Here is a 271,905-nt window from a genome sequence, read left to right on the forward strand (position 1 = left end):
CTGTTTGATCCAAGGATAAGCCTTGATGATCAAATTTAAAATTTAATTAAGTAGAAAATGATTTAAGATCCAAGGATAAGCCTTGATGATCTGGTTTTAAAATTAAGTGACTTTAAGTTTTAATAATGTTTTAATTTGTGTAAAGTAAAGATTTAGTGTTTTTATGATATTAGTGGGTTTGATGATTGCTGTTATGTTTTAGGTGATGAAGCTGGAACAACAGGATGATTTATGATTACTAACCATTTATTGTCATGCTACTAATTTTTATTTTTATTTTCCAATAAATATTTTTCAAACATGTTTTGTATAATACTGCAGAATTTTAAGAAAACGATCTTAGATCTTTTTATCAATCGTTATTGTATAATATTAATTTTGTTTAGCGCCTGAAATGATTTTGAAGATTAGCTTCAAGGTTTTATGTTTGCAAATGGAAATCTAAATTCATTGCAAGTAGTATTCGAAATATAAAAGTTTGTTCTGGCTTTTGCCGAACTATCATATAACTATACGGCAAGTTTCTACTTTGTCGTATGTCGTCTTTGGTTCGATGTCTTCTTCCAATTCCGGGTAGTTCTATTATGGTTCGGAATATTGGCTCTGATCTATTGAGTCGGAGAGACATTTCAATTAAATTATTGTCGTATAACATTTTGTAAATGTTTTTGTCTAATTTCTAATCTATTCTTGGTTAATTCTAATCTAATAAGGTCTTGTTCGAGACTTATGGTCGCACCAGATGAGTTATGACTGGGGCGTAACTCATAGAGTAATTTCGGATAGGGTACACCGTCTGCTCGTCACGCTATCTTATTTTCGGCCGGATAGATTCGTGCAACTTCTTAGTCTAATACCGATCCTAATCTTACTCTTATACTATCTAGTCTCAGGTTGTTTAACTAGTCTCTGCTAGGCTCAATAGATCTAGGGTATACTGGTTTATTGCGGCTGCTGAAGTGCTCGGGAGAGTCCAACTAATTTCTAAGTTAAATTCAAATCTCTCTGGTGCTGAAATTACAAGTAACTTCAGCACTTACAAATAAGTGGGTTGTTAGTTAGATGGATCATGATTGGTTAATATTAAATACTTTACATTGGTAAAACATTTAATTTATCCAATCATAAAATATAGTTTAGATCAGGTTCCAGGTTGTTGAAATTCTACTTTTTTAATATTTTAGATTGTGAGGTGAAAACTTTGTAATGTTTTTGTGGTTGATTTCTAAGGCGAGATGATTGGCGTTGTTGTGATTTTTTTTGTTCCAGGTAAAAGAATTCGATGGGTTGTATGGACAGAAGTTCTTCTGTGATCATCGCGTTCGTTTTCAATGGCAGCCGAAAAACTTACTTCCAAACGTCTAGAACCAGTATTCCTGTAGAACGTAATTTAGAAAGAAGATTGGGTGTTTCTATGCACTGCTTGTAGATGATTCGAGGACGAAATTTGGTGATGATCTGAATGAGAGTTTCAGTGGTACACTTCTTGAAATTATTTTTGTGGTGGGCGTTCAAGCTGTTGTTGATGAAGTCGTACCAGAAAATCAGCTGAATTTTTCTCCCGATGTGCCCGTTTTCACTAAAAAAGCTTTCAAGTTGTTGATGTGGATTTGCAGTACTCGGATTTAGACATTCATCTCAATTAGCTGAAACTATTCAATAAGTTTGGAGAAATTCGGTTACAATAGTGATGAAACATTCGAACGCTTAATCCATCATTGCAGTTTTTCTTGCGGGGCAGACCGAAGTCTCCGGAAAATTGGAGAAACCTTTTTTGGCTTCAAAACATTTTTTAATTTAAAGTTCAGTTGTGCTGTTAATTAAAAGCCATGATCACTGGTTAAAGACTCGCTGTAAAAAGCCTGTTTGAGAGCTTGAATTTCTTTTAGTAACTTAATTGACCCCTCTTGATACCTTCCTGAAGTAAGGAGGAGAATCTTCTCAATCTCGTTAGTTTTTATTGGCCTTTAACTTTATTTTGTGACGAAAACACAGTTCATGTTTTTGTGATGAGCGTCTGTTGTCACTAATAAAACAAATTTCACCCAGATGCGAAGCTTCTCTTGGCAAACACTAGAGAGAACACTCCAAAAAGCAGCTTCAGATAGTACAGTATAAAAACATAAAAATTAGCCTCGAATTTGCAAAATTTCGGCTAGGTCTAGGATTTGATCTGCGACCTACTGCAATCAAGAGGTTTTGAGTCTCACGCACTTACCACTCACTCAGCCACACAGCTTAACCACCGACAAACCCTAGTCACGAATAAAGCAGCTACATATGCTAATAAATTGCCAATTCTAGAGGTTTTGAGTCTCACGCACTAACCACTCATTCAGCCACACAGCTTAACCACCGACAAACACTAGTCACGAATAAAGCAGCTACATATACTAGTAAATTGCCAATGCAATTCAGTAAAAGTGGCACCAAATACAAATAGACACAGTTTTGCGAGTAATAATTTGGACTACAAAAATGTGAAGGCATCCTCACTAACTTTGCATCTAACAAATCGGAAAGCATAGAGCCACCTTATGTGTAAATTATGCATTTCAAAATATTGCGAGATATATTGACTTAGAAAACCGAGTTTTCCTTATTGTTATGTTGCTTGAAACAAATTGCTTTTTCGGTTATTTTGATTACTAATTAATAATCTAATGACAAAGCACATGTTTTCAAAAAGCTGTAAAGGTGACCCAAATATTGCACCAGTAAAGGTGTAAAGGTGACCAGGGGCGGATCTAGGATTTTCTCGAGGGGGGGGGGGCGGATTTTCAAACATTTTTCCAAAATTTTGATGACCTTTTTTTTTAGGTCGACCAAATTGATTTTTTCGAGCTCTCTCAAAGCACTGTTTTGCCCCTTTTTTGGCTAATTTTTCTGCGCCGCCGGCAAAATTTTGAAAAAAGTCAAAAAGCCGTCTTTGGGCACTTTTTGAAAAATTTTGACAAAAAAAAAACGCGTTTTTTTTGGCGCGCGCTCCCCCTCAAAGTTAGTATATATTGGCGCCAAAGGCGCCTTTAGAAAAATTTTAGGGTCGGTCGGCCAAAAATGGATTTCTGAAAAAGTTTAAAAAGGGGGACCCTTTGGGTCGGCAGGGGGTCGAATCCCTCAGGAGGGGGCGTCCGCCCCCCTCCTAAATCCGACCCTGAAGGTGACCCAAAAGTTGCACACTAAGCTGACCTTTGTACAAAAAAGAAGGTTCGTAAAAGCAGTTTAAGCTGACTCTAGTGCAACCATCAGAAAACATGTACAATCTTTAGCTCTAACATGTTTTAATTAAACGCGGTAACTTGGAGTCAGAAAAAATTATTTCTTTCAAATATCACCGTTTTTTATTATGTTCGACTCAAAGTGCAAACCAGTATTCTAAAAGATGAAAAACAGCTCAAAAATAGTTAATCTCTACAAAGCATTTTTTAGAAATGGCTGTATCACTGTATTCTGCCAGATGGGAACCGAAGGGAACCGAGAGTGTGGAACGACGAGGATGTAGGGGATTGGGGGGAGGGGGATAGGTGAGTAATTTATGTTCGCTTACGTCGTAGACGTCTTCCGCTTTCTTCTTCACGACCATAGTTCTGAATCAGTAGTGTTTTTTGCTTATGGCAATCTAATCTACACGGACTATACGTGCATGATGTCAATCACTGGTCAGAAGTCAAAGTGATTCTTATTGAACAAAATGTACGTTTTTAAAATGTTTAAGCAGGGTCAAGGTGGATGGAAAATTCGAACGCCAAGTGCATTAATAATTTCAATAGGACCTAATGCTTAGTTTGGATCGCAACATCACAAAAAGTATATGCGCTATAAGCAAGGGGGAACTTAGAACTTATAGGAAACTGTTAAAAAACACATTCTTGTTTAACTTCTTCCATTGGTCAAAATAAACACTAGCAGATGTTTGCACATTTAGAGCTGTCAAAGGTGATACTTTATGCTAACATTATAACCTCTAAGTTATATTAAGCTCTAACCTATGACTATGTTAATTTAAAGATACCTGCCAAAAGCGCAACGGCTTTTGGTAGATCTAGAGAGATTGTTCATTGTCTATTTTTGATATGCAACGAATCTGACGGAACTAAATCTTAATTCAACCTTTTCATTATCTCTTAACTTTAGCGTAGTTACCTTAGTCTTTTATTTAGTCTTAAAAAAAAGCCTACAACTAATTGTAGGAATCTTAACCCGACCTGTCTTAAATTAGCCTTAGTTTAAATTCAACCATTAACAACCTATAGACGGTTTATAGTAAACTTTTTAACATGGCGCAGTCAAACGAGTCTAACCTACGAGGACTAGAGTTTTTTTTGGAACAACACATCGAGTGAAAAGCAACACGACTGGGAAAGGTGGTCGGAAAAATTCCAACTAACTATCATCGCGAAAGATTCCGTGGACATTGAAGATGTAATCAACCCACCGGTAAGAAGCGAATTAGCACATTCAGTGGCAGAACCAGCGGAACCATCCGATGATCAAGCCCGCCGGGCGGAAAAAGAAGAACAACACCGAATAGCTATCTAAAATTACAACGAAGAAATGAGAAGGAGGAAGGCAGAAGACAATGCAAAATTCAACGGACTCCAAATCGGAGATATTGACAAGAAGTTAAAGTCACAATTATACCTGGCTCTCGGAAGAGAAGGACAGAAATGCTTTTCACATAGAAATCCTGGGAAAAGAATACTAGATATTAACTTTGCTGAATTCTGGGAATTACTCAAAACTACTTTCATGGTCATTACAAATCAAACATACGAAAGATTTAAATTCTTTGGTCGGAGACAGAAAGAGAACAAGTCTAATTCCATGAAATACTATCCGAGCTAGCAAAAAAGTGTAAGCTGGGGGAGCTCGAGTCTGAGTTAGTCAGAGACAGCTTCATTACAAACATGCGAAACGTTGAAATACAAAAGAAATTATGCATCGAATACTTAACTCCAGAAAACGTACTATCTTATGTACTAGTTCATGAGAAAGGTACCAAAATTCATCAACAGTACCTAAAATTCCTACCTATAATGCGGTACAGAGACCACAATACATCAAAAACGAACCGACTTTAAATATCGTCGAAAACAATAAATGCCGCAACTGTGGCCAGCAGTTCAAGAAAAGACACCTAACTACATGCCCAGCAAGAGACATAAACTGCAAAACGTGCGGAAGTAAAGACCACTTTGCAAAACACTGCATGAGTTCAGCACGAACACAAAGAAACACAGTAGAAAAAACGAAACACCCCAGGAAAACGAAAACACCAGGGCTAACCCGCAGGAAAATCCCGAATTCGAAGTTAACTTAGATTATTTTCTAGTTCTAGCAGTGGATACGGATACCCAAGTAAATGCAGTCGAAGACAAGATCGAACGCGGAGTGAGAACCGTATTTAACCACGAAGGCTTAGAACTAAAAAAGACGTTGATGGTATCTCTGGGAAATTCCAATCCTTACTGCACAGAAATACAGATTGACTCAGCAAGTCCAGTCTCATTCATGAAAAAAGACTTACTTCATGAACTAAAGATACGAGATAGATTTTTAAAACTAGAACCCGTGGACGAACTAACAAAGAAAGCGTACCAAGGCTTTGGGAGCACAATAAACATTATCTGAAGAGTCCGGGTGACAATTCGATCAAAGGGTTGGAACGCTAATGATCAGAAACTATTTATTACCGAAGGTGCAGAAAAAAATCTCCTCGGAAACGACATATTACCAAACGTGGGAAAAGTAGTACTCCAAAAACAACCTCCACCCAACGGGCCAGAACTACGGAGAACTCAGGAAGGATCACCCATCGGTATATACGTTAATCAAATAAGATTTGCATCGGACAAGAAACCTGAGCAAAACCAAGATACACCATCACAAAGTGAGTTTAAAGCATACATATCAAGACAATTCTCAGACCTCATAAAAAGATTCGGTAGATCAAAGAATTTTATAGTTAACACTTATTTTAACGAACCAATGAAGCCAATACAGGTAAAGGGGAAACGCATTCCAATTCATCTTCTCCCTAAAGTTAAACTATGTATTGATCAACTACTAAGAGATGGCCACATCGAAAAACTGTCTAGATGCTCTGAAGATTGTTTCATCTCCCCTATCGTAATAACAGCCAAAAGAGACGGATCAATTAAACTAGCATTAAATTCGAAGTTACTGAACAAACAGATATTTCGCAATAGATATCAAATTCCGAATCTATTTGAATTGATTGATAACGTAGCTGTTACGATTAGCAGCCACGACGAAAAAAAAACATTTCGTTCTCATCGATCGATCTGAAGTATGCATATAGTCAAATACCACTTTCAAAAAAGGCAACTAACCAATGTACTTTCAACATCGTGGGGGGAGAAGTAACAGGCTCTTACCGTTTTAAAACCGGATTCTACGGACTAGGCGATATGCCTAATGATTTTCAACGCATAACGGACCATCTGATGGAAAAACTACCAAACACTCATTGTTACCTTGACGACATCTTAATGGCTACCGTGGGTAGCGAGGATGAACACAAAAAACTAGTTATCAACGATTTAAAAACGCCAGACGACGAAGAATTAGCCATAAAATGGGAAAAATGCACATTCCTGACTCACAAGATAGAATGGTTGGAATTTAAAATCGATGCAAAAGGGACGACATCTCTAATACATAAATCTATTAGAAACCTGAAAGAACCAAGCTGTATCAAAGATATAAGATCACTAATGGTATCTCTTAACCAATTCAACAAGTTTATACCAAATTTGGCGTCTTTATCAGCACCGTTTAGAGAACTAATGCAGAAAAACAAACCATTCAATGGGTCCACAGTGCACGTCGAGGCGTTTGAGAAAATTAAGGATGAAATTTGTAACACGGTAACGAATCATCACTTTGATGTAAAACTGAATACCCGAGTGAAATGCGACGCATCTCATTTGGGATTGGGCGCGTCCATCGAACAAGATCATCGGGAGAATTGGAAAACTGTAGCGTTTGCTAGCAGACTTTTAAATGTTGCTGAATTAAAATACAGCACCAATGAACTTGAATTGCTGGACCTAGTGTGGGCATTGGATCATTTTAAAAACTATTTACTGGGCAAACAAGTCTCAATTCTAATAGACCATTAAGCCTTAATAGGAGCACTGAGAGACGACAAATACACTAAAACGGCACAATCACGTTTCACCCGTTGGGCAGACAAGTTACTACCGTTCGACTTTACCGTCGAAAATATACCGGGTAAGGACATGGGATTTGTTGATTACCTATCCCGACACCCATCGGGCAAACCCGTACCGGTCTCACTAGACGACGAAAAGTTTGTTATCGCCTCGGTGAATCAAATAGTACACTCCTAGATTTTGATCATCTGATGCCGAGAAATTCGTGGTCGCAAATAAGAAATGAGTTCTCTCAACATTTCTTAGCACATGACGTCACACACTGCAAAACGATTGGCCAGTCGACAGATCATACGAGCTGCCAAGAAATAGAACGTTAGAAACGAATTGCGAACGCCGCTGAAACTTTCCAAGCTATAGTTAACTACTCTAACATTTGAGTGTGCCAAAACTCTCACTCCCGAACGGAAGATTGTGTCTCATCCTGCAAAATCAACGACTTTTTTATGAACTAGAAAATACTGAAAGATATGGCTGAACAACTAGAACTTACTGAACAGACAGAACTTTCTATAACTGAAAACATGGATACTTTAACACCAACTACTAGCAACCTGTCGGATAATCCCTCAGAAAGATCACCTATTAAGAAGAAAACAGTCAAAATTAACTTATTTCCATTCTCTTGGCCAGAAATATTCCTTTCGAAATTTATGTCTTTATTATCAAAACAAGATCTAGTACTAAAAAAATAATTAAAGCAATTGAGGAAGACCGCAAAAAAGATATTTTACAATTGGAAAATTACTATAAATTGTACATGAATAACTTACACGTCAGCGGAGGATGTCTTTATCTGGACAATCGACTAGTTATCCCGACATGCTTAAGATCGACAATGCTCCACCGATTAAACAAAACCCACCCAGGACAGTTTGCAATGAAAAGCCTGCCAATCCAACACATCTGGTGGCCAAAAATTTATCGTGAAATCCAAGTCCACGGCGAAAACTGTATCGAGTGCGTTAAAGCAGGTAAAAACTTGAAACCTCTTTCCAACCATAATACCCTAGGGAAACTCCCAACGATCGAAGAACCAAACCAAGAAGTGGAATTAGATTTCGCCGGTCCGCTACCACTAGTATGGGGAACAAAAAATACATATTGGTATGCGTGGATAGATTTTCAAAATTCCCTTCTGCTCAAATAACATCCAGCACATCGGCAAAATCTATCATAAACTTTCTTAGCAAATACATAGGTCTAATGGGATACCTAGAACTATGAGAACAGATCAGGGATCTGGTTTTATCTCCAAAGAAATTAGAGAATTTTGCCACGAACATAACATAAAGGTTATATTTAGCGCAGTGGGTGACCATAGAGCCCCTGGATTAGATGAACGCTTAATTAGAACCATTTTGGAAAGGCTCTTGGTTATGGCACAAGAACGCCCAAAACCATCACTAGAATCTGCATTACTGAAGATAATAAATTGCTTAAGAACGGTAACACAACAGTCGCTTAAATGCTCTCCCTTCGAAGCACTTTTTCGTAGATCCCCAAATACTATCTGGCATAATTTAGTCAAGTCACCATCCTCAGATAACCTTGATTGGAACAAAACCTTGTTATGCATAGATAAGGGCCGAAAATTCATGAGTCGAGAAAAAAGACACTACTGGGACGCCCCCGACGATATTGAGGACGGAGATCTGGACGAGAACTTATCATCTTCGGATGATATTGCTAATGCTGTGAGATACGTCCCAATTAGTGCTGGGTTTCCAGTGAAAGTGCTCTCCCGCGCAGAAAAAAGAGATGCCTTGGGCATAAAAAACTCAGTGCTGAACAACCCTCCGTGTAAGACAACTATATATAGAAAAGTTCAGGATAGATCGAAGAGTGAACCATTCTATAAAGAACTCAAGGAGGAAATAGTAAGGGAGTCAGACCACACAATTACTCATCAAAATGGAAAAATAATACGTAAATCTGATTTAGCCATCAAAAGACAACCAGCCCTGAAGAAAACGAGCCTGAGAAAGAAAAACCAATTAGTCAAATTTTATGCAACAAAAGGTCTGAGGAAGACCTTGAGACCACAAAGAAACGTCGGTTTCAAAAGTTCAAGAGCGACTCAAAAGAAAAGAAATCTCCAGGCTAAATTTGAAGAGCTCGATATTGCGAGGCGGAACGCGGCGATGAATATTTCTCGAGAGACACTCCTTAGAGAGGAAGAAGAGCAACGAAAAAGATTGAGATTCCCGATTGGCCTCGAAAGTGACCACGAGTCAAGCCCGCTGGGCAAACCCGACCATCTAAGAATTTGTGAAAACGAATACCGAGCGACGAACAATTCAACAGAAATCTCATCAGACGACAACGCTAGCGACCTAATTTCACAAAAGGAATTAAAGACCAAAACTGTAATCGATCAAGAAAAGTCACTAGAATGCCCATCACCAGATCAAGCAGATCTTAAGGCCGAAATTACGGATCAGACCGAACCGAAAGTAGAAAGGACCGAATTTCCGCTGATTGATATTGACGCCGAAAACAATAACACAACATTTCATCCAAATCCACCACTAATTTTCCTGGACAGCCACGAAGAAACAGACAAAGGTAACAAAGAACTGCCAATTTCTCTTGAAAGTCCCAGTACAGAGCAAACTGAAAAGATTGCCGACCCGATCACAATCGCGGAAACAGAGAAACAACAATCAGAAGTTACTTCTACCAAGGTAACAGCGAAATTGTCCGGCACTGCGAAGAGAAAAGCTTCATCATCGGTGAAATCATCGCCCTCCAAAAAATTGCCCGTTACTTACGAACGACATAACACCAGACCCATGAGATGTGGACAGCCCCCAACAATGCTGGGTGAGAGAGTGTTTACTAGTGTAGTAGACATATCGGATGAGAATTTAGACGTCCCAACACTTCATCGATTTCACACACTTCATACTACCCGACGATTGAGGCAACCTCTATCGAAATGGAGAGTCATCAAATTGACGTGGTGGACCTAACAACCCCGACACCACCGTCTACACCGGATCGGACGACAGTGGATTTGCTAGAAGAAAGCTTTGGAAAATCGAGCGGCACATCTAACTCAAGTGCTAACCCACGCAAGAAGGTTAAATTCAGCCCCGAGGTTCACACTACTCGATTTCACCCATCGGGCCTACCCTCCGAAACAACTGAGTCAGTATCTAACCCAATTGTTCTTGATCCAGACTGGCTAAACTCTCCTTCTATCATTTCGGCGATAGAACTCTTAGGACGGCCAATGACGCTTGATGAACTGAGAAGATGGACCTTTAATCGAGCCGCAAACCGGTAAGCAGTTTAGACCTGCTGAAGTATAGCAACCTTGTCATTAAAACTCAGACTTTCAGAAATTTCTCAGTCAGTAATTCTTTAAACTTAGTATTTTTTTGTTTCTAATCTATGTTGCTTAACATTATGACGCAGTTATAGTTATAAATTTACCCAACTACCGGCCTAATACGCCACAATCGGATGATCTCGAGATACCTTAAATTGTAACATGAGTCATAAAACAGTACATTTATTCAACTACCAACCGTATCTCACCCATCGGGTGCTACCGTGATATAATCTTACGTTCATTTGGGTGCTATTATTTCGCCTACGGAGTCCTATTGCGGGGCTTTTCCCGACCAACGTACCCACTTATCCATTCCTGAGTCCGAACAACTTCGTGTGTAACGAAAAGCATATGTTTTAGTTAGTCTATCTTAACCATCAGTTGCTAACGTGGAATATTCTCATGATTGAGTTACTCTAGTATCATGCTATTATCATGCTATTATCTCGCCCTTCGGGCTTTTGTGCGGGGTTTTCCCGACCAGCGTACCCACCTATTTATCCCGTGTTCGAACATTCCTTTTGTGAGGTGAAAGTACAGTACAACCAATTTTTCGCGGGGAATGTCAAAGTTGATAATTTATGCTAACATTATAACTTCTAAGTTATATTAAGCTCTGACCTATGACTATGTTAATTTAAAGATACCTGCCAAAAGCGCAACGGCTTTTGGTAGATCTAGAGAGATTATTCCTTGTCTATTTTTGATATGCAACCAATCTGACAGAACTAAATCTTAATTCAACCTTTTCATTATCTCTTAACTTTAGTGTAGTTACATTAGTCTTTTATTTAGTCTTAAATAAAAGCCTACAACTAATTGTAGGAATCTCAACCCGACCTGTCTTAAATTAGCCTTAGTTTAAGTTGAACCATTAACAACCTATAGACGGTTTATCCTAACTTTTTAAACATGGCGCAGTCAAACGAGTCGAACCTATGAGGACTAGAGTTTTTTTTTGGAACAACACATTGAGTGAAAAGCAACACGACTGGGAAATGTGGTCGGAAAAGTTCCAACTAAGTATCAACGCGAAAGATTCCGTGGACATTGATGATGTAATCAACCCACCGGTAAGAAGCGAATTAGCACATTCAATGGCAGAACCAGCGGAACCATCCGATGATCAAGCCCGCCGGGCGGAAAAAGAAGAACAACACCGAATAGCTATCCAAAATTACAACGAAGAAATGAGAAGGAGGAAGGCAGAAGACAATGCAAAATTCAACGGACTCCAAATTGGAGATATTGACAAGAAGTTAAAGTCACAATTATACCTGGCTCTCGGAAGAGAAGGACAGAAATGCTTTTTACATAAAAATCCCGGGAAAAGAATATTAGATATTAACTTTGCTGAGTTCTGGGAATTACTCAAAACTACTTTCATGGTCACTACAAATCTAACATACGAAAGATTCAGTTTCCTTTGGTCGGAGACAGAAAGAGAACAAGTCTAATTCCTTGAAAAACTATCCGAGAAATTAGACGATAAGCAAATTAGACGGAAGTACTTAAAAGAAAACGAGACGTTTTTGCAAAACTGCAATTGTGAGAAAATAGACGAAAGTGAGAGAAATGAACTTTGTTGGCACACAAACTGCTTTAGAAAAATAAAATTGTTTTTAGACAACAGTTCAATTTCGGTGGCCAAAAACTTTACAAGTCAATCATGCATAATTTATTCATTTCAAAAATCTCCTGTAATATTCAGATTTGATATTTTATGTTCATTTAAACTAATTGTTTTGATAGGTATTGAAATTTTATGTTCTTTTTGTATTTGTGAAACTTGACTCTTAAGAAAAAATTTTGTTAGCCCTTTCCTTTTCATAGCTTTTTCGTCTAAAATACCAGATCTGTAAAAAATAAATTCCGTGAAATTTCGTTTTTGTAGTATGCGTCTAATTTGCTGATCGTCTAATATCCTAGGCCCCAGCACAAACATTGAATAAAAACAAAAAAAGTTGAGCCAGTGCGTGCGAAGAAATTTTCCAAGGGGGAGGGGTGACGCGGTTTCTCGAAAATAAAACTGAACATTTTTTTGAGCTTTTTTCAGGTCGAACAGTTTGGTTTTCCGAGCTTCACGAAAAAACTATCAGGAAAGGACCCTATTTTCTCAAACATTTTCTGCGCCGCATGCAAAGTTTTGAAGAAACAGGCTAAAAATGACGTTTTGAGCAATTTTAAAAATAAATTTGACCAAAAAATTGCGCTTTTTCGGCGCTCGCTCCCCCTCAATTTTAGTTATATTAGCTCTTTAGGCGCGTTTAGAAACTTTGATGTTGGCCAGCCAAAAAAAAGATCTCGTAAAGTTATACCAAAGAAGGGATCCTTTGAAAAACTTTTTCAACCAGAATTGAAGGGGCTGGAAAGTAGCAGTCGCCCCACGCCTCCCCCAAGTCGGCACGCTGATAAAAAAAATTGAAAAATGCAGAAAAAAGTATGTTGAACAATGATAAAACAAAACTTTTTATATGTCTCAATTAGAAAAAACTTAGGGGTCTGGCTACAGGAATCTGTTTGATATTTCTTGAATTTTTCACACCGATGCGTGACGAAAGAGATAATTTCAAAATTTCGAAAATTTGATTTTGCCCAAAACCTTAGTTATTTCTTTATTACAATAAGTGAGAAAAATGAAAAAGTTTTGAAAAATTAGAATTTTCCCAAAGACATAGGAATGTTACCAAACAATAAAGGAGTCGCCGCTACTGCAGGAAAAATCTTCGAAACTGTTTTTTTTTCGATTGATCCCTTCATCTTAGATTTGATAGGATAGAAGGGTTCAATAGTTTTAAAGAAAAAGTCTACAACTTTCTAAAAAACGACCTTAAGTTCGAAAACTTGACTTTCCGAAACTCAAATTTTTTCTGCAAAAGTATGTAATGGCCGCTTGAGTAGAAAAGATTGCCAAAAAGAGATTATAGATCTTCACTTAATTTGTTAATTCGATTGAACTAAAAACCAAGTTTCTGAGGGTAGTTTCTGAGAAAAGTCAATTAGTTTCAAAAACGTTAAAAAAAAGGACCTTTTTGAGTGCCAAAACTTTTTGAATTGATAGGATTTGGCATAGTCGATAAATCAGGTAAGCTTTCCACAACTGTTTGTGTTGATTGAATCCAAAATCTCAACTTTGGAAGGGCACTTCTCGAGAAAAAACAAAACGTTTCAAAAAACGGTGAAAAAATCAATCAATTTTCATATTTTCTGATGGCCATTTTTTTGTATAAAACTTTTGGCGTAACCGCTTATGCAGGGGAGCTTTTGAATGCTTTTTTTGGATTGAACCGAAAATTTAGGAATATGAAGGTCATTTTGGAGAAAAATCGATAAGATTTTTAAAAAAGTCAAAAAGTCAACTGTTTGACTATTCCGATAGCCATAATTTTTTTTTGTGAAAAAAATTCGGCATAGAAAGCTTTATCACCGAGGCTAAGTTGAGCTTCGCTCTAAATGCGATGCAACACAATTTTAGCATGGCAAACAATCAGACAAAAAAGGAAACGAAAACTGACAAAACTGACGGAAAAATATTTTTAAAAGTGAGAATTTTGTGATCCAATTTTTTCGACGTTTTTTCTTAATTTTTGTTGAAAAAGATCATAATAATAATAAAACAGCCAAAAAAATGAATATGAAGTTAGATGGCAAAAAATTTATCAGCGTAGCAAAACCGTCAATACTTGAGCAGACACCCATTGAGAACTAAAAAAAGGTTTTCCTTAAAATTCTTTTTCAAATTCCCCTTAAAATCTACATCCGCAAATTCAACACCTTTAACTCTTCATGCAATGTAATATGAGACGACTAAGCGATAAGTTGACACTTTTGAAACCTATTTAACAAAGAAAAAAATGAAATTATATCAAATCAGAGTTGCTAAATTTAGATCCAACATTGAAAACAAATTTCAACACAGAGATGAAGCTGAGCTTTGCTCCATTTTTGATACAAATGAAGAAAGCCGCTGAGTCGAAAAAAATTGAAAGAATTGTTAAAATTAGAGCGATCAAAATGAATAGAACTATATTCAAAAAATTGATTTTCTGAAGTCCGAAAAGTTTTTCTGCTAAAAGCAAGGCGTGGCTTGTAGGTAGAGAAGATTCCCAAAATTGGGTTTTTCCACTGAACAAAAAAAATAATAAACGCTAAAAATAAATGAGGTTTCCAGAGAAAATAGATTTGAGTGTGAAAAATTGTGAGTCGGCGCTAATGCAGGGAAGCGTTTTACTATCTGTTATCTCCATTGAAACCACAACTTGAGGCTTTGAGGTTAATTTTTGAGAAAAGTTGAAGAAGATCCAAAAAAATTCAAAAAACTCAAAAAATTGACAACTATAAGGGCCATAACTTTGTGTGTAAGAAAAGTTGGGCGTTATTATTTATGGGGGAGTCTTTCAAATCCTTTTCTTTTCCTTGAAATCAAATATTCAGATTTAGAAGGATAAATTTTGAAAAATCGAACAAATCGAAAATACTGTCGGCCAATTATTCCCCCCAAATTTTTCGAAGGCTGTAAACAAAAAAATAAAGCAAAAAAAGACCAGGCACCCAAAAATCTTGGCGGTCCTTGTATGGATACTCTTTTTTTGAAAATCAACTAATCGGTTTTAGAGAAAAAAAAAATTTTTTTTTTTGCAAAACTGGTCAAAGTTTCCAGACCGTCTCAAATAAAATGAAATAAAAAATTCCCAATCCAAAACACTTTGATAACACCTGTTTTTATCCAACAAAAAATCTGGGCAAATATGCCAAGCAAAACTTTTCAAAAAAAAGTTAATAACTGAACAAAACTTGCGAAGGGAAAACAAGGACGACAATCTTTCAGCAGGCCCCGTTCATTTCACTGAAACCAAAAACTCAAATTTGAGAGGGGTAGTTTTCGAGAAAATGTTCGAAAAAAAGAAGGGTCAAGTAAAAATAATCAAGAGGAATATACAGGCTTACCAGGGAGTAAGCGTTATAGCACTTTTTGAAATTCAGTAAAAGTTTCTGAGAAAAACTAAATGAAAAAAAATTTCCAAAAAGAAAAAAAAACACATCAATTGGTTAACATACAAATAAAAAGTGCGGAGAAGAAAGTAAAAATAGTGTTTGACTTGAAACAACCCAAAGTTAGGTCAAATTAGGTTAAAAAAGCCAACAAGTATACGCCAAAATAATTTGGGCCTAAGAAAATATTTAGCGAACCAAAAAAGAGAAGGAAATACGAAGTCAAAACAAGTAAAAATAAAAATTCAAATAAAACGCTAAGGAAAACATTGAAAAATTGCGCGCAGCAAAAAAAAACGATTCCCAAAAAATGTCACAACTAAGCCGACAACATATTAGTCATTAACTTTAGTTGAAACAGAATATTTTTAGTTTAAAAAATAGGTGATGATCAGAATCAATCCCAGAACCTTTGCCGTCCAAAGTTTATTTGTTAGCTCCATACCTCCTAAACTGGTCTAGAGGGCTACAAAGTTTGAATACATTGTGAAAACAGCCAATCGAAGATTGGAAAAGAGTAATGAACGCAGGTAAACAAAAAAAAACACTGACTTTGTTGAAAAAATCGAGTTTCAAAACTTTCGAGTTTCAAAAAAACAGATGACCTTTAAGCTCTTTCAATTTCTAGAAAAATTTTTGACTGTCAATTTTTTGATAACATGAACCAAACTTGAGAAAACTGGATCAATAGATAAAGTTTTTATTCCGCTGGGAAATCTTAAAATTAACTCTACTTTCGAAACTAGAAATAACTCACGTTTTAAACATCATATCCACGTTCGTATTTGAAGACTGCTGTTTACGTCACTTTCAGTAGATGATTTTCAATTGAACTCAACAAGTGCATTATACCTAAGTGCATCATTAATTTAAGACTTTTTCCAAACAAACAAACAAAAAACAATCAGAAAGACCTTTATAAGAGTCTTCACTAAGTTCATTACTCCTAATTGCTGATTTTTGAATTTTAAATATTTCATAAACGTTTTGAGTTTTCTTAAAAACTGCCCAACAAATTCTGAGAGGAAAATGTGTGAGGGTATTTTTTGCTAAGATTCATAATTTTTAGAAAAACAACGCTAAAAAATCGACTTTTCGGAGGACGATTACTTTTTGATAAAAAAGGTTGAGTAGCTGACCATACACTTTCTCTCCATTGAACCCACAGCCTTAGGTTTCGGGGTTAGTTTTTGAGAAAAAATGGAAAAGATTCAAAAAACGGTCAAAAAAAATCAAATTTATGACTATTCCGAGGGCCATAAATTTTGTGTAAAAAAATGTGGGTACAGCCACTTAATGAAGGTAATTCTCCAATTCTAATCTTTTAATTGAAACTAAAAATTCAGATTTAGTAGATTAGTGTTTGAGAAAACAAAAAAATAACGGTCAAGTATTCTCCCCATATACTTTTTCGAAGGCTGTTGACAAACGGGTAAAGCAAAAAAGACCAGTGGAGTACGCAGGCACACAAAACCGTACGGGATCGTTTAAAAAACAGGCATGCTCAAAAATGTCTCTTGTTTGACGCAAACATAGCTTGGGAGATGCCCACGGAAGCCATATAGGATTGAGAGGCTACCCACTGGCCAGTTTTGATCTTTGCATGTTTGGATTAAAATGGACAGAATGGAAGGTGTGAGTACAAAAATAAAATAAGAAAGTAAAATAAAATCATTTCCACGTTCGTATTCGAAAACTGCTGTTTACGTCGCTTTCAGTAGATGAGTTTCAATTGAAATCAAAAAGTGCATTATACCTTAGTGCTTCATTATTTTCAGACTTTTTCCTAAAAAAAACAAACAACCAAAGATAATCAGAAAGACCCATATAAGAGTCTTAACTACGTTCATTACTCCTAATTGCTGATTTTTGAATTTTTAATATTTTATTAACTTTTGCGTTTTCTTAAAAACTACCCAATAAACTCTGAGATGAAAATGTGTGAGGGTTTTTTTTGCTAACATTCATATTTAATAGAAAAACCACGCTAAAAAACTTTTCCGAGGACGATAACTTTTTGAGTAAAAAAAGGGTGAGTAGCTGACTATACACTTCCTCTCCGTTGAACCCACAACCTCAAGTTTGGGGGTTAGTTTTCGAGAAAAACGGAAAAAGGTTCAAAAAACAGTTAAAAAAATCAAAATTTTGACTATTCCGAGGGCCATAAATTTATGTTTTAAAAAATGTGGACATCGCCACTTGAGGAATGCAATTCTCCAATTCTGTTCCTTCAGATTTACTAGCTTAGTTTTTGAGAAAACAAAAAAAATAACGGCCAAATATTCTCCCCACATACTTTTTCGAAGGCTGTAGACAAAAGGGTGAAGCAAAAAAAGACCAGTGGAGTACGCAGGCACACAAAACCGTAGATGATCGTTTAAAAAGCAGGCATGCTCAAAAATGTCTTTTGTTTGACGCAAACATAGCTTGGGAGATGACCACGGAAGCCATATAAGATTGAGAGGCTACCCACTGGCCAGTGTTGATCTTTGCATGTTTGGATAAAAATGGACAGAACGAAAGAGGTGAGTACAAAAATAAATTAAGAAAGTAAAACAAAACCATGGATACGGATCAGAAACAACTTCACAAACAAAAATAATCAACTCTTCATCGCCACGACATTGCATGTTAATTCACTCATTCATTGAATCATTCATTCACAGCACACGCAGAGTCAGTCAAGTGGAGGAGCCTGCTGTTTCACTTAAACGCAATTGTTTTTCCTGAGTCGCATACAAGACAAGCTATGATGTAATAAAAGGGCCTTAGCCTGTTTAAAAAGATTGAAACGAAGCCGCCTTGAAGTTGGTATAGTTAAAATAGGTAAGAAGTCTATTGTAACAAAGATAAAGTCTCTAATTAAGGTCATCGACAATTCGTCAACGTGCAGCTGAGCTATTTTCTCTCTGGTGTCAAAAACACCTGGTTTTTATTTCAAATGTGGTTATCGGAACAATCGTGTGGAGAGAAGAGAGCTCAGACTGACAGAAATGTAGAGCAGAAACAGTATTGCACTGACAGAGTTGCAAAAGAGAGACAGGAGGAAATATTGATTGGTTGCAACCCTGCCGAGCGCCTGTAATTCAGAACAGAAACTGCATCCAGAAGAGAAGATTGTTCACGAGTACACTATTTTCACTGAGGGCTGTTTTGTTTAGCTTCTATCTTGTATTGAACTGACTGATATCATAATACACTCATTAGATGGTATTGAACTGACTGCGCATTGTATGTACTGTAAGTAATGTAGTAGTATGGCTGCATTAATTAGGTTCTGTCTTGGCATCCAAGTAAAACAAACTTTGTTAAGTCACTTCACTGCGACAACTGCTATTAAGAATAGTAACACAATAGATTGATAGGTAATAATGCAAACTAAACTGATCGAATTACGGCTGACTCACTGCCACGGGGCCAAAAGGAGAGAGAGAGAGAGAGAGAGAAAATGAGGGAGGGGGAAGGGGAGGGGCAAAAAAGGACCCCTGGCCAACCACACTAAACGTTAAGTATTGAGTTAACTCACAGCAAAATAACAATCAACAGCAAAAGATTATGAGATTGAGAATAAAGAAGAAAACTAGTTTAAATTGTAATAAATCAAAACAAATAATCAAGTTTCAGTTGTTGAGAATAGGAGGTGAGTTCCGCAATTGCAATCCATAAACATGGAACAAAATGAGTTTTGAAAAAGGAGCAGAGAAGAGGAAAGAACACTTCAGGTTCTTTCAGATGAGAAGAAGTGTGATTCGTCTTCTGAGGGGAAACAGGAGGGCTTTCAAGGATGAAGTTCAGAGTAGCTCTATAGTTGTTGCTCAATGTTGTATTAGTCAGACTAGCTAGCGTGAGGTGGCGGCACAGATGCAGATGTTAGGCTAGTTTCTGTGTCTGTCAAATGCAAGGATTGTGAGTAGCCTATACGAGTAGTGCCTTGACCATCTCCTTGATCTCCGCCTTCCTCTTCGACAGATTGACCTCGGGGTACTTGGCGTAGACTGTGGTCAACACTTGTTTCATCGTGATGCTCTCCAGGTCCGCTTTGCCTATGATCTCCTTCAACACCTTCTTCAGTTCCTTGTTACTCGGCTCCCCTCCCTCTTCCGCTAAAACGCACATCACATGTTCTTGTTTATAGCTATAGCCCCCAACACAATCCGTAGTCAGTTAAAGTGCCAACTATATACACAATGGGAGAAAATTTCAAAAATAAACTGATGAGAGATGCTTTTCACTAGAAACTTTGGTTTTGTCATCATGTAATAAAATTACGGTTAGTTTCTAAGAAAAGAATTCTGAACTTTTTCAACTTATTCTCTGAATTATACATTCATAGTTCATAGACAGATCATTAGAAAAGGTCGAAAAAACCTTCAGCTTCCGGAGGTCATGAACTGTTGATTAATTTGTTGAAATTCATAGTAACTCACATTTGTCTGCGGATTTGGACTTTGAACTGGAAGGACTCTTGGAATCAGACTTCTGAAACAGAACAGAACACATGTTCACAATAAGAGAACATACACCGAGATGCATGCTAGCCATAGAGCATGCAATAATTCCTCAGCAATCAGCCATGCGGCGGGGAGGATGTCGATTATGTTGCTCCTAATTGTCCCATTCAATGAGTGTAGTGCCAATGTACTAATCCCAATTATCCCCTATTAGTCATGGTCCTGCCATGATATACCTTATTATAAATTAAGGTCTTCTCTAATCATAGCTAGTCAGATGTCAAAAGTTTAAATAAGAAGACCTGTCTCTCGGTCATGCTTTAGTAACGGAAAATACAATCATATCTTATCAGCTGTTTAAAAACTAAAACAAGGATAGCCAGTTGCTGTGCAAGTAGCACAGAATGTTCCAAGCATATTCATAAAAATTACAATTTTTTTTTTCAAATAAGAGTTTTTTTTTGTGCCTGGTGTGATAAGATATCTATTCAAATGAGTAGAAAGCTAGTATATTAGGCATAATCTACAACAGTTCTCATCAAACAGTTAAATAACAAACAAATTCTGATATTTTTCAATTTTTTGCAAAGAATTTTTTAGTAAGCTTTTATTTCCAAGGAAGGGCTAAAAGAAGCTTCCGAACTAGTTTTTTCGTTCAGTACAATCAAGTTTTTTAAACCTAAATGACTTATTTTGATATAACAAACGTTACTCGACCGCTTTACTTGCTCAAAATCAGACCAACTCAAACCAGTTTGCCTCAATACGAAGTTCCCACCCATTTTTTATGGTCGGAATAAAAACATGAGATAAGAGAACAGATGAGCGAATCAACAGTACACAACTGATACATAAAAAGTGTTCTTCTCACTTTGGGCGATGCTTTGTCTTGTTTCGCTTTTTTGGCCTTGGGTGTGGTTGAGGTGTCTGCTTCCGCCTTTCGCTTCTTGCCGCTGGTGGATGGGGTGGCTGCTTTCTTCGAGGCCGGCGTCTTCTCTGCTGTCTTCTCGTCATCACTAGAGTCTGAAGATAGGTCCACATCTGACACCACATCCTGACCCTCTTTGGTCCCCTCCTTCTTCTCTTTCTTGCTCCTTTTCTTCGTCTTCTTCTCCCCCTCCCCTTCTGCTTCGCTCTTCTTCTTCGGGGTGACCTAACACAAAAAGAGGTTGACATGGTACTAGGAAAGATAGAAGCTGCCAATACATAACTCTATCCAGTCGCTGAGTCTGTAACACAACACTCTCTTGATGACACCTGTCACTGCAAAAAGATGAACATAATTTCATGCGAATGTCACTCAAAAGCGAATGTCACTCAGAAAAGAAACAACCCCAAAAAGCTATTACAACCCCCCGCCAAAACAACACAAGGTTTCAGAAAAAAAAACTCATTTTCATTGCCGCTGCATAATCGGATGCAAAAACAAATCTGAGATCTTCAGGGATTCTAAGATCTCAAGTCGAACTCAAGACAACAGCCTGCTTTAATGATTAGGACATGTCAAGCTTCAGTTGAAACAGAAAAAATGTACCTTTGGTTTGGGTTTGCCTGCCATGCCGTGGTCTTTAGGACTCCTCAAGAAGTCGAGTAGTTTCATCTTCAATTCTTCCACGGACTCTTCTGATTTCACGAAGGGAACTCCGAGCCACTTCAGCATGTCATGGACAACATGTTTGTAAAGTCTACACAAACAACACATCTTCCGAATATGTTGAACTGAACTTCAACCATCTCAGAAAAATTATCATCAACAATACAGCAAATGCAACACTTATTTCTTTCTGCATTCCAAAAGTGCCATAAGCAGGCTATCGCTAGTTAACCAAAATCTTTGGATATATCTTAATAAACTGAAGGCAGTTCAAATACAGGCTGTATTACAACAATGACACAGAGGCGAAGCGGAGCTTTGCATCATTTGCGATACCACAAAAATAGCATTGCAAGCTAGCAGACAGGAAAGGAAGGAGGCAACTATATCCGAAGAAAACGGAAAAATGTTCGAAGAAACCAACATTACAAAAACTTCAAAATGTTGTCTGGAATGAAGCTCAATTTGCGGAAAACACGTCCAGAAACACACTCGACGGCGTTTAATGAAAATTCAAAAACAATTTTCGAGCGAAAAAAAATTGTTGTCAAGAAAAAGTTGAACTACAAATTCTGTTCAGAGATTTTTTACGTTTTATGAAATCCAGAGGAAAACATACAAATTATTGTTGCCTCAAATGACCCAAAATTAGGTTTAAAAGCCGATAAAAAGTGAGCCAAAATCAATTAGCCCAAAAAAATTTTCAAGCAAAAAAATCAAAAAGCAAAAAATACGTAGTCAACATAAGTAGAATTACAACTTGCAGAAGTAAACGATAACATAAAGAGCAACTACAATGAAAACTGCATGCAAAAAAATTCAACTAATGTTTCAAGACAAAACTTACGCAGAAAAATAATAAGCCGACAATTTAGAACTTTTGCCGTCCCGGGCATTTTCGTTACCTCCAGACAAGTGTGCCGTAGACACTTGGAAATTCAAATTCATTATGAACCAAGATACCAAGTTGTTAACCCGAAAAAAAAACTATATTCGGATTCGATAACGCTTGTTTATCGCAAGCGTGATAACGTATGTGATCTGAGCTCACCTCTCGATGATGTTGACTCTGGACTGGTAGTCTTTGGAATCTTCCGGGTAGTTGAATCCATTGAACTTCCTCAGTTGCTGCTTCACTTCGCTGTTCTTCCCTATTCTGTTGAAACACACTTTGAATAGAGTCTTCAGGTCTTCCGAGTCGCACTTCCCAATCCAGTACTGTGCACATGGGATCGAACCCAGATTGACTCCTGGTCCGTCGAACTTGTACTCTGCCTTCTCGACCACTTTCTTCTCCGCCGGAGTCACAGGTATCTCGAAGTTACTCACTCTCTTCGACACTCTTCCTGATCTGGTCACTGCCGGTGGCTTCTCTTTGTCCTCTTTCGGCTCTGCCGGTGCTAGAAGGACAGTAAAGTCAAGGCGCCGTTGAATGGATCTACGTGTACTTTTTGGCGGATCCATTGGCCAGCCTAAATACTCTCTTACCATGAGACAGGTTGCAATGTGCCAAAATTATAGGCCAAAGCCATCAGTTTGCTTGCAATTGCGTTCATTATTACCATTTATAGCGTACGAGCGGACTCGATGCTTCAATAACAAATACGCCAACTTTTTTATGAACAAAATTATCACAATTCAGTATAACTGTATTATAATTCAAAACAAAACAAACACCCCAAAAAACAAGACAAACGAGCAACTTTGCGGAGCAATGTTATCGATTATACTTACTCTTAGAAGAACGCGGCTTTTTCTTTGGGGCCCTGTCTACATTTTGGTCCTCGCTCTTTTCTTCGTCTTTCTTTGCTTCCTTGTCATCCTCAGACTCTGTATTCATTTCCTCAAGCGGTTGTTCTTCTGACGGCTTGCCTTCAGCTTCTTCTGCGTCATCATGCTCACCAGCTTGATCTTCGTCTCCCTCCATTTTATCATCGCTGTTTTGGACTTTTTTTGAGGTTGATGTTTCATCTTCTTTTTGCTCGCTATCTTCTACTGCTTTTGATTCGGTTTCAGTCTCTGTTTTTTCATCTTGTGTCTTTTCCTCGCAATCTGCCTCATCTTTTTTCCTGTCAATATTTTTACTCTTTTCCTGGTTTTCAAAAATTGAATCATCTGTTTTAAGTGAGCTTGTCTGATCTGTGGTATTTTCGCTGCTCTGATTCGCAACATTTTCCGTTGTGTTTTCAGTTGGTTCTTCGGTCGTTCCATTTTCATCGCTTTTTGTTACATCCTCGGCTGCAGTATCATTGCCAGGCAAATCTGATTGCACTTTACTTTTTTCGACTTCGGTATGGCCATTCAGTTCGGCTGTGACTTCATTTTTATTCTCGTCTGCAACACTGCCGTTAACAGCGACTAAACGAAGACAATTTTTATATGAAAAATCAATTTTTATTCCATATACAAAAATGCTACCACATTTCCTCCCATGCTTCAGCAGAATTACTTGAAACTTAATCCACTAGGACAATATCAAAAACCCTAGTATCAAACGGGCGGCCTAAGTGAAGGCTAGCAGAATTAAGCAATTCGATCTCGATCGATTTGATTTTCTATTAAGAACAAATCATATTTTCAATGAAACTTACCTTTACTAGGAGAATCAGCTTTTCCGATTGCCACGTCTTCGCTCAAAATTGAAGCATTATCAGTGTTGTTTGAAGTTTCGGTCATTTTAACAGCAAATTGAAATCTGAAAACAGCCAACAGACAATTGGAAAACTGTTGATTAGCTCGCGAAAATTGATAATAAAGATTTTCCAGAAATCTCTTAAATTATGAGATATAAAAACACAAAATTGTCAGACAAAAATAGCGTCAACCCATAATGCTAACAGCTAGATAAATAATTCTTTGCACAGGCCAAACTGTCATTTCAAACGTTTTCGCTTCTTTTGCACATCGTCAGGATTCAAACAAAAAAACTAGAGAAAATGATCAACCATCAGGAAAAATAACAAACAAATAAAATGGGGTGATAGCCCCTTGTGCTGACCAGCACAGAAACGCTACTACTGCTACTACTGGTAAATATCACATATGCAAAATTCAACAATCAAAATTGAACAACTGTTATTACTGTAACATTCGCCCGGAAGATACATATCGACGGAAGACAAAACTAAGTCTTAAGACGACTGGCTAACGTCTAAACAGAGCTTTGCATGCTTTTCACCGTCTCTACCAAGCCAGTACTTTTCGGTGGTCTTTTCTAACATCGGGTCGACAAAAACGTTACTGCTTTCGGCTTCGGTCAAAACACTCAAATTAACTAAATTACATGCAGAAATAGTGAGCTCATGGCTGGGTCTCAGTATCCCCAGACCACGAGGTCACTCCTAAAAACAGGGCTACTACTATTTATTATATTACTATTGTTTTTGTTAAGTAGATAAAAATCATCAATGTAACATTCGCCCGGAAGATACATATCGACGGAAAACAAAACTAAGTCTTAAGACGACTGGCTAACGTCTAAACAGAGCTTTGCATGCTTTTCACCGTCTCTACCAAGCCAGTACTTTTCGGTGGTCTTTTCTAACATCGGGTCGACAAAAACGTTACTGCTTTCGGCTTCGGTCAAAACACTCAAATTAAATAGATTACATGCAGAAATAGTGAGCTCATGGCTGGGTCTCAGTATCCCCAGACCACGAGGTCACTCCTAAAAACAGGGCTACTACTATTTATTATATTACTATTGTTTTTGTTCAGTAGATAAAAATCATCACTCCATCGAAGATGGATCAAACCTTTCCCCCAACTCGTAGCTTCTCATCCTTATCAAACTGAATCCAGATATTAATTAAATTCAAGTCAGGACATGACAGGAAGCTAAAAGTTTATGTAACAGGATAAAAGTTTCAGTTCCTTTACCCTTCCGGATTGATGAATCCGCTGGATCAAGCTCGTTAATCCTGATTTCCTCTTAATCCGGAAGGCCGTCTTTCACCCTTCACCGTTGTTCGCAAGGGCCTTGCAACTATTGTAGCAGCACAATAGTTGCAACTCGGAGTGTTCTTCTGTTTTTCTGTAACTCGTTGTCGTTTTCCGATCTCAATTTCGTTGTTGTTGCTAGCGCAGCTAATGTTGTTCTCTTTTTCTTTCTCGTTTTAGTCAAAATGGCCGTTTCTGACGTTTCTCAAGAATATGACGTCATAATTCGAATTTTTGAAATTTTAAAATACCAGAATATTCTAGCCCTCACCGTTTGGCCAATCGTTCCAATAACGTTCTTAATTCTTAATAATCATCAATCCGGAAGGCTTACTGCTAAAAATTCGAAGTCTGCATAAATTGCATTTTGGCCATTCTGGTCGAATGTCACACACTCCCCGGACAGTCCCGTCAATGTCCTCATTGAATCGCATTTTATAAAATGCACGAAATTACTTTTATCCACGTCACATCGACTCACTGCAGAATATACATGGCATCATACTACATCACTATAGCCTTCAAACTCTTTCATTAATCTGCACATTGAGGATATAACCTAAGATAAAATATATTTTCTGACTTCCAGTGTCAATATGCCGATTAAAACTCTTTCTCTCTGATTTAAAAGGTGTTGGCTTGCAGGACAGTCCTGCCAACCAACAAGCTAAAATTATCCTACTACGCTTTTCCCTTCGGAAATCTTGCTTGTTTATTGTCCTGAATATTAAAACTAAGAAACTTTGTGGTTAGAAAGAACAATGTAACAACCTCCCTCTTCAAGAGATTACTCAAGTCTTTCATGTCACCACAAAGTGATCAGTCTTCCTAAGTGATTAAAAACAATCATGCAGACTGGAATATTTAAATATACTCTTCTCTTAAGCCTTTCTAAATAAATAATAAGTGTCTCTAAAGCCACTTCTGATAAATTCAAAATGCAAATTTATAAATGCAACAATCTCAAAACTCAACTAAATGTTTCAGTTTTCAATTACAACTTGGTTGCTTGGTTTCTCACTTGAGTTTTTCACACACATAAAACAATTCTGAGTTTTAACTTTTCTTCATCACTCCTTTGTTTTCTTCTTTTTTCGTCGTTTAGAAGTTCTAAAACTTCTAAATTCTTCTAATTTTCTTTCTTGTTGCCTCTTGTTTTCTCGACCATTCGTCAATGTTCCATTTCTTCCTCCTGTGATACTCACTGCGCACTTTCGGTTTCCGTGTCTTGTAGCACATCGTTGGCTATCCTGACGCTGTTGGAAGCTGTCCTCCAACACTTCTGCTCTTCTACCCTCTGTTTACAGCAAGGTAGGGGATCCACGTTGGATTCTCTGTTCCTGCAGAAGCTGTTGTGGAGACACAACGTCACGTTTCTCTCCAAATCTTCTTTCAGCATCTCTGCCTTCTCATTTCTACTACGCTCACTCGTCCTGGAAATTCTTTTCACAGCGGTGGTCACTGCATTCCGATGAGTCACGAAAGCTCGCTTGAAAGCTCCTGCCCCAATGTCCAGCTGATATTCACTATACACTCTGCCATGCTTCGACATATGCTTTTTCGCATACTCGTACAACCATGCAGTCATGTTAGCTCTGAACCATGGCATCAATCGTTTTCTCGCCCATATCTTCTTCACTTCCATCGGAATGTTTAGAACTTTGCACATTGTCTCAAATAGATCTAAATCTTTTAGACAATCTAATTTCCGCAACTGTTCTCTCGTCGGTGCCTCCTGTCTATTATTTTCTCTCACATGAGCTTCCAGCCATCGTATCGCCATCATAACTCCCACTATCACTATTGTTACAGGCTGTGATGAATCTGGTAAACCCATGGAGAGCAGCTCTCCAGAGTCCCAGATCAACATCAGATTACTACGCTTGGGATACCACCAGGTCTGCAGCAAGCAGTGGCAAGGAAACTCGTCATGCGTCAACATGATGCTCCTCCAATTACGTTTTCCCGAAGCTTCCAGCAATGGTTGCACTTCCATCATTACTCGGTGGACTTCATCATTCTCATCTACTGCATTGTAATCTGTGACAGTTGATCCTCTCTGTTTCTGTCTCTCAAAGTCACTGAAGTTCCCGCTCACATATCCCATGAACTTCTTTCCTAGTATTAACTCCAACTCTTCTTTGGTTCTCTCTGGAACTGCTGAGAACATCTTACATAGTAACTCGTAAGACTTTTCAGACATTCTCGCCAATCTCACACACTTCGGCACTGAGAAGGCTTGATCCACAATCGTTCTTGTACTCTTCACGTCCGCAGCTACGAAATGTACAGGGTATCTGCTCTTGCACATTGGAGCCAACGTTGAACCCACCAAATATCGTGCTCCTGATGGTCTACAACAAATTTCGCTGTATCTGATGTTCATTTCTGTCTCGATTGCTTCCCTCCATTTTCCTATGTGTTTCTGCTCAGTCTGCAGAACTCCTGGAAATACTTCTACGCTGATGGCTGTGACCATCTCATGTTTCTGTTGTAGATTCAATAGAGACTCTAAAGAACCAAACATGCTGCAGAATCCTAGTGCTGTCACTAGATTCACATCGGTTCCTCCATGGCAATCTGCTATCAATTCCATTTCCGTTCTTGCTTTCATCACTACATTTCCAAACAATACTGTCAATTGCTTGTGTTGTTTCTCCAGGGTTTTCAAACAGTCTAGACCTCCACAAACGTGACCCTCCAGTCCACAGACTTCCGCCAGACAGCTACCAGGTTTGACCCAGTCTTCTGGCCCCCAGCCAGGCAACTCCACTTTATCTTCTCCGTTGCTCTTAGAGGCTGTTATCATCACATTATATATGATGTTGAGGTCACGCAGGTTACAGTCTGCCTTCAGTTCCCTCTGTATGTCTTGTGTCGCCCGTAATATTGAGTCAGCGTTGGGACTAGGACACCATGATGGCCTCATCAATTCCCACACTGCCATCAAGCTCGTTCTCAGTAATTCATCTGAGAATCCCAACCCAAACTCCACTCTCTTGTCGGATTTTGGTACTGAAGGTGCAGTCACCTCTTCTTCCAAGACCAGTCCCAATTTGGCCTGTGTATTGTTAACGCTCTTGATCGTTACAATTCTGGACGTCCAGAATCTTAGTAACACTGCCTGCTCATAATCAAAGAAGCAATCGCGTATGTCTTCACTCAGGAAAGGATTGTACGCTATCCCTATGATCCCGGATACGTAGCTATATGACTTCTTCTTGATCGGTCCACAGTATTCACTGGATTTCGGCAATGCTCCCATAGATTCTTTAGTGAGTCTCAGCTCCTTGTTTGAGAATCTCCTGATCTCGTCTATCTTTTTCATGGGTTCCAATTCTTCAGGTTCTTTCATGTTCACCCTCATCGGTTTTTTTTGCTGCATGTCCAGCAGTGCTAGCAAGAATAAGGCTTTCGTTCGCTCATCGCCTTCCCTCAACATTTTAACACAAGTGTTTAATGCAGGTACTGAAATCTGCTCTATCAGGAATCGAATGAAACAGAGAGCGTCTCTCCGCTTCGCACACGCTACTGCTGCTCCCTCCTGGACTATCAGATCCCTCAGATTCGTCATAAGGAAAACTTTTTCCTCTTTTGATCTCTTCCTTTCTTCTGAATCATATTCTTCGCGAGTCAGTCCCATCATGCACCAGGCGAACCTGAGTTGTAACTCTGTTCTTACGTAAGGTACTGCCACGAGAGCATGTATTCTTGGCGTAGTCCTCATTTCTTCTTCGAAATACCTCAATACTACTGCTTTCCATGGAAGGCTCACTAACTGCTCGATCGTTTCCGCCTGTACGTCAGACGACGCCAAAGTTCCATACGCCTTCTGCTTGAGGTTAGTGCCTTGCAACATCATTTCCAGATAACCCTCCATGGCTTTTTCGTCTTCCAGGGCCATTACATACCCTCTAGCCGAGTTTCGGTATTCCAACATCTCCATGTATCCACCGGTGGGTTCATCTATCGACACAGTCTCAGACACTGTTAGTCGGTTGTATTCCACTGGTGTTAGTTGTCCTGCAACACTTCTCTTTCCATGATTCATGGGAGATGGCTTGAAGTCCCTCATTTTGCTCTCTCCACATTGGCTGAGTATTTCCATTTCTAAAGTTGCTCCAGTCAGAGTGCGGTCACTCCTTTTGGATTTATAACCGGTTGACTTTATCCCCGCCATGAGAATGGGTGGCACCATCGCTATATCAGTTAATATTCTATCTGTGCCAGACAATTGATAATCACCTTGCCCCAAATCCATGACCTCCTCGACTCGCTTCCTTTTCGCTGAGCTACCAGCTTTCATCGATATTTCTGAATCCACTTTCGTCTTTCCAATTCTCCTCGGCATCACTCTGCTGCCTAACTTCATTTTCATCGCATTGATTTTATCAATCACCATTTTCGATCGCATCGTCCCTCTCCTGGTTCTTGACAGGTACACCACCTCTCCTTCATCGTCCTGCGGTGTCATCTTGATGGGAGAATTCGCTTCACTCTCATCAGTGGCTGAGTCGATCAATAACTCACTCAGTCTCCCTTCACACTCATCAAGCTTGTCAAGTACTTCTCTCATCAAGGGTTGATTGAGACCTGTTTTGAGGATGGACTGGGTCCCATAGCTCTGAATCACGGTCCAGACTTCGTCCATTAAAGGCCACTCTGTCCAGCTTACATCCCGTCCTACTCTCGTGGTCTCGGTGATGTACTTCCCATTCTTCTTCGGGCAGCGTTCCCAAGAAAGGTACTCTGGCTGAGGCCTCTATTCTTCTCCTCCGAGGTGATTCCATGAGGATTCTCTGGTCGTTATTTCTTGAATTGCCAGGAGAGCTGCTCTCCGGCAAATTCTGTTTCATTTCCATAAAGGCTGACGGAGGCTCCAGTGTCGAGGTGCCTTCATCCGCTGGCTCAGTCGTCTCCAACGTATCTGCATTATTCTCAAGATCACTGAAGATGTTAAAATCCAGGCTGGAAGTTCCTCCTGTCGATGCCCTGTCGTCTTCCTCACCAGCTTGATCTTGTTGCATGGGTTCTTCGGTTTGACGACTTCCACCCTGTCCGTCATTTCCTTCCGACTTATCTTTGTTCGGGCTCACTGGTCCTTGTTCGTCATTGTCGGCTTCTTCCTGAAATTTCGGTATGAGCAGTGTACCGGCCGATTTATCTTCCTCTTCTCCATGGACCACTTTGCTTTCTTCACAGCCGAAGGGTGCTAGGAAGGTTCTCGTCTGCAGTACTCCTCCCACTTTCATCTCCTGTTTTACGCTAGTCAGGATTAATGAGGCTTCAGGCAATTCTGTCCTGCCTCTCATTCTCATCGGAGCTAAGCCTAGTCCCTTCCATTCCTCATCAAATCTTCCAGGCTTGGGAGTAGCGGCGTTGCTTATTCGCCTTCTCGTCGCTTGATCCGTGTATGCAAATCGTGTGTACTGTAACACGGCAGCATTTCTCCCCACGAAGTATGGATCCATCGTTCCCGAGAAATTCCCTACTCTCCTTTCATTGGTTTCGAATGCTCTCAACCTAGAAGTTTGTACTACGGAGACTGCTCCGAGCAACATCCTTCTTATCAGAGGGAATTCAGGGATTGCCTCCGGTAGCTTCTTGTAATCGCCCCAGTCCTTCGTCTCTTCTCTCACTTTATGATATGCTGCAGTGAGACGAGGCACTCTGGTTATTTCACCATTCGTTTTGTCATAGGGCCTCAGATTCCAAAGCTTTGGAAACACCTCGATGTGTCCTCTTTCTACTTCTCCCATGCGGTCACGGAAGTGATCGTCAAAATTGATGACTGTCATCTCTGGCTCCGATATTTTCGCAAACAACAGATCTTCACTCATGAGCTCCCGCAGTGTATGCTGCTCACACCAGTTCAGTGTACTACCGTCCACTGTCGATATGAGGTTCAGGTGCAGCACCGACCTCCTATATGCTTCCACTTTAACGTCAGGGAACGCAAACGTGACTGCTGGTCCATAGATCACTGTCACGAACTCCGTGACTCCTCTGATCAGCACCAAGGGATCGGTACTCATAGCCAAGCTCAGATCCCTTAATAGCGGCATGACTCCAACATGTCGTCTAACAATTTCCTCACTTTCAATTGTCTCGTCTTCTCCGGTTCCAAAGCGATTTTGCTGCAAGAGATATTGGATAAGAGTGTGTCTCAGGTCTCTTATTTTGTTCCACGAGTCCGTGGATTTCTTCATATCCAGGTTCCTCACTCTCTCTTTCATCTGCTCTGGACAACGTGCCAGTTTCATTAGTCCTCCCAAGTTTCCGTGGGTTATTGCGATCAATGTCAGAAGTCCATCTAGTCGCAGGTTCTGTATTCCATCCGTGAGCAGTATCGCCGGTCCTTTCACGAAACTCTCCGCTCCGAATGTCACGAACAAGGCTATTAATTCCACTATCGATACTCTCACTACTGCTTGGAGGAATTCCTTTATCAAATAGTGCGAGACTTTCGGGTAAACTTTTGCCAAGAAGGACGCGGTCCATCCGGCTCCCAACCCTTCTAGCATGCTGTCTGTCCTTTCAAATCCCTCCTGTCCCTTCACTTCCTGGGTCCAGAAGGTTTCCAGAGTAATCTGACACATTCTGTTCACAAACTCAGCGGTCTTTTCTCCGGCATTTTCCGCCAGGTTCACCTCCTTCAACAAGTAGGCATGTATCTTCGTGATTATTACGGGGCCTTGCTGAAAAGCATCTGCACCCAATGCCGCTACTCTAGGGTTCAGGTGTAGCCACTGGTTGGCCTCCGGCTTGGTTCTCAGAACCATCGCCTCCAGATGAGCTCTCGTCTCTAGTGAATTTTTTCTTCTTGTGTCTTCACTTGCCACTTCCATTGCTCGGAAACATAAGTCGTTGGACATTGCCGTGATCACTCGATGGTCGTCGTCTATTCCCGGTTGCAGTTTGAGTTGTCGACTGAAATTGGACAGTTCCAACCCCAGCACTTCGTCCAATACTAACATGTGTAGCGCGTGGTCCTTGAATCCTCTCATCGCGTTTGAGATATCTGACCATACTGCAGGCAGTTCAGCCTTAAGTGGCCTCAGGTTCTCCATTTCTATCATGCGATTCGGGGCCGATATGATCACATCATATTTTCCTTCTGAAAGCAAGGCTAACATTGCATACACAAACTTCAGTCCATCCGGGAGATGTGCATATCCCGGAGACAACGCAAATACTACTCTCAACGCCACTTTATTGAATGACCCCTCCTTCGTCGCATCCACCACTTCACCCATCGACTCCAGGATGTCTTTTATTGCTGGCCATACTGCGTTTTCTGCTGTTGCAGGATCTCTGAGCCTGCTCAGAAAACCTCTACTGTGTAGATGGTCATTGATGCCAGCAAACACAATCGTTATTGGGTTCATGTCTGTCTGCCTTTGTACCCCTATAGCCAAAGACACTGATTGCAATAGGTCTAGGTCAACCGCGGCCAACATTATGACGTCCGGCCAAAACAAAGACTTGGAGGTGTACACGAACTCTGAATTCGCCACTACCATGATTTTGGCCTTCCTCATCTCTGCTTTGTCATAGGCGGCGAAGATGGTCTCATCTTTCTTTATCGCTGTCAATCCGCCTTATCTCTGGGCATCACCATCTTGGTTCACTAGTTTTGGGTACACTCTCTCCTTCACATGACCAGGTGGTGTCGTCAGCTGCCTGAATATCTTCACGTGTTGTCCAATCGGCGCTCTCGCCGTCAGGAATCTCCCTGGTCTCTCTTCACGATTCCCTTCATCATGATTCAGTCTTACATCTTGCAACGGTCTCGCATTCACTGGTCCCATCGTGTTGTTAGAGGGCAGTCCCTCCAAGTCAGCAAATCTCAAGGCCGTCGTGGAGCTGAAATTTATGCTAGCGGCTATCAACCAGTCTACGCCGGTTATTGAGTACAATCTGCTGACGGATAGCATCGCTCCATTCAGCATCCTCCTTGCATCTTCGATGAAGCTTACTCTCTGTAGGTCCAGCTTCATTAGTTCGTCTTTGTATATATGCCAGGGAGACGGTATGGATCTCGACCACAACAATGAGCCTCTGCTCGGTCTCTCCTCTCGACTGGTACTCGTCGTCTCCGATCTAGTGTCCGATCTAGATGTGCCTGCTACTTCTTCGATTGGTTGGTTGACAGTTCCTATCCTTCTCCTAGGATGAATTGTCCTCCTCATCGGTGCTTCTCCCAACCAATCCTGCACGTCTGTTCTTCGACCTGGTTCGCTGGAGCTTTGTTGCCGGTAATTCGTGACGGCTGGGACCGTACCCAAGCGTGTTTCCAAGCTAGGAGGCACAAAGGTGGTAATCACCGCATCACTCACCGTTCCCTCTTCCTTCAGCACTCCTGTGTCAAAGAGTTCTGCTTCCAGCTCATCCAACCGTTCTTGGAAGACTCGATTCAACCAAGCTTGTCCTTCGATACTGACGAAGTGGATGCCATCCGTGGTCAGTCTGGCCTGATCCATGGCTCTCAACTCATGTTCAATGTCCATGAGGATCATTCTTCCGGCATTTCGATTTTCTAGGTTCCTCAAGATGTTGTTCCATCTTATGACTCCCTCGTTGTGCCTTCTGCCTGATGCTGTCAGGCTTCTCGCGTTCCTTGGCACCGCGCAAACGGTCAGTACCGCGCAACTGAACTTCTGCCAGAGAGTAGTAAACAAACACACCATCATTGAATCCCACAGTGCTTCCTGCTCGTCTGATCCTCTGGAGATATCATTCGTCCCAACTAAGATCATCACATTGGGAATCTTCCCTGGATTCATCAGTTCAACCATCCGATATAATTGGGCTATCGTCGCGCCTCCAAAGGCCATCACCGTGGTGACCCATGAGGTCCTCAAATTCGACAGCACTCTGACCAAGCTGTCTCCCAGTATCAGGTGAGATGTCCCGAGTGGTGGTTGCTGCAGGTTCACAGCCGGGCTCCAGGTAGCTCGATTGAAGCAGGCCCTCGGATCTGTCTCCGGAACTCCCGTGAAATTATACTTCAATTGATTATTCTTCTGCACGTCTATTATACGAGACACTTTCTTCGCTGGCATCTTCCGTACTTTCCTCTCTGGGATTCTCGAGCTCCCCATGAGTGGTGTCACGTCACTTATCCCTTGTCTGATCACGGTCTAGGAGAGTTGTACTCTGCCCGTATCGTCAATCGTTCCATAGGGTGCAGTCACTCCGGAACCTGGCGCATTCTTGTTAGCGACCAGTCGTCCAGCTGTCTCTATCAGCTTCTCACTGTCTGTTCTACGACAGGATCACCCAAGGTGTCGCTAGGATCCGGGATTGTTACTCGATTTGTCTCTGCTGGAAGCCGTGTCTCCGTCGTTTGACTCATTTCTCGAGGCGTTAAGAGCTCCATCGGGGACTGCCCACGAGGAATATCCCTTGCAGGTATCGCTTTCTCCATGGCCGTTGTCAACGCCACCTGCTCCGATCGCTCTTTGTATTCCTGCCTCAAGCGCTCAATCTCTTGACCCTGCTTCTTGTTGCAGTCTTCAAACAACTTTCTCCACATGTCCCGATCTTCCTCCATCTGGAGCATGCTTTTGGTCATCTCGTGCAGCTCCTTCTTCGTACTTCTCAGCTGATCGTTCATCTCGTCCAGATCTTGTATGGTTTGGTTCGTCTGAACCTTCTGTGCTACTTTCGCCCTTTTTGGTGGCACAGCTGCTCTCAGTGGTGAACCAGACGAGGTCGCCTCGCTGTTCATCTCCCGATGCATTCTCGTCAGCCCAGGTTTAGGCTTAGAGGGCATTGGCATCTCACCTGGTTGGTAAGTCCTAGAACTTCCCAATCCAGGCTCATTCGCCAAGTCACTCCCTGAGAGAGCCCCGTTTCTCCACCTCATCACTCTCATGTTCGGGCGGTCTAGTACTCCTCTTTCTCCATATGCTGCCATCAACAGGACTTCCGTGGGGCGGTCCCCACGGTTGTCGTGCCCCAAGATGTTGATCAGGGCGGTCAGCAACATGACCACCTCTGGGTCCTCCAGAGCGAAGTCTCGTTCGATCAACCGACGATAGATCGCATTTACCATCGGTCCTACATATACCTCTGCCAGGTCCATCAATTCATCCAGGTTGAAGTTGTCCATTCTATTCTTTTCAAGTTTGATTTGATTCAATTCGATATCTGACTCAAGTGAGTAATTTAAATGATCAATCAGGATCTAGAAAAGAAATTACGAATGTCACACTTGTCAGTTTCACCTTAACATATATCGTTAAAATTCGCTTAAAGACAGTTCAGATAAAAGATATTTATCCTAAAATTTATTAAAATCAATTGGTTTCTAAAATTTTGGAATTCGACCTAAGATTGGACAGTCCAACCTTTGGATCTATTCCCAAAAAAATCGTCATTTAGTTGTTCATGGTCACTAACCCCTTACTTACCCATGATCTTAATAACCTAACACATAACATAACATAACATAACACATATATCACATATTACATACAACTTAGTCTTTGGCCTAACACCCTCTCGCACATCACTCAGCCTATACTTAAGTAATACTTCTTATGTAGATATACTTGTATGTTCGTATCAGAGAATATCACGTGTACAAGCGCGTACAATTCCCGAGGATGCAGTCTTCCTCTGTTTGGATCGTACACTGGAAGCGAGAGCTCCTTCACGTCCATTTCCACAAGGAAGTCCCTCAGCCTCGTCAAAGACAAGACTAGGTTTTCTGGGTCCACGTGCTGCTTCTCTGTCGCCCTCGTTACCAAGAAGCATAAGTACTTTCCCGGTATCTGCGACACAGCCGGAGGTAAGGCTGCTACGCCCCCTATCCCTGGTCTTTGCTTCCAAAGGAATTCCACGTTTTTGTGTTCCCTCTTAAAATCTGCCGCTAGCGCTGTCCTAAAACTCATGTCTGCGGTGATCGCTATCGCATATGTTCTGTTTGTGAGTATGAAATCACTGTCTGTTAGTATTATGTTACTAGAATATTCATTTGGTAAATTAAAATATGACTCAACTACCCTGCCTATGTCAGGTTTCTTAGGTTCTTCGCCTGTTTCTGCTTCTAAGTATTCTGTTTCTCTTGCTATTCTTAATTTTTTTATTATCAATTTTTCAGTGTGGGTAAGTCTTACCCCCACTCCCCGGACAAAAATATCCATCGACGTCCCCGTCGATCGCATACCGGGTATCAAGTCAAGGTTAGAAACTGGAATGAGTAGTCGTCCTTCCTGGGCAGCCCAGGAAGGATCATCTCGTTCAGTCTTGATGTATTTCATGCTTTCACGATCTACGTCTTGAATCGTGACACTGGTCTCCTCTGGATCCGAGGTCGTTTCATTCAGCCACTCTAAGACACGCAGGTTCGTCAGGTCTTGTTCATATGACTGCTGTTGCTCATCGTCGAATTCTACCTCGGGTTTCGACCAGTCGTCAACCCACTCCTCGTTGTGATCATCGACTATGTCAATGTCTTGTGACACAGTTATTTCCTCTAAACCCACTACTTCCTCCACTGTTTTCTTCAGATCTATCCTATCCACTACAAAGTCGTCACCGTAAGGATTGTATTTCTTTCTTGGTCTCGTCCCGTCCTTCTGACGAGTCTGCATCGTGAACGGAAGATCCGGTTCCAAGTTCTTTGGAACCTCTATCTGTTCGGGATCCTGCCAATCTTCTTCTGCGTAGGGTAAGGTTTCATCATCCGCTTCGATCTGTTCGTTTGGATCCAGATCCAATGGTGTATCCGTACCTTCCTCTACGACTTCGTTTCCATCATTCTTCTCCCTGGTGCCTTTTTCATTGACCTCACAAGCAGGATCCATCATTAGATAATACCCTTCTTCCATGTCTGCAGGTATACACCAGTCTTCTGTCGATGGATTGTATGGCTTGATGTTCTCGTAGTGGGCGGCTCGGCCAGTACTCAGTCTATAAAAGCGTCCCTCCTGGTGCACCTCTGTAATCATGAAGGGTCCCCTCCACTTTTTTAGAAGCTTCTTTGTCCCTTTTGGTGGTATAACGTTCTGAAATACCCATACGTAGTCTACCACCGAGTAAGCCTTTGCACCAGCTGCTTTCTTGTCGAATCTTTTCCTCTGCCTTGCCTGTGCCTGCTGAGTGTTTTGTCTACACAAATCGTTCAACTCCTGTTGGCGTCTGATCACATCCCTCACGTAGACCTGTGGGGACGTTTTCTTTCCCTCATATTCTGGGTAGAAGAAGGTTAAGGGTAAAGACTTTTCGTGTCCAGTTAGCATCATGTGTGGACTGACTCCAGTGGTGGAGTGTTGCGTGATGTTATATGCCCCCATCACATGTGGAAGGTATCTGTCCCAATCGGTCATGTACCTGGAACAATATACTCTCAGCATCGACACTAACGTCCTATTCTGTCTTTCCACTAGGCCATTCGTTTGAGGGTGGTATGTCGTGGAGTGAGCTTGAGCGACCTGTGAGCGTCTCATAAGCTCTTTCGTAAGCTCTCCTACGAAAGCTGTTCCATTATCCGATTGAAACGTCATCGGACAACCATGTCTTGCTATCCACGTATTGATCAGGTGGTCGCATTTCTCTTCCGCCGAGGCAGTTATGCAGGGCACGGCCTCTGCATACTTCGTAAAATGATCTATCATGACCAGCACCTGATTGTAACCATTGTCTGTCATGCATATCTTTTGGTGATCTATTTGCACCACCTCGTTGAGTTCGGACGACTCGATTGATTGTAAAGGAAATCGTAACTTCCTAGGATCCTTGACCTGTTGGCATGACAGACAAGCTGTTACCCATTTCTCGCATGCCTTTTTCATCCCAGGCCACTCAAAGCGCTTCAGGATCCTCTGATATACTTTGTCAATCCCCTGATGGCCCATTTGATCATGTAACCTGAATAATAGTTCTGTCTGATAGAGTTGCGGTAACACTATCGCGTTATACTTGTATAGGACTCTGTCTGCCTCCCTTCTCTTGCAAGCCACAATCCCGTCCTTGTTCAAATATAACCTCCCTTCCTTCTGCATGAAGTATTGTCTCAGGATGCGATAACTATCTTCCTCGAGGTCCCCTTTATCCGGAGAACCATTCTCGATCCACCTTTCCAGGTTGCTTGTCATGCGATCATTTCTCTGCGCCCTTAGAAGGTCCGAGAGTCTGTATCTCGCCTTCAAGTACGTCTTCATGACCCTCATCTGACTATTCAGCTCGTTGGGTTGATGTGTGTCTTCTTCCATCTTAACGCACCAAACCTTCGCCAACGGTTGTGTTTCTTGTTTAAACGGCAGAAGATCAGTCCTGACTACCGCTTTCTGCGGCAACAGGCTTATCGAGCGTTTCGATACCGCTATTGTCTCCAAGTCATCCGCTGCGTTGTCAAAGACTCTTTCACTCGGTATAAGGTAGCGATCACTGTCAGGATCCTGGTACACCTCTCTGTCCAGGTCTCTCGCCCGAGTTTCCACTAGTAGCGTGTGTATCGCCAGTTCTGACAGTTCTGATCCCGAGGTCGAATTCCTGTCTGAATAGGTGTTCATTCCTGAGCTACCTGAATTATAATCTGTCGAAGAGGTTGTGCTGGAGACTGCACACTCCTCCAGATCATGTCTGTGTCTTCTTCGCATCCATCTGAACTCCCCGGACAAAACCTTGTTCTCTAGGTCCTGTTTCTCATCAGGAATTTTCTCGTCTATCTCAGACTCCCCGGACAAATGTTCCGGTCCCGGGTGTTGATCTTGTAATCGTTGGTCCTTCTCATCATCCTTCTCCCCGGACAAATAGTCTTGCAACAGATTTTGTACTACAACTTCACCCTCTTTATCCCGGTCCACAAAGGTGACGGTTTTCTTTCGCTTGCTGCTCCCCTGTTCTTTCACACTGTATTTCTTCAAGTTTTGTGTTTCCTCATAGTCGGTCCTCATCGGCAAAGCGTAGCCAAGCTTCTTTCCACGCTGGATTGAAACCGTGGTGTCCAGTGTGTTCAACAACACCCTGACACACAGTCCGTTTCGCGTTACCGAGAAGCTCCGGCCTAAAATCACCGAACTCTGACTATTTGGATTCGGTACTAAGCAAACCTGTTTACTATCACTTAACGAATTTAAATTTCTCATTCTAAAAATTGCTACTACAGCTTGTCCTGGTTGTAATTTCACTTTTCTATCCAAAAAAACTGGTACCTTATTTTCGTCTGTTATTATCCTATTAATTGGTCTCTTAACATACTTTCGGTCCGGGTTTCTAATCCGTATTAGACCGTTGTTCAAGTCAATCATCACGTCAAAATTCCTGACAAAATCTCTGCCCAAGATGAATTGGTCGGCGTCGTCCAGATTCTCTACCACCAGGAAGCTCATCCAAAGATCTCGTCCTCCCATGTGAAGGACCGTTATCGGTGTTCTTCCGGCCACGTAGATAGCTCCTCGATTTGCGGCGGCCAGTCGGAGATTCGTAGGAATCAGATCTTCCCACGTGAAGCCCATTGTTTCCCAAGTTTTTATCGGCATCACACTCACCACCGCTCCTCTGTCCAGAAGCCCTGTGACTCCGATTTTTGTTCCGTTGGTGTCGAGCAGATGTGCTGTCACATCTGCTTCATATCCAAAGTGTACCGCGTCTTGTTCCATCATGGCGTCATGGCCTATCCTGCGGACTTTGAGTTCCTCTTCACCCAAATAGATCTGCCCCATTTGGTCATCATCTGTTGTTATATAAGTCCTGGTGTAGATACTGATTCCATCCACGTTCAGCATTATTTGATACGGTCCATAGACCTCCAGGTAGCGTCGGTGAAGTTTCTTCATGCGAGGGCCACCCGTCGTTAGTAGTGCTCGCACAGCTCTCGACTCGGTGCGTGGCTCCACCTGCTTCAGATAATCTGCATATGTGTCCAAATGCATTAAAGTGAACTCGGATGGTTCACTCAGATTCCTTATTACCTGGTGTCCAGCCACTGAGATTATCGACTGTATCTTATTTCCTTGCGGCACCATGCCGAACCTCTTACCGGAGATCACTTTAAGTTTCATGTCTAAACTGCTTGGTGTTTTCGTCTCTTCGGATTCCGTTGCTTCGAAGGTATTCAGTTGCTCCTGAAGCTTTTCATTTTCCAGTTCAAGTTTCACTTTTTGTTCGATCTCTTTTGTCACCAGTTCCTGTTGTACTCTATTTAGAGCATCCCTTGCGGCTGCCTTATAATCGATCTTGAAGTCCTCAGCCGCAGTTGCTGGTTCCGGCTCACGTGTCTCCTCTGTTACCGCTTGCATTTTCTTTGCCGCCAGCTCTTGAGGTTTATCCTTTCTGCGTGCCTCCGCTTCACTCAAAAGTCGAGCCTTGCTGGCTTTCACTCCTGACAAAGCTTCTTCATGTCTTGGATGCTTGATGTCTGCCACTGCATCCCAGAATTGCGGACAATCTGATTTAAAATGACCTTCCAAGTTGCAAAAGAAACACCTCGGGCTGAATTTCGCAATTACTCCTCTCATGAAATCCTCATGGTCCAACTCTGACGCATCTTCGTCCTCGAGGCTAAAGCCTATTGCTTTCATGCCTTGTTTGTAAGCTGGGCATGCTGACACATGATGGTCCGTTGAACTGCAATTAGCACAAGAGCGTCTCTTGTCCATATCATCCCTCGGTTTGTACCAATTGTTCCCTTGGTTTGCTGGTCCGTTGTTAAAATTGCCATAATTGTTCTTGTAATATCCAGATCTCGAAGGTGGTTTCAACAAAAAATACACTTTTGATTTGAGCCTCAACTCCTCCGGTGTTGGCGCATTAGTTGATAGTGGTGTGTAATGCGTTGCTAGCATCGTACGAAGTTCATCATTTTTCACACCATCGATGAATTTTGAGGCTACGGCCAGGTTCATCCTTCGGTTTGACTCATCCGGTTGGCTGCGTCTTCTCAGCATTTCCAAATCATCGAGAAACTTGTCTATGGTTTCATCTTCTCGTTGCCTCCGTTTCTCGAAGCGCATCATCGCCTGGTGCCCCTGCACCCCTGATCCGAAACGGTTTAACAAGATTTCGAAGATTTTCTCAGCAGTGTCACGTTGATACTGTTTCTTGGCCATTACACAGTTCAGGGCTGTCCCTTCTAAGTTGCTGGTGAGCGCGCTGCATTCCTGTCTCTCCGACAAGTCCTCTTCCTCGAAATGCAACTTCATTACCTCTATCCAGGTATCAATACAGCCATCAGATTCGTCTTTGTAGCATCTTGGTTTCTTAAAGACTCTTCTGGACTTCTCACTGCGTTCGTTGGTTCTAGATAACCTTGTCAGGAATGTCTCCAAAGACCTGTTCAGGGGTTCAAATGCTGTGGCCATAGCCGTAGCATCCCTTGAGTGTCCCGCTTGAGTGTCCTCACTCCTCGTCGAAGGCTCTGTCTGCGGTGCATCCCTGCAATCCGAACCACCGTGAGTGTTTCCCGCTTGGCCCACATGACTCCTCCTTGGGCTTGCATGTCCCCTGTTGCCGGAATCACTTCTCCCAGTCGCATGTGTGCCTTGCGTTGGTCGTTCGTTAGAGGTTTGTCTGTTCCCCGTTGAACTTGCTCTACTGCTCGGGCCCCATGCTCCATTACTCCTTGTGGCATGACCTGATGAACTGCCCCTGCCTCTAGTGGATCCATGCATATTCCTCCTTTGATGTTCATTGAAGTTCACCCTCGGTTCCCTGCTGGGACCTCCCGAGTTCGGCTCTCCTTCTTTTGGTCCACTCTTGCTGCTCAGTAGCCCGTCCAACCTATCCATGATAGCCTGAGTTCGCCTCTCCATCATCGCATCTATCTTTGTGTCAAGAGTCCCAAGAGACTGCTCTTGCTGAATTCTTAACTTCTCCATGTCGGCTCTTAAGCGTAACTCCCTCTGCTCCGCCTCTCTTGTCATTCGCGACAAGTTCCTCGTCATATGTTCGTCCGTTCTCTCTTTCAAGCGTTTTTCGCTCCTGCCAACTTCTTGTCTGTTGCGGTTCATTTCTTCCCGCAGACTTTCTCTTTCAATGTGAACTGCTCTTTCTAGTTCACTCATCCTTATTGACATTTGGTCGTTTTGTTCTCCTAAACTGTCCACTATGTTGTTTAAGGCTTCCTCTAGTGCTGCCCCGTTATCCACGAGTGGCGTCACTAGAGGTGGTGTAACCCTGTCGGTCCCAGGTAACTTCGTGCTTGTCGAGATCCGGGCCTTGACTCTCTGCTTCAACGTCTTTTCATTATTTATTTCAGGATCCATTAACGCGTTGCCGAGCCCTCTGGTTCTACTCTCTCCAGGTTGTGGCTCCAAACTTGCCCTAATCGCGAAGTCTTTTGACTGGCCCGGTGTGTTTGCCTCTTTGCTTATCGTTGTCACTACACCAAATTTGTCCATGGTTCCAGTCTCTCTTCCGACGTGTGCCTCAATCTCCTGGATCGAACTATTGAGGCTGACTTGAGATCCAAAGTCCCCTTGCTCCTCTTCATCCTCTTCCTCCTGGGACTCACCGTCGTTTCCTGCTCCTCCTCCCATGCTGAATGGAAAGATGTTTCCGAAGGTGTTCTTCATTCTTTCTGAGAACGATGATGACGTTGTTTGTTTCCCAGTTCCGCTTGCCATCATAGTGTTTTCTGTCGGAGATCTTCTAGTTGCCGCTACTTCAGTAGAGATGTCGGACAGTTCCGACATCTCTTCTCGATCCAATGTCCCGGTGGAAGTGGCAAAATCATGGCCTTGTTCTACCGGGGTAGATTCACTCGCCAGCCTTCTGCCTCTCCCTTCCAGTCCATTTACTTCCTGGTTATCATTCATGGTATGGTCTGTATTGACCTCCACTTCTAACAGTTCTCTTCGCTCTTCCGAGGTCTTCTGCCTTCTCGTTTCAACCATTCTGCCTGAAACCGTCCCCCTTTTATCAGACCGGGATCGCTTGATCCAATCCACAAAAGGATCGCTCTTCGTTTTTCTTTGTTTTTCAGGTATGAATTTCCTAGAGCTATTACCTCGTTTTGGTATCCTTGACTTGTCTAGACTCATTCTCTATTTGTCACTTTCTAATGCCTATACTCTTAACTCAATTGCTAGAGACCTTATAGTTTTATTAACAATAATTATGACACAACACAATAAATTTCACAAAATTCTATTAAATAGTGACCACGAATCCCTGTATGTTATCAGAGTACAGTTTGTATAAAATTTATTCACACTAACCGATTATCGGTCGTAAGATTTGAAAATTAGCACAATATGATGTTATCAGTCAATTTAAAAGATAGTGTATTCACTACCCAATCAAGCACAGTTTACGTTGATTTAAAATAAAAAAAATATATTGACACAATATGAATGTAAATATAAAAAAAACGTATGTGTCTTGTACTCTTAGTCGGTCGCAGTACAATAGTCGAACCTGTCTTTTAAAGAAAAAGCTTTCCCTGCTCGGTGCTGCACCAAACAGACAAAACTTTGAAGGCAGTAATTTTCTCAAGTGGGCGACTATTGCACCCACCGAGTACTGTGTTACCTATCTGCCTTCGGACTGCCCGAGCTAGACCTACTAAAATCCTCAGGGCAGTCACTTTTCCCAAAAACGTATTATGTTTCAATCCACACCAATGAATCACGCTCTTTTTAATTTAGACTTAGTGTCGCGAATATCCGAGTTCGGACCTGTTTTGTATTAGTCTGGTTCTTATTGAAAGGCAAGTTACCAGTGCAGTCACTGATACCTAGCCTGTGTGTTAATAACCTAATACCTCTCACTTTTTAGTCTTTCTTTCGTCTACCTAAGTCCTAAATAAAATAATACCCCTCCGGATTGGCACAAATAGGACCCTTCCGGATTTGGACCCCTCTGAGTTGGTTAATACAAGACCCCTCCGGATTTGGACCCCTCCGAATTAGCAACTATAAGACCCCTCGGGATTCGGACCCCTCCTAACTTGAAAAAACTTTGACCCCTCCGGATTGGGAGCCCTCCGGTTTTGTAAAAGTAGCTTTTTGGAGATTTCCTTTTTTCAACCTATACCCCTCCGGATACGCTCTCCGATGCAATTATGCTCTTTCAATTAACTGGGAAGGGTATGTACTACCTTCCTAGACCCTTCCGGATTGGAGTTAAGCCTCCTATTTGACAATTCACACTAACGGTGAAGGGTCTTATTACTCGCCTAACTTCGGCTCGATTAAGCTTTTGCTGTGCCTTTAGCCCTCCCTTTTCGTCTAGAACAGCCTAAAGTTACTTTATTCAACCGCTATTACCTTTTGGTAGGGGTATTAGGGCTTTTCTTAAAAATTTTGTAAAACATGAAGGGTGTACCCTTCCTAATTGAGGAACTTGCTAAAAACAATCTCAAAAAATTTTTACGCTTCTTTTTCCGAAAAATTTCTGTCCCTTTCAGTAAGCTCAGCTAACTTCTGATCTATTGGTACCAAGATCAACTCAATACGCTCAGTAGTTCCAAAGTTATTAACCAAAACGTCTTTTTTCCAAACTCAAAAATTTTCTCTATTATAGGTTCCGCCTAACTTTTTCCGCAAATCTGGTCCTCTCGTCCTAAAAATTATTGATCCGAGCTCAAAAGGCCTATACTCTTCTAGTTCAATGCAAAAGACCCGATCTAAAACGCTTTTGTAGAAAAAATTTGCGAAAAACTATGCTACCTGTACCCCTCCGGATTGATGAATCCACCAAATCAAACACGTTAAGTCCGATTTTTCTGCAACCCGGAAGGCTTTCGGGTAGCGGGTTTTAAAACTTGTAGATTCACTAGTGGACGTTGTCCGAACAACTATTTTTACTGTCGTAACTCAAAAATTTCAAAAAATTTTCTGAAATTATAGTGTTTCGTTTTCTCAAAAATCACGAAATTTCGGTTAGTTCCAAAATAGTTCCAACCACTTCTGAACTAAATTTAACCGGTTTTGTCTATTATGGTAGTGCAGCTACGATGTAACAAACTAACTTAGCGCTTTTTTTTTGTTTCAAAAAATATCGATATCTCAAAAATCGCGACTTGTGCTGGGATCAAAATATCGCAATTTGACCCTAAAAACCAGTCTGTTTTCGTTGTTTTTGACAGAAAAACGATATAAGACTATTATTATAGGCTATATAAGTAATAATATTAGTAATACTATACCCCTCCGGGTTTGTTTAATATCTGAATTAAGGTGCTTAACTCAGGTATTCGCAGTTCGGTGAAGGGTCACTACAGTGCAGCACTGTCGAGCCCCCCACAGATTACTATCTTAATTTTTGTACCAAAAGGGCTACAAAACTTGTTAACGATACCCAACAGTCGATTGTTGTCGTCGTTGAGCCTCTTCTTGTTGCTCCTTGTACTGCTTGCCGGATCAGTCTTCTCCCAAGACCCTTCCGAATTGAGCGCAAATCAGCTGACCCCTCCGGATTGAGCGCAATTTATCATTAACGTGCTTAAATGCTCAAATAACCCTACAGTACAAGCCTCACAAACGGGCTACAAAACTGATCGTAACAATCCTGACTGATATAAATGCCTGTAACAACAATATATCTATCAACAACAAACGGGGGGGTCGGATCACATCTTGTCTGGGGGGATGATTTCTACTGATTTCTACTTTTTTACTGTTTTTGGTTTTTTCGGTTATTTTTTATGTTTTTTGTTTTTCTTGGGTACTATACTACTTTTTGTTTGGTTTTATATATATCTTTAAGTGTTTTTGGTCACAAACCACTCAGGGGACGAGGGGTTCGCGATTCCCCCCACCCTTCCTGGTTCATGAATTTTCGGTCATAACTATTCACGGTAATCCGGAAGGCTTCCGCGTTCCGAACTACCCTTCCACCCCGGCGGTTTGGGCCTATTAAGGGCGTTAATGTGAGCATCCGCTCGGCGCGGAGTGCTTGTTAACGGTTCTGCCGGTCATGATGTTAAAAAAGAATAACACCCAGGAGCGCCATAAAAACATACATGTAACATTCGCCCGGAAGATACATATCGACGGAAAACAAAACTAAGTCTTAAGACGACTGGCTAACGTCTAAACAGAGCTTTGCATGCTTTTCACCGTCTCTACCAAGCCAGTACTTTTCGGTGGTCTTTTCTAACATCGGGTCGACAAAAACGTTACTGCTTTCAGCTTCGGTAAAAACACTCAAATTAACTAGATTACATGCAGAAATAGTGAGCTCATGGCTGGGTCTCAGTATCCCCAGACCACGAGGTCACTCCTAAAAACAGGGCTACTACTATTTATTATATTACTATTGTTTTTGTTCAGTAGATAAAAATCATCATCTCCATCGAAGATGGATCAACACTTTCCCCCAACTCCTAGCTTCTCATCCTTATTAAAATGAATCCAGATATTAATTAAATTCAAGTCAGGACATGACAGGAAGCTAAAAGTTTATGTAACAGGATAAAAGTTTCAGTTCCTTTACCCTTCCGGATTGATGAATCCGCTGGATCAAGCTCGTTAATCCTGATTTCCTCTTAATCCGGAAGGCCGTCTTTCACCCTTCACCGTTGTTCGCAAGGGCCTTGCAACTATTGTAGCAGCACAATAGTTGCAACTCGGAGTGTTCTTCTGTTATTCTGTAACTCGTTGTCGTTTTCCGATCTCAATTTCGTTGTTGTTGCTAGCGCAATAATGTTGTTCTCTTTTTCTTTCTCGTTTTAGTCAAAATGGCCGTTTCTGACGTTTCTCAGAAATATGACGTCATAATTCGAATTTTCGAAATTTTAAAATACCAGAATATTCTAGCCCTCACCGTTTGGCCAATCGTTCCAATAACGTTCTGAATTCTTAATAATCATCAATCCGGAAGGCTTACTGCTAAAAATTCGAAGTCTGCATAAATTGCATTTTGGCCATTCTGGTCGAATGTCACACATCTCCATCGAAGATGGATCAACCCTTTCCCCCAACTCCTAGCTTCTCATCCTTATCAAAATGAATCTAGATTTTAATTAAATTCAAGTCAGGACATGACAGGAAGCTAAAAGTTTATGTAACAGGATAAAAGTTTCAGTTCCTCTACCCTTCCGGATTGATGAATCCACTGGATCAAGCTCGTTAATCCTGATTTCCTCTTAATCCGGAAGGCCGTCTTTCACCCTTCACCGTTGTTAGCAACGGCCTTGCAACTATTGTAGCAGCACAATAGTTGTAACTCGGAGTGTTCTCTGTTACTCTGTAACTCGTTGTCGTTTTCCAATCTCGATTTCGTAGTTGTTGTTAGCGCAGCTAATGTTGTTCTGTTCTTCTTTCTCGTTTTAGCCAAAATGGCCATTTCTGACGTTTCTCAGAAATATGACGTCATAATTCGAATTTTTGAAATTTTAAAATACCAGAATATTCCAGCCCTCACCGTTTGGCCAATCGTTCCAATAACGTTCTTACTTCTTAATAATCACCAATCCGGAAGGCTCACTGCTAAAAATTCGAATTCTGCATAGATTGCATTTTTCACATTCTGGTCGAATGTCACATACTCCCCGGACAGTCCGGTCAATGTCCTCATTGAATCGCGCAATGTTCGTAAAATGGTTACAGTGTCATCGAACAGAATTTACAAAATGCACAAAATTACTTTTACCCACGTCACATCGACTCACTGCAGAATATAAATGGCATCATACTACATCACTATAGCCTTCAAATTCTTTCACCAATCTGCACATTGAGGATATGACCTAAGATAAAACATATTTTCTGACTTCCAGTGTCAATGTCCCGATTAAAACTTTTTCTCTTAGATTTAAAAGGTGTTGGCTTGCAGTACAGTCCTGCCAACCAACAAGCTAAAATTATCCTACTACACTTTTCCCTTCGGAAATCTTGCTTGTTATTGTCCTGAAAACTAAAATTAAGAAACTCTGTGGTTAGAAAGAACAATGAAACAATCTCCCTCTTCGAGAGATTACTCAAGCCTTCCATGTCACCACAAAGTGATCAGTTCTCCTAGCTGATTAAAAACAGTCATGCAGGCTGGAATATTTAAATATACTCCTTCACTTAAGCCTTTCTAAATAAATAGTAAGTGAGTGTCTCTAAAGCCACTTCAACTAAAATCAAAATGCAAATTTATAAATGCAACAATTTCAAAACTCAACTAAATGTTTCAGTTTTCAATTACAACTTGGTTGCTTGGTTTCTCACTTGAGTTTTTCACACACATAAAACAATTCTTTAACTTTAGTTTTAACTTTTCTTCATCTCTCTTTTGTTTTCTTCTTTTTTCGTCGTTTAGAAGTTCTAAAACTTCTAAATTCTTCTAATTTCGTTTCTTTTTTCATCTTGTTTTTCGGTCATTCGTCACTGCTCCATTTCTTCCTCCTGTGATACTGACTCTGCACTCTCAGTCTCCGTATCCTGTAACACGTCGTTAGCTATCCTGACGCTGCTGGAAGCCGTCCTCCAACACTTCTGCTCTTCCACCCTCTGTTTGCAGCAAGGTAGGGGATCCACGTTAGATTCTCTGTTCCTGCAGAAGCTGTTGTGGAGACACAACGTCACGTTTCTCTCCAAATCTTCTTTCAGCATCTCTGCCTTTTCATTTCCACTACGCTCACTCGTCCTGGAAATTCTTTTCACAGCGGTGGTCACTGCATTCCGATGAGTCACGAGAGCTCGCTTGAAAGCTCCTGCCCCAATGTCCAGCTGATATTCACTGTACACTATGCCATGCTTCGACATATGCTTTTTCGCATACTCGTACAACCATGCAGACATGTTAGCTCTGAACCATGGCATCAATCGTTTTCTTGCCCATATCTTCTTCACTTCCATCGGAATGTTTAGAGCTTTGCACATTGTCTCAAAAAGATCTAAATCTTTTAGACAATCTAATTTCCGCAATTGTTCTCTCGTCGGTGCCTCCTGTCTATTATTCTCTCTCACATGAGCTTCCAGCCATCGCATCGCCATCATAACTCCCACTATCACTATTGTTACGGGCTGTGATGAATCTGGTAAACCCATGGAGAGCAGCTCTCCAGAGTCCCAGATCAAGATCAGATTACTACGCTTGGCAGCAAGCAGTGGCAAGAAAACTCGTCATGTGTCAACATGCTGCTCCTCCAATTACGTTTTCCCGAAGCTTCCAGCAATGGTTCCACTTCCATCATCACTCGGTGGACTTCATCATTCTCATCTACTGCATTGTAATCTATGACAGTTGATCCTCTCTGTTTCTGTTTCTCAAAGTCACTGAAGTTCCCGCTCACATATCCCATGAACTTCTTTCCTAGTATCAACTCCAATTCTTCTTTGGTTCTCTCTGGAACTGCTGAGAACATCTTACATAGTAACTCGTAAGACTTTTCAGACATTCTCGCCAATCTCACCCACTTCGGCACTGAGAAGGCTTGATCCACAATCGTTCATGTACTCTTCACGTCCACAGCTACGAAATGTACAGGGTATCTGCTCTTACACATTGGAGCCAACGTTGAACCCACCAAATATCGTGCTCCTGATGGTCTACAATAAGTCTCGCTGTGTCTGATGTTCATCTCTGTATCGATTGCTTCCCTCCATTTCCCTATGTATTTCTGTTCAGTCTGCAGAACTCCTGGGAATACTTCTACGCTGATGGCTGTGACCATCTCATGTTTCTGTTCTAGATTCAATAGTGACTCTAAAGAACCAAACATGCTGTAGAATCCTAGTGCAGTCACCAGATTCACATCGGTTCCTCCATGGCAATCTGCTATCAGTTCCGTTTCCGTTCTTGCTTTCATCACTACGTTTCCAAACAATACTGTCAATTGCTTGTGTTGTTTCTCCAGGGTTTTCACACAGTCTAGACCTCCACAAACGTGACCCTCCAGTCCACAAACTTCCGCCAGACAGCTACCAGGTTTGAGCAAGTCTTCTGTTCCCCAGCCAGGCAACTCCACTTTATCTTCTCCGTTGCTCTTAGAGGCTGTTATCATCACATTATATATGATGTTGAGGCCACGCAGGTTACAGTCTGCATTCAGTTCCCTCTGTATGTCTTGCGTCGCCCGTAATATTGAGTCAGCGTTGGGACTAGGACACCATGATGGCCTCATCAATTCCCACACTGCCATCAAGCTCGTTCTCAGTAATTCATCTGAGAATCCCAACCCAAACTCCACTCTCTTGTCGGATTTTGGTACTGAAGGTGCAGTCACCTCTTCTTCCAAGACCAGTCCCAATTTGGCCTGTGGATTGTTAACGCTCTTAATCGTTACAATTCTGGTCGTCCAGAATCTTAGTAACACCGCCTGCTCATAATCAAAGAAGCAATCACGTATGTCTTCACTCAGGAAAGGATTATACGCTATCCCTATGATCCCGGATACGTAGCTATACGATTTCTTCTTGATCGGTCCACAGTATTCACTGGGTTTCGGCAATGCTCACATAGATTCTTTAGTGAGTCTCAGCTCCTTGTTTGAGAATCTCCTGATCTCGTCTATCTTTTTCATGGGTTCCAATTCCTCAGGTTCTTTCATGTTCACCCTCATCGGTTTACTTTGCTGCATATCCAGCAGTGCTAGCAAGAATAAGGCTTTCGTTCGCTCATCGCCTTCCCTCAACATTTTAACACAAGTGTTTAATGCAGGTACTGAAATCTGCTCTATCAGGAATCGAATGAAACAGAGAGCGTCTCTCCGCTTCGCACACGCTACTGCTGCTCCCTCCTGGACTATCAGATCCCTCAGATTCGACATAAGGAAAACCTTTTCTTCTTTTGATCTCTACCTTTCTTCTGAATCATATTCTTCACGAGTCAGTCCCATCATGCACCAGGCGAACCTGAGTTGTAACTCTGTTCTTACGTAAGGTACTGCCTTCTGCTTGAGGGTGGTGCATTGCAACATCGTTTCCAGATAACCTTCCATGACTTTTTCGTCTTCCAGGGCCATTACATACCCTCTAGCCGAGTTTCGGTATTCCAACATCTCCATGTATCCACCGGTGGGTTCATCTATCGACACTGTCTCCGACACTGTTAGTCGGTTGTATTCCACTGGTGTTAGTTGTCCTGCGACACTTCCCTTTCCATGATTCATGGGAGATGGCTTGAAGTCTTTCATTTTGCTCTCTCCACATTGGCTGAGTATTTCCATTTCTAAGGTTGCTCCAGTCAGAGTGCGGTCACTCCTTTTGGATTTATAACCGGTTGACTTTATCCCCGCCATGAGAATGGGTGGCACCATCGCTATATCAGTTAATATTCTATCTGTGCCAGACAATTGATAATCACCTTGCCCCAAATCCATGACCTCCTCGACCCGTTTCCTTTTCGCTGAGTATCCAGCTTTCATCGATATTTCTGAATCCACTTTCGTCTTTCCAATTCTCCTCGGCATCACTCTGCTGCCTAACTTCATTTTCATCGCATTGATTTTATCGATCACCATTTTTGATCGCATCGTCTCTCTCCTGGTTCTCGACAGGTACACCACCTCTCCTTCATTGTCCTGCGGTGCCATCTTGATGGGAGAATTCGCTTCACTCTCATCAGTGGCTGAGTCGATCAACAACTCACTCAGTCTCCCTTCACACTCATCAAGCTTGTAAAGTACTTCTCTCATCAAGGGTTGGTTGAGACCCGTTTTCAGAATAGACTGGGTCCCATAGCTTTGAACCACGGTCCAGACTTCTTCCATAAACGCCACTCTGTCCAGCTTGCATCCCGTCCTACTCTCGTGGTCTCGGTGATGTACTTCCCATTCTTCTTCGGGCAGCGTTCCCAAGAAAGGTACTCTGGCTGAGGCCTCTAATCTTCTCCTCCGAGGTGATTCCATGAGGATTCTCTGGTCGTTATTTCTTGAATTGCCAGGAGAGCTGCTCTCCGGCAAATTTCGTTTCATTTCCATAAAGGCTGACGGAGGCTCCAGTGTCGAGATGCCTTCATCCGCTGGCTCAGTCGTTTCCAACGTATCTGCATTATTTTCAAGATCACTGAAGATATTGAAATCCAGGCTGGATGTTCCTTCTGTCGATGCCCTGTCCTCTTCCCCACCAGCTTGATCTTGTTGCATGGGTTCTTCAGTTTGACGGCTTCCACCCTGTCCGTCATTACCTTTCTGACTTATCTTTGTTCGGGCTCGATGGTCTTTGTTCGTCATTGTCGGCTTCTTCCTGGAATCTCGGTATGAGCAGTGCACCGGCCGATTTATCTTCCTCTTCTCCATGGACCACTTTGATTTCTTCGCAGCCGAAGGGTGCTAGGAAGGTTCTCGTCTGCAGTACTCCTCCCACTTTCATCTCCTGTTTTACGCTAGTCAGGATTAATGAGGCTTCAGGCAATTCGGTCCTGCCTCTCATTCTCATCGGAGCTAAGCCTAATCCCTTCCATTCCTCATCAAATCTTCCAGGCTTGGGAGTAGCGGCGTTGCTTATTCGCCTTCTCGTCGATTGATCCGTGTATGCAAATCGTGTGTACTGTAACACGGCAGCATTTCTCCCCACGAAGTATGGATCCATCGTTCCCGAGAAATTCCCTACTCTCCTTTCATTGGTTTCGAATGCTCTCAACCTAGAAGTTTGTACTACGGAGACTGCTCCGAGCAACATCCTTCTTATCAGAGGGAATTCAGGGATTGCCTCCGGTAGCTTCTTGTAATCGCCCCAGTCCTTCGTCTCTTCTCTCACTTTATGATATGCTGCAGTGAGACGAGGCACTCTGGTTATTTCACCATTCGTTTTGTCATAGGGCCTCAGATTCCAAAGCTTTGGAAACACCTCGATGTGTCCTCTTTCTACTTCTCCCATGCGGTCACGGAAGTGATCGTCAAAATTGATGACTGTCATCTCTGGCTCCGATATTTTCGCAAACAACAGATCTTCACTCATGAGCTCCCGCAGTGTATGCTGCTCACACCAGTTCAGTGTACTACCGTCCACTGTCGATATGAGGTTCAGGTGCAGCACCGACCTCCTATATGCTTCCACTTTAACGTCAGGGAACGCAAACGTGACTGCTGGTCCATAGATCACTGTCACGAACTCCGTGACTCCTCTGATCAGCACCAAGGGATCGGTCCTCATAGCCAAGCTCAGATCCCTTAATAGCGGCATGACTCCAACATGTCGTCTAACAATTTCCTCACTTTCAATTGTCTCGTCTTCTCCGGTTCCAAAGCGATTTTGCTGCAAGAGATATTGGATAAGAGTGTGTCTCAGGTCTCTTATTTTGTTCCACGAGTCCGTGGATTTCTTCATATCCAGGTTCCTCACTCTCTCTTTCATCTGCTCTGGACAACGTGCCAGTTTCATTAGTCCTCCCAAGTTTCCGTGGGTTATTGCGATCAATGTCAGAAGTCCATCTAGTCGCAGGTTCTGTATTCCATCCGTGAGCAGTATCGCCGGTCCTTTCACGAAACTCTCCGCTCCGAATGTCACGAACAAGGCTATTAGTTCCACTATCGATACTCTCACTACTGCTTGGAGGAATTCCTTTATCAAATAGTGCGAGACTTTCGGGTAAACTTTTGCCGAGAAGGACGCGGTCCATCCGGCTCCCAACCCTTCTAGCATGCTGTCTGTCCTTTCAAAGCCCTCCTGCCCTTTCACTTCTGCTCGATTTAGCTCGATTGAAGCAGGCCCTCGGATCTGTCTCCGGAACTCCCGTGAAATTATATTTCAATTGATTATTCTTCTGCACGTCTACTATGCGAGACACTTTCTTCGCTGGCATCTTCCGTACTTTCCTCTCTGGGATTCTCGAGCTCCCCATGAGTGGTGTCACGTTACTTATCCCTTGTCTGATCACGGTCTGGGAGAGTTGTACTCTGCCCGTATCGTCAATCGTTCCATAGGGTGCAGTCACCCCGGAACCTGGCGCATTCTTGTTAGCGACCAGTCGTCCAGCTGTCTCTATCAGCTTCCTCACTGTCTGTTCTACGACAGGATTACCCAAGGTGTCGCTAGGATCCGGGATTGTTACTCGATTTGTCTCTGCTGGAAGCCGTGTCTCCGTCGTTTGACTCATTTCTCGAGGCGTCAAGAGCTCCATCGGGGACTGCCCACGAGGAATATCCCTTGCAGGTATCGCTTTCTCCATGGCCGTTGTCAACGCCACCTGCTCCGATCGCTCTTTGTATTCCTGCCTCAAGCGCTCAATCTCTTGACCCTGCTTCTTGTTGCAGTCTTCAAACAACTTTCTGCACATGTCCCGATCTTCCTCCATCTGGAGCATGCTTCTGGTCATCTCGTCCAGCTCCTTGTTCGTACTTTTCAGCTCATCGTTCGTCTCGTCCAGATCTTGTATGGTTTGGTTCGTCTGAACCTTCTGTGCTACTTTCGCCCTTTTTGGTGGCACAGCTGCTCTCAGTGGTGAACCAGACGAGGTCGCCTCGCTGTTCATCTCCCGATGCATTCTCGTCAGCCCAGGTTTGGGCTTGGAGGGCATTGGCATCTCACCTGGTTGGTAAGTCCTAGAACTTCCCAATCCAGGCTCATTCGCCAAGTCACTCCCTGAGAGAGCCCCGTTTCTCCACCTCATCACTCTCATGTTTGGGCGGTCTAGTACTCCTCTTTCTCCATATGCTGCCATCAACAGGACTTCCGTGGGGCGGTCCCCACGGTTGTCGTGCCCCAAGATGTTGATCAGGGCGGTCAGCAACATGACCACCTCTGGGTCCTCCAGAGCGAAGTCTCGTTCGATCAGCCGACGATAGATCGCATCTACCATCGGTCCCACATATGCCTCTGCCAGGTCCATCAATTCATCCAAGTTAAAGTTGTCCATTCTATTCTTTTCAAGTTTGATTTGATTCGATTCGATACTTGACTCAAGTGAGTTATTAAATGATCAATCAGGATCTAGAAAAGAAGTCACAAATATCACACTTGTCTGTTTCACCTTAACATATATCGTTAAAATTTGCTTAAAGACAGTTCAGATAAAAAGATATTCATCCTAAAATTTATTAAAATCAATTGGTTTCTAAAATTTTGGAATTCGACCTAAGATTGGACAGTCCAAACTTTGGATCTATTCCCAAGATCGTCATTTAGTTGTTCATGGTCACTAACCCCTACTTATCCATGATCTTAATAACCTAACACATAACATAACATAACATAACATAACACACATACAACATATTACATACAACTTAGTCTTTGGCCTAACTCCCTCTCGCCCATCACTCAGCCTATACTTAAGTAATATTTCTTATGTAGGTACACTTGTATATTCGTATCAGAGAATATCACGTATACAAGCGCGTACAATTCCCGAGGATGCAGTCTTCCTCTGTTTGGATCGTACACTGGAAGCGAGAGCTCCTTCACGTCCATTTCCACAAGGAAGTCCCTCAGCCTCGTCAAAGACAAGACTAGGTTTTCTGGGTCCACGTGCTGCTTCTCTGTCGCCCTCGTTACCAAGAAGCATAAGTACTTTCCCGGTATCTGCGACACCGCCGGAGGTAAGGCTGCTACGCCCCCTATCCCTGGTCTTTGCTTCCAAAGGAATTCCACGTTTTTGTATTCCCTCTTAAAATCTGCCGCTAGCGCTGTCCTAAAACTCATGTCTGCGGTGATCGCTATCGCACATGTTCTGTTTGTGAGTATGAAATCACTGTCTGTTAGTATTATGTTACAAGAATGTTCATTTGGTAAATTAAAATATGACTCAACTACCCTGCCTATGTCAGGTTTCTTAGGTTCTTCGCCTGTTTCTGCTTCTAAGTCTCCTGTTTCTCTTGCTATTCTTAATTTTTTTTATCAAGTTTTCAGTGTGGGTAAGTCCTACCCCACTCCCCGGACAAAAATATCTATCGACGTCCCCGTCGATCGCATACCGGGTATCAAGTCAAGGTTAGAAGCTGGATTTAGTAGTCGTCCTTCCTGGGCAGCCCAGGAAGGATCATCTCGTTCGGTCTTGATGTATTTCATGCTTCCACGATCCACGTCTTGAATCGCGACACTGGTCTTCTCTGGATCCGAGGTCATTTCATTCAGCCACTCTAAGACACGTAGGTTCGTCAGGTCTTGTTCATATGACTGCTGTTGCTCGTCGTCGAATTCTACCTCGGGTTTCGACCAGTCGTCAACCCACTCATCGTTGTGATCATCGACTATGTCAATGTCTTGTGACACAGTTATTTCCTCTAGACCCACTGCTTCCTCCACTATTTTCTTTAGATCTATCCTATCCACTACAAAGTCGTCACCGTAAGGATTGTATTTCTTTCTTGGTCTCGTCCCGTCCTTCTGACGAGTCTGTATCGTGAACGGAAGATCCGGTTCCAAGTTCTTGGGAACCTCTATCTGTTCGGGATCCTGCCAATCTTCCTCTGCGTAGGGTAAGGTTTCATCGTCCGCTTCGATCTGTTCGTTTGGATCCAGGTCCAGTGGTGTATCCGTACCTTCGTTTCCATCATTCTTCTCCCTGGTGCCTTTTTCATTGACCTCACAAGCAGGATCCATCATTAGATAATCCCCTTCTTCCATGTCTGCAGGTATACACCAGTCTTCTGTCGATGGATTGTGTGGCTTGATGTTCTCGTAGTGGGCGGCTAGGCCAGTACTCAGTCTATAAAAGCGTCCCTCCTTGTGCACCTCTGTAATCATGAAGGGTCCCCTCCACTTTTTTAAAAGCTCCTTTGTCCCTTTCGGTGGTATAACGTTCTGAAATACCCATACGTAGTCTCCCACCGAGTAAGCCTTTGCACCAGCTGCTTTCCCGTCGAATTTTTTCCTCTGCCTTGCCTGTGCCTGCTGAGTGTTTCGTCTACACAAATCCTGTTGGCGTCTGATCACATCCCTCACGTAGACCTGTGGGGACATTTTCTTTCCCTCATATTCTGGGTAGAAGAAGGTTAAGGGTAAAGACTTTTCGTGTCCAGTTAGCATCATGTGTGGACTGACTCCAGTGGTGGAGTGTTGCGTGCTGTTATATGCTCCCATCACCTGTGGAAGGTATCTGTCCCAATCGGTCATGTACCTGGAACGATATACTCTCAGCATCGACACTAACGTCCTATTCTGTCTTTCCACTAGGCCATTCGTTTGAGGGTGGTATGTCGTGGAGTGAGCTTGAGCGACCTGTGAGCGTCTCATAAGCTCTTTCGTAAGCTCTCCTACGAAAGCTGTTCCATTATCCGATTGAAACGTCATCGGACAACCATGTCTTGCTATCCACGTATTGATCAGGTGGTCGCATGTCTCTTCCGCCGAGGCAGTTATGCAGGGCACGGCCTCTGCATACTTCGTAAAATGATATATCATGACCAGCACCTGATTGTAACCATTGTCTGTCATGCATATCTTTTGGTGATCTATTTGCACCACCTCGTTGAATTCGGAAGACTCCATCGATTGTAAAAGAAATCGCAAATTCCTAGGATCCTTGACCTGTTGGCATGACAGACATGCTGTTACCCATTTCTCGCATGCCTTTTTCATCCCAGGCCACTCAAAGCGCTTCAGGATCCTCTGATATACTCTGTCGATCCCCTGATGGCCCATTTGATCATGTGACCTGAATAATAGTTCTGTCTGATAGAGTTGCGGTAACACTATCGCGTTATACTTGTATAGGACTCTGTCTTCCTCCATTCTTTTGCGAGTCACAATCCCGTCCTTGTTCAAATATAACCTCCCTTCCTTCTGCATGAAGTATTGTCTCAGGATGCGATAACTGTCTTCCTCGAGGTCCCCTTTATCCGGAGAACCATTATCGATCCACCTTTTCAGGTTGTTTGTCATGCGATCATTTCTCTGCGCCCTTAGAAGGTCCGAGAGTCTGTATCTCGCCTTCAAGTACGTCTTCATGACCCTCATCTGACTATTCAGCTCGTTGGGCTGATGTGTGTCTTCTTCCATCTTAACGCACCAAATCTTCGCCAACGATTGTGTTTCTTGTTCAAACGGCAGAAGATCAGTCCTGACCACCTCTTTCTGCGGCAACAGGCTTACCGAGCGTTTCGATACCACTATTGTCTCCAAGTCATCCGCTGCGTTGTCAAAGACTCTCTCGCATGGTATAAGGTAGCGATCGCTGTCAGGATCCTGGTACACTTCTCTATCCAGGTCCCTTGCCCTAGTCTCCACTAGTACCGTGTGTATCGCTAGTTCTGACAGTTCTGATCCCGAGCTCGAATTCCTGTCTGAATAGGTGTCCATTCCTGAGCTTCCTGAATTATCATCCGTCGAAGAGTTTGTGCTGGAGACTGCACGCTCCTCCAGATCATGTCTGTGCTTTCTTCGCATCCATCTGAACTCCCCGGACAAAACCTTGTTCTCTAGGTCCTGTTTCTCATCAGGAATTTTCTCGTCTATCTCAGACTCCCCGGACAAATTTTCTTGTCCCGGGTGTTGATCTTGTGATCGCTGGTTCTTCTCATCATCCGTCTCCCCGGACAAATAGTCCTGCAGCAGATTTTGTTCTACCTCTTCACCCTCTTTATCCCGGTCCACAAAGGTGACGGTTTTCTTTCGCTTGCTGCCCCCTGTTCTTTCTGTCCGTTAGATGTACTGGTTAAAATCTCTTGGGGGTATTGAGGATACTAGTTGCTGAACTATTGTCCTACAATCCCTCTCGTTCTCTTCGTGCTGTCTCCTGGACGGCATGATCTTCACCCTCTCACTGACTGTTAGCGATGCCACTGCTGCTGTCCACTCGGGGTCATCTCTGCTCACTTCTCTTTCTAACAATCCATCCAGCATCCGCATCACTTGTGGTGTGACTTGCACCGTTTTATCCAATAATGAGAGGCTGTTTATATTCATGCGAGAGAGTTCTTGCTGGACCAGGTTCGAGCGCAGCAACAAATCCAAGGGGACCGGGTCCTCCTTGGACAGGATCTTTATCTCGGCTGCTTTCTCTACAGGTAACTCAGGGTGCCCTGGAATTGGATGTCCAGACTTATCCAACCATCTCGTTAAGGGAAGCGCTTCATAAGTTTATTTGTCCAGAAACGAGAATCCCTCCTTTATTTCCGCCTGATTGGCCTGCTTCTGCTCCAATCTTTCATAGAACTCAGTTTTCTTGCTGAGGCTGTCAGCATTCTGGTGTTTATCACGCATCCTATGTTCGATTATCATATGGTAGCCATCCATCTACCAATATAACTCTGATCCATCGAGTAGGTTTTCAACCAGGATAACGCTCTGTTGTCCACACGTAACTTGAAGGGAGCGCTCCGCAAGTATGCACGGTACTTTTCCACGAAGGCGACTACTGCAAACATTTCTGCTTTTGGTGCGCCATATTTCATCTCTGTGTCACTCAAGACCTTGCTGCCGTATGCAATGGGACGGAGAACTGTTCTTCCGTTCCATTCTTGCTCTTGATGCAAGATTCCTGAGATGGCCACCACCGATGCGTCTGTGTCGAGAACATACATGCCCTTTTCTGTAGGCATGCCCAGCACTGGCGCTTCGCACAGTTCCCGCTTTATGTTCTCGAAAGCAACTTGTGCCTCATCGTTCCATTCGAACTTCTTCCCTTTGTTGCGCATCAGCTTCTGCATCGGATACACCTTGTCCGCATATCCTTTTATGAATTCTCGGCAGTAATTGGCAAACCCTAGGAAGCTCATGAGCTGTGTGTCCGTTCTGGGAGCTTTCCATGTCAAAACTGCTTCCACTGCCTCCGGGTCCGGCCTCACACCATGCCTGGCCACCATTCTTCCTAAGTACTTTATCGAATCCCTAAAGATTTCACATTTCGATGGTTTGCACTTCAATCCTGCTCTCTTCATGCATCCAAAGACCTCATCGAGCCTATGAATGTGGTCTTCCAGGGTCGGTGTCGCTATGACTACGTCATCTACGTAACACATCACTAGATTCCCGTACTTCTTGGTCACTTTCGTCAAAGCCTGGGCCATCAGTCTTTGAAAAGTGGCCGTTGCATTGCACCGGCCGAAGGGCATCCTCTTCCACTGGTACGATCCCAATTCGCACGCGAATCCGGTTTTCTCTCTGTCCATCTTTCGCAGAGGGACCTGCCAGAAGGCAGAACCTAAGTCTAATGTGGTGAAGAACTTGGCATCACCAAGCTTAGATAGGCTCTCGTCTATTCGCGGTATCGGGTACGCATCTTTTATCGTTACCGCGTTCAAGTAACGAAAGTCGCAACAAAATCTAAGCTGCCCCCCTTCTTTTTCGCCATTACTACCCCGCAAGCCCACGGCAATTTCGAGGGTTCTATCATGTCGTATTCAAGCAACATTTCTATTTCCGCTCGGCACGCTTCCGATTTATGTGGCGTCATTCGCCTTGCGCCTTCCCTATGGGGAACGTTGCCCTCTTCTAGTTCAATTTCGTGCTCGACGAAATTACAGCAACCGATATCCGCCTTATGTTTTGAAAATACATCTGCGTTCCGATTTAGGAGGTCCCGCAATTTTTCGAAATCTCCCTCACTTATTTTCCCTTTTAAATGTTCTATCTCTGGCAAAACCGGTTTGTCAGATTCTAGTTCATATGACGAGGGGCGTTCCGGAAAATTGGAGCAGCTTGATAAGCCGTCGTCCGTTTCGGATTTCATTGAAAACAATTTATGAATAGATTTTAATTCATTAATCCTCTTTAAAATTTTATCTTTATTGGCATGATAAGGACAGTCTTTCACACTGTATTTCTTCAAGTTTTGTGTCTCCTCATAGTCGGTCCTCATCGGCAAAGCGTAGCCAAGCTTCTTTCCACGCTAGATTGAAACCGTGGTGTCCAGTGTGTTCAACAACACACTGACACACAGTCCATTTCGCGTTACCGAGAACCTCCGGCCTAAAATCACCGAACTCTGACTATTTGGATTCGGTACTAAGCAAACCTGTTTACTGTCACTTAACGAATTTAAATTTCTCATTCTAAAAATTGCTACTACAGCTTGTCCTGGTTGTAATTTTACTTTTCTATCCAAATAAACTGGTACTTTATTTTCGTCTGTTATTATCCTATTAATTGGTCTCTTAACAAACTTCCGGTCCGGGTTTCTAATCCGTATTAGACCGTTGTTCAAGTCAATCATCACGTCAAAATTCCTGACAAAATCTCTGCCCAAGATGAATTGGTCGGCGTCGTCCAGATTCTCTACCACCAGGAAGCTCATCCAAAGATCTCGTCCTCCCATGAGAAGGACCGTTATTGGTGTTCTTCCGGCTACGTAGATACCTCCTCGATTTGCGGCGGCCAGTCGGAGATTCGTAGGAATCAGATCTTCCCGCGTGAAGCCCATTCTTTCCCAAGTTTTTATCGGCATCACACTCACTACCGCTCCTGTGTCCAGAAGCCCTGTCACATCTGCGTCATATCCAATGTGTACCGCGTCTTGTTCCATCATGGCGTCATGGCCTATCCTGCGGACTTTGAGTTCCTCTTCACCCAAATAGATCTGCCCCATTTGGTCATCATCTGTTGTTATATAAGTCCTGGTGTAGATACTGATTCCATCCACGTTCAGCATTATTTGATACGGCCCATAGACCTCCAGGTAGCGTCAATGAAGTTTCTTCATGCGAGGGCCACCCGTCGTTAGTAGTGCTCGCACAGCTCTCGACTCGGTGCGTGGCTCCACCTGCCTCAGATAATCTGCATATGTGTCCAAATGCATTAAAGTGAACTCGGATGGTTCACTCAGATTTCTTATTACCTGGTGTCCAGCCACTGAGATTATCGACTGTATCTTATTTCCTTGCGGCACCATGCCGAACCTCTTACCGGAGATCACTTTAAGTTTCATGTTTAAACTGCTTGGTGCTTTCGTCTCTTCGAACTCCGTTGCTTCGAAGGTATTCAGTTGCTCCTGAAGCTTCTCATTTTCCAGTTCAAGTTTCACTTTTTGTTCGATCTCTTTCGTCACCAATTCCTGTTGTACTCTATTTAGAGCATCCCTCGCGGCTGCCTTATAATCGATCTTGAAGTCATCTGCCGCAGTTGCTGGTTTCGGCTCACGTGTCTCTTCTGTTACCGCTTGCATTTTCTTCACCGCCAGCTCTTGAGGTTTATCCTTTCTGCGTGCCTCCGCTTCACTCAAAAGTCCAGCCTTGCTGGCTTTCACTCCTGACAAAGCTTCTTCATGTCTTGTATGCTTGATGTCTGCCACTGCATCCCAGAATTGCGGACAATCTGATTTAAAATGACCTTCCAAGTTGCAAAAGAAACACTTCGGGCCGAATTTCGCAATTACTCCTCTCATGAAATCCTCATGGTCCAACTCTGACGCATCTTCGTCCTCGAGGCTAAAGCCTATTGCTTTCATGCCTTGTTTGTAAGCTGGGCATGCTGACACATGATGGTCCGTTGAACTGCAATTAGCACAAGAGCGTCTCTTGTCCATATCATCGCTCGGTTTGTACCAATTGTTCCCTTGGTTTGCTGGTCCGTTGTTAAAATTTCCATAATTGTTCTTGTAATATCCAGATCTCGAAGGAGGTTTCAACAAAAGATATTCTTTTGATTTGAGCCTCAACTCCTCCGGTGTTGGCGCATTGGTTGAAAGTGGCGTGTAATGCGTTGCTAGCATTGTATGAAGTTCATCATTCTTCACACCATCGATGAATTTTGAGGCTACGGCCAAGTTCATCCTTCGGTTTGACTCGTCCGGTTGGCTGCGTCTTCTCAGCATTTCCAAATCATCGAGAAACTTGTCTATCGATTCATCTTCTCGTTGCCTCCGTTTCTCGAAGCGCATCATCGCCTGGTGCCCCTGCACCCCCGATCCGAAACGGTTTAACAAGATTTCGAAGATTTTCTCTGCAGTGTCACGTTGGTATTGCTTCTTGGCCATGACACAGTTCAGGGCTGTCCCTTCTGGGTTGCTGGTGAGCGCACTGCATTCCTGTCTCTCCGACAAGTCCTCTTCCTCGAAATGCAACTTCATTACCTCTATCCAGGTATCAATACAGCCATCAGATTCGTCTTTGTAGCATCTTGGTTTCTTAAAGACTCTTCTGGACTTCTCACTGCGTTCGTTGGTTCTAGATAACCTTGTCAGGAATGTCTCCAAAGACCTGTTCAGGGGTTCAAATGCTGTGGTCATTGCCGTTGCATCCCTTGAGTGTCCCGCTTGAGTGTCCTCACACCTCGTCGAAGGCTCTGTGTGCGGTGCATCCCTGCAATCCGAACCACCGTGAGTGTTTCCCGCTTGGCCTACATGACTCCTCCTCGGGCTTGCATGCCCCCTGTTGCCGGAATCACTTCTCCCAGTCGCATGTGTGCCTTGCGTTGGTCGTTCGTTAGAGGTTTGTCTGTTCCCCGTTGAACTTGCTCTACTGTTCGGGCCCCATGCTCCATTACCCCTTGTGGCATAGCCTGATGAACTGCCCCTGCCTCTAGTGGATCCATACGTTTTCCTCTTTTGATGTTCATTGAAGTTCACCCTCGGTTCCCTGCTGGGACCTCCCGAGTTCGGCTCTCCTTCTTTTGGTCCACTCTTGCTACTTAGTAGCCCGTCCAACCTATCCATGATAGCCTGAGTTCGCCTCTCCATCATCGCGTCTATCTTTGTGTCAAGAGTCCCAAGAGACTGCTCTTGCTGAATTCTTAACTTCTCCATGTCGTCTCTTAAGCGTAACTCCCTCTGTTCCGCCTCTCTTGTCATTCGCGACAAATTCCTCGTCAAATGTTCGTCCGTTCTTTCTTTCAAGCGTTTTTCGCTCCTGCCAACTTCTTGTCTGTTGCGGTTTATTTCTTCCCGCAGACTTTCTCTTTCAATGTGAACTGCTCTTTCTAGTTCACTCATCCTTATTGACATCTGCTCGTTTTGTTCTCCTAAACTGTCCACTATGTTGTTTAAGGCTTCCTCTAGTGCTGCCCCGTTATCCACGAGTGGCGTCACTACTGGTCGTGTAACCCTGTCGGTCCCAGGTAGCTTCGTGCTGGTCGAGATCCGGGCCTTGACTCTCTGCTTCAAAGTCTTTTCATTATCTATTTCAGGATCCATTAACGCGTTGCCTAGCCCTCTGGTTCTACTCTCTCCAGGTTGTGGCTCTAAACTTGTCCTAATCGCGAAGTCTTTTGACTGGCCCGGTGTGTTTGCCTCTTTGCTTATCATTGTCATTACACCAAATTTGTCCATGGTTCCAGTCTCTCTTCCGACGTGTGCCTCACTCTCCTGGATCGAACTATTGAGGCTGACTTGAGATCCAAAGTCCCCTTGCTCCTCTTCATCCTCTTCCTCCTGGGACTCACCGTCGTTTCCTGCTCCTCCTCCCATGCTGAATGGAAAGATGTTTCCGAAGGTGTTCTTCAGTCTTTCTGAGAATGATGATGACGTTGTTTGTTTCCCAGTTCCGCCTGCCATCATAGTGTTGTCCGTCGGAGATCTTCTAGTTGCCGCTACTTCAGTTGAGATGTCGGACAGTTCCGACATCTCCTCTCGATCCAATGTCCCGGTGGAAGTGGCAAAATCATGGCCTTGTTCTACCGGGGTAGATTCACTCGCCAGCCTTCTGCTTCTCCCTTCCAGTCCATTTACTTCCTGGTTGTCGTTCATGGTATGGTCCGTATTGACCTCCACTTCTAACAGTTCTTTTCGCTCTTCTGAGGTCTTCTGACTTCTCGTTTCAACCATTCTGCCTGAAACCGTCTCCCCTTTATCAGACCGGGATCGCTTGATCCAATCCACAAAGGGATCGGTCATCGTTTTTCTTTGCTTTTCAGGTATGAATTTCCAAGAGCTATTACCTCGTTTTGGTATCCTTGACTTGTCTAAACTCATTCTCTATTTGTCACTTTTTAATGCCTATACACTTAACTCGATTACTAGAGACCTTATAGTTTTATTAACAATAATAATGACACAACACAATAAATTTCACAAGATTCTATTAAATAGTGACCACGAATCCCTGTATGTTATCAGAGTACAGTTTGTATAAAATTTATTCACACTAACCGATTATCGGTCCAAAGATTTGAGAACTAACACAATATGATGTTATCAGTCAATTTAAAAGATGGTGTATTCACTACCCAATCAAGCACAGTTTACGTTGATTTAAAATCAAAAACAACAAAACAAAAACAAAAAAATATATATATATAATGACAGAATATGATTATCTCTATAAAAAAAAACGTATGTGTCTTGTACTCTTAGTCGGTCGCAGTACAATAGTCGAACCTGTCTTTTAAAGAAAAGGCTTTCCCTGCTCGGTGCTGCACCAAACAGACAAAACTTTGAAGGCAGTAATTTTCTCAAGTGGGCGTCTATTGCACCCACCGAGTACTGTGTACTGTGTTACCTATCTGCCTTCGGACTGCCCGAGCTAGACCTACTAAAACCCTCAGGGCAGTCACTTTTCACAAAAACGTATTATGTTACAATCCACACCAATGAATCACGCTCTTTTTAATTTAGACTTAGTGTCGCGAATATCCGAGTTCGGAGCTGTTTTGTTTTGGTCTGGTTCTTATTGAAAGGCAAGTTACCAGTGCAGTCACTGATACCTAGCCTGTGTGCTAATAACCTAATACTTCTCACTTTTTAGTCTTTCTTTCGCCTACCTAAGTCCTTTAATAAAATAATACCCCTCCGGAGTGGCACAAATAGGACCCTTCCGGACTAATAGAATCTAGACCCCTCCGGATTGGGACCCCTCTGAGTTAGTTAATATAAGACCCCTCCGGATTTGGACCCCTCCGAATTAGCAACTATAAGACCCCTCCGGATTCGGACCCCTCCTAACTTGCAAAAATTTTGACCCCTCCGGTTTGGGAGCCCTCCGGTTTTGCAAAAGTAGCTTTTTGGAGATTTCCTTTTTTCAACCTATACCCCTCCGGATACGTTATTCGATGCAATTTTGCTTTTTCAATTAACTAGGAAGGGTATGTACTACTTTCCTAGACCCTTCCGTATTGAAGTTAAGCCTCTTATTTGACAATTCACACTAACGGTGAAGGGTTTTATCGCTCGCCTAACTTCGGCTCGATTAAGGTTTTGCTGTGCCTTTAGCCTTCCTTTTTCATCTAGAACAGCCTAAAGTTACTTTATTCAACCGCTATTACCTTTTGGTAGGGGTATTAGGGCTTTTCTTAAAAATTTTGTAAAACATGAAGGGTGTACCCTTCCTAATTGAGGAATTTGCTAAAAACAATCTCAAAAAATTTTTACGCTTACTTTTCCGAAAAATTTCTGCCTCTTTCAGTAAGCTCAGCTAATTTCTGATCTATTGGTACCAAGATCAACTCAATACGCTCAGTAGTTCCAAAGTTATTAACCAAAACTTCTTTTTTCCAAACTCAAAAATTTTCTCTATTATAGGTTCCGCCTAACTTTTTCCGCAAATCTGGTCCTCTCGTCCTAAAAATTATTGATCCGAGCTCAAAAGGCCTATACTCTTCTAGTTCAATGCAAAAGACCCGATCTAAAACGCTTTTGTAGAAAAAATTTGCGAAAAACTATGCTACCTGTACCCCTCCGGATTGATGAATCCACCAAATCAAACACGTTAAGTCCGTTTTTTCTGCAAGCCGGAAGGCTTTCGGGTAGCGGGTTTTAAAACTTGTAGATTCACTAGTGGACGTTGTCCGAACAACTATTTTTACTGTCGTGACTCAAAAATTTCAAAAAATTTTCTGAAATTATAGTGTTTCGTTTTCTCAAAAATCACGAAATTTCGGTTAGTTCCAAAATAGTTCCAACCACTTCTGAACTAAATTTAACCGGTTTTGTCTATTATGGTAGTGCAGTTACGATGTAACACACTAACTTAGCGCTTTTTTTCGTTTCAAAAAATATCGATATCTCAAAAATCGCGACTTGTGGGGGGATCAAAATATCCCTATTTTGACCCTAAAAACCGGTCTGTTCTCGTTGTTTTTGACTGAAAAACGAAATAAGACTATTAATATAGGCTATATAAGTAATAATATTAGTAATACTATACCCCTCCGGGTTTGTTTAATATCCGAATTAAGGTGCTTAACTCGGATATTCGCAGTTCGGTGAAGGGTCACTACAGTGCAGCACTGTCGAGCCCCCCACAGATTACTATCTTACTTTTTGTACCAAAAGGGATACAAAACTTGTTAACGATACCCAACAGTCGATTGTTGTTGTCGTTGAGCCTCTTCTTGTTGCTCCTTGTACTGCTTGCCGGATCAGTCTTCTCCCAAGACCCTTCCGAATTGAGCGCAAATCAGCTGACCCTTCCGGATTGAGCGCAATTTATCATTAACGTGCTTAAATGCTCAAATAACCCTACAGTACAAGCCTCACAAACGTGCTACAAAACTGATCGTAACGATCCTGACTGATATAAATGCCTGTAACAACAATATATCTATCAACAACAAACGGGGGGGTCGGATCACATCTTGTCTGGGGGGATGATTTCAACTGATTTTTTACTTTTTTTTTTTTTACTGTTTTTGGTTTTTTCGGTTATTTTTTATGTTTTTTGTTTTTCTTTGGTACTATACTACTTTTTGTTTGGTTTTATATATATCTTTAAGTGTTTTTGGTCACAAACCTCTCAGGGAACGAGGGAATGGCCAATCCCCCCACCCTTCCTGATTCGTGAATTTTCGGTCTTAACTAAAATAAAAAAGCTATTCACGATAATCCGGAAGGCTTCCGCGTTCCGAACTACCCTTCCGCCCCGGCGGTTTAGGCCTATTAAGGGCGTTAATGTGAGCATCCGCTCGGCGCGGAGTGCTCGTTAACGGTTCTGCCGGTCATGATGTTAAAAAAGAATAACACCCAGGAGCGCCATAAAAACATGTATGTAACATTCGCCCGGAAGATACATATCGACGGAAGACAAAACTAAGTCTTAAGACGACTGGCTAACGTCTGAACAGAGCTTTCCATGCTTTTCACCGTCTCTACCAAGCCAGTACTTTTCGGTGGTCTTTTCTAACATCGGGTCGACAAAAACGTTACTGCTTTCGGCTTCGGTCAAAACACTCAAATTAACTAAATTACATGCAGAAATAGTGAGCTCATGGCTGGGTGTCAGTATCCCCAGACCACGAGGTCACTCCTAAAAACAGGGCTACTACTATTTATTATATTACTATTGTTTTTGTTCAGTAGATAAAAATCATCATCTCCATCGAAGATGGACCAACCCTTTCCCCCAACTCCTAGCTTCTCATCCTTATCAAAATGAATCTAGATATTAATTAAATTCAAGTCAGGACATGACAGGAAGCTAAAAGTTTATGTAACAGGATAAAAGTTTCAGTTCCTTTACCCTTCCGGATTGATGAATCCACTGGATCAAGCTCGTTAATCCTGATTTCCTCTTAATCCGGAAGGCAGTCTTTCACCCTTAACCGTTTTTCGCAACGGCCTTGCAACTATTTTAGCAGCACAATAGTTGCAACTCGGAGTGTTCTCTGTTACTCTGTAACTCGTTGTCGTTTTCCAATCTCGATTTCGTAGTTGTTGTTAGCGCAGCTAATGTTGTTCTGTTCTTCTTTCTCGTTTTAGCCAAAATGGCCGTTTCTGACGTTTCTCAGAAATATGACGTCATAATTCGAATTTTTGAAATTTTAAAATACCAGAAAATTCCAGCCCTCACCGTTTGGCCAATCGTTCCAATAACGTTCTTAATTCTTAATAATCACCAATCCGGAAGGCTCACTGCTAAAAATTCGAATTCTGCATAGATTGCATTTTTCACATTCTGGTCGAATGTCACATGCGTGATAAATTACAGCATTGCAGAACACGAGGAATAGACAGTAAGAAAATGACTTGCAGAATAAATTTTTTTAAAGGAAATCAGAAGGTCAGAAGTATCATAGTAACCGAGGTTACAGTCAGGAGTCCCTTCATCACGTATTCCAGTCCAAATCCTTGGAATTTTCTAGATATGGAAGTGACAATGATAAAATAAGTTCTTTTCAATTAAAATCCATACGGGCTACGTTTCTTCAATAAGAACACGCAACCCGACACGAGAAAATATAATATACAAGTGTTACAAAAAACATTCGTCAAAAGTTATTTTGTCATTTATTGTTCCGAGTACACAAGCGGCGTTAGCAATCTGTATTGCCAGGTAGATTCTGTTTTAAAAAGCTGCCTGCTTTGGGTTCCTCAGTGCATATGCTTAGGTTCTTACAAAGCTTGCTCAAAAAAATTCTGTGCTGGGGCCGGCGGCGCCCTGAACCTCAAAAGCTAGCGGTTGAAAAAGATATCCATCATCTACGAGATCTTTATACTTGTCATTTTTTTGCTCTTCCGCTTCAGCGGCAGCCGTACCAGGGTTACAAACAGACCCAGCATTAATTCTACAAAGAGCTAAGGAGTCTACTACCGTTACATCCCACAAAAGCTGCTTACCAACAGCCCATGGAACAAGCGCCAAACCGTCTGGTCGCTTCTGATCGGTCCTGTAGAGGTGTCATGGTTCTGAAACAGACGGAATGTGAGTAGAAGATAAACTCTGCTTTATAGGGGCATTCAGATTTGAATGCCTAGAATCTCCCTGCACTTTTGAGGCAAGAAAGAACATGCCAACCAACCTCGGTAACGTCTTTTCCGCACACGCATTTATGCCGTTTGCATATTTTTGAGCCTTATCGAAGTCCTATCGCAGTTCTCAGTCGTTGATTCGACAATTTTAACCTTGAATTATTGCACGGGATGACGTTCAACCACTGGGAGCCAAATCTATCTTGGAATGCGTTGAATCTTTTTACGTCCGTTGGTTCGAGTCGTAAAATCAAGACTGCAATTTCGCTGTCAAAAATTGGCACTGTCCAACTTTTTTGGAATTCAATTTCCGGAGCCATTTCAAATTGTCCAAGTTCAAGCCACTGCTTAAGCCCATCAACATAGGTTCGATCCACATGCTCCAAACCAAAGATTTTTGCTCTTACTGCAGAGGCAGAGAACGCGAGTAAAGCGAGTAGACTAGCGGAAGAAACGCCCAAGCCACCCTTGGCTGCCGGAAGAACTGCTTAAAAAAACTAGTTATCATCCATTTTCACATTAAAGACCTCGCATAAAGAATTTCTTAGTAAATTGTCGTAGCGTTTCAAAAAATCATTTTGCAAAAAACAAGGGCTCGTGCGCAAAAATTATAGGAGTTTTGGCGTGCTAAAGCAACTTTTCAGGAGATAAAAACCATAATGGGCGTCTAGTTTGTCAAGGACATCCGTGATTTTTTTGAGCTCCATAATTTTTTCGTCGAGCAAATTCTTTTCGGCAAAGTTCGCCGATTGGAGATCCTAAAATGAGGAGTTCTTCTTTTGTTTTTTTTGTTTGGGGCATCTTATTTGAAATTGTGTTAAAATTGAATTATACTCGTAGTCGGTCCCAAAAAACAAAGTTCGGACTTCTCAGGGTTCAAGCTCAGGACGTAAATTTGTTCAGATTTCAGAATGTTTTTAAGGTCCCGGAGTACTACTTTATAGTCGTCGTCTAAAATTCCATCATCTAATTACCAGATGTTAATTTTCGAGTCCAACTGTTTGACTAGTGTCTGAATTGTTCCCGCAAAAAGGGGTGGGGCTTCAAGGTCACCTTGCTGAGTTCCGTCTTTTGACATTATGACGGAGCTTTCGTAAAAAAGGTAACTAGGTTTACTATACGCGCAATGGGTGTAATTATACAATTCGGGGCGATTTGAATAAACATGATTCAGCATTGTTTCTCTGTTTAGAGAGTTGAAGGCATTCTTAAATACGTGACTGAAAATGAACTATTGGCCAAGTCCGGGAAGTCTTCACTGAAGATACGGAGTGCAAGGAAACAGAGCCCTAAAATACGCTGCCAAAAAAATGTCAAAAGGCTGCCGCTGAAGCTATCAACAAAGTGAAGCAGGATTTGGCAACCCAAGAGGTAGAGCAGAAGACCAAGCACCTTTATGGGATGGAACAGTGCCAGAAGTAAGGACTCTCTTAAGGACTCTCTTAAGGTCAGAAAAAGTTGCACAACACTGAAGATTGAAATCAGAAAGCCATTTGGGATCACGAAAATAGGGGCAAGGTTAATGTTGATAATCACTGTTGGTAAGCACGAAGCAGGGAATTCATGACCGTGAAAAATTGGTATTGGTTTGACCGAATCAGGTATTGGTATTGGTAGTAATCAATACCAGGTTCCTGGTATTGGCATTGGTATTGATCAACACCAGGTCCCTGGTATTGATATTGAAAAAAAAACGTTTATGTTACCTCTAACAAAAAATGATTCTGATTATTTTGTTTTGTTGCAGAGTAACAGAACAACCTCAGAAAAAAAAATTAAAAAGTTTACTAAAACTAAAATTGAATTCTCTCCGTTCGTTTTACATATAGAAAAAAAAGAAAATTATAGAGAACTCATGCAAAACATTTCATTCCAAAATATTTCGTGTTTCAAACACTTCGTGATTTTTGCTAACATGAGTTATCAAATTTTTGCAAACGTTTTGAGGTACTGGAACAAAGTATTGAATTATTGCCTGGGTTTGCTATTGGTATTGATGATTCAGTTCAGTATTGGTATTGAGGCCTTGGTATTGGTATTGTGGTTTTGGTATTGGTATTGAAATTGCTGCCACGAAGTGATGAGGAATTTAAGCGAAACAATTGACAATCACTTATGTACATAGACATTTATGATGACTATTTACACTCTATTAAACCCAAGATTGCGTCGAAAGCCATTAAAGTGTTAATGACAACATTTGGTGGGAAATCGATAAGAGTTGATAGCAGATATACCGATGCTAATGGGCCACATGAGGTCATGCTGAACATAGAGGGAACAGTTATATACACGAAGACGATGATAACCTGTGATGATGATCTGGCGGGCCAGATCATCGGGGAGCCGTAACGAACTCAATATCAGATCAGTTCGTCTTTGTGCCTAACTTGAGAAGGATGCAACGCATCTAGGCACGTAACCGAACGACGCTGCCCACCTACTTGACAAAATTGAAAAGTATAAACCTTTAAAAATTCTTCTAGATACGGGAGCTGTCTTGAGTGTGATACCAATCGATATGTGGACGCGGATGGGAGTCGATAAAGATGACTTAATAGATTCCAGACTACGCTTGTCTGCAGCGAACAAGGGTAATTGGCAGATTACCCATCATAGCACTGAAAATGAGAAATAGAAACCTGTGAATGAGCTTCCCGAAAGTGGGCGACCTAAATGAATCCGATGGGTTTATTCTGTACAGAGATTTTATGAGAAACTTTAAAGTAACGATTGATCTTAACAATGCAATGTTCAGATTTCGCAGCCCGAAAAAGAAGTACCTAACAAAACCCGTGAATGTGATAATTACACAGGAGCGTAAAGCTCCAGTCTTCTAGAGTAAGAGGGTGAGGCTTACAAATAAAAAGACTGCAATAAGCTTGAGACGCAGAAATTTTATTGATATCAGTGAAAATTAACACATCTGTATGGTACCAAATCCAAAGAGCCAAATTGCTGCTAATGTAGAAATAACCTTCTCTATCATCAAGGTTGGCCTCTGTGTCAGTGTTTTCTTGAATATTATTGATATAATGATCATAATTCGGAAGGGGAGGAAACTGGGATATGCAATGTCAGTGGAAACTAGATATGAAATAACTGAAAAACTTGAAAGCAAACATGAAATTCTTGATCTTGATCGTCCGAATCATAAAGACAATTAATGTATCTTGAGTCGATTGAAGCATATAAAACTTTGTCAAAAATATTATTTCACTTGAGTCTGAGATGGACGATGGCCTTTCGAGTTGTTCAAATTTTCCAGAAAAACCCGCACCCAAAGAGTTGGATATGGATGAACTGGAATTACCAGAAAAATAACAATTAAGAGTGAAAAACAACGGATGAACAATTCAAAGCCATCAAGGATGTACTAAATAGGAACCAATACGTTTTCTCGAGCCATAAGGCGGACATCAGGTATTGCTACTTCGTTGAACACAATATAAAACTAGAGGAATAATTGCAGGGAGGGAGTGAGGCGCATGATCTCCCACAAATCGGACGCATGTAGGAAGGAAATGGAAACATTTTTAGAGTACGACAAAATAGAACCTTCCAAATCACTGTAGGCGTGTGGAGACGTGATGGCTAAAAATAAAGGAGATCAATTGAGATATGAACGAATCTAGAGCAGTAGAGCAACGGAAGAATCTTGAGCAAAATAGTATATGTGAAGTTACAAGATGACAGCCACAACCCTGGGGAATTGACAGGACAAATTATGGCGTCAAAAGAACACGTGAAGGCAAATTTAGACTGTCAGACCTAGTTAGGGAACAGAAAAACGACAAAATGACTAGAAATTGCTGCAAATAGATAAGAACAGGGGCAAGACAAAAAGGGGCCCTGGAGAAGGACAGTTAAAAGTTCTTGAGCCAGTTTAACAAGGAGCGAAAAGAGCTACTCAATCACACGGCGGGCGGTGTAGTGCCTGTAAGAGGAGGGACGAAGAGAAAACTCTGCCCAGGCATAAAATGAGAAACCCAGAAATGAGGAAGGATCGCGAGAGGTGGATCAATGCATGCTTGTCATGCCTGCAGGTGAGGGATCTCAGAAATATGAAGTTGCTGCTGAAATCGGTATAGGGCTCGGAAAGTCATTCTGCTAATCAAGAGAGAGGTAAAGGAGGTCTCAATACCAGTCTATGATCCAAACAGAGGCAAGTTGAAACCTCAGGAGCTGTGTGCCATTCTGCACGTGAATTTCGCGGAAAGGGAGATCACAGTACACCTGTGCAACAACTATTACTTGAGCATTGCCTGATTTTTGAGTTGGGACAGGACTCTCGAGTTGGGACTTGATAGGTAAACTGGGTGGTCGTACTTAGTATAAGAATTAAAAAAATATATCTTGGTTGCTTAATTTAAAGAAAAATCCAAATTCTAAGGTGCTAGAAGAAAACAAAAATTGAATGATTTTATTTTGAATTGACGTTTGAAGTGGTGCACGTAAACTTGAAGCTTTGCTCATTGGAGCAAGCAGTCGACTAATTGATGAGAAAAAAACTCTTTTCAAAACTGTATAAAACCTTTTCATTTTGTAATTGTGAGTTAGCCAAGTAGTAGCGAACTGAAAAGGCTAAAATGCAGTTCTGTTTTCAGAGTGAACTTGATAATTTTACAGAAAAAAGAATCGCGAAACAATCGAAACCGACTTTCAAAAGATCTAGTGAGGATCTGAAGATCCACACAGTCAAGAGAACCTAGAGCAAAACCTTCTCGAGTGATTAAATTTGGTTAGTATTTCTTGGGTGGTAGTTTCTGGGTTGGTACATCTTGAGCTGTAATATCAGATTTGGTGTTTCTTGAGCATTCTAAACTCCTCAGTTATGGCTGATCATTTCTGAAAATCGATGCCAGTGGCACTGAAAAAGCCAACACTCGATGAATTACAGGCGTTTGGGTCATCTGGACTTTTCCCAAATGAACGAGTGGATAGCGGTGATGTTGAGTGCCATCTTACAACTAGGTTCTCAAGGAGAAGGTAGGAAGTCTGAATTGGAGACCTTGTTGATGGGGGCTGCACTTACGATGAAATTTCGAACCAGGTGCAAACCAGAAGGCTGTCGTGGAGCACCGATGGATGCATGAGGGATTCAATTTGGCGAGAAATCCCGGCTTGAATAACACCACTTGAGTATGGTGCTGGCAAGTTTCTTCTTCCCACTCGGCCAAGGAATAGGATGAGAGGTCCAATGAGTATGGTCCTGCTTGAGTATGGTGCTGGCAAGTTTCTTCTTCCCACTCGGCCAAGGAATAGGATGGAGGTCCAATGAGCAGATATTGAAGTTGCAGCAGGAAGCTGTCAAAGGTAGGGATCGAAAGGCGAAGTCGCCGAGTGAACCTCTCGTGACACGTTCAAGGCCAGACTTGAAAATGGAGGTTGACGAAGTGCCCAGGGCGACTGGCCGGTTCAATTTCGATTGCGTTGCTCAAGAGCAAATTAGTGAAGATCTGGTGACTTGGACCCCTCCATAACCCACACCATTTTTCAGAGATCTGGACTTCAGACAGACCAAGCTGCTAACAGATTTTTGAGAGATCTGTGGCACTGGATTGACGCCCAACTCAACCAGTGGCAGCCAAAACAGCGCGGGGACGTCTAGTTACGAGGACTTACAAGAAAGATTGCAGGCAAGGTCGGCGAGAGCGCCGCGTCGGGAGAGGAACCGGCTACTTGGAAGATACATCGGGTGAGGGGTGCCATTATATCTAACTATAAGAAAGACGTCAATTCGAGATACCATAACACAATAGGAAGGACTGGACGACTGCCCAGTGGGAAAGGAGAGCTGCATTCCACGATGCGGTCTGGGTCGAATATCTGACGTCTGGGTCGAATATAAGGCGCAGTTCACTTGATCATAGGAACAGCTTGGTCAGCGTTCTCACTAGAGTCAGGGTTCTCACTAGAATCAGGGTTTACCCTCAAATAGATATCTTGAGCTTCTCAGGTGCGGCGAAACCTCAGATGCTGGCTTCACCAGAGATGCTGCAGGTGAGGAAAATACATACGGTCACAATGATAATTGGCGCGAATGACGTTTCTAGAGACGAATCCAGGAAGATGACACAGTTATTGGAGAAATTATGCTGCTTGTTGAAGAGGTGAGGATCTATCTGGATCCCACAATTTTGAAGATTTGTACGGTGCCGTAGAACATGCAGCTGGAAGACAAAGGACGAAACAAGAACTAGAGGGTGCGTCATATCAGCGGCGCGATAGTTGAGATCCAGAGAAATAGCGTCCTGCCCTTGAGGTTGCAGTTGTGACCAGCATGATGAAAGACTGCCTGCCGGATGGGTGCTAATCTGAACGCATCCATTTTGATCAACCAAGAGGCATGGATTGGCTGAACAAAGTCTTCCAGCGACACAAGAACACTCTAGAGTCGGTTTTGGTGGAAACGGGGCAATTTATTTGGACCACCTCCACAACCTCTCTTTTCCCGGTCAGACCCGTGGAGGCCAGCCTAGGATGGAGAGGAGACTCTAGAGACAGCTCGGCAAGTAACAGAAATAGGCGTCAAGTCTTGACATCCCACGAGAACAATACGAGAGGCTTTTCGACAACATAAAGCTCTGTGGTGTCTTCTGTCTGTCGTGGTGGTGGAGCGTGGGAACAACAAAAATGCCTCATGACAACTTCTCAACTTCTGGTACTTGGAAAAATTAAGGAATTTCGTATTACAAGAGTTGGCATGCAGACAAGAGTTGATGGTGGTTCTGGAACCCATGAGCTTGTCCTATGAAGAATTGAGTCACCACTTTTGTGTGGACTGGCTAAAGGCGCACGAGGCGCATTGTTGCGAGATAGGACCCTAGAGACGGGGGATTTACCAGGTATCCCTAGAAGGTCAGTATTTGGCCCAATCAACTATCGAACCGTGAAGGAATTGGGAAGCCCGGGAGCAATTGCAGAACCACCAAAGCATCGCACAAAACTGGACAGAATAAGGGCAGCGATACCTGCGCAATTTTGAGCAGTGGAAAAGCTTCTGGATCCCAAGATTATGGGGCTTCCTGACACTGCTTATCCGGGGCCAGAACTGTTGAATGATGCGATATATGGGAAGGGGTTTAGAGTGTCCAAAATAGCTAAGGCTATGGCCGCCTAAGATTGATTGGATCCGGCGGCCGCGAAAGTCATAATTGTTGCAAGTTCGGACTTCATGGGAACGTCGGAGAATTTGTTCTGGCAGGAGACATGTTTTGGCAACATGCCTCTGGGAACATCCTGTGTACGTACTGCCAGGGGCAAAACTAAACCAAATAATGACCTTAAAGGGAGCGAATAAATCAGAGACGCCATGTGAAACTGAGCTGCTGTTGTTTGGCGGATTGAATGATCACATGCACGCGGAAGGACTTTAGGTGATCTGGCGGATGGTGGAAAAACAAGATTTGGTGGCATTAAGGTCAGGATTGAAGACAAAAATAGTGCTCATAAAATGGATAAGCGAGCACGCCGCCGGCCCTTCAATAGTGGTGCTGGCCCTTATAACAGAGAGCAGTGGAGTGTGAATGCTGATGGCTAATCCCAATCGTGAATAGGAGCGGACGAACCTGCGATTCTTGAGATCGCAACTCGCAGCAAGCTGAGAAGATATCCCATGCCCTGAATGGCAACTACGAGTTTGCCGACACTTTGATAGTGCTCGATGAGGTGTTGTGTCTGAATGTCTCGAACCTGTCCAGGCAATTGAAGTTCAAACCAGAAAACAATGACGACCATCGCGTGATCACTCACTTGACTACGAATTTGTGGTTTTTGAAACAAGGAGCTCACATTAGTCAGCTAGCTCAATGAGTAGTTAATTGAGACCGGTGCATGATCGGAGAAACTGATCGACAAGCAAATTAACAGGAATCATTGGTGTATGGCCTCACGCAAGACAGAGGAAGGTAGATTTTCCTAACCCTAAGACTCCAGAGCGTGGGTGCAAAGACAAAAGAAACTGCTCCCACCTTGATAATGCAAGGGTGGGAGTTTATGCAGAATCAGCACGAGAAAGCGGAAAGAAGAGAGTTGAAGTTAGGTACAATTGTCTTACTGGAGAATGGTACAATCATTGCTCATTTTTGGAAGAATCAGGTCAGGGGAATATTGAACGATGAAAGCATATGAAGTCTTGAGATTCGTGAACATTTGTTGTGAGAAGAGATCATGGATAGGTTGTTCTCGGCTGGTAAAAAGATCTTCGAAGCTTTCATCCAGGATGGGCCAGCTTTCCTAGTCAGCAGATGTGTAGAGTTCTTATGGAAAGATGCGTTTTTGATCTTGAGCCTTTTGACGCACGGGAATCTGGCAGTATTTCATCGTTTGATGAAGTATGAGGATCCGATAGCCACGGCACAAGTTCATCCCACCATCCAAACCCACTCGTGCAAGTGCCCTTCTGGGCTGTAAACACTCCCTCTTGATGCAAAACAGGCATTTGACGGAAGACGAAACGAAACTGAAGTCTAGAGGGCAGGTTCTGGAGGTGAATGGGGTATGCTGCTTTTGAACGACCTGTATTTGGCCATGCGAACGGATCCCCTTAGAGTGTTAAGTGGTTTGGTGGAAGTGTTGACTTGCGTCTATGGGCCAGCAGTGACCTATACTATCCCGGACCCCTTGATTGCGGCGTAATGGCACTCGGTGATACAAGTCAATTTGAGCAGCGTCCTTTATGGGACAGCGTTGAATTGGTGCAAGCAGGAACACTTGAGAACGCAGATGAGTGACACGGTACTGTTTGGGAATATCAAGGATCTCAAATTGGTTGTGTTGAATTTCAGAGGACAGCTACAGTATAGAATCGGCGGAAAGCGACAGGGCCTGGTTGAAGCCTGCCCAAAGTTCTTGAATTTGAACCCTCTTGAGAAGCAAGCTTCAGAGATCTTGAAAATCCGGCTTAGACGCAGAAATTCTAGTTGATAAAGAGGCAGCTGAGCGTGAATCTTTAGCGGGATGTGCTACCAACCGCACTTTCACAGTTCCCTATCGTAAGGAAATTGAATTTGGGCATGACCAGTTTCTTGTTGTTATCGTCCGCGCAGGCTAAGAAAATGGTAGAGCAAAAATGACAAAATGACTAGAAATCGCTCCAAATAGATAAGAACAGGGGAAAGACAAAAGGTGTTCTGTAAAAAGACAGCTAATGTTCTTGAGCCAGTTTAACAAGGAGCGAAAAGAGCTACACGATCACATGGCGGGCGGTGTAATGGCCTGTAAGAGGAGGAACGAAGAGAAAACCCTACCCAGGCATAAAATGAGGAACCCAGAAATGAGGAAGCATCGCGAGAGGTGGATCAATGCATGCTTGTCATGCCTGCAGGTGAGGGCTCATCTCAGAAATATGAAGTTGCTGCTGAATTTGATATAGGGCTCAGAAAGAAAGAGATTTTGCTAACCAAGAGAGTCTTATACTTTGAAGAGAGTCCTGCAGTGACCTATACTTTCCAGGACCCCTTGATTGCGCCGTAATGGCACTCGGTGATACATGTCAATTTGAGCAGCGTCCTTGATGGGACGGCGTTGAGATGGTGCGAGCAGGAACACTTGAGAACGCAGATGAGTGGATCCTTGGGAAGATCAAGGATCCCAAATTGATTGTGTTGAATTTCAGAGGACAGCTACAGTGTAGAATTGGCGGAAAGCGACAGGGCCTGGTTGAAGCATGCCCAAAATTCTTGAACTTGAACCCTCTTGAGGAGCAAGCTAGAGAGATCTTGAAAATCCGGCTTAGACGGAGAAATTCTAGTTGATAAAGAGGCAGCTGAGCGTGAATCTTTAGCGGGATGTGCTACCAACCGCCTTTTCAGAGTTCCCTGTCGTGAGGAACTTGATCTTGGGGATGACCAGTTTCTTGTTGTTATCGTCCGCGCAGGCTAAGAGAATGGTAGAGCAAAAACGACAAAATGACTACAAATCGCTCCAAATAGATAAGAACAGGGGAAAGACAAAAAGGGGTCCTGGAGAAGGACAGCTAAAGTACTTGAGCCAGTTTAACATGGAGCGAAAAGAGCTACAAGATGACACGGCGGGCGGTGTAGTGGCTTGTAAGAGGAGGGACGAAGAGAAAACCCTGCCCAGGCATAAAATGAGGAACCCAGAAATGAGGAAGGATCGCAAGAGGTGGATCAATGCATGCTTGTCATGCCTGCAGGTTAGGGATCATATCAGAAATATGAAATTGCTGCTGAAATTGATATAGGGCTCAGAAAGAAAGAGATTTTGCTAACCAAGAGAGTCCTATACTTTGAAGAGAGTCCTGCAGTGACCTATACTTTCCCGGACCCTTGATTGCGCCGTAATGGCACTCGGTGATACATGTCATGGAAAGTACTCGGAAAGGACTCGGAAAGTAAGAGATTTTGCTAATCAAGAGAGAGGTAAAGGAGATCTCAATACCAGTCTACGATCCAAACAGAGGCAATTTGAAACCTCAGGAGCTGTGTGCCATCCTGCGCGTGAATTTCGCGGAAAGGGAGGTCACAGTACACTTGCGCAAGAAGTATTACCTGAGCATTGCCTGATTTTTGAGTTGGAACTGGAGTCTTTAGTTGGGACTTTATAGGGTAAAATGGGTGGTCGTACTTAGTGTAAGAATTATTTTAAAAAGAATATCTGGGTTGCTTAATTGAAAGAATATCTACGGTGCTAGGTTAAAACAACAATTGAATGATTTTATCTTGAATTGACGTTTGAAGTGGTGCACGTAAACTTGAAGCTTTGCTCATTGGAGCAAGCAGTCGACTAATTGATGAAAAAAAATCTCTTTTCAAAACTGTATAAAACCTTTTCATTTTGTAATTGTGAGTTAGCCAAGTAGTAGCGAACTGAAAAGGCTAAAATGCAGTTCTGTTTTCAGAGTGAACTTGATAATTTTACAGAAAAAAGAATCGCGAAACAATCGAAACCGACTTTCAAAAGATCTAGTGAAGATCTGAAGATCCACACAGTCAAGAGAACCTAGAGCAAAACCTTCTCGAGTGATTAAATTTGGTTAGTATTTCTTGGGTGGTAGTTTCTGGGTTGGTACATCTTGAGCTGTAATATCAGATTTGGTGTTTCTTGAGCATTCTAAACTCCTCAGTTATGGCTGATCATTTCTGAAAATCGATGCCAGTGGCACTGAAAAAGCCAACACTCGATGAATTACAGGCGTTTGGGTCATCTGGACTTTTCCCAAATGAACGAGTGGATAGCGGTGATGTTGAGTGCCATCTTACAACTAGGTTCTCAAGGAGAAGGTAGGAAGTCTGAATTGGAGACCTTGTTGATGGGGACTGCACTTACGATGAAATTTCGAACCAGGTGCAAACCAGAAGGCTGTCGTGGAGCACCGATGGATGCATGAGGGATTCAATTTGGCGAGAAATCCCGGCTTGAATAACACCACTTGAGTATGGTGCTGGCAAGTTTCTTCTTCCCACTCGGCCAAGGAATAGGATGGGAGGTCCAATGAGTATGGTCCTGCTTGAGTATGGTGCTGGCAAGTTTCTTCTTCCCACTCGGCCAAGGAATAGGATGGGAGGTCCAATGAGCAGATATAGAAGTTGCAGCAGGAAGCTGTCAAAGGTAGGGATCGAAAGGCGAAGTCGCCGAGTGAACCTCTCGTGACACGTTCAAGGCCAGACTTGAAAATGGAGGTTGACGAAGTGCCCAGGGCGACTGGCCGGTTCAATTTCGATTGCGTTGCTCAAGAGCAAATTAGTGAAGATCTGGTGACTTGGACCCCTCCATAACCCACACCATTTTTCAGAGATCTGGACTTCAGACAGACCAAGCTGCTAACAGTAGATGTGGCACTCCCTGGATTGACGCCCAACTCAACCAGTGGCAGCCAAAACAGCGCGGGGACGTCCAGTCACGAGGAATTACAAAAAAGATTGCAGGCAAGGTCGGCGAGAGCGCCGCGTCGGGAGAGGAGCCGGCTTCTTGGAAGATACATCCGGTGTGGGGTGCCTTTATATCTAACTACAAGAAAGACGTCAATTCGAGATACCATAACACAATAGGGAGGACTGGACGAGCGCCAAGTGGGAAAGGAGAGCTGCATTCCACGATGCGGCCTGGGTCGATTATCTGACGAAACCAAGGATACCCGAAGGCGCAGTTCACTTGATCATAGGAACAGCTTGGTCAGCGTTCTCACTAGAGTCAGTGTTCTCACTAGAATCAGGGTTTACCCTCAAATCGATATCTTGAGCTTTTTAGGTGCGGGGAAACCTCAGATGCTGGCTTCACCAGAGATGCTGCAGGTGAGGAAAATACATACGGTCACAATGATAATGGGCGCGAATGACCTTTTTAGAGGCGAATCCAGGAAGATGACACAGTTATTGGAGAAATTAAGCTGCTTGTTGCAAGAGGTGAGGATCTATCTGGATCCCACAAAATTGACGATTTGTAAAGTGCCGTAGAACATGCAGCTGGACGACAAAAGACGAAACAAGAACTAGAGGGTGCGTCATATCAACGGCGCGATAGTTGAGATCCAGAGAAATAGCGTCCTGCCCTTGAGGTTGCTGGGTTTGACCTGCATGATGAAACACTGCCTGCCGGATGGGTGCGAATCTGAACGCATCCATTTTGATCAACCAAGAGGCATGGAGTGGCTGAACAAAGTGTTCCAGAGACACAAGAACAGTCTAGAGTCTGATTTGGTGGAAACGGGGCATTTTATTTGGACCACCTCCACAACTTCTCTTTTCCCGGTCAGACCCGTGGAGGACAGGCTAGGGTGGAGAGGAGACTCTAGAGATAGCTCGGCAAGTAACAGAAAGAGGCTTCAAGTCTTGACATCCCACGAGAACAATACGAGAGGCTTTTCGACAACATAAAATTTTGTGGTGTCTTCTGTCTGTCGTGGTGGTGGAGCGTGGGAACAAGAAAAATGCCTCAGGACAACTTCTCAACTTCTGGTACTTTGAAAAAGTAAGGAATTTCGATTTACAAGAGTTGGCATGCAGACAGGAGTTGATGGAGAATCTGGAACCCAAGAGCTTGTCCCATGAAGAATTGAGTCACCACTTTTTCGTGGCCTGGCTAAAAGCGCACGAGGCGCATTGTTTCGAGATAAGACCCTAGAGACGGAGGATTAACCAAGTATCCCTAGAAAGTCAGTATTTGGCCCAATCAAATATCGAACCTTGAAGGAATTGGGAAGCCCGGGAGCAATTGCAGAACCACCAAAGCATCGCACGAAACTGGACAGAATAAGGGTAGCGATACCTGCTCAATTTTGAGCAGTGGAAAAGCTTATGGATCCCAAGATTGGGGGGCTTTCTGACACTGCTTATGCGGGGCCAGAACTGTTGAATAATGCGATATATGGGGAGGGATTTAGAGTGTCCAAATTAGCTAAGGCTATGGCCGGATAAGATTGATCGGATCCGGCGTCCGCGAAAGTCATAATTGTTGCAAGTTGGGACTTCATGGGAGCGTCGGAGAAGTTGTTCTGGCAGGAGACATGTTTTGGCAATATGTCTCTGGGAACATCTCGTGTACGTATTGTCAGGGGCAAAGTTGAACGAAATAATTATCTTAAAGGGAGCGATTAAATCAGGGACGCCATGTAAACCTGAGCTGCTGTCGTTTGACGGATTGAATGATCACCTGCACGCGGAAGGACTTCAGGTGATCTGGCGGATGGTGGAAAAACAAGAGTTGGTGGCGGTAAGGCTAGCATTGAAGACAAAAGTGGTGTTCATAAACTGGATAAGCGAGCACGCCGCTGGCCCTTCAATAGTGGTGCTGGCACTTATAGCGGAGAGCAGTGGAGTGTGAATGCTGATTGCTAATCCCAATCGTGGATAGGAGCGGAAGAACTTGCGATTCTTGAGATCGCAACTGGCAGCAAGCTGAGAAGATATCCCATGCCCTGAATGGCAACTACGAGTTTGCCAACACTTTGATAGTGCTCGATGAGGTGTTGTGTCTGGATGTCTCGAACCTGACCAGGCATTTGAAGTTCAAACCAGTAAACAAGGACGACCATCGCGTTATCAATCACTTGATTACGAAAATGTGGTTTTTGAAACATGGAGCTCACAATTGTCAGCTAGCTCAATGAGTAGTTAATTGAGACCGGTGCATGATCGGAGAAACTGATCGACAAGCAGAACAACAGGAATCATTGGTGTATTGCCTCAGGCAAGAAAAAGGAAGGTAGCTTTTCCTAGCCCCAAGTTTCGAGAGCGTTGATGACAAGACAAAAGAAACTGCTCCCACCTTGATAATGCAAGGGTGGGAGTTTATGCAGAATCAGCACGAGAAAGCGAAAAAAAGAGAGTTGAAGATAGGTACAATTGTCTTACTGGAGAATGATACAATCATTGCTCATTTTTGGAAGGATCAGGTCAGGGGGAATTGTAAACGATGAAAGCATGTAAAATCTTGAGATTCGTCCACCTTTGTAGGGAGAAGAGGTCATGGATAGGTTGTTCTCGGCTGGTAAAAAGATCTTCGAAGCTTTCATCCAGAATGGGCCAGCTTTCCGACTCAGCAGATGTAAGGAGCTCTTACGGAACGATGCGTTTTTGATCTTGAGCCTTTTGACGCACGGGAATCTGGCAGTATTTCATCGTTTGATGAAGTATGATGATCCGATAGCCCGGCACAAGTTCATCCCACCATCCAAACCTGCTCGTGCAAGTGCGCTGCTGGGCTGAAAACACTCCTGGTGGATCCCTATTGATGCAGAATAGGCATTTGACGGAAGACTAAACGGATCTGAAGTCTAGAGGGCAGGTTCTGGAGGTGAATGGGGGTATGCCACTTTTGAACGACCTGTGCTTGGCCATGCGATCGGATCCCCTAAGAGTGTTAAGTGGTTTGGTGGAAGTGTTGACTTGCGTCTATGGGCCAGCAGTGACCTATACTTTCCCGGACCCCCTAATTGCGGCGTAATGGCACTCGGTGATACATGTCAATTTGAGCAGCGTACTTGATGGGACGACGTTGAATTGGTGCGAGCAGGAACACTTGAGAACGCAGATGAGTGAGACGGTACTGTTTGGGAAGATCAAGGATCCCAAATTGATTGTGTTGAATTTTAGAGAATGGGCGGAAAGTGACAGGGCCTGGTTGAAGCATGCCTAAAGTTCTTGAACTTGAACCCTCTTGAGAAGCAAGCTGGAGAGATCTTGAAAATCCGGCTTAGACGGAAAAATTCTAGTTGATAAAGAGGCAGCTGAGCGTGAATCTTTAGCGGGATATGCTACCAACCGCCTTTTCAGAGTTCCCTGTCGTGAGGAAATTGAATTTGGGGAGGACCAGTTTCTTGTTGTTATCGTCCGCTCAGGCTAAGAAAATGCTAGTGCAAAAATGACAAAATGACTAGAAATTGCTCCAAATAGATAAGAACAGGGGAAAGACAAAAAGGGGCCCTGGAGAAGGACAGCTAAAAGTTCATGAGCCAGTTTAACAAGGAGCGATATGAGCTACACGATCTCACGGCGGGCGGTGAAGTGGCCTGTAAGAGGAGGGACGAAGAGAAAACCCTGCCCAGGCATAAAATGAGGAACCCAGAAATGAGGAAGGATTGCGAGAGGTGGATCAATGCATCCTTGTCATGCCTGCAGGTGAGGGATCTCAGAAATATGAAGTTGCTGCTGAAATCGGTATAGGGCGCGGAAAGAGATTTCGCAAATGAAGAGAGAGGTGAAGGAGTCTCATTACCAGTCTACGATCCAAACAGAGGCAATTCGAAACCTCAGGAGCTGTGTGCCATCCTACTCGTGAATTTCACGGAAAGGGAGACAGCTCATTACACCTGCACAAGAAGTATTACCTGAGCATTGCCTGATTTTTGAGTTGCGACAGGACTCTTGAATTGGGACTTTATAGGGTAAACTGGGTGGTCGTACTTAGTGTAAGAATTATTTTTAAAAGAATATCTTGGTTGCTTAATTTAATGATAAAATCCAAATTCTACGGTGCCAGATTAAAACAACAATTGAATGATTTTATCTTGAATTGACGTTTGAAGTGGTGCACGTAAACTTGAAGCGTTGCTCATTGGAGCAAGCAGTCGACTAATTGATGAAAAAAATCTCTTTTCAAAACTGTATAAAACCTTTTCATTTTGTAATTGTGAGTTAGCCAAGTAGTAGCGAACTGAAAAGGCTAAAATGCAGTTCTGTTTTCAGAGTGAACTTGAGAATTTTACAGAAAAAAGAATCGCGAAACGATCAAAACCGACTTTCAAAACATTTAGTGAGGATCTGGAGATTCACACATCCAAGAGAATCTAGAGCAAAACCTTCTCGAGTGATTAAATTTGGTAAGTTTTTCTTGCGTGACAGTTTCTGGATTGGTACAAATTGAGCGGTAATATCAGAGTTGGTGTTTCTTGAGCAATCTAAACTCATCAGTTGTGGCTGATCATTTCTGAAAATTGATGCCAGTGGCACTGAAAAAGCCAATACTCGATGAATTACAGGTGTTTGGGTGATCTGGACTTTTCCCAAGTGAACGAGTGGATAGCGGTGATGTTGAGTGCCATCTTACAACTAGGTTCTCAAGGAGAAGGTAGGAAGTCTGAAATGGAGACCTTGTTGATTGTGGGCTGCACGTACGATGAAATCTCGAACAAGGAGCAAACCAGAAAGCTGTCATAGAGCACTGATGGATGTTTGAGGGATTCAATTTGGCGAGAAATCCCGGCTTGAATAACACCACTGAGTATGGTGCTGGCAAGTTTCTTCTTCCCACTCGGCCAAAGAACAGGATGGGAGGTCCAATGAGCAGATATAGAAGTTGCCGCAGGAAGCTGTCAAAGGTAGAGATGGAAAAGCGAAGTCGCCGAGTGAACCTCTGGTGACACGTTCAAGTCCAGATTTGAAAATGGAGGTTGACAAAGTGCCCAGGGCGACTGGCCGGTTCAATATCGATTGCGTTGCTCAAGAGCAAATTAGTGAAGATCTGGAGACTTGGACCCCTCGATTACCCACACCATTTTTGAGAGATCTGGACTTCAGACAGACCAAGCTGCCAACAGTAGATGTGGCACTCCCTGGATTGACGCCCAACTCAACCAGTGGCAGCCAAAACAGCGCGGGGACGTCCAGTCACGAGGAATTACAAAAAAGATTGCAGGCAAGGTCGGCGAGAGCGCCGCGTCGGGAGAGGAGCCGGCTTCTTGGAAGATATATCCGGTGTGGGGTGCCTTTATATCTAACTACAAGAAAGACGTCAATTCGAGATACCATAACACAATAGGGAGGACTGGACGAGTGCCCAGTTGGAAAGGAGAGCAGCATTCCACGATGCGGCCTGGGTGGATAATCTGACGAAACCACGGATACCAAAAGCGCAGTTCACTTGATCATAGGAACAGCTCGGTCAGGGTTCTCACTAGAGTCAGGGTTCTCACTAGAGTCAGGGTTCTCACTAGAGTCAGGGTTTACCCTCAAATCGATATCTTGAGCTTCTCAGGTGCGGCGAAACCTCAGATGCTGGCTTCACCAGAGATACTGCAGGTGAGTAAAATACATACGTTCACAATGATAATGGGCGCGAATGTCATTTCTAGAGGCGAATCCACGAAGATGACCCAGTTATTGGAGAAATTAAGCTGCTTGTTGCAAGAGGTGAGGATCTATCTGGATCCCACAAAATTGACGATTTGTACGGTGCCGTAGAACATGCAGCTGGACGACAAAGGACGAAACAAGAACTAGAGAGCGCGCCATATCAACGGCGCGATAGTTGAGATCCAGAGAGAGAATTAGCGTCCTGCCCTTGAGGTTCCTGGTTGTGACCGGCATGATGAAAGACTGCCTGCCGACTGGGTGCTAATCTAAACGCATCCACTTTGATCAACCAAGAGGCATGGAGTGGCTGAACAAACTCTTCCAGCGACACAAGAACAGTCACGAGACGCCTTGTGAACCCGAGCTGCTGTTGTTTGGCGGATTGAATGATCACCTGCACAAGGAAGGACTTCATGTGATCTGGCGGACGGTGGAAAAACAAGAGTTAGTGGCGTTAAGGTTAGGATCGAAGACCAAAGTGGTGTTCATAAACTGGATAAGCGAGCGCGCCGCCGGCCCTTCAATAGTGGTGCTGGCACTTATAGCGGAGAGCAGTGGAGTGTGAATGCTGATTGCTAATCCCAATCGTGGATAGGAGTGGAAGAACTTGCGATTCTTGAGATCGCAACTGGCAGCAAGCTGAGAAGATATCCCATGCCCTGAATGACAACTACGAGTTTGCCGAACTTTGATAGTGCTCGATGAGGTGTTGTGTCTGGATGTCTCGAACCTGCCCAGGCAATTGAAGTTCAAACCAGAAAACAATGACGACCATCGCGTGATCAATCACTTGACTACAAATGTGTGGTTTTTGAAACATGGTGCTCACAATCGTCAGCTAGCTCAATGGGTAGTTAATTGAGACCGGTGCATGATCGGAGAAACTTATCAACAAGCAAAACAACAGGAATCATTGGTGTTTTGCCTCACGCAAGAAAGAGGAAGTTAGCTTTTCCTAACCCAAAGACTCGAGAGCGTTGGTGACAAGACAAAAGAAACTGCTCCCACCTTGATCATGCAAGGGTGGGAGTTTATGCAGAATCAGCACGAGAAAGCGGAAAGAAGAGAGTTGAAGTTAGGTACAATTGTCTTACTGGAGAATGATACAATCATTGCTCATTTTCGGAAGGATCAGGTCAGGGGGAATTGTGAACGATGAAAGCATATGAAATCTTGAGATTCGTCAACCGTTGTTGGGAGAAGGGGTCATGGATAGGTTGTTCTAGGCTGGTAGAAAGATCTTCGAAGCTTTCATCCAGGATGGGCCAGCTTTCCTACTCAGCAGATGTAAGGAGCTCTTACGGAACGATGCGTTTTTGATCTTGAGCCTTTTGACGCACGGGAATCTGGCAGTATTTCATCGTTTGATGAAGTATGAGGATCCGATAGCCACGGCACAAGTTCATCCCACCATCCAAACCTGCTGGGCTGAAAACACTCCTGGTGGATCCCTATTGATGCAGAATAGGCATTTGACGGAAGACTAAACGGATCTGAAGTCTAGAGGGCAGGTTCTGGAGGTGAATGGGGGTATGCCACTTTTGAACGACCTGTGCTTGGCCATGCGATCGGATCCCCTAAGAGTGTTAAGTGGTTTGGTGGAAGTGTTGACTTGCGTCTATGGGCCAGCAGTGACCTATACTTTCCCGGACCCCTTAATTGCGGCGTAATGGCACTCGGTGATACATGCCAATTTGAGCAGCGTACTTGATGGGACGACGTTGAATTGGTGCGAGCAGGAACACTTGAGAACGCAGATGAGTGAGACGGTACTGTTTGGGAAGATCAAGGATCCCAAATTGATTGTGTTGAATTTTAGAGAATGGGCGGAAAGTGACAGGGCCTGGTTGAAGCATGCCTAAAGTTCTTGAACTTGAACCCTCTTGAGAAGCAAGCTGGAGAGATCTTGAAAATCCGGCTTAGACGGAAAAATTCTAGTTGATAAAGAGGCAGCTGAGCGTGAATCTTTAGCGGGATATGCTACCAACCGCCTTTTCAGAGTTCCCTGTCGTGAGGAAATTGAATTTGGGGAGGACCAGTTTCTTGTTGTTATCGTCCGCTCAGGCTAAGAAAATGCTAGTGCAAAAATGACAAAATGACTAGAAATTGCTCCAAATAGATAAGAACAGGGGAAAGACAAAAGGGGGCCCTGGAGAAGGACAGCTAAAAGTTCTTGAGCCAGTTTAACAAGGAGCGATAAGAGCTACACGATCTCACGGCGGGCGGTGAAGTGGCCTGTAAGAGGAGGGACGAAGAGAAAACCCTGCCAGGCATAAAATGAGGAACCCAGAAATGAGGAAGGATTGCGAGAGGTGGATAAATGCATGCTTGTCATGCCTGCAGGTGAGGGATCTCAGAAATATGAAGTTGCTGCTGAAATCGGTATAGGGCGCGGAAAGAGATTTCGCAAATGAAGAGAGAGGTGAAGGAGGTCTCATTACCACTCTATGATCCAAACAGAGGCAATTCGAAACCTCAGGAGCTGTGTGCCATCCTACTCGTGAATTTCACGGAATGGGAGACATCACATTACACCTGCACAAGAAGTATTACCTGAGCATTGCCTGATTTTTGAGTTGCGACAGGACTCTTGAATTGGGACTTTATAGGGTAAACTGGGTGGTCGTACTTAGTGTAAGAACTATTTTTAAAAGAATATCTTGGTTGCTTAATTTAATGATAAAATCCAAATTCTACGGTGCCAGATTAAAACAACAATTGAATGATTTTATCTTGAATTGACGTTTGAAGTGGTGCACGTAAACTTGAAGCTTTGCTCATTGGAGCAAGCAGTCGACTAATTGATGAAAAAAATCTCTTTTCAAAACTGTATAAAACCTTTTCATTTTGTAATTGTGAGTTAGCCAAGTAGTAGCGAATTGAAAAGGCTAAAATGCAGTTCTGTTTTCAGAGTGAACTTGATAATTTTATTAAAAAAAAAGAATCGCGAAACGACCAAACCGACTTTCAAATATTTAGTGAGGATCTGAAGATTCACACATTCAAGAGAATCTAGAGCAAAACCTTCTCGAGTGATTAAATTTGGTAAGTTTTTCTTGCGTGGCAGTTTCTGGATTGGTACAACTTGAGCGGTAATATCAGAGTTGGTGTTTCTTGAGCAATCTAAACTCATCAGTTGTGGCTGATCATTCTGAAAACCGATGCCAGTGGCACTGAAAAAGCCAACACTCGATGAATTACTGGTGTTTGTGTGATCTGGACTTTTCCCAAGTGAACGAGTGGATAGCGGTGATGTTGAGTGCCATCTTACAACTAGGTTCTCAAGGAGAAGGTAGGAAGTCTGAAATGGAGACCTTGTTGATTGTGGGCTGCACGTACGATGAAATCTCGAACAAGGAGCAAACCAGAAAGCTGTCGTAGAGCACTGATGGATGTTTGAGGGATTCAATTTGGCGAGAAATCCCGGCTTGAATAACACCACTGAGTATGGTGCTGGCAAGTTTCTTCTTCCCACTCGGCCAAAGAACAGGATGGGAGGTCCAATGAGCAGATATAGAAGTTGCCGCAGGAAGCTGTCAAAGGTAGAGATGGAAAAGCGAAGTCGCCGAGTGAACCTCTGGTGACACGTTCAAGGCCAGATTTGAAAATGGAGGTTGACAAAGTGCCCAGGGCGACTGGCCGGTTCAATATCGATTGCGTTGCTCAAGAGCAAATTAGTGAAGATCTGGAGACTTGGACCCCTCGATTACCCACACCATTTTTGAGAGATCTGGACTTCAGACAGACCAAGCTGCTAACAGTAGATGTGGCACTCCCTGGATTGACGCCCAACTCAACCAGTGGCAGCCAAAACAGCGCGGGGACGTCCAGTCACGAGGAATTACAAAAAAGATTGCAGGCAAGGTCGGCGAGAGCGCCGCGTCGGGAGAGGAGCCGGCTACTTGGAAGATACATCCGGTGTGGGGTGCCTTTATATCTAACTACAAGAAAGACGTCAATTCGAGATACCATAACACAATAGGGAGGACTGGACGAGTGCCCAGTTGGAAAGGAGAGCAGCATTCCACGATGCGGCCTGGGTGGATTATCTGACGAAACCACGGATACCAAAAGCGCAGTTCACTTGATCATAGGAACAGCTTGGTCAGGGTTCTCACTAGAGTCAGGGTTCTCACTAGAGTCAGGGTTCTCACTAGAGTCAGGGTTTACCCTCAAATCGATATCTTGAGCTTCTCAGGTGCGGCAAAACCTCAGATGCTGGCTTCACCAGAGATACTGCAGGTGAGGAAAATACATACGTTCACAATGATAATGGGCGCGAATGTCATTTCTAGAGGCGAATCCACGAAGATGACTCAGTTATTGGAGAAATTAAGCTGCTTGATGCAAGAGGTGAGGATCTATCTGGATCCCACAAAATTGACGATTTGTACGGTGCCGTAGAACATGCAGCTGGACGACAAAGGACGAAACAAGAACTAGAGAGCGCGCCATATCAACGGCGCGATAGTTGAGATCCAGAGAGAGAATTAGCGTCCTGCCCTTGAGGTTCCTGGTTGTGACCGGCATGATGAAAGACTGCCTGCCGACTGGGTGCTAATCTAAACGCAACCACTTTGATCAACCAAGAGGCATGGAGTGGCTGAACAAACTCTTCCAGCGACACAAGAACAGTCACGAGACGCCTTGTGAACCCGAGCTGCTGTTGTTTGGCGGATTGAATGATCACCTGCACAAGGAAGGACTTCAGGTGATCTGGCGGACGGTGGAAAAACAAGAGTTAGTGGCGTTAAGGTTAGGATCGAAGACCAAAGTGGTGTTCATAAACTGGATAAGCGAGCACGCCGCCGGCCCTTCAATAGTGGTGCTGGCACTTATAGCGGAGAGCAGTGGAGTGTGAATGCTGATTGCTAATCCCAATCGTGAATAGGAGCGGAAGAACTTGCGATTCTTGAGATCGCAACTGGCAGCAATCTGAGAAGATATCCCATGCCCTGAATGGCAACTACGAGTTTGCCGAACTTTGATAGTGCTCGATGAGGTGTTGTGTCTGGATGTCTCGAACCTGCCCAGGCAATTGAAATTCAAACCAGAAAACAATGACGACCATCGCGTGACCAATCACTTGACTACAATTGTGTGGTTTTTGAAACATGGTGCTCACAATCGTCAGCTAGCTTAATGGGTAGTTAATTGAGACCGGTGCATGATCGGAGAAACTGATCAACAAGCAAAACAACAGGAATCATTGGTGTTTTTCCTAACGCAAGAAAGAGGAAGTTAGCTTTTCCTAACCCAAAGACTCAAGGGTGGGAGTTTATGCAGAATCAGCACGAGAAAGCGGAAAGAAGAGAGTTGAAGTTAGGTATAATTGTCTTACTGGAGAATGATACAATCATTGCTCATTTTCGGAAGGATCAGGTCAGGGGGAATTGTGAACGTTGAAAGCATATGAAATCTTGAGATTCGTCAACCGTTGTTGGGAGAAGAGGTCATGGATAGGTTGTTCTAGGCTGGTAAAAAGATCTTCGAAGCTTTCATCCAGGATGGGCCAGCTTTCCTACTCAGCAGATGTGTGGAGTTCTTACGAATAGATGCGTTTTTGATCTTGAGCCTACTGACGCACAGGAATCTGGCAGTAATTCATCGTTTGATGAAGTATGAGGATCCGATAGCCACGGCACAAGTTCATCCCACCATCCAAACCTGCTCGTACAAGTGCGCTGCTGGGCTGAAAACACTCCTGGTGGATCCCTATTGATGCAGAATAGGCATTTGACGGAAGACTATACGGATCTGAAGTCTAGAGGGCAGGTTCTGGAGGTGAATGGGGGTATGCCACTTTTGAACGACCTGTGCTTGGCCATGCGATCGGATCCCCTAAGAGTGTTAAGTGGTTTGGTGGAAGTGTTGACTTGCGTCTATGGGCCAGCAGTGACCTATACTTTCCCGGACCCCTTGATTGCGGCGTAATGGCACTCGGTGATACATGTCAATTTGAGCAGCGTACTTGATGGGACGACGTTGAATTGGTGCGAGCAGGAACACTTGAGAACGCAGATGAGTGAGACGGTACTGTTTGGGAAGATCAAGGATCCCAAATTGATTGTATTGAATTTCGGAGGACGGGCGGAAAGCATGCCCAAAGTTCTTGAACTTGAACCCTCTTGAAAAGCAAGCTGGAGAGATTTTGAAAATCCGGCTTAGATGGAGAAACTCTAGTTGATAAAGAGGCAGCTGATGAATCTTTAGCCGCACTTACATAGTTCCCTGTCGTGAGGAAATTGAATTTGGGGATGACCAGTTTCTTGTTGTTATCGTCTGCGCAGGCTAAGAGAATGGTAGAGCAAAAGTGGCAAAATGACTAGAAATTGCTCCAAATAGATAAGAATAGTGGGCGAAGTTAGGAGTGTGATTGAGGAGACCGGACTAGAAAACAAGGTCCCAATTAAAATGATGGCCTGGTCATAGTGGAGGAAGGGCCCTTAGGCCTGAATGCGGAGATTGTCTGCAACACCAGGAAAAATCTGTCGCCTTAAGGGTTGGAAGAGGTAAAGTTGCAACATGAGGGACACAGGCTTGATGCGGCTGGCGCCCTATACATACCTCTCAGAGATCATAAGAAGCTGAACCCGATTACACCCTTGCAACTGTGGATTGATACTGCTGGAAACAAGAGAAATCTCCTTGCGGAAAACAGGTTCGAGGACACCCTGAAGCGAGAGCGCTTGGAAGCTGCTGAGGAGGAAGAAGCACCTAGGGAGGCCGACGAAGAATTGGTCACTGGTGCGACCGCTGAAGGGACGACCAGACGTACAGCCCTGGTACCACACTGGAGCTTCTGCGTGACTTGGGTGGCAGTGAACGGGAAAACACGGCGACGTCACCTCTTGGATCTCCTTCGAAGAACCTGGAGCTGCAACTTGGGAGTCAGCCGGTAGCATTGAACACAGTATTCTTGAGCAATGAGAGTGGGGACAAGAACACCTTCGAAGGGAATAAGACGACGTTTATGAGTACTCAGATCAAGAGGGATGGGAGAAGTTTTGCTAAAATTCAAGCGAATGGTGGCGAGGAAGACAGATGTCGAAGAGTTCAAGGAGGAATTTTGGGACATAATTGTAGAGTTCCGAGAGCCCATTTGATGGGAACCGTATTGGACATGGACGCGAGAGGGGAGCTGATCAACAAGATTATTCATACCAAGGAGACCAGGCTAGGCACTTTACCTAGATCTTGTAAAGAGAACTCTACTCTAAACAGAAAATGTGAAAGTGAGAAAGTCAAGGCAAAATTGCTTAACAAGGATAAATCTAATAATTTAGGTAAAAATATGATTTTACCTAAAACTAGAGGGGGAAAAAGGCATTAGAGACAAGAGAATAAGGGGCGCAACAATCAGCGGGAGGGGACCAGGAGAAAGATGCAGCCTCGGTAGTGGTTGTGTCCACGCCCCCATTCAAATAGTCGAGGACAAGGAAAAGGAAACGGTAAAATGAGGAAGGAAGTCCCTCAGCAGAAGCAGTAACGGAGGCGAACTTGCAGACAATACTACCGATGATATTGGCGAGAAAGAATACGGCGGCCTACAGAGAAAATTCAACTTCTAGAAAACCAACGGAAGTGATGGCCGACATGGAGAGTGCACCGGGGCCAGTGACAAACAAGGCTTCAGGCCGCAGCGAGTTAAGATAAAGAGAGGATCTACCAGTGAGCAGTTATTGAAAGTGGATGTCTGCATAGATTGGATCTAGCGTCAACACCAGAGTGTCGGGCAACAAATCATGAGCAATCCGCTAGAGAAAGCCTCCCGAGAAACACGGCTCGTTCTTAGTGGATAGCCTTGGACATGATTAAGGAACTGGAGAAGTGTTCGCAGAAGCTAGATAGAGGAGTGTCCCGGAAGCGCCGGAGTTGGGCGACGCAGCAAAAGGCAGAAGTGAAAAAATTGGAACTGAGGAGCCATTTAAGGGAGAACCTGGAAGAAACTACAGCTAGAAAACTTTGAGATTGAAATGAGGGCTTGTTAGTCAGCCAAGCTTCTGATGGCGAACCCTTTCATCAGGACCGAGGGTCAACTGCTGTTTGCATGGTGCCTGGCTTGAGTTTCACTTCAAGACCGGACTTTGTGCGATAAGCTAAAAATCGGCGACAGAGGTCTACACGTTTACCAAATGATGACGCAGCATGTCGCTCGAGACGATTCTGAGTTGAGCCTAGCGAGGAAGAAAGACGCTACGTGTCAATGATACCTGATGCGGCAATCCAAGCCTGCTACCAGAGGGCAACTAAGAATCGAGCATTGGAAAGGAGAGTCTCGAGCATCACCCTGAACGTATACTAGAATGCAGTGATTGAGAAGGACACTGATTCCATGCAATCTCTCGAGAACCACGGGCAAGACATTCGACAGTTGAAATTATGGGCATCGTGCGATGGCAAAAGCTGTAGAACTCTCAAAAACCATACAAACGGGGGAGAATCAAGATGTCTCCGTAGATATGGGGATCTCTTGAAACCCTTTCTTTGGCACAGAACCAGGTGTTGCGTACATGAACTATGAAGTCAAGGAGCTGCTGAAGTTTTGGACGAAAAACACAACTGAAATCGATACCTTACAGAGGGAGAAACCAAGCCTAGGCTTGCTTCTTGAAAATTATCCCAAAACTATCTGGGTGCCATGATCAGTAAGAGAGTAGAAGTAACACAGAAGAGAGAAGAATTCAGGCTTGGTGGCAAAGAAAATTTCCAGGTGCTGCGTACATGAACTTTGAAGTCAAGGAGTTGCTGAAGTTTTGGACAAAGAAGATAACTGAAATGGATACACTACAGAGGGAGAAGCCAAGCCTAGGCTTACTTCTTGAAAATGATTCCAAAACTATCTGCGTGCCATTATCACTAAGAAAGTAGAAGTAAGAGAGAAGAGAGTAGAATCCAGAATCGGTGGCAAAGAAACTGTCTTGATCACAAACGTGGGAGTGATCTGGAGGCTGTTGAGCTTTTATTGGTGCCCGCAACATTAGGCCAACTTGAACGAAGAGACCGAAGCTGACCAGACCCCTACCTGGGAACGATTAGGGTTTGGCGAACCTGAACGTGATACACAAGGTGAGCTCACCTCATCAAGAAGAATGTAAAGTGAAAACGAAAAATCTAGAAAGGAACTGCTGAAGAAAACGGAGTCTGACTTAGTGACAAGAGGTGAAGGACACTCATGTGTTGGGCGATCAAACGTGAGGATTCAATACTTCCAAATGAGGGACTTGGCCAATTGGTTTGGTGATGTCGGAGAGAAAGCGAAAAGCGATGTCCAATTTCTATCTGACTGCTACGCGAGCACAACCGTGATTTATGCAACGGCATAGGATTCTTCTCGAGAAGGTGTATTCTGGAGTCGCTAGAGATGCTAAAGTCTGAGGATCATCTAGTTACGGCATTGAGCGTGAAATCCTGATCAGGATTGCTACAGATGACCCAGAAGCACATCAAGGGATGGAAGGTGGGCCATAAAACGGAGATGGGATCCTTTTCGGTACTCAAGAGTGTGCGGTTGGCGAGAATGTCGCATCACTCACACCAAATGCTTAGGAAGATGTGGGCAGCAGTAACTGGACCCAGAGTGGATGACTTGTGAGATATCTGGGGAGAGGAAATATTTAATCTCGAGAGGGGACACTCTTATGACTTTGAGAAGCAGAGTTTGAGTGGGAAAGTATCAAAACACGCCCGTGCTCTGGATGAATCCAACTGAAATCATGAGAATATGATGGAGTTTGAACCTTTTCTGGGGGCACCTGGAGAACGCCACATCCGGAGCATTAGACTGACAAAAGGCGACTACTCGTGTCCTTGCGCGGCTCAGACTGTTTGGTACCCTAAGAAGAGCATCTCTGCCTGATAAGGGAAGTGGAAGAAACTCGTGCGACAAGGTTACCGGAAAACAACAGAAGGTAACCGTCTTCGTAGTGAGCTCGATGCCCGCACAGCGATGGATCGAGGAAAACGTGATGAAGTATAAGAGAGTCAAAACATCTACAGAGGCGTCAATACATGCAGTTGATTTTAAAAAGAGACTTGAGCTCTTGGAGACTGCCTGCAGGGAATTCACCATACTTATGGAGGTAAAAATTTGGAGTCGAATGCATTTTTCTTGTATTCAGGGCCACCTTAACCTCTCGGTTGTACGTATTGACAAAAATTATATGAGGAAGCATAAGAAAGATTATTGTCGGTTCCTTGTGGAAATTGGACCCTAGGCTTTAAAGAGACCACTGCTTTTATATCTCAATGGGATAACCACTGGATGAAAGGGGTTAGGCAAGGTATCTAGAGATAACAGGGATGCAACAGAGTCTCTTTTAGAGGAGGATCTAGCGAAGAACGTGTGTCTGAGTCTGCACCATCATTTTTCCTTGAACAGAGTCCAAGGTGATGAAGCTGCCGAACCATCCTAAAATGCTTCAGGAGCAGAGATTGGACGTAAGACTAGGAGCAGTTGAAGGCATGGGAAGAAATCATGATCAGCTCTGATGACGGGCAAGAGTTGTCCAGGTAGATCATGATGTCGAGTACGTCTGGGTCTAGTAGTACCTCAAAGGCAGAGTGGACAGATTAAATCAGATACTTGGGAAAGTTTTTTTGATTCATGGATCAGAGTAAAGGGGCTTGGGATTGAGCGTGAACTGAGATGAAATCCGATGAAAAAAAAACGAGATTCCAACCAATGAAGTAATGTTATCTAATATAATATATCTATTTAGATATCAAAATATTGCATGACCAACTTCTCACTGGGTTGATTGAAAAGAAATTTCAAACGCCTTTTAAAACCAAGATTCAAAGTGCAGTCGGATAACGATTGAATTTGTCAATTTTACGAGGCTGTGAATTATGAGGATGTAGATAAGGTTCTATAATCAGCAAAACTCTGTAAAAACATGATCAGCTCTGATGATCACTGGCACTGTATCTTGACACACTGTATCTTGACACACTCAATATTCTGGAGGCTCACTGACATGAAGACAATGCGTGATGAGGACATCAAAATTGAGTCTGCGGAGTAAGTGGCAGTCGGTCATATCATGAATTTTATCTTGATTTTGATTTTGGGTTGAAAGGGTTTTTAAGACAATTTTGAATTAACCTTGTCATGCTTAAATAAAAACTTAAATTAAAAGTAAGAAAATCAGAAGAACCGAGTTCATGATTGCCGGAAGGTGAACCAAAAATTGGAGTTATATTCAAATAGCTATGCGCAACTTAAACAATTATCATTCTAGTTGAGTAGAGCGGGCATGTTCCCGATAGAATACTACTATTGGAGCAGGGAACAACTTGATTGGGAAGCTCGACCAATCAACGACCTAATGGTTCAAACTGAAAAATTTACCGTCCAGTTTTTGAAGCTTTGGACGCCGTATTTGAAGGTCCTTCAAGCTGACATTGTCGTTCTGGATGGCGTCTCCATTTGAGAGCAATATTCTGAATTTTTTGTTCGCCGGAGTCTAATTTTTTACCGAGATACACTCGTTTCGTGTATGAAGGACTATTAGCCAATTCGTTTCGCAGTCAATTTCTTGAAACTTGGTGATCTTCCATATCTCTTCTATATCGTTTTTGAGTCTTTCGCGGGCGTTCTCACCTCTTGTAACCAAAAAATGGAGCTATAATTAAATTGCTATGCGCAATTTGAACAATTATCATTCTAGTTGAGTAGAGCTCGCATGTTCCCAATAGAATGCTACTACTGGAGCAGGGAACAACTTGATTGGGAAGGTCGACCAATCAACGACCTAATGGTCTAAACTGAAAAATTTACTAGAGCTAAAACTATTTATATCTTTTAACTTCTTGAGTTATCTTAGTTGTAATTGCTGATGGATTCCTGACGTGGATATTGAAATTAATTGCTAGAGTGTGTTTAGTAGTAGTAGTAGTAGTAGTAGTAGTAGTAGTAGTAGTAGTAGTAGTAGTAGTAGTAGTAGTAGTGTAGGTTTCAGGACAATTTTCGAAGGGTTTTCACCCCTCAGTTTTCATGTGGCACAAAATTGAACTTTTATAGGGTGTTGCAGGTTCTACAAGTGCATAGAATTAGCCATGCGCATGAGTTAATCTTGTCAGACGTTTCTCGGAAGAACGTTTGGTATAGCTCTGTGATTACAATTTTTTCGATTACCCCATCTGTTTTCACATTCTTTTCTACAATGTTCAGTAGTCTAGGAGCTTACCTCCAGAAGTTTTATCGCATTTTCTTAAGCGGGGTCGGGACACGCTGAACTAAGCTTGTTGACGGGTTGAACCTCTACGAGTGGATACTGCATAATGTATAATCGGATGCGTAGTTTTCTTGTGGCACTGAAATGTAGTAAAACACATCATGCAGTTCTATGAACATGGATAGCTGCAGGACTTTTGTACGGAACAGTCTCTCTTTGTGGTCGGTGCAGCCGTTGCGTTTCCATGAAGTCGCTCTTTCTGATTTTCTTAGATCTTTTCAATATCTGTTTTTGAGGGTTACCATACCTGTGATGGTGTGGTTTCCTTATTGACTTGTGATTTCCTTATTGTCCAGTTTAAGCTGTCCAGTTTGAGATGTCCTTATTGTCCATTTTATTGTCAATTTCAAGCTTAAGAACGGCAGACTTAATTTGTTTGGACCCGTGTTGAGATCGGTGAAGTTATGGTTCTATATGGGGGTTTATTCGGATCTGCTTTATCTCTTCTTCCGTCAATAGCTTGAAGACAAAGTCTAACTTTTCGTAGTTGTGGGGAGTACTTTCACCTCCTTGTGAAAATAAATTCGAGAAGAACACATTGAAGAGTTCACACTTCTGCTGGTCGTTACATGCTATTTTTTTAATTCTCATCCTTCAGGTACATTTCGTCTGGGAACTGCTTATTCTTATCTAAAAACAAAGTGTTCCTGCAGTGAAGACCTACTTTGCTTGCAAATACTTTCTCTTCAAATAGTCGTTTAAGATTCCATGGGCATGTTTTTTCTTCTGGCTCATAATTTTAATAGGAAGCGTCAGTTGTATGTAGTCAGTTGCTATTTGCCTCAGTCGCTGTCTCGACTGTCCTCCAATCACCGTCCAGTTTTTGAAGCTTTGGACACTGTATTTGAAAGTTCTTCAAGCTGACATTGTCGTTCTGGATGGCGTCTCCATTTGAGACCATATATTCTCCATTGTTTGTTCGTCGGGGTCTAATTTTTTACCGAGATACACTCGTTTTGTGTATAAAAGACTGCTAGCCAAATCGTTTCACGTCCTCTATGACGCAGTGAATTTCTTGAAACGTGGTGATCTTCTATATTTCTTCTATATCGTTTTCGAGTCATTCGCGGACGTTCTCACGTCTTGTTTCAGGTGTTCGTCGAAATTTGATTTCATTTATAGTTCGTTTCATTGGGTGTTTTCGGGGTTTTTTTTTCATCGATGTCTTTTTTTTCATCGATGTTCTCCTTTATTTTGTTTTTGTTTTCTTGAAGCTGCTTTTTGCTGGTCGTTTGGTTTTCAATGTTTCTTTGTCGGCGATTTGAATGAAATCAGTGGTTTCAGAGGTGGAGCACGTGCTTGCTGATCTGGATTCCGTAAATTGCTCGTGACAACCCGACGCACGCATTATTTTAACGAGTTATGTTGAGATATGGCGGTTTTTAGGCTGACCCATCTAAAATTTACTTGAGTTCCCAGCCCTGTTTTTAACGGCGCTCGCGTGTTCTAGGTATTTAGAGACCTAGCCATGCTCATTTCTAGAGTAGGGGGCATTTTGGTAGTAGCCTTCAAGCAGTAGCTTGATCTTGATGTCCAATGTTTCAAGCAAACCGAAGTGGCTCTGACAGAGTGAGGTGAAAAAACGGAAGAAGTAGTGTTCCTCACCTTCGAGCCAATGGTTAAAGGGCCTATGTCTCTAAAACTTATATGTAAGCGGATGACTGTGCATTTCTGCACCGTGAAAAACTCCTTTTGTCGATCACTCACATTAAAAAGTTAAGTTGAAAGACGCATTACAGAAGATTTCTTGTACCATATTGGAAGCGAGTGTCTCTCAGTCTCTCAAACTAGTCGGTCAGAAGATAATATTACACTTTTCTGATGCAACTGACATAGTGCTGGTACGCTTATTGCTCCTAGTTTTTGCATACATGAACCCAACATTCTTATACGTTTTCCAAAAAATGGTTGATATTGCTTGATAAGGCGGTGGTAGTACATACGGAGTAACCAGGGTGCAAAAATGTAACAGTCAGTCGTCCCCTTACGTCATATATGAGGCTGAGAGAAGTAGGTCCTATAACCATAATATGAAGTTGCTGCTGAAATTGATATAGGGCTCAGAAAGAAAGAGATTTTGCTAACCAAGAGAGTCCTATACTTTGAAGAGAGTCCTGCAGTGACCTATACTTTCCCGGACCCCTTGATTGCGCCGTAATGGCACTCGGTGATACATGTCATGTCAGTTTGAACAGCGTCCTTGATGGGACGGCGTTGAACTGGTGCGAGCAGGAACACTTGAGAACGCAGATGAGTGGATCCTAGGGAAGATCAAGGATCCCAAATTGATTGTGTTGAAATTCAGAGGACAGCTAAAGTGTAGAACCGGCGGCAAGCGACAGGGCCTGGTTGAAGCATGCCCAAAATTCTTGAACTTGAACCCTCTTGAGAAGCAAGCTGGAGATATCTTGAAAATCCGGCCTAGACAGAGAAATTGTAGTTGATAAAGAGGCAGCTGAGCGTGAATCTTTAGCGGGATGTGCTACCAACCGCCTTTTCAGAGTTCCCTGTCGTGAGGAAATTGATCTTGGGGATGACCAGTTTCTTGTTGTTATCGTCCGCGCAGGCTAAGAGAATGGTAGAGCAAAAACGACAAAATGACTACAAATCGCTCCAAATAGATAAGAACAGGGGAAAGACAAAAAGGGGTCCTGGAGAAGGACAGCTAAAGTACTTGAGCCAGTTTAACATGGAGCGAAAAGAGCTACAAGATGACACGGCGGGCGGTGTAGTGGCCTGTAAGAGGAGGGACGAAGAGAAAACCCTGCCCAGGCATAAAATGAGGAACCCAGAAATGAGGAAGGATCGCAAGAGGTGGATCAATGCATGCTTTTCATGCCTGCAGGTTAGGGATCATATCAGAAATATGAAATTGCTGCTGAAATTGATATAGGGCTCAGAAAGAAAGAGATTTTGCTAACCAAGAGAGTCCTATACTTTGAAGAGAGTCCTGCAGTGACCTATACTTTCCCGGACCCCTTGATTGCGCCGTAATGGCACTCGGTGATACATGTCATGGAAAGTACTCGGAAAGGACTCGGAAAGTAAGAGATTTTGCTAATCAAGAGAGAGGTAAAGGAGGTCTCAATACCAGTCTACGATCCAAACAGAGGCAATTTGAAACCTCAGGAGCTGTGTGCCATCCTGCGCGTGAATTTCGCGGAAAGGGAGATCACAGTACACTTGCGCAAGAAGTATTACCTGAGCATTGCCTGATTTTTGAGTTGGGACTGGAGTCTTGAGTTGGGACTTTATAGGGTAAACTGGGTGGTCGTACTTAGTGTAAGAATTATTTTTAAAAGAATATCTGGGTTGCTTAATTGAAAGAATATCTACGGTGCTAGATTAAAAGAACAATTGAATGATTTTATCTTGAATTGACGTTTGAAGTGGTGCACGTAAACTTGAAGCTTTGCTCATTGGAGCAAGCAGTCGACTAATTGATGAAAAAATCTCTTTTCAAAACTGTATAAAGCCTTTTCCTTTTGTAATTGTGAGTTAGCCAAGTAGTAGCGAGCTGACAAGGCTAAAATGCAGTTCTGTTTCAGATTGAACTTGATAATTTTACAGAAAATTGAATTGCGAAACAATCGAAACCGACTTTCAAAAGATCTAGTGAGGATCTGAAGATCCACACAGTCAAGAGAACCTAGAGCAAAACCTTCTCGAGTGATTAAATTTGGTTAGTATTTCTTGGGTGGTAGTTTCTGGGTTGGTACATCTTGAGCTGTAATATCAGATTTGGTGTTTCTTGAGCATTCTAAACTCATCAGTTATGGCTGATCATTTCTGAAAATCGATGCCAGTGGCACTGAAAAAGCCAACACTCGATGAATTACAGGCGTTTGGGTGATCTGGACTTTTCGCAAGTGAACGAGTGGATAGCGGTGATGTTGAGTGCCATCTTACAACTAGGTTCTCAAGGAGAAGGTAGGAAGTCTGAATTGGAGACCTTGTTGATGGGGGCTGCACTTACGATGAAATCTCGAACCAGGTGCAAACCAGAAGGCTGTCGTGGAGCACCGATGGATGCTTGAGGGATTCAATTTGGCGAGAAATCCCGGCTTGAATAACACCACTGAGTATGGTGCTTGCAAGTTTCTTCTTCCCACTCGGCCAAGGAATAGGATGGGAGGTCCAATGAGCAGATATAGAAGTTGCAGCAAGAAGCTGTCAAAGGTAGGGATCGAAAGGCGAAGTCGCCGAGTGAACCTCTCGTGACACGTTCAAGGCCAGACTTGAAAATAGAGGTTGACGAAGTGCCCAGGGCGACTGGCCGGTTCAATTTCGATTGCGTTGCTCAAGAGCAAATTAGTGAAGATCTGGTGACTTGGACCCCTCCATAACCCACACCATTTTTCAGAGATCTGGACTTCAGACAGACCAAATTGCTAACAGATTTTTGAGAGATCTGTGGCACTGGATTGACGCCCAACTCAACCAGTGGCAGCCAAAACAGCGCGGGGACGTCTAGTTACGAGGACTTACAAGAAAGATTGCAGGCAAGGTCGGCGAGAGCGCCGCGTCGGGAGAGGAACCGGCTACTTGGAAGATACATCCGGTGAGGGGTGCCATTATATCTAACTACAAGAAAGACGTCAATTCGAGATACCATAACACAATAGGGAGGACTGGACGAGCGCTAAGTGGGAAAGGAGAGCTGCATTCCACGATGCGGCCTGGGTCGATTATCTGACGAAACCAAGGATACCCGAAGGCGCAGTTCACTTGATCATAGGAACAGCTTGGTCAGCGTTCTCACTAGAGTCAGTGTTCTCACTAGAATCAGGGTTTACCCTCAAATCGATATCTTGAGCTTTTCAGATGCGGCGAAACCTCAGATGCTGGCTTCACCAGAGATGCTGCAGGTGAGGAAAATACATACGGTCACAATGATAATGGGCGCGAATGACGTTTTTAGAGGCGAATCCAGGAAGATGACACAGTTATTGGAGAAATTAAGCTGCTTGTTGCAAGAGGTGAGGATCTATCTGGATCCCACAATATTGACGATTTGTAAAGTGCCGTAGAACATGCAGCTGGACGACAAAAGACGAAACAAGAACTAGAGGGTGCGTCATATCAACGGCGCGATAGTTGAGATCCAGAGAAATAGCGTCCTGCCCTTGAGGTTGCTGGGTTTGACCTGCATGATGAAACACTGCCTGCCGGATGGGTGCGAATCTGAACGCATCCATTTTGATCAACCAAGAGGCATGGAGTGGCTGAACAAAGTGTTCCAGAGACACAAGAACAGTCTAGAGTCTGATTTGGTGGAAACGGGGCATTTTATTTGGACCACCTCCACAACCTCTCTTTTCCCGGTCAGACCCGTGGAGGACAGGCTAGGGTGGAAAGGAGACTCTAGAGATAGCTCGGCAAGTAACAGAAAGAGGCTTCAAGTCTTGACATCCCACGAGAACAATACGAGAGGCTTTTCGACAACATAAAATTCTGTGGTCTGGTGTCTTCTGTCTGTCGTGGTGGTGGAGCGTGGGAACAAGAAAAATGCCTCAGGACAACTTCTCAACTTCTGGTACTTTGAAAAAGTAAGGAATTTCGATTTACAAGAGTTGGCATGCAGACAGGAGTTGATGGAGAATCTGGAACCCAAGAGCTTGTCCCATGAAGAATTGAGTCACCACTTTTGCATGGCCTGGCTAAAAGCGCACGAGGCGCATTGTTTCGAGATAAGACCCTAGAGACGGAGGATTTACCAAGTATCCCTAGAAAGTCAGTATTTGGCCCAATCAAATATCGAACCTTGAAGGAATTGGGAAGCCCGGGAGCAATTGCAGAACCACCAAAGCATCGCACGAAACTGGACAGAATAAGGGTAGCGATACCTGCTCAATTTTGAGCAGTGGAAAAGCTTATGGATCCCAAGATTGGGGGGCTTTCTGACACTGCTTATGCGGGGCCAGAACTGTTGAATGATGCGATATATGGGGAGGGATTTAGAGTGTCCAAATTAGCTAAGGCTATGGCCGGATAAGATTGATCGGATCCGGCGGCCGCGAAAGTCATAATTGTTGCAAGTTGGGACTTCATGGGAGCGTCGGAGAAGTTGTTCTGGCAGGAGACATGTTTTGGCAACATGTCTCTGGGAATCCCGGCTTGAATAACACCACTGAGTATGGTGCTTGCAAGTTTCTTCTTCCCACTCGGCCAAGGAATAGGATGGGAGGTCCAATGAGCAGATATAGAAGTTGCAGCAAGAAGCTGTCAAAGGTAGGGATCGAAAGGCGAAGTCGCCGAGTGAACCTCTCGTGACACGTTCAAGGCCAGACTTGAAAATAGAGGTTGACGAAGTGCCCAGGGCGACTGGCCGGTTCAATTTCGATTGCGTTGCTCAAGAGCAAATTAGTGAAGATCTGGTGACTTGGACCCCTCCATAACCCACACCATTTTTCAGAGATCTGGACTTCAGACAGACCAAATTGCTAACAGATTTTTGAGAGATCTGTGGCACTGGATTGACGCCCAACTCAACCAGTGGCAGCCAAAACAGCGCGGGGACGTCTAGTTACGAGGACTTACAAGAAAGATTGCAGGCAAGGTCGGCGAGAGCGCCGCGTCGGGAGAGGAACCGGCTACTTGGAAGATACATCCGGTGAGGGGTGCCATTATATCTAACTACAAGAAAGACGTCAATTCGAGATACCATAACACAATAGGGAGGACTGGACGAGCGCTAAGTGGGAAAGGAGAGCTGCATTCCACGATGCGGCCTGGGTCGATTATCTGACGAAACCAAGGATACCCGAAGGCGCAGTTCACTTGATCATAGGAACAGCTTGGTCAGCGTTCTCACTAGAGTCAGTGTTCTCACTAGAATCAGGGTTTACCCTCAAATCGATATCTTGAGCTTTTCAGATGCGGCGAAACCTCAGATGCTGGCTTCACCAGAGATGCTGCAGGTGAGGAAAATACATACGGTCACAATGATAATGGGCGCGAATGACGTTTTTAGAGGCGAATCCAGGAAGATGACACAGTTATTGGAGAAATTAAGCTGCTTGTTGCAAGAGGTGAGGATCTATCTGGATCCCACAATATTGACGATTTGTAAAGTGCCGTAGAACATGCAGCTGGACGACAAAAGACGAAACAAGAACTAGAGGGTGCGTCATATCAACGGCGCGATAGTTGAGATCCAGAGAAATAGCGTCCTGCCCTTGAGGTTGCTGGGTTTGACCTGCATGATGAAACACTGCCTGCCGGATGGGTGCGAATCTGAACGCATCCATTTTGATCAACCAAGAGGCATGGAGTGGCTGAACAAAGTGTTCCAGAGACACAAGAACAGTCTAGAGTCTGATTTGGTGGAAACGGGGCATTTTATTTGGACCACCTCCACAACCTCTCTTTTCCCGGTCAGACCCGTGGAGGACAGGCTAGGGTGGAAAGGAGACTCTAGAGATAGCTCGGCAAGTAACAGAAAGAGGCTTCAAGTCTTGACATCCCACGAGAACAATACGAGAGGCTTTTCGACAACATAAAATTCTGTGGTCTGGTGTCTTCTGTCTGTCGTGGTGGTGGAGCGTGGGAACAAGAAAAATGCCTCAGGACAACTTCTCAACTTCTGGTACTTTGAAAAAGTAAGGAATTTCGATTTACAAGAGTTGGCATGCAGACAGGAGTTGATGGAGAATCTGGAACCCAAGAGCTTGTCCCATGAAGAATTGAGTCACCACTTTTGCATGGCCTGGCTAAAAGCGCACGAGGCGCATTGTTTCGAGATAAGACCCTAGAGACGGAGGATTTACCAAGTATCCCTAGAAAGTCAGTATTTGGCCCAATCAAATATCGAACCTTGAAGGAATTGGGAAGCCCGGGAGCAATTGCAGAACCACCAAAGCATCGCACGAAACTGGACAGAATAAGGGTAGCGATACCTGCTCAATTTTGAGCAGTGGAAAAGCTTATGGATCCCAAGATTGGGGGGCTTTCTGACACTGCTTATGCGGGGCCAGAACTGTTGAATGATGCGATATATGGGGAGGGATTTAGAGTGTCCAAATTAGCTAAGGCTATGGCCGGATAAGATTGATCGGATCCGGCGGCCGCGAAAGTCATAATTGTTGCAAGTTGGGACTTCATGGGAGCGTCGGAGAAGTTGTTCTGGCAGGAGACATGTTTTGGCAACATGTCTCTGGGAACATCTCGTGTACGTATTGCCAGGGGCAAAGTTGAACGAAATAATTATCTTAAAGGGAGCGATTAAATCAGGGACGCCATGTAAACCTGAGCTGCTGTCGTTTGACGGATTGAATGATCACCTGCACGCGGAAGGACTTCAGGTGATCTGGCGGATGGTGGAAAAACAAGAGTTGGTGGCGGTAAGGCTAGGATTGAAGACAAAAGTGGTGTTCATAAACTGGATAAGCGAGCACGCCGCCGGCCCTTCAATAGTGGTGCTGGCCCTTATAGCAGAAAGCAGTGGAGTGTGAATGGTGATGGCTAATCCCAATCGTGAATTGGAGCGGACGAACTTGCGATTCTCGAGATTGCAACTGGCAGCAAGCTGAGAAGATATATCCCATGCCCTGAATGGCAACTACGAGTTTGCCAACACTTTGATAGTGCTCGATGAGGTGTTGTGTCTGGATGTCTCGAACCTGACCAGGCATTTGAAGTTCAAACCAGTAAACAATGACGACCATCGCGTTATCAATCACTTGACTACGAAAATGTGGTTTTTGAAACATGGAGCTCACAATCGTCAGCTAGCTCAATGAGTAGTTAATTGAGACCGGTGCATGATCGGAGAAACTGATCGACAAGCAGAACAACAGGAATCATTGGTGTATTGCCTCAGGCAAGAAAAAGGAAGGAGCTTTTCCTAGCCCCAAGATTCGAGAGCGTTGGTGACAAGACAAAAGAAACTGCTCCCACCTTGATAATGCAAGGGTGGGAGTTTATGCAGAATCAGCACGAGAAAGCGAAAAGAAGAGAGTTGAAGATAGGTACAATTGTCTTACTGGAGAATGATACAATCATTGCTCATTTTTGGAAGGATCAGGTCAGGGGGAATTATAAACGATGAAAGCATATAAAATCTTGAGATTCGTCCACCTTTGTTGCGAGAAGAGGTCATGGATAGGTTGTTCTCGGCTGGTAAAAAGATCTTCGAAGCTTTCATCCAGGATGGGCCAGCTTTCCTACTCAGCAGATGTAAGGAGCTCTTACGGAACGATGCGTTTTTGATCTTGAGCCTTTTGACGCACGGGAATCTGGCAGTATTTCATCGTTTGATGAAGTATGAGGATCCGATAGCCACGGCACAAGTTCATCCCACCATCCAAACCTGCTCGTATAAGTGCGCTGCTGGGCTGAAAACACTCCTGGTGGATCCCTATTGATGCAGAATAGGCATTTCACGGAAGACGAAACGGAACTGAAGTCTAAAGGGCAGGTTCTGGAGGTGAATGGGGGTATGCCGCTTTTGAATGACCTGTGCTTGGCCATGCGATCGGATCCCCTAAGAGTGTTAAGTGGTTTGGTGGAAGTGTTGACTTGCGTCTATGGGCCAGCAGTGACCTATACTTTCCCGGACCCTGGATTGTGGCGTAATGGCACTCGGTGATACATGTCAATTTGAGCAGCGTACTTGATGGGACGGCGTTGAATTGGTGCGAGCAGGAACACTTGAGAACGCAGATGAGTGAGACGGTACTGTTTGGGAAGATCAAGGATCCCAAATTGATTGTGTTGAATTTCAGAGGATAGCTACAGTGTAGAATGGGCGGAAAGTGACAGGGCCTGGTTGAAGCATGCCTAAAGTTCTTGAACTTGAACCCTCTTGAGAAGCAAGCTGGAGAGATCTTGAAAATCCGGCTTAGACGGAAAAATTCTAGTTGATAAAGAGGCAGCTGAGCGTGAACCTTTAGCGGGATATGCTACCAACCGCCTTTTCAGAGTTCCCTGTCGTGAGGAAATTGAATTTGGGGAGGACCAGTTTCTTGTTGTTATCGTCCGCTCAGGCTAAGAAAATGGTAGTGCAAAAATGACAAAATGGCTAGAAATTGCTCCAAATAGATAAGAACAGGGAAAGACAAAAAGGGGCCCTGGAGAAGGACAGCTACAAGTTCTTGAGCCAGTTTAACAAGGAGCGATAAGAGCTACACGATCTCACGGCGGGCGGTGAAGTGGCCTGTAAGAGGAGGGACGAAGAGAAAACCCTGCCCAGGCATAAAATGAGGAACCCAGAAATGAGGAAGGATTGCGAGAGGTGGATCAATGCATGCTTGTCATGCCTGCAGGTGAGGGATCTCAGAAATATGAAGTTGCTGCTGAAATCGGTATAGGGCGCGGAAAGAGATTTCGCAAAAGAAGAGAGAGGTGAAGGAGGTCTCATTACCAGTTGGAACCTGATCTAAACTACATTTTATGATTGGATAAATTAGATATTTTACCAATGTAAAGTATTTAATATTAACCAATCATGATCCATCTAACTAACAACCCACTTATTTGTAAGTGCTGAAGTTACTTGTAATTTCAGCACCAGAGAGATTTGAATTTAACTTAGAAATTAGTTGGACTCTCCCGAGCACTTCAGCAGCCGCAATAAACCAGTATACCCTAGATCTATTGAGCCTAGCAGAGACTAGTTAAACAACCTGAGACTAGATAGTATAAGAGTAAGATTAGGATCGGTATTAGACTAAGAAGTTGCACGAATCTATCCGGCCGAAAATAAGATAGCGTGACGAGCAGACGGTGTACCCCATCCGAAATTACTCTATGAGTTATACACTCCAGTCCTAACTCATCTGGTGCGACCATAAGTCTCGAACAAGACCTTAATAGCTTAGAATTAACCAAAATAGATTAGAAATTAGACAAAAACATTTACAAAATGTTATACGACAATAATTTAATCGAAATGTCTCTACGACTCAATAGATCAGAGCCAATATTCCGAACCATAACAGAACTACCAGGAATTGGAAGAAGACCTCGAACCAGAGACGACATACGACAAAGTAGAAACTTGCCATATAGCTATATGATAGTTAGGCAAAACCCAGAACAAACTTTTATATTTAGAATACTACTAGCAATGAATTTAGATTTTCATTTGCAAACCTAAAATTTTGAAGTCAATCCTCAAAATCATTACAGGCGCTAAACAAAATTATTAATATACAATAACGATTGATAAAAAGATCTCAGATCGTTTTCCTAAACTCTGCAGTAATATACAAAACATGTTTGAAAAATATTTATTGAAAAATAAAAAATAAAAATTAGTAGCATGACAATAAATGGTTAGTAATCATAAATCATCCTGTTGTTCCAGCTCCATCACCTAAAACATAACAGCAATCATAAACCCACTAATATCATCAAAACACTAAATCTTTCCTTTACACACATTTAAAATTTTATTAAAACTTAAATTCACTTAATTTTAAAACCAGATCATCAAGGCTTATCCTTGGATCTTAAATCATTTTCTACTTAATTAAATTTCAAATTTGATCATCAAGGCTTATCCTTGGATCAAACAGAACAACTTTGTTCTCCCCCACCCACTTAATTAGTGTCTAACGACCTCAAACGTCGATTCACTACCCAACCCTTTCTAAAGACCTAAGATTAATAGAAATTTTTAAACAAAACTAATCATTCAAATTAGGATAAACAGTGAAGAACTTCGGTTATTCATCCTTCACTTGACCCCCCCTCTTACCAGACCCAGGATAAATCTTAGACTTAGTAAGTTTAAAATAGTATCTAACGAACTACTCGCGTTCTAATTATACCTGAACCTTGTGGATCGATTTACTATTCTCCAACCCTTGAACACAATCACTACCCCTAAGTAAGATTAAGTAAGTTAACACCTTAACTTATACTAGCCACGAGAAAGTAAAAAATCATTCTTCGGAATCGATATACTTTTCTCTCCAACCCTGAACAAATAGACCCAGGTTAAGCTAACCAAAAAATCGTAAGAACTAACAGTTTAGGAAAATAGAAATCATTTAACAACCTTTTGCATCCGTCATCCTAAACCTTATGTCATTTAAAAACCTAGGAAATAAACAAACAATCGTTTTACACAATTGTGAAATAGATAACAAAAAATACGACCTTGTAATCACACCTCATACACAAACAGTTGGATACATTCGAACAAAACGACAAACACTAAAAAGAAAAATAATAACGAAACAAAGACAAATAACACGAAAAAGATTTTCAAAAAATCGAAACGCATTTTCAGAATCAGAAACCAACAGTTTAGACGAACTTTACAAACTAAAAGAATCAATAGATAAAAATTGCCCACTTCACGATCAATTATATTTTTCTGACTCAGAAACAACTTCAAATTCATCAAAAAGAGGAAAAAGAAGAATAAAAAAGCAGTATAAACACAAACCAGTACATTTATACAATTGGAATCAACCAATTCGACACATTAATAATTACATATTAACAGTCATCGAACGAAAAAATGAGCTCAACGCACACCCCAGGTGACGAAACCCCAGATGATGATGAAATCTTTCCTTTTATAGTAGATGCAACCACTGATAGAGGACAGCATATATTTTGCAAAAATTTACTATTAAATTTATTTGAACCCGGAATCAGTCCATGTAAAACAGAGTTCCCAGATGTAAAAATCAAAAGACAAATCATAGACCACTACTTAAAAGATATATGCAACATAACACAACAGTATGGAATCTACTCCATAGAATTCACCTCACCAAACCATAATCATAGAAAATATACAATTCAAACAGACGATCTTGATTTAGAATTTTCAAAAGTTTTTTCAGAATATATAAAAAGCATCCAATATCATAACTCACAAAGAGCAAACTCCATATTCACCAATGAAGTTTTCGCAATAATATATAGTTATATTTCGATATTAGAAAACGAAATCCCAATAACAAATGTCTCACCGACAGAAACATCTAAACATTTAAGAGTACGACATGAAATAACACTACTCTCTAGTTATTTAAACATCATTAAAGAAAATTTCACGAAAGACGACGTTTCACAACATACAAAACACGATCTACAAAAAATTTTGGCATGGTTCATAATAGATTATTTCACACACAATATTGATTTAATTGCACAAGCAAGAAAAAATTTTAGACCCCAAAACTCGAACGATGATACCGCTATCACAGAACAATCAGATTATGTTTGGGACCCCGAATGGTCTCATCCCGCATTTATAAGCTTCCCACAATCAATCTCAAGTCAAGCAATAAGTACGATATCTTACATAAGAGATTATGTAAAAGTAATACCATTCACCATTGATGCAACACCATTAAACTATAATACATTTTTGCCCGATACACAAAATAATAGTTTAAACTCTACAGTCATACACAATGAAAACCTCAATGGAACTAGGAATCTTACTCAACAAGATATCCAGACACCATCACACTTCATAAATGAAGAAATTGTACACACAACAACTACACAACAAAGTATTTCACCAATACGCCCAAATTTAACAACACCAAGAAATACAAATCCTTCACAAACACAGGTAACCTTACAATCAACCGTTAAACCTTCGGTTGCCCCTAAATATTCACATATGGATTACCAAACATACAGACCCATGACAATACCATCAAAAACACGCAAAACATTCACTAGAAACAACTTTGCAGACCATAATTATAATTATACACATCCATCAAAAACATATAATCAACCACAAAGAAATTTTAACCAATATACAAGATCTCGAAATTGGGATAACCCAATGACCCAACCTAATTCAATAAATTTCCAAACAAATCCTCCACAGGATCACAGTGAAAATTACCCATTTTTTCAACAAAATAAAAATAAAAAACAGACATCTTATCAAATGGATTATTTATCCTCAGATGATGATTTCTTACAACCAGATATATTTGCACCAAATACTCAAGAATATCGTAGACAAGGAATACAGAAAACACGTACAAATCATAGAAATTTTTCTCCACAACCAATAGATGCACAACATCAACAACCAATTCAACAACAAAATCTAATTAATACACAATCTTTTCAACCAATCCAACAACAAAATCCAATGACTGCACACTCGTATCAACCATCACAAATGCAAAATGAAATACCACTCCCATATTATCTTCAACAACATGAAATAACAAGAAACCAACTTTCAAATTTTTCTCAAATGCCAAATGCAGCAGAATCATTACAAATGACAATGAATCCATACCTTATGGGTGGATCATCAATAACATCAAACAAACCTTTAATGGTTTTCACAGGAACAGACCCTGAATACTCTGTAGAAGATTATTTAAATGCAGTAACAGCAAACCTGATTTTAAATATTGGACCTGAACCAATAAATACGCCACTACATCAAAATTGGATACATCGACGCACAGCGTTAATACAAACAACCTTAGATGGCGCAGCCCAAAAATGGTTTTCAGTACTACCTCTAGAAATAAAATCAAACTGGAAAAGGTTTACACAGGAATTTTCAAAAATGTTTGACTCCGAAAGAAACAAACAACAACAAAGAGTTTTATGTAATGAAATTCGCAGATTACCAAACGAAACCATCAAGCAATTAGCAGTACGAATCGAAACACTAGTTCAAAAAGCATATTCACTAAATACACACGAATATAAAAACACAAAGATGACAGAAATCTTAATGATGACCTTAACACCACAATTAAGGAAAATAGCAATAAAAAAGAGAGCATCCCATCCTTCTTCAATTCGAGAACCCGATTTAGATTTTCGAAAACTAGTAGACAAATTAGAACAAGCAGAAATCACGATGAAACTAGAAGAAACGGAAAATCTGAAATTACAATACGTTAACAGAATTGAAACGACTCCCACTAATATTAATAATATACAGGAATCAGAGACAGACCTCGTTGAAAAAATCACTGAAATACTCAATATTTACGAAAAGAACCCAAACTTTAAAGGCAAACCATCTTTCAAAAATTGGTGTAATTATTGCCGACGATACGGACATAGTATTTCCGAATGTAGACAAAAACAGCAAGACAATCAAAATAAACCTCAAAAATATAAAGAACCAAATAAATCATTCTATCAATACATGAAAAAAGATCAAAATCTACCGAACAAAACAGTCTACAGCAACAACAGTTCAGGAAAACCACTCCCGAAAAATACAAATTATACAAGAAATCAATCACCATATAACTCAAGTTATAGAGGAAGATCACCAGAACGAAGAAACACGCATAATTCATCACAAAATCACTACAATAGACCAAATAGTAGAAGTAACTACTCCAGATCAAATTCAAATACACAACGATTTGTTTCTAGATCTAATTCCCAATCAAGAAATAACTACTATCCAAACAACCAATCACGAAATTCATCATACAATAGGAATAGAAACTACTCCTATAATCGAAATAGAAGTTATTCAAACAACCGAAACCAGAATTACCCGAACAATCAATCAAGGAATAACTCATATAATAGATCGAACTATAACAGACCAAACAATAATTACCAAAACAGATCGCGAAATAATTCACAAAATCGACACTCAAGTTATAATAATCGTTATAGAAATTATTCCCAATCACCACACCGGAATAATAATAACTATAATAATTCTAATAATCGCCACAGAAGTAGTACACCTAAACATCAAAGACATATTAATCAAGTACAATCTAATCCAGAAACAACATCAGACCCTCCAGGTATTGATGACACAGTAACTGATACGTTACAACTCAATCAAATAAATTGTACATCATCAGATTCAGAAAGTGATACAGAAAACACTCTTTCTATCAATATGATAAAAGTCGAAAATGACTATGAATCTGTCATATATGAACAACCTTTTTCATCACACATATATGAAAATCAATCAGAATTTCTTCAAAATTATTACACTACACCCATAAATTCCACACCAACGACGCAAGAAACAAATGAGATTAACATTACAAATCAAACCATTAAAAATATCAAAACAAAATGCTTGAATACAAACCACATCTATCAAAATATACAAAAAGAACAACCCAAAGAAAAAATTTGGACAATACCATTTCTCTTAGAAAGCCCAAGAAATAAAGAATTTCAACCACCAGACCTTGAAATAGATTTTTTAATTGATTCAGGAGCAGAATCAAACATAATAAACATCCCCACATGGAATGAAATAAAAACTTTACACCCAAAGCTAACACCTCTTGAAACCTCCAGTAAGTTAGCAACAGCACAAGGATCAACATTGATAAACTACGGAAAAATCCAATTATTTCTCCTCCCCACCAGAACAATGGAGCAAAGCAAAATTTTAAATAAGCCATTTAAACAAATATTCCATATCACTGATATTAAATATAATATCATTGGAATACCATTTATTTCGAAGTATATACCAACAATTAACATACTAAATAGTAAAATATTAATCAAAGAAAAATATACAAAAACAAAAGAAACATCCTTAACATTTTTTCAAAGATTAAATAAACAACCACCATTCTTTTCAAAATTCTACCCGATATTTAACCAACAAAGAAAACACTTGAAACCACTATCAGGAAACATCTATAATTTTTCAATCAAACAAGTTCACCAATATGATAAAGAACAAAACAAACAAAAATTTTATATGTCAGATTTTGAATTCAAACCTATTCACAAATTTTTCAAAATCACAATCTCATCCATAAAATATTTGAAAAATTCGAATTCAGATATCATTTCCTTACATGTCTATAACAACACACCTTACCAAGTAACATTACCTTTAGGACTTTTTGGATATTGTGAAACCAACGCTACAATATCACCAATACACGAAAAAGCCTATCGCGTAAATAATATACTCCAATTACTAGATATTTGCCAATCTACAATTCTTAATGAAGAATTATCTATAAATAATATAATAAGTAACGAAAACAGAAATACGGATTATTTCACAAAAACTCCATATTTCAAACCTACATTCAACATAAGTACCTACACAGAGGACCAACAGAAATTTTTAACAATGTTTAATTTCCAACATTCACAATAACACAAGACGAATTCGAAAAGTTAGCCAAACAGCTAATTAAATATTCATCAGTCTATGCAACATCAAAATTCGATGTTGGAAAAATCAGTTCATCACTACATCTCCCGTTAAAACCAGACGCAGTTTTCAAAAAACAGAGAGCAAGTAAAGTAGCAATTCACTTACATGATAAAGTGAACAGATTACTCGATATTTTAGAACAATACAACATTATATCACCAGTTAATAAAGAAGAACAACCAAAAGGGAACACATTTATTAACCCCGTTATCATTCTAGCTAAAGGAGAATCATTAAAAATCGTTCTCGATGCTAGATACCTCAATTCACTTATAGATGAATCAAAATGTAATTGGCCCATTGAACCAATACAAGTTATTTTAACAAAAATAAACGGCAAATACTTTACAACCGCCGATATGAATAGTGCATACAATCAAATGCCACTAGATGAACAATCACGACGTTTAACACAATTTGTTATCGGAAACCAACAATATGAATTCAACCGCTTATTCTATGGAATATCCATAGGACCAGCAGCATTTTCAGCTTTTATGAGCAAAATTTTTAGACCACTAATACTCAAGAAAAACGCAATCACCTATTTAGACGATGTTTTTATGCAATCACAAACAAAAGACGAGATGTTCAATGTTTTAGAAAAATATCACCAAATACTTCAGAACGAAAATCTGAAGGCCGCCCCCGATAAATCACACTTCTTTTTGACAAGAGTTAAATTCTTAGGACATAATATAGAAAGAAAAACAATCACTCCATTGAAATCACGCATTGACGCTATTCAAAAACTTCAACCACCAACAAATAAAAAGAAAATCCAAGAATTTCTTGGAATGTTAAACTTTTTAAGTGAATATGTTTATAAAATGCAATTATATCTACGACCATTTTATAACATCCTTAGACAACAAAATAATTTTGAATGGAACACAGAACATCAAACACGATTTGAAGAAATAAAGAAACTTTTAACTGAACAAATTTCAAACACAATTCCAGATTCAAATCAACCATTTTATGCAATGTGCGATGCTTCGAACTTTGGCATCGGTGCAGCACTATTACAATCACATAATGGTACAAATAAAATGAACCTCATATCAGCAAATTCTCGATTATTCACTCAAGCAGAGCTACGACTCTCAACTCTAATGAGAGAATGTACAGCCATAATATATACACTGACAGAATATGAATTTCTGATACTTGGATCAAAACACCCCACAGTTTTATTCACAGACCATAAACCAATCATCTTTCTCTTTACACAAAAATCTAATCCAAACCACCGAGTTTACAGATTTCAACTAATTCTAATGAAATTTCCAAACTTACATATAGTTTGGACTGCAGGAAAAAATCTTGCATTACCAGACACCTTAAGTCGAAATACACCACCTGAATTACTTACACGAAAAACAACAGTTGAAATACCCAAAAACATAAAATTCTACCTTGCAGAAAACGAAACATCACCCCGATTGGAATGCAAATATGCAGTAAAAACTGATATTGAACAATCACAAATAAATAGTTTACAACATTTCCCACTTTATTTAGATTGTCAAAATAATCATTATGAAGTTGATCTACTTGGAACATCAACTTTCAAACCAATCCCATATTCTCAATGGATAAAAAATAACACCCAACAAAAACGAACAAAACAGCACCCACCTAAGAAAGACCATTTTCCACTAATTGAAAAAGAAAATTTAACTGATAAAATAAATTTATCAGGACCACAAACAAATGATTCAAAATACACAATAAATCAAGTTTTTGACCTCCACGACCCACTTGATACAATACCCTTATCTAAATTCGAACTTGAAAACATTTTTCTCCCTCCAACAGAAACAATTACAATTTCAACACTGAAACAATATCAAAATCTTGACCCGATAATTAGACAACTAAAATCATGGCACAAATATAAAACTAAACCTGTCAAGGCAGATTCAACCATTCTAGGAAACAAAACACTCCTCCGATACTTTCGCAAATTTAACAACACAACAATTAACGAAAATACAGACCTTTTAGAGTATAACCTGAATGAATCTACAGTTCCCTGTCTCCCTTTAAGTATGATTCTCATAGCTTTTAATATTTCACATACGCAAAATATTAAAGGACATTCTGGATCAGAAAAAACATATTCAAACTTTATACAAAATTTTTACTTCCCAAATGCACCAATTTGGATAAAAGTACTATGCAATGATTGTATAGTATGTCAACTAAATAAACCTTACCCAAACCAAAAACAAATAGCACAAAAACAAGATTTTAAAGGACAAAGCTTGTACTTTAACCATCGTATCTCATTTGATACTAAAGGACCAATTTCACCCTCATCCGAAGGAAACTCCTACATTATGGTAATTGTTGACGCATTTACACATTATGTAGCACTTAACCCAGTACCACATTGTAACGCTTATTACGCTTACTCAACACTCTATGAACACTGGATAGCAAAATTCGGACTACCAGAAATTTTAGTTACAGACAACGGTACAGAATTCATAAATAATGAAATCATCACACTATGTCATTTATATAACATTAAACACAAACCACGTACATCTCATGCACCTTGGACAAACGGCTTAGTCGAAGGTATGAACCGTTCATTACAAGAATATCTTAGATGTATCATCAACGGAAATGATACAAAATATACCGAATGGTCAGCAGATGTAAAATTATTTCCCTTAGCATATAATTCACAAATTACGACAACTTTAGGAATGTCACCATACGAAATGGTTTTTAACCAAAAGCCACGCAAACCAATAATGTTTACAGCAAATTCTCATAAAAACGCACAAGGTTATTGTCAACCAAATAAAGACTCAATTTGTTATAACCTACCTTTACATACACACGATGAAGATCATTTTCATCACCCACAAATTCTTAAACTAGCCTCCGGTACACACACCGAATGGATTCTAAATAGAGATAAAAAACACAATGAAATTTATCAAAAAATAACAAAAAAGTTATTACAAAGACAAAACATTAATGAACAAATCAATTCACGTTTTACACCAGCCTCCGAATTAAAAATTGGAACATTTGTTTTAATACCTAATTTCAATACTCAAAAAGGAATTTCTAAAAAATTACAACCCCTTCGAAAAGGACCATACCAAATAATTGCAAGACCCACTGATGTCACATATAAAATTACCGACCCAAACAAAAAAGAAATCGTTCAACATCGAAACAACCTATTACCTTATTACCCAAAAGAATACGCACTCCGCGAATTAACTCAATTATATTCTTTCACAGGATTAAAAATCATTCAAAATGAACCACATCTGAAAAACACAGAACAAAATGATAACCCCACCGAAAATCAAAACACAAAACCAACCGCCACCAAAAACAATACACAAAACCATAAAGAATCCCCAAAACAAAGAAAAAATAGAAAAATGACCGAACAAATAATACCCCAAGAACAAATCGACAAATCAGAAAATAGAAAAACAACAAGACTCCGAAATCAACCACGTAAAAACTATAAAATATTCATCCCCCAATCTAAAATTTTAAAGAAAGTGGAATTTCAAAAGTAATTTTAACATTATACTTCACAATCTTGAAACCTCCGAAACATTTTTCATTTACATTTTTCAAAATAACATGCTGACAAGTACGCAATGATTCTAGTTCAAAATAGACCAATAGGATTCATCCAATCCGTCACTTTCTCTAACTCAAACTAAGACCAATTAGACGAATAATATAGAACTCCAGGCACATCTATAATTATAACTTTACGACCTCCAGGTCAAAAATAAGCAAACCACTCCAACTTGACAACTAAAATAAATATCACCATAATACCGTACCCCTCCCTTATCTAATAACCCAAAGATCAACAATATTTCCCCAACTCAGACCACGAATACCCCCAAAACAAATTTGTTAACTTAGCCTAAAGTAACAAAATGAATATTTTAATTAGCCTAAAGTATAAAAATCTCACCATACCCCGGATCATTTGACAAACAAAAATAAAGAAAAAGACGACCTCCCGATCACCATGAAAATTGCCCCCAACAATTTTTTACAAAACTCAACCCACTTGTCAAAAAACTAATAAATAATCCGACCACACTTGAAAATCGCCTCAAACAGCAAAAAATATTCGACCAAGAGATCATTTCTTAAATGCTCTTCTCTCAATCAGTTACTCAAATACTCATAAATCTTAAACATTTTTTTACAATACTTGAAACCTTTATAATATTTCTTTTTGATATACTTGAATCTTTTCTAATAATCCTAATCATTTTTTGTAACATTTTTTTAATTTTCTACACTATATTCGAACTATTTCTCCAACTTTCCAAAACCCTTGATTATATCCACAGGTACGATTCATACAACTTGTCTAAATGATACGAACAATTTTCAGTAGAACTGATATTTTTTTATTGTTTGTAATTTTCATAACATTTTTATCATCCCTCATTTTGACCATATGTAAATGTATAAAGAAAGCAATCTTCACATTTGCCCTAGCAACAATCCTTCTAATTCTTTTTTTGGAAGAATATTATAATAAACACAAATTTTCTCACTAAAGTAATAATTCAAAAAACTATCAAAAATTGCTACCCAACAGTCACAAAGTCAGTCTTCACCGACATCATCCCAAGATAACCCAACACCACAGTCAACTACTCAAAATCCTCAAACATCTACACGAATTTCTTTTCAAGATAATCCATACACTTTTGAAGAACGGCACGCTCGTTTATCAGAACCACTAGAACCAGTTCAACGACAAGCACCTCTAAGCGAACCAACATATAACCTATACCCAACACTACCACAAGAACTAAGTAGAATAAGAAATCCTAGTCAAAACCAAAATACAGTCGAAATAAATAGACAAATTATACATCCTCGACGAAACAGAAATTTTCAAACTCCCCGAGTTCATTTTGATATACCTCAATCCCCATCACAAAACACTCCAGAAAACCCCATTGGTATATTACCAGAAACCCCTACGCTTCTTTCACAACGTAGCACTTCAAGCCTACCATCAGATTACTTAGGTTCAACACCAACATCTGAGCAAATACGTGAAAATCCTTTCAACCCCACAAACCAAACATCACGATTTCCATATTGGACTACACATTCATTTACACAAGGTGAACCAAATTTAGTCAATGACCCCATAGATATTTCTACGGATACAACAACATCCTCATCACTACCAGAAACATTATCACTACCATCAACACCATCAATAAGCCAGATTTCACCACCACCTTTTAACTTAAATTTTCCAAATAATCTCGACGCCAGATATCGAGAACAATCATCAACAAATATTCCTTTAAGATTAGATTGGAATACATTTACAGCACCTCCACCATTATTTGGACAACATCAAGAAAGTAACCGCCTTCATAACTGGGCACTTAATAGATTACAATATCGCCAAGATATTCACAACGATATCCGTGATCACAATATTCAAATACTCCAACAAAACAGTTTACAATTAAAGTTTGAAATCACAGTTAAGTTAAACAATATTACCCAACATCCCTACCCATTAAACCCACCTAACATAACAGCTCAATCACTACCACCACCGTTTATAACTACTGAAGTAATATACAAATACGACAGATATACCAAAAACACAATTGGCTACATTACATTTTATAATCCATACTCAGGATTATCATACACATGTATATTCTAAAATTATTAATTTTTCTCCAACTCCTTTTTCTAATAATCTCAAATCAAAACATAAACCCTTCCCCTCGTACAGGACCACAAGATTTATTAGTAACACATTACGATTGTGAAGAAAATGAACAAAAAACACTACACAAATATGCAATAAACCAAGTATCACAATGTGAAACAGAACCACAAGCTATAGAAACCACAAATGTAATAGCAACACTCTATTCAAAAGCCCGAGCAACAACAGTTACAGGTTATAAATTCACAGCAACATTTTCCGAAAAGAAAGTACATTGTTCACAAGTCTCGAACGGAAACAAAAACCGACTTGACCATGAATCATTCTATCAGAGTAATATAGAACGTCTTTTACATCTCAATCCCGACGATTGTAAAAATGAATTACTTAGACTAAACATCACACAAAATAAAAACTCCGAAAGAAAGTTAGTTAACTTTCAAGTTTTTTCAGACTCTGTACATCAATCACAACTTGAAAGACACCAAGGACATATAAAACTAGACGACAAATACCCGTATAACGGCGCACACGGACGATTAACCTATGACCTACACGATAAACATTGGATACCACACATTGGTATAAATAACCCATCAAACTGCAAAGCAGACACAAAAAATAAAGGATACCAAGAAATAATGTTTTTCGATTGGAAAATACAACTCGAAAAAATACAACTAACACGAGATTTATCAGATAATACAATGATCTATCAAGGAATCCGATTACCTTGTAAAAATGATCAAGGTTATTGCGACCCTACAACGAGAACACAAGCAACAATTGTTTGGTTCCCCGAAGATACATGTACGACATTTCAAGTAGCAAGAATACACGCTCGTATGATAAAATTTCACGAAAAATACTTTATACAATCAATTCCATATGAACAAGTACATCCATCACGAAAACAAAGTACTAATTTTAGAAACATACACAATATAGAAAATAAATTGACACGTTTTCAAATATATCAAGAAACAGAACTTGCATGTAAATATAGAAATCCACTCCATAAAACACAATACTCTGAAATATTAGTTGAATATGAAAAAGGATTCGACATGACCACTGGAAAAATAAAACTTGACCCATATGCCACAGGTCATCCTCCAAACGAAGGAACATCCTATATACCAGTTAATTTTGAAAAAAGCAACGGACAACCTGGTGGACATCTAAAACCCCATGACACCAGAAGCACACGCTTACAAGAATTATCACTAATGAATACTACATATTTCGGTAATATCCACTATGATATTCATTTAGATATGAAACTAGATTATACAATTAGCCGAATTTTTCAAGAAATGTCACTCTCCGAATTAGAAACACTACACCAACTATGCGAATTAGAACGAACACAAATATTACAATCACTTGCACTAGCAGTATTAAAAATACCCTATGCAGGATACTTATTATCTGGAAATAGATCAAATTTTTTAGACTATGAAGGAAACATCTTATGGTTTTATACTTGTACTAAAAAAGTATCACCACTATACGTTTTTGAAGATAAACGATGTTATAAAAGAATCCCTATCTTTTATAAGAATAAAGTACATTTCGTGGATACACTTTCACGAAGAACCTATTTCTGGGATACCGCAGTCCCATGTGGATCAGAAAACAGCCACAATGTAGTACAACTAAACCCTGATGATAATAAATATTATCTTCTCACTCCATATCCCACATTAATGCAATCACTCAAAAAATTTTCACCAGAAAGCATTCGCGCTATCGCTCGAAACCCAAATATAGACTTACAATCAATAGGAATCTATTCAAAATCAGATATTCAACATCACATTAGAACACAACAATTCCAAGAATTATTAACACAAATGGACACTATACAAAGACAATCAATAGACCAAAATTTACGCAAACTTGCAGAAACCGCAGGATTTGCCGATATCTACACGCAAGACTATAGCGGATATTTTAAAGACATTAAAGATTATATATATCTAAACGGTGAAAAATACCGTCCCCAAGATATATCACCAATTAACATTTTTAGCTTTGTTACACTCAAAAATGAGATCCTCGATTTTCTAGGATGGCCCTACTACATCTTAGAAAAATTGACTATTTTATACGCAATGTTTAACTTTATTGGATTTCTTTTCTCACTTTTAAAAGGAATCTACAACACATGTGCTATACACACACAAGTAAACAGACAAGCAAGCGTAGCACGCATACTCTTTGCAGGATTTTTTGGAATCTTTTCTACATCTATAAACAAAATTCTTTTAGACGCACAAATAAAAGAATATAACACAAAAATAGCAACACGACAAAATACATACGACGAAGAACATAACAATGTAGACATAACGCCAACGGCACCACAATTACCACCCCTACCAAATAACCATCCACTATCCCTAGTCCCACGAAATTTTCGAAATTTAGCCATCACACATAATCCAAATTTTCGACTCACCACATCACAAAGTCCCATCCAACATATAATGACACACCAGTCACAAGATGATAATACTTATGAACAAATTATTGAACAACCCCATACCACCGCTTTTCAGTCTCAAAATAATCATTTTTTTAGCCCACGATGAGCCGCCAACTTGGATCACTACACCGATCAAATTCCCACCCAACCAATCTTACCTCTACAATCCCAATAATACCACTTTTTGCTTTTCCGCCACCCGATTTTCAATCTAGTAATGTAACATCAGGCATGAATTCCGACACTAATTCACACATCTCAGTTTTATATTCCATCTCACAACTCAATAACCCGAATATTGAAACCCCCGATGAATTTGCCGACTCAGAACCATCCCCATCCAATAATTTTCATAACTCTTCTAATTTTTCTCAACCCCCTTTTCAACCCATATTATCCAATAACCCTGACCCAATCACTTCCACACCCTCTTATGCTTCCCAAGTTACCCCAACCTACTCCTCATTTCATTCTGACCAATCATCTCATTCTCCAGACAACCCCCGAATCTCCCCAGAGCTAGATAATTTTATTACCCTTCAACAACAACCCTACCACCTCCATACCCCAACAATAAACCAAATCTCCTCCACAATAAATTCATCCAACCCCCCTACCCCTACACCCTCTTCAAATTATACTGAATCATTAGCACCATCATCCACATCAACTGAATCTTCACTCAACACTAATAGAGCTTACCGCACTTTTAAAAGAAAGTTCCCCAACCATCCTTTCCCAGCAAAACCAGGAACAGCCCGTGAATACATCAACCACCCCAAGCATACTAACACAAAAGAATTTTTAGCCATCACCTTACCCTCATTCCCACAATACACCTTAAACACCCCCCACGACACTAACGAAACACGCAACTTTGTAGATGAATACGTTTTAATGCCCACTCTCTCTTGGACCTCATATTATCATTTTACTAACCCTCTTTGCTTACCTTTATCTAACACTCACATCGATATAGAGCGAAATACGGACATGCTATATCGACTCACTACACCACTAACCGCTAGACAATTTACTTACGTTGGATATAAAAAATCACTAAAAACACACACTGCACCTAGAGCTAACGAATATACACTCGAATACTATGATCACAACATCATCAGAGCTAACCAAGATCAATTCTTAGACGACGATCGCTTCGCTAATCTACAAATTACCGAGAAATTTTTCATCAAGACACCATATATATTTACACTAAACATCTTCGACCGAAAGTTTGATCACATTATTTCAGAAGCACTAACAGACACACAAGCATACGAAAGTTTTAAAGAACGCTTCCAAATATTTTCACTAACCTTTCATTTCCTTGCACCACACGAAAGAGATTTACACTGCTCACACGATATTATGTTGCGCACTAAACAAACCCACACATATAGTTATTATCGCTTCATCCAAAATCACTTTGACCTACACACACCCTCTAGACAACCACACCATCGTTTTCAATTCATTAATTCCAAATACACTTCACCATTTTTCCTAAATTTCACATATTGCATTAAAGATACTAACCTTCATGGTATTCTTCGCAATTATGATCCCATAACCCAAATATACATCTTCTGTCCCATCACCAAGACCTTCAACGCCGAAGAATCCCGACCCTTCCTTATCCCGCACGAGTTTGTACAACCTATAGAAATCCCAATTTTAGAATTCATCCACAACACTAAATTCAATCACAAATTATATAATCTAATACAAAACACACCTTATGAGTTTGCAGTTGGCACTGAAGAACTAACCACTATTAAGGCACTTCAATTGCTTTGGCCACTGCTTCAGACTAAAAATATCATCCGCATCTTAGCTAAACTACTAACAACTTCCGATCTCATCCACGACATCTTCCCCCACGGTTTTTTCCCCGACGACTAACAGGTAAGTATGAATTAAATGAATATTACTAACTAATTAAAATATTAAAAAACTCACCATACTTTATCCATGTTTTCTTTAGATTTTTAGCCTTCATCCGACAATCACCTACAAACACCACAAAAGACAAATAAAAATCACAAATCTCATCAAACAAATTTCAAAAATTCTATTAATCTCTTACACTTATAAATTTATAAATTTAATACCAATGCAGTAAATTCATTTCTAAAATTTTCCCCACAAGCAGTAAATCTAATTATGATGAAAATTTGTAACTTAAAATTCCCCCATAACTAGCAGTAAATTTCCAAATTCTATGCAGTAAATTAATAAAATGCAAATGCAGTACTAACCTTTTGATATTTTCATTCATTCGCACAGAAATTCTATCCACACTCGCACAGCTCGCCCACGAAGAATTGTTTAAAATAATGAATTTCAGTTTCAAGTTTTCACACTCAACAACTCTAACATATAATAACATGTTTCAAACTTTCCTTTAACCCGGTTGGAAAGGAATCATATACTAAACAAAACTAACCAACGCAGCTTACTAAATACCACAAATCATAGAATAACAGCATGACTAAGAAAAGGAAACCAACGGTACCCAAACCGGATTAACCCAGTTTAAAACTGGATAATTTATTCTTTTGAAGACTATTATAAAGTCTAAGAAAGAAATAATAAAACACAAAAAAGTCGAAAGACAAACCCATACCACGAACAATTTGATTTTTGAAAAAAGGACACAACCAACAAAACATAAGAAAAACCACAACAAACCCAACATAAAACGTTGTCACATAACAGGACCCCTCACAAAAACCGCATGAAATCATACTCCCACTCCTGGCCTAACCCACCAGGAAGGACGTCCTGAGCATGCTCTATAGCCGGCCTAACCCACCGCGCTACATCCACGCTTTGTGACCACACCTCTATTTTTAATAAGAGCTACTCAAGGGTGAGTAACTCTTCAAAATAACCGAACTAAAACAAAAAGCTTTTGTGAAAACAACTAACTAAAATCATAATTAAAAAATATTAAACTAATAAATGTTTTATAAAATGTAAATTACATTATGCAATACATAGATCAGAATACAACACCAAGGACGAACATCTAAAGACAAAACGACCCCACTACACTCGAGAGAGAATGGCCAACCACAATCGATATGCCACTCACAATCACAACTCAAAGGATTTAGAGTACGACTTGACTTCGCAGAAAAGGACTTCATTGAACTAGACCAATGACCACCTCGATGTTCAAGTATACGTACAGATCCGAGTAACCAGGCATCCCCTCCACGCACAATCTCCACGCCATTCCCAAACTAGATCAGACACAAAAGAAGTTCTCCACGCAGAACAGAAAAACCTGACATAGCCAACCATTCTGAAATCAGATTTGAGTTTGTTGCAAAGACTTAGTCGTTGTCACTAGAAGACACAACGTCTTATGTCTCTAACTCCAGCTTCCTGGAACTTCTTTAACAAAGAAGAAACGGAAGAAAATTATGATGTTCGCCAAAAACCAACGTCCATCATCCACCCTTCGAATTGCAGAAGAACTATTCTAAAAAACTCTGTAAAACCCGGATGGGTGGAACCTGATCTAAACTACATTTTATGATTGGATAAATTAGATATTTTACCAATGTAAAGTATTTAATATTAACCAATCATGATCCATCTAACTAACAACCCACTTATTTGTAAGTGCTGAAGTTACTTGTAATTTCAGCACCAGAGAGATTTGAATTTAACTTAGAAATTAGTTGGACTCTCCCGAGCACTTCAGCAGCCGCAATAAACCAGTATACCCTAGATCTATTGAGCCTAGCAGAGACTAGTTAAACAACCTGAGACTAGATAGTATAAGAGTAAGATTAGGATCGGTATTAGACTAAGAAGTTGCACGAATCTATCCGGCCGAAAATAAGATAGCGTGACGAGCAGACGGTGTACCCTATCCGAAATTACTCTATGAGTTATACACTCCAGTCTTAACTCACAGTCTACGATCCAAACAGAGGCAATTCGAAACCTCAGGAGCTGTGTGCCATCCTACTCGTGAATTTCACGGAAAAGGGACATCACATTACACCTGCACAAGAAGTATTACCTGAGCATTGCCTGATTTTTGAGTTGCGACAGGACTCTTGAATTGGGACTTTATAGGGTAAACTGGGTGGTCGTACTTAGTGTAAGAATTATTTTTAAAAGAATATCTTGGTTGCTTAATTTAATGATAAAATCCAAATTCTACGGTGCCAGATTAAAACAACAATTGAATGATTTTATCTCGAATTGACGTTTGAAGTGGTGCACGTAAACTTGAAGCTTTGCTCATTGGAGCAAGCAGTCGACTAATTGATGAAAAAAATCTCTTTTCAAAACTGTATAAAACCTTTTCATTTTGTAATTGTGAGTTAGCCAAGTAGTAGCGAATTGAAAAGGCTAAAATGCAGTTCTGTTTTCAGAGTGAACTTGATAATTTTATAAAAAAAAAGAATCGCGAAACGATCAAAACCGACTTTCAAATATTTAGTGAGGATCTGAAGATTCACACATTCAAGAGAATCTAGAGCAAAACCTTCTCGAGTGATTAAATTTGGTAAGTTTTTCTTGCGTGGCGGTTTCTGGATTGGTACAACTTGAGCGGTAATATCAGAGTTGGTGTTTCTTGAGCAATCTAAACTCATCAGTTGTGGCTGATCAGTTCTGAAAATCGATGCCAGTGGCACTGAAAAAGCCAACACTCGATGAATTACAGGTGTTTGGGTGATCTGGACTTTTCCCAAGTGAACGAGTGGATAGCGGTGATGTTGAGTGCCATCTTACAACTAGGTTCTCAAGGAGAAGGTAGGAAGTCTGAAATGGAGACCTTGTTGATTGTGGGCTGCACGTACGATGAAATCTCGAACAAGGAGCAAACCAGAAAGCTGTCGTAGAGCACTGATGGATGTTTGAGGGATTCAATTTGGCGAGAAATCCCGGCTTGAATAACACCACTGAGTATGGTGCTGGCAAGTTTCTTCTTCCCACTCGGCCAAAGAACAGGATGGGAGGTCCAATGAGCAGATATAGAAGTTGCCGCAGGAAGCTGTCAAAGGTAGAGATGGAAAAGCGAAGTCGCCGAGTGAACCTCTGGTGACACGTTCAAGGCCAGATTTGAAAATGGAGGTTGACAAAGTGCCCAGGGCGACTGGCCGGCTCAATATCGATTGCGTTGCTCAAGAGAAAATTAGTGAAGATCTGGAGACTTGGACCCCTCGATTACCCACACCATTTTTGAGAGATCTGGACTTCAGACAGACCAAGCTGCTAACAGTAGATGTGGCACTCCCTGGATTGAAGCCCAACTCAACCAGTGGCAGCCAAAACAGCGCGGGGACGTCCAGTCACGAGGAATTACAAAAAAGATTGCAGGCAAGGTCGGCGAGAGCGCCGCGTCGGGAGAGGAGCCGGCTACTTGGAAGATACATCCGGTGTGGGGTGCCTTTATATCTAACTACAAGAAAGACGTCAATTCGAGATACCATAACACAATAGGGAGGACTGGACGAGTGCCCAGTTGGAAAGGAGAGCAGCATTCCACGATGCGGCCTGGGTGGATTATCTGACGAAACCACGGATACCAAAAGCGCAGTTCACTTGATCATAGGAACAGCTTGGTCAGGGTTCTCACTAGAGTCAGGGTTCTCACTAGAGTCAGGGTTCTCACTAGAGTCAGGGTTTACCCTCAAATCGATATCTTGAGCTTCTCAGGTGCGGCGAAACCTCAGATGCTGGCTTCACCAGAGATACTGCAGGTGAGGAAAATACATACGTTCACAATGATAATGGGCGCGAATGTCATTTCTAGAGGCGAATCCACGAAGATGACCTAGTTATTGGAGAAATTAAGCTGCTTGTTGCAAGAGGTGAGGATCTATCTGGATCCCACAAAATTGACGATTTTTACGGTGCCGTAGAACATGCAGCTGGACGACAAAGGACGAAACAAGAACTAGAGAGCGCGCCATATCAACGGCGCGATAGTTGAGATCCAGAGAGAGAATTAGCGTCCTGCCCTTGAGGTTCCTGGTTGTGACCGGCATGATGAAAGACTGCCTGCCGACTGGGTGCTAATCTAAACGCATCCACTTTGATCAACCAAGAGGCATGGAGTGGCTGAACAAACTCTTCCAGCGACACAAGAACAGTCACGAGACGCCTTGTGAACCCGAGCTGCTGTTGTTTGGCGGATTGAATGATCACCTGCACAAGGAAGGACTTCAGGTGATCTGGCGGACGGTGGAAAAACAAGAGTTAGTGGCGTTAAGGTTAGGATCGAAGACCAAAGTGGTGTTCATAAACTGGATAAGCGAGCACGCCGCCGGCCCTTCAATAGTGGTGCTGGCACTTATAGCGGAGAGCAGTGGAGTGTGAATGCTGATTGCTAATCCCAATCGTGAATAGGAGCGGAAGAACTTGCGATTCTTGAGATCGCAACTGGCAGCAAGCTGAGAAGATATCCCATGCCCTGAATGGCAACTACGAGTTTGCCGAACTTTGATAGTGCTCGATGAGGTGTTGTGTCTGGATGTCTCGAACCTGCCCAGGCAATTGAAGTTCAAACCAGAAAACAATGACGACCATCGCGTGATCAATCACTTGACTACAATTGTGTGGTTTTTGAAACATGGTGCTCACAATCGTCAGCTAGCTTAATGGGTAGTTAATTGAGACCGGAGAAACTGATCGACAAGCAGAACAACAGGAATCATTGGTGTATTGCCTCAGGCAAGAAAAAGGAAGGAGCTTTTCCTAGCCCCAAGATTCGAGAGCGTTGGTGACAAGACAAAAGAAACTGCTCCCACCTTGATAATGCAAGGGTGGGAGTTTATGCAGAATCAGCACGAGAAAGCGAAAAGAAGAGAGTTGAAGATAGGTACAATTGTCTTACTGGAGAATGATACAATCATTGCTCATTTTTGGAAGGATCAGGTCAGGGGGAATTATAAACGATGAAAGCATATAAAATCTTGAGATTCGTCCACCTTTGTTGCGAGAAGAGGTCATGGATAGGTTGTTCTCGGCTGGTAAAAAGATCTTCGAAGCTTTCATCCAGGATGGGCCAGCTTTCCTACTCAGCAGATGTAAGGAGCTCTTACGGAACGATGCGTTTTTGATCTTGAGCCTTTTGACGCACGGGAATCTGGCAGTATTTCATCGTTTGATGAAGTATGAGGATCCGATAGCCACGGCACAAGTTCATCCCACCATCCAAACCTGCTCGTATAAGTGCGCTGCTGGGCTGAAAACACTCCTGGTGGATCCCTATTGATGCAGAATAGGCATTTCACGGAAGACGAAACGGAACTGAAGTCTAAAGGGCAGGTTCTGGAGGTGAATGGGGGTATGCCGCTTTTGAATGACCTGTGCTTGGCCATGCGATCGGATCCCCTAAGAGTGTTAAGTGGTTTGGTGGAAGTGTTGACTTGCGTCTATGGGCCAGCAGTGACCTATACTTTCCCGGACCCCTTGATTGCGGCGTAATGGCACTCGGTGATACATGTCAATTTGAGCAGCGTACTTGATGGGACGACGTTGAATTGGTGCGATCAGGAACACTTGAGAACGCAGATGAGTGAGACGGTACTGTTTGGGAAGATCAAGGATCCCAAATTGATTGTGTTGATTTTCAGAGGATAGCTACAGTGTAGAATGGGCGGAAAGTGACAGGGCCTGGTTGAAGCATGTCTAAAGTTCTTGAACTTGAACCCTCTTGAGAAGCAAGCTGGAGAGATCTTGAAAATCCCGCTCAGACGGAAAAATTCTAGTTGATAAAGAGGCAGCTGAGCGTGAATCTTCAGCGTGATATGCTACCAACCGCCTTTTCAGGGTTCCCTGTCGTGAGGAAATTGAATTTGGGGAGGACCAGCTTCTTGTTGTTATCGTCCGCTCAGGCTAAGAAAATGGTAGTGCAAAAATGACAAAATGACTAGAAATTGCTCCAAATAGATAAGAACAGGGGAAAGACAAAAAGGGGCCCTGGAGAAGGACAGCTAAAAGTTCTTGAGCCAGTTTAACAAGGAGCGATAAGAGCTACACGATCTCACGGCGGGCGGTGAAGTGGCCTGTAAGAGGAGGGACGAAGAGAAAACCCTGCCCAGGCATAAAATGAGGAACCCAGAAATGAGGAAGGATTGCGAGAGGTGGATCAATGCATGCTTGTCATGCCTGCAGGTGAGGGATCTCAGAAATATGAAGTTGCTGCTGAAATCGGTATAGGGCGCGGAAAGAGATTTCGCAAATGAAGAGAGAGGTGAAGGAGGTCTCATTACCAGTCTACGATCCAAACAGAGGCAATTCGAAACCTCAGGAGCTGTGTGCCATCCTACTCGTGAATTTCACGGAAAGGGAGACATCACATTACACCTGCACAAGAAGTATTACCTGAGCATTGCCTGATTTTTGAGTTGCGACAGGACTCTTGAATTGGGACTTCATAGGGTAAACTGGGTGGTCGTACTTAGTGTAAGAATTATTTTTTAAAAGAATATCTTGGTTGCCTAATTTAATGATAAAATCCAAATTCTACGGTGCCAGATTAAAACAACAATTGAATGATTTTATCTTGAATTGACGTTTGAAGTGGTGCACGTAAACTTGAAGCTTTGCTCATTGGAGCAAGCAGTCGACTAATTGATGAAAAAAATCTCTTTTCAAAACTGTATAAAACCTTTTCATTTTGTAATTGTGAGTTAGCCAAGTAGTAGCGAACTGAAAAGGCTAAAATGCAGTTCTGTTTTCAGAGTGAACTTGATAATTTTACAGAAAAAAGAATCGCGAAACGATCAAAACCGACTTTCAAAACATTTAGTGAGGATCTGAAGATTCACACATTCAAGAGAATCTAGAGCAAAACCTTCTCGAGTGATTAAATTTGGTAAGTTTTTCTTGCGTGGTGGTTTCTGGATTGGTACAACTTGAGCGGTAATATCAGAGTTGGTGTTTCTTGAGCAATCTAAACTCATCAGTTGTGGCTGATCAATTCTGAAAATCGATGCCAGTGGCACTGAAAAAGCCAACACTCGATGAATTACAGGTGTTTGGGTGATCTGGACTTTTCCCAAGTGAACGAGTGGATAGCGGTGATGTTGAGTGCCATCTTACAACTAGGTTCTCAAGGAGAAGGTAGGAAGTCTGAAATGGAGACCTTGTTGATTGTGGGCTGCACGTACGATGAAATCTCGAACAAGGAGCAAACCAGAAAGCTGTCGTAGAGCACTGATGGATGTTTGAGGGATTCAATTTGGCGAGAAATCCCGGCTTGAATAACACCACTGAGTATGGTGCTGGCAAGTTTCTTCTTCCCACTCGGCCAAAGAACAGGATGGGAGGTCCAATGAGCAGATATAGAAGTTGCCGCAGGAAGCTGTCAAAGGTAGAGATGGAAAAACGAAGTCGCCGAGTGAACCTCTGGTGACACGTTCAAGGCCAGATTTGAAAATGGAGGTTGACAAAGTGCCCAGGGCGACTGGCCGGTTCAATATCGATTGCGTTGCTCAAGAGCAAGTTAGTGAAGATCTGGAGACTTGGACCCCTCGATTACCCACACCATTTTTGAGAGATCTGGACTTCAGAAAGACCAAGCTGCTAACAGTAGATGTGGCACTCCCTGGATTGACGCCCAACTCAACCAGTGGCAGCCAAAGCAGCGCGGGGACGTCCAGTCACGAGGAATTACAAAAAAGATTGCAGGCAAGGTCGGCGAGAGCGCCGCGTCGGGAGAGGAGCCGGCTACTTGGAAGATACATCCGGTGTGGGGTGCCTTTATATCTAACTACAAGAAAGACGTCAATTCGAGATACGATAACACAATAGGGAGGACTGGACGAGTGCCCAGTTAGAAAGGAGAGCAGCATTCCACGATGCGGCCTGGGTGGATTATCTGACGAAACCACGGATACCAAAAGCGCAGTTCACTTGACCATAGGAACAGCTTGGTCAGGGTTCTCACTAGAGTCAGGGTTCTCACTAGAGTCAGGCTTCTCACTAGAGTCAGGGTTTGCCCTCAAATCGATATCTTGAGCTTCTCAGGTGCGGCGAAACCTCAGATGCTGGCTTCACCAGAGATACTGCAGGTGAGGAAAATACATACGTTCACAACGATAATGGGCGCGAATGTCATTTCTAGAGGCGAATCCACGAAGATGACCCAGTTATTGGAGAAATTAAGCTGCTTGTTGCAAGAGGTGAGGATCTATCTGGATCCCACAAAATTGACGATTCCTACGGTGCCGTAGAACATGCAGCTGGACGACAAAGGACGAAACAAGAACTAGAGAGCGCGCCATATCAACGGCGCGATAGTTGAGATCCAGAGAGAGAATTAGCGTCATGCCCTTGAGGTTCCTGGTTGTGACCGGCATGATGAAAGACTGCCTGCCGACTGGGTGCTAATCTAAACGCATCCACTTTGATCAACCAAGAGGCATGGAGTGGCTGAACAAACTCTTCCAGCGACACAAGAACAGTCACGAGACGCCTTGTGAACCCGAGCTGCTGTTGTTTGGCGGATTGAATGATCACCTGCACAAGGAAGGACTTCAGGTGATCTGGCGGACGGTGGAAAAACAAGAGTTAGTGGCGTTAAGGTTAGGATCGAAGACCAAAGTGGTGTTCATAAACTGGATAAGCGAGCACGCCGCCGGCCCTTCAATAGTGGTGCTGGCACTTATAGCGGAGAGCAGTGGAGTGTGAATGCTGATTGCTAATCCCAATCGTGAAAAGGAGCGGAAGAACTTGCGATTCTTGAGATCGCAACTGGCAGCAAGCTGAGAAGATATCCCATGCCCTGAATGGCAACTACGAGTTTGCCGAACTTTGATAGTGCTCGATGAGGTGTTGTGTCTGGATGTCTCGAACCTGCCCAGGCAATTGAAGTTCAAACCAGAAAACAATGACGACCATCGCGTGATCAATCACTTGACTACAAATGTGTGGTTTTTGAAACATGGTGCTCACAATCGTCAGCTAGCTCAATGGGTAGTTAATTGAGACCGGTGCATGATCGGAGAAACTGATCAACAAGCAAAACAACAGGAATCATTGGTGTTTTGCCTCACGCAAGAAAGAGGAAGTTAGCTTTTCCTAACCCAAAGACTCGAGAGCGTTGGTGACAAGACAAAAGAAACTGCTCCCACCTTGATCATGCAAGGGTGGGAGTTTATGCAGAATCAGCACGAGAAAGCGGAAAGAAGTGAGTTAAAGTTAGGTACAATTGTCTTACTGGAGAATGATACAATCATTGCTCATTTTCGGAAGGATCAGGTCAGGGGGAATTGTGAACGATGAAAGCATATGAAATCTTGAGATTCGTCAACCGTTGTTGGGAGAAGAGGTCATGGATAGGTTGTTCTAGGCTGGTAAAAAGATCTTCGAAGCTTTCATCCAGGATGGGCCAGCTTTCCTACTCAGCAGATGTGTGGAGTTCTTACGGATAGATGCGTTTTTGATCATGAGCCTACTGACGCCAATTAAAATGATGGCCTGGTCATAGTGGAGGAAGGGCCCTTAGGCCTGAATGCGGAGATTGTCTGCAACACCAGGAAAAATCTGTCGCCTTAAGGGTTGGAAGAGGTAAAGTTGCAACATGAGGGACACAGGCTTGATGCGGCTGGCGCCCTATACATACCTCTCAGAGATCATGAGAAGCTGAACCCGATTACACCCTTGCAACTGTGGATTGATACTGCTGGAAACAAGAGAAATCTCCCTGCGGAAAACAGGTTCGAGGACACCCTGAAGCGAGAGCGCTTGGAAGCTGCTGAGGGGGAAGAAGCACCTAGGGAGGCCGACGAAGAATTGGTCACTGGTGCGACCGCTGAAGGGACAACCAGACGTACAGCCCTGGTACCACACTGGAGCTTCTGCGTGACTTGGGTGGCAGTGAACGGGAAAACACGGCGACGTCACCTCTTGGATCTCCTTCGAAGAACCTGGATCTGCAACTTGGGAGTCAGCCGGTAGCATTGAACACAGTATTCTTGAGCAATGAGAGTGGGGACAAGAACACCTTCGAAGGGAATAAGACGACGTTTATGAGTACTCAGATCAAGAGGGATGGGAGAAGTTTTGCTAAAATTCAAGCGAATGGTGGCGAGGAAGACAGATGTTGGGATTTTGGGACATAATTGTAGAGTTCCGAGAGCCCATTTGATGGGAACCGTATTGGACATGGACGCGAGAGGGGAGCTGATCAACAAGATTATTCATACCAAGGAGACCAGGCTAGGCACTTTACCTAGATCTTGTAAAGAGAACTCTACTCTAAACAGAAAATGTGAAAGTGAGAAAGTCAAGGCAAAATTGCTTAACAAGGATAAATCTAATAATTTAGGTAAAAATATGATTTTACCTAAAACTAGAGGGGGAAAAAGGCATTAGAGACAAGAGAATAAGGGGCGCAACAATCAGCGGGAGGGGACCAGGAGAAAGATGCAGCCTCGGTAGTGGTTGTGTCCACGCCCCCATTCAAATAGTCGAGGACAAGGAAAAGGAAACGGTAAAATGAGGAAGGAAGTCCCTCAGCAGAAGCAGTAACGGAGGCGAACTTGCAGAAAATACTACCGATGATATTGGCGAGAAAGAATACGGCGGCCTACAGAGTAAATTCAACTTCTAGAAAACCAACAGAAGTGATGGCCGACATGGAGAGTGCACCGGGGCCAGTGACAAACAAGGCTTCAGGCCGCAGCGAGTGAAGATAAAGAGAGGATCTACCAGTGAGCAGTTATTGAAAGTGGATGTCTGCATAGATTGGATCTAGCGTCAACACCAGAGTGTCGGGCAACAAATCATGAGCGATCCGCTAGAGAAAGCCTCCCGAGAAACACGGCTCGTTCTTAGTGGATAGCCTTGGACATGATTAAGGAACTGGAGAAGTGTTCGCAGAAGCTAGATAGAGGAGTGTCCCGGAAGCGCCGGAGTTGGGCGACGCAGCAAAAGGCAGAAGTGAAAAAATTGGAACTGAGGAGCCATTTAAGGGAGAACCTGGAAGAAACTACAGCTAGAAAACTTTGAGATTGAAATGAGGGCTTGTTAGTCAGCCAAGCTTCTGATGGCGAACCCTTTCATCAGGACCGAGGGTCAACTGCTGTTTGCATGGTGCCTGGCTTGAGTTTCACTTCAAGACCGGACTTTGTGCGATAAGCTGAAAATCGGCGACAGCGGTCTACACGTTTACCAAATGATGACGCAGCATGTCGCTCGAGACGATTCTGAGTTGAGCCTAGCGAGGAAGAAAGACGCTACGTGTCAATGATACCTGATGCGGCAATCCAAGCCTGCTACCAGAGGGCAACTAAGAATCGAGCATTGGAAAGGAGAGTCTCGAGCATCACCCTGAACGTATACTAGAATGCGGTGATTGAGAAGGACACTGATTCCATGCAATCTCTCGAGAACCACGGGCAAGACATTCGACAGTTGAAATTATGGGCATCGTGCGATGGCAAAAGCTGTAGAACTCTCAAAACCATACAAACGGGGGAGAATCAAGATGTCTCCGTAGATATGGGGATCTCTTGAAACCCTTTCTTTGGCACAGAACCAGGTGTTGCGTACATGAACTATGAAGTCAAGGAGCTGCTAAAGTTTTGGACGAAGAACACAACTGAAATCGATACCTTACAGAGGGAGAAACCAAGCCTAGGCTTGCTTCTTGAAAATTATCCCAAAACTATCTGGGTGCCATGATCAGTAAGAGAGTAGAAGTAACACAGAAGAGAGAAGAATTCAGGCTTGGTGGCAAAGAAAATTTCCAGGTGCTGCGTACATGAACTTTGAAGTCAAGGAGTTGCTGAAGTTTTGGACAAAGAAGATAACTGAAATGGATACACTACAGAGGGAGAAGCCAAGCCTAAGCTTACTTCTTGAAAATGATTCCAAAACTATCTGCGTGCCATTATCACTAAGAAAGTAGAAGTAAGAGAGAAGAGAGTAGAATCCAGAATCGGTGGCAAAGAAACTGTCTTGATCACAAACGTGGGAGTGGTCTGGAGGCTGTTGAGACTTTATTGGTGCCCGCAACATTAGACCAACTTGAACGAAGAGACCGAAGCTGGCCAGACCCCTACCTGGGAACGATTAGGGTTTGGCGAACCTGAACGTGATACACAAATTGAGCTCACCTCATCAAGAAGAATGTAAAGTGAAAACGAAAAATCTAGAAAGGAACTGCTGAAGAAAACGGAGTCTGACTTAGTGACAAGAGGTGAAGGACACTCATGTGTTGGGCGATCAAACGTGAGGATTCATTACTTCCAAATGAGGGACTTGGCCAATTGGTTTGGTGATGTCGGAGAGAAAGCGAAAAGCGATGTCCAATTTCTATCTGACTGCTACGCGAGCACAACCGTGATTTATGCAACGGCATAGGATTCTTCTCGAGAAGGTGTAGTCTGGAGTCGCTAGAGATGCTAAAGTCTGAGGATCATCTAGTTACGGCATTGAGCGTGAAATCCTGATCAGGATTGCTACAGATGACCCAGAAGCACATCAAGGGATGGAAGGTGGGCCATAAAACGGAGATGGGATTCCCGGTGGAAGAAGCACATAGTCTACCGATGAAAGCGAAATCCTTGGCGGGATCAGTTCTGGCGAATTTTTGTGGGAGTAATTATGCACTGCACATGTCATTGGTGGAAGTGTTCTGCCAGAGGTTAATATTCGACAGATCCTTTTCAGTACTCAAGAGTGTGCGGTTGGCGAGAATGTCGCATCACTCGCACCAAATGCTTAGGAAGATGTGGGCAGCAGTAACTGGACCCAGAGTGGATGACTTGTGAGATATCTGGGGAGAGGAAATATTTAATCTCGAGAGGGGACACTCTTATGACTTTGAGAAGCATAGTTTGAGTGGGAAAGTATCAAAACACGCCCGTGCTCTGGATGAATCCAACTGAAATCATGAGAATATGATGGAGTTTGAACCTTTTCTGGGGGCACCTGGAGAACGCCACATCCGGAGCATTAGACTGACAAAAGGCGACTACTCGTGTCCTTGCGCGGCTCAGACTGTTTGGTACCCTAAGAAGAGCATCTCTGCCTGATAAGGGAAGTGGAAGAAACTCGTGCGACAAGGTTACCGGAAAACAACAGAAGGTAACCGTCTTCGCAGTGAGCTCGATGCCCGCACAGCGATGGATCGAGGAAAACGTGATGAAGTATAAGAGAGTCAAAACATCTACAGAGGCGTCAATACATGCAGTTGATTTTAAAAAGAGACTTGAGCTGTAGGAGACTGCCTGCAGGGAATTCACCATACTTATGGAGGTAAAAATTTGGAGTCGAATGCATTTTTCTTGTATTCAGGGCCACCTTAACCTCTCGGTTGTACGTATTGACAAAAAATTACATGAGGAAGCATAAGAAAGATTATTGTCGGTTCCTTGTGGAAATTGGACCCTAGGCTTTAAAGAGACCACTGCTTCTATATCTCAATGGGATAACCACTGGATGAAAGGGGTTAGGCAAGGTATCTAGAGATAACAGGGATGCAACAGAGTCTCTTTTAGAGGAGGATCTAGCGAAGAACGTGTGTCTGAGTCTGCACCATTATTTTTCCTTGAACAGAGTCCAAGGTGATGAAGCTGCCGAACCATCCTAAAATGCTTCAGGAGCAGTTGAAGGCATGGGAAGAAATCATGATCAGCTCTGATGACGGGCAAGAGTTGTCCAGGTAGATCAAGATGTCGAGTACGTCTGGGTCTAGTAGTACCTCAAAGGCAGAGTGGACAGATTAAATCAGATACTTGGGAAAATTTTTTTGATTCATGGATCAGAGTAAAGGGGCTTGGGATTGAGCGTGAACTCAGATGAAATCCGATGAAAAAAAAAACGAGATTCCAACCAATGAAGTAATGTTATCTAATATAATATATCTATTTAGATATCAAAATATTGCATGACCAACTTCTCACTGGGTTGATTGAAAAGAAATTTCAAACGCCTTTTAAAACCAAGATTCAAAGTGCAGTCGGATAACGATTGAATTTGTCAATTTTACGAGGCTGTGAATTATGAGGATGTAGATAAGGTTCTATAATCAGCAAAATTCTGTAAAAACATGATCAGCTCTGATGATCACTGGCACTGTATCTTGACACACTGTATCTTGACACACTCAATATTCTGGAGGCTCACTGACATGAAGACAACGCGTGATGAGGACATCAAAATTGAGTCTGCGGAGTAAGTGGCAGTCGGTCATATCATGAATTTTATCTTGATTTTGATTTTGGGTTGAAAGGGTTTTTAAGACAATTTTGAATTAACCATGTCATGCTTAAATAAAAACTTAAATTAAAAGTAAGAAAATCAGAAGAACCGAGTTCATGATTGCCGGAAGGTGAACCAAAAATTGGAGTTATATTCAAATAGCTATGCGCAACTTAGTTGAGTAGAGCGGGCATGTTCCCGATAGAAAACTACTACTGGAGCAGGGAACAACTTGATTGGGAAGCTCGACCAATCAACGACCTAATGGTTCAAACTGAAAAATTTACCGTCCAGTTTTTGAAGCTTTGGACGCCGTATTTGAAGGTCCTTCAAGCTGACATTGTCGTTCTGGATGGCGTCTCCATTTGAGAGCAATATTCTGCATTTTTTGTTCGCCGGGGTCTAATTTTTTACCGAGATACACTCGTTTCGTGTATGAAGGACTATTAGCCAATTTGTTTCACGTCCTCTATGACGCAGTCAATTTCTTGAAACTTGGTGATCTTCCATATCTCTTCTATATTGTTTTTGAGTCTTTCGCGGGCGTTCTCACCTCTTGTAACCAAAAAATGGAGCTATAATTAAATTGCTATGCGCAATTTGAACAATTATCATTCTAGTTGAGTAGAGCTCGCATGTTCCCAATAGAATGCTACTACTGGAGCAGGGAACAACTTGATTGGGAAGGTCGACCAATCAACGACCTAATGGTCTAAACTGAAAAATTTACTTGAGCTAAAACTATTTATATCTTTTAATTTCTTGAGTTATCTTAGTTGTAATTGTTGATGGATTCCTGACGTGGATATTGAAATTAATTGCTAGAGTGTATTTAGTAGTAGTAGTAGTAGTAGTAGTAGTAGTAGTAGTAGTAGTAGTAGTAGTAGTAGTAGTAGTAGTGTAGGTTTTAGGACAATTTTCGAAGGGTTTTCACCCCTCAGTTTTCATCTGGCACAAAATTGAACTTTTTTAGGGTGTTGCAGGTTCTACAAGTGCATAGCATTAGCCATGCGCATGAGTTAATCTTGTCAGAAGTTTCTCGGAAGAACGTTTGGTATAGCTCTGTGATTACAATTTTTTCGATTACCCCATCTGTTTTCACATTCTTTTCTACAATGTTCAGTAGTCTAGGAGCTTACCTCCAGAAGTTTTATCGCATTTTCTTAAGCGGGGTCGGGACACGCTGAACTAAGCTTGTTGACGGGTTGAACCTCTACGAGTGGATACTGCATAATGTATAATCGGATGCGTAGTTTTCTTGTGGCACTGAAATGTAGTAAAACACATCATGCAGTTCTATGAACATGGATAGCTGCAGGACTTTTGTACGGAACAGTCTCTCTTTGTGGTCCATGAAGTCGCTCTTTCTGATTTTCTTAGATCTTTTCAATATCTGTTTTTGAGGGTTACCATACCTGTGATGGTGTGGTTTCCTTATTGACTTGTGATTTCCTTATTGTCCAGTTTAAGCTGTCCAGTTTGAGATGTCCTTATTGTCCATTTTATTGTCAATTTCAAGCTTAAGAACGGCAGACTTAATTTGTTTGGACCCGTGTTGAGATCGGTGAAGTTATGGTTCTATATGGGGGTTTATTCGGATCTGCTTTATCTCTTCTTCCGTCAATAGCTTGAAGACAAAGTCTAACTTTTCGTAGTTGTGGGGAGTACTTTCACCTCCTTGTGAAAATAAATTCGAGAAGAACACATTGAAGAGTTCACACTTCTGCTGGTCGTTACATGCTATTTTTTTAATTCTCATCCTTCAGGTACATTTCGTCTGGGAACTGCTTATTCTTATCTAAAAACAAAGTGTTCCTGCAGTGAAGACCTACTTTGCTTGCAAATACTTTCTCTTCAAATAGTCGTTTAAGATTCCATGGGCATGTTTTTTCTTCTGGCTCATAATTTTAATAGGAAGCGTCAGTTGTATGTAGTCAGTTGCTATTTGCCTCAGTCGCTGTCTCGACTGTCCTCCAATCACCGTCCAGTTTTTGAAGCTTTGGACACTGTATTTGAAAGTTCTTCAAGCTGACATTGTCGTTCTGGATGGCGTCTCCATTTGAGACCATATATTCTCCATTGTTTGTTCGTCGGGGTCTAATTTTTTACCGAGATACACTCGTTTTGTGTATAAAAGACTGCTAGCCAAATCGTTTCACGTCCTCTATGACGCAGTGAATTTCTTGAAACGTGGTGATCTTCTATATTTCTTCTATATCGTTTTCGAGTCATTCGCGGACGTTCTCACGTCTTGTTTCAGGTGTTCGTCCAATGTTGATTTCATTTATAGTTCGTTTCATTGGGTGTTTTCGGGGTTTTTTTTTCCATCGATGTCTTTTTTTTCATCGATGTTCTCCTTTATTTTGTTTTTGTTTTCTTGAAGCTGCTTTTTGCTGGTCGTTTGGTTTTCAATGTTTCTTTGTCGGCGATTTGAATGAAATCAGTGGTTTCAGAGGTGGAGCACGTGCTTGCTGATCTGGATTCCGTAAATTGCTCGTGACAACCCGACGCACGCATTATTTTAACGAGTTATGTTGAGATATGGCGGTTTTTAGGCTGACCCATCTAAAATTTACTTGAGTTCCCAGCCCTGTTTTTAACGGCGCTCGCGTGTTCTAGGTATTTAGAGACCTAGCCATGCTCATTTCTAGAGTAGGGGGCATTTTGGTAGTAGCCTTCAAGCAGTAGCTTGATCTTGATGTCCAATGTTTCAAGCAAACCGAAGTGGCTCTGACAGAGTGAGGTGAAAAAACGGAAGAAGTAGTGTTCCTCACCTTCGAGCCAATGGTTAAAGGGCCTATGTCTCTAAAACTTATACGTAAGCGGATGACTGTGCATTTCAGAAGAACCGAGTTCATGATTGCCGGAAGGTGAACCAAAAATTGGAGTTATATTCAAATAGCTATGCGCAACTTAGTTGAGTAGAGCGGGCATGTTCCCGATAGAAAACTACTACTGGAGCAGGGAACAACTTGATTGGGAAGCTCGACCAATCAACGACCTAATGGTTCAAACTGAAAAATTTACCGTCCAGTTTTTGAAGCTTTGGACGCCGTATTTGAAGGTCCTTCAAGCTGACATTGTCGTTCTGGATGGCGTCTCCATTTGAGAGCAATATTCTGCATTTTTTGTTCGCCGGGGTCTAATTTTTTACCGAGATACACTCGTTTCGTGTATGAAGGACTATTAGCCAATTTGTTTCACGTCCTCTATGACGCAGTCAATTTCTTGAAACTTGGTGATCTTCCATATCTCTTCTATATTGTTTTTGAGTCTTTCGCGGGCGTTCTCACCTCTTGTAACCAAAAAATGGAGCTATAATTAAATTGCTATGCGCAATTTGAACAATTATCATTCTAGTTGAGTAGAGCTCGCATGTTCCCAATAGAATGCTACTACTGGAGCAGGGAACAACTTGATTGGGAAGGTCGACCAATCAACGACCTAATGGTCTAAACTGAAAAATTTACTTGAGCTAAAACTATTTATATCTTTTAATTTCTTGAGTTATCTTAGTTGTAATTGTTGATGGATTCCTGACGTGGATATTGAAATTAATTGCTAGAGTGTATTTAGTAGTAGTAGTAGTAGTAGTAGTAGTAGTAGTAGTAGTAGTAGTAGTAGTAGTAGTAGTAGTAGTGTAGGTTTTAGGACAATTTTCGAAGGGTTTTCACCCCTCAGTTTTCATCTGGCACAAAATTGAACTTTTTTAGGGTGTTGCAGGTTCTACAAGTGTAGGGGGCATTTTGGTAGTAGCCTTCAAGCAGTAGCTTGATCTTGATGTCCAATGTTTCAAGCAAACCGAAGTGGCTCTGACAGAGTGAGGTGAAAAAACGGAAGAAGTAGTGTTCCTCACCTTCGAGCCAATGGTTAAAGGGCCTATGTCTCTAAAACTTATACGTAAGCGGATGACTGTGCATTTCTGCACCGTGAAAAACTCCTTTTGTCGATCACTCACATTAAAAAGTTAAGTTGAAAGACGCATTACAGAAGATTTCTTGTACCATATTGGAAGCGAGTGTCTCTCAGTCTCTGAAACTAGTCGGTCATAAGATAATATTACACTTTTCTGATGCAACTGACATAGTGCTGGTACGCTTATTGCTCCTAGTTTTTGCATACATGAACCCAACATTCTTATACGTTTTCCAAAAAATGGTTGATATTGCTTGATAAGGCGGTGGTAGTACATACGGAGTAACCAGGGTGCAAAATGTAACAGTCAGTCGTCCCCTTACGTCATATTTGAGGCTGAGAGAAGTAGGTCCTATAACCATTGGCTCAAGGGGACAGTTTAGGGTTGCTTTGTTGGGTTCTATCTTCTGAAATTATAAAAGAGCTTCTTAATTAAGGTAGTTAGGTTCACTGTAAGTGGAGAGGACCTTGAATCATGCTCTTTTAGACGTGTTGTCAATGGCAAGTAGTCTCAAAATTCTGTCTATCTTTGCGTGAGACGATACGCTTTGTGCAAAAGAGAAAGGCTTAGGTGTTTCAGTATTTTGCCATCTCCAATAAGTTTATCAGCATATAAGCAATTCCTGTAATACCATTCGACTTACTAACCAGATCTTTGAAAACTTCAGGAATTAATTTATCTGGATCTGTTTTTGATCTCTTCGGAAAAAACTATCTCGTTGTATAGATTGTCTTCAATGACGAAAAAATATGTTCAAGTTTTACGGCTAGGAGCTGCAATATTGGCTCGCTGAGTAGTTTAGGCAACAATTTTTGATAGTTATTATTTTAAAAAGGAGCAATTTTGTCATCCGAAACAGTAAGTCCTATAGCTCCCTTTGTATTTTTTTCACCAAGCTCACTGTTTATTAGCTTTATTCTCTGCTTGATTTCACTCAGAGCTGAAAATTGGGGATGGGGTTTTGGAAGTAAAACGACATTTGCTCGAATATTTTTTTATTTGTCAATGAGCTCAGGTTTGTGGTTTGTTTGCGTTCGTTTCGTTGCTCCAAAAATCTTTAAAAAATAACCATTTTGTAAAAACCTCTACCTTGTAGAAGATGTCATTTTTTTGTCTTACATACTTTCTGCCAACAGACCACGTGAGTGTTCTGTCACTCTCTTGAATACTCGGACATTTGAAAATGCTGTATTAACATATTTGTTTGGAACTAAACCTTTGCATATTCTTGCTATATTAAAAGATGTTACTATAAGGCATAAAGTACATTGAAACCATTGGACTTTCCTAGAGTTGATAAGAGAAATTTCAACGTAGGAACCTACTAGAACAACCATTGCATCCAATCCATTTTATCATTCCTGGAGGATCTAACCAATCTGTGCTTGTACATTTTTTATTCATTTTTTTTTCATCTGACGCAGCTTAGGGAATTTCATTGGTTTTACGGGACTGTGGACCATAATATCTCCTGACAAACTGTTAGTGGGAATTTCATAGATCAACAAACAAAAGAGAGTTAAATAGATTCAGATTTTAATATCAAACCATAAACATCAAAAACAAGAAATAACCTCACCCGAGCTCAATAGGTTCAGCAGTCCACCACCAGACTCTTTAAGCAAGTTCAAGTTTCCCCCTTTCCACCAGAAAACCACCTGCCCGACCTGTCTCTAAAAACCTTCAAATGGCGCTCGAGAAACAGGCATGAACATTAAACATAACATAGCTATTTAATAAGTTTATCACTTTAATTAGGCTATTTTGTTGTGGTAAACTAAGCATTGAAACTGGTCGGTAATTTTCAATGTCGCTTTTGTCATTTTTTGGGGAGTGGATTGATGGTTGCTCTTCTCAATAATCGGGAAAAATAACTTTAAAAATTTCGCAAAGATAGAGTTTGAGAGATGGAAAGTTATAATTGTTTGGTACATCAAAAGTTAGGGAGTCAAAAAAGCAGTTTTGATCAAAAAACATAAGCCAATCTCAATAACTTGTTCAATGTAATCAGAAGGTCAAAAACGTCAAAGTAACCAGCGTTACAATCAGGAGGCACTTTATCACATATTCCAGTCAAAATCTTTGGATTTTTCTGAATATGGAAGAGTAAAGTAGAATATGGATAGAATAACGAAAATTCTGATTGATGAAAATTGCGCCAACCAGACTGAAAAAATTAACACTTACACAAAATAAACCGAATTGGAATGGAACTCAAAAATATTGACCTGATATGAGGCTACAGGTCTATCAATTACTTATACTAAGCTGAGATTTTAATCCCTCGGCTCTATAAATTGAAATTGTCTTCGTAAGTATAATGAGCTTTTTCAGTGCCGAGTTCACAAACAGCATTCGCAACCTGTTTGCTGAGGGAGATTTCTGTTTCAGAAAATTTTACTGGCCGGGTTTTCTCGGTAAATGTGCTCAAGTTGTTAGCGAGCTTATATAGAAAAAACTCAGTGCAAGGGCCGGTAGCACCCTGAATTTAAAAAGCTACTAGTGAAAAAGTATATCTATCATTAATTAGATCAACAACAACGACAACAAAACTTTTATTTATATCGGATAATGCATCGAATACATATTTACAAATTTAAGTGAACACTCCTCTTAAACTCTCGAAGAGTTGTTTTTCCAATTTAGTCTTCATAACTCCAGCGTTTTTGTGTCGCAGCGTATCCGCGGCATAATCCGTTATGCGTGGTAGGAGATGATATAGCTGATGGATATACCCGGTCTCGGTTAATTTGCGTAGCAAGGCCTGGTCAGATTTGCGGATAATTTTTCGAGAATAGGTTCAATTTCGTCAATTATACCAAAAAATCGTGCTTTGTTCTGAACTCGGTCTACTTGATCTAGTAAATATGAATAGGTACCACCCCAAACAGACGCGCAGTAAGATAGTCGAGATATCACCAAAGAATTATAAAGTAATTTCAGCTCTTCCGCTGTATAGTTCAGACGTTTGAGGCGCAACAAAAGATATAGACATGAGACTGACGCGTTGCAGATAGCAGTAATGTGCTCCTTGAACGACAGACTTTCGTCAAAAATGGCACCGAGTATCTTTCGCGACGTCACACGTTCAACTCCAGCAACAGTTTTAGGTTGTTGACCTTTTTTAAACGATCACAGAACCTCTTTTGTTTTACCGTCATTCAGCGTCAAGTTTTTGGAGTTAAACTGGACTTCGAGTGCATTAATAAGGTCACTGTCATAGTCATGTTCCCCTATGCGACCTGCGACAACTGGGGTAAAATCGTCAGCGATTTTAGTAAATCTAAAACGTCTTTCAGGAATGTCAGTTGTGACTGATATGTCATTTGTACCACTGTTGAAAAGCGGTGGTCCGTTAACTGTCCCTTGCGGAACGCCGTGACTGGTAGTTAGTTCACGAGATAGTTGATCGTTTACAAGAGTCGAATGTACATGACCGGAAAGAAAACTGTTGAACTGTTGTAACAGTTTATAAGAAAGGGGTTGTAATGAGACTTATGAAGTCCATCAAAAATAGCACGATGAGAAATAGAGTCGAACGCTTTGCTTGAATCAAGATTGATGAGTCTAACGTAGTCATTTTCTGAACGGATGTAGTGCACAACGTTTAGTAGCTTGATAAGTGCGCAAGTAGTTGAGGAACCTTTTCGAAGCAAGGCCTGGTCCTTTTAGCCTAATTGTTGTGATAAACATATTAATTAGATTTGTTATGTTTGATTTTGTGCCTGTTTGTGGAGCGCCCTCTGAGGTATTTTAGAGACAGGCACGTCAAGTGGATTTTTTTGGGGAGGTGGGAAACTGGAACTGGCTTGAAGAGTCTAGTGGTGCATCGCTGGACTTACTGATCTCGGATGAGATTGTTCCTTGTTTTTGATTTTTATAATTCGATTTTAAAATTTATATTTATTTAATTGTCTCTTATTTTTTTTTATTTGCTGATTTATAAAATTCCCACTAACCGTTTATCATGGGTTAGTTCAGTCCCCTAAAGTCCAGTAAAAATCCTTTTTTTACCTTTATGCTGCGTCAAGATGAGGAAAAACAACAAAGAGTGTACAAGCAAAGATTGCTTAACACCTTCAGGATTGATAAATTGGATTAGATGTGGTTGTTGTTCTAGTTGGTATCATATCAGTTGTGTAAATATTTCTCTTAGCGACTCTATGAAAACCCAATGGTTTCAGTGTCCTTTATGCGTTGATGTAAAATCTGTTAATAAAGCAACAATAGGTAATGATTTAGTGCTAGACAATTATGTTAATACAGCCATCTCAAATGTCCGAGTACTCTAGAGAGTACCAAAAGACTCGTGTGATCCCTTGGCGGAAACTCTGTTGGAAAAAACAAATGACATCGTCTACGATGTAGAAGATGTTACAAAATGGCTAATTTTTTTAACGTCGTTCTTGTTTTTTTTGGAGCAACCGAAAAGTAGTGGACGCAAACAGACCACAAACATGAGCTCTTTGATAAATTAAAAAAATCGAGCAAATGACGTGTCACTTTCAAAACTCCATCCCCAAGTTTCAAGCCCGCCTCTGAGTGACCTCGAGCAGAGAATAAAGCTAATAAGTATTAAGCTCGGCGAAGGAAATGTAAAGGGAGGAATAAGGCTTGCTGCTTCGCATGACAAAATTGCTCCTTTTTCAACTGATAACTATCAAAAGTTAGTGTCTAAGCACCCTCAGCGAGCCAAATTTGCAGCTCCTAATCCATAAAATCTGGATAGTTTTTTCGTAACCGAGTTCGACCTATACAAAGCAATAATGTCCTTTCCGAACGGATCAGCAGCAGGTCCTGATAAAATAATTCCTCAAATTTTTGAAGATCTTGTTAGTAAGTCGAATGGCAGTGCAGGACTCAATTTTCTGAAATCGCTTACTAAGCTGATAAACCTCATTGGAGATGGCAAAATACCCGAACCCCTAAGACTTTTCTTTTTTGGCGCAAAGCTTATCGCCCTCATAAAGAAAGACGGAGGGTTGAGGCCGATTGCCATAGGCAACACGCTGAGACGTATCGCGTCTAAATGCGCTGGAAGCAAGGCTTTCTCCGAGCGACAAAAATTTTTCGGAAACGTACAGGTAGGATGTGTTTCTAAACGAGGAGCAGAAATAGCTGCGCACTCTTTTGGAAACCTAATTGAACTCGACGACAACCCAAAATGCGCTGATCTTTTAAAACTAGATTTTAAGAATGCCTTTAAATCTCTAAATAGAGAAACAAGGCTGAATCATGTTTATTCAAATCGCCCCGAATTGTATAATTACACCCATTGCGCGTATGGTAAACCTAGTTACCTTTTTAACGGAAGATCTGTCATAATATCAGAAGACGGAACTCAGCAAAGTGATCCTGAAGCCCCTTCCCTTTTTGCGGAAACAATTCATATACTAGTCAAACAGTTGGAGTCGAAATTTAACATCTGGTATTTAGATGATGGAAATCTAGCCAAAGACTATATGGTATTACTACGGGTCCTTAAAAACTTTCTGAAATCTGAACAATTTTACGGCCTGAGCTTGAACACTGAGAAGTACAATTTTTGTTTTTTGGGACCGACTACTAGTACACAGTATAATTCAGTTTTAACACAGTTTCAAAAAATATGCCCCAAATTAAAAAGAAAAAGAAAAGAAGAAACTCCTGATTTTAGGATCTCCAATCGGCGAACTTTGCCGAAAAGAATTGCTCGACAAAAAAATTAAGGAGCTTGAAAAAATCTCGGATGTCATTGACAAACTAGACGCCCATTATGGTTTTTACCTCCTGAAAAATTGCTTTAGCATGCCAAAACTCCTATATTTTTTGCATACGAGCCCTTGTTTCTTGCAAAATGATTTTTTGGAACGCTACGACAAATTACAAAGAAATTCGTTATGCAAGGTCACTAACGTGAAAAGGGCTGATAAGCAGTTTTTACAAGCAGTTCTCCCGGCAGCCAAAGATGCCTTGGGCGTTTCTTCCGCTGGTCTACTCGCTTTACCCGCTTTCTTAGCCTCAGCAGTAGGAGCAAAAGATGTCTTGAGCGAAATCTTTGGTTTGGAGCATGTGGATGGAACCTATGATGATTCGCTTAAACGGTATCTTGAACTTGGAAAAATTGAAATGGCTCCGGAAAATGAATTCCAAAAAATTGGACAGTGCCAATTTTTGACAGCGAAATTGCAGTTTTGATTTTACGACTCGAACAAACGGACGTAAAAAGATTCAACGCATTCCAAGATAGATTTGGCTCCCAGTGGTTGAACGTCATCCCGTGCAATAATTCAAGGTTAAAATTGTCGAACCAACGACTCAGAACTGCGATAGGATTCGATTAGGCTCAAAAATATGCGAACGGCATAAATGCGTGTGCGGAAAAGACGTTACCGAGGATGGTTGGCATGTTCTTTCTTGCCTCAAACGTGCAGGGAGATTCAAGACATTCAAACCTGGAAGCCCTTATAAAACAGAGTTTATCCTCTACTCACATTCCGTCTGTTTTAGAACCACGGCACCTCTACAGGACCGATCAGAAGCGACCAGGTGGTTTGACTCTCGTTCCCTGGCTGTTGGTAAGCAGCTCTTGTGGGATCTAACGGTAGTAGACTCCTTAGCTCCTTGTAGAATCAATGCCTTGTCTGTTTGTAACCCTGGTATGGCTACCGCTGAAGCGGAAGAGCGAAAAATTGACAAGTATAAAGATCTTGTAAAAGATGGATATCTTTTTCAACCACTAATTTTTGAAATTCAGGGCGCGGCCGGCCCCAGCACAGAATTTTTTTTGAGCAAGCTTTGTAAGAACCTAAGCATATGCACTGAGTAACCCAGTGCAGGCAGCTTTTTAAAACAGAGAATCTCCCTGGCAATACAGATTGCGAACGCCGCTTGCGTACTCGGAACATTAAATGACAAATGATACTATGGTACTTTTGACCTTTCGAAAACCGAATTGATCGTTCGACAGGGTTGAGTGATATCGCTTAGATACAAAGCTGTCAAAGACCATTCGCTCAAACACACAAAAGCAGTAATAGGAGTCAGACAAATAGGCCGCAGGTCAGAAACCTCAGATGGACGGGGCACTTCGGAATAGGCTTTATGCACCCAATTTTCCAAGTTTCAGGAAAAACCGTACTTGATAAAGACAGATTTAAAATGTGCGTCAAGGGCTCTGCTAGATTATGGGCGTTTTCACGGTATAACCAAAATGGCAGACCGTCAGGGCCAGCAGTAGTTTTTTCAACTGTGATATGTAATTAAACACCTGGCGTACATGAACAACATGAAGTTGGTAACCATGTGTCATAGATTTGAGGCCGCGTGTTTACGAGATTAGTGCTAATATTATTATAATGAGAATTTAGTTCATTTGCGTTGAAGTGGTTTTCAATGACGGGTTGTTCACGTTTCACATAAGAGTTGACTTGTTTCCACCACGATTTGCTTCCCTTTTATTTGTTCCGAGAGTTATTGGAAAAAATCTTGTAGCAAATTTCTGCAGCAACCGCTAAAGCATCATTAACTCGTCTTTTCTTGAATAGCTTGTTTTTCTTTTTAAGCAAAAGTTTTACAACTGGTGTGACAAATGGTGGCTCAGTGTTTTTTAGGGAAACCCGATGTGCCATTCTGCCAGACTGGCACAGGGCAACCTTCCGGCGAAACACGAAAAAACAATTAAAATCCTTAACGACGAAAAAGTGCTGCGAAGGAGGGCAGAAATTTTCTAGAAATTTCAATTTCTCAGAAATACAAAAACGGCCATTTTGACTGAAAAAGGTGAAAAAGTCAGAACAACAACAAATATACTGAAAAACAGTCGCACGAGAACGATAAAAACACAAAGCCTCTTATCGTGACGATCACGCACGATAAGACCCTTAGCAGAAGAAAATTGTGAGAAGGAGGCTTCAGTGGAGATGTAGTGGAGAGCAGTACCCTCCCGTGCCACGAATTGGGAGTAATAACGACGTTATTACAGGAAAATCACGGAAGCGGAGGCTCGGCCCCCCAGAGGGCTGATATATGGTGAAAGACTTTAGTAAACTAACTTTTTAGCTACTCTGATGCCATAAAACTTTGAATTAACACCGGTATTGTTTGATATTTTAGAATATGAGTAGCTAGAAAGAGGAAAGGGTCAACCCATCTCCAATGGATTTAATATAGAACTGTCACCAAAAACATATTACAATAGATTATTCGAGCCGTGTTTTTAATAGCAATCACGTAGTCTGAGGATCCGAGATCCAGCTATGTGGTTGTGTTCGCATGTAAACGAAAGCTGATCAAAAGTCGTTTGACTGATGGCCTAAAAATATTAACTTTTTACTTAGCCCTAAACGGACCAGAAAATCAACTGGCAAGGTCGAGACGGTGAAAAACGAGTAGAATTAAGGTAACTGACGCCTACCAGTCGTTATTAGGTACTTTGTCTACGCTCTGTCACTGTGCAGTATTTGGGCGAATGTTACATAGACGTTTTTATGGCGATCCTGGGTGGGCCTGTTAAAGGCATGAGACCATCATGATCAGCAAACGTTTCAGCGACGAACCCTCCGCTCCGGGCGTATTCCCGAGTTAGAGTCCTTAGTGACCTTTGTTGTACTAGGGGAAGGTGTGAACCCTCCGCCTAGTACTATTTAGCTTTTTAACCTAGTTAACACCGAAAATTCCGGGGGCCGCTTGTCCCAAGGTCCCGGGACCAAAAATAATTAAAAAGAAAGTGTAAAACCAAACAAAAATAGTGTATAACCAAGAAAAAGCCAAAAACAAATTTATTTGAAAACAAAAAAGTACAAAAAACAGTAAAAAACCCAAAAAAGTCCAAAAACAATAAAAAACATAAAGTGACAGTTTATTTATTATTTCCGGACTAGATGTGATCTGACCTTCCTATTTGTGGTTGTTTCAGATTGATTTATATCATTTTTGATAGAAATATTGTGTGTTTTGGTGACGGGTTGGGTACCCTCCCTTGAGTGTAATTTGAGTATTTAAGTACGTTAATGGTGATTTTGCCGGTGACCGGAGGGTAGAGTGGCAATCTGACCGACGTGTTCCACACTCAACAGGGGCATCAAGGACAACATCCACAACGACAGTTGGGTATCGTTGAAACAATTTTAGTATCGTTCGGGTGCTAATTCATTAAAACTTAAGAGGTGGGGGGCACGATTGGCGCGGTCCCATTGTACCCTCCATCGATCACGAATTTCCGAGTTAAGGGTCTTAATTCGCGTATTTTGGTGCAAGGGAGGGTATAGTAATGTTCATTAACGACTAGTTATAGATTATTGTCCTTACTATACATTACTTATCTCCTATTCAGACCCGAGAAACACCCCAATTTTGTCGAAAATTACTGATTTTCGACCAAACTGTAGACCCCCAAAATTTTGGATATCCGAGTTTTTCCGAACAGGAAAAAGCTTTTACACAGGGAGCTACTACGTAGTTAATCCCCCTGACTAAAGAAACCGCGTGAGAAAGGACTCAGTAGAAGTTAGAAAAAACAGAAATTTTTTCGATCAAAATTTTGATAATTTTCCGAATTTTGTTAATTTGTTTTGGGGATCGAGTTATTGAGTTTTCAGAGTTAGAGCAATAAAAATTTTTGCGCCAGTTGTATACCAGCATAATTTGCTCGGTTACCAGAGAACTTTATGAGTAACCCTCCGATTAGCTCCGTGGATAGAGCTAACGACTAAAAATTGGAAAAGGAAGGAATCGGAGGGTCCAAATTTGATAGTTATTGGCCAAATTTTTGCTTCCAAACCAATTTTGGCCCATTTTTTGCATTGTTACAGTGCCGTACAGGGCTACTACGCTCGTTTTAATTATTTTTAGGCACTTTCACTAGGCATTGCGGAAAAAATTTTTCAGAACCTATATAGGTGGTGAAAAAAAGCCATTTTGACGAACGCGTTTTTGGCGATTTCTCAAAGACTAGCCAACCAATCGGGATAACTCTGGTACCATAAGTCGACGTTTTGAATCAATTTCCCGGATTGCAACTGTTTTTGGGTTGATAATCTCGGAAAAGTAAAATTTTTTTAAGAATTTGTTAGTTCGGAGTGTCCAAATTGTAGGGAACCCTCCGAGCGGCAGAAAATTTTATAAGATCACCCTTTTATCCTATTGGGAAGGTTGACCGTGTCAGCCAAACTGGTTTTAAGTCAGTTAAACCAAATTCGGAGGCTTTATTGCGGCAGAATAACTCTTTTTCTTGATTTTTGGGGAACCCTCCGAAGTAACCCTCCGGAGTCAGCTAAGCTCCTTAGCAACCCTCCTTAGTGGAAATTTTCCACGAGACCCTCCGAAGAAGTTAAAACAAGCCCCACAAAGATTTAGCCTGTGTTGACACCTTCTGAGACTAGTAGGAGACCCTTACAAGTGATATTCAAAGAATTTGTAATTTTGAAGGAACCCTCCGAAGTAACCCTCCGGAGCGTATTAAGCCTCTTATTTACCCTCCTTAGTGAGTTTAGGGGGACCCTCCGAAGTAACTTGGGTGATTAAGGTACCCCCCAAAGTATCCTTCCGAGGCAAGCTAAGTGTATTAACAACCCTTTGGAGTAACCCTCCGGAGTGACTTAAGCCTCTTAGCAACCCTCCTTATTGAAAATTTAGGGGTATCTTCTGGGGCAATTTGAGCAACTAGAATACCATTGAGAATCGGAATAAAAGGTCAGCTACCAGCGGGCGTGCATATGAGGATCACAGGAGCCCATTTGACCCGAAGATTCGTGATCAACTTCGGTTTCTAGATCGGGTCTGTCAGAAGTACCCGAACCAAAAATTTTTTTGATTGTGATTTTGGTTGTGTGGTTGCCCTGAGCTATTTAATAGGAAAGCTCGGGCAATCCGAGAACACATAAGAGAAGATCTCAGTGAATGTATTAGGCAGATACACACTCACTTGAGAGGAAAAGTTGTTCCCTGCTCTCGTACACTTGGGGCCATCCGGGTGTGGAGGAGCTTTTTCATAGACATTAGAAATTTTTCGATCAGAGGTTGCCTTGAGCAACTTAGTAGGACAGCTCGGGCAATCGCAGGACACCTAAAGGAAGACCTCGGTGAGTGTATTAGGCAAATACACACTCACTTGAGAAGACAGTAACCTGGGCTTCGTTCTTTTGGAGTGTTCCGATCGCGGGAAGTCTTTTTCTTTAAGACTAAGTTTTATTAATCTCTTCCTAAATCATCAATGTTTTTTTTACAAAAAATAGTTTGATTTTAACAAAGCAGTGATTTGATACGAGTGTGGAGGTAAAATTGATACTGACGAAAGGTCGCTGTCCACCTGTAGGATATTCGTATCTGATTATCAATTGTGTTTTGTGTATTGACTATATCTTGTGAAAACTTTGTGATACTGATATACTAGACAAAAGGGTGGAGTTAGCATTATCTTAATACTAAGCAAGCCCTGAGTGTTATATGAACTGAGTCACTAATTTTATCGTCGAGAAATCTAAGAGACGTTTTTGATACTGACGAAATCGAGTAGGCAGCGTTAAGTAAACTAACAGAACTTATTTGCGGTACGTGTGCATTGCCATTAATTTGTGCGAATATTACTGTTTAATACAAAATATGCAGCGGAGGGACTCGTTAGGATCTACTACTAAGAATCCCAGGCTGAGCAAGGGAAGCACGCGAAAATTTAAAAATAGGCGTAGCCAATCTTCGTTCAGCAGCGCTTCCGACGTTTTTGCTGACAACGAATCAACTAAAGGTCAAGCTGATCTTTCAGTGGGCGGAGTGAAACTAAGAAGCGAGAAGAACCTCGATGTCAATCAAGGGCGGAGCGCCGAGGCCGCACCGGCGAGCGAGGCGCTTGTGGATCCCTTTGACGAAGGTGAACGAACGCTTATTCGACCCGACTTTGAGCCAAGCGAGGACATCGAACGGGAGGAAGTTGAGAGGACGGAGGAGGCCTCGGAGCGTTCTGACGTCGAGCCGCGAGAGGAAGTGTTGTTCAGGGGAATGTCCAAATCAGAGACTAAGAGTCATAGGTGGAGAAACGAACCTTCACATCCGGCCAATACCCACTCATCTCTGGCCAAGCAGAGCAAGAACCCGATGATGTCGAGCATAAGCCCGAGTGAAGAACAAACGGGTTCGAAGGCCAAGAGAAGCTGGAAGTCTTTGTACGATAAGCACATGGCTTCACTACGAACTGAAGGTCTGTCTTCCAGTTATGACCATCCGGAGATAACCCATCCGGATGTGGATTTCACGCCGTGCCCAAGGAACGACATGATTAGGAAGCCGTTATCCGCCTCGCCGACCAGGCCCATGTCTGATGGGATAACGATGGGAGCGACCTCAACGCTCGAGAGGTTGATGATGTCGATGGGCAAGCAAAAGGGCGGCGCGTCATCGAGTACCAGGCTGCAACCGCAGTTGACTTCATCGTCTCTGGGACTAACTCCGACATTGGGGGCGGCTGGCGATATAAGTGACTTGTTTACTGGCAGAATGACAAACCTGGAAGAACTGCGACGGGACATGACTAAAAAAATCGATCAAGTCGGCGAGAGAGCTCACCAGGGTCGAGAGAATTTGCGAGATGAGCTGACACACGTCAAGTCGCAGGCGAGAGTCGATCAGGCTCAATTGATTCGCAACACCGATCAATGCCTGGCGGAGAGCTTGGCACAGACAATCAAGGAATCAGAGGAAAGAGAGGCTAGGATGACAAGAGAGATCGAGCGATTGTTGAACGATCATGACAATACCTATGCTCATACGATGACTAGCCTCGAAAAAAGGTTAGATGCCAAATCTGACCTGATGATGCGGAAGCTTGACGAGATCTTAAACGGAAGCAATCGGGAGGAGCGTTCCAACCCAAGGGAGCGCTCACGCCAGGCAAATGATGGAGATGGAGCAGGCAGCTATGCTGGGGCCAAGCAAAATTCGAGAGCGAATTACGAATCTAGGAATAGGGAGCGGCCCTAGGAACCCGGTCGTCCCTCCGGAGACGGATGCCACCCCGGAGACAAGATTGCCCTCTGTGCCACAAGTCAGATCGGTGCCAGATCTGACCACGGTCTCTCAGGACACGACGATGTGAGCTTAGATGTTTGAGCCTCTGAATAGACCTCTCGAGACATTCATCACCATGCTCTCGAAGTCAACCGAGAGAAGAGAGAGGTCAAGAAGGACACTGAAAAAGCCGAAATCGTGCAAAGACGAGTCAGACGGCTGCATTGATACTTGGATAGAGGTGATGAAGTTGCACTTTGAAGAAGAGAATCTCTCAAAGAAACAGGAATGCAGCGCACTGACAAGCAACATGGTGGGTACCGCCTTGAATTGTGTAATGGCGAAAAGGGCCAATGAACGAGACAGTGCTCGCAACATATTTGACATCACGCTGAATGGTTTCGGCTCTGGAGTACAATGGCATCAGGCTATGGTGAAGTTCGAGAAGAGGCGTCAAAGAGATGACGAATCCATAGACAATTTATTGGACGACCGTCAATTACTTAGGAGGAGAAGCAACACCGATGAGAGAATATCCGAGCGGAACTTAGCGATTGCCTCGAAGTTCATGGATGGAGTGAAGAGTGAAGAGTTCAAAACAATGCTAGCCACACACTTCACCCTGTCGCTTGACCAGGTACCCACGCCCGATGATTTGCGTATGAAGTCGCTTGCTCATAAAACCGAGGGCGCAAAACCGTTTCAGCAATTATGGCAACTACAGCGGAACAAACACTGGCGCGAACTCCAGTTGGTACAAACCTCGCGACGAAATGGATAAGAGGAGGTCCTGTGCGAATTGTGGCTCAAAAGAACAGCGTGTTTCCGCATGTTCTGCTTACAAACAGAACATGAAGGCGATAGGCCACTTTCTCGACGACGTTGATGCGACCGACGAGGACCACGAAGAGTACGTTAGAGGACTCATTGTGAAGTATGGACCGAGGTGCTTCTTCTGTAATTTGGAGGGACACTTCAAGTCGGACTGCACTAAATTTGGGGTGCAGTGGCGGACGCCAAAACATCCCCGCCATGAAGAGACGCTTTCGGGCGTCAAAGCCAGTCGAGCACGTCTGATGAACGAGGCTGAGTCTCGAAGAAAAGAGACGACACCGAGCACTTTTACGACTAAAAAGGTGAAGACCATGCCTGACGAGGTGGTAGCCTCGAGCCTGGAGGCAGAGTCGGCCGGCCCGCTCAAGGTGGAGTATGGTTTGGCAGCAAGGACAGCGTTGCAGAATGTCCAACAGGAGCTAGCCACGAAGGAAGTTGAGCAATGGGTAAGGTCGGAACTGGAGAGCACAGATCTTGGGGAAAAAATTGACATTTTGACTAAAACAACGAAAGAGGACAAATAGGAACCCAGAAAGCAGGGACTAAAGCCAAATGTCATATCGGGTAGAGCTTTCGGCAAGACGAAAGAAGGGACGAAGATAATGTCCATTATCTCAGTCGCAGGACACCAGGTGGTCAAGAACTTGAGTGAACCGTCCGAAATTACGCTGGTCCACCTGGACATTTATGCAGACTACCTGAGGGAGAAGGATCCCAAGCTGGACTCCAGGTTAGTGCGAACGCTGCTCACGACAGGAGGTCCGAGGCTGATGAGAGTGGATGGACATTACATCGAAGTCCATGGCCCTTAACCGATTCTGATGAAAGTGGACAGCATCAATATCTACACAAAAGCTCACGTAACTGATTCGAGTGATCAGGTTGGCCGGAAATACATTGGCCAAGAAGAGCTGAAGGTGCGACGAATCGGACAAAATGCCATGCTTGAACAGGATGCGGTCCACATAGGTTGCGAAGCCGATCTGACAGCACATGTGCTAGATGTGCAGGGCAGACAACTTTCAGTGAAAGAACTGTTAGACACGGGTGCAGTGGTCAGTGTCAAGCCAGTCAGCGCCTGGGCTGATATGGGCTTTGACAGGTTGGATCTGATACCGAAAAACATCAGACTGGCAGCTGCCAATCAGGGAGCAATCTATGTGACTGGACGGACCCCGATCATATTACTGCAGCTGGGAGGAAGAAATCTTTGAATGAGCTTCCTGGTGGTGGAAAATATGAACGAATCCGATCAATTCATCCTGGGAAGGGACTTCGTACGCAACTTTGATGTCACGATCGACCTCAATGATGGGTTGATCAGGATCAAAGATCCTGAGAGGAAGTATGAAAAGAAACCTCTTAATAAGATCTTAATTAACCAGGCTAAAGTGCCAATTTTTCTGGATCGAAAAGTGAGATAAAAACCAAACCAAGCCGTGGTAGCGACGTTTAGGATGAGGAATCTAAGTGATCTCAGTAATGACAGACAGTTGTGTCTGGTACCAATTCCAAACAGTACGAGCTCGGCTATTTTAGGAAGAAGTTTCTCACTCACTCAGTGCGGACCGTGTGTGAGTGTGTTGTTGAACACAGAAGCAACAACAGTGACAATACAGAGGGGAAAGAACTTTGGCTACGCATTGCCTCTGAACACAGACTTTCAGAGTATGGAGAACTTGAAAAAGTTTGATGTAACTAAATGTCCCTTGCATGCGAACCAAGAATGTATACTGAAGAGAGTAAATGAATTGAAATCTTTTAGGAAATTGTTTTCAATGAAGTCGGAAAAAGATGATGGGTTGTCTAGTTGTTCGAATTTTCCCGAGAGACCGACAGAAACAGAGTTAGCAGCGAATAAACCGGTCCTACCCGAGATAGAACATTTGAAGGTTCAAAAATTCAGACAAGGAACTAGATTCGCTTAGGGCGGTGCTAAATCGAAATGCAGACGTTTTTTCAAAGCATAAGGCCAACATAGGTTGCTGCAATTTTGTAGAACACGAGATTGAGATAGAAGAGGGCTCGGTACCTCATAGGGAAGGGGCGAGGAGAATGACCCCTCATAAGTCGGAAGCGTGGAGGAAGGAAATCGAAATAGTAATAGAGTACGACATGATCGAGCCGTCGAAGTCCCCATGGGCTTGTAGCGTGGTAATGGCCAAGAAAAAAGGGGGGCAACTCAGGTTTTATTGTGACTTCGGTGACTTGAACGCACTGACAATATCGGACGCATACCCGATTCCCCGCATTGATGAGAGCCTTTTCAAGCTGGGGGACGCGAAGTTCTTCACGACGTTGGATTTGGGCTCCGCGTTTTGGCAAGTGCCACACAGAAAACAAGATCGGGAGAAAACGGGCTTCGCGTGGAAGAGAATGCCGCTCGGTTGGTTCAACGCGACGGCCACATTCCAGCGACTAATGGCCCAGGCACTCACAAGTGTAACAAAGAAATACGGGAACCTCATCATGTGTTACGTCGATGACGTCGTGATAGCAACACCAACCCCGGAGGATCACATAGAGAGGTTGGATGAGGTGTTTACTTGCATGAAGCAGGCGCGACTGAAGTGTAAACGCTCAAAGTGTGAAATCCTCAGGGACTCCATAAAGTAACTGGGCCGCCTGGTGGATAAGAATGGAGTGAGACCAGATCCCGAAGCGGTCGAAGCGGTTTTGACTTGGAAGGCACCTAAAACAGATATACAGCTGATGAGCTTTTTGGGGTTTGCTAATTATTATCGAGAATTCATCAAGGCATACGCCGACAAAATATACCCCATGCAGCAGTTGATGAGAAATAAGGGCTCGGCATGCCAACAGAGAAGGGGATGTTTGTGTTAGACACGGATGGATCAGTGGTTGCAATATCGGGCATACTTCACCAGGAGCAAGAGTGGAATGGGAGAACGGTTTCTCCGTCCGATAGCCTACGGAAATAAGATCCTGAGCGATACTGAGATGAAGAACAGCGCACCACTTTTCTGGAGAAATACAGGGCCTACTTGGGGAGTGCTCCCTTCAAGTTGCGTGTGGATAATCGTGCCCTCGCCTGGCTGAAAACCTATTCGATGAACCAAAGTTATATTCGACGTTGGATCGTGCGCCTAGATGGATACCACTTGATCATAGAGCACCGTACCCGTGACAAGCACCAGAATGCTGATAGACTCACTAAAAAGACAGAATTCTATGAGCGCCTCGAGGAGAAGCAGGCTAACCAAGCGGAGATCAAAGACGGATTCTCATTCCTAGTTAAGGAGACCTACGACAAACTATCACTGACTAGGTGGCTGGATAAGTCAGGGCACCCTATACCAGGACACCCTGAACTTCCAGTGGAAACGGCCGCTGAGATAAAGCTTTTAGCCAGGGTGAACCCGTTCCGCTGAATCTGCTAGTCCGATCCAATCTGGTACAGCAGGAGCTCACCAGGTTGGGTATAAGCAGCATAGCTCTATTAAACAGGACGGTGAACATGGCGCCGGACGTCATGGGGAGGCTCCGTGACTTGCTAGATAGGGAGGTTGGTAGGCATGGTCGTGAATGGCTGGAAATCATGCAGCGATTGACCGTCACTGAGAAAACGGAGAAGAGGCCAGTGATCATTCGCGGTTGCGATGTGGAACGGGATTGCCGGTCGATAGTGAACCAGCTGGTGACCTCAATGCCGAAAGATGTCTTGGTGAGAATACTGTTTTTTATAAGACCGATCGTTTCGATCAATCTAGCAATCTAAACCAGTGACTTCAATAAGGTGCCCAAGTGGGGGGCGTGGTTAAGGATTTTCAGATAGCTTGCAACCTAGCCGGACCACTAGGAAACTTGACTGGAAGAGGTGACCAGCCGAGTGGGAAAGTGGTTCACAAGGACTGAGCTGAACCGCTAGAAAACTTGACTGGAATAGGTGACCAGCCAAGTGGGAAGGTGGTGCTGGTGTCAAGTGCAGTGCACGTCAAGGGGACAACCAGCACGGGATCGCTACAACAAGAAGAGGACGCACAGGGGTGTTCTCAAGTTGGACAAACGGGTATCGTTAAAATCCACATTACATTATAGGAAACAAGTGTAAAATTGGATAAGCAGAGCCCCATTGTTTTGAGGAAGTTTTTGCACAAGCAGGCCTGGAACCAGATCTACGGTTTTCTCTCGAGAGGTTTAGCACCCGGCGCTTAAGGGATTTTTCGGCTTAAGAGGGGGGCTAAAGAGGGGGGAGGTTAGAAGGGGGGCAGGTTAGGCTAGAGGTTGGCGGTTGTAAAATGCAAAAAGGGGAGACACATTAGAGTAACTAATTGTTCGGCATCGTCGATTTAGTTACATTAGATACTTACACGCGTTGGCTATAAGAAGCGGATATCCAAATTTAACATCGAGTTAAGGTAGGTGCACTGGTCGGATCGGTAGGGGGGAACGGACATAGAGCGTTTTTGTGATATCCCATAAGATCGCTAGCAGGGGGGAGGAAAACGCGTGGCAATCGGGTACCAGACATTTTTTCGGACAAAGGCTACATCAGTCAACTTTGAATTTTAGGTGGGTTCATCTCTATGTTTTTATAAAAGTTTTCCTGTTTGAATTTTTACGTTTTAGTGAAAATTTGTTGTTGGTATTTGAACGAACAGGTGATCACAAGATACCTGCGAAGAAGTTGGGGTCTCAAATAGCCTGAAACAACGAGATGGAGATGAATACAAGGGGGTCAGTACTTGCATTTTGACCATTAAGATAGAGATTTTGGGAAAATTTTTTACTAAAGCTCAAGTGGTGGTACACGGTACAGTGGTTCAAGAGTCCCCACAACGAAGAAGAAGAAGAAGAGACCCTACTATCCAGACACTCATTGACAAGTCTTGTCTTGGGACAGTACCGAAGAAGTCTTGGGACATTGCAGTCTGGTGACGGTCTTGGAGCAGTACAGTCTTGGGACAGTCTTGGGACAGTGCAGTCTTGGGACAGTCTTGGGACGGTGCAGTCTTGGGACAGTCTTGGGCAAGAGCAGTCTCGGTACGACACAGTCTTGGGACAGTGGTCTTGGGACAGTGGTCTTGGGACAGTGGTCTTGGGACAGTGGTCTTGGGACAGTGGTCTTGGGACAGTGGTCTTGGGACAGTGGTCTTGGGACAGTGGTCTTGGGACAGTGGTCTTGGGACAGTGGTCTTGGGACAGTGGTCTTAGGACACTGGTCTTGGGACAGTGGTCTTGGGACAGTGGTCTTGGGACACTGGTCTTGGGACAGTGGTCTTGGGACAGTAGTCTTGGGACAGTAGTCTTGGGACACTAGTCTTGGGACAGTAGTCTTGGGATAGTAGTCTTGGGACAGTAGTCTTGGGACAGTAGTCTTATGACAAGGGTCTTGGGACAGTAGTCTTGGGACAGTAGTCTGGGGACACTAGTCTTGGAACAGTAGTCTTGGGAGAGTGGTCTTGGGACACTAGTCTTGGGACAGTCGTCTCAGGGCAAGGGTCTTGGGACAGTGGTCTTGGGACACTAACAAGAAGTACTGGGACAGCACTGAATAGTCTTGGGACAGTAGAGAGAAAGCTTGAGACAGCACGAAGAACTGGAGTGACAGTACTAAAGGGTCTTGTGACAGGTCGAATTATTTGAATCAAAAACAATAGGACTAATTAGAACACGATAGTTATAGGATCACGAATTAGTAGACTTTTAACAAAATCTTAGAAGGAACAGTAAAGTAGTTTTTCTTTTTATTAGCTAAATTTGTTTTATTATTTTCTTTTAGAATAGGATTTTGTAAATACCAAAATTGTACATAGGATTAATTGTAAATAGAAATCATGAGACGGAGCAGGGTACCGAGGGCTGAAAAAAGATCTACTGAGCAGTCTTGGGACAGTGGTCTTTGGACAGTGGTCTTGGGACAGTGGTCTTGGGACAGTGGTCTTGGGACAGTGGTCTTGGGACAGTGGTCTTGGGACAGTGGTCTTGGGACAGTGGTCTTGGGACAGTGGTCTTAGAACAGTGATCTTAGGACACTGGTCTTGGGACAGTGGACTTGGGACACTAACAAGAAGTACTGGGACAGCACTGAATAGTCTTGGGACAGAAGAGAGAAAGCTTGGGACAGCACGAAGAACTGGAGTGACAGTACTAAAGGGTCTTGTGACAGGTCGAATTATTTGAATCAAAAATAATAGGACTAATTAGAACACAATAGTTATAGGATCACGAATTAGTAGACTTTTAACAAAATCTTAGAAGGAACAGTAAAGTAGTTTTTCTTTTTATTAGCTAAATTTGTTTTATTATTTTCTTTTAGAATAGGATTTTGTAAATACCAAAATTGTACATAGGATTAACTGTAAATAGAAATCATGAGACGGAGCAGGGTACCGGTGGCTGAAAAAAGATCTACTGAGCAGTCTTGGGACAGTGGTCTTGGGACAGTGGTCTTGGGACAGTGGTCTTGGGACAGTGGTCTTGGGACAGTGGTCTTGGGACACTAGTCTTGGGACAGTAGTCTTGGGACAGTGGTCTTGGGACACTAGTCTTGGGACAGTCGTCTCAGGGCAAGGGTCTTGGGACAGTGGTCTTGGGACACTAACATGAAGTACTGGGACAGCACTGAATAGTCTTGGGACAGTAGAGAGAAAGCTTGGGACAGCACGAAGAATTGGAGTGACAGTACTAAAGGGTCTTGTGACAGGTCGAATTATTTGAATCAAAAACAATAGGACTAATTAGAACACGATAGTTATAGGATCACGAATTAGTAGACTTTTAACAAAATCTTAGAAGAAACAGTAAAGTAGTTTTTCTTTTTATTAGCTAAATTTGTTTTATTATTTTCTTTTAGAATAGGATTTTGTAAATACCAAAATTGTACATAGGATTAATTGTAAATAGAAATCATGAGACGGAGCAGGGTACCGTTGGCTGAAAAAAGATCTACTGATCAGTCTTGGGACAGTGGTCATGGGACAGTGGTCTTGGGACAGTGGTCTTGGGACAGTGGTCTTGGGACAGTGGTCTTGGGACAGTTGTCTTGGGACTGTGGTCTTGGGACAGTGGTCGTGGGACAGTGGTCTTGGGACAGTGGTCTTGGAACAGTGGTCTTAGGACACTGGTCTTGGGACAGTGGTCTTGGGACAGTGGTCTTGGGACACTGGTCTTGGGACAGTAGTCTTGGGACACTTGTCTTGGGACAGTAGTCTTGGGATAGTAGTCTTGGGGCAGTAGTCTTGGGACAGTACTCTTAGGGCAAGGGCCTTGGGACAGTAGTCTTGGGACAGTAGTCTTGGGACAGTAGTCTTGGGACAGTAGTCTTGGGACACTAGTCTTGGGACAGTAGTCTTGGGACAGTGATCTTGGGACACTAATCTTGGGACAGTCGTCTCAGGGCAAGGGTCTTGGGACAGTGGTCTTGAGACACTAACAAGAAGTACTGGGACAGCACTGAACAGTCTTGGGACAGTAGAGAGAAAGCTTGGGACAGCACGAAGAACTGGAGTGACAGTACTAAAGGGTCTTGTGACAGGTCGTGTCGAATTATTTGGATCAAAAACAATAGGACTAATTAGAACACGATAGTTATAGGATCACGAATTAGTAGTCTTTTAACAAAATTTCAGAAGGAACAGTAAAGTAGTTTTTCTTTTTATTAGCTAAATTTGTTTTAATATTTTCTTTCAGAATAGGATTTTGTAAATACCAAAATTGTACATAGGATTAATTGTAAATAGAAATCATGAGACGGAGCAGGGTACCGGTGGCTGAAAAAAGATCTACTGAATCAAAGACAAAATATAACTCGTCGCTACGTAAAACGACATCAATGGGCCCAAAGATAACAAAGAAGAACTTTTCAATTAGCATGGTCAACACGAGGAGTAACACGGAGAACAAAACAAAAGAGGGCATGGAAGAGAAACAAGCAGAACCCGCCATCGAGATGGACCTAGAGACACCGGACCAGAGTGTGGATGAGGTGGAAAAGAAGACGACAGAGTCAACACCGATGCCGAATGTGGAAGAACCAAATCCAAAGTCCATGGAATTCTCACCGATAGACAATGTGGAGGACACAACAGGCAACACGCCAGAAACGGTGAAGGACGAGTCTCAAGCAAAAAGAACGTCTTTTACCGAAAGATTGGCGATAATGGTCGGAATGAAGTCGAGAGACGCAGCAGCGGAAGAACCGAAAGCCGAGAAAGGCAAAACATTCGGAACAGTTTCCACGAGAACGACAGACACCGGTCAAAACGAAGACCAGATCAGACCGGGAACAGCAACCAACAACAGGACAACAACTGACCATGGAACAACTACTCTTGAGCGAGGCGTATTGATGGCAAAGCTAGATCAGATAGGCAAGAAACTGAAGTACAGCGAAGAGGATAGAGATGTGATAAGGAAAGAATTAAGAAACAACAAACATGAGTATCTGGACAGCTACTCCAATCTAGCGAAAGCGACAGAAGAAAGGTTTCAGGAGATGTCGGACAAGGTAGATACCACTGATGAAGAGCGGGACAAGAACATCAAAAAAGACATGCAAGAAATGAAGCAACGATATGACGCACTTAATAGCCAGTTGGGGAGTTTGCAAACGAGAATGGATACGATGAGTAGGGACCAGGCTGAAAGTTCATGTGCGATACAGGCAAAATTAGATGCCATCTTGAGGAACTCAACGTCACAGGACAGGCCAACAGCGGGGCGAACGCAAGGTAATAGAGTTGACTTCGTGGAACCACAACGAAACAAACGGCAGTCAACACCATTACCATTACCCCGGGATGCCGCGAGTACAGCACCGGGGGGGGGGGGGGGCAAGGCGATTATGAAAAGTGGAACAGCAAACACAACGAGTGGTCCAGGGGAGTCAAAGACTAACAACAACGTGGGACCGGAAGTCATGACATGGGCAAGTACCTGGGAAATGATGAACAGGACACTAGAAGCCTTCGCAACAAGGAACACCGACTCGAGTGACAGAGGAAGCAACAAATCCAGGAAAACTTTCAAAAAACCGAAAGAATTCAAAGATGATTCAGATGGATGAATTGACACTTGGGTAGAAGTCATGAGGTTGCACTTGGAACAAGACAACTTGAACGATGAGAGGCAAGCATGCACAGCGATACTCAGCAACTTGGAAGGCACAGCATTGAAATGCGTGGTGGCGAAGAAAGAAGAGGAACGCGACACTGCGGATAAAATCTTCGAGAAATTGTTAAATCGATTCGGGTCAGGCATGAAGGGTCATCAAGCGATGATGCGATTTGAGAAGAGAAGGCGAAGGGACGATGAATCGATAGACATGTTCCTAGATGATCTTGAGAGTTTGAGACGAAGGAGTGACCCGGAAGAATCCACCAATAGAAGGAACTTTAGCATCGCCTCAAAATTCATTGATGGGGTAAAGAGTGATGACTTGAAAACAATGTTAGCAACATACTATACATTGTCAAAAGACAGTGCACTGACTCCAGAAGAGACGAGACAGAAGTCAAGAGAGTACATGCTAATGAAACCCAAGAAATACTCGTATTCAGATAACAGGAATACGCAAGGGGGGAATCAACCACAAAGATCGTCATGGTACAAGCCCAGAGATGACATGGACAAACGTAGATCATGCGCAAACTGCGGGTCAGCTGATCATCACACGGCGGATTGCACAACATACAAGCAGGGCATGAAGAGTTTGGGATATGCACCTGATGAGGAAGACATGAGCCAGATGGATGAACACGAGTTCTATAGTGGCTTGATCATCAAAATAGGTGCAAGATGCTTCTTCTGCAACCACGAGGGGCACTTCAGGATGGACTGTCCGTTGTTCTGGGAGGCAGTCAACAACCAGAGTCACCCCAAACACAAGTTGGCGTTAGCAGCGGTGCAGAACCAGAGAAATAGACAAGGTGAATTTGAAACGAAAAACTTAGAAACACCAAGTGCGGAACCGCCAACAAAAACAGTGAACGCAGTAACGCAAGTTAATAGTGCAATAGAAGCCACGGCCAAGAACGCCTTAGAGATAAATTATGAGAAAGCGGCGGCGGAAGCTATCAATAAAGTGAAACATGACCTGGCGGCGAAAGAATTAGAACAACGACTAAAGCAAGAGATCGAAAGACAGAAAATGAACGAGGCATTAGGTTGCTCGCAGTCTATACCAGAGGCTGTAGCGGGGTCGACAAAAAGTGGAAACTGCAACACTGTAAAAATGGTGACGGGGAAGCCATTCGGTATAACAAAGATCGGAGCCAGAATAATGTCAATAATCACCGTGGGCGGCCATGAGGTAACGAGAAACTTGAGCGAACCCAGTGACCAGACAATAATGCACATTGATGTGTACGCAGATTACTTGATTGGTATAAGCCCACAAACGACTTCTAGAGCATTGAGGGCGCTACTCACAAGAGGGGGTAGCAAGTCAGTCCGAGTTGATAACAGGTACACAGAAGCTTATGGTCCGCATGAGGTGATGCTAAATATAGATGGGATCAACATCTATACGAAAACAATGATAACATGTGTTGAAGATCTACTAGGGCAGATCTACGTAGGAAAAGAAGAGTTGAAAGTGAGATCGATTGGACACTGCGCCATGCTTGAGGAAGATGCAATGCACATCGGGACAGAGGCAGATGTATCAGCACATGTGCTCGACTTAAGAGGCAAGAAGACTCAGTTACGTGGGTTACTTGATACGGGAGCGGTACTGAGGGTTATACCAATCGAAACATGGGAACGAATGGGCTTCAATAGAAATGATTTGATAGACTTGAGAATACGGTTGTCAGCTGCAAACAAGGGGGCGCTGCGGGTCCTGGAAAGTACGCCAATAATAGCCCTAAATCTGGGGGAACGCAATCTGTGGATGAGCTTTCTTGTCGTAGGAAACCTAGATGAGTCTGACCAATTCATTTTAGGCAAAGACTTCATCAGGAAATTCGATGTAACGATTGATCTAAACAACGCAATGTTCAGGATACGGAACCCGGATAGGAGGTACGCAATTAAACCGGTATATTTAATAATGGCGAATGAGAACAAAGCACCGTTCTTCTTGAGTAGGAGGGTGAGGCTAAAGGCGAACGAAGCGGCGATCGTAAGCTTACGAATGAAAAATTACAATGAACTAAGTGACAACAAGCAGGTATGCATAGTCCAAATCCAAATAGTCAAAGTGCTGCTGTTTTAGGAAGATCCTTCTCGATGACGAAGAGCGGTCTCTGCGTCAGTGTCTTGTTGAATAATCTTTACATACCAATCACGATACAGAGGGGGAGGAAGCTGGGATATGCTTTACCCGTAAAAACTCGATATGAAATGACTGAAAACCAAAAACAAAATGAAGTTGTTGATTGTCCCAATCATAGGGACAAAATTTGTATCTTGAGACAATTGAAGGAAATAAAAGGTTCATCAGGTCTTGTGAAATCACTTAAGTCAGAGACAAACGATGGGCTATCGAGCTGTTCGAATTTTCCGGAACGGCCCACACTAGATGAAATGCAGAGTGATAAACCGGTCCTACCAGAAATTGAACATTAAAGAGGCAAGATAACGGACGAACAGCTCGAAGCCATCAAGGATGTATTAGAGCGGAACGAGGAAGTTTTTTCGAGACATAAGGCAGACATCGGGTGTTGTAATTTTGTTGAACATGAGATAGAACTTGAGGAGAATGCAGTACCGCACAGGGAGGGGGGCGAGGCGCATGACCCCACACAAATCGGATGCGTGTAGAAAAGAGATCGAAACGCTACTAGAGTATGAAATGATAGAACTATCCAAATCTCCGTGGGCGTGTGGAGTAGTGATGGCCAAAAAGAAAGGCGACCAATTGAGGTTTTGTTCTGACTTTCGATACCTGAATTCCGTCACGGTGAAGGATGCCTATCCCATACCTAGGATTGATGAGAGCCTCTCGAAGTTAGGTGATGCAAAATTGTTTACGACTCTTGATTTAGGCTCGGCCTTTTGGCAGGTACCGCTCAGGAAGCAGGACAGGGCCTGCGAGTTGGGTCTGTTTCAATGGAAACGGATGCCGTTTGGTATTTGCAATGCCACCGCCACATTTCAGCGGTTGATGGCACACGCGCTGATAGGTGTGACGAAGAAGTACGGCAATCTGGTAATGTGCTATGTGGATGACGTGGTAATAGCGACGCCCACACTAGAAGATCACATTGAGAGACTTGACGAGGTGTTTGCGTGTATGAAGAGGTCGGGGCTAAAGTGTAAACCATCAAAGTGCGAGATACTCAAGGATTCGATAAAATACTTGGTCAGCATGGTAGACAGGCACGGCATCAGACCAGATCCAGATGCAGTAGAGGCAGTTCTAACCTGGAAATCGCCAAAAGCGGAACACCAATTGATGAGCTTCCTGGGTTTTGCGAACTACTACAGAGAATTCATCAAAGGCTATGCAGACAAGGTATACCCGATGCAACAGTTAATGAGATACAAGGGCAAGAAGTTCACGTGGAACAACGCAGCAGAAGAGTCATTCCACAGAATAAAGAAAGAGTTGTGCGAGGCACCAGTACTAGAGATGCCAACAGAGAAAAGGATGTACGTACTGGACACGGATGCGTCGTAGTAGCGATTTCTGGAATTCTCCATCAGGAACAAGAATGGAACGGGAAAACAGTCTTGAGACCAATAGCGTACGGGAGCAAAGTCTTAAGTGACACGGAAATGAAGTACGGGGCACCGAAGGCAGAGATGTTCGCGGTGGTTACTTTTGTCGAGAAATATAGAGCATACCTAGGCAGCGAGCCATTCAAGCTGCGAGTCGACCACAGGGCACTAAGCTATCTGAAGACGTACTCAATGGACCAAAGTTACATTGGGAGGTGGATTGTCCGCCTGGATGGGTACAACATGATAATTGAGCACAGAACACGAGGAAAACATCAAAACGCTGACAGCTTGAGTAAGAAGACGGAGTTCTACGAGAGACAAGAACAGAGGGAGGCAGATAGACCTGAAATCAAGGATGCCTTCTCCTTCATGGATAAGAAAACGTACGACAGTCTTCCACTCACGAGATGGTTGGACAAATCAGGCAGACCAATAGAAGATCACCCCGAATTACCAAAAGAACCTCCGGAGAAAACAATCTTGAAGAAGAACCGAGGGATGCCGATAGGGATAATACTCATAGGGATAATACTTGTGAGGGAGACGCTCAAGGCAAAAGGCTATGATCTTAACCAGGTAGAAACGGGAGATGCACAAATAGACGATGACTTAATGAGGTTACTCGAGAAACTAGCAGATGATAAACCCGTGATCCAAGAAAAGGGCAAGGAGGAACCGGAGGTCACAATGCTGCGAAGGAGCGAGATAGTTAGTGATTAAAACACCTCGAATGTGACTAACCCTGATGGGAAAGAAGTCGTGCAGTCACTGGTTGAAAAAGTCCCTGACGACATACTTGAACAGACTCGGGTTAGGAAAAAGAAAGTGGCGTTCAAGGAAGAAGCTGAATACGTGGGACTAGGTCAAGAGTCCGGGGAGTGGTCCACGTCCACGGAGGAAGAGGCTACTGAAGAAGGAAATTTGTTCGGGGAGTGTGAACTATGGGATGAGGACTCGGATGAGAGCAGCGACAATCAGGATAGTCTATGCATGATATTGGCGGAAGAGAAGATTAGACACCGCGACAGGGAATTACAAACAGATCCATCCTCAGGAACGTACAACTTGGACGTACAAGAAGTACGAGGAGGTGAAGAACTTGAAAGAATTGCAGTTTCGAGGAAACCATTCAGGGAAACATCATGCAACTCAAATGTCAGAACAAATCTGGTGCCAGAAGATGATATGAAGATCGTGAAGAGTATAATATGCGTGAAGCTGAATGATGACATCAACAACCCTGGGGAAATAAATGGACAGATCATGGCACTAAAGGAACATGTCAAGGCGAGATATAGGCTGTCGGACCTGATAAGAGCCCAAAAGAATGACAAGATGACAAGTAACTTCTCCAAATGGATCCGGACGGGGTCCAGGGAGAAAAGGGAACTCGAGGAAGACAGCTACAAGATCTTGAGCCAGTTGTACAAAGAGAAGAAAGATTTACTCTATCACACAGCTGACGGGGTGGTAGCTTGCAAGAGAAAAGATGAGGAGAAGATATTACACAAGCACAACCTCATCATGTTACCACAATTGTTTCAGACAGAGGTGTTGTTCAGATCGCACGACCAGATGGGGCACCAGGGGATAGACAAAGTGCAACAAAGAATACTTCACAGGTTTGATTGGTCAGGGTTGAGGAAAGCTTGCGAGAGATGGGTGAATGCATACCTGGCATGCCTGCAAGTAAAAGACCCAAGGAAGATGAAATTCCCACTCAAGTCGGTTGAAAGCTCAGAATTTAATGAAGTGGTGCAGATAGACCATCAAAAGATCTGCATGACCGAGTCGGGGTATAACCAGATACTGGTTATAATAGACCACTTCACAAAGTTGGCAGAAGCGGTGCCGTGTCAAACAGCCTCGGCAGAGGAGACTTGTGACCACCTGATAACTCATTGGATATCGAGGTATGGTTGTCCAATGACTTTTCAGTCAGACAACGGCAAGGCTTTTGTGGGGGATTTGACCAAAGAATTAATGAAGTTGTCACACATTGCTCAAGCACACTCAACGACTTACCATCCTCAGACCAACAGGCTGGTAGAGAGAGACATAATAGAACGTTGGTGAACATGCTGAGGGTATACTGCTCAAGATACATGACAGACTGGGATAAATATCTGCCGCAAGTCGTAGGGGCGTACAACAGTACGCAACACTCGACAACGGGCATCAGTCCTTTCATGATGTTGACGGGCAGGGAGAGAGCAATGCCCTGACATTCTTTTACCCGGAATACGAAGGGAAGAGGACGTCGCCTCAAGCTTACGTGAAAGAAGCGATCAGGAGACAACGAGCTATGCAGGAGGAACACTGCGCAAGCACAAATGAGACAGCGCAAGAAATATGATGAAAAGATATTACAGGCGAGGCCATATGAGGTGGGCAGCAAGTGTGGGTCTTCCAGAATGTCATACCGCCCAAAGGGACAAAGAAACTACTCAAGAAATAGAGAGAACCATTCATGATAACGGAATTACATCAACAAGGACGGTTCTACCGCTTGAGTACTGGGCGAGAAGCACATTATGAAAATCTGAAGCCTCTTGTCCCATCCCCAGAGGACTGGTGTATACCAAAGGACATGGAGGGACTTGAGTACCTACTGGTGGAGCCAGCATGCGAAGTGAACGAAAGAGGCATCAGAGAGAAGAATGATGGCAATGAGAACTTGAGTTTGGATGACAATGAGAAAATAGAAGCGGACTCTGAAGCGGAATCTTTTGTGGAAGAAGACTGGAAGGACCCGGAGCAAAATGAGGTGCCGAAGTGGACAGAACCAAATTTATCAATACCACCGGGGACAAGGAGTGGCAATCGCAAACGGACAGGCATGAGGTACAACAGGTACGGAGACGATTTCCTGATTGACAAGATACAGCCCGATGACCTAAGCAAAGAGCTACTAAGTGTGGGCGAACTGGCAGCTGATGATGAGTGGCAAATCATCAATGATAATGAACACTACCCACAGGAAGACTACTCGACATCAGAGCGGGAGACGGATTTGGAACAGAGCGAGATAGAGAGGAGGGAGAATATGAATTTGCGGATATTAGAATGGATGCGCAATGTCAAGAACGGAAGTGACGAAGGACAAAGCATACAACAAGTTGACATATCAGCGGGAAAGCACATGAAAACGGAAAATCCCCTCTTCGGCTGGACGGCAACAGACAGGCCGCTCGACATTCCGCCAGATAATTCAGACCCAGCATCATCGACGGGGACGTCGATAAATTTTTTTGTCCGGGGATTGTGGGTAGGACTTACCCACACCGAAAATTTAATGGTAAAGAAACTCAGGGAAGTGAGAGAAGCAAGCGGACTGGAACTGAATGGGGAGGAGACTGAGCCTACCATAGGACGGAATTTCAAAACGAAGTTTGAAATACCAAACGAATAGTCGGAAAACATCCTGATAACGGATAGTGACTTCATTCTGTCAGACAGGACTAGCGCAATCTGCATCACGGCGGACATGAGTTTCAAATCAAGACTGGAGGCTGACTTCAAGAGAGAGTACCAGAACGTGGAGTTTCTGTTTAGACAGAGACCGGGAATGTGAGGAATGGCTGCGCTTCCACCATCAGTAGCACAAATCCCAGGCAAATACCTGTGTTTCCTAGTGACGAGGGTCAATGACAGGAACACCTTCAATCCTGAGCACGTGATGTTGGCACTAACAAGACTACGAGACTTTATGATTCAAAGAAGGATAACGGAGGTCTCAATGCCGGTCTATGACCCAAACCGGGGCAAGTTGAGCCCAAGGGAATTATACGCTATCCTACACGTGGTCTTCGCGGAAACGGAGATAATGGTACATCTGCCCAAGAAATACTACTTGAGCATCGCCTGAGTCGGGTACATGGGGATCTCGAGTTGGGTATGAAGGGATCTCAAGTTGGGTATTGGGGCACGGCACAGGTAAAAGTATCTTAAAGGTGATTGGCATGACAATTAAATTTTAAATGATTGATGGTGCTAAAACATAAAATGAATCTGCATGCTTTTAGAAAACTTCCAATTGAACTATTTTAGTAGAACAAAAAGGAAAAGGTTTTAACTATAGTGGCTAGGGGGGTTTTAGGTTAGGAACATAGCTTGTTAGTCTAAAAATCAAGTGTTATTTTCAGATTGATTTGGTAAAGTCAAATTGACGACCCAACTACACTCAATTGAAAGAAAAGAAGTTCTTGAACGAACACACAAGTTGAACAACGCTTCAAGAAGTTAATTCTCAAGTACTCTAGTTGGTACGCTAACACTCAAGTTGGTAAGGTAGTTCTCAAGTTGGTAAGGTAGTTCTCAAGTTGCAAGGTAATTCACAAGTTGGTTAATACTCAAGATCATCTAGAATTTTTAGAAATGGCAGATCGATTCTGGAAGTCCATGCCATCGGCTGTGAAAAGGCCCACACTTGATGAGCTATACAGACGCCTGAGGGATCTGGATTACACTCAAGTGGATGAGAGAATGGCGGTGAAGCTGAACGCCATCCTCCAATTGGAAGAACAGGGCGAATGCCGGGAGTCTGCAACAGAAGCGGTTCTAATGGTCGGCTACATCACTGATGGAATATCCAACTGATGGAATATTGCACTGAAAGAGCAAACCAGACAGCTGTCCTGGAATGTGGATGGAGGAATAAGGGGATTCGACTTGGCAAGGAACCCTGGCTTGGGCAACAACACCGAGTATGGCACAGGGGAGTTCCCACTACCGATCAGACCATCAGCAAGATCTACGGGCCAGAGCACGAGTAAGATGCCATCGATGACGCGAGCAAACAAACGGGAGAATCGTATCCGGACCTCAGTACTCTGAGGAGAGAACTTGAGAGGACTCAGCGGGAGAGGAATAAAGCGAACCTCGACCGGGATCAAGCGAAGCTTGAGAGAGATCAGGCAAATCTGGAGAGAGATCAAGCGGTCGTCAAAAAGGACCAAGCGTGGAGGGAACTTGATATGCTGAAGGCCGAGCATCTACAAGAACAAAGGGTGCGGGAGAATGCCGCGAATTGCGAACAGCTGAAGTCGGAAATTGAAAGAATCCAGCAACGACAACGCGAGCTCGATATGCAGAAGGGAGACAGGCCCAAGGAGCGAATGGCTACCGGCTCAAGGCCAGAGTCTCGTATGGAGGTGGACGAAGCTTCCAGATCGATGGGACGGTTTAACCTTGACCGCGCGGCTCAGGAGCATATGAATGAGGGGTTGGAGGTGTGGATACCAACTGAGTCAACGTCCTCCCTGCGTGGCCTAGAGACGCAAACGATACGTCCGTTGATGGACGTCGCACTGCCTGGGTATACCCCAAGTTCAACCCCGAGAGGTAGTCAGGTGAGCGGTAGCTCGTCACGTCTGAAAGAGTTGAACGAGAGGCTACAGCTAAGGAATCGTGAGAGTCCAGCAAGAAGTGGAGGGAGCAACCTATCAGGAGTGTGGTAATCTCAAGCTACAAGAAGAACACAGAAGGCAGATACCACAGGCACAATCGCATGGATTGGAGCACGGCACAAAGAGTCAGGAGGGATTGCTTCCATGACGCGGCTTGGGTGGAATACCTCACGCAGCCACATGTGCCAGAGGGGGCGGTCCACTTGATCGTAGGGGACAACCTGCTGCGGGTGCTGACCAGGATTCAATAACATTGGCAAATGGGGATCTTGAGTTTCGCTGGAGCTGCGACGCCACACATGTTGGCAACACTTGAGATGCTAGGGATGGCAAGAGTGTACACGGTGACTCTAATGATCGGGACGAATGACGTGTCCAGGGGGGAGTCCAGGAAGGTAATGAGGCTACATGACAAGATGAGCTGCATCCTTGAGGAATTGCGGATTCAAATGGATCCTGCCATTCTCACGGTGTGTGCCATTCCTTACAACATGAAGGCGGACCAACACGCGATCGAGATGAACACGAAAGTGCGAATCCTGAACGAAACAATCAGGGAAATACATCAAAGGAGTGTCCTTCCCGTTGGATTACTGGACGTAGCCGAGCAGATGGAGAGATCTGTTTTCCCCGACGACGCATCCTCAGACGGGATCCACTTTGACAGGCCTAGGGGAGTGGAGTGGTTGAATGATGTCTTCCAAAGGCACATAAGCGCGTTGGAGGCAGAATTGCTGGAGACGGCCCAAGTCACATTCGGTCCACACCCAAATCCGCCTTTCTTTAACTCAAGAACGTTATCCAGTCGCCTGGGAGCGACGGCCAATTCTAGAGACAGCTTGAGGAGCAGCCGGACCAGATTACCAGGTGCCGCATCCATGGAGGCCGAGGAGGCAACGTCATCAACACCCCAGAGTTCGTTAGTATCCTCGGTGGTAGTGGTGGAGGCAAGAGGCTGGAGAGATCAGCGGAGACCAGTAGGTCGAGATACGTGGAGAAGGTAAAAGCGCTGGACTTGGAAGATCTGGAGTGCAGGCAAGAGTTGGCGGAAGCTTTGGGTCTTGAGCGAGTGTCATATGAAGACTTGGGTGGACACCAGTGCGTGGACTGGTTGAAGGCTCACGAGACGCATTTCTCAAGAGCAAAAATAATGGAGACGGCGGATCTGACTGGGATTCCCACAAAATCGCTCGTGGGACCCATCAATTACAGGCCTCTCAAGTTGCTGGGTAGTCCGGGACTCATAGTGGAGCCCCCCAAACATCGAACGAGCATTGCCAGAATTAGGTTGGCAACTCCAGCCCAGTTGAGGGTGGTCAACAAGCTGTTGGACCCAAGGGAAATGGAACTGCCGGACGCTGCTTATGAAGGTACGAGGTTGGCAGACGATCCTAGATACGGAAAACCCTGCGGGAACACCCAATTGGCCAAGACCTTGGCAGTTTACGACAGAGCAGATCCAGCCGCTGCGAGGGTGGTCATCATAGCGGGATCGGACTTCGAGGAAACGTCTCCCAAGTTGTTCTGGCCGGAAACTTTGATATACTCACTGCCGGGAGCGGAGCTGAAGCAAATGTTAACTCTGGTGGTAGCAATAAAATCGGAGATGCCTTGCGAGCCCGAGCTACTACTGTTTGCGGGAATGAACGACCACCTGATTGCGACGGGGTTTCTTGAGCAGCTCAAGGGTGACGAACCGGCGCCCAAGAGAATCTGGGAAGCTATCCAGACGTTATTTGCAGCGATGAATGAGGTACAGGAGAACGTTACCTCACGATTCGGTTCCAAGTCAAGAGTGGTGTTCACGACGTCCCCTGGGTACGCGAGCATGCCTGCCGCTCTGCAATTTGTATATGCTCTTGATCTTAATAGCCGAATGGAATGGGTGGCGTATTCTGATGGCAGATCCCAATCGAGAGCTGGAACCGACGAACTTGAGGCTTCGCAAGTCAGAACTGGCGGCGGCGTGGGCGGATGTGTCCCACGCGTTGAGGGGCTTCTACGAGTTGGCAGATATCCTCATTGTATTGGACGAGGTCCTCTTGGTGGAGATATCAAACTTTGCCAGGTAGCTCAAGCTCAGTCCGGTTATAGGGGACGATCATCCAATAATAACTCACCTGACGGCCAGCCTGTGGTTTCGAAGCATGGAATTGACTATCACAAGCTCCACTAGTAAGTCTAGAGGACCGAGCAATGAAAGGAAGAACGTAGCCGCAACGGAGAAGCAACTGGAGTCGATGGTGTATCGACTGACACAAGAAAGAGGCAGGCGGCCCTTCCTGACAGCAAGGTTGGAAAACGCTACGGAGAGGACGATGAAGAATGCTCCACCTCTTGTGAAGCAAATCTGGGATTTTCTTGAGGAGCAGCTAGAAGTGGGCGAGAAAAGGGAAATGACGGTGACCAGGTTCGTCACAGCTGCCAACGAGGTCACAATTGGAGGATTCTGGAGGGAGCACGCAAAGGGTGAGCTGAAGACGAGGAGGGATCACGAGATTCTTGAGTTCTTGAGTCCTTGTTGGGGAAAGGAGTTCATGGCTGGAGTGTTTAGTGCAAAGGAGACTATCTTCGGAGCCTTTGTACAAGAAATCCTGATTATGCCCATCAGCCTGTTTTTGGCACTGTACCTGGTTTACCCGAGGTACCTATTCAACATGGGTCCAGCGTACATGTTCAGTCGGGGTGTGGAAACACTCCGGATTGACGGATATTTGGCACTGGTGCTCCTGACCCATGGTGAACTGGTGTCATTTCATCGACTAACGAAATATGGGGAGCCCCTGTCGATGGGAAAAACCCACTCGAGCCTTGACACCTATTCATATAAGTGTGCTGCCGGGCTAAAGGCGCTGCTAGTGCAGTACCTCCTGATGCAGAACCGACACCTGACTGGTGAGGAGAAGAACCCAAAGACGCGAGATGAATGGAGGAAAGTGAATGGGGGCATGCCTCTGTTGACAGACCTGTGCCTGGCTATGAGATCGGTCCCCATGGGGATAATCCGGGGGCTGGAGGAGGTCGTGACCTGCATTTATGGACCGGCCGTGACGTACGCGTTTCCAGATCCTCTGGTGACAGCTTATCGCTACTCCGTGACACATTTGAGCCTCATAAGTATACTGGATGGGACGACACTCAATTGGTGTCAGCAAGAGGTGCTGAGGGCACAAATGAGCAACACGGTGCTCTTGGGAAAAGTGAAGGATCCAGAGTTGATGGTGTACAGTTTCCGAGGACAATTGCAGTGTAGGATGGGAGGTAAACGCGAAGGCCCCATCGAAACTTACCCCAAGTTTTGGAACCTAAATCCACTGACGGCGAGTGGACAAGAGGTCTTGAGAACCCCCGTATGGAAGAAGAGCTTCGAGTTGGTGAAAAGGGAGCTAGAGGCAAGACTGGAGAAGGAAGTCCTGCCAACAAGCTTTCCAGAGTTCCCAACGGTAAGGAGAATGACCCTGGGAATGAACAGTTCCCTGGTGGTCCCGTCCCTGTTCGCGAGAGCAGCGGCGGAACGGCAGCAGAGGGAATTTACCGATGGCTGGGATCCCCTATTCAGCGGCTACACTGCAGCAGTCTATTTTTACACTTGTGATATAAAAATAAACTCATGGACGACTCAAGCGAAGAAGATGAGAGGCTCGATACCGCCGAAATTCGAGGTGCGAGAAGTCTTGAGAACGCTTGAGCGGGCGGGTTTGGAAAACATGTTGCCGGTATGGGACGATGGCAGGATGATCGTGGAAGAAGGACACATTGCACTAAAGGACGAGATGAAGTTTGCCACGAGAAGATACCGGGCACCTTATGGACTGGATCAAGTGGAGATGAGACAGGAAGGGAAGGAGCTGGATGCAGCAGGCCCGTTGTATGTGGCTCTGACGGAACACAAGAAACCGGATCAGACGACACCATCACCCCTGTCGGTGGGCACCCCTGGAGATAAAAGAAGCGGCCCTGTAGAAGATCGATTCAGGAGGATTCTTGAGAGAAGAAGAGTAGAATCAGGAGAGGAAAGCATGGACGAGATTCTCAGCGAGGCAGGAGAGGATATGGAAGTGGGAAACACGCCAGAGCCAAAACCTTCAGAGGAGGAATTCACCACTCAAGAACTGTTGAAGGATCTGAGCGGAGAAAATTTGGCAAACACTGCTACGCCACCTCTGACCTCATCTCCCCGCAAGAATCTAGAGTTGCCACTGACGAGCGAGACTCCTAATATGGGAATGATATTCCTGAGCGCAGAAGGAAGGGAGAAGAACACCTTCGAGGGAAACAGGGATGCGTTCCTAGGCACTCTGGATGAGGACGCTTGGCGAGAATTCTTGAGCGATTTCAATCGAGAAGTGAATGGCGAGATCACATTGGATGATTTCAAGGAAGAGCTGTGGGACACAGTGGTGAAGTTCGGAGAGCCTGTCCTGATGGGGACGGGTCTAGAGGAGAAAGCCAGAAGAGAACTGCTGAGCAAGATGGTCGAGTTGAGAGAGGCATCACGAAAAACCAAAGAAGACAAATGTAAAGACAGCTCTACTCTGAGACAAAAAACTGTCAATAAAATAATTGAAAGTGTAAGGGGGGATAAGGTCGGAACTAGTAATATAATTAAAATACTAATATCCTTAAGGCTCGAGCAGGGGGGGGGGGGGGGGCAAGAGTTGGAAGGGTTGGATGGAGACAAGGAAGTCGAATCAGTTTAGGTTTGATTCTCGAGAAGACACCAGAGGTGATAAGTGTGCCGAGCTCAAGTAAAAGAGTCGAACTGAAGATGGGTAACGGGAATGGCATGTTGGCCACGAATCTGGGAGTGGTGTGGAAATTACTGAGGCCCTCCTGGCGTCCACATCCCCATGCGAGCCTGATCGAGGAAGTCACGGAGCGAGTGAGATTAGCACCAGCGGAGGACGAAGACCTGGCAACGTTGGGTATAGTGCACAAACTGACCTTACCTCAGGTGAAGGAGTCAGGCGAAAAGACGAATAAGCTAGGGTCGGCGAGGAAGATGGAGCCGGGTAGTTGTCTTGATTCGACGTGTGGGAGTGGAGAGCACACCTGTGATGGACGGTCATGCGTTAGGATACATTCCTTTCAAAAAGAAGATTTAGTCACTTGGTTTGAAGACATCACGGAGAGGGAGAAGAGTGAAGTACAGACAGTGGCTGAGTGTTACGCGAGTACCAATGTGAACACAGCAACAGCTCTGGGACTCTTCTCAAGGATGTGCAGTCTGCAGTCATTAGAGAGGCTAGAGTCAGAACACCACTTGGTGACCGCGTTGAGTGTAGAGTCATGGCCCGGGGTGTTGCAGGTAACCCAGAAACACATCAAGAGCTGGAAGGTTGGACTTGAAGCGGAAATGGGATTTCCCATGAGCGAAGCCTATGGTCTGCCTCTAAATGCGAAGTCCTTAGTGGGGTCAGTGATGGCCAACCTATGTGGCAGCCACTATCCATTGCACATGGCGATGGTGGAGGTATGCAGCCAAAGGGTATTGGTAGACAAAGCCTTCTCAGTGCCCAAGTGCGCAAGACTGGCTCGGATGTGGCATCACTCACACAAGTTGTTGAGGAAAATCCGAGGGACAGTGCCGAAAGAACAGAGGGACGACTTGAGTGAAATCTGGGGGGAAGAACTTCTGGGTTTGGAAGGTGAAAACACAAGTGACCACGAGAGACAAAACGTGATCGGAAAACCTATGGTTGGTGCTCCAAACCTGGAAGAGAACGACGCGATACACGAGAAAATGATGGAACTTGAGCCTCTCCTAGAAGCCTCGGGAGAACGCAATCTTAGGAGCATCGACCTCGCACATGGGGACTGTCCATGCCACTGTCTGGCACAAACAGTGTGGTACACGGATCACGCGAATCTCTGCCTGATCTGGGATGTGGAGGAAATCAGGTCGTTGGGACTGCCCGATCATCAGCAGAAGGTGACCATCTTGGTGGTGAGCACGAAGCTGGCCCTATGATGGATTGAAGAAAATGTAACAAAGTATCGGGAATCGAAGACGCCAACGGCAGAGTCGATTTACGCAATAGATTACAGCAGGAGACTTGAGTTGTTTGAGACTGCATGCAAGGTATTCGCCATACCAATGGAAGTCAGACACGTGTGGAGCCGCTTAAGGTTCTTTCCTTGGTTTCGAGCGACGTTGACGTCCGGGTTATGGTAACGAAGGACCATATGAGGAAATAACAAAAGGAATATCGACAGTTCCAGGCTGAGATAGGGCCGGAAGCTTTCAAGAGACCTCTGCTGACCCATCGAAATGCGATCACGACGGGGTGGAAAAGAGTTGGTAGAGTGTCCAGAAACAACACCAAGGCGAGGGAGTCGATACTAGAGGAAGACTTGGCGAAGAACGTGAGCCTGAGTCTTCACAATTCCTTCTGTTTGAACCGAGAGTCGAGGGTGAAGAGTTTGCCCAATCAAGCGAAGAGATTGCAGGAGCAAAGGGAATTGATGCGATCCTATGAACAGCGGAAGGCTTGGGAGGAGATTGTGATCAGCTCCGATGATGAAGAGGCACTATTGAAACAGATCACAGTGTCACAGTTTGACCTTGAGGGACACGATAATACGTGATTTTGGAGTGAAGTTTGATTTTTCAAAAATTCGAATAGAGCCTGTCATGCTCAGTTTTCTCGCGACAACTGAAATCATCAAATAAAAAATCAGAACGACCCAATTACAATTGCGGGAAAGTTGTCAAATATATAAAATGGGAGGTTGCTATTCGCAATTTCCATCGTAGAAAACTAGAGTAGAGCTGTCCTATCTGATATAGGAGACCAAACAAATACGAGAGCAGGGCTAGAATCAATTGGACCAGTGTGAACCTTCAACGGAAAGGCAGACAAGTGAAGTCTCCCAATTGTCCAGATCCAAAACTATATTCTTGAGTTAGAACTTACTTCCTTTGATTGGAACTCATCGTTAGAAAACTTCTTGTGTTATATTCGATTATATTTATGCTAGAGTCATTAATTATTTTAATTGCTCTGTTTCTCAAGCGTGCTGCTATGTAAGTACCAAATTTAGTTTTCTCGAGTGTGTTTTATGATTGTTATGTTGAGGTAAGGCGAGTTTTAGGTTGATCCATCTGAAATGGATCAAAATTCCACTGTCTAATGAAAAAACAACCTAACGGATTGTTCCAACCCGACTTTTAACGGCGTTCGTGTATTTTAGGTATTTTGAGACCTAAGTATGGGGACGTTCTTATTTTCTAGAGTGGGGGGATATTTTGGTAGTAGCCTTTAAGCTGTAACGGGTTCTAGTCTCATGTCGCAAGCGAACCGAATTGGCTCCGACCGTTTTTGAGGTAGAAAAAAACAAGAGATAGATTTGTTTTGGCTCCGACCGTTTTTGAGGTAGAAAAAAACAAGAGATAGAGAGTGTGATTTGTTTTGCTTTGTGCCTGGTGAGTTTCATTACTCGTGGCCTGCAAAACAATGACCACAGTAATTTTGCCTGCTGTTTGGCTCAGACAAATTTTGAAAAAGAAACTAACTTGGAAAATTGTGTTAGACTATTTAAAATTCTTTAAAAAAGTTCAAGTATCTGTATATAGACTGAAGTTTCTGAGAAAATGTCTGAAAAACGATCTAATACAGGACTTTTTGAAGTTTAGGGTCCCCGAGAACGGGGTTTTTTCGGACCAAGCTGTGCATAATTTTCAATTGAAACTACTAAGGACTGAAACTTCTAGGGCAAATGAGGATAGGAAAAGGTACGAGGAGATGCTAAGGAAAGCAAGATCGCTGGTGCAAAAAGATATTGACAAACAGTGGTGGGCATCCATTTTCCGATTCGTGAGGCGTCAAGTTGAGGCAAGCTTAAAGACAACATCAGAAAACCATAGAAAAAAGTTAGAAAAACTGTCCGAGAGACAAGATAAACCTCTTGGGGGGAGAAATGAGCAATCAGTTAAGGTACTTGATATTATTGAACTGCCTGAATGGGTATATGAAGTGCTATCAATGGGCCCCAAGCATCCAATTAGAGACAAATTTAACGAAACACATTTTTTGGCGGATATCGACTTTTTCCTCTCACAATTGAAAAATCAAAAAACATCTGGTGAAACGTTATGTGAAATAGAAGCCGCGGCAAAGGCATATGCAAAAAATGTACGGCAAACCCCAAGAGACAAAGCCGTTGAAAAAACGAGGGAATATCTCAAAGATAATGGGTTGCTGGCTGTGCCTTTTGATAAGGGGGTTGGTTTTTGCATAATGAGGAAACAAACATATGAATCAAAGCTGGAATCCTTGTTGCAATCTGCTCAGTTTGTGAGAAAAGATGCAACCACTGATGAGGTGATACTGAAAATTGAGAAAGGACTTAACAAAGAATTACTAGTCATGAACAAAAGAGACGAGATAAGTGATCAGTTATATTCTAAGATGAGATCAACAGGGGGGCAACCCGCCCGTTTGTACGGTTTAGCTAAGGTACACAAGGATGAGACATCCCTACGACCTGTACTATCACTTCCCGGCAGCTCGTATGAGAATCTTAACAAAATGCTTGCAAAGTTTTTTGACAACATCGATGGAGCAATTATAGAAACCAATACTAAAGAGGCTAGAGAAAAAATAGAAAACATTGCTCTAGATCCGGATGAAACCATAATATCTCTTGATGTGAAAAGTTTGTACACCAACGTTTCCCTGAAGGAGGCAATTGAAATTGCTTTACAGAAGCTGTACAGCCAGGAGTCTCCTCCTGAAATTCAAAGAGCAACCATGAAAAGGCTTTTGAATATGGCGGTCAGCAAAGTATATTTCAAGTGTAATTATTCATGTTATGTACAAGTTGATGGTTTAGCAATGGGCGCGTCCCTCGCTGTAATTCTAGCAAACTTATGGCTGAAAGAATACGAATTTGCTCTACGACAACAAATACCGGTGGGAACGGGGGTACAGCAAATTAATGAAAAAAACGGCTTGTGCCCATGTGGCAGCAGGAAAGTCACATATAGATCAAAGGGGGTTGAATGCGAGAGTTGTCGAAACTGGTATCATCTAAAATGCGGAAAAAAATCCGATGACGTATACGCATCAATAACCGAGATAGTCTGGTACTGTGAAAGCTGCTGCCGAGCTAAGAACAAGGAGAAGGATACTCCCCAGGTGAAATTGTTCCTCAGGTATGTGGATGACATTGTTAGAACAGTCAGAGGGGAGCCGAGTTGTCTTCTCGATGCCGCCAATTCTCTTCATCCAAATTTGCAGTTCACTCTAGAGAAAACTAATTCGGAGGGGAATTTGCCGTTCCTGGATTTGAACATAAATGTATCGCAGAATAGGCGTGGAACTTGCAGTTGGTATCAAAAACCAACAGATACAGGGACTATACTGAACTATAGAAGCTGCGCCCCAACTCAGTATAAGCGTAGTGTTATCCAGGGCACTGTACACAGGGTTTTTAGGAGTACATCTAGCTGGGAGCAATTTCATAAGGCTATGGAAACTAATAGGGCGCAATGGCTGACAAATCAGTACCCTGAAAATTGGTCCGCAAAGGTGGCTTCAGACGCCTTGTGCAAGATCATCGAGGCTAAAGGCAAGCCCCTGGATAGTGACAGGGGTTTGTCAGTTGAATCACCAAAGGATGAGAAGCCCCCAATGCTGATGGTGCAATATAGAGGTAACCAGAGCGAATATTTTGCTAACAGGTCACGAAAATTTACGAACGTTCGAGTGGTTTTCACCACAAGAAAACTACAATCATGTTTACCATCACTGAAGTCAGCATTTTCTGATGACCTCAAGTCAAGAGTGGTTTATAAACTGTCATGTAGTGGATGCACTTCCACCTATGTCGGACAAACTGTTCGACATTTGACCACTAGAATTGAGGAACATAAGAAAGCAGACTCACCGGTAGGCCTCCACCTTCAGCAATGCCAACTTGAGGGAAATAGCGCAGATCTTACTTGGGAAATTATAGATAGGTCAAACAACCAAACAAAATTGCTAACACTAGAGGCAATACATATCAGGAAAGAGAAACCGGGCTTGAACACGCGCGATGAGTTTAGGAGCAGGGAGTTAACACTGAAAATTTAGTCCCAAAATATTTTTGGTTTTTTATTCAAAACGTACATGTCTAAATCGAAATAATGACTCGGAAACTTCCAGACAAATTAATTTTAAAATGTTTAATTAATTTTAGAGGTTAAAAGTATTTTAATCTTAATAGTAATTTAGAGGTCAACTGTGATTGGCTAATCTTTTTTCATGATGGTTTAGAACCAAATTGTATGTGATTTATTGTAAATAACATTTGTAAATTGATGTTTTATCGTCATTTAGAGTAGTTTATTGTAAAAATCGCGACGATGCACATAGTTGCGAAAACGTTTGAAATTTACTTTTTAGCAAAAATTTATTCAAGAGATAGTGTCCCTGACTCTTGAGCCTACGGTTATAGGGCCTATTTTTCTTAAGCCTCATATGTGACCGAAGTAGACGACTGTTACAAAGATGCAAATTGCAATGAGTCGAAATATGGCCTGTGTCGAGGGAATTCAGATCACCACATACGACAACGCAACCGTAGGCTGTGTTTTGCATGCTGTTCTCAACCAAGGAAATAATATGTTCGGTGACTGCTTCCGCATTACAGGCTTCTGGAGGGAAGTAAAGTACGCAGAGTAAAACACGAGGACTTACGAAGAAGACAAGCCACAAAATTTCAAACTGATCGGAACCGAGAGGATGTAGCCGTGCGTACGACAGGTTGTTCCTAATAAATGCACATACTCCGCCTCCAGTTTGCTTATTAGAATTCTTATGGCTTCGATCATGTCTTTCAACGTGGTAACCAGGCAGCATGAAGGAACAATCAACATTAACACCCAACCAGCTTTCGCAAACAAGACATGTCAACACTTTGGTCTAGCATGTCTGTATGTAAATGTATCAGGGCGTTTGGTTTTTTGAGGTACCTGACATTAATAAGCAACATAGTGACAAATTTGGCTTGTAGTCAATCCAATTTATGTTCCTGTCCGTTTGTAAACAGTTTCAAACCACGGATTTTTGCGTTTTCCTTTGCGACCTGACCAGACTAGATCTCTATTTTTGTCGCATTTGCTATCTTTTGCCTCGGCCGCTGCCTTTCCGAGGTTATAAATCGAGCGTGCGCTTATTCTACTAGTAAAATGGGACAATCCTTAAACCGTCTGATTGCTTCAAATTTGTCCTTTGGAGGTTTCCTGGCTCTAAAGTAGAAAGAATGTGGGTGGAGGCAACATTTTGCTTCATAAGGGCATTCAAATTTGATTGACTACAGAATCCTGCATTTTTTAGACATCATTTTGTTGGCCAAGACATCCATCTTCGGTTAAAAACGCCTCTGTTCCGCAAATGCATCTTAGGTTTTCATAAATTTTTGAACCTAGGCAGAGTCCAATTGCAATTCTGAGCTTCTGGTTTGACCATTTATATATTAGATTTTTACACGTGTGCCAGTCGGTCATATTTGGAAGTTTGACCTTGAGAGAAGCAAAAAACACTTAATTTTGGAGTGAAATTTAATTTTTCAAAATATCGAATGGAGCCTGTCATGCACGATTTTCTCGCGATAACTGAAAATCAAAAAAGAGAAGTCAGAACAATCGAGTAACAATCGCGGGAAAGTTGCTAGAAAAATCAGTGGGAAATTGCCATTCGCAATTTCAGTCACAATAATAATCTAGAGTAGAGCTGTCCCATTTGAAACAGAGACAAGCGTATTCCCACGAACTGGATTATTGTGACTTGACTGGAGTATTATTCTAAACTGGACTAGAGTGAACCTTCGGTGGAAAGGTGGACAGCTTGAGTGTCCCAATGGTTCACGAGAAACCACAGTCTAGAGTAAAAACTTGTTCTTGTTATTAAAACTGACAAACATTAAACTCATTTTAGTTACATTATTTAATTCTCGAGTTGATTACCGACTGGAGTACTTCCCTTTCTTGAGTGTGCTGCAATGTGAGTACTTAATTTAAATTTCTAGAGTGTGTTTTACAATTGTTATGTTGAGGTAAGGCGAGTTTTAGGTTGATCCATCTGAAATGGATCAAAGTTCCACTGTCTAATAAAAAGTAACTTAACGGATTGTTCCGACCCGGTTTTTAACGGCGTTCATGTATTTTGGGTATTTTGAGACCTAAGTATGGGGACGTTCTTAATTCTAGAGTGGGGGATATTTTGGTAGTAGCCTTAAGCAGTAACGGGTCGTAGTCTCGTGTCACAAGCGAACCGAATTGGCTCCGACCGATTTGAGGTGGAAAAACACAAGAGATAGTGTCCCTGACTCTTGAGCCAATAGTTATAGGGCCTATTTTTCTTAAGCCTCATGTGTGACTGCAGTAGACGAATGTTACATAGTGTTTTTATGGCGCTCCTGGGTGTTTACGACATCAAGACTACGGAGTCAAACCCACTTGAGACAGCTTCGGGCTGAATGCCCATTCTAGAGTACCGGCGGTACGGTTCGACAGGAACGTGCAAACCTTCCGGTTGTACCGTGATAGCTTTTTAAGAAAACTCGAGAAAACTTCCTGGTACGCTCTCCGAACGAGGCTTAGCTAACCGAGTAAAGGGGGGCAACTAGGGGGACAAAAACACGAGCAAAAAGACAAAAAGCAAAACAAAAACCAAAAAAGAATAGAAAAAGGAACAAAAACCATAAAACGAAAAAAGACAGTGACTTTGACACCAGATTAGTTGGATCAAACCTTTATATTAATTAAATAGTATACCCATACTGTTTTACAAGTTCGATCGTTTCGATCAACCTAGTAATTTAACCCAGTAACCTTAATAAAGAGCCCGAGTGTGGGGCGTTGTCGAGGGTTTTCAGATAGCTTGGAACTTAGCTGGACAACAAGGAGACTTGACTGGAAGAGGTGACCAGCCGAGGGGGAAAGTGGTTCAGGAACGCTTGAGCTGAACCAATAGGAGACTCGACTGGAACAGGTGACCAGTCAAGTGGGAAAGCAGCCAAGAAGGATTTGGCAGTTCTCGAGTTCGCAAGTTGGGCAGAACGGGTATCGTTAAAATCCATATTACATTATAGGAGATAAGTGTAAAATTGGATAAGCGAAATCCCCCGGTTTTGAGCAACGTTTTTACTTAAGCAGGCCTAGAAACAGGTCTACGGTTTTCTCTTGAGAGGTTTAGCACCCGGCGCTTAAGGTAAATTTTAGGCTTAAGAAGGGGGGCTAGAAAGGGGGGAGGTTAGAAGGGGGGCTGGTTAGGTTAGAGGTTGGCGGTTGCAAATTTTGAAAAGGGAGGAAATTAGAGTAACTAATTAATCGACATTGTTGATTTAGTTACATTAGACATTAACACGCGTTGGTAATAATAAGTGGATATCCAAATTTAAACTCGAGTTAAGGCAGGTACGCTGGTTGGATTGGTAGGGGGGAACGGACATAGACAATTCTGGTGATACCCAATAAGATCATTAGTTGGGGGGAGGAAAACGCGTGGCAATTAGGTACCAGACATTTTTTTTCGATAGTAGGTTGACATTCGTCACCTTTGAATTTTAGGTGGGTTCATTTCTCTGTTTTTATTATTTTTCTTACTTAGATTTTTTGTTGCATTTTGGTGAGGATTTGTGTTTAGTTTTTATACGAACAGGTGATCACAAGATACCTGCGCACAGGTTTTGGTCTCAAGTTGCTTGGAACATTGAAATAGAGGTAACTAAAAAGAAATAAGAAAAAGGGGGGTCAGCATTTGGCTTTTAAGAGAGGGTTTTTGGGAAACTTTTCACAAGAGCTTGGGTGGTGGTACGAGGTACAGTGAATCAAGAAGTCCCTACAACGAAGAAGAAAGAGATCCGATATCCAGACACTCAGTGACGAGTCTTGGGACAGTACCGAAGAAGTCTTGGGACAGAGCAGTCTGGGGACAGTCTTGGGACAGTGCAATACTGGGACAGTGTTGGACCAGAACAGTCTTGATACAGTCTTGAGGACAGTGGTCTTGGGACAGTGGTCTTGGGACAGTGGTCTTGGGACAGTGGTCTTGGGACAGTGGTCTTGGGACAAGGGTCTTGGGACAGGGTTTTGGGACAAGGGTCTTGGGACAGTGGTCTTGGGACAAGGGTCTTGGGACAGGGTCTTGGGACAGGGGTCTTGGGACAGTGGTCTTGGGACAGTAGTCTTGGGATACTAGCCTTGGGACAGTAGTCTTGGGACAGTGGTCTTGGGACAGTGGTCTTGGGACAAGGGTCTTGGGACGGGTCTTGGGACAAGGGCCTTGGGACAGTGGTCTTGGGACAAGGGTCTTGGGACAGGGTCTTGGGACAGGGGTATTGGGACAGTGGTCTTGGGACAGTAGTCTTGGGACACTAGCCTTGGGACAGTAGTCTTGGGACAGTAGTCTTGGGACGCTAGCCTTGGGACAGTAGTCTTGGGACACTAGCCTTGGGACACTAGCCTTGGGACAGTAGTCTTGGGACACTAGCCTTGGGACAGTAGTCTTGGGACACTAGCCTTGGGACAGTAGTCTTGGGACAGCAGTCTTGGGACACTAGCCTTGGGACAGAAGTCTTTGGACACTAGTCTTGGGACACTAGCCTTGGGACAGTAGTCTCAGGACAAGGGTCTTGGGACACTGACGGAAAGTACTGTGATAGTACCGAACAGTCTTGGGACAGCAGAACGAAGCCTGGGACGGTACAAAGAAGAGTAGAGACGGTATTTGGAAGTCTTGGGACAGTATAAAAATTGAAGTAAAATTACAATAAGTGTTTTAAGACAGAATTAAGGAGAACAAGACTAATTGGAACCCGGTACGGTTGGGACCACAAATAAAGAAAGTTTCTCGAAGATTTTAGAAAGAGAACTGGAACAAGGTTTTTATCACGTTGTATATTTCCTTTTAAGAATTTGTTTCCACAAAAAATTTTTTTTTATTCTTTGAATAGAATTGTGTATATAATAACATTGTAAATAAGAGCAATTGTAAATAGAAATAATGAGACGGAGTAGGGTACCGGTGCTCGAAAAAAGGTCAAGTGGATCAAACACGAAATATAACTCGTCGCTGCGCGGAACGACATCAAGGGGCCCAGGCAAAACAAAAAATAACTTTTCAGTTAGCATGGTCAGCACGAGGAGTGGCACCGAGAGCAAGACGCGAGAAGATGCGAGGGAAAAACAGGTGGAGCCCACAATCGAAATCGACCTAGAGACACCAGACCAGAGCGTAGATGAATTGGAGAAAAAGACGACGGAGTCAACTCCAATGCCCAATGCAGAAGAACCAAACCCGAAACCCATAGAGTTCTCACCAATAGACAATGTGGAAGATGCAATAGGCAACACCGAAGAAACGGTGAAAGAAGACTCTCAAGTAAAAAAGACATCTTTTACTGAAAGGTTGGCGATGATGGTCGGAATAAAAACGAAAGAAAACATGACTGAAGAACCAAAAGCTGAAAGAGCAGGAACATTTGGGACAGTGAGCACGAAGACGACAGAAGCCAATCCAAGAGAGGAACAAAATAAAGCAGCAGCTACGGCCGAAGACAGACCGACGGCTGACCATGAAGAGGCTACTATTGAGCTAGGTGACTTGATGGCGAAACTGAATCAGATCAACAAAAAACTAAAGCACAGCGAAGAGGACAGGGAGGTGATAAGAAAAGAATTAAGATACAACAAACATGAGTATCTGGATAGTTATTTTAACTTGGCTAAGGCAACAGATGAGAGACTCAAGGAGATGTCAGATAAGGTAGAAGCCACCAATGAGGAACGAGAGAAGAACATCAAAAAAGATATGCAACAGTTGAAAAACCGATATGATGATGTCAACAGCCAATTAGGTAGCCTGGAAAAGAGAATGGACACACTGAGCAAAAATCAGGCCGAGAGTTCGTGTGCAATACAGGCGAAATTGGATGCAATCTTGAGAAATTCTACCTCACAAGAAAGACCGGCAGCGGATCGCAAGCAAGGCACCAGAGTTGACTTTGTGGAACCACAAAGGAGCAAACGGCAATCGACACCGTTGCCCTTAACCCGGGATACGGTGAGCATAGCACCAACAGCTGCTAAAACAATCATGAAGCATGGAACGTCAAGTACAACGACTAGCCCGGGGAACTCAACTGCTAACAGCAACGCAGGTCCGGATGCTATGACATGGGCAAGCACTTGGGAGATGATGAACAGGACTCTAGAGGCCTTCGCCACGAGGAACACTGACTCGAGCGATAGGAGGGAGGGAAAATCAAGAAAAACTTTCAAGAAGCCAAAGGAATTCAAAGACGACTCCGATGGATGCATCGACACTTGGGTGGAAGTGATGAGATTACACCTAGAGCAAGATAAATTAAATGATGAAAGACAAGCATGCACAGCCATACTCAGCAACTTAGAAGGCACGGCATTAAAATGTGTGGTCGCAAAGAAAGAAGAAGAACGCGACACCGCGGATAAGATCTTCGAGATATTGCTGAATCGATTCGGGTCAGGCATGAAGGGTCATCAAGCGATGATGCGATTTGAAAAGAGAAGGCAAAGGGATGACGAGTCAATAGATCGGTTCCTAGATGATCTCGAGAGCTTGAGAAGAAGGAGTGACCCAGAGGAGTCGACAAACAGAAGAAACTTTAGCATAGCCTCGAAGTTCATTGATGGGGTAAAAAGTGACGACTTAAGGACAATGTTAGCAACATACTACACATTGTCGAAAGACAGCGCACCAACCCCAGAAGAAATGAGACAGAAAGCAAGGGAATACATGCTGATGAAGCCCAAGAAATACTCATTTTCAGAAAACAGGAACACGCAAGGGGGAGGCCAACCCCAGAGGTCATCATGGTACAAACCTAGAGATGATATGGACAAGCGCAGATCATGCGCGAACTGCGGGTCAGCGGATCACCACGTGGCTGACTGCACAACGTACAAACAAGGCATGAAGAGCCTAGGATACGCACCGAATGAGGAGGACATGAGCCAGATGGAGGAACACGAGTACTATAATGGCTTAATCATCAAGATAGGCGCTAGATGCTTCTTCTGTAACCAGGAGGGGCACTTCAGAATGGATTGTCCCTTGTTCTGGGAAGCGGTCAAGGACCAGAGTCACCCCAAACATAAGTTGGCATTAGCGGCGGTGCAGAGTCAGCGGAACAGGCAAAACGAGTTTGAATCGAAGAACTTAGGAGCACCAAGCACGGAATTGCCAACGAAGACAGTGAAAGCTGTAACACATGTTAACGGTGCGATAGAATCCGCGGCCGGGAACTCTCTAGAGATAAATTATGAGAAAGCGGCGACGGAAGCAATTGCCAAAGTGAAACAGGATCTGGCTGCGAAAGAAATAGAGCAACGACTAAAGCTGGAGATCGAGAGACAGAATTTTAACGAAGCACTAATAGGATCGAACCCAACACCAGAGTCTGTACAGGGCTCAACAAAAATCGGGAATTGTAACACTGTAAAAATGGTGACGGGAAAGCCATTCGGCATATCGAAAATCGGGGCTAGAATAATATCGATAATCACAGTGGGCGGCCACGAGGTAACGAGAAACTTGAGCGAACCGAGCGACCAGACAATAATGCACATTGATGTGTACGCAGATTACTTGAGTGGTATAAGCCCACAAACGACTTCTAGAGCGTTGAGAGCACTACTCACGAGAGGGGGCAGCAAGTCAGTACGTGTTGATAGCAGGTATACTGAAGCTTATGGTCCACACGAGGTGATGCTAAATATAGATGGGATCAACATCTATACCAAGACGATGATAACATGTGACGAAGACCTAATTGGGCAAATCTACGTAGGGAAAGAAGAGTTGAAAGTGAGATCGATTGGACACTGCGCCATGCTTGAAGAAGATGCAATGCACATCGGGACGGAGGCAGATGTGACAGGGCACGTGCTAGATATAAGTGGCAAAAAGACTCAGTTGCGTGGGTTACTTGATACGGGAGCAGTCTTGAGCGTCATACCAATCGAAACTTGGGAAAGGATGGGCATTGACAAAGGTGACTTGATAGACTCGAGAATACGGCTGTCAGCTGCAAACAAAGGGGCCCTTCGGGTGCTGGGCAGGACGCCGATAATAGCCCTCAATTTGGGGGAACGTAACCTGTGGATGAGCTTTATCGTGGTAGAAAACCTAGATGAATCTGACCAATTCATTTTGGGCAGAGATTTCATCAGGAATTTCGACGTAACGATTGATCTAAATAACGCAATGTTCAGGATACGGAACCCGGATAGGAGGTACGCAATCAAACCGGTAAATTTAATAATGGCAAATGAAAACAAAGCACCGGTATTCTTGAGTAGGAGGGTGAGGCTAAAAGCTAATGAAGCGGCAATCGTAAGCTTGAGGATGAAAAATTACAATGAACTAAGTGACAACAAGCAAGTGTGTATAGTTCCGAATCCTAATAGTCAAAGTGCTGCTGTTTTAGGAAGATCATTCTCGATAACGAAGAGCGGCCTCTGCGTCAGTGTCTTGTTGAATACCCTTGATATACCGATCACGATACAGAGAGGGAGGAAACTGGGATATGCTTTACCGGTTAAAACTCGATATGAAACGATTGAGAACTCAATACAAAATGAAGTTGTTGATTGTCCCAATCACAGGGACAAAATTTGTATCTTGAGACGATTGCAGAAAATAAAAGATTCTTCATGTCTTGTTAAATCACTTAAGTCAGAAACGGACGATGGGCTGTCGAGCTGTTCGAACTTTCCAGAGCGACCCACACTAGATGAAATGCAAACTGATAAACCGGTTCTGCCGGAGATTGAACATTTGAGGGGCAAACTGAAAGATGAACAGCTCGAAGCCATCAAGGACGTACTAGAGCGGAACGAGGAAGTTTTTTCGAGGCATAAGGCGGATATCGGGTGTTGTAATTTCGTTGAGCATGAAATAGAACTTGAGGAAAACGCGGTACCACACAGGGAGGGGGCGAGGCGCATGACCCCACATAAATCGGACGCGTGTAGAAAAGAAATCGAGACGTTACTAGAGTATGACATGATCGAACCATCCAAGTCACCGTGGGCGTGTGGAGTAGTGATGGCCAAAAAGAAGGTGACCAGTTGAGGTTTTGTTGTGACTTTCGATACCTGAACTCCGTCACGGTGAAGGATGCCTATCCCATATCTAGGATTGATGAGAGCCTCTCGAAGTTAGGTGATGCAAAATTTTTTACGACTCTTGATTTAGGCTCGGCCTTTTGGCAGGTACCACTAAGGAAGCAAGACAGGGACAAGACAGGGTTCGCCTGCGAGTTGGGTCTGTTTCAATGGAAACGGATGCCGTTTGGACTCTGCAATGCCACAGCCACGTTTCAGCGGTTGATGGCACACGCGCTGATAGGCGTGACGAAGAAGTATGGCAACCTGGTAATGTGCTACGTGGATGACGTAGTAATAGCAACGCCAACACTAGAAGACCACATTGAGAGACTTGACGAGGTGTTCGCGGGCATGAAAAGATCGGGGCTAAAGTGTAAACCATCAAAGTGCGAGATACTCAAGGACTCAATAAAATATTTGGGCAGGATGGTAGACAAACACGGCATCAGACCTGATCCAGACGCCGTGGAAGCAGTCCTAACCTGGAAATCACCGAAGACAGAGCACCAGTTGATGAGCTTCCTGGGTTTCGCTAACTATTATAGAGAATTCATCAAAGGCTATGCGGACAAGGTATACCCGATGCAACAATTAATGAGACACAAGGGCAAGAAGTTCACGTGGAACAACGCGGCAGAAGAGTCATTCCAGAGAATAAAGAAAGAGCTATGTGAGGCACCAGTACTGGGTATGCCGACTGAGAAGGAGATGTACGTGCTGGACACGGATGCGTCGGTAGTCGCGATTTCTGGGATTCTCCACCAAGAACAAGAATGGAATGGGAAGACAGCCTTGAGACCAATAGCGTACGGGAGCAAAGTCCTAAGTGACACAGAAATGAAGTACGGAGCACCGAAAGCAGAGATGTTCGCAGTGGTCACCTTTGTCGAGAAATACAGAGCATACCTAGGCAGTGAGCCCTTCAAGCTGCGAGTCGACAACCGAGCACTAAGCTGGCTGAAAACGTACTCAATGGACCAAAGTTATATTGGGAGGTGGATAGTTCGCTTGAACGGATACAACATGATAATTGAGCACAGAACACGGGATAAACATCAAAACGCCGACAGCTTGAGTAAGAAGACGGAGTTCTACGAGAGACAAGAACAAAGAGAAGCAGACAGGCCTGAAATCAAAGAGGGCTTCTCCTTCATGGACAAGGAAACGTACGACAGTCTTCCACTCACAAGATGGCTGGACAAATCAGGCAAACCGATTGAAGATCATCCCGAATTACCAAAAGAGCCTCTTGAAAAAACCATCTTGAAGAAGAAAAGAAGGATCCCGATAGAGATAATACTCAAGTCGAAGATCGTGAGGGAAACACTTAAGGCAAAAGGCTATGATCTTAACCAGGTAGGAGCAGGAACTGCACAGATAGATGATGACTTAATGAGGTTGCTCGAGAAACTATCAGATGATAAGCCTGTGATCCAAGAGAAGGGTCAAGAGGAACCGGAAGTCACTATACTTCGGAGAAAAGAGACAGTGAACGATACTGACTCATCAAGAGTCACTGACAGCAAAGATGTCGTGCGGTCACTAGTTGACAAAATCCCCGAAAACATTCTGGAGCAGACCAAGGCTAGGAAAAAGAAAGTGACGTTCAAAGAAGATACTGAACACCTGGGACTAGGTCAAGAGTCCGGGGAGTGTTCCAGGTTCACGGAAGAAGGAACCGGAGAAGGAAAATTGTCCGGGGAGCGTGAAGAATGGGATGAAGACTCGGATGAGAGCAGCGAAGGCCAAGACAGTCTGTGCATGATATTAGCGGAAGAGAAGACAAGGCACCACGACAGGGAGTTACAAACTGACCCATCTTCAGGAACGTACAATCTGGACATGCAAGAGATAAGAGGTGGTGAAGAACTTGAGAGAATAGCTCATCATACTTTCAAGAAAGCCATTCAGGGAACTATGGTGCAACTCAAACCTCATCAAACTTTCAAGAAAGCCATTCAGGGAACTATCGTGCAACTCAAACGTCAGAACGAATCTGGTACCAGAAGACGACATGAAAATCGTGAAAAGGATGATATGCGTGAAACTGAGTGATGACATCCACAACCCTGGTGAGATGAATGGACAGATCATGGCGCTAAAGGAGCATGTCAAGGCGAGATATAGGCTGTCAGACCTAATAAGAGCCCAAAAGAATGACAAAATTAAAAGTAACCTCTCCAAATGGATCCATTCGGGGGTCAAGGAGAAGGGGGAACTTGAGGAAGACAGCTACAAGATCTTGAGCCAGTTCCACAAAGAAAAGAAAGACTTACTTTATCACACAGCTGAAGGGGTGGCAGCGTGCAAGAGGAGAGATGAGGAAAAGATATTACACAAACACAACCTCATCATACTACCACAATTGTACCAAACGGAGGTGCTTTTCAGATCACACGACCAGATGGGCCACCAGGGGATAGACAAAGCACAACAAAGGATACTTCACAGGTTTGATTGGCCAGGAATGAGGAAAGCTTGCGAGAGATGGGTGAATGCCTGCCTGGCATGTCTACAGGTAAAAGACCCAAGGAAGATGAAGTTTCCCCTCAAGTCCGTTGAGAGCTCAGAGTTCAATGAAGTGGTGCAGATAGACCATCAAAAAATCTGCATGACGGAGTCGGGATATAACCAGATACTGGTTATAATAGATCACTTCACAAAGTTGGCGGAAGCGGTCCCGTGCCAAACAGCCTCGGCCGAGGAGACATGTGATCATTTGATAACGCATTGGATATCGCGGTATGGTTGTCCAATGACTTTCCAGTCGGACAACGGCAAAGCTTTCGTGGGGGACTTGACAAAAGAATTGATGAAGAGATCGCACATTGCTCAAGCACACTCGACGACCTATCATCCACAGACCAATGGGTTGGTAGAGAGACAGAACAGGACACTGGTCAACATGTTAAGGGTGTACTGCTCAAGATACATGACAGACTGGGACAAATACCTGCCACAGGTAGTAGGAGCCTATAACAGTACTCAGCACTCAACGACGGGCATCAGTCCTTTCATGATGTTGACGGGCAGGGAGAGGGCAATGCCTCTAACATTCTTCTACCCGGAATACGAGGGGAAGAGGACGTCGCCTCAAGCATATGTGAAGGAAGCGATCAAAAGACAACAAGAGCTAAACGAGCTATGCAGGAGGAATACGGCGCAAGCGCAGATAAGGCAACGCAAGAAATATGACGAAAAAATATTACAAGCAAAGCCATACGAAGTGGGCCAGTACGTGTGGGTCTTCCAAGATGTCATACCGCCCAAGGGAACAAAGAAACTACTCAAGAAATGGAGAGGACCGTTCATGATAACGGAAGTACATCAACAAGGACGGTTCTACCGCTTGAGCACATTACGAAAATCTGAAGCCTCACGTCCCGTCCCCGGAAGACTGGTGCCTACCGAAAGACATGGAGGGTCTTGAGTATCTGGTGGTAGAGCCAGCGTGTGAGGTGAATGAAAAAGGCACCAGAGAGAAAAATGATGGTAATGAGAGCTTGAGTTTGGACGACAATGAAAAGATAGGAGTGGAGTCTGATGCAGCATCATTTGTAGAAGAAGACTGGAACGACCCGGAGCAAGATGAGGTGCCGAAATGGATGGAGCCAGATCGACCAACACTACCGGAAACCAGGACTGGCAATCGTAAACGCACCGGCATGAGGTACAACAGGTACGGGGATGACTTCTTGATCGATAAGATACAGCCAGACAAATTGGGCGAGGAACTACTGAATGCAGGCGAGCTGGAAACCGAAGAGGAATGGCAGGTCATTGACGATGGTGGACACTATCCGCAGGAAGACTACTCGACGCCAGAACTGGAGACGGATCTCGAACAGAGTGAGATAGAGAGGAGGGAGAACACGAACTTGAGGATACTAGAGTGGATGCGTGATGTCAAAGACGAGAGCCGCGAAGAACAAAGCATTCAGCAAGTCGATGTATCAGCGGCAAATTACACGAAGACAGAGGACCCTCTTTTCGGATGGACGGCAACAGACAGACCACTGGACATTCCTCAGGACAATTCAGACCCGACGACATCGACGGGGACGTCGATAAATATTTTTGTCCGGGGAGTGGGGGTAGGAATTACCCACACCGAAAATTTGATACTAAAGAAGCTCAAGGAAGTGAGAGAAACAAGCGAATTGGAACTGGAGGAAGAAGAGCCAGAGCCTACCATAGGTCGGAATTTCAAAACGAAATTTGAAATACCCAATGAATACTCGGAGAACATCATGATAACGGATAGCGACTTCATCCTGTCAAACAGGACTAGCGCGATCTGCATCACGGCGGACATGAGTTTCAAATCAAGATTGGAAGCTGACTTCAAAAGAGAGTACCAGAATGTAGAGTTTCTGTTTAGACAGAGACCAGGACTGGGAGGGATGGCAGCGCTTCCACCGTCAGTGGCACAAGTCCCGGGCAAATATCTGTGCTTCCTAGTAACGAGGGTCAAGGACAGGAACACAATTGATCCCGAACACGTGATGTTCGCACTAACAAGACTACGCGACTTCATGATTGAAAGAGGAATAGTGGAGGTCTCAATGCCGGTGTACGACCCAAACAGGGGCAAACTGAGCTCGAGGGAATTGTACGCTATCCTACATGTAGTCTTCGCGGAAACTGAGATAATGGTGTATCTGCACAAGAAATACTACTTGAGCATCGCCTGAGTTGGGGACACGGGGGTCTCGAGTTGGGCGTGAGGGAGGAGTCTTGAGTTAGGTACTGGGGTGCGGCGCAGGTAAAGGGATCTTAAGACGTGATTGGCATGACAATTGAATTTTAAAAAGAATTAACGGTGCTAAAACATAAAATGAATCTGCATGCTTTTAAGGAAATTCCAATTGAATTGTTTTAAGTGAAAGGAGAATGATAAGATTTTAACCATACTGGTGAAAAGGGGGGTCTCTAGGTTAGGAACATGACATGTTAAGTTTTAATATGCTTTCTGTTTTCACGTTGGTGAACATGCTGAGGGTATACTGCTCAAGATACATGACAGACTGGGATAAATATCTGCCGCAAGTCGTAGGGGCGTACAACAGTACGCAACACTCGACAACGGGCATCAGTCCTTTCATGATGTTGACGGGCAGGGAGAGAGCAATGCCCTGACATTCTTTTACCCGGAATACGAAGGGAAGAGGACGTCGCCTCAAGCTTACGTGAAAGAAGCGATCAGGAGACAACGAGCTATGCAGGAGGAACACTGCGCAAGCACAAATGAGACAGCGCAAGAAATATGATGAAAAGATATTACAGGCGAGGCCATATGAGGTGGGCAGCAAGTGTGGGTCTTCCAGAATGTCATACCGCCCAAAGGGACAAAGAAACTACTCAAGAAATAGAGAGAACCATTCATGATAACGGAATTACATCAACAAGGACGGTTCTACCGCTTGAGTACTGGGCGAGAAGCACATTATGAAAATCTGAAGCCTCTTGTCCCATCCCCAGAGGACTGGTGTATACCAAAGGACATGGAGGGACTTGAGTACCTACTGGTGGAGCCAGCATGCGAAGTGAACGAAAGAGGCATCAGAGAGAAGAATGATGGCAATGAGAACTTGAGTTTGGATGACAATGAGAAAATAGAAGCGGACTCTGAAGCGGAATCTTTTGTGGAAGAAGACTGGAAGGACCCGGAGCAAAATGAGGTGCCGAAGTGGACAGAACCAAATTTATCAATACCACCGGGGACAAGGAGTGGCAATCGCAAACGGACAGGCATGAGGTACAACAGGTACGGAGACGATTTCCTGATTGACAAGATACAGCCCGATGACCTAAGCAAAGAGCTACTAAGTGTGGGCGAACTGGCAGCTGATGATGAGTGGCAAATCATCAATGATAATGAACACTACCCACAGGAAGACTACTCGACATCAGAGCGGGAGACGGATTTGGAACAGAGCGAGATAGAGAGGAGGGAGAATATGAATTTGCGGATATTAGAATGGATGCGCAATGTCAAGAACGGAAGTGACGAAGGACAAAGCATACAACAAGTTGACATATCAGCGGGAAAGCACATGAAAACGGAAAATCCCCTCTTCGGCTGGACGGCAACAGACAGGCCGCTCGACATTCCGCCAGATAATTCAGACCCAGCATCATCGACGGGGACGTCGATAAATTTTTTTGTCCGGGGATTGTGGGTAGGACTTACCCACACCGAAAATTTAATGGTAAAGAAACTCAGGGAAGTGAGAGAAGCAAGCGGACTGGAACTGAATGGGGAGGAGACTGAGCCTACCATAGGACGGAATTTCAAAACGAAGTTTGAAATACCAAACGAATAGTCGGAAAACATCCTGATAACGGATAGTGACTTCATTCTGTCAGACAGGACTAGCGCAATCTGCATCACGGCGGACATGAGTTTCAAATCAAGACTGGAGGCTGACTTCAAGAGAGAGTACCAGAACGTGGAGTTTCTGTTTAGACAGAGACCGGGAATGTGAGGAATGGCTGCGCTTCCACCATCAGTAGCACAAATCCCAGGCAAATACCTGTGTTTCCTAGTGACGAGGGTCAATGACAGGAACACCTTCAATCCTGAGCACGTGATGTTGGCACTAACAAGACTACGAGACTTTATGATTCAAAGAAGGATAACGGAGGTCTCAATGCCGGTCTATGACCCAAACCGGGGCAAGTTGAGCCCAAGGGAATTATACGCTATCCTACACGTGGTCTTCGCGGAAACGGAGATAATGGTACATCTGCCCAAGAAATACTACTTGAGCATCGCCTGAGTCGGGTACATGGGGATCTCGAGTTGGGTATGAAGGGATCTCAAGTTGGGTATTGGGGCACGGCACAGGTAAAAGTATCTTAAAGGTGATTGGCATGACAATTAAATTTTAAATGATTGATGGTGCTAAAACATAAAATGAATCTGCATGCTTTTAGAAAACTTCCAATTGAACTATTTTAGTAGAACAAAAAGGAAAAGGTTTTAACTATAGTGGCTAGGGGGGTTTTAGGTTAGGAACATAGCTTGTTAGTCTAAAAATCAAGTGTTATTTTCAGATTGATTTGGTAAAGTCAAATTGACGACCCAACTACACTCAATTGAAAGAAAAGAAGTTCTTGAACGAACACACAAGTTGAACAACGCTTCAAGAAGTTAATTCTCAAGTACTCTAGTTGGTACGCTAACACTCAAGTTGGTAAGGTAGTTCTCAAGTTGGTAAGGTAGTTCTCAAGTTGCAAGGTAATTCACAAGTTGGTTAATACTCAAGATCATCTAGAATTTTTAGAAATGGCAGATCGATTCTGGAAGTCCATGCCATCGGCTGTGAAAAGGCCCACACTTGATGAGCTATACAGACGCCTGAGGGATCTGGATTACACTCAAGTGGATGAGAGAATGGCGGTGAAGCTGAACGCCATCCTCCAATTGGAAGAACAGGGCGAATGCCGGGAGTCTGCAACAGAAGCGGTTCTAATGGTCGGCTACATCACTGATGGAATATCCAACTGATGGAATATTGCACTGAAAGAGCAAACCAGACAGCTGTCCTGGAATGTGGATGGAGGAATAAGGGGATTCGACTTGGCAAGGAACCCTGGCTTGGGCAACAACACCGAGTATGGCACAGGGGAGTTCCCACTACCGATCAGACCATCAGCAAGATCTACGGGCCAGAGCACGAGTAAGATGCCATCGATGACGCGAGCAAACAAACGGGAGAATCGTATCCGGACCTCAGTACTCTGAGGAGAGAACTTGAGAGGACTCAGCGGGAGAGGAATAAAGCGAACCTCGACCGGGATCAAGCGAAGCTTGAGAGAGATCAGGCAAATCTGGAGAGAGATCAAGCGGTCGTCAAAAAGGACCAAGCGTGGAGGGAACTTGATATGCTGAAGGCCGAGCATCTACAAGAACAAAGGGTGCGGGAGAATGCCGCGAATTGCGAACAGCTGAAGTCGGAAATTGAAAGAATCCAGCAACGACAACGCGAGCTCGATATGCAGAAGGGAGCCAGGCCCAAGGAGCGAATGGCTACCGGCTCAAGGCCAGAGTCTCGTATGGAGGTGGACGAAGCTTCCAGATCGATGGGACGGTTTAACCTTGACCGCGCGGCTCAGGAGCATATGAATGAGGGGTTGGAGGTGTGGATACCAACTGAGTCAACGTCCTCCCTGCGTGGCCTAGAGACGCAAACGATACGTCCGTTGATGGACGTCGCACTGCCTGGGTATACCCCAAGTTCAACCCCGAGAGGTAGTCAGGTGAGCGGTAGCTCGTCACGTCTGAAAGAGTTGAACGAGAGGCTACAGCTAAGGAATCGTGAGAGTCCAGCAAGAAGTGGAGGGAGCAACCTATCAGGAGTGTGGTAATCTCAAGCTACAAGAAGAACACAGAAGGCAGATACCACAGGCACAATCGCATGGATTGGAGCACGGCACAAAGAGTCAGGAGGGATTGCTTCCATGACGCGGCTTGGGTGGAATACCTCACGCAGCCACATGTGCCAGAGGGGGCGGTCCACTTGATCGTAGGGGACAACCTGCTGCGGGTGCTGACCAGGATTCAATAACATTGGCAAATGGGGATCTTGAGTTTCGCTGGAGCTGCGACGCCACACATGTTGGCAACACTTGAGATGCTAGGGATGGCAAGAGTGTACACGGTGACTCTAATGATCGGGACGAATGACGTGTCCAGGGGGGAGTCCAGGAAGGTAATGAGGCTACATGACAAGATGAGCTGCATCCTTGAGGAATTGCGGATTCAAATGGATCCTGCCATTCTCACGGTGTGTGCCATTCCTTACAACATGAAGGCGGACCAACACGCGATCGAGATGAACACGAAAGTGCGAATCCTGAACGAAACAATCAGGGAAATACATCAAAGGAGTGTCCTTCCCGTTGGATTACTGGACGTAGCCGAGCAGATGGAGAGATCTGTTTTCCCCGACGACGCATCCTCAGACGGGATCCACTTTGACAGGCCTAGGGGAGTGGAGTGGTTGAATGATGTCTTCCAAAGGCACATAAGCGCGTTGGAGGCAGAATTGCTGGAGACGGCCCAAGTCACATTCGGTCCACACCCAAATCCGCCTTTCTTTAACTCAAGAACGTTATCCAGTCGCCTGGGAGCGACGGCCAATTCTAGAGACAGCTTGAGGAGCAGCCGGACCAGATTACCAGGTGCCGCATCCATGGAGGCCGAGGAGGCAACGTCATCAACACCCCAGAGTTCGTTAGTATCCTCGGTGGTAGTGGTGGAGGCAAGAGGCTGGAGAGATCAGCGGAGACCAGTAGGTCGAGATACGTGGAGAAGGTAAAAGCGCTGGACTTGGAAGATCTGGAGTGCAGGCAAGAGTTGGCGGAAGCTTTGGGTCTTGAGCGAGTGTCATATGAAGACTTGGGTGGACACCAGTGCGTGGACTGGTTGAAGGCTCACGAGACGCATTTCTCAAGAGCAAAAATAATGGAGACGGCGGATCTGACTGGGATTCCCACAAAATCGCTCGTGGGACCCATCAATTACAGGCCTCTCAAGTTGCTGGGTAGTCCGGGACTCATAGTGGAGCCCCCCAAACATCGAACGAGCATTGCCAGAATTAGGTTGGCAACTCCAGCCCAGTTGAGGGTGGTCAACAAGCTGTTGGACCCAAGGGAAATGGAACTGCCGGACGCTGCTTATGAAGGTACGAGGTTGGCAGACGATCCTAGATACGGAAAACCCTGCGGGAACACCCAATTGGCCAAGACCTTGGCAGTTTACGACAGAGCAGATCCAGCCGCTGCGAGGGTGGTCATCATAGCGGGATCGGACTTCGAGGAAACGTCTCCCAAGTTGTTCTGGCCGGAAACTTTGATATACTCACTGCCGGGAGCGGAGCTGAAGCAAATGTTAACTCTGGTGGTAGCAATAAAATCGGAGATGCCTTGCGAGCCCGAGCTACTACTGTTTGCGGGAATGAACGACCACCTGATTGCGACGGGGTTTCTTGAGCAGCTCAAGGGTGACGAACCGGCGCCCAAGAGAATCTGGGAAGCTATCCAGACGTTATTTGCAGCGATGAATGAGGTACAGGAGAACGTTACCTCACGATTCGGTTCCAAGTCAAGAGTGGTGTTCACGACGTCCCCTGGGTACGCGAGCATGCCTGCCGCTCTGCAATTTGTATATGCTCTTGATCTTAATAGCCGAATGGAATGGGTGGCGTATTCTGATGGCAGATCCCAATCGAGAGCTGGAACCGACGAACTTGAGGCTTCGCAAGTCAGAACTGGCGGCGGCGTGGGCGGATGTGTCCCACGCGTTGAGGGGCTTCTACGAGTTGGCAGATATCCTCATTGTATTGGACGAGGTCCTCTTGGTGGAGATATCAAACTTTGCCAGGTAGCTCAAGCTCAGTCCGGTTATAGGGGACGATCATCCAATAATAACTCACCTGACGGCCAGCCTGTGGTTTCGAAGCATGGAATTGACTATCACAAGCTCCACTAGTAAGTCTAGAGGACCGAGCAATGAAAGGAAGAACGTAGCCGCAACGGAGAAGCAACTGGAGTCGATGGTGTATCGACTGACACAAGAAAGAGGCAGGCGGCCCTTCCTGACAGCAAGGTTGGAAAACGCTACGGAGAGGACGATGAAGAATGCTCCACCTCTTGTGAAGCAAATCTGGGATTTTTTTGAGGAGCAGCTAGAAGTGGGCGAGAAAAGGGAAATGACGGTGACCAGGTTCGTCACAGCTGCCAACGAGGTCACAATTGGAGGATTCTGGAGGGAGCACGCAAAGGGTGAGCTGAAGACGAGGAGGGATCACGAGATTCTTGAGTTCTTGAGTCCTTGTTGGGGAAAGGAGTTCATGGCTGGAGTGTTTAGTGCAAAGGAGACTATCTTCGGAGCCTTTGTACAAGAAATCCTGATTATGCCCATCAGCCTGTTTTTGGCACTGTACCTGGTTTACCCGAGGTACCTATTCAACATGGGTCCAGCGTACATGTTCAGTCGGGGTGTGGAAACACTCCGGATTGACGGATATTTGGCACTGGTGCTCCTGACCCATGGTGAACTGGTGTCATTTCATCGACTAACGAAATATGGGGAGCCCCTGTCGATGGGAAAAACCCACTCGAGCCTTGACACCTATTCATATAAGTGTGCTGCCGGGCTAAAGGCGCTGCTAGTGCAGTACCTCCTGATGCAGAACCGACACCTGACTGGTGAGGAGAAGAACCCAAAGACGCGAGATGAATGGAGGAAAGTGAATGGGGGCATGCCTCTGTTGACAGACCTGTGCCTGGCTATGAGATCGGTCCCCATGGGGATAATCCGGGGGCTGGAGGAGGTCGTGACCTGCATTTATGGACCGGCCGTGACGTACGCGTTTCCAGATCCTCTGGTGACAGCTTATCGCTACTCCGTGACACATTTGAGCCTCATAAGTATACTGGATGGGACGACACTCAATTGGTGTCAGCAAGAGGTGCTGAGGGCACAAATGAGCAACACGGTGCTCTTGGGAAAAGTGAAGGATCCAGAGTTGATGGTGTACAGTTTCCGAGGACAATTGCAGTGTAGGATGGGAGGTAAACGCGAAGGCCCCATCGAAACTTACCCCAAGTTTTGGAACCTAAATCCACTGACGGCGAGTGGACAAGAGGTCTTGAGAACCCCCGTATGGAAGAAGAGCTTCGAGTTGGTGAAAAGGGAGCTAGAGGCAAGACTGGAGAAGGAAGTCCTGCCAACAAGCTTTCCAGAGTTCCCAACGGTAAGGAGAATGACCCTGGGAATGAACAGTTCCCTGGTGGTCCCGTCCCTGTTCGCGAGAGCAGCGGCGGAACGGCAGCAGAGGGAATTTACCGATGGCTGGGATCCCCTATTCAGCGGCTACACTGCAGCAGTCTATTTTTACACTTGTGATATAAAAATAAACTCATGGACGACTCAAGCGAAGAAGATGAGAGGCTCGATACCGCCGAAATTCGAGGTGCGAGAAGTCTTGAGAACGCTTGAGCGGGCGGGTTTGGAAAACATGTTGCCGGTATGGGACGATGGCAGGATGATCGTGGAAGAAGGACACATTGCACTAAAGGACGAGATGAAGTTTGCCACGAGAAGATACCGGGCACCTTATGGACTGGATCAAGTGGAGATGAGACAGGAAGGGAAGGAGCTGGATGCAGCAGGCCCGTTGTATGTGGCTCTGACGGAACACAAGAAACCGGATCAGACGACACCATCACCCCTGTCGGTGGGCACCCCTGGAGATAAAAGAAGCGGCCCTGTAGAAGATCGATTCAGGAGGATTCTTGAGAGAAGAAGAGTAGAATCAGGAGAGGAAAGCATGGACGAGATTCTCAGCGAGGCAGGAGAGGATATGGAAGTGGGAAACACGCCAGAGCCAAAACCTTCAGAGGAGGAATTCACCACTCAAGAACTGTTGAAGGATCTGAGCGGAGAAAATTTGGCAAACACTGCTACGCCACCTCTGACCTCATCTCCCCGCAAGAATCTAGAGTTGCCACTGACGAGCGAGACTCCTAATATGGGAATGATATTCCTGAGCGCAGAAGGAAGGGAGAAGAACACCTTCGAGGGAAACAGGGATGCGTTCCTAGGCACTCTGGATGAGGACGCTTGGCGAGAATTCTTGAGCGATTTCAATCGAGAAGTGAATGGCGAGATCACATTGGATGATTTCAAGGAAGAGCTGTGGGACACAGTGGTGAAGTTCGGAGAGCCTGTCCTGATGGGGACGGGTCTAGAGGAGAAAGCCAGAAGAGAACTGCTGAGCAAGATGGTCGAGTTGAGAGAGGCATCACGAAAAACCAAAGAAGACAAATGTAAAGACAGCTCTACTCTGAGACAAAAAACTGTCAATAAAATAATTGAAAGTGTAAGGGGGGATAAGGTCGGAACTAGTAATATAATTAAAATACTAATATCCTTAAGGCTCGAGCAGGGGGGGGGGGGCAAGAGTTGGAAGGGTTGGATGGAGACAAGGAAGTCGAATCAGTTTAGGTTTGATTCTCGAGAAGACACCAGAGGTGATAAGTGTGCCGAGCTCAAGTAAAAGAGTCGAACTGAAGATGGGTAACGGGAATGGCATGTTGGCCACGAATCTGGGAGTGGTGTGGAAATTACTGAGGCCCTCCTGGCGTCCACATCCCCATGCGAGCCTGATCGAGGAAGTCACGGAGCGAGTGAGATTAGCACCAGCGGAGGACGAAGACCTGGCAACGTTGGGTATAGTGCACAAACTGACCTTACCTCAGGTGAAGGAGTCAGGCGAAAAGACGAATAAGCTAGGGTCGGCGAGGAAGATGGAGCCGGGTAGTTGTCTTGATTCGACGTGTGGGAGTGGAGAGCACACCTGTGATGGACGGTCATGCGTTAGGATACATTCCTTTCAAAAAGAAGATTTAGTCACTTGGTTTGAAGACATCACGGAGAGGGAGAAGAGTGAAGTACAGACAGTGGCTGAGTGTTACGCGAGTACCAATGTGAACACAGCAACAGCTCTGGGACTCTTCTCAAGGATGTGCAGTCTGCAGTCATTAGAGAGGCTAGAGTCAGAACACCACTTGGTGACCGCGTTGAGTGTAGAGTCATGGCCCGGGGTGTTGCAGGTAACCCAGAAACACATCAAGAGCTGGAAGGTTGGACTTGAAGCGGAAATGGGATTTCCCATGAGCGAAGCCTATGGTCTGCCTCTAAATGCGAAGTCCTTAGTGGGGTCAGTGATGGCCAACCTATGTGGCAGCCACTATCCATTGCACATGGCGATGGTGGAGGTATGCAGCCAAAGGGTATTGGTAGACAAAGCCTTCTCAGTGCCCAAGTGCGCAAGACTGGCTCGGATGTGGCATCACTCACACAAGTTGTTGAGGAAAATCCGAGGGACAGTGCCGAAAGAACAGAGGGACGACTTGAGTGAAATCTGGGGGGAAGAACTTCTGGGTTTGGAAGGTGAAAACACAAGTGACCACGAGAGACAAAACGTGATCGGAAAACCTATGGTTGGTGCTCCAAACCTGGAAGAGAACGACGCGATACACGAGAAAATGATGGAACTTGAGCCTCTCCTAGAAGCCTCGGGAGAACGCAATCTTAGGAGCATCGACCTCGCACATGGGGACTGTCCATGCCACTGTCTGGCACAAACAGTGTGGTACACGGATCACGCGAATCTCTGCCTGATCTGGGATGTGGAGGAAATCAGGTCGTTGGGACTGCCCGATCATCAGCAGAAGGTGACCATCTTGGTGGTGAGCACGAAGCTGGCCCTATGATGGATTGAAGAAAATGTAACAAAGTATCGGGAATCGAAGACGCCAACGGCAGAGTCGATTTACGCAATAGATTACAGCAGGAGACTTGAGTTGTTTGAGACTGCATGCAAGGTATTCGCCATACCAATGGAAGTCAGACACGTGTGGAGCCGCTTAAGGTTCTTTCCTTGGTTTCGAGCGACGTTGACGTCCGGGTTATGGTAACGAAGGACCATATGAGGAAATAACAAAAGGAATATCGACAGTTCCAGGCTGAGATAGGGCCGGAAGCTTTCAAGAGACCTCTGCTGACCCATCGAAATGCGATCACGACGGGGTGGAAAAGAGTTGGTAGAGTGTCCAGAAACAACACCAAGGCGAGGGAGTCGATACTAGAGGAAGACTTGGCGAAGAACGTGAGCCTGAGTCTTCACAATTCCTTCTGTTTGAACCGAGAGTCGAGGGTGAAGAGTTTGCCCAATCAAGCGAAGAGATTGCAGGAGCAAAGGGAATTGATGCGATCCTATGAACAGCGGAAGGCTTGGGAGGAGATTGTGATCAGCTCCGATGATGAAGAGGCACTATTGAAACAGATCACAGTGTCACAGTTTGACCTTGAGGGACACGATAATACGTGATTTTGGAGTGAAGTTTGATTTTTCAAAAATTCGAATAGAGCCTGTCATGCTCAGTTTTCTCGCGACAACTGAAATCATCAAATAAAAAATCAGAACGACCCAATTACAATTGCGGGAAAGTTGTCAAATATATAAAATGGGAGGTTGCTATTCGCAATTTCCATCGTAGAAAACTAGAGTAGAGCTGTCCTATCTGATATAGGAGACCAAACAAATACGAGAGCAGGGCTAGAATCAATTGGACCAGTGTGAACCTTCAACGGAAAGGCAGACAAGTGAAGTCTCCCAATTGTCCAGATCCAAAACTATATTCTTGAGTTAGAACTTACTTCCTTTGATTGGAACTCATCGTTAGAAAACTTCTTGTGTTATATTCGATTATATTTATGCTAGAGTCATTAATTATTTTAATTGCTCTGTTTCTCAAGCGTGCTGCTATGTAAGTACCAAATTTAGTTTTCTCGAGTGTGTTTTATGATTGTTATGTTGAGGTAAGGCGAGTTTTAGGTTGATCCATCTGAAATGGATCAAAATTCCACTGTCTAATGAAAAAACAACCTAACGGATTGTTCCAACCCGACTTTTAACGGCGTTCGTGTATTTTAGGTATTTTGAGACCTAAGTATGGGGACGTTCTTATTTTCTAGAGTGGGGGGATATTTTGGTAGTAGCCTTTAAGCTGTAACGGGTTCTAGTCTCATGTCGCAAGCGAACCGAATTGGCTCCGACCGTTTTTGAGGTAGAAAAAAACAAGAGATAGATTTGTTTTGGCTCCGACCGTTTTTGAGGTAGAAAAAAACAAGAGATAGAGAGTGTGATTTGTTTTGCTTTGTGCCTGGTGAGTTTCATTACTCGTGGCCTGCAAAACAATGACCACAGTAATTTTGCCTGCTGTTTGGCTCAGACAAATTTTGAAAAAGAAACTAACTTGGAAAATTGTGTTAGACTATTTAAAATTCTTTAAAAAAGTTCAAGTATCTGTATATAGACTGAAGTTTCTGAGAAAATGTCTGAAAAACGATCTAATACAGGACTTTTTGAAGTTTAGGGTCCCCGAGAACGGGGTTTTTTCGGACCAAGCTGTGCATAATTTTCAATTGAAACTACTAAGGACTGAAACTTCTAGGGCAAATGAGGATAGGAAAAGGTACGAGGAGATGCTAAGGAAAGCAAGATCGCTGGTGCAAAAAGATATTGACAAACAGTGGTGGGCATCCATTTTCCGATTCGTGAGGCGTCAAGTTGAGGCAAGCTTAAAGACAACATCAGAAAACCATAGAAAAAAGTTAGAAAAACTGTCCGAGAGACAAGATAAACCTCTTGGGGGGAGAAATGAGCAATCAGTTAAGGTACTTGATATTATTGAACTGCCTGAATGGGTATATGAAGTGCTATCAATGGGCCCCAAGCATCCAATTAGAGACAAATTTAACGAAACACATTTTTTGGCGGATATCGACTTTTTCCTCTCACAATTGAAAAATCAAAAAACATCTGGTGAAACGTTATGTGAAATAGAAGCCGCGGCAAAGGCATATGCAAAAAATGTACGGCAAACCCCAAGAGACAAAGCCGTTGAAAAAACGAGGGAATATCTCAAAGATAATGGGTTGCTGGCTGTGCCTTTTGATAAGGGGGTTGGTTTTTGCATAATGAGGAAACAAACATATGAATCAAAGCTGGAATCCTTGTTGCAATCTGCTCAGTTTGTGAGAAAAGATGCAACCACTGATGAGGTGATACTGAAAATTGAGAAAGGACTTAACAAAGAATTACTAGTCATGAACAAAAGAGACGAGATAAGTGATCAGTTATATTCTAAGATGAGATCAACAGGGGGGCAACCCGCCCGTTTGTACGGTTTAGCTAAGGTACACAAGGATGAGACATCCCTACGACCTGTACTATCACTTCCCGGCAGCTCGTATGAGAATCTTAACAAAATGCTTGCAAAGTTTTTTGACAACATCGATGGAGCAATTATAGAAACCAATACTAAAGAGGCTAGAGAAAAAATAGAAAACATTGCTCTAGATCCGGATGAAACCATAATATCTCTTGATGTGAAAAGTTTGTACACCAACGTTTCCCTGAAGGAGGCAATTGAAATTGCTTTACAGAAGCTGTACAGCCAGGAGTCTCCTCCTGAAATTCAAAGAGCAACCATGAAAAGGCTTTTGAATATGGCGGTCAGCAAAGTATATTTCAAGTGTAATTATTCATGTTATGTACAAGTTGATGGTTTAGCAATGGGCGCGTCCCTCGCTGTAATTCTAGCAAACTTATGGCTGAAAGAATACGAATTTGCTCTACGACAACAAATACCGGTGGGAACGGGGGTACAGCAAATTAATGAAAAAAACGGCTTGTGCCCATGTGGCAGCAGGAAAGTCACATATAGATCAAAGGGGGTTGAATGCGAGAGTTGTCGAAACTGGTATCATCTAAAATGCGGAAAAAAATCCGATGACGTATACGCATCAATAACCGAGATAGTCTGGTACTGTGAAAGCTGCTGCCGAGCTAAGAACAAGGAGAAGGATACTCCCCAGGTGAAATTGTTCCTCAGGTATGTGGATGACATTGTTAGAACAGTCAGAGGGGAGCCGAGTTGTCTTCTCGATGCCGCCAATTCTCTTCATCCAAATTTGCAGTTCACTCTAGAGAAAACTAATTCGGAGGGGAATTTGCCGTTCCTGGATTTGAACATAAATGTATCGCAGAATAGGCGTGGAACTTGCAGTTGGTATCAAAAACCAACAGATACAGGGACTATACTGAACTATAGAAGCTGCGCCCCAACTCAGTATAAGCGTAGTGTTATCCAGGGCACTGTACACAGGGTTTTTAGGAGTACATCTAGCTGGGAGCAATTTCATAAGGCTATGGAAACTAATAGGGCGCAATGGCTGACAAATCAGTACCCTGAAAATTGGTCCGCAAAGGTGGCTTCAGACGCCTTGTGCAAGATCATCGAGGCTAAAGGCAAGCCCCTGGATAGTGACAGGGGTTTGTCAGTTGAATCACCAAAGGATGAGAAGCCCCCAATGCTGATGGTGCAATATAGAGGTAACCAGAGCGAATATTTTGCTAACAGGTCACGAAAATTTACGAACGTTCGAGTGGTTTTCACCACAAGAAAACTACAATCATGTTTACCATCACTGAAGTCAGCATTTTCTGATGACCTCAAGTCAAGAGTGGTTTATAAACTGTCATGTAGTGGATGCACTTCCACCTATGTCGGACAAACTGTTCGACATTTGACCACTAGAATTGAGGAACATAAGAAAGCAGACTCACCGGTAGGCCTCCACCTTCAGCAATGCCAACTTGAGGGAAATAGCGCAGATCTTACTTGGGAAATTATAGATAGGTCAAACAACCAAACAAAATTGCTAACACTAGAGGCAATACATATCAGGAAAGAGAAACCGGGCTTGAACACGCGCGATGAGTTTAGGAGCAGGGAGTTAACACTGAAAATTTAGTCCCAAAATATTTTTGGTTTTTTATTCAAAACGTACATGTCTAAATCGAAATAATGACTCGGAAACTTCCAGACAAATTAATTTTAAAATGTTTAATTAATTTTAGAGGTTAAAAGTATTTTAATCTTAATAGTAATTTAGAGGTCAACTGTGATTGGCTAATCTTTTTTCATGATGGTTTAGAACCAAATTGTATGTGATTTATTGTAAATAACATTTGTAAATTGATGTTTTATCGTCATTTAGAGTAGTTTATTGTAAAAATCGCGACGATGCACATAGTTGCGAAAACGTTTGAAATTTACTTTTTAGCAAAAATTTATTCAAGAGATAGTGTCCCTGACTCTTGAGCCTACGGTTATAGGGCCTATTTTTCTTAAGCCTCATATGTGACCGAAGTAGACGACTGTTACAAAGATGCAAATTGCAATGAGTCGAAATATGGCCTGTGTCGAGGGAATTCAGATCACCACATACGACAACGCAACCGTAGGCTGTGTTTTGCATGCTGTTCTCAACCAAGGAAATAATATGTTCGGTGACTGCTTCCGCATTACAGGCTTCTGGAGGGAAGTAAAGTACGCAGAGTAAAACACGAGGACTTACGAAGAAGACAAGCCACAAAATTTCAAACTGATCGGAACCGAGAGGATGTAGCCGTGCGTACGACAGGTTGTTCCTAATAAATGCACATACTCCGCCTCCAGTTTGCTTATTAGAATTCTTATGGCTTCGATCATGTCTTTCAACGTGGTAACCAGGCAGCATGAAGGAACAATCAACATTAACACCCAACCAGCTTTCGCAAACAAGACATGTCAACACTTTGGTCTAGCATGTCTGTATGTAAATGTATCAGGGCGTTTGGTTTTTTGAGGTACCTGACATTAATAAGCAACATAGTGACAAATTTGGCTTGTAGTCAATCCAATTTATGTTCCTGTCCGTTTGTAAACAGTTTCAAACCACGGATTTTTGCGTTTTCCTTTGCGACCTGACCAGACTAGATCTCTATTTTTGTCGCATTTGCTATCTTTTGCCTCGGCCGCTGCCTTTCCGAGGTTATAAATCGAGCGTGCGCTTATTCTACTAGTAAAATGGGACAATCCTTAAACCGTCTGATTGCTTCAAATTTGTCCTTTGGAGGTTTCCTGGCTCTAAAGTAGAAAGAATGTGGGTGGAGGCAACATTTTGCTTCATAAGGGCATTCAAATTTGATTGACTACAGAATCCTGCATTTTTTAGGCATCATTTTGTTGGCCAAGACATCCATCTTCGGTTAAAAACGCCTCTGTTCCGCAAATGCATCTTAGGTTTTCATAAATTTTTGAACCTAGGCAGAGTCCAATTGCAATTCTGAGCTTCTGGTTTGACCATTTATATATTAGATTTTTACACGTGTGCCAGTCGGTCATATTTGGAAGTTTGACCTTGAGAGAAGCAAAAAACACTTAATTTTGGAGTGAAATTTAATTTTTCAAAATATCGAATGGAGCCTGTCATGCACGATTTTCTCGCGATAACTGAAAATCAAAAAAGAGAAGTCAGAACAATCGAGTAACAATCGCGGGAAAGTTGCTAGAAAAATCAGTGGGAAATTGCCATTCGCAATTTCAGTCACAATAATAATCTAGAGTAGAGCTGTCCCATTTGAAACAGAGACAAGCGTATTCCCACGAACTGGATTATTGTGACTTGACTGGAGTATTATTCTAAACTGGACTAGAGTGAACCTTCGGTGGAAAGGTGGACAGCTTGAGTGTCCCAATGGTTCACGAGAAACCACAGTCTAGAGTAAAAACTTGTTCTTGTTATTAAAACTGACAAACATTAAACTCATTTTAGTTACATTATTTAATTCTCGAGTTGATTACCGACTGGAGTACTTCCCTTTCTTGAGTGTGCTGCAATGTGAGTACTTAATTTAAATTTCTAGAGTGTGTTTTACAATTGTTATGTTGAGGTAAGGCGAGTTTTAGGTTGATCCATCTGAAATGGATCAAAGTTCCACTGTCTAATAAAAAGTAACTTAACGGATTGTTCCGACCCGGTTTTTAACGGCGTTCATGTATTTTGGGTATTTTGAGACCTAAGTATGGGGACGTTCTTAATTCTAGAGTGGGGGATATTTTGGTAGTAGCCTTAAGCAGTAACGGGTCGTAGTCTCGTGTCACAAGCGAACCGAATTGGCTCCGACCGATTTGAGGTGGAAAAACACAAGAGATAGTGTCCCTGACTCTTGAGCCAATAGTTATAGGGCCTATTTTTCTTAAGCCTCATGTGTGACTGCAGTAGACGAATGTTACATAGTGTTTTTATGGCGCTCCTGGGTGTTTACGACATCAAGACTACGGAGTCAAACCCACTTGAGACAGCTTCGGGCTGAATGCCCATTCTAGAGTACCGGCGGTACGGTTCGACAGGAACGTGCAAACCTTCCGGTTGTACCGTGATAGCTTTTTAAGAAAACTCGAGAAAACTTCCTGGTACGCTCTCCGAACGAGGCTTAGCTAACCGAGTAAAGGGGGGCAACTAGGGGGACAAAAACACGAGCAAAAAGACAAAAAGCAAAACAAAAACCAAAAAAGAATAGAAAAAGGAACAAAAACCATAAAACGAAAAAAGACAGTGACTTTGACACCAGATTAGTTGGATCAAACCTTTATATTAATTAAATAGTATACCCATACTGTTTTACAAGTTCGATCGTTTCGATCAACCTAGTAATTTAACCCAGTAACCTTAATAAAGAGCCCGAGTGTGGGGCGTTGTCGAGGGTTTTCAGATAGCTTGGAACTTAGCTGGACAACAAGGAGACTTGACTGGAAGAGGTGACCAGCCGAGGGGGAAAGTGGTTCAGGAACGCTTGAGCTGAACCAATAGGAGACTCGACTGGAACAGGTGACCAGTCAAGTGGGAAAGCAGCCAAGAAGGATTTGGCAGTTCTCGAGTTCGCAAGTTGGGCAGAACGGGTATCGTTAAAATCCATATTACATTATAGGAGATAAGTGTAAAATTGGATAAGCGAAATCCCCCGGTTTTGAGCAACGTTTTTACTTAAGCAGGCCTAGAAACAGGTCTACGGTTTTCTCTTGAGAGGTTTAGCACCCGGCGCTTAAGGTAAATTTTAGGCTTAAGAAGGGGGGCTAGAAAGGGGGGAGGTTAGAAGGGGGGCTGGTTAGGTTAGAGGTTGGCGGTTGCAAATTTTGAAAAGGGAGGAAATTAGAGTAACTAATTAATCGACATTGTTGATTTAGTTACATTAGACATTAACACGCGTTGGTAATAATAAGTGGATATCCAAATTTAAACTCGAGTTAAGGCAGGTACGCTGGTTGGATTGGTAGGGGGGAACGGACATAGACAATTCTGGTGATACCCAATAAGATCATTAGTTGGGGGGAGGAAAACGCGTGGCAATTAGGTACCAGACATTTTTTTTCGATAGTAGGTTGACATTCGTCACCTTTGAATTTTAGGTGGGTTCATTTCTCTGTTTTTATTATTTTTCTTACTTAGATTTTTTGTTGCATTTTGGTGAGGATTTGTGTTTAGTTTTTATACGAACAGGTGATCACAAGATACCTGCGCACAGGTTTTGGTCTCAAGTTGCTTGGAACATTGAAATAGAGGTAACTAAAAAGAAATAAGAAAAAGGGGGGTCAGCATTTGGCTTTTAAGAGAGGGTTTTTGGGAAACTTTTCACAAGAGCTTGGGTGGTGGTACGAGGTACAGTGAATCAAGAAGTCCCTACAACGAAGAAGAAAGAGATCCGATATCCAGACACTCAGTGACGAGTCTTGGGACAGTACCGAAGAAGTCTTGGGACAGAGCAGTCTGGGGACAGTCTTGGGACAGTGCAATACTGGGACAGTGTTGGACCAGAACAGTCTTGATACAGTCTTGAGGACAGTGGTCTTGGGACAGTGGTCTTGGGACAGTGGTCTTGGGACAGTGGTCTTGGGACAGTGGTCTTGGGACAAGGGTCTTGGGACAGGGTTTTGGGACAAGGGTCTTGGGACAGTGGTCTTGGGACAAGGGTCTTGGGACAGGGTCTTGGGACAGGGGTCTTGGGACAGTGGTCTTGGGACAGTAGTCTTGGGATACTAGCCTTGGGACAGTAGTCTTGGGACAGTGGTCTTGGGACAGTGGTCTTGGGACAAGGGTCTTGGGACGGGTCTTGGGACAAGGGCCTTGGGACAGTGGTCTTGGGACAAGGGTCTTGGGACAGGGTCTTGGGACAGGGGTATTGGGACAGTGGTCTTGGGACAGTAGTCTTGGGACACTAGCCTTGGGACAGTAGTCTTGGGACAGTAGTCTTGGGACGCTAGCCTTGGGACAGTAGTCTTGGGACACTAGCCTTGGGACACTAGCCTTGGGACAGTAGTCTTGGGACACTAGCCTTGGGACAGTAGTCTTGGGACACTAGCCTTGGGACAGTAGTCTTGGGACAGCAGTCTTGGGACACTAGCCTTGGGACAGAAGTCTTTGGACACTAGTCTTGGGACACTAGCCTTGGGACAGTAGTCTCAGGACAAGGGTCTTGGGACACTGACGGAAAGTACTGTGATAGTACCGAACAGTCTTGGGACAGCAGAACGAAGCCTGGGACGGTACAAAGAAGAGTAGAGACGGTATTTGGAAGTCTTGGGACAGTATAAAAATTGAAGTAAAATTACAATAAGTGTTTTAAGACAGAATTAAGGAGAACAAGACTAATTGGAACCCGGTACGGTTGGGACCACAAATAAAGAAAGTTTCTCGAAGATTTTAGAAAGAGAACTGGAACAAGGTTTTTATCACGTTGTATATTTCCTTTTAAGAATTTGTTTCCACAAAAAATTTTTTTTTATTCTTTGAATAGAATTGTGTATATAATAACATTGTAAATAAGAGCAATTGTAAATAGAAATAATGAGACGGAGTAGGGTACCGGTGCTCGAAAAAAGGTCAAGTGGATCAAACACGAAATATAACTCGTCGCTGCGCGGAACGACATCAAGGGGCCCAGGCAAAACAAAAAATAACTTTTCAGTTAGCATGGTCAGCACGAGGAGTGGCACCGAGAGCAAGACGCGAGAAGATGCGAGGGAAAAACAGGTGGAGCCCACAATCGAAATCGACCTAGAGACACCAGACCAGAGCGTAGATGAATTGGAGAAAAAGACGACGGAGTCAACTCCAATGCCCAATGCAGAAGAACCAAACCCGAAACCCATAGAGTTCTCACCAATAGACAATGTGGAAGATGCAATAGGCAACACCGAAGAAACGGTGAAAGAAGACTCTCAAGTAAAAAAGACATCTTTTACTGAAAGGTTGGCGATGATGGTCGGAATAAAAACGAAAGAAAACATGACTGAAGAACCAAAAGCTGAAAGAGCAGGAACATTTGGGACAGTGAGCACGAAGACGACAGAAGCCAATCCAAGAGAGGAACAAAATAAAGCAGCAGCTACGGCCGAAGACAGACCGACGGCTGACCATGAAGAGGCTACTATTGAGCTAGGTGACTTGATGGCGAAACTGAATCAGATCAACAAAAAACTAAAGCACAGCGAAGAGGACAGGGAGGTGATAAGAAAAGAATTAAGATACAACAAACATGAGTATCTGGATAGTTATTTTAACTTGGCTAAGGCAACAGATGAGAGACTCAAGGAGATGTCAGATAAGGTAGAAGCCACCAATGAGGAACGAGAGAAGAACATCAAAAAAGATATGCAACAGTTGAAAAACCGATATGATGATGTCAACAGCCAATTAGGTAGCCTGGAAAAGAGAATGGACACACTGAGCAAAAATCAGGCCGAGAGTTCGTGTGCAATACAGGCGAAATTGGATGCAATCTTGAGAAATTCTACCTCACAAGAAAGACCGGCAGCGGATCGCAAGCAAGGCACCAGAGTTGACTTTGTGGAACCACAAAGGAGCAAACGGCAATCGACACCGTTGCCCTTAACCCGGGATACGGTGAGCATAGCACCAACAGCTGCTAAAACAATCATGAAGCATGGAACGTCAAGTACAACGACTAGCCCGGGGAACTCAACTGCTAACAGCAACGCAGGTCCGGATGCTATGACATGGGCAAGCACTTGGGAGATGATGAACAGGACTCTAGAGGCCTTCGCCACGAGGAACACTGACTCGAGCGATAGGAGGGAGGGAAAATCAAGAAAAACTTTCAAGAAGCCAAAGGAATTCAAAGACGACTCCGATGGATGCATCGACACTTGGGTGGAAGTGATGAGATTACACCTAGAGCAAGATAAATTAAATGATGAAAGACAAGCATGCACAGCCATACTCAGCAACTTAGAAGGCACGGCATTAAAATGTGTGGTCGCAAAGAAAGAAGAAGAACGCGACACCGCGGATAAGATCTTCGAGATATTGCTGAATCGATTCGGGTCAGGCATGAAGGGTCATCAAGCGATGATGCGATTTGAAAAGAGAAGGCAAAGGGATGACGAGTCAATAGATCGGTTCCTAGATGATCTCGAGAGCTTGAGAAGAAGGAGTGACCCAGAGGAGTCGACAAACAGAAGAAACTTTAGCATAGCCTCGAAGTTCATTGATGGGGTAAAAAGTGACGACTTAAGGACAATGTTAGCAACATACTACACATTGTCGAAAGACAGCGCACCAACCCCAGAAGAAATGAGACAGAAAGCAAGGGAATACATGCTGATGAAGCCCAAGAAATACTCATTTTCAGAAAACAGGAACACGCAAGGGGGAGGCCAACCCCAGAGGTCATCATGGTACAAACCTAGAGATGATATGGACAAGCGCAGATCATGCGCGAACTGCGGGTCAGCGGATCACCACGTGGCTGACTGCACAACGTACAAACAAGGCATGAAGAGCCTAGGATACGCACCGAATGAGGAGGACATGAGCCAGATGGAGGAACACGAGTACTATAATGGCTTAATCATCAAGATAGGCGCTAGATGCTTCTTCTGTAACCAGGAGGGGCACTTCAGAATGGATTGTCCCTTGTTCTGGGAAGCGGTCAAGGACCAGAGTCACCCCAAACATAAGTTGGCATTAGCGGCGGTGCAGAGTCAGCGGAACAGGCAAAACGAGTTTGAATCGAAGAACTTAGGAGCACCAAGCACGGAATTGCCAACGAAGACAGTGAAAGCTGTAACACATGTTAACGGTGCGATAGAATCCGCGGCCGGGAACTCTCTAGAGATAAATTATGAGAAAGCGGCGACGGAAGCAATTGCCAAAGTGAAACAGGATCTGGCTGCGAAAGAAATAGAGCAACGACTAAAGCTGGAGATCGAGAGACAGAATTTTAACGAAGCACTAATAGGATCGAACCCAACACCAGAGTCTGTACAGGGCTCAACAAAAATCGGGAATTGTAACACTGTAAAAATGGTGACGGGAAAGCCATTCGGCATATCGAAAATCGGGGCTAGAATAATATCGATAATCACAGTGGGCGGCCACGAGGTAACGAGAAACTTGAGCGAACCGAGCGACCAGACAATAATGCACATTGATGTGTACGCAGATTACTTGAGTGGTATAAGCCCACAAACGACTTCTAGAGCGTTGAGAGCACTACTCACGAGAGGGGGCAGCAAGTCAGTACGTGTTGATAGCAGGTATACTGAAGCTTATGGTCCACACGAGGTGATGCTAAATATAGATGGGATCAACATCTATACCAAGACGATGATAACATGTGACGAAGACCTAATTGGGCAAATCTACGTAGGGAAAGAAGAGTTGAAAGTGAGATCGATTGGACACTGCGCCATGCTTGAAGAAGATGCAATGCACATCGGGACGGAGGCAGATGTGACAGGGCACGTGCTAGATATAAGTGGCAAAAAGACTCAGTTGCGTGGGTTACTTGATACGGGAGCAGTCTTGAGCGTCATACCAATCGAAACTTGGGAAAGGATGGGCATTGACAAAGGTGACTTGATAGACTCGAGAATACGGCTGTCAGCTGCAAACAAAGGGGCCCTTCGGGTGCTGGGCAGGACGCCGATAATAGCCCTCAATTTGGGGGAACGTAACCTGTGGATGAGCTTTATCGTGGTAGAAAACCTAGATGAATCTGACCAATTCATTTTGGGCAGAGATTTCATCAGGAATTTCGACGTAACGATTGATCTAAATAACGCAATGTTCAGGATACGGAACCCGGATAGGAGGTACGCAATCAAACCGGTAAATTTAATAATGGCAAATGAAAACAAAGCACCGGTATTCTTGAGTAGGAGGGTGAGGCTAAAAGCTAATGAAGCGGCAATCGTAAGCTTGAGGATGAAAAATTACAATGAACTAAGTGACAACAAGCAAGTGTGTATAGTTCCGAATCCTAATAGTCAAAGTGCTGCTGTTTTAGGAAGATCATTCTCGATAACGAAGAGCGGCCTCTGCGTCAGTGTCTTGTTGAATACCCTTGATATACCGATCACGATACAGAGAGGGAGGAAACTGGGATATGCTTTACCGGTTAAAACTCGATATGAAACGATTGAGAACTCAATACAAAATGAAGTTGTTGATTGTCCCAATCACAGGGACAAAATTTGTATCTTGAGACGATTGCAGAAAATAAAAGATTCTTCATGTCTTGTTAAATCACTTAAGTCAGAAACGGACGATGGGCTGTCGAGCTGTTCGAACTTTCCAGAGCGACCCACACTAGATGAAATGCAAACTGATAAACCGGTTCTGCCGGAGATTGAACATTTGAGGGGCAAACTGAAAGATGAACAGCTCGAAGCCATCAAGGACGTACTAGAGCGGAACGAGGAAGTTTTTTCGAGGCATAAGGCGGATATCGGGTGTTGTAATTTCGTTGAGCATGAAATAGAACTTGAGGAAAACGCGGTACCACACAGGGAGGGGGCGAGGCGCATGACCCCACATAAATCGGACGCGTGTAGAAAAGAAATCGAGACGTTACTAGAGTATGACATGATCGAACCATCCAAGTCACCGTGGGCGTGTGGAGTAGTGATGGCCAAAAAGAAGGTGACCAGTTGAGGTTTTGTTGTGACTTTCGATACCTGAACTCCGTCACGGTGAAGGATGCCTATCCCATATCTAGGATTGATGAGAGCCTCTCGAAGTTAGGTGATGCAAAATTTTTTACGACTCTTGATTTAGGCTCGGCCTTTTGGCAGGTACCACTAAGGAAGCAAGACAGGGACAAGACAGGGTTCGCCTGCGAGTTGGGTCTGTTTCAATGGAAACGGATGCCGTTTGGACTCTGCAATGCCACAGCCACGTTTCAGCGGTTGATGGCACACGCGCTGATAGGCGTGACGAAGAAGTATGGCAACCTGGTAATGTGCTACGTGGATGACGTAGTAATAGCAACGCCAACACTAGAAGACCACATTGAGAGACTTGACGAGGTGTTCGCGGGCATGAAAAGATCGGGGCTAAAGTGTAAACCATCAAAGTGCGAGATACTCAAGGACTCAATAAAATATTTGGGCAGGATGGTAGACAAACACGGCATCAGACCTGATCCAGACGCCGTGGAAGCAGTCCTAACCTGGAAATCACCGAAGACAGAGCACCAGTTGATGAGCTTCCTGGGTTTCGCTAACTATTATAGAGAATTCATCAAAGGCTATGCGGACAAGGTATACCCGATGCAACAATTAATGAGACACAAGGGCAAGAAGTTCACGTGGAACAACGCGGCAGAAGAGTCATTCCAGAGAATAAAGAAAGAGCTATGTGAGGCACCAGTACTGGGTATGCCGACTGAGAAGGAGATGTACGTGCTGGACACGGATGCGTCGGTAGTCGCGATTTCTGGGATTCTCCACCAAGAACAAGAATGGAATGGGAAGACAGCCTTGAGACCAATAGCGTACGGGAGCAAAGTCCTAAGTGACACAGAAATGAAGTACGGAGCACCGAAAGCAGAGATGTTCGCAGTGGTCACCTTTGTCGAGAAATACAGAGCATACCTAGGCAGTGAGCCCTTCAAGCTGCGAGTCGACAACCGAGCACTAAGCTGGCTGAAAACGTACTCAATGGACCAAAGTTATATTGGGAGGTGGATAGTTCGCTTGAACGGATACAACATGATAATTGAGCACAGAACACGGGATAAACATCAAAACGCCGACAGCTTGAGTAAGAAGACGGAGTTCTACGAGAGACAAGAACAAAGAGAAGCAGACAGGCCTGAAATCAAAGAGGGCTTCTCCTTCATGGACAAGGAAACGTACGACAGTCTTCCACTCACAAGATGGCTGGACAAATCAGGCAAACCGATTGAAGATCATCCCGAATTACCAAAAGAGCCTCTTGAAAAAACCATCTTGAAGAAGAAAAGAAGGATCCCGATAGAGATAATACTCAAGTCGAAGATCGTGAGGGAAACACTTAAGGCAAAAGGCTATGATCTTAACCAGGTAGGAGCAGGAACTGCACAGATAGATGATGACTTAATGAGGTTGCTCGAGAAACTATCAGATGATAAGCCTGTGATCCAAGAGAAGGGTCAAGAGGAACCGGAAGTCACTATACTTCGGAGAAAAGAGACAGTGAACGATACTGACTCATCAAGAGTCACTGACAGCAAAGATGTCGTGCGGTCACTAGTTGACAAAATCCCCGAAAACATTCTGGAGCAGACCAAGGCTAGGAAAAAGAAAGTGACGTTCAAAGAAGATACTGAACACCTGGGACTAGGTCAAGAGTCCGGGGAGTGTTCCAGGTTCACGGAAGAAGGAACCGGAGAAGGAAAATTGTCCGGGGAGCGTGAAGAATGGGATGAAGACTCGGATGAGAGCAGCGAAGGCCAAGACAGTCTGTGCATGATATTAGCGGAAGAGAAGACAAGGCACCACGACAGGGAGTTACAAACTGACCCATCTTCAGGAACGTACAATCTGGACATGCAAGAGATAAGAGGTGGTGAAGAACTTGAGAGAATAGCTCATCATACTTTCAAGAAAGCCATTCAGGGAACTATGGTGCAACTCAAACCTCATCAAACTTTCAAGAAAGCCATTCAGGGAACTATCGTGCAACTCAAACGTCAGAACGAATCTGGTACCAGAAGACGACATGAAAATCGTGAAAAGGATGATATGCGTGAAACTGAGTGATGACATCCACAACCCTGGTGAGATGAATGGACAGATCATGGCGCTAAAGGAGCATGTCAAGGCGAGATATAGGCTGTCAGACCTAATAAGAGCCCAAAAGAATGACAAAATTAAAAGTAACCTCTCCAAATGGATCCATTCGGGGGTCAAGGAGAAGGGGGAACTTGAGGAAGACAGCTACAAGATCTTGAGCCAGTTCCACAAAGAAAAGAAAGACTTACTTTATCACACAGCTGAAGGGGTGGCAGCGTGCAAGAGGAGAGATGAGGAAAAGATATTACACAAACACAACCTCATCATACTACCACAATTGTACCAAACGGAGGTGCTTTTCAGATCACACGACCAGATGGGCCACCAGGGGATAGACAAAGCACAACAAAGGATACTTCACAGGTTTGATTGGCCAGGAATGAGGAAAGCTTGCGAGAGATGGGTGAATGCCTGCCTGGCATGTCTACAGGTAAAAGACCCAAGGAAGATGAAGTTTCCCCTCAAGTCCGTTGAGAGCTCAGAGTTCAATGAAGTGGTGCAGATAGACCATCAAAAAATCTGCATGACGGAGTCGGGATATAACCAGATACTGGTTATAATAGATCACTTCACAAAGTTGGCGGAAGCGGTCCCGTGCCAAACAGCCTCGGCCGAGGAGACATGTGATCATTTGATAACGCATTGGATATCGCGGTATGGTTGTCCAATGACTTTCCAGTCGGACAACGGCAAAGCTTTCGTGGGGGACTTGACAAAAGAATTGATGAAGAGATCGCACATTGCTCAAGCACACTCGACGACCTATCATCCACAGACCAATGGGTTGGTAGAGAGACAGAACAGGACACTGGTCAACATGTTAAGGGTGTACTGCTCAAGATACATGACAGACTGGGACAAATACCTGCCACAGGTAGTAGGAGCCTATAACAGTACTCAGCACTCAACGACGGGCATCAGTCCTTTCATGATGTTGACGGGCAGGGAGAGGGCAATGCCTCTAACATTCTTCTACCCGGAATACGAGGGGAAGAGGACGTCGCCTCAAGCATATGTGAAGGAAGCGATCAAAAGACAACAAGAGCTAAACGAGCTATGCAGGAGGAATACGGCGCAAGCGCAGATAAGGCAACGCAAGAAATATGACGAAAAAATATTACAAGCAAAGCCATACGAAGTGGGCCAGTACGTGTGGGTCTTCCAAGATGTCATACCGCCCAAGGGAACAAAGAAACTACTCAAGAAATGGAGAGGACCGTTCATGATAACGGAAGTACATCAACAAGGACGGTTCTACCGCTTGAGCACATTACGAAAATCTGAAGCCTCACGTCCCGTCCCCGGAAGACTGGTGCCTACCGAAAGACATGGAGGGTCTTGAGTATCTGGTGGTAGAGCCAGCGTGTGAGGTGAATGAAAAAGGCACCAGAGAGAAAAATGATGGTAATGAGAGCTTGAGTTTGGACGACAATGAAAAGATAGGAGTGGAGTCTGATGCAGCATCATTTGTAGAAGAAGACTGGAACGACCCGGAGCAAGATGAGGTGCCGAAATGGATGGAGCCAGATCGACCAACACTACCGGAAACCAGGACTGGCAATCGTAAACGCACCGGCATGAGGTACAACAGGTACGGGGATGACTTCTTGATCGATAAGATACAGCCAGACAAATTGGGCGAGGAACTACTGAATGCAGGCGAGCTGGAAACCGAAGAGGAATGGCAGGTCATTGACGATGGTGGACACTATCCGCAGGAAGACTACTCGACGCCAGAACTGGAGACGGATCTCGAACAGAGTGTGATAGAGAGGAGGGAGAACACGAACTTGAGGATACTAGAGTGGATGCGTGATGTCAAAGACGAGAGCCGCGAAGAACAAAGCATTCAGCAAGTCGATGTATCAGCGGCAAATTACACGAAGACAGAGGACCCTCTTTTCGGATGGACGGCAACAGACAGACCACTGGACATTCCTCAGGACAATTCAGACCCGACGACATCGACGGGGACGTCGATAAATATTTTTGTCCGGGGAGTGGGGGTAGGAATTACCCACACCGAAAATTTGATACTAAAGAAGCTCAAGGAAGTGAGAGAAACAAGCGAATTGGAACTGGAGGAAGAAGAGCCAGAGCCTACCATAGGTCGGAATTTCAAAACGAAATTTGAAATACCCAATGAATACTCGGAGAACATCATGATAACGGATAGCGACTTCATCCTGTCAAACAGGACTAGCGCGATCTGCATCACGGCGGACATGAGTTTCAAATCAAGATTGGAAGCTGACTTCAAAAGAGAGTACCAGAATGTAGAGTTTCTGTTTAGACAGAGACCAGGACTGGGAGGGATGGCAGCGCTTCCACCGTCAGTGGCACAAGTCCCGGGCAAATATCTGTGCTTCCTAGTAACGAGGGTCAAGGACAGGAACACAATTGATCCCGAACACGTGATGTTCGCACTAACAAGACTACGCGACTTCATGATTGAAAGAGGAATAGTGGAGGTCTCAATGCCGGTGTACGACCCAAACAGGGGCAAACTGAGCTCGAGGGAATTGTACGCTATCCTACATGTAGTCTTCGCGGAAACTGAGATAATGGTGTATCTGCACAAGAAATACTACTTGAGCATCGCCTGAGTTGGGGACACGGGGGTCTCGAGTTGGGCGTGAGGGAGGAGTCTTGAGTTAGGTACTGGGGTGCGGCGCAGGTAAAGGGATCTTAAGACGTGATTGGCATGACAATTGAATTTTAAAAAGAATTAACGGTGCTAAAACATAAAATGAATCTGCATGCTTTTAAGGAAATTCTAATTGAATTGTTTTAAGTGAAAGGAGAATGATAAGATTTTAACCATACTGGTGAAAAGGGGGGTCTCTAGGTTAGGAACATGACATGTTAAGTTTTAATATGCTTTCTGTTTTCAGATCAAGTTTGAAAAACAAAGTTGAAAATCCAACTATACTCAAGCGAGAAACAGAGAGAGAAATCTTGATTGAACTCGTGATAATCGGCACTTACAGCAAGTGTTTGCAAGGGAACATTTCTAGAGAATTCTTGAGTTGGGTAATACTTGAGTCGGTAAGGTAATTCTTGAGCTGGTTAACACATACCTGTATACATCCCGAAGTCACAAAGAATGGCAGACCGATTCTGGAATTCCATGCCCGCGGCCCTGAAGAAGCCCACTCTTGATGAGCTGTACAGACGCTTGAGGGACCTGGACTATACCCAGATAGATGAGAGAATGGCGGTAATGCTGAATGCCATCCTCCAGTTGGAAGACCAGGGTGAATGCAGGGAGTCTGCGACGGAGGCTGTCTTGATGATCGGCTACACCACCGAGGGTATATCAAACCAAGAACAGACCAGATGGTTGTCTTGGAACGTGGATGGAGGAGTAAGGGGCTTTGACTTGGCAAGGAATCCTGGCCTGAGTAACAACACTGAATATGGCGCAGGGGAATTCCCACTACCAGCTAGGCCAACAGCAAGATCTACAGGCCAGGGCTCGAGTAGGGTGCCGTCGATGACGCGAGCGCAACAGACGACCGAGGCATATCCGGATCTGGGTGTTCTAAAGAAAGAGCTCGAGAAGGCGCAGAAGGAAAGGAACAAGGCGAACCTCGATCGGGATCAGGCGAAGCTGGATCGGGAGAAGATTCAGCTGGAAAGAGACCAGGCAGTCAACGAGCGAGATCAGACTCTGAGGTTGCTTGAGATGCTAAAAGTTGAACATCAGCAGGAACTAAGGGTGCGGGAGAACGCCGCGAATCGTGATCAACTGAAGTCGGAGTTGGAGAGAGTAGAACAGCGACAACGCGAGCTTGACGCACAGAAGGGAGCCAGGCCAAAGGAGCGAGTGGTTACCAGCTCGAGGCCAGAGTCGCGCATGGAGGTGGATGAAGCTCCCAGGGCAAGAGGACGGTTCAACCTTGACCGCGAGGCCCGAGAACACATGAGTGAAGGGTTGGAAGTCTGGATACCGAATGACGCAACGCCTTCCTTGCGTAGCCTGGAGACGCAACCCGTACGTCCACTGATGGATGTGGTGCTGCCGGGATATACCCCAACCTCGACCTCGAGTGACAGTCAGGTGAGCGGCGGCTCATCGCGCCTGAAAGAGCTAGGCGAGAAATTACAGCAGAAAAGTCGTGAAAGATCGGCAAGACCGGAGCTTCCCCCAACTTGGAGGGAACAGCCGGTCAGGAGTGTCGTGATCTCGAGCTATAAGAAAAATACAGAGAAGAGGTACCACAGGCACAATCGGCTGGATTGGAGTGCGGAACAGGGAGCCAGGAGGGACTGCTTCCATGATGCAGCCTGGGTGGAGTATCTTGCGCCACCTCGTGTGCCAGAGGGTGCAGTTCACCTAATCGTAGGGGACAGCCTGGTGCGGGTGTTGACCCGGATCCAATCGCATTGGCAGACAGGAATCTTGAGTTTCGCTGGAGCTGCCACGCCACAGATGTTGGCAACCCTTGACATGCTAGGGATGACTAAAGTTTACACGGTGACCCTGATGATCGGGACCAACGATGTGTCAAGGGGAGAAGCGAGGAAAATAACGAGGCTGTACGTCAAGATGAGCTGCCTTCTTGAGGAGCTGAGGATCCAGATGGACCCCATCCTGCTGACGGTATGTACGGTCCCCTACAACATGATGTTTGATCAGCACGCCTTGGAGATGAACGAGAAGGTGCGGAACCTAAACAAGGTGATCCGAGACATCCACCGGAAGAGTGTGCTTCCTGTCAGACTGTTGGACGTAGCGGAGCGCATGGAGAAAAAGGGATTCCCTGAAGACACCTCCAATGATGGAATCCATTTCGATAGGCCAAGGGGAGCGGAGTGGCTGAACGACGTCTTCCAAGAACACATAAACACGCTAGAGGCGGATCTGCTAGAGACAGCCCAATTCACATTAGGACCACCTCCGAACCCACCATTCCTTGCCTCAAGGGCCTTGTCTGGTCGTTTGGGAACGAGAGTTGACACTAGAGACAGTTCGAGGAGCAACCAGACCCGATTGAATGCAGAGTGCCACGCCAATGGAGTCTGAGGAGGTGACGTCATCAACACCTCCAGGCTCGGCGATATCCTCAGTGGTAGTGGCAGAGAGTAAGCGGGAAAAGAGGTCTATGGAGACCGCTCGCTTGAGATATCCTGAGAAGGTGAAAGAACTGGACCTAGAGAGTTTGGAATGCAGGCGAGAATTGGCGGAGACCCTGGGGATTGAACGAGTGTCGCACGAGGATTTAAACAGACATCATTGCGTGGACTGGTTGAAAGCTCATGAGGCGCACTTCTCGAGAACGAAATTGATGGAGACCACAGATCTGACCGGAATTCCCACGAAAGCGATCATGGGACCCATTAACTACAGACCTCTCAAGCTGCTGGGGAGTCCTGGACTCATAGCAGAACCCCCCAAACACCGAACGAGCATCGCCAGGATCAGGTTGGCGACCCCGGCACAATTGAAAGTGGTGGACAAGCCACTCAATCCGGGGGGAATGGAATTGCCGGATGCCGCTTACGAAGGCTCGAAATTGGCGGAAGATCCCAGGTACGGGAAGCCCTGTGGCAGCACCCAGCTGGCCAAAACCCTGGCAGTTTATGATAGAGCAGATCCAGCTGCTGCGAGAGTAGTTATTGTGGCGGGATCGGACTTCGAAGGAACGTCTCCCAAGTTGTTCTGGCCGGAGACTCTGATATACTCTTTGCCAGGAGCTGAATTAAACCAGATGTTAACTCTGGTGGTGGCAATAAAGTCGGAGATGCCCTGTGAACCTGAGCTGCTATTGTTTGCAGGAATGAATGATCACCTGCACGCGATGGGACTTCTTGAGCAACTGAAGGGCAATGAAATTCCGACATCGAGGAAGATATGGGAAGCCATTCAGGCGTTGTTTGCAGCGATGAATGAAGTGCAAGAGAATGTTGTCTCGAGATTTGGGTCCAAGACGAAGGTGGTGTTTACCACATCCCCTGGATACGCGAATATGTCACCCGCCCTACAATTCGTGTACGCGGTCTTGATCCTAATAGCGGAAGGGAATGAATGGCGGATACTAATGGCAGCCCCCAATCGGGAGTTGGAGCCATCGAACCTGAGGCTTCGCAAGTCAGAATTGGCGGCGGCATGGGCGGACATATCTCATGCACTGAGGGGCTTCTATGGACTAGCCGACATCCTGATCGTATTAGACGAGGTGCTCTTGCTAGAGATATCGAACTTTGCCAGGCAACTTAAGTTCAGTCCAGTCATCGGGGACGATCACCCGGCGATAAGCCAATTGACGGCCAGCTTGTGGTTTCGGAGCATGGATGTGAAGATCACAAATTCCACCAGCAAGTCTAGAGGTCCCAGTAACGAGAGAAGAAATGTGGCCGAGACGGAAAAGCAATTAGAATCGATGAAATATCGCTTGACGCAAGAGAATGGCTGGTGGCCATTTTTGACACCAAGGCTGGAGAACGCCACGAACAAGACGAGGGAGGAAGCACCACCCCTCGTGAAACAAGTCTGGAGTTTTCAGGAGAAACAACTGGAGCTGGCCGAAGCAAGAGACATGACGGTGGCTAGATTTGTCTCGGCCGCCAATGAAGTGACAATTGGAGGGTTCTGGAGAGAACACGCCAAGGGTGAATTGAGGACCAGGAGGGATTATGAGATTCTCAAGTTCTTGAGTCCTTGCTGGGAGAAGGAATTCATGGCAGGAATGTTCGGCACCACGGCGACTATCTTTGGAGCCTTCGTGCAGGAGATACTGGGCATGCCCATCAGCCTGCTCTTGGCTTTGTATCTGGTCTACCCCAGATACTTGTTCAACATGGGCCCAGCATACATGTTTAGTCGAGGAGTGGAGACACTTCGAGTTGATGGGTATCTGGCACTATTACTCTTGACCCATGGGGAATTGGTGTCGTTTCATCGATTAATGGAATATGGAGAGCCTCTGTCTATGGGGAGAGTCCACTCGAGCATTGAAACCAGCTCCAACAAGTGCGCCGCAGGGTTGAAGACGTTGTTAGTGCAATACCTCATGATGCAGAATCGGCACATGACGGGTGAAGATGAGAATCCAACCTCGAGAGAAGAATGGAAGAAGATGAATAGAGGGATGCCTCTGTTGACGGACCTATGCCTGGCAATGAAGTCGGACCCTATGGGGATAATCCGGGGACCCTATGGGGATAATCCGGGGATAATAAACGTACGCATTCCCAGACCCCCTGGTGACAACGTATCGTCACTCTGTGACGCACTTGAGTCTTATCAGTATACTGGATGGGACGGCGCTAAATTGGTGTCAGCAGGAGGTGCTCAGAGCGCGAATGAGCAACACGGTACTCTTTGGAAAAGTGAAAGATGCCGAGCTGATAGTGTACAACTTCAGGGGGCAAATGCAATGTATAATGGGAGGCAAGCGAGAGGGCCCCATCGAAATGTATCCCAAGTTTTGGAACTTGAACCCATTGACGGCAGACGGACGAGAGATCTTGAGGATTGCTGCCTGGAAGGAGTGCTTTGCACTGGTCAAGAGGGAGCTGGAGACCATAATGGAGAAAGAAATCCTCCCAGCCACCATGCCTGAGTTCCCGATAGTCAGGAGGATGACCTTGGGAATGAACAGTCCCTTGGTAGTTCCATCCATAATGGCGAAGATGACGACGGAGGAGATGCAGAAGTATTTCACTGATGGCTGGGACCCCCTGTTCATCGGCTACACGGCGGCGGTCTACTTCCATACTAGCGAGGCGAAGGTAAATTCGTGGACGACGCAAGCGAAAAAGAGGAGAGGCTCGCAGCCCCCCGGATATGAGGTGCGAAAGGTCTTGAGAGCTCTTGAGCAGGAGGGACTTGAGCACATGCTACCCATATGGGATGATGGCAGGATGATCATGATGGAGGGGCACGTCGCATTGGTGGACGACATGAAATTTGCAACGAGAAAATATAAGGCACCCTATGGCTTAGAACAGGTAGAAATGAGACAGGAGGGAAAAGAACTAGATGCAGCAGGTCAACTGCATGTAGCCCTGACGGAATACAAGAAATTGGACCCTACGACACCATCACCACTGTCAGTGGACACGCCTGGAGACAAGAGGAGTGGACCCGTTGAGGACCGATTCAAAAGAATTCTCGAGAGAAGGAGAAATGAGTCAGAAGAAGAGAGTATGGATGAAACTCTCAGTGAAGCCGGTGAAGACATGGAAGTGGGGAATACGCCTGAACCAGGGCCATCAGGGGAGGAGCTCACCACTCAAGAGCTGTTGAAAGACTTGAGCGAGGAGAATTGGGCAGATACTGCCACCCCACCTCTGAATCCGTCCCCCCGGAAGAATCTGGAATTGCCATTGGCAGGTGAGACCTTCAATATGGGGATGTTACTCTTGAGCTCGGAGGAAAGGGAAAAGAACACGTTCGAAGGGAACAGGGACATGTTCCTGGGATCTCTGAAGGACGATGCTTGGCAGGAGTTCTTAAAAGAATTCAATCAAGAAGTGGGCAGCGAGACGACGCTGGACAAATTCAAGAAGGAACTGTGGGACACAGTCGTAAGGTTTGGAGAACCGCTTCTGATAGGAACGGGCCTGGATGAGAAAGCGAGAAAAGAGCTGCTGAACAAGCTGGTAGAGCTGAAGAATTCACGATCGAAGGCCAGAGAAGAAAAATGTGAGGACAGCTCTACTCTGAAACAAAAAACTGTAGATAAAATAGTTGATGATATAAAAAGGGATAAGGTTGGGACTAGTAATATAATTAAAAGTACTAATATCCTTAAGGCTCGAGCAGGGGGGAGGCAAGAGTTGGAAGGATTGGACAGAGAGGTCGAATCAGTGATGATAGCCACAACACCCTCAAGTAGAGATGTGAAGACTCGCAAGAGGAAGAGAGAAGTAGAAGGATTGGGTAGTCCTTCAGTGGATGCTGTTTCGGAAGGAATTTTGAGAGAGACGGCGCCCATGGTTTTGGCTCGATGCAAGACGGCGGCATACAAGAACAGCTCGGAGCTCAGAAGACCACTTGAAGTAGAAAGGGAAACAGAGACTTCCACCAGTTTGACATCGGAGGAAGACTTCAAGCCTCAGAAGATAAACGTAAAGAGAGGTTCAACGAACGGACAGACATGGGAAGTGGATATCGGCAAAGAATGGATCTCGAAGGCACATCAGGACATGGGCAAACAAGTGACGAGTGATCCATTGGAGAGGAACAAGACGAGGAACACTTCCCGGACGTGGTGGGTGGCCCTCGAAACATTGAAGTAAATGGAGGACTGCTTGAAGAAGTTGGACAGTGGAGTAGCTCGCAAGCGATGCAATTGGGCCACCCAGCAAAAGGCCGAGGTTAATAAAATAGAAATGGCAAATCATCTAAAGAGGTCCTGGCAGAGTTTGTTGAAGGATCATTTTGAAGAGGCGATGAGAACACCCTCATCAGCACCGCCATTAATGGCGAATCCCTTCGTTAGAACTGCAGGACAATTAATGTTCACCTGGAGTCTGGTGGGAATAGAGTTGGAGACATTGACCTCGTATGACAGGCTGAAGTTGGGAAGCAAGAAGCTAGATGTGTATCAGGCACTGACGCAACACGTAGCTAGGGACAATTCAGGCTTGAGCCTGGCTAGAAGAAAGGATGCCACATGTTTCTTGAGATGGACAATGTCAATGATGTCTGATAGCACCATCCTGGCATGCCACCAGAGAGCAAGCGGAAGCAAAACCATGGAAAAAAGAGTCTCAACGATCATCTTGAACGTGTATCAGAGTACAGGAATAGAAAAGGAAGATGGTTCCAGACTATCCCTAGAGAACCACAGAAAGCTAGACGAGGTACGGAGGTTTTATAGTAAGAAGTTCGAAGAAGAACATGATGTTCACCGTAACCTGGCCTTGTCAGAGCAGTATTGGAGACTCAGCGAGAAGGGGGAATACCAATACGTGTCGGGAGTAATGGGAATAGCCTACAATCCCTTCTTAGACTCAGAAACTGGAGGCGCCCACAGAAACCATGAGGTAGCGGAGCTACTGAAGTTTTGGACAGAAAGGATAATGGAAATAGACGCGGCGGAAAAAGAGGGGCCGAGCCTGGGTCTGATTCTTGAGAAATACCAGAGGTGATAAGCATACCGCGCTCAAACAAGAGAGTTGAAGTGAACATGGGCGATGGAAATAGCTTGTTAACCACGAATTTGGGAGTGGTATGGAAGCTACTAAGACCCTCCTGGTGTCCACATCCCCACGCGAGTCTGATCGAGGAAACCACCGAGCAAGTGAGGTTAGCACCAACGGAAGATGAAGATCTGGCAAAGTTGAGTGTGCTGCATAAGCTAATCTCACCTCAGATGCAAGAGCCAGGCGAAAAGACGAGCAATCCCGGGTCAGCAAAGAAATTGGAGCCGGGTAGCTGTCTGGATTCGACGTGTGGGAACGGAGAGCACACCTGCGATGGACGGTCATGTGTCAGGATACTGTCCTTTCAAAAGGAAGACCTGGTCACTTGGTTCGAAGACATCACAGAAAGGGAGAAAAGTGAAGTGCAAATAGTAGCGGAGTGTTACGCGAGAACCACGGTGAATATAGCGACAGCTCTCGGATTCTTCTCGAGAATGTGTAGCCTGCAGTCGTTGGAGAGACTAGAGTCTGAACACCACTTAGTGACGGCGTTGAGCGTAGAATCATGGCCTGGGGTGTTGCAGGTGACTCAAAAACATATCCGGAGTTGGAAGGTTGGTCTCGAGGCGGAAATGGGGTTTCCCATGAGCGAAGCTTATGGCCTGCCATTGAACGCAAAATCCCTGATAGGGTCAATGATGGCCAACTTGTGCGGAAGCCACTACCCACTGCACATGGCCATGGTGGAAGCAGCCAGCCAGAGAGTACTGGTGGACAAGGCCTTCTCAGTGCCCAAGTGCGTGAGGTTGGCTCGGATATCGCATCACTCGCACAAGTTGTTGAGAAAAATCAGAGGGACAGTACCAAAAGAATTGAGAGATGACTTGAGTGAAATCTGGGGAGAAGAACTTTTGAAGTTGGAGAGAGAGAACACAAGCGATCACGAGAGACAAAACGTGATCGGAAAACCTGTGGGAAGTGCTCCAAACCTGGAAGATAACGACACGATGCATGAGAAAATGATGGAGCTTGAGCCTCTCTTGGAAGCCTCGGGGGAGCGTAACCTCAGGAGCATTGAGATCACCCATGGAGAATGCCCATGCCACTGTTGGCGCAAACGGTGTGGTATCCAGATCACAAGAACCTTTGCCTGGTGTGGGATATGGAAGAAATCCGGTCGATCGGACTACCGGATCACCGACAGAAGGTGACGCTCTTAGTAGTGAGTACGATGTTGGCTCTGAGATGGATAGAAGAGAATATAACGAAGTATCGGGAAGCGACGACGCCAACGGCTGAGTCAATATACGCGATAGACTACAGCAGGAGACTCGAGTTGTTTGAGACTGCGTGCAAGGTATTCGCCATACCAACGGAAGTCAGACACGTCTGGAGCCGTTTGAGGTACTTCCCATGGTTTCGGGCGACACTGACGTCTTGGTTGTACATGACAACGAAAGATCACATGAGAAAACATCAAAAGGAAAATCGACAGTTCCAGGCCGAGATTGGGCCGGAAGTTTTCAAGAGACCCCTGTTAACCCATCGTAATGCGATTACGACAGGATGGAAGAGAGTGGGTAAAATGTCTAGAGACATTACCAAAGCGAGGGAATCGATACTAGAGGAGGACCTGGCGAAGAACGTGAGCTTGAGCCTGCACAACTCCTTTTGTTTGAACCGGGAATCTAGGGTGAAGGCACTACCCAACCAGGCAAAGAGGTTGCAAGAGCAAAGAGAATGGATGCGATCCTATGAACAGCTGAAGGCTTGGGAGGAGATTGTGATTAGCTCCGATGATGAAGAGGAACTGTTGAGACAATTTGCCGTATCTAGTACTTCAGGGTGCAGTACCTCCAAGGCGAAGAGTGCGAGATGAGTGGGTGGTTCGAATGGATCTTGAATCTTGAGAGGGAAGGGGGGCTTGAGCGTGGATCCGGGTGAAACTTGGATTCACGAGAAAGAAATTTTAACGAATCAAATATTGTTATTAATATATTATAGATACTATATAAATCAAAATGCTGCATGACAATTTCCTGATTGAATGGGACAAAAGAAATTTTAAATGATTGGCTTGAAAAGCGAGAATTCAAGGGTGCAGGTGTGTGCAGATTTTGATTGCTGTTTAGCGATAGTGTGGAAATTTTACATGGCTGTGAATTTTGGGGTGTAGATAAGCTTAAGTCTGCTGCAAACTTCTGTAAATGACCACTGGCACTGTATCTTGAGCAACACTCGGTTTTCTGGGACTCACTGGCAGAAGACAGCACGCGATGAGGACATCGATCTCGAGTCCGGGGAGTATGTGCCAGTCGGTCATATTTGGAAGTTTTAACTTGAGAGAAGCAAAAAACACTTAATTTTGGAGTGAAATTTAATTTTTCAAAATTTCGAATGGAGCCTGTCATGCACGATTTTCTCGCGATAACTGAAAATCAAAAAAGAGAAGTCAGAACAATCGAGTAACAATCGCGGGAAAGTTGCTAGGAAAAGTGGGAAATTGCCATTCGCAATTTCAGTCACAATAATAATCTAGAGTACAGCTGTCCCATTTGAAACAGAGACAAGCGTATTCCCACGAACTGGATTATTGTGACTTGACTGGAGTATTATTCTAAACTGGACTAGAGTGAACCTTCGGTGGAAAGGTGGACAGCTTGAGTGTCCCAATTGTTCACGAGAAACCACAGTCTAGAGTAAAAACTTGTTCTTGTTATTAAAACTGACAAACATTAAACTCATTTTAGTTACATTATTTAATTCTCGAGTTGATTACCGACTGGAGTACTTCCCTTTCTTGAGTGTGCTGCAATGTGAGTACTTAATTTAAATTTCTAGAGTGTGTTTTACAATTGTTATGTTGAGGTAAGGCGAGTTTTAGGTTGATCCATCTGAAATGGATCAAAGTTCCACTGTCTAATAAAAAGTAACTTAACGGATTGTTCCGACCCGGTTTTTAACGGCGTTCATGTATTTTGGGTATTTTGAGACCTAAGTACGGGGACGTTCTTAATTCTAGAGTGGGGGGATATTTTGGTAGTTGTGACATTCGACCAGAATGGCCAAAATGCAATTTATGCAGACTTCGAATTTTTAGCAGTAGGCCTTCCGAGTTGATGATTTCGAAGGATTAACGACGTTATTCGGATGATTGGCAGAACGGTGAAGGTCAGGATATTCCCGTATTTTAAAATTTTAAATTTTCGAAGTGATGACGTAATATTTCTCAGAAGCGTCAGAAGCGGCCATTTTAGAAAAAGAACTAAGAAAAACAGAACAACTTTATCTGTGATTGCGAACAGAACGAAAATCGAGATTAAAGAAAAACGACAACGAACTACAATAGGAGAGAACGTTCCAAGTTGCAACTATTGTGCTGCTACAATAGTTGCAAGGCCGTTGCCAACAACGGTGAAGGGTGAGAACCAGCCTTCCTGATTGGCGTGAAATTGAACTTAAGGAGCTTGATTCACTGGATTCAAGAATCCGGAAGGGTTTCGGGACTGGAACTTTTAGCCTTTTATATAAACTTTTAGCTTCTTGTCATGTCCTGAATTGAATTTAATTAACAACTGGATTCATTTTGATAAGGATGAGAAGCTAGGAGTTGGGGGGAAAGGGTTGATCCATCTTCGATGGAGATGATGGTTTTTATCTACTGAACAAAAACAATAGTAATATAATAAGTAGTAGCCCTGTTTTTAGGAGTGACCTCGTGGTCTGGGGATACTGAGACGCAGCCATGAGCTCACTATTTTTGCATGTAATTCAGTTAATTTGAGCGTTCTGGTCGAAGCGATGTAAGAAAGACCACCGAAAAGTACTGGCTTGGTAGATACGGTGAAAAACATGCAAAGCTCTGTTTAGACGCTAGCCAGTCGTCTTAAGACTTAGTTTTGTTATCCGTCGATATGTATCTTCCGGGCGAATGTTACATGTATGTTTTTATGGCGCTCCTGGGTGTTATTCTTTCATAACATCATGACCGGCGGAACCGTTAACGAGCACTCCGCGCCGAGCGGATGCTCACATTAACGCCCTTAATAGGCCTAAACTGCCGGGGCGGAAGGGTAGTTCGGAACGCGGAAGCCTTCCGGATTACCGTGAATAGTTTTTTTAACCTAGTTAAGACCGAAAATTCACGAACCAGGAAGGGTGGGGGGAATCATGAACCCCTCATCCCCTGAGTGGTTTGTGACCAAAAACACTTAAAGATATAAGCAAAACCAAACAAAAAGTAGTATAGTACCCAAGAAAAACAAAAAACATAAAAAAATAACCGAAAAAACCAAAAACAGTAAAAAAGTAAAAAATCAGTAGAAATCATCCCTCCAGACAAGATGTGATTCAACCCCCCCGTTTGTTGTTGATAAATATATTGTTATTACAGGCATTTATATCAGTCAGGATCGTTACGATCAGTTTTGTAGCCCGTTTGTGAGGCTTGTACTGTAGGGTTATTTGAGCATTTAAGCACGTTAATGATAAATTGCGCTCAATCCGGAAGGGTCAGCTGATTTGCGCTCAATTCGGAAGGGTCCTGGGTGAAGACCGATCCGGCAAGCAGTACAAGGAGCAACAAGAAAGGGCTCAACGACAACAACAATCGACTGTTGGGTATCGTTAACAAGTTTTGTATCCCTTTTGGTACAAAAAGTAAGATAGTAATCTGTGGGGGGCTCGACAGTGCTGCACTGTAGTGACCCTTCACCGAACTGCGAATATCCGAGTTAAGCACCTTAATTCGGATAATAAACAAAACCGGAGGGGTATAGTATTACTAATATTATTACTTATATAGCCTATATTAATAGTCTTATATCGTTTTTCAGTGAAAAACAACGAAAACAGACCGGTTTTTAGGGTCAAAATAGCGATATTTTGATCCCCCCACAAGTCGCGATTTTTGAGATATCGATATTTTTTGAAACGGAAAAAAGCACTAAGTTAGTGTGTTACATCGTAACTGCACTACTGTAATAAGTAGAACCGGTTAACTTTAGTTCGGAAGTGGTTGGAACTAGTTTGGTACCAAAAACCAAATTTTCCCAATTTTTGATAGTAAGAAGTACTATAAAATCAGAAAATTTTTTGAAATCTTTGAGTTAGGACAGTAAAAATAGTTGTTCGGACAACGTCCACTAGTGAATCTACGAGTTTTAAAACCCGCTACCCGAAAGCCTTCCGGGTTGCAGAGAAATCGAATATAACGTGTTTGATTTGGTGGATTCATCAATCCGGAGGGGTCCAGGTAGCATAGTTTTTCGCAAATTTTTTTTACAAAAGCGTTTTAGATCGGGTCTTTTGCATTGACCTAAAAGAGTATAGGCCTTGTGAGCTCAGATCAATAATTTTTAGGTCGAAAGGACCAGATTTGCGGAAAAAGTTAGGCGGAACCTATAAGAGAGAAAATTTTTGAATTTGGAAAAAAGACGTTTTGGTTAATAACTTTGGAACTACAGAGCATATCGAGTCAATCTTGGTACCATTAGATCAGAAATTAGCTGAACTTACTAGTAGGAAAGAGAATTACTCGAAAAAGCGAGCGAGAAAATTTTTTGAGATTGTTTTTAGCAAATTACACAAATCCGGAGGGGTACACCCTTCACGTTTTATAAATTTTTCTGAAAAACCCTTATACCCCTAACAAAAGTTGATAGCGATTGAACTAAGTAACTTAGGACAGTTCTAGGCAAAAAGGGAGGGCTGAAGGCACAAGACAACCATAATAGAGTCGAAATTAGGCAAGTGATAAGACCCTTCACCGTTAGTGTGAATTGTCAAATATGTGCCTTAACTTCAATCCGGAGGGGTCTAGGAAAGGACCCTATACCATTCCCAGTTAATTCAAACAGCATAAAAGTAACGCAGAACGTATCCGGAGGGGTATAAGCTGAAATTAAGAAAACTACGAAAAGCTACTTTGACAGAGGGGTCGAAATTTTTCAAAGTCAGAGGGGTCCGAATCCGGAGGGGTCTCTTTTCCACAAAACCGGAGGGGTCCGAATCCGGAGGGGTCTTATAGTTGCTAATTCGGAGGGGTCCAATCCGGAGGGGTCTATATTTTGACAGTCCGGAAGGGTCCTATTTGTGCCAATCCAGAGGGGTATTATTTTATTAAGGACTTAGGTAAACGAAAGAAAGACTAAAAAGCGAGAGGTATTAGGTTATTAATACACAGGCTAGGTATCAGTGACTGCACTGGTAACTTGCCTTTCAAAAAGAACCAGACTAATACAAAACAGGTCCGAACTCGGATATTCGCGACACTAAGTCTAAATTAAAAAGAGCGTGACTCATTGGTGTGGATTGAAACATAATACGTTTTTGGGAAAAGTGACTGCCCTGAGGATTTTAGTAGGTCTAGCTCGGGCAGTCCGAAGGCAGAATAGGTAACACAGTACTCGGTGGGTGCAATAGACGCCCACTTGAGAAAATTACTGCCTTCAAAGTTTTGTCTGTTTGGTGCAGCACCGAGCAGGGAAAGCTTTTTCTTTAAAAGACAGGTTCGACTATTGTACTGCGACCGACTAAGAGTACAAGACACATACGTTTTTTTTATAGAGATAATCATATTCTGTCATTATATATATATTTTTTTGTTTTTGTTTTGTTGTTTTTGATTTTAAATCAACGTAAACTGTGCTTGATTGGGTAGTGAATACACCATCTTTTAAATTGACTGATAACATCATATTGTGTTAGTTTCCAGATCTTTGGACCGATAATCGGTCAGTGTGAATAAATTTTGTACAAACTGTACTCTGATAACATACAGGGATTCGTGGTCACTATTTAATAGAATCTTGTGAAATTTATTGTGTTGTGTCATTATTATTGTTAATAAAACTATAAGGTCTCTAGTAATCGAGTTAAGTGTATAGGCATTAAAAAGTGACAAATAGAGAATGAGTCTAGACAAGTCAAGGATACCAAAACGAGGTAATAGCTCTAGGAAATTCATACCTGAAAAGCAAAGAAAAATGATGACCGATCCTTTTGTGGATTGGATCAAGCGATCCCGGTCTGACAAAAGGGGGACGGTTTCAAGCAGAATGGTTGAAACGAGAAGTCAAAAGACCTCAGAAGAGCGAAGAGAACTGTTAGAAGTGGAGGTCAATACGGACCATACCATGAATGACAACCAGGAAGTAAATGAACTGGAAGGGAGAGGCAGAAGGCTGGCGAGTGAATCTACCCCGGTAGAACAAGGCCATGATTTTGCCACTTCCACCGGGACATTGGATCGAGAGGAGATGTCGGAACTGTCCGACATCTCAACTGAAGTAACGGCAACTAGAAGATCTCCGACAGACAACACTATGATGGCAGGCGGAACGGGGAAACAAACAACGTCATCATCATTCTCAGAAAGAATGAAGAACACCTTCGGAAACATCTTTCCATTCAGCATGGGAGGAGGAGCAGGAAATGACGGTGAATCCCAGGAGGAAGAGGATGAAGAGGAGCAAGGGGACTTTGGATCTCAGGTCAGCCTCAACAGTTCGATCCAGGAGAACGAGGCATACGTCGGAAGAGAGACTGGAACCATGGACAAATTTGATATAGTGACAACGATAAGCAAAGAGGCAAACACACCAGGCCAGTCAAAAGACTTCGCGATTAGGACAAGTTCAGAGCCACAAACTGGAGAGAGTAGAACCAGAGGGCTAGGCAACGCGTTAGCGGATCCTGAAATAGATAATGAAAAGACGTCAAGACAGAGAGTCAAGGCCCGGATCTCGACCAGCACGAAGCTACCTGGGACCGACAGAGTTACATCACCACTAGTAACGCCACTCATGGATAACGGGGCAGCACTAGAGGAAGCCTTAAACAACATAGTGGGCAGTTTAGGAGAACAAAATGAACAGATGTCGATAAGGATGAGTGAACTGGAAAGAGCAGTTCACATTGAAAGAGAAAGTCTGCGGGAAGAAATAAACCGCAACAGACAAGAAGTTGGCAGAAGCGAAAAACGCTTGAAAGAAAGAACGGACGAACATATGACGAGGAACTTGTCGCGAATGACAAGAGAGGCGGAACAGAGGGAGTTACGCTTAAGAGCCGACATGGAGAAGTTAAGAATTCAGCAAGAGCAGTCTCTTGGGTCTCTTGACACAAAGATAGACGCGATGATGGAGAGGCGAACGCAGGCTATCATGGATAGGTTGGATGGGCTACTAAGCAGCAAGAGTGGACCAAAAGAAGGAGAGCCGAACTCGGGAGGTCCAAGCAGGGAACCGAGGGTGAACTTCAATGAACATCAAAGGAGGAAGACGTATGGATCCACTAGAGGCAGGGGCAGTTCATCAGGCTATGCCACAAAGGGTAATACAGCATGGGGCCCGAACAGTAGAGCAAGTTCAACGGGGAACAGACAAACCTCAAACGAACGACCAACGCAAGGCACACATGCGACTGGGAGAAGCGATTCTGGCAACATGAGGCATACAAGCCCGAGGAGGAGTCACATGGGCCAAGCGGGAAACGCTCATGGTGATTCGGATTGCAGGGATGCACCGCACACAGAGCCTTCGACAAGGTGTGAGGACACTCAAGCGGGACACTCAAGGGACGAATCTGATGGCTGTATTGATACCTGGATAGAGGTAATGAAGCTGCATTTCGAGGAAGAGGACTTGTCGGAGAGACAGGAATGCAGCGCGCTCACCAGCAACTTAGAAGGGACAGCCCTGAACTGTGTCATGGCCAAGAAACAGTATCAACGTGACACTGCTGAGAAAATCTTCGAAATCTTGTTAAACCGTTTCGGATCAGGGGTGCAGGGGCACCAGGCGATGATGCGCTTCGAGAAACGGAGGCAACGAGAAGATGAAACAATAGACAAGTTTCTCGATGATTTGGAAATGCTGAGAAGACGCAGCCAACCGGATGAGTCAAACCGAAGGATGAACCTGGCCGTAGCCTCAAAATTCATCGATGGTGTGAAAAATTATGAACTTCGTACGATGCTAGCAACGCATTACACACCACTATCAACTAATGCGCCAACACCGGAGGAGTTGAGGCTCAAATCAAAAGAGTATCTTTTGTTGAAACCTCCTTCGAGATCTGGATATTACAAGAACAATTATGGCAATTTTAAGCACGGACCAGCAAACCAAGGGAACAATTGGTACAAACCGAGGGATGATATGGACAAGAGACGTTCTTGTGCTAATTGCAGTTCAACAGACCATCATGTGTCAGCATGCCCAGCTTACAAACAAGGCATGAAAGCAATAGGCTTTAGCCTCGAAGACGAAGATGCGTCAGAGTTGGATCATGAGGATTTCATGAGAGGAGTAATTGCGAACTTCGGCCCGAGGTGTTTCTTTTGTAACTTGGAAGGTCATTTTAAATCAGATTGTCCGCAATTCTGGGATGCAGTGGCAGACATCAAGCATCCAAGACATGAAGAAGCTTTGTCAGGAGTGAAAGCCAGCAAGGCTCGACTTTTGAGTGAAGCGGAGGCACGCAGAAAGGATAAACCTCAAGAGCTGGTGGCAAAGAAGATGCAAGCGGTAACAGAAGAAGCACGTGAACCGGAACCAGCAACTGCGGCCGATGACTTCAAAATCGATTATAGGGCAGCTGCGAGGGATGCTATAAATAGAGTACAGCAGGAACTAGTGACGAAAGAGATTGAGCAAAAGGTGAAACTCGAGCTGGAGAATGAAAAATTACAGGAGCAACTGAACGCCTTTGAAGCAACGGAAGTTGAAGAGGCAAAAGCACCAAGCAGCTTGAGCATGAAACTTAATGTTATCTCTGGTCAGAGGTTCGGTATGGCACCGCAAGGAAGTAAAATACAATCGATAATCTCGGTGGCAGGGCATCAGGTAATCAGAAATCTGAGTGAACCATCTGAGTTCACTTTGATGCATTTGGACACATATGCAGACTATCTGAGGCAGATGGAGCCACGCACCGAGTCGAGGGCTGTGAGGGCACTACTAACCACGGGTGGCCCTCGCATGAAGAAACTTCATGGACGCTACCTAGAAGTCTATGGGCCGTATCAAGTGATGCTGAACGTGGATGGGATCAGCATCTACACCAGGACTTATGTAACAACAGATGATGACCAAATAGGGCAGATCTATTTGGGAGAAGAGGAACTCAAGGTCCGCAGGATAGGCCATGGCGCCATGATGGAACAAGACGCAGTACACATTGGATATGAAGCAGATGTGACAGCACATCTGCTCGACACCAACGGAACAAAAATCGGAGTCACAGGGCTTCTGGACACAGGAGCGGTAGTGAGTGTGATGCCGATAAAAACTTGGGAAAGAATGGGCTTCACGCGGGAAGATCTGATTCCAACGAATCTCCGACTGGCTGCAGCCAATCGAGGAGCTATCTACGTAGCCGGAAGAACACCAATAACGGTCCTTCACATGGGAGGACGAGACCTTTGGATGAGCTTCCTGGTGGTAGAGAATCTGGACGACGCCGACCAATTCATCTTGGGCAGAGATTTTGTCAGGAATTTTGACGTGATGATTGACTTGAACAACGGTCTAATACGGATTAGAAACCCGGACCGAAAGTATGTTAAGAGACCAATTAATAGGATAATAACAGATGAAAATAAGGTACCAGTTTTTTTGGATAGAAAAGTAAAGTTACAACCAGGACAAGCTGTAGTAGCAATTATTAGAATGAGAAATTTAAATTCGTTAAGTGATAGCAAACAGGTTTGCTTAGTACCGAATCCAAATAGTCAGAGTTCGGTGATTTTAGGCCGGAGCTTCTCGGTAACGCGAAACGGACTGTGTGTCAGTGTGTTGTTGAACACACTGGACACCACGGTTTCAATCCAGCGTGGAAAGAAGCTTGGCTACGCCTTGCCGATGAGGACCGACTATGAGGAGACACAAAACTTGAAGAAACATAATGTGAAAGACTGTCCTTATCATGCAAATAAAGATAAAATCTTAAAGAGAATTAATGAATTAAAATCTATTCATAAATTGTTTTCAATGAAATCCGAAACGGACGACGGCTTATCAAGTTGCTCGAATTTTCCGGAACGCCCCTCGTCATATGAACTAGATTCTGACAAACCGGTTTTGCCAGAAATAGAACATTTAAAAGGAAAAATAGGTGAGGGAGATTTTGAAAAATTGCGGGACCTCCTAAATCGGAACGCCGAGGTATTTTCAAAACATAAGGCGGACATCGGTTGCTGTAATTTCGTCGAACACGAAATCGAACTAGAAGAGGGCGCCGTTCCCCATAGGGAAGGCGCAAGGCGAATGACGCCACATAAATCGGAAGCGTGCCGAGCGGAAATAGAAATGTTGCTTGAATACGACATGATAGAACCCTCGAAATCGCCGTGGGCTTGCGGAGTAGTAATGGCGAAAAAGAAAGGGGGGCAGCTTAGATTTTGTTGCGACTTCCGTTACTTGAACGCGGTAACGATAAAAGATGCGTACCCGATACCGCGAATAGACGAGAGCCTATCTAAACTTGGTGATGCCAAGTTCTTCACCACATTGGACTTAGGTTCTGCCTTCTGGCAGGTTCCTTTGCGGAAAAAGGATAGGGAAAAAACCGGTTTCGCGTGCGAATTGGGGTTGTACCAGTGGAAGAGGATGCCCTTCGGCTTGTGCAATGCAACAGCAACCTTTCAAAGGCTGATGGCTCAGGCTTTGACAGGAGTGACCAAAAAGTACGTGAATCTCTTGATGTGCTACGTGGATGACGTAGTCATAGCGACACCGACCCTGGAGGATCACATTGACCGGCTCGATGAGGTCTTCGGATGTATGAAAAGAGCAGGCTTGAAATGCAAACCATCGAAATGTGAAATCCTTAGGGATTCGATCAAGTACCTGGGAAGAATGGTGGACAGGCATGGTGTGAGGCCAGATCCGGAAGCAGTAGAGGCTGTGCTGACATGGAAAGCTCCGAGGACGGACACACAGCTAATGAGTTTCCTGGGGTTTGCCAATTATTACCGTGAATTCATTAAGGGATATGCGGATAAGGTGTACCCGATGCAGAAGCTGATGCGCAACAAAGGGAAAAAGTTCGAATGGAACGATGAGGCACAGGTTGCTTTCGAGAACATAAAGCGGGAACTGTGCGAAGCGCCAGTGCTGGGCATGCCTACAGAAAAGGGCATGTATGTTCTCGACACAGACGCATCGGTGGTGGCCATCTCAGGAATATTGCATCAAGAGCAAGAATGGAACGGAAGAACAGTTCTCCGTCCCATTGCATACGGCAGCAAAGTCTTGAGTGACACAGAGATGAAATATGGCGCACCAAAAGCAGAAATGTTTGCAGTAGTCACCTTCGTGGAGAAGTACCGTGCATACTTGGGGAGCGCTCCCTTCAAGTTACGCGTAGACAACAGAGCGTTATCCTGGTTGAAGACCTACTCGATGGATCAGAGTTATATTGGTAGATGGATAGTAAGACTGGATGGCTACCATATGATAATCGAACATAGGATGCGTGATAAACACCAGAATGCTGACAGCCTCAGTAAGAAAACTGAGTTCTATGAAAGATTGGAGCAGAAGCAGGCCAATCAGGCGGAAGTAAAGGAGGGATTCTCGTTTCTGGACAAAGAAACTTATGAAGAGCTTCCCTTAACGAGATGGTTGGATAAATCAGGACATCCAATTCCAGGGCACCCTGAGCTACCTGTAGAGAAAGCAGCCGAGATAAAGATCCTGTCCAAGGAGGACCCGGTCCCCTTGGATTTGTTGCTGCGCTCGAACCTGGTCCAGCAAGAACTCTCTCGCATGAATATAAACAGCCTCTCATTATTGGATAAAACGGTGCAAGTCACACCACAAGTAATGCGGATGCTGGGTGGATTGTTAGAAAGAGAAGTGACCAGAGATGACCCCGAGTGGACAGCAGCAATGGAATCGCTAACAGTCAGTGAGAAGGTGAAGATCATGCCGTCCAGACGACAGCACGAAGAGAACGAAAGGGATTGTAGGACAATAGTTCAGCAACTAGTATCCTCAATACCCCAGGAGATTTTAACAAGTACTTCTTACGGACAGAAAGAACAGGGGAGCAGCAAGCGAAAGAAAACCGTCACCTTTGTAGACCGGGATAAAGACGGCGAAGTTGTAAAACAAAATCTGCTGCAAGACTATTTGTCCGGGGAGAAGGATGAGGAGAAAAACCAGCGATCACAAGATCAACACCCGGGACAAGTGAATTGGTCCGGGGAGTCCGAGATAGACGAGAAAATTCCTGATGAGAAACAGGACCTAGAGAACAAGGTTTTGTCCGGGGAGTTCAGATGGATGCGAAGGAAATACAGACATGATCTGGAGGAGCGTGCAGTCTCCAGCACAACACCTTCGACGGATAATGATTCCCGAAACTCAGGAATGGATACCTATTCCGACAGGAATTCGACCTCGGGATCAGAACTGTCAGAACTAGCGATACACACGCTACGGGCGAGAGACCTGGACAGAGAGGTGTACCAGGATCCGGACAGCGATCGCTACCTTATACCGAGCGAAAGTGTCTTTGACAACGCAGCGGATGACTTAGAAACAATAGCAGTATCGAAACGTTCGATGAGCTTATTGCCACAGAAAGAGGCAGTCAGGACTGATCTTCAACCGTTTCAGCAAGAAACACAACCGTTGGCGAAGATTTGGTGTGTTAAGATGGAAGAAGACACACATCAGCCCAACGAGCTGAATAGTCAGATGAGGGTCATGAAGACGTACTTGAAGGCGAGATACAGACTCTCGGACCTTCTAAGGGTGCAGAGAAATGATCGCATGACAAGCAACCTAAAAAGGTGGATAGAAAACGGCGCACCTGACAAAGGTGACCTAGAAGAAGACAGCTATAGGATCCTGAGACAATACTTCATGCAGAAGGAGGGGAGATTATATCTGAACAAGGACGGGATCGTGGCTTGCAGGAGAAGAGAAGAAGACAAGGTCTTATACAAATATAACGCGATAGTGTTGCCGCAACTCTATCAGACAGAACTATTATTCAGGTCGCATGATCAGATGGGCCATCAAGGGATCGACAAAGTGTATCAGAGGATCCTGAAGCGCTTTGAGTGGCCTGGAATGAAAAAGGCATGTGAGAAATGGGTAACAGCCTGCCTGTCATGCCAACAGGTCAAGGATCCAAGGAAGTTGCGATTTCCTTTACAGTCGATTGAGTCGTCTGAATTCAACGAGGTGGTGCAGATAGATCACCAGAAGATATGCATGACAGACAGCGGTTACAACCAAGTCTTGGTCATGATAGATCACTTCACGAAGTATGCAGAGGCCGTGCCCTGCATAACTGCCTCGGAGGAAGAGACATGCGACCACCTGATCAATACGTGGATAGCAAGACATGGTTGTCCAATGACGTTTCAATCGGACAATGGAACGGCTTTCGTAGGCGAGCTTACGAAAGAGCTTATGAGACGGTCACAAGTCGCTCAGGCTCACTCCACGACATACCATCCTCAGACGAATGGCTTAGTGGAAAGACAGAATAGGACGTTAGTGTCGATGCTGAGGGTATATTGTTCCAGGTACATGACCGATTGGGACAGATACCTTCCACAGGTGATGGGAGCTTATAATAGCACGCAACACTCCACCACTGGGGTCAGTCCACACATGATGCTGACGGGACACGAGAAGTCTTTACCCTTGACATTCTTCTACCCAGAGTATGAGGGGAAGAAAACATCTCCACAGGTTTACGTGAGGGATGTGATCAGACGTCAACAGGAGTTGAACGATCTGTGTAGACGAAATACTCAGCAAGCACAGGCAAGGCAGAGGAAAAGATTCGACAAGAAAGCAGCTGGTGCAAAAGCCTACTCGGTGGGAGACTACGTATGGGTATTTCAGAACGTTATACCACCGAAAGGAACAAAGAAGCTTCTAAAAAAGTGGAGGGGACCCTTCATGATTACGGAGGTGCACCAGGAGGGACGCTTTTATAGACTGAGTACTGGCCGGGCCGCCCACTACGAGAACATCAATCCACACAATCCATCGACAGAAGACTGGTGTATACCTGCAGACATGGAAGAAGGGGATTATTTAATGATGGATCCTGCTTGTGAGGTCAATGAAAAGGGCACCAGGGAGAAGAACGATGGAAACGAGGTCGTAGAGGAAGGTACGGATACACCGCTGGACCTGGATCCAAACGAACAGATCGAAGCGGACGATGAGACTTTACCCTACGCAGAGGAAGATTGGCAGGATCCCGAACAGACAGAGGTTCCCAAGAACTTGGAACCAGATCTTCCGTTCACGATGCAGACTCGTCGGAAGGACGGGACGAGACCAAGAAAGAAGTACAATCCTTACGGTGACGACTTTGTAGTGGATAGGATAGATCTGAAGAAAGTAGTGGAGGAAGTAGTGGGTTTAGAGGAAATAACCGTGTCACAAGACATTGACATAGTCGATGATCACGACGATGAGTGGGTTGATGACTGGTCGAAACCCGAAGTAGAATTCGACGATGAGCAACAGCAGTCAAATGAACAAGACCTGACGAACCTGCGCGTCTTAGAGTGGCTGAACGAAATGACATCAGACCCTAAAGAGACCAACGTTACGATTCAATACGTAGATCGTGAAAGCGCGAAATACATTAAGACCGAACGAGATGATCCTTCCTGGGCTGCCCAGGAAGGACGACTACTCATTCCAGCTTCTAATCTTGACTTAATACCCGGTATGCGATCGACGGGGACGCCGATGGATATTTTTGTCCGGGGAGTGGGGGTAGGACTTACCCACACTGAAAACCTGATAATAAAAAAATTGAGAATAGCAAGAGAAACAGGAGAGTTAGAAGCAGAAACAGGTGAAGAACCTAAGAAACCTGACATAGGCAGGGTAGTGGAGTCATATTTTAATTTGCCAAATGAATATTCTAGTAACATAATACTAACAGACAGTGATTTCATACTCACAAACAGATCATGTGCGGTAGCTATCACCGCAGACATGAGTTTTAGGACGGCGCTAGCGGCAGATTTCAAGAGGGAATATAAAAACGTGGAATTCCTTTGGAAGCAAAGACCAGGGATAGGGGGCGTAGCAGCCTTACCTCCGGCGGTGTCGCAGATACCGGGAAAGTACTTGTGCTTCTTGGTAACGAGGGCGACGGAGAAGCAGCACGTGGACCCAGAAAACCTAGTCTTGTCTTTGACGAGGCTGAGGGACTTCCTTGTGGAAATGGACGTGAAGGAGCTTTCGCTTCCGGTGTACGATCCAAATAGAGGAAGACTGCATCCTCGGGAATTGTACGCGCTTGTACACGTGATATTCTCTGATACGAACATACAAGTATATCTACATAAGAAATATTACTTAAGTATAGGCTGAGTGATGTGCGAGAGGGTGTTAGGCCAAAGGACCAAGTTGCATGTAATATGTGATATGTGTGTTATGTTATGTTATGTTATGTGTTAGGTTATTAAGATCATGGGTAAGTAGGGGTTAGAGACCATGAACAACTAGATGACGATCTTGGGAATAGATCCAAAGTTTGGACTGTCCAATCTTAGGTCGAATTCCAAAATTTTAGAAACCAATTGATTTTAATAAATTTTAGGATAAATATCTTTTTATCTGAACTGTCTTTAAGCAAATTTTAACGATATATATTAAGGTGAAACTGACAGGTGTGACAGTCGTGATTCCTTTTCTAGATCCTGATTGATCATTTAATTGCTCACTTGAGTCAAAACTTGAAATCGAAATCAAATCAAACTTGGAAAGAACAGTATGGACAATTTCAACCTGGATGAATTGATGGACCTGGCAGAGGCATATGTGGGACCGATGGTAGATGCGATCTATCGTCGGCTGATCGAACGAGACTTCGCTCTGGAGGACCCAGAGGTGGTCATGTTGCTGACCGCCCTGATTAACATCTTGGGGCACGACAACCGTGGGGACCGCCCCACGGAAGTCCTGTTGATGGCAGCATATGGAGAAAGAGGAGTACTAGACCGCCCGAACATGAGAGTGATGAGGTGGAGAAACGGGGCTCTCTCAGGGAGTGACTTGGCGAATGAGCCTGGATTGGGAAGTTCTAGGACATACCAACCAGGTGAGATGCCAATGCCCTCTAAGCCTAAACCTGGGCTGACGAGAATGCATCGGGAGATGAACAGCGAGGCGACCTCGTCTGGTTCACCACTGAGAGCAGCTGTGCCACCAAAAAGGGCGAAAGTAACACAGAAGGTTCAGACGAACCAAACCATACAAGATCTGGACGAGATGAACGATCAGCTGAGAAGTACGAAGAAGGAGTTAGACGATATGACGAAGACCATGCTGGCGATGGAGGAAGACCGGGACATGTGGAGAAAGTTGTTTGAAGACTGCAACAAAAAGCAGGGTCAAGAGATCGAACGCTTAAGGCAGGAATACAAAGAGCGATCGGAACAGGCGGCGTTGACGACGTCCATTGAGAAAGTGATACCTGCAAGGGATATTCCTCGTGGGCAGTCCCCGATGGAGCTCTTGACACCTCGAGAAATGAGTCAAACAACGGAGACACGGCTTCCAGCAGAGACGAACCGAGTAACAATCCCGGATCCTAGTGACACTTTGGGTGATCCCGTCGTAGAACAGACAGTGAGAAAACTGATAGAGACAGCTGGACGATTGGTCGCTAACAAGAATGCACCAGGTTCCGGGGTGACTGCACCCTATGGAACGATTGACGATACGGGCAGAGTACAACTCTCCCAGACAGTAATCAGACAAGGGATGAGTAACGTGACACCACTCATGGGGAACTCGAGAATCCCAGAGAGGAAAGTAAGGAAGATGCCAGCGAAGAAAGTGTCTCGTGTAATAGACGTGCAGAAGAATAATCAATTGAAGTATAATTTCACGGGAGTTCCGGAGACAGATCCAAGGGCCTGCTTCAATCGAGCTACCTGGAGCCCGGCTGTGAACCTGCAGCAACCACCACTCGGGACATCTCACCTGATATTGGGAGACAGCTTAGTCAGAGTGCTGTCGAATTTGAGGACCTCATGGGTCACCACGGTGATGGCCTTTGGAGGCGCGACGATTGCCCAATTATATCGCATGGTGGAGCTGATGAATCCAGGGAAGATACCCAATGTGATTATCTTAGTTGGGACGAATGATATCTCCAGAGGATCAGATGAGCAGGAAGCACTGTGGGAATCAATGATGGTGTGTTTGTTTACTACTCTCTGGCAGAAGTTCAGTTGCGCGGTACTGACCGTTTGCACGGTGCCAATGAACGCAAGAAGCCTGACAGCATCAGGAAGAAGGCACAACGAGGGAGTCATGAGCTGGAACAACATCTTGAGAAACCTAGCAAATCGAAATGCCGGAAGAATGATCCTCATGGACAATGAACATGAATTGAGAGCCATGGATCAAGCCAGACTGACCATAGATGGCATCCACTTCGACAGTGTCGAAGGACAAGCTTGGTTGAATCGAGTCTTCCAAGAACGGTTGGATGAGCTGGAAGCAGAACTCTTTGACACAGGAGTGCTGAAGGAAGAGGGAACGGTGAGTGATACGGTGATCACCACCTTTGTGCCTCCTAACCTGGAAACACGCTTGGGTACGGTCCCAGCCGTCACAAATTACCGGCAACAAAGCTCCGGTGAACCAGGTCGAAGAACAGACGTACAAGATCGGTTGGGAGAAGCACCGATGAGGAGGACAATTCATCCTAGGAAAAGGATAGGACCTGTCAACCAACCAATCGAGGAAGTAGCAGGCACATCCAGATCGGACCCTAGATCGGAGACGACGAGTACCAGTCGAGAGGAGAGACCGAGCAGAGGCTCATTGATGTGGTCGCGATCCATACCGTCTCCTTGGCATATATACAAAGACGAACTAATGAAGCTGGACCTACAGAGAGTGAGCTTCATCGAAGATGCAAGGAGGATGCTGAATGGAGCGACGCTATCCGTCAGCAGATTGTACTCGATAACCGGCGTAGACTGGTTGATAGCCGCTAGCATAAATTTCAGCTCCACGACGGCCTTGAGATTTGCCGACTTGGAGGGACTGCCCTCCAACAACACAATAGGACCTGTGAATGCAAGACCGTTGCAAGATGTGAGATTGAACCATGATGAGAGGAATCGTGAAAAAAGGCCAGGAAGATTCCTGACGGCGAGAGCGCCGATTGGACAACACGTGAAGATATTTAGGCAATTGACGACACCACCTGGTCATGTGAAGGAGAGAGTGTACCCAAAACTAGTGAACCAAGATGGTGATGCCCAGAGATATGGCGGATTGACAGCGATAAAGAAAGATGAGACCATCTTCGCCGCCTACGACAAAGCAGAGATGAGAAAGGCCAAAATCATGGTAGTAGCGAATTCAGAGTTCGTGTACACCTCTAAGTCTTTGTTTTGGCCGGACGTCATAATGCTGGCCGCAGTTGACCTAGACCTATTGCAATCAGTGTCATTGGCTATAGGGGTACAAAGGCAGACAGAAATGAACCCGATAACGATTGTGTTTGCTGGCATCAATGACCATCTACACAGTAGAGGTTTTCTGAGCAGGCTCAGAGATCCTGCAACAGCAGAACACGCATTATGGCCAGCGATAAAAGACGTCCTGGAGTCGATGGGTGAAGTGGTGGACGCGACGAAAGAGGGATCATTCAATAAAGTGACGTTGAGAGTAGTATTTGCGTTGTCTCCGGGATATGCACATCTCCCGGATGGACTGAAATTTGTGTATGCAATGGTAGCCTTACTTTCGGAGGGAAAATATGATGTGATCATATCAGCCCCGAATCGCATGATAGAAATGGAGAACCTGAGGCCACTTAAGGCTGAACTGCCTGCAGTATGGTCAGATATCTCAAACGCGATGAGAGGGTTCAAGGACCACGCGCTACACATGTTGGTGTTGGACGAAGTGCTGGGGTTGGAACTGTCCAACTTCAGTCGGCAACTCAAACTGAAACCAGGAATAGATGACGACCATCGAGTGATCACGGCGATGTCCAACGACTTGTGGTTCCGAGCAATGGAAGTGGCGAGTGAAGACACGAGAAGAAAGAATTCACTGGAGACGAGAGCTCATCTGGAAGCGATGGTGCTGAGAACCAAGCCGGAAGCAAACCAGTGGCTACACCTGAATCCGAGAATAGCGGCATTGGGTGCAGATGCTTTTCAGCAAGGCCCAGTAATGATCACTAAGATACACGCCTACTTGTTGAAGGAGGTGAACCTGGCGGAAAATGCCGGAGAAAAGACAGCTGAGTTCGTGAACAGAATGTGTCAGATTACTCTGGAAACCTTCTGGACCCAGGAAGTGAAGGGACAGGAGGGATTTGAAAGGACAGACAGCATGCTAGAAGGGTTGGGAGCCGGATGGACCGCGTCCTTCTTGGCAAAAGTTTACCCGAAAGTCTCGCACTATTTGATAAAGGAATTCCTCCAAGCAGTAGTGAAAGTATCGATAGTGGAATTAATAGCCTTGTTCGTGACGTTCGGAGCGGAGAGTTTTGTAAAAGGACCGGCGATACTGCTTACGGATGGAATACAGAACCTGCGACTAGATGGACTTCTGACACTGATCGCAATAACCCACGGAAACTTAGGAGGACTGATGAAACTGGCACGTTGTCCAGAGCAGATGAAAGAGAGAGTGAGGAATCTGGATATGAAGAAATCCACAGACTCGTGGAACAAAATAAGAGACCTGAGACACACTCTTATCCAGTATCTCTTGCAGCAGAATCGCTTTGGAACCGGAGAAGACGAGACAATTGAAAGAGAGGAAGATGTTAGACGACATGTTGGAGGCATGCCGCTGTTAACAGATTTGAGCTTAGCTATGAGAATCGATCCCTTGGCGCTGATCAGAGGAGTCACGGAGTTCGTGACAGTGATCTATGGACCAGCAGTCACCTTTGCGTTCCCTGACGTTAAAGTGGAAGCATATAGGAGGTCGGTGTTGCACCTGAACCTCATATCGGCAGTGGACGGTAGTACACTGAACTGGTGTGAGCAGCACGCATTGCGAGAGCTCATGAGTGAAGATCTGTTATTTGCGAAAATATCGGAGCCAGAGATGACAGTCATCAATTTTGACGATCACTTCTGTGACCGCATGGGAGAAGTAGAAAGAGGGCACATCGAGGTGTTTCCAAAGCGTTGGAATCTGAGGCCCTATGACAAAACGAATGGTGAAATGACCAGAGTGCCTCGTCTCACAGCAGCCTATCACAAAGTGAGAGAAGAGACGAAGGACTGGGGCGATTACAAGAAGCTACCGGAAGCAATCCCTGAATTCCCTCTGATAAGAAGGATGCTGCTCGGAGCAGTCTCCGTAGTACAAACTCCTAGATTGAGAGCATTCGAAGCCAATGAAAGGAGAGTAGGGAATTTCTCGGTGACGATGGATCCATGCTTCGTAGGGAGAAATGCCGCCGTGTTACAGTACACACGATTCGCATACACGGATCAAGCGACGAGAAGGAGAATAAGCAACGCCGCTACTCCCAAGCCTGGAAGATTTGATGAGGAATGGAGGGAACTAGGCTTAACTCCGATAAGAATGAGAGGCAGGACAGAATTGCCTGAAGCCTCATTAATCCTGACCAGTGTGAAAAAGGAGATGAAAGTGGGAGGAATATTGCAGACGAGAACCTTCCTAGCACCCTTCGGTTGCGAAGAAATCAAAGTGGTCCATGGAGAAGAGGAAGATAAATCAGCCGGTACATTGCTCATACCGAGATTCCAGGAAGAAGCTGACAATGACGAACAAGGACCATCGAGCTCGAACAAGGACAAGTCAGAAGGAGATGACGGACAGGGTGGAAGCCGTCAGACGGAAGAACCCATGCAACAAGATCAAGCTGGTGGGGAAGACGACAGGGCATCGACAGGAGGAACATCCAGCCTGGATTTCAATATCTTCAGTGATCTTGAGAATAATGCAGACACGTTGGAAACGACTGAGCCAGCGGATGAAGGCATCTCGACACTGGAACCTCCGTCAGCCTTTGAGGAAATGAAACGGAATTTGCCGGAGAGCAGCTCTCCTGGCAATTCAAGAAATAACGACCAGAGAATCCTTATGGAATCACCTCGAAGGAGAAGAATAGAGGCGTCAGCCAGAGTACCTTTCTTGGGAACGCTGCCCGAAGAAGAATGGGAAGTACATCACCGAGACCACGAGAGTAGGACGGGATGTAAGCTGGACAGAGTGGCGTTCATGGAAGAAGTCTGGACTGTGATTCAGAGCTATGGGACCCAGTCCATTCTCAAAACAGGTCTCAATCAACCCTTGATGAGAGAAGTACTTGACAAGCTTGATGAGTGTGAAGGGAGACTGAGTGAGTTATTGATCGACTCAGCCACTGATGAGAGTGAAGCGAATTCTCCCATCAAGATGACACCGCAGGACAATGAAGGAGAGGTGGTGTACCTGTCAAGGACCAGGAGAGGAACGATGCGATCAAAAATGGTGATTGATAAAATCAATGCGATGAAAATGAAATTAGGCAGCAGAGTGATGCCGAGGAGAATTGGAAAGACGAAAGTGGATTCAGAAATATCGATGAAAGCTGGTAACTCAGCGAAAAGGAAGCGAGTCGAAGAAGTTATGGATTTGGGGCAAGGTGATTATCAATTGTCCGGCACAGATAGAATATTAACTGATATAGCGATGGTGCCACCCATTCTCATGGCAGGGATAAAGTCAACCGGTTATAAATCCAAAAGGAGTGACCGCACTCTGACTGGAGCAACTTTAGAAATGGAAATACTCAGTCAATGTGGAGAGAGTAAAATGAGGGACTTCAAACCATCTCCCATGAATCATGGAAAAGGAAGTGTTGCAGGACAACTGACACCAGTGGAATACAACCGACTAACAGTGTCGGAGACAGTGTCGATAGATGAACCCACCGGTGGATACATGGAGATGTTGGAATACCGGAACTCGGCTAGAGGGTATGTAATGGCCCTGGAAGACGAAAAAGCCATGGAGGGTTATCTGGAAATGATGTTGCAAGGCACCACCCTCAAGCAGAAGGCGTATGGAACTTTGGCGTCGTCTGACGTGGAGGCGGAGACGATCGAGCAGTTAGTGAGCCTTCCATGGAAAGCAGTAGTATTGAGGTATTTCGAAGAAGAAATGAGGACTACGCCAAGAATACATGCTCTCGTGGCAGTACTTTACGTAAGGACAGAATTAGAACTCAGGCTCGCCTGGTGCATGATGGGACTGACTCGCGAAGAATATGATTCAGAAGAAAGGAAGAGATCAAAGGAGGAAAAAGTTTTCCTTATGACGAATCTGAGGGATCTGATAGTCCAGGAGGGAGCAGCAGTAGCGTGTCCAGGAGACGCTCTCTGTTTCATTCGATTCCTGATAGAGCAGATTTCAGTACCTGCATTAAACACTTGTGTTAAAATGTTGAGGGAAGGCGATGAGCGAACGAAAGCCATGTTCTTTCTAGCAATGCTGGATATGCAGCAAAGTAAACCGATGAGGGTGAACATGAAAGAACCTGAAGAATTGGAACCCATGAAAAAGATAGACGAGATCAGGAGATTCTCAAACAAGGAGTTGAGGCTCACTAAAGAATCTATGGGAGCATTGCCGAAATCCAGTGAATACTGTGGACCGATCAAGAAGAAGTCATATAGCTATGTGTCCGGGATTATAGGGATGACTGAGAGAAGACATACGCGATTGCTTCTTTGATTATGAGCAGGCGGTGTTACTAAGTTTCTGGACGTCCAGAATTGTGACGACTAAGAGCGTTAACAATCCACAGGCCAAATTGGGATTGGTCTTGGAAGAAGAGGTGACTGCACCTTCAGTACCAAAATCCGACAAGAGAGTGGAATTTGGGTTGGGATTCTCAGATGAATTACTGAGAACGAGCTTGATGGCAGTGTGGGAATTGATGAAGCCATCATGGTGTCCTAGTCCCAACGCTGACTCAATATTACGGGCGACACAAGACATACAGAGGGAACTGAATGCGGACTGTAACCTGCGTGACCTCAACATCATATATAAAGTGATGATAACAGCCTCTAAGAGCAACGGAGAAGATAAAGTGGAGTTGCCTGGCTGGGGACCAGAAGACTGGGTCAAACCTGGTAGCTGTCTGGCGGAAGTCTGTGGACTAGAGGGTCACGTTTGTGGAAGTCTAGACTGTGTGAAAACCCTGGAGAAACAACACAAGCAGTTGACAGTGTTGTTTGGAAATGTAGTTATGAAAGCAAGAACGGAAACGGAACTGATAGCAGATTGCCATGGAGGAACCGATGTGAATCTAGTGACAGCACTAGGATTCTACAGCATGTTTGGTTCTTTAGAGTCACTATTGAATCTAGAACAGAAACATGAGATGGTCACAGCCATCAGCGTAGAAGTATTCCCAGGAGTTCTGCAGACTGAGCAGAAGTATATAGGAAAATGGAGGGAGGCAATCGAAACAGAGATGAACATCAGACACAGCGAAACTTATTGTAGACCATCAGGAGCACGATATTTGGTGGGTTCAACGTTGGCTCCAATGTGCAAGAGCAGATACCCTGTACATTTCGTGGCTGTGGACGTGAAGAGTACAAGAACGGTCGTGGATCAAGCTTTCTCAGTGCCAAAGTGTGTGAGATTGGCGAGAATGTCTGAAAAGTCTTACGAGTTACTATGTAAGATGTTCTCAGCAGTCCCAGAGAGAACCAAAGAGGAGTTGGAGTCAATACTGGGAAAGAAGTTCATGGGATATGTGAGCGGGAACTTCAGTGACTTTGAAAAACAGAAACAGAGAGGATCAACTGTCACAGATTACAATGCAGTAGATGAGAATGATGAGATCCACCGAGTGATGATGGAAGTGGAACCATTGCTGGAAGCTTCGGGAAAACGGAATTGGAGGAGCATCATGTTGACACATGACGAGTTTCCTTGCCACTGCTTGCTGCAGACCTGGTGGTATCCCAAGCGTAGTAATCTGGTGTTGATCTGGGACTCTGGAGAGCTGCTCTCCATGGGTTTACCAGATTCATCACAGCCCATAACAATAGTGATAGTGGGAGTTATGATGGCGATACGATGGCTGGAAGCTCATGTGAGAGAAAATAATAGACAGGAGGCACCGACGAGAGAACAATTGCAGAAATTAGATTGTCTAAAAGATTTAGATCTTTTTGAGACAATGTGCAAAGTTCTAAAGATTCCAATGGAAGTGAAGAAGATATGGGCAAGAAAACGATTGATGCCATGGTTCAGAGCTAACATGACTGCATGGTTGTACGAGTATGCGAAAAAGCACATGTCGAAGCATGACAGAGTATACAGTGAATATCAGCTGGACATTGGGGCAGGAGCTTTCAAGCGAGCTTTCGTGACCCATCGGAATGCAGTGACCACCGCTGTGAAAAGAATTTCCAGGACGAGCGAGCGTAGTGGAAATGAGAAGGCAGAGATGCTGAAAGAAGATTTGGAGAGAAACGTGACGTTGTGTCTCCACAACAGCTTCTGTAGAAACAGAGAATCAAACGTGGATCCCCTACCTTGCTGTAAACAGAGGGTGGAAGAGCAGAAGTGTTGGAGGACGGCTTCCAACAGCGTCAGGATAGTCAATGACGTGCTACAAGACACGGAAACCGAAAGTGCGGAGTTAGTGTCACAGGAGGAGGAAATGGAGCATTGACGAATGGTCGAGAAAACAAGAGGCGGCAAGAAAGGAAATTAGAAGAATGTAGAAGTTTTAGAACTTCTAAATGACGAAAAAAGAAGAGAACAAAGGAATGATGAAGAAAAGTCAAAACTCAGAATTTGTTTTATGTGTGTGAAAAACTCAAGCGAGAAACCAAGCAACCAAGTTGTAATTGAAAACTGAAACATTTTGTTGAGTTTTGAAATTGTTGCATTTATAAATTTGCATTTTGGTTTTAGTTGAAGTGGCTTTAGAGACACTCACTTATTATTTATTTAGAAAGGCTTGAGGGAAGAGTATATTTAAATATTCCAGCCTGCATGATTGTTTTTAATCACTTAGGAAGACTGATCACTTTGTGGTGACATGAAAAACTTGAGTAACTTCTTGAGGAGGGAGGTTGTTGCATTGTTCTTTCTAACCACAAGGTTTCTTGGTTTTAATATTCAGGACAATAAACAAGCAAGATTTCCGAAAGGAAGGAGCATAGTAGGATAATTTTAGCTTGTTGGTTGGCAGGACTGTCCTGCAAGCCAACACCTGTTAAATCTAGGAGAAAAAGCTTTAATCGGGACATTGACACTGGAAGTCAGAAAATATGTTTTATCTTAAGTCATATCCTCAGAGTGCAGATTAATGAGAGAACTTGAAGGCTATAGTGATGTAGTATGATGCCATTTATATTCTGCAGTGAGTCGATGTGACGTAGATAAAGGTAATTTCGTGCATTTTGTAAATTCTGTTCGATGACACTGTAACCATTTTACGAACATAGTGCGATTCAATGAGGACATTGACCGGACTGTCCGGGGAGTATGTGACATTCGACCAGAATGGCCAAAATGCAATTTATGCAGACTTCGAATTTTTAGCAGTAGGCCTTCCGAGTTGATGATTTCGAAGGATTAACGACGTTATTCGGATGATTGGCAGAACGGTGAAGGTCAGGATATTCCCGTATTTTAAAATTTTAAATTTTCGAAGTGATGACGTAATATTTCTGAGAAGCGTCAGAAGCGGCCATTTTAGAAAAAGAACTAAGAAAAATAGAACAACTTTATCTGTGATTGCGAACAGAACGAAAATCGAGATTAAAGAAAAACGACAACGAACTACAATAGGAGAGAACGTTCCAAGTTGCAACTATTGTGCTGCTACAATAGTTGCAAGGCCGTTGCCAACAACGGTGAAGGGTGAGAACCAGCCTTCCTGATTGGCGTGAAATTGAACTTAAGGAGCTTGATTCACTGGATTCAAGAATCCGGAAGGGTTTCGGGACTGGAACTTTTAGCCTTTTATATAAACTTTTAGCTTCTTGTCATGTCCTGAATTGAATTTAATTAACAACTGGATTCATTTTGATAAGGATGAGAAGCTAGGAGTTGGGGGGAAAGGGTTGATCCATCTTCGATGGAGATGATGGTTGTTATCTACTGAACAAAAACAATAGTAATATAATAAGTAGTAGCCCTGTTTTTAGGAGTGACCTCGTGGTCTGGGGATACTGAGACCCAGCCATGAGCTCACTATTTCTGCATGTAATTCAGTTAATTTGAGCGTTCTGGTCGAAGCCGGAGAGCAGTAACGTTTTTGTCGACCCGATGTAAGAAAGACCACTGAAAAGTACTGGCTTGGTAGAGACGGTGAAAAACATGCAAAGCTCTGTTTAGACGCTAGCCAGTCGTCTTAAGACTTAGTTTTGTTATCCGTCGATATGTATCTTCCCGGCGAATGTTACAAGTAGCCTTAAGCAGTAACCGGTCGTAGTCTCGTGTCACAAGCGAACCGAATTGGCTCCGACCGATTTGAGGTGGAAAAACACAAGAGATAGTGTCCCTGACTCTTGAGCCAATAGTTATAGGGCCTATTTTTCTTAAGCCTCATGTGTGACTGCAGTAGACGAATGTTACAACGGTATGACATTCAACATTGCGATCTGAGTTTTCCCTGGAAACATTGAACCTCTCACATCAGTAGGCATAGTTTCAAATTCATTTTAGACATAGTAGTAGCAGTAGTAGTAGTAGTAGTAGAATAGGCTTCAGAGCATAAGCTCTAGGGAATTTCACCCCTTTTACAGTCCATGTTTTATCTCAGTTTGTTGTAAACATTGCAGTTTCCACATCTGTACAAGAGATTCCATGTACATTTGTTGACTTCACTGTACATTTTTTTGAAGTATTTCTGGTATATGTAGGTCAGAGTCGCTTTGCTTGGTCTAAGGCTAAAAGTTGCCTAAGTGTTTCTTCTCGTTATTAACATCTCGTTATCAAAAAGGGGCTCCTCCAATTTTTTTGGTTTCCGTTTTCCCGAGCTTCTTCACTTTTTGCTGCATCAAACCAAAGTGCTAATGCATCATTATTTAATCAATCCTCGTGCCCCAACACAAAAATTTCACAGAACTTCACGTATCTTCCGCTTCTAGTGCTGAGGCTAGAGAAACGGGTAAAATTAGTAGGCGAGCGGAAGAAACACTTAAGCCACTTTTGGCTGCTATTAATCTTATTAAGAAGTGGGCAGCAATTTCAGCTTTTCATTAATTAGTATCAGGCAGTGCTATTCTTAATCTTAGAGCTGAATTAAATAGTTTGCTTGCGTTTTCAGATATAAAAGATGGTCCTTGCTGATTTTGTTGAAGAAAAGCAAAAAGCAGATTTTAGCAATCCCATTTTTCATGAGCTTGCAGTTTTGAATGGAGAAATCAACAGACTTGATTCTGAACAATTGGAAGACGCTCTTAAAGCTTTTAGCCTCAGCTGCAGTGGATGTTTTGGAGTGAAACAGAAGCGCCTCAAAAGTTATGTCCGAGACAAGAAACAGGAAATAGCAGGGCTCAACAAACGTTCTCCCGGGCGTCTGCGACCTCTAGATTACCTAATTTTTATTGACTTTGAAGCAACCTGCATGGAAGAAAACCCACCAGGCTTTGTGCACGAAATTATTGAATTTCCTATCATTTTGTTTGACTGTGCGGAAAGGAAGACTGTTGACGTTTTTCATCAGTTCGTTAGACCTAAACTCAATCCTGTGTTAGACGAGTTTTGTATGAAATTGACCGGGATCACTCAAGAGCAAGTAGAGCAGGCTGACAGCTTTGTCACAGTGTTTGAAAAAGCGCACGAGTGGATGAGTAATCAAGGATTGTTCGAACCAGGAGTGCATTTTGCAGTAGTAACTGATGGACCGTGGGATATTGCCAGATTTCTCGTACAACAGTGCATGCTAGATCAGATCTGCGTGCCCTTCTGGGCTTCACGCTGGATTAATATACGAAAGACGTTTACTAACTACTACAAACTCAAGTACTATCCCAAACTGCCTGATATTGCTGCCATGTTGGAGGCTCTAGGCCTCAAATTCGAGGGAAGACAGCACTGCGGATTAGACGATGCAAAGAATTGTGCGACGATAGTGGAGACTCTGTTGCGTGATTATTGTCAGCCGGAGTTCAATGAGTTTCTTGAGAAGTACGGATACAGCTGGCTGCTGGAGCCGAAGCAGAAAGACACAACCCCCAAGCCCACTTCAAAGTGTAGCAAGTGGAGAACTCCACAGAAACAGATGCAAAGTGCAATCAACCTGGTGAATTTGAATCAGAGAAGTTCCACGGATGGCCACACCTCTAATGATCGGGTCCAAAGCCTTTCTGATAAGCTATTAGCATGTTCGATACAGGAAAACGACGAATCACTGAAGAGATACAATTACAGCGAAGCCACCCATGGACAATGTTGATGTTTTTACATTAAACGAACATAGTTTCATGATTCTATAACTTAGTGTTTTGTGGACCCTTATTGCTATTACTTATAAATATTATCTGACTTTTTAATGAAAAGTTTGATTTAATCAAGACGGCTGCGATTGAAAGTGCTTCAATAAAACATTGAACTCCCCTTATTCTTAAGCCTTGAATGTGCCTTAATGTGAATCGTTGATGAATTTAGATTTGTATAAGTTTATGGACGAATGAATTAATGAAATAATTGCGCAATTATAACCGTCTGCTGTGTATTTTGTTTTAACTTACGTTTTTTTTCCAGTTTGAAGAGGAATTGGCAATTGCTGATCAATAGAATTTGATCTATTGAAGCTTCTGTGCGAATTTTGTTCAAATAGGCGCGATGATTATCATGTCTTCTTCTTGTAGATGTACGTCTCATACGTAAAATTTTGGTTGCTATTTTTTTTACCCTTCCAATTAGCAAGAGTATTGCAACCGTGTACTAGACTTTTCCCGTTATCAACTTTGTTAAACAGGACTCATCTTCTGGTGGTACGTTGATTCATAATGAATTCAAGTTTCTTAGCGATTTCGGCACACTTAGCATGGAGGTAACGAATACACCTGGGACGGCAAAGGTACTGGGTTGAAATTTAACCAGGAGCTGTTTTTTTTTTCGAATGGGAAATATTCTGTTTCAATTAAAATTGTCGGCCTATTATTTGTCTGATAATGTTGTTTTCGGCCGAGCTGCCACATCTTAGAATAGTTTTTTTGCTGTAAGAATTTTTTATTGTAGTTGCTTTTAGTGCTTTGCTTTACTCCTGCAATTTGTTGTTTTACTTACTTTGACTTCGTATTTCTTTATTGTTTCGCGTAGGTCGTTTCGAGGGAAGCATAATTTGAATGCTCACTGGATCGCACAAATGCTTTACAAAAATCTTGTAGAAATAATAGCTCAATTTTTCCTCTTATTTTTCTCGGCTTGATAGGTTTCGGGCCCAAATTATATATTTTTTACGGTGTAATTTTTTTCCGCCCGCGAAACGTCAAGAATTACAGAAGAACCGGAGCATCATTATATATTTCAGCTTAAGTTCCCGGCCACGTTACATTTTTCATGATTAAGAGTTGGTTTGAGTTTTAAGCATTCTGTCATAATTCTCTTGGTGCACCAAAAGTGCAGGGAAATAGTAGAAGGCCGTTCCTTTTGTGTTTAAAAGTAGCAAATGCAAACGGAGTTTTTTTTATAGTAGTAGAGCAATTTTCAACCAAATGAAATTACACGAGGAGTTAGTTTTGTTCCGGCTTTTGAAGAAAACAGAATATTTTTGCTTGGTGCGGTTGTTTATTCAGTCAATTTTGGACGGTCGAAATAATAATTTTAACCAAAGATTTTTTTAGACCCCATTGAAGATATCTACTCCCCTGAAATCAAATGTAAAAAAGGTATTTTACCTCAGATCATTTTTGAAGTTCTGGAATTTTAAAATTGCGAATTTTGGCGCAGAGGCAATTCAGCCACAGACAATTCATCCGATTTAAAATACAGACAATTCAGCCAAAAAAATTTAAAACTTTTCTAATTTGATTAGAGTCAGAAGGGTTTCAACACTTTAACAAAGAAATGTGAAACATCAAATAACAAATTTCAAAGATCAAAACAAACTTGGTATGCATAAAGTTTCAAGATATATGTACATTGAAGGTACGAAGTTTTAAATACTTCTGTATAGGGTCTCGATTGTAGTTTTTTGCGTTTTGAACGAGTTTCTCATTGGTGAGTGAATACTTGGGCCTCGGTTTTCTAATAACATCACCGGACATCATTCGTCTCTCTACATTTATTTCGGCATTTTTTGCTCATCTTTGAAACGTGCGATGAGCTTGGGGAGGGCGGGGTGCTTTGTCGACACGAATTTATTGAAGCTGGCATTCCATGCCTCCAATGCATTGTTCGTACGATTTTCACCGCTGAGCACCCGATTGAAAACGTTCCAATCGGCAATGTCAAATTTTGGTTTGACGCGTCTATTCCCTCGACAGGCACCAATATAGGTGTCTTCAAAATAGTCCGATAGACTCTGAAATTCCTCTGAAGGATCCAGTTTTTGGAGAGCCTCAAAATCGAAATTAACGTCGTCAACGGGAACGAATGCCATGCAAATCATTTTTTTGACATTCAGCCAAAAGTCATCATCTTCCATGTGCTTGCGCGTAAATCCAAGTTTTTGTACATTGCGCCATACTGCCTGGCCTAGATGGAAGAAACAGAATTGAATTTCTGTATCATGCTGCATTTTCCGTATGGCGTTGCGAACAGCGGCTTCAAAATCAACGACTACTTTTTTTCCAAATTGCTCTAAGCAGCCAAAAAGTTTTTCAGGTGTCTTGTTGGGCAGCAGAGCATACACCAAGTGTTTAACTGCGTTTTCGATTACACCATGAATATTATAAACTTGGTAAAAGACATCTGGTACCACTGAAAACGTTCCATCGCAATGACAGATTTCCGACTGAAAAAGCAAATCAAGCGCTGGTAATATTGCAAAAACTAAAAATCGACTGTCCGACTTACCAGAATCAAAATACAGGAACGTATCACCGCTGTGTATGAGTTTGAGAGGTTCAGAAGTTTCGTCGACGCTCTCAAGGTTTTCTGGTTTTGGCATTGTTTCTAAGGCTTGCTGCCTGATTCGGTTTATACTCCGAAGAGATGTTGAGTAACTCGGTATTGTAGGCGCTGCATAAAGAGGCAGGTCAATTTGGGAGTTGAAGACAATCTGTCGGGGAGCGTTACCAATGTTTGCGGCTTTTTCTCGAACTTCGTTAGCAAATTTAGCTTGAATTTTTGAAGGGCTCGGTAAATGAGCATGCTCGGTTTTTAAGGTGAGTTCTCAAATTCGATTATTGAGTCTTAATTGCTTCGGATTTTCGCTCTTATGGTACCGGAGTTGAGTCGAGCCATGAGCTGTAAGTTTTCCAAATTTAAAGATTTTTGATGGGAAAGTTTATATGTCGAACTATAGTTTGAATGCTTAGTAGTCCGCCTCTTTTTAAAAATAGTTTTTGGATTCTTCTGGCTCGCTAACCAAGTCAGTCTCATCTCACTATCTAAAAAACAGAAACTTTGAAAAATTGTCCGTTTTGTCAAACAAGCGGCTGCCTTGTTTTTTTTTCAATTTCTTTTCCGCATCGTCAAATTATATGATTGAAACAACAATTTTCTTTTTAAACTATTTTAATCATGTGAATACTTAACCAGTTCCGATTTTATATAGTTGCTGTTGTCTTTTTACGAATCGAAGTGTTCATTCGACTTTAAATGGCTCTGTTTTATTTTAAATTGACTTAGTCGTTGTTGCTGTTGTCTTTTTACGAATCGAAGTGTTCATTCGACTTTAAATGCCTCTGTTTTATATTAAATTGACTTAGTCGAATGGAATCTTCTTAGGCCTTTTTTGGCATTTTTTTCTCGTTACGTTTTCTCAAATAAAGTTTCATTTGTGGAAAACGTTTGAAAGTTTTGGTAGATAAAGTTTTTTGACATTTTTTCAAATATATATGTTTTTGTTCCGACTATAGCAAAAATTGGGGAACATTTATCCTTGTGTCGGTTTTTTTTTCAGTCAATTTTCGTCTTTTAAACTTGAGAATTCTTAACAGATTTCTTATACCACTTGACTTATATTGTCTGGAGCTCAAATTCAAAAAGTTTTCACATGTGATCATTTTTGGCAAAGTTACAGGGGTTTGAAAATTGCATGGCCAGTTTATAATACGCGTAACCGACAGGTAATTGCGTTCCAAACTGAATTGAGTTAAGTCATTGGATTTTTGGATTCTTGACGCTAAAAACATATCTTTGCAGTTAACATCCCTTTGCGGAGGATAAGTTAACCAAAAAAGAAAAAAATTATTTTTCACAATTTTTCAATTAATTTTTAACCCAAAACTTTTAAATTTGCCTAAAAATGCAGTCTCAAAATACAGAGCTTGAAAGCATTCTTCGCCCTGATACACGAGCAGTCTTGTTTCGATTAAGTGGCTTTTGTCAGTGGAATAGCTTGCGATGATGTGTCAGATAGGTCTCAGTTATGAAACGTACTCCTATCCCCTAAGCAAGATTAGAAAAGTGATTTCGACTTCCAAAGAAAATGACGGAAAATTTATGCTCGGGTGATTTTTTTATCCAGACGAAATTTGATTTTACGAGCCATTTTGACGGAGCTTTTAAAAATGTCATTCGAAAGTTATTGTTCAACTTAAGCTCAACTTTAAAAAGATATTTCAACTGTGACCATTTTTTGTTAAGTTATAGGGGCTTAAAGGTTGCCAATTTGGGACAATTAAAGCGCAATATATTTCGTGCTGTTAACGTTCCATTCGAATTTTCATGTTGGTTGTAATTTCCGAGTTTTTTTCGGCTTGAATTGTTTCGGCTGATGATAGATCAAAGTTGAAGTTGCTATCGTAAGCGTTCCACAAGTTTTGAGGTGTTGTCGCTTTTTTTTTCGCACGCAGTTTCCGTTTTGAGCGCTCAGTTCAATCTTCAACTGGTTATACCGTGAGGGTTGGTGATTGCAAAGTTTATGCGAAAAAAGAAGATTCGTAACAGCATAAAATCGAATTTGAGTTTAGTTCAAATCCTTTCTACGTGACGTAATTTTTTACCAGGTTCGGTTTTCACATGATTTTTATGAGCTTTTGCTGCTCCATCTGGTTTTGAATTGTTTTCTGTTTTATTTGATGTTACAATTCTTAAAATAGTGTTTGATTTGATTGCAGACCGAGCTTCACTCTATAGTTGTTTTTGCAACTATTTATCTGCTGTCGGCTTAGTTGTCGCATCTTGGAATCGTTTTTTATGCTGCGCGCTAATGACCTAATTTTGGGTCATTTCAAGTAAAACACAGTTTTAACACTCTCCCCAGCACTATTCAAGTTGGTTGTTTGTTACCAATCGGTTTGTTGCATTTTTTTTTTTCGTTATGGAAAATTATTTACGAATTTATTGGAAATATTTAGTTTTTCTCAGAAACTTTACTGATTTTGAAAAAAATGGGTATCAATTGAATAACCGCCCGCATACTACCCTGTGTATCTGCATGCTCCTCTAGAGTGTCTTCTACTTGACCCCGCTGTCTGCAGCCTTCGAAAAAGTCTTTGGGGAATGTTTTTTTTTTCGTTTTCTCGAAATCTTACTTTCTCAAATCTGAGTTTTCGGTTTCAATGAATAGAACAGTTTTGAATAGCTTCCTGCATAAGCTGCTACGCCCAATTTTTTTTACAAATAAAATTAAGGCCCTCAGAAAAGTCAAATTTTTGATTTTGACCATTTGTGAATCTTTTTGGCTCACTCAAAAGTGAACTTCTCAAATGATATTGTGGGATCATATATGATATTGTGAGTTCATGTATTGTTTTGTGAGACTTGGATTTGGATGAGAAAAAGCTCGAATCTAAAATTCCTTCAAACCTTCCGTGGTCGGAAAAATGAGATTTCCGAACTTCAATTTTTTATGCTCATAGGGTAAATGTTGTCACCGGATACTAGGCTTTCTACCGTTAATAAATTTGTTCACAGGATGATTCAAATTGTGGCAATCTCTGAATGTGTTTTTTTGTCAACTCACTGACAAATTTTGAGCATGTTTGTTTTTTAAATGCTCGTTTTTTCCAAATTTGTTTTTCTGTTAGTTTGATTTCTTTGCGATGTTACATACAGTTTCTTTTTCATTGCATTTCATTTCTTTCAGTAGAAGAAAGGCGAACTTCACTTTCGAACAGCAAAAGTGAAAAGGTCACGAAAAACTTGATCGAATTTTAATTTCATAAAGGGGACTTCAATTTTCAGATTTCCCAGTGGAAAAAAAAGTTTACTCTTTGTTCCAGTGTTCTCAAATTAAAAAAAAACAATAATTTTGTGTTTTCCTGCGTTCATTTACTCTTTTCCAACTTTCGACTGGCTATGTTTTAATTTTTGTCAACTCCTTTTTCTGTAGATCTTCTTTTGGTCTTTATTATATGGGCTTACTTGCTTCCTTTTAAGTCGTTTGCGGAATATTTGGTTGTTGCTTCTCTCGTCGAGTTTCTGTCGGTTAGTTTGTGATGCTTTGTTTGTGTTGTATCACAAATGGCGCGAAGCGTTGCTTTTGCGTTTAACTACTTGTTTTCATTGTTAAATCAAGTACCTCTTATCAACGTCAGATGGGGTCCAGTGATTCATAATATTAAAGACTCCTCAACCGTGATTTGATTGACATCAAAAAGTTCTTCCGAAGTTTTCTCCAAAAGTCGATTTTGATTTTCTAGCCTAACTTTTGCGAGTAAAGAGAGCAAGCAGACCATTTCCTAAACGATATAATGAAATTTTTAGCTTAAAAAAGACTTTTTAAGCTTGAGTTGGCGCTTTCCCTGCCTAATAATTTCAAGAAAATCAAAGCGAATTTAAAAGTAATTTGAATGTTTATGCTTTTGTTATGGAATTTTCGAAAAAAAAACTAGTTAACTGAAGCGAGTCTTGTATACCCCTTTAGGGTTACGATTTGACGGAAATTTGATTCAACGTTGGTGAGATCATTGTCATCTCTTTTTGTTGCGACCATTGACAGTAACTTTGTCTTTTTTTTCTACTTCAAATGTTTGTTTTCGAAGAAAAACAGGTACCAGAAACAATCATCGGGATAGGTCGAGTGATATATTTCAGTCTGATGTGTCGAGAAAAACCTGGTTGATTTTTTTTGGTTTTTCGTCTAGTTTCGACCGTTTAAA

General features: G+C 43.6%; 2 protein-coding genes across 3 annotated transcripts; one reads left to right on the forward strand and one right to left on the reverse strand.

Annotated features, from left to right (window-relative positions):
- Window positions 1–18,056: 18,056 nt before the first annotated feature.
- On the reverse strand, window positions 18,057–146,810 carry LOC134848869 (protein DEK-like). Of its 2 annotated transcripts, none has more exons than XM_063866383.1 (8): window positions 146,797–146,810; window positions 24,168–24,271; window positions 23,311–23,934; window positions 22,628–22,976; window positions 21,517–21,667; window positions 20,854–21,135; window positions 19,959–20,010; window positions 18,057–19,634 (listed from the first exon to the last, which is right to left on the reverse strand). In XM_063866383.1, exons 2-8 carry the CDS (start codon window positions 24,250–24,252, stop codon window positions 19,447–19,449), a joined length of 1,731 nt encoding a protein of 576 aa, XP_063722453.1. In that variant the 5' UTR covers window positions 24,253–24,271; window positions 146,797–146,810; the 3' UTR covers window positions 18,057–19,446. The 2 variants fall into 2 exon arrangements, with proteins under 2 accessions (XP_063722453.1, XP_063722452.1); XM_063866382.1 differs by having other exon boundaries at window positions 22,628–23,048.
- A 117,205-nt stretch (window positions 146,811–264,015) lies between these two features.
- On the forward strand, window positions 264,016–265,421 carry LOC134847733 (3'-5' exoribonuclease 1-like). The gene has a single exon (XM_063864927.1). It carries the CDS (start codon window positions 264,021–264,023, stop codon window positions 265,140–265,142), a length of 1,122 nt encoding a protein of 373 aa, XP_063720997.1. The 5' UTR covers window positions 264,016–264,020; the 3' UTR covers window positions 265,143–265,421.
- The last annotated feature ends 6,484 nt before the right edge of the window (window positions 265,422–271,905 follow it).

The sequence above is a fragment of the Symsagittifera roscoffensis genome, chromosome 6 (genome assembly GCF_963678635.1).
Source record: "Symsagittifera roscoffensis chromosome 6, txSymRosc1.1, whole genome shotgun sequence".
In the NCBI taxonomy this organism is placed as follows: Eukaryota; Metazoa; Xenacoelomorpha; order Acoela; family Convolutidae; genus Symsagittifera; species Symsagittifera roscoffensis.

Bases quoted from the DNA above. Each gene is read 5' to 3' on its own strand.
- LOC134848869 (XM_063866382.1), bottom strand. From the start codon at position 24,252: ATGACCGAAACTTCAAACAACACTGATAATGCTTCAATTTTGAGCGAA. The intron at 23,935-24,167 runs GTAAGTTTCATT...GTCTTCGTTTAG, and splicing joins AGCTGATTCTCCTAGTAAAG to TCGCTGTTAACGGCAGTGTT. The intron at 23,049-23,310 runs GTAAGTATAATC...GAGAGTATTTAG, and splicing joins AAAGCCGCGTTCTTCTAAGA to GCTGGCCAATGGATCCGCCA.
- LOC134847733 (XM_063864927.1), top strand. From the start codon at position 264,021: ATGGTCCTTGCTGATTTTGTTGAAGAAAAGCAAAAAGCAGATTTTAGC.